The sequence below is a fragment of the Thermobia domestica genome, chromosome 8 (genome assembly GCF_964235325.1).
Source record: "Thermobia domestica chromosome 8, izTheDome1.hap1.1, whole genome shotgun sequence".
In the NCBI taxonomy this organism is placed as follows: domain Eukaryota; kingdom Metazoa; phylum Arthropoda; class Insecta; order Zygentoma; family Lepismatidae; genus Thermobia; species Thermobia domestica.
The window spans coordinates 122,631,070-122,874,862 of NC_137461.1; the positions used below are offsets into that span (position 1 = coordinate 122,631,070).

Here is a 243,793-nt window from a genome sequence, read left to right on the forward strand (position 1 = left end):
GATCCTTTTACTATATCTATATGTATTTTTTTAAGGTTAAGCCGATCAAAGGGTTACGCCCTTTCTTCGGGACGAGGATTATAGGTATGGGGAATTTTCTTTATTTATAGGGGGCATTGAGGAGTTGGAGCATTATTTTATTTTACTTCATTCTTATATATGGGCATCTTTTTTATTTATTTTTTATTTATTTTTTTATGAGAGATGAGGTGAAGTGCAGGTTGACGTCACAAACACGAGGGTATATGTTAGTATGGACGAGTGAATGGTTATCTTCTGCCCTGGGGCGTCACAGGGCTGATGTAGACAGATGAAGCCCGCTGCTAGCAACATTGATGGAACACTAGTGCAAAGATGGATAAATGCATGGACTAAGATGAGGTGGATGATAGATGGCAAAGTCGACCTTTTGAGGGTCATCGTCGTCTAGAGTGTTATGGTATAGAGTGAGAAGATGTTGGAGAGGAGTGGCTTGGTGACGTGGGGGCGTATCATGTATTATGTCCTGTTGAAAGGTGTCTAGGAATATCGGATTTCCATCTGCAATGACTTTTGTAATATATTTAAGGCGAAGTGTTTCTAAGTATGGAAATATTGTTGGGAAGTTGATTCGGCGATAGAGGTCGGCAGTCGGTGCTGGTAGTTTGATACGATAAGCAAGTCGGAGAGCATGTCTTTCGGAGATGGCGAGTCTATTATATAGTTCATCAGGGGCAGAGATCCAGCAGATATGGCCATGTGTGAGAGCAGGTCGGAGGAATACTTTATAGGTCGTGATGACGGTGTCGGTATGTAAGCCCCAGGTTGTGCCCACTAGCCGTCGGAGGAGGTTTAAGCGGTTCGTTGCCTGTGATCGAATCTTTTGTAGGTGGGGTTTCCAACTGAGTTTAGAGTCAAAGATGATCCCAAGGTAGGTAACTTGTGATGATGGGCGGATGAAAGTGCCGTTTACATTAATGTGAAGAAGGGAAGGATTGCGATGGATTCGTGAGCGGCAACGAGGTGGGAGAAAAATAAGAGCTTGTGTTTTGAGAGAATTGATAGTGAGGCGCCATTTGGAACACCAGGAGGTAAAGGCGTCAATTGCCTGCTGAAGTGTTTTATTTATGGTTTGAACAGTATTAGATGTGGCAAGAAAAGCGGTATCATCTGCATATTGGTATACTGAGACATTTGGTGGGAGAGGGGGCATGTCGGCGACATATAAAATATATAGAAGAGGTGAAAGGACAGATCCCTGAGGGACGCCACAGTGAAGAAAGATCGGATAGGAAAGGGATTGGTTGATATTAATATAAGTCATACGATTGGAAAGAAAAGAAAGTATACAGCGGATGTATGAGATAGGAAGATTGAAAGAGTGAAGTTTTGCGATGAGGCCGGCATGCCAAACTTTGTCAAAAGCCTTCTCCAGATCGAACAGTAATAGACAAGATGGTTTTGAGGTATTATAATGATTTGTTATAGCAGTGGTGAGGCGTAGAAGCTGGTCAGAAATACTAATATGTGGGCGAAAGCCGGCTTGATGTAGAGGGATGAGATTATGGTCGGAAAGATGAGTATGCAGACGGCTGACTAGAATGCGTTCAAAGATTTTGCTAAGGACTGATGTTAGTTGAATTGGTCGGTATGATGAGAGTGCAGTAGGAGGTTTGTTTGGTTTGATGAAAAGGAGAGTTTTGGAGATTTTCCATTGAGGAGGGTAAAATCCGGTGCGAAAAATGAAGTTGTAGATGGTTGCGAGAAGTGAAAAGAGGATGGGAGGAGATGATTTGATGAGTTTATAGGTAATGTGATCAAAGCCGGGGGCTGTGTTTCGTTTTGAGCGGATTGCGGAAGAGATATCTTCAGGAGTTATGAGATCGTTAAGAGGAGAAGCGGTAAGTTGGTGGTGAAGATTGGGTTGAAGTTGAGGAGCGTGCGGGTTTGCGAGATGTTCCACACGGCGTGTGAGAGTTGGATGAAGTGGTTGTACGGTTGGGGTAAAAATGTCTTGAAAGAAAGAGGCGAAAGCATTTGCTTTGTCAGTATCGGTTTGAAGCGGATTGTTATGTGAGATGATTGGGTATGAAGTATGACGGGTTTTGCCAGTTAACTGATGAAATTTTTGCCAGAATTTGGTAGGGTGCGAGGTAGTGGATAGAGTGTTGCAGGCTGAGATCCAACGTTTTCGTTTGTAGGCATCTAAATAATTGTGGAGCATGCGATTCCAGCGACGATGATGTGTTAATGATATAGGATTACGTGTGCGTTGGAAGTCACGGAAAGAGCGTCTAGAAGCTGCAACGATAGATTGATATTGTGGAGGTATTGGAGGTTTGTGCGGATGACGTGTACGAAGAGGGATGTAGTTTTGGGTGGCTGTGTCAAGGGATGTTGTGATTTGGTCCACAAGGTTATAGAGTTCTTCTTCGGTAGTGGGCTCCTGTAGATTTTGCAATGAAGTTGTGAGGTCGGTTTGAAAATTAGCCCAGTTCGCATGTGTGTAATCGAAGAAGTGAATTGGCGGGGGTTGTGTTTTGGGGTGTGTGGTGATAATAAGATCAAGGAGTATCGGAGCATGATCGCTGCCGAAAGGTGGTAGAACTCTGAGATTGTGAATAGTAAGAGAAGGAGTACTGATCACTATGTCGGGTGAGGTATTGCTGATTGGGCGTGATGGCGATGGGAGATGATGGTAGTCGACGGCTAGAACATTAGAAATGTAGTTTTGAAAATGTTGTTTCTCTGTCTGAGGACGACTATGAATATTGATATCTGCCATGATTATGTAATGTCTGAACGTATTGTCGATGTATTGAAAACATTCGTAGGGAATAGGGTGGCCTGGTCTGACATATATGGTGCAAAGAGTAATGATTTTTGTGCGAAGATACAGTGTGACTCTGGAATACTCTGGGAGATCATGTGGTTTGGGGAAAGTATGAGGACGTACAGGTATAGTATGATAGGTTCCAATTGCTGTGCCACCATTAGCTCGTTGATAAGGTCTAGGACAGTCATGACGTTGTAATTGAAACTGTGGAATGCGGATATAATCAGTAGGTTTGAGATAAGTTTCATTTAGGGTAAAAGCCTGTACTTTTTCCTCTCGGAGAAATTGTTCAAAAACTGTTTTATGAGTGACAAGAGATCGAATGTTAAGAAAGAGGAAGGTGACTGCCATGGTGATTGATAACATGAGAAAGGTTGTTTGGATGGGTTTTGTATTTACAGAGATGGCCATTCTGGATCTGTCTTAGTAAAAGTTATGGAAAAGTGAGCATGTGGACCTGTATAGGTGGCAGAAAGTTGTAGGCCAAATAATTGTTGGGCGATTTGGTCGACCTGCATAAGAATATGTGGTCGTAAGAAGGGATGGATATTTTGTAGAATGAGCGTCGTGAAGCGAAGCAAGTCTTCTACTGTGACAGGTTCTCGTAAGGAGTTTGTAGGAGTTGTAGCGGAATCGGTAGTGCGGATTGGGACTGAGAGTTCAGGTTTGTCAGTTGGTGGAGCAGGTTTTTGGTGGCATTTGTAACTGTAGGTTGGATGCTGTTGATGACAGTTATTACATAGAGGTGGTTTTTTAAGGTTGGGGCAGTTGTTGGTTGTATGGTCTTCATTGCAATGTCCACAGCGGGGTGAGTTAGGACAGTTTTTTGTTAGATGTGAGGCATATGTTTGGCACCGTTCGCAGCGGATAGGAAGTGGTGGTGAAGTGCGAGATGGTTCTACTCTGTGTCGTCTGCGATATATATAGGCACCATTTTGAAGCAGATCGTCTACTGTTTCTTTGGATGCTGTGAGGACTCGAACAAGATAGGTGGGGCCTGACTGACACTTGATACGAATGCATTTATGGATTTCATAACATTCAAGACGTAATTCGTCAAGAATTTCTTCGTCAGTATAGGCCGGTGGAACGCCTTTTATTACTACTGAAAACATGGGCTGACGTCTAGGTGGTGGTGGTTGCTTTTTTCTGGTTGATGCGAGAGCTTGAAGGTTGGCTTTGTCGCCAAAGATGTGGAATCCTGCTTTATTTCGAATTGTAGTAGCGAAATTTTGGTCTGGAGATTTGATGATGATTCCGTTGCGAGTGAAGACTATTTCAGATACATTGGCTCTTGGATAGTATTTCATCAGTTGGATTAGGATATGTTTTGGAGTTGAGTATTTGGTATCAGCATTGGTGAGAAGAAAGTTGAAAATCGGTGGAGGTTGGTTTGAAGCAATGTCCATATTTTGATCATCTATGTCACTATCGGATGCTTGACTGCAAGGAGATCGTGATCGAGTTTCTTTCTTCTTATTTTGGGATTGTAGTGTATCACCTGATCGCTTTTGAGGATTGGGACCCGTTCTGGGTTTGGCCCCCTTGCACTCCATCGAGTTCAGAGGGGACACACCCACGGATCTTGAAGACTGTGGTATGGCCGAAGCCAGTACAACGTGTTAGATGTAAGTAGAATGAGAAGAGAATAACAACGATCAAATACAAATGTCCAAATGAGATGAGGTGACGTGAGATGATCAATGATAATGATGATGGAATCCACCCTCCAGCACTGAAAAGTACTGTCAATCCTAGAGAGAGCGTATGCGTGCTGGTCTCAATTGTGCGTGTGCTACACAATATCCTCGAGGGCACGTTAACACTTCCCAGCTAGGCTAGGTTCGATGATGTATGTAAATTTCTTCGTCTTTATTTAACCAGATTTCAACCTTGTCTTTGCCTGCTTCTAGTCCGAGGAATGCTCTAACGTCACAATATCGAAAATTGACACGGATTGTTCCCTTAGAATAGGTTTGAACTCTCTAGCATTAAATTTGTGGAACCAGCAGAGAAAATATAAAAATACGTTACTCGTGTAGGAGAACAGTGCTGCCATCTATTGTCCCCTATCTCCCTTTACACCAACCACCAAGGAATAACATTACTTGTGTCAACGGACTTGTGGATAACACAATATGTTAACAATTGCGAGAATCAAAATATCCAGCAAACTATACTTGATACAAAAAAAAAAAGCATTCTTGATAAATTTCCAGATCATACAGTTGAACTAACTGGAGTGTTGCCAGAATATCAAAACCTGAAAAGTTTTGGTTAACCCGACAGCACTGGTGTCAAGCCACACACACACAGACACAGAAACATGTCTTTTGATCCTGAGCTAAGTAAACTGCTAACCTTACAAGAACGCGGTTTCGTGTAACTTCCTACTTCAACACCTCAATTGTAGACCGCATTTTATCGCTTGCTGAGAGGCATTCTATCCGGAGAAAAGGAAATGTTGGGTCTGACAGACTAGGCGCCAGTGTTCGTGTTACTCAAATGAGAGGTTATTATTATTATTATTATTATTTAAAAGGAAGTGTACTTGAGCCGTTAGTGGTGAAGAATAATAGTGATACTGTATTTGTATTTTTGCGGTTTACTGCTCAGGCCTATAATGCTTTTCTGTTTGGTCAAGTTATACGTTCTATTTTATTATCATGTTGTTTACATTTACTTATTACAATGGTTACGAGAATGTAAACAAATTGGAATGCTTCTAACAGAAACCTTAGACAATGATAGTGGTAATGACTTCCCGGATTTCGATTAATCTGACTCACGACATAAGAATTTTTTTAAGAATAAGCAAGAAAAACTATACTTTAGGTGTTGTAAAAACTGCCTTTTCTTACTTATTAATTTTTATCCTCGACTTATCCAATTAAATTACAACTTTTCTATGATGAATATATTTGTAAAATTTCGTTGTTGTAAACTGGAAAGTAATCGGGGTTCGGTTCGAAATGCATAATTGATTTTCATTAGACATATTTAAACTTGATTTATTACTTTGCGTCAATGTCCAGCTATAATAAAAATTCTACCATAATTTTGGTATTTTTGCATTTTGTATATATAAAAAGACACTAAAATGAACATTTGTACTTCATTTTACAATTTTGCTCTTAAACATAAGAGAACAAGGAATTAATAACAAAAATGTTAGGCAATCATTTTTGACAAACACAAAATCTACTCTGTGACAAACACGCAATGTTAGGAAATCATTTTTGACAAACACGCGAAGTCTACCCTGTATTGGTAACTGACATTCCTGATGATACCCAAGAATTTATACATATCAGACTTTTGGCTGACTCGTGGCTGAAACGGTTTCTTTGTTTTCGCAGTACAAGTCCAACTTTAGAGAACAACCTCTCCGCAGGGACTGAAGTTGCAGTTACACTAAACAACACTAAACACAGTTACCTAAACTAAACCAAAAAAATACTTATTCCATGTAAAAATATCAAGTTATTTCTGCTATCCGGACCAGGGACAAACTTTGACGAGAGGGGATTTCCCCGCCATCCCCCGACATTAATCGCTAGTAGTAATGTGAAAAAGACAAAAACAACAGAAATATCACATTTCGCAGCAATAGGGAGTCTTATTCGCTTTTCAGACCAAAAACAGAAGTTCATCAGGCATGTAGCCAGGATTTCGTGAAGGGGGGGGGGTCCGTCACATGAAATACTGTGGTCATCACACTAGGGGCTCGATCATTCTAAACTATTTTACTGGCAACATATATTGGTTCGCTTAGCCAGAATTTCGTAACGGAGGGAGGGGGGTGACATGAAATTCTGAAGGCCCAGGAGCTCGATCAATCTAAACTATTTTACTATCAACATGTATTGTTTTGTTATTACAATAAAATGAGGATATGTTGGTAAGTATTTTAGTAACAAACTATGCAGAAATTTCGAGTAAAATAAAAAATGTATATTGAAAAAGATTTTACAATATTTACGTCCTTACTCTGTTCATTCAAATATAACAATTTTCCTTTCATTATGACCTCAACTATTACCAAAAGTACACCTTGTCTCAAAAAGGTTGAGCGCATTCTTTATTGGTGTTTTGAGGCAAAAATTTTCTAAGTCCAGCTTCGGGTATCTTCGGGAAAAAGTAAGCCAGGTTCGAACCTCCAAGCCAGCCTTTGCAATCGGGAAAAAGTTTGCAGATGTGTTTTTCTTCTTTTAAATATAATAAGACTTGTTACCAAGTGTTTAAAAAAGCAACATTGATTGAAATACTTAATGATACAATATTTCGAAACCTTTTTTTTCAATCTCAGCACATGCTTGTTTGTCTCCCATACGTAATGGAACATTTAAATACGTTAACGAATCTTTCCATATGTAAAAGAATGCTCAAAGTTAAGAAATAGAACATAATTATCGCCTGAGTACTAAAATAAAAGTCAAAGTAGAACAGAAACAGCGTTTGTAATGGATATGAATGTCTTAATTATCTTTAGATCCGTTATACATCGCTAGAAGGTTGTGTTAGCTCATTGGTAAGCTGCCGGATTTCAAATCATAAAGTTGAGGGTTCGAATCCCGTCTAGGCTAATCCTTTTTTTAAAATTATATTTTCCGCAATGCATGAAAAATTATTTAAAATAATTACATTAGAATACATAAGTTGTGTATATATAACATAATCATTGCAGAACATAGTAATTATTATGTTTAAAATATAACATCTGAGATAATTTTCACAGTAGGTCGGTATTATATATGAGGATGTAAATACAAGTTAGGAAAATCATTTAATAGCAATAAATAAGTTATGTAGTGTATTTATTTGCATCTATTTGTCATACAGATGTATGACAAATATTCTCATGAATGATATCAATATTTTCATTACAGCATGTCATTTACATTCGTGAAATACAATATATTCCTACGGATATAGAAAGTGTATAAACAGAGTATCCAAAGTCGTATCCTGCTTCAAGACACATAACTTTTCCCGATCCCCTTAACGTCACGGGAAGAAACACAAATTCTCTTTAGAACGGAATGTCGTTACTTAGAGTCTCATTCGAATACGTTGAATATGCTTTTGTATATTCATCTCTCTCTCTCTCTCTTTCGCTTTGTTTATGTGTGTGTGTGTGTGTGTGTTGCGGAATATCCCAAGTTGAATACAACATTTGCCAAGTATATCAGCATCATATGGGTGATATCAATAAAACGGAGAAGTTACTCATTACGCCCAATTTTAAAGTAGTTACTCGCATTGGTATCAATAAAAAGAGAACTGAGCACTAGTCGCCTCGGCTGACCTCGGAGAAGCCCCGCCCTTTTGAAGTAACCACACCTCTATTCTCGAGCCGAGTAACTACTCCGCGTTTGATATCAATAAAAATCAAAGACTCCTCTGTGATGCTAGTAACTTCTCCAAATTTGTGGAGCAAGCTAAATAGGTGACTCCGTGCGAAATATGGCAGAGTGTATGATTGTTTTACTACGTAGAAAAACTTATAAACTGCATAGAAATGTTGGAAATGGAGATTACAAAAAGCATTATAAGTTTCCGAAAGAAAATGTAGTGATTAGCACAACATTTTTAAAGGAGAATCAACCGAAATTCGGGGTGATGGACTACGTAATGATGAAAAGATGCGGGTTTTCTTCAAGGGCGCCGATCCTGAGGGGGCCCGGGCTCCCCAAAACTCATGTGGGCTCCCTATTGTATTTATGAATATACAATATTTGACATAATTAGAGTGCAATTTGTCTTAAAATCCTGATATATATACCTTCTGCATCTGAATGCCCTCCCCCCCCAAATTTACAGAGAAATCGGTGCCCTGGGTATTCTTGCGTTACGTGAGTGATCCGGGATTCCAGGTCGGAATGTTAGGGGATTCTGGTATGGCTCAAAGTACTGTCTATGACTACCTGAAAATGGATTGTTTCTGGAAGTGTGCGTAATATACAAACAGCAAAGGCAGAGTGGCAAGAACAATATACATTTCCGGGTGCTATCGGAGCACTTGACTATACACAAGTGGCATTAAAGAAACCTAGTATTTTGAAGAGTAATACGTTAATAGGAAGAGCTATTTCGTGGCTAAGCGGTTAGCGTACATGCCTTTGGCATAGGAGACCCGCGTTCGATTCCCGGCAGGAGCTCATGTGGTTTGGATTCCACGTTAATCAGTGGGTTCTGTCTCATATAGGCACGCTACTGAAAAGGACGTTAAACTAATAATCAACTCAACTCAACGTTGATAGAAAGGGTGTATACATGAGAATGTATTTAGTTTATGTCAAGGCGAAAGGGGACACGTATGGTGTGGAAAACGCAATCAGATGGACGTGATTTATGACGTGGGTGGCTGGACTTTTTAAAAAAGAAAACAAAGGAGCCAAGTGTCTGATTTCGTTCTTAAAGCCAAACAATCTACAAAGACCTTGGATAACACGTGATATGCGCTTGTCGTGTTAATCTTGATATTGCTGGATTCCAATCAACATCCATCAGCTCAAATAGGTTCATTCCCATGGTTTTAGTATTACTTTCTTCTTTCCCGTTTTTTTTTAATTTTTTCTTCTTTTTTATTTTTCTTTTATTCTCGCTCGAATATTAAATATTCTCTTTTGAATTTGTATCTCAGTCATAGATGTATTTGATATTTCGGTGCATTTCACTGTAATTACCTTCAAAGTTTCGGCTTTCCTTCGTTTACTTTCTGGTAGCTGTGACTTTGAAAGTACCACTGGAAACTCTTTTACAATATCCACAAATGCACTTTGATTGAAGCTATCGTTGCTACTTGCCCCTTCCATGGCTTTTAAGATACTACGCCATAGATTAAAAACAACGAAATGACTGCGCGATGAATGGGAGAAATGAGTAATAACTTCTTTTATTGATACGACTGAGTGCTACGTGCAGAGGAAGCGCGAGTAAACGTTCATAAATCTGGAGCAGACTAGACCTGAGTAGTGGCTTGTTTTATTGATACGAAATTGAGGGAGGAGATTACTCCAGCTGTAGTTACTCCGATTCTCGAGCAGGACTTCTCAGGAGTAGTTACTTATTTTTATTGATATCACCCATTGTCATCGAATACCAGAAATTGAAAATCGTGTTTCTTCAGATTGGGTTTGCGTGTTCATGTTAGCTCACTGGTAGAGTACGGACTTGCCAATAAAGAGGTCTTGAGTTCAAAGCCTACAGCTAATTATCATTCTTTTGTTGGTAGGATTGCACAGAAATCGGATACAAGGAGTGGTTTACTTCTAGAAATATTTTCAGAAGCGTTTAGGTAGCCCTAAAAAGGGCTGTTTTCGGGAGTTAAGGCGGGGACATTAATATTGTGTCCAAGACCCTTCTGAATTTATTACACGCTCCATTCTTCTGGGCATGGAATCTATTACATGGGTGACAAATCTATCTCCTTCCCCTACCTCCAGCCATGCTTCGGAAACAAGATGCCACAGGTCATCCTGAGTTCTTGGTGGACCTGCCTCAGGCCAACTTTCCCTTAGAGTACGCTTCACTTCTGCCCACATATTTTGCATGAGATTGAGGTCTGCTCCACGAGCGGCCAGTCGATTAAATCAATCTCAGGGTGCCCTGCGAACCATTCCTGAATCACACGGGAAGTATGTATTGGCGACTGGTATTGCTGGAACTGAATTACACCATCAGGCTGAAATACTCGTACAGATAGAACCATGATATTACTGATAATGTCTAAGTACTGAGCATTGTCCAGATGTCCTTCAATTCTATGAAGCTGTCCTGCTCCGCGACTGGAAATCCAACCCCAACATAAAATAGATACATGGCCACTGCGATTGCAAGCAGCCACATATCCATGGTCATATCGGGTGCCTCTCGGACGATACACAAAACGGCGTCCCTCCTTTGATGTTGTGAATATGGATTCATCTGAGAAAATTACGTTTTCCCAATTGAGACCCACATTCGCCTGTGCAAACGCGAGACGGTAAATTTTGTGGTCGCCTGAGAGTTTTTCCTTCACGGCAGCAACACGGCCACGTAACCCAGCATGACGAAGCCTTCGCAGAGCTGTATGCTTACTACCAGGAAAGAGAGAAACTTCCCTTAGCTGTCTAGACGTCCTTAGTGGGTCTAACCGGGCTTCGTTTACTAATCTCGCATCTTGGGCTTCGGTTGACACATGCGGACGACCAGGAGATCGTAAATTATCAGTCTGACCTGTAGCACCATATTTCCGAATCCATCGCCTTCCTGTAGAGGCCGGGACACCTACTCGCTTGCTAGCTGCAGTTGCAGAATAACCTTCCAACTCCATAAAGTAATTACTGCTGTACGTCTATCCATAGTTACCAATGTTCTGAGCTGTGAGAAGGAAGCAATAGGTAAAAGCTAGTACCTGACGTGTGATTGGTTTCTTGCACGACACGCCTATTGTGGGGAACAGCGTTGCCAGATCTAGCATAATGATGCTAAATCTAGCATAATTTGCATGTCTCTAGCATCTAGCATTTTGCTTTTAGCATCCTGCCCAAATCTAGCACAATTTCAGCAAGTTTATCAAAAAGCCGTAAAACCTAAAGATGAGAAAGAAGTTGGTCGTGGGAAGAAAAAGAACGGCAGAAATGTATCCTCTTCCATTGATTCATACAGTCGGTAAACCATACAGGCAGTCTTATTTTTCGAAGTAAGTTCGAAACGTCTTTGGGCTTTTTTGTGGCTCCACCCAGGGTTTTCTAATCCTTTAACTCCGACGCATGGGCGGAGCTATGGGGGCCATTCTCCCCCCAACTTTTTGACAACATATTTATTCCTGAAATGACAGCTCCGAGACCAACCAAAAATCTGCCCCACCCCCCCAGCAGACGATTCCCAACTCCGCTTATGCCGCGAAGTAATTTTCTTTCAAAATATGTAAACAAAAACTTTGCATTCATTTATACGACATATACGCCATTGAATCTGGCAACGACTGCATTAATTTAGTTGAGTTAAAATTTTGGTGCGTGAAGTATTGAGTTCTATCCATGCATTCTTGCTCTCTGTGTATTTTAAGTTACGTTATCGTATCTCAACTTCGTTTTTTTAAACTCCTGAATTAGTAATTATGAGGATCTAGCATAATTTGACCGAATCTAGCATAAGTTCGATCAGGTTTTGGAATAATTCCGAGCTTTGAGTCTGGCAACGCTGGTGGGGAACGACTTGGACAACGACTCGCGAAAGAAATCTGAAAATGGTGCGCCGTAATAATAATATTAAAAACAGTTTTTATAAAGAAATATTAGTACATACGAAAAGCTGTTTAAAGAATGAATTGTTATACTGACTTTACACGTATAAAAACATATGCCATATACCAAACAGATTGAGCGATATGATGATAGCTGTTTTGAGACAAACACTTTCGAAGTCCAACTTCGGGTATCTTCGGAAAACAGTAAACTAAAGCTGCTTGTTCGAACCTCCAAAGCCAACCTTAGTAATCGGGAAACGATGTACAGATATGTTTTTCCTTCTGTTAAATATAATAAGACATGTTAAAATGGTATTAAGTGTAGAAAAAAGTAACATTGAAATACTTAATGATACAATATTTCGAGACTATGTATTCACACTCTCGTTTCGTCATTGTGATTTCCATACGGAAAAGAGCATTTACGTATGAGCTCAGTTATATTTCAGAAGCAGCTTCCGAAAAGCGGTCATGTTAGCTCAGTGGTACACCACCGAGCGCTTAAATCGTGAGTTCGATACCCGTTCAGGTGAAATTCTTTTATGATATTCTACTTTCCTCAATGCATGAAAATTATGTAAAATAGTTACATTACAATTCATCAGTTGTATATATCAGTTGAATATATATATTCATATCATCAGTTGTATATATCAGTTGAATATATATATTCATATCATTTCACGACATAAATAATTTTTATCTTTAAAATATAACATCTGAGGTATTGACAGAACGTCGGTGTGTTATGTTTGAATATGTGTGTCGGTGTGTAATACAAATTTAAAAAATCGTGTAATAGCAATAAATAAGTTATGTAATGTATTTATTTGCAGCTACTTTCATCGCAGATAACTTCTCAATATTCGCATTACAGCGTTTAGGTAGAGCATATCGAAAATCGGATCGTGGTCCAAGACAAAAAACTAGCTAGCCCCAAACTGTCACGCAAGAAATTCGCGAATCGCAAAAGTAAAGCGGCAATTCCTTAATCGCTCTCTCTCAACTCTCTCTTATCTGCATTTATACACATAAAAGTGTATGTATGTATGTTCCAACATAACTCATGTATGCCTAGAGCAGGGTATCTCAACCTGGGAGTCGCGGCCCCTAGGGGATCGCGAAGATAGGCGGAAGAGATAAATATAGTTAGAATCTAATACCAGAAATTATTTTTAAATATTATTTTTAAATATTATTTTTAATTTTGTTCTGATAAGCATACTTTTATTTTTTATACACACTGTAAAGAACAATAAAAAATAAGTCTACTGAACATTTTCAAAGGGTGTAGAATTCGTGTTACTATTCGGTTCAAAGTCTCTTGTCGTCGCGAATTCTGTCGAGAAATTTGAAGCTTAAAATATACAAAACGATCATCATGCCTGTTGTTCTGTATGGTTGCGAAACATGGTCGCTTACTCTGAGGGAAGAACATAGACTGAAAGTATTTGAGAACAAGATTTTTAGACGAATATTCGGACCCAAGAGGAACGGGAATGGGGAATGGCGGAAACTTCATAACGAGGAACTACATAATTTATACGGTTTACCCAACATTGTTAGGGTCGTCAAGTCTAGAAGGCTTAGGTGGGCAGGTCATGTAGCTAGAATGGAAGAAAGTAGAAACGCTTTCAAAATTTTGACTGGAAGACCAATCGGAAAACGACCATTAGGAAGACCTAGGCGCAGATGGGAGGACAATATTAAGATGGATCTCGCTGAGATAAGAATACAAAGTAGAAACTGGATCCAATTGGCTAAGGATAGAAGTCAGTGTAGAGCTTTTGTGAACGCGGCATTGAACCTCCGGGTTCCATAGGCCATAGAGTTAGTTACTTAGTAGAGTTGTTTAAAAATGAATTTAAATCAAAGAGGTATGATATAAAACTAATGAGAACTGTATATAGAAATACTAGAAAAATACACATGCAACAAAACCTGCACATTGAAATACAATTAAAATTAAAACCTAATGAGATACCTAAGCATGGTGTAATTTCACTAGTGCAGCAATGTCCGGTTCAATCTTCATGACGAACATTATCAAACCATTTTCAACTGATAAGCGATTTCTTATCTTTGTTTTAATGTTTACCATAAAAAAACACACTTTCGCACAAGTACGATATAGCAAATGGAATTATTACTTTTAAAGCAGCAATCCCCAGACCAGGATATTCTTCTCTCCTCATCAGGCAGAACTTGTCCAAGTCTTCGTTACAAATAGTCCAAGTCCTCGTTACAGTTGCAAAGACTTGTCGCATGATCATTCTATTATTTGGTCAAGAAGTTGTGGGCTTAGATCGGATACGTTAATGGCCTCTTCAATGAAGGAGTTTAACATCCATCTTGAACCAGCACCTTCGACATTGGGAATATAGATATTACAGTTACTGTATCCACTGTCAGTGCCGGGCGCCGAAAAAAGGGGCCACACATTTCGGAGGAAGTGTGTTACTCATGTTAGGAAAGTACATGTGCACATGTGTAAAATAGAAGGAAAAACGTAATAAAATGTGCTCAAAATTAAGGAAAAGTAGGGTTTATTTTGAAAATGTTATTGAGCTTCGTGCCAACCATGGTGGCGCTTCGTAGCTAGTCTGTCGACGTCACTCATATATACGGTGACATCGTACTATACTCTCGCCCCGGGCACTGATTTTCCATGGCACTGTTCACTATAAACAAAAAAATGGATTCTACCATTATAGAAATAGGTATGTTAAAAATCTCACACAAGCTTATTATAAAACAAATTATAAAAGGGTCGCTGGCAAGAGCGTGTGATAAAAGGGGATCGTAATAGGAATTATATTGAGAACCACTGGTCTAGGGTAATTTTAACCACATTTCTTATAGTTTCAAAAAGATTGCTGTCGGGTTACCTATGGTGAATGGGAGGGGGATACATATAAAAGATTGCTAGAAAATGATCGATATTAGATTCATAGTTTTCGGGGTCGCTTAGATAAATAGTGAGACTTTCAATTTCGCTTAACTCCGATTAAGCTCTCATTAGTAGGGATGGGCACGAACGACTTTCCTTTGAAACTCGACTCGACTCGAAACAGACATCTTTGAGGTCTACTCTTGGACTCGGCGCGAAAAATATCTTCCAACTCGACTCGGATTAGAGTCAAGTCGAACCAAAACGAGCCAAATCCTGTGTGTAGTCCTACCTAGACAATACATAGACAATAATTATTCTATCATCAATTATACTACTATTACTACAAATAATAATAATAATAATAATAATTATTATTATTATTATTATTATTATTATTATTATTATTATTATTATTATTATTATTATTATGACAACACCGTGTACAAACATGAACAATAGATGGTTAGTAAAGGCATACTAAAAGCTAGTTGACTGCCGACGTCGGTAGTCATGAACTCTACAAGGCAAAGACATCGTTCATTACTCTAAGCTGTAAGCGTCGGTGGACTACAGATGGTCAACTATTGACCTCTCGCCAGAAATTGGTGGCCCCGCAGAGACGATCCGTGGTGGCCCAAGTTCCATTTTGAAAACTTTACCACCAGCAGCAGAGACGCGGAACCACAAAATTACTCTCCCAAAATATGTCAAAATGCCTATATGTGTGATTTGTTTATATTTAGCTGAATCAAAAAAACACAAAACAAATACCCGGGGTGGACGCAAACTATCAATATTACGATTACTAGGATTGTGTTCTCCTGACTTCCCCACGGAAACGATCATAAAAAGCTTGGTTGTTGAAGGATAAATCATTGACGTCTTAATTTAGCCAATCAGACAAACCCCTTCATCTCGAGTTCTAGAAGGTGATACCGTGAACCGTTTCAGATTTATTGCTTCCTGGTGGAGTACTATCCATGAGCAAAATTTGAGCATAATAGCCGACATACATCTTCGGTGCCTCTTATCTTTAGTACAATTTTAACCAGAGATGGTGTGGGTCAATGAAAATTTGATCCACGACCCACCATGACCCACTATCACCCACCACCCAAATGCCCCATTGGCCCACTCTTACCCATCAACCATCGTGATCCACTCTGACCCACCACCAACTATGAACCACTCTGAACCATTGCGACCAACTCCGAACCACCAAAACCCATCGACATCAACTCTGACCGATGGCCCACGTCCTCCTCTCCATTGACTAAAGAGATTACACTTGTAATAAAACAAGACTGTGAAATTATCACTTATCGGAGTTTGAATTTCTACCGTCAATGGCTCAAGCACCTCTCTGTTACAATACTGGTGGGTCTGACCTTTACGATATATAATGGCAAAGTGTTTCTCATCTTCCAAATTAAAATGAATTTAAATTTATCATATATAATTATTTCTTTGTAGCCTTAAAGACACATTTCAGTAGAAAATAGGGTGAAATTTGAAAGTTTCAAATCAAGGAAAAGTAGACCAACGTAAAAAAAAAAAAAAAAAAGAGAGAGAGAGAGAGAGAGAAACTAATTTTCTATATAATTAAGCATGCCGTACTAATTGAAAATGCCCATGTAATTAAGTTTAGAATACAAATTTTATGGCCATTTTTCTCTAACTTTATGGCACCAGCTTCAGCAATTATAAATAGAAAGCAGTGGGTATAAAATTCAAAAAGAACTTTAGTTTGCATTACTCAATTTGTTTCTCAACTAATATCAATCGTTTTCGATTATTTTTACAAATCAACCCACTACCAATTTCCAATATATAGAAAATGCACCCCCGTCCCCCCGCTCATAAAAGATAATTTTAAAAAATGCCAGGACATATTTTCTTTATTTTTAATAAAGAGTTATATGTTGAATTTCAGCTCTCAGTTGAACGGCTTGTAAGATACTAAATTTTTCGCAAAAATTCGGACTTCTACTCCCCCTAAGGATATGTATTATAATGAAAGTGACACGCGTATGGTAACTTCCCAGTTGGGAATGGAGCCTGATTATATACCAAACGTCAATTCATTTGACTTTGCAATTTGACCGTGATGATTACGCAGACATAGTTACTTTCAATTTTTTATGATACATATCCTTATTTCATATGTTACAGATGATTCAAAAATATTTTTTCAAGCAGTTAGCTCCTCTAGAATCTCACAGGCTGCATCCCAAAATCCAACTCCTACTATCCTATGACAATCCAAAAGTGACTGAACTTTTTTTTATTAGAAACAAATGACAAAAGAAAAATGGAGATCTTGAAAGTAAAATGTAGAAAAGCTCGGTGCCCCCAATAACTACATATTTCTCCACCCCTTCATCCCGAACTTAAAAATAAAACTTAATTCGAATATGGTTAATTAGTGAATTTATTACAGTTAAATTCCACTCACTACATGCTACAGCTACAACTATGTAACAAAAAATAACAACTGTGAAACATGTTCTGAATTACTATTAGATTTCTTATGCTATTATTAAACATATTAAAATAGTAAAAGAGGATTGTTCGTGAAATAGTATATTTGCTCTTGATTTATAACTTTTTCATACGGAAAAAATTAAAATATTATTCAAGTTTTAAACTTTGCACTCTGCAAATATGTTGCCCTCTAGGCAATGGGACTAATGTGAAATGTGGACTAATGTGGACTAATGGGAAATGCTGCACTGTTAGCGGCGCTGAAAACTTACGATTCGATTCTAATATCGAATGATTTCGATATCTTTATGTCGCTACGTAACCACCCTGGGTGCTAATGGAAGCTTAATTGGACTTGAATTGAAAATAGAACTATTCACCTAAGCGACCACGAAACTATAGATTCGATACTAATATCGACCCGTTTCTAGCATTTTTGATATGTATCCCGACAGTACTCTTTTTCCATACTGTAAGAAATATAGTTAAAATTGCTCTAGATATATCAGAATTATGTTGAAATACACACATAAATCCACTTTTATATTCTGTATAAATAGAGAGCGAGCGAGCGAGAGAGGGCGACTCAAGGCATCACCACCTCCACATTGCAAAAGCATATATCAAGAATTGAATTGAAAATCTATGTAAAGACTTTCTGCTGTGGCATGCTTCATAAGGACAATTCCAGTCTGCTCACGTGACCTTTGGGGTTCATGAATTTTTTTTGCGAGCGTTCCGACTTTGGATTCTCTGTTTATAACTTCTGTTTATGCATCAAATAACTTTTCAAGAACATAAATGACATTCTGTATTATGAATGTTGAGAATTACCCTCTATATGACAAATAGCTGCAAATAAATACACTACATGATTTATTTATTGCTATTGAACGAGTTTCTTAACTTGTATTTACATCCTCATATATAATACCGAATTACTGTGAAAATTATCTCAGATGTTATATTTTAAACATAATAATTACTATGTTCTGCAATGATTATGTTATATATACACAACTTATGTATTCTAATGTAATTATTTTATATAATTTTTCATGCATTGCGGAAAATATAATTTTAAAAAAAGGATTAGCCTAGACGGGATTCGAACCCTCAACCTTATGATTTGAAATCCAACAGCTTACCAATGAGCTAACACAACCTTCTAGCGATGTATAACGGATCTCAAGATAATTATGACATTCATATCCATTACAAACGCCGTTTATGTTCTACTTTGACTTTTATTTTAGTACTCAGGCGATAATTATGTTCTATTTCTTAACTTTGAGCATTCTTTTACATATGGAAAGATTCGTTAACGTATTTAAATGTTCCATTACGTATGGAGAGCTAAATGACAAACAAGCATGTGCTGAGATTGAAAAGAAAGGTTTCGAAATATTGTATCATTAAGTATTTCAATCAATGTTGCTTTTTTTAACACTTGGTAACAAGTCTTATTATATTTAAAAGAAGAAAAACACATCTGCAAACTTTTTCCCGATTGCAAAGGCTGGCTTGGAGGTTCGAACCTGACTTACTTTTTCCCGAAGATACCCGAAGCTGGACTTAGAAAATTATTGCCTCAAAACACCAGTAAAGAATGCGCTCAACCTTTTTGAGACAAGGTGTACATATTCACTATTATAAAAAGTAGGTATACATACTAAATAATATCTTGTAAATTAAAGCATCGGACTTGAGCCTACCAGCTTTCCTTTCCTCTTGCCATGGGGTGTGTCCACTTGTCTCCAATATTTTAAATACTTCAGTTGACAACGTGGATATACATCATATGGATGAGGCTTTGGAAATTTGGAAGGGGATCTACAACAGTAAAATTCCTGAGACAAAAGAATTACAAAAAAGTTGGGATGCAATATTATTACAGGAAGTAATAGATAATGAAGTAATTCCTGAAAGTATAATTGACATTGTGCGTATGAGTAGTAATTGACGTACTTCTACACAGCAGAGGACTTGCCGCCGCTGTGTATATTTTATTACGTGTCTCTGTGATCTTTTGCGCTGGCGCCATTACTGTCTGACCGTAGTGCGAGTTCCCTTTATACTTTTACCGCCTGCTTTATATATTTTATTACGTATGTGATTTTTTGCTGTAGCCATTATTGTTGGAATTAATTGCGACTTCCTTTTATACTTTTACAGCTTGTTTTGTATAGCTTATTACGTATGTGTGATTTTTCCGCTGGCGCCATTACTGTCTGACCGTAGTGCGAGTTCCCTTTATACTTTTACCGCTCGCTTTGTATATTTTATTACGTATGTGTGATTTTTCCGCTGGCGCCCTTACTGTTTGGTTTTGCTTTGACTTCCCTTTATGCTTTTACCGCTTGCTTTTTATATTTTATTACGTATGTGTAACCTTTGCGCTGGCGCCATTACTGTTGCGAGTTTTGCACACCCGATTTGTATATTTGCTGCTTGGTAGCCGTGGACGCTAATGGTGTTTTCATTTATAGATACCGGCACACTTTGTATATATATTTATTATTGTGACTTAAGTAAGAAGAGAAAGTTTACGCACCTTTGATGACACGGCCGCTATTTTGTTGGCTATTTCCTGGTTGTTTGTTGTTGCAGTTGTATATAATTTATGTCCATATCGCAGTGTTGTCTGTAATGAGAATAATTACACTGATTTTTCCATAAATAGGTAAATTTTTCTTTTAGGGATGTTTTGTAGTGTTGCAGCGAAAACTAATTAGATTGTTGTTGACTTTAGTTTAGCGTTTCTTTTAGCAGTGAGGTTATATGAGACGTGGACATACTGATTAACGTGGAATCCGAACCACATGAGCTTCCGCCGGGAATAGAACCCGGGTTGACCACGCCAAAGTTGCGTACGTTAACCGATTAGCCAGGGAGGAGCTCTACAGTGATTAGACTACGTATAGTTACCTATAATATAATTTTTACGTAATGAGACCAAGCCCTAATTATGAATTATACTTTAATTTTTACTAGATTAATTATGAATTTACCTTGAACATTCTTTTATTTATATAATTGGAAATGATCAATATTAATTAACCTATAATACTTATTATATGTATATACTTACGTATGAAGAATTGAGCGTTGACGATTGTGGTTTTGATGGACGGATTTGTTTTTCCAATATGGCGGCGTTGCGTGATTGTTGAACAGAGGTTCCTCCATAGTAGGACTCTGAAATGCGAATGCGCGCGTTTTGCTTGCATTGTTTTTTTTTTTTTTTTTTTTTTTTTTTTAATGCTAGCCCGCAGGCTAGCTACCCTGTAGAGGGCTACACCCTCTTTAAGGGAAGGGTTGCATAGGAAGTATATGGATGTGGAATGACGGGCGTTGGGCTATGAGACTTTCTTTATTTAACAATTACTACAGATCAGGTCATTATGGTCTTTGCGACCATAATCATCAGTGAGGCAAAGGGTACACAAGACATAGGAAAATACATACCATGCATACATTATAGATTACAGAACAAGTTGATTATAAATATTTTATTTGCAGAGATGATCATGAGGGATGAAATGAGTGCAGATGACGCCACAACACATAGGAAATGTTAGCAGAACAAATGCGGGTTATCTTCTGCCTAGGGGCGACGCTAGGCCAATGAGGACGAGGGAGGCCCTGTTAGATACAGAGGGTAATCACTGTGCTTGATGCGAGGGAAAAATATGAGGAAGATGGACATGCAAGCGATGATCCTGTAATAGTTCTAGGTCGGGATGGTTTGGCGGCAAGGTATAACAGTATAATGTAAACAGCAAATTTAGAGGGAGATGGTAATATCGAGGGCGAGCAGATGAATTGGCAAGGTAGTGCATAGTGGCGAGTAGAAGTGGTTGCTGCTGCATATATCGGACAGAGATGAACTTGAGTCGAAGAGATTCGAGGTGGTAAAGTAATGTAGGGAAAGTAATGAGTGAATATAGGTATCTAGTCGGACTGGGAAGAGAAATGCGGTAGGCAATGCGGAAGGCATGACGTTCAAATGTTGCAAGTTTGTAGTAGTACGAGGTAGGAGCTGAGAGCCAAGCGGTGAAACCGTATGTTAGGACAGGGCGGAGAAATGCTTTATATGTGTTGAGAACCATGGTTGAGGTGGGGCCCCAGGTAGTGCCAGTGAGACGTTTAAGGAGATTCAGACGGTTATATACTTTGGTTTTGATGTAATTAAGATGAGGAAGCCAGGTGAGATGATGGTCGAAAACAATACCAAGGTAAGTAACAGTTTTTGATGGATGGATCGCTGTATCTTGAATTTTTAGAGAAAGAAGTGATGGATTTCTGTGGGTCTTGGAGCGTTTGCGTGGCGGCAGAAATACTATGGCCTGTGTTTTCGAAGCATTTATGGTGAGGTGCCATTTATGACACCAGTGCGAAAAACGATTCATGGATTCTTGTAAGATGAGGTTGATATGATTGATGGTGCGACCAAGGGCAAGGAAGGCTGTATCATCTGCATACTGGAAAGTATACACGTCGTCTGGAAGAGAAGGAAAATCTGAAACAAACAGTAAATACAGCAAAGGGGACAGAGCTGAGCCTTGTGGTACACCAGAATTTAGGAAGATAGGATGTGATAGATGGTTGTTGATATTAACATATGTGATACGGCAGGCCAAAAAGTGAAAAATAAAGCGTATGTAGGACATGGGCAATCTACATTTGATGAGTTTGAAAATGAGTGCAGGATGCCAGACTTTATCAAATGCTTTTTCTAGGTCAAATAGAACAAGGCAGGAGGGGCGGACTGAATTATAGTGATTGGTAATGAGGGTAGTTAGTCGTTGAAGTTGATCGTTAATGGAATATGACGGGCGAAATCCAGCTTGAAAAGTTGGTATGAGATGGCGGGCACGGAGATATGGATGAAGTCTGTTGACAAGGATACGTTCAAGAATTTTGCTGAAAGTGGAAGTAAGTTGTATAGGTCGATATGAAGAGACGTCGCTGGGAGGTTTATTTGGTTTCGGAAACATGAGGGTTTTGGACATTTTCCATTCAGCAGGAAAGAAGCCAGTTCTAAGAATAAAGGTGTAAATAGCGGCAAGGAGAAGAAGTAGAGAAATAGGACTTTCTTTAATATGGCGATATGTGATGGAATCAAAGCCAGGAGCAGAGTTACGTTTATGTTGAACAACTGTTGTTATGTCAGTAACTGAGATGGGAGATGTGAGTTCATGTGGCGGCAAAAGATGATTATGATTTGGTTGGAAGATAGGATTTGCAGTGTTGACATTGTCGACTGGATGACCAAAGATATGGGTATGAGAGGATGGTGTGAAAATGTCTTGCAGATAATCGGCAAAGGCGTTGGCTTTATCTTGATCAGAAGGTGCGTGGCTGTTGTTAATGATGATAGGGTATGAGGTTTTGCTGTACTTGCCACAGAGTGCGTTAAGACGTTTCCAATAACGTGAAGGATGTGCAGTTTCAGCAAGGTTATTGCAAGTTTTGATCCATTGACGGCGTTTGTATGCTTGGATGTAATTTTTGACTGATCGTTGCAGCTGACGGTGAAGACTAAGAGCTTCAGGATTTTGTGTTCTGACGTAATCTCGATAAGCTTGTCGGGAGCGTTTGACTTGAGCAAGGTAATTCGGAGGTAATTTAGGCTTATATGGTATGGAACTAGTAGTAGGGATATACAGCTCTGATGCATGTGTAATTTCTGAAGTGATGGTTGCAACATGGGCGTAGAGCTCCTCTGATGTAGTGGGTGGATGCAGATGTGCTGTGGCAGTTGTAAGATAGGTACGATAATGATCCCAGTCGGCTTTGTCAAAACGTGGCGATTGAATCGGCGGAGGGACTACATGGGGTCGAGCAGTGCCCATACGATAGGAAAGCTTGAGTGGAGCATGATCACTGCCAAGGAGGTCCAGAACTGTAAGGGTGATGTTAGCAGCAAGCGTGTTGGACGTGATAGCTACATCGGGGGTGGTATTTGTTATTGGTCTAGTAGGAGCCGGAGGAATATGAAGAATGCCAGTGGTATGAGTGGTAATATGGTCGGAAAATTGTGTGCGTTCTCTAGGAGTGCGACTATGGTAGTTGATATCAGCGAGGATGATATAATGTTTATAGCTATGAGATATGTGACTGAAAAAAGCAAGAGGGATAGGATGGCCTGGTCGAACGTATATAGTGGCAAAGGTGATCATGATAGACTTGAAGTATAATGTAGAGATGATATGTTCGGGGAGATGAGGAATGGGACAAATGTGTTGGCGATAAGGTATATGATTGCGAAAGCCGATGGCTACGCCGCCATTTGCCCGTAATGCTGGTACTGTGTTGTCCTGACGTAGAAGTGTATAACGAGGTATGTTACAGTGAATGGTTTTCGTGAGAAACGTTTCATTTAATAAGAATACTGATACGTGTTCCTCAAGCAGGAGTGCTTCAAACAGAGTTTTGTTCGTTGGTAGAGAGCGAATATTAAGAAAAAGAAAGACTAAATCCATGATAAGCATATCTAAACGGCTGTTTCTTGTGGTGATGTATGGAAATGGACATAGTTGTTTGTGTATGTGGCGTAAAAGTTGACATTGAAAACGGATTTTGCGGCCTTAGTGAGTTGTTGAAGAATGTGAGTACGCTGAAAAGGATGGATGTTCTGTAAAGTGAGGGTTAGAAATTGAAGGAGTTGTTGTATGGTAACTGGATCGGAAGTTTGTTGGGCAGGAAGAGGTGAAGGGTCTGGGATACGAAGTGGAACTACCAAATCTGGGTGTTCTTGGTTAGGTTGCGGTTTATTTTTGCACTTATAGCTGTATGCCGGATGTTGGTCATGACAAGTTGGACATTCAGGTGGTCGTTGGAGATTTTGACAAGTGCGTGTTTGGTGAGATCCTGCGCAATAGCCACAGACTGGTGGATTCTTGCAATGACTAGTACTGTGATCATTGTAGGTCTGGCAATTTTCGCATCTCACAGGAAGTGGAGCAGGCGAGCGTGAGGGCTCGACTTTGTGCCGACGATGATATATGTAGGCGCCAGTAGTAAGCAAGGAATCTATAGTACTTTGTGAAGAAGTAAGTACACGAACCATATATGTGGCACCATTATTGTTGCGTATACGTATTGCTTTGTGAATGGTATGGCCAGCGAGTTGAAGTTCCTCTTGGATTTCGTCATCAGAGTAGGATGGATCAACCCCACGGATGACGACAGACAGAAATGGCGGGCGTTTAGGGGGTGGTGGTTGTTTTTGGCGTGCGGAAGAAAGAGATGACATCGTGGCATTCTTGCCAAATATTTCAAAGGAAGCTTTATTTCTAACTGTGGTGAGAAACTGCGGATCAATGGATTTGAAGATGTAACCATTTCGAGTTTTGATGACTTCTGTTATCGGTATACTTGGAAGGTATTTCCGTAGTTGGAGAGTTATGAACTTCTCATTGCTATACTTAGTGTCATAGTGTTGCAGTAGAAAGGAATGAAGTACAGGTTTATCTGAAAGGTTGTTATGCGAATGTTGAGTTTGATGGTTTCCAGAAGAGCTCATGTCACCGGTTTCCATGTCAGAAGTTTCTGAAGCATTATCTTTGTGCGGTTTCTTGGCTTGATGGCGAGGCGGTTTGATAGTGTCAGCATACAGTTGCTGCTGTCTTGGAGACCTGGATCTTGTGGAGACATTTGAGGCATTGGATGCTGTGGAACTGCCCGATTGGGTTCTCTGTCTATTGCCCTTATCCTTCCGCTTGACCACCTTCGCGGTCGAAGCGGGCGGAGTGACAAAGACAGGAGGTAAGCCAGAGTGGCGTCCATCCACTAAGGACCCAGGATGAGTATCTGAATCTCCCATCGCAAAAAACCGATATGTGGTGGAAAACCGTGACGCTTAACAATGAAGAGTGAATGATGGAGTGGAAGTTGATGATGATAATGAAGGTAGGACAACCCGTTTGGATAGTTGTCCAGGGGGAGCAGGTCCCCTGCCTCGATCTGTAGAACCGGCTGCCCTTGGCTTGATCAGTCTGACAGACGGTTCGCACAAAAGAGACAGAGAAAAAGCTCAGGAGTAGGAACAGGAAGGATTTCTCAAAACACGTCACTGTTCACTCAGTGGCGCTTCACAGCGAAGCTGTGGGAAAGTATGCAATTTATGCTTAGAGCAGTTAAAATATGGGATTATATATGGGAACTTATATGCGAAAATTTGGTAGACAGAACATTTTTTGTCATTTATTTAAAAAACTATTGTATAGTTACAAGAGAATTTTGAATCGATTTTAATTTATTTAGGAACTACCATATACAATATTATAATTATTTACGGTGAATGCGGTAGCAATACATGATTGCATGAAAATATGTAGAGCCATCTATTGTATAAATTGGAAAACACAATTATGACTGTACTCGATAGAGGCACACGATGATGAATTACACACTTGTAACATTTCTGATAACTACATAAAATGTTATGAGAACGAGATGATACCACACGAATGTCAGACCTGCATTATATACTAACTAGATTTGTTTTATTAAGATATAGGTGTACATATTATGCGTTAATACAGACACACAATGAATTATTTTATTTGTGCATGAAAGAGAGATACCACATATATGCGTTGACTGTGGAAATGCAGAAGCATGTGAACATTGCAACCTAGCATTGTTATGTGAACTAATACACAAAATATAAACTTTAATGTAGTTTATTGTAATATTTATCAAGAGTTTCATTCCCATCCAATGGATGGTAGGACCGTAGAAGGCAATACCTTTTTTTTTTTTTTGTGGCCAGAATTCTAGTTTATATTTTTTTTTTTTTTTTTTTTCCGCTAGCCAAAGTGGCTAGCAACCTTTAAGAGGGTTACGCCCTCTGTGAGGTGAGTGAAGAAAAGGAAAGCAGGTGCAAAGGACAATGGGTGGTCTATGTGCTTTATTCAATTTATTAATATCAAATGTCACAATAAATAACAAAAAAAGAAAAAAAAACAACAAAATGAAATAGCAAAACAATAAAATGGAAATAACAAAACTGGATGTAAGGAACTTTGATCCTTACCATTATGAAAGGGATGAAACATACATACATATATAGCAAGTGTTAACTATAGGAAAATATTAATATAAATAGAAAAAAATAACGATATACAAAAGGTAAAAGAAAAGTAATGGAATTTTGATAAGCTTATAATGAGGATGAAGAATGAGGCGAGGTGTGAAGCACAGGACAACACGTGGGTTTTGTTAGTCAGACAAATGAAACTATCTTCCGCCTAGGGGCAACTCTAGGCAATGATGAAAAACAGGGGAAGCCCAAGTGAGTAGACAAAGGTAATTACTGTGCAGGATATGATGGATGAATAAGTGGAAGATGTTCATGAATAATGTAGTCAGAGATGATGAAAAACGAAGGATCTCTCGGGGGTAAAGTGTAGTGGTACAGCGTAAACAGGAGAGATAATGGTGGATGATAATAACGATGTGGCGTGGGATGCAAATCCAGGTATCGCATAGTGTCATAAACTAAAGGGTGTTGGTTTTGGAAACGTTTGTTGATATAGGTGAGACGTAGTTTTTCGATGTAATATTGCAATGTAGGGAAAGTGATGCGTTGGTATAGCTCCTGGGTGGGGCTAGGTAAGCGGATACGGAAGGCTATGCGGAAAGCATGTCGTTCTAGGATCAGAAGCTTTTGATAGAATTTAGATGATGCGGCTATCCACGCTGTGAATCCGTACGTTAAGACTGGCCGTAAGAAAACTTTGTATGTATTTAGGATTGTCTGTGCCTTAAGTCCCCATGTCGTACCAGTTAAGCGTTTCAACAAATTCAGTCTATTGTAGGCTTTTGCTGTGATAGTTGCTAAGTGTTTGTTCCATGTTAAGTGATGGTCGAAAGTAATCCCAAGATAGGTGACGGTGTTACTAAGGCGTATGGGTTCGCCATCTACATGGAGTGCGATATTGCGAGGATTTCGACGGACTTTTGATCTTCGGCGTGGTGGTAGAAAGACTATAGCTTGAGTTTTAGCCGCGTTTATGGTTAATTTCCAACGAGTACACCATGAGGTGAAGCGATTTATTGCAGTCTGTAGAATTGAATTTATTTGTTGGATGGTGTTACACAGAGCAAGGAACGCCGTATCGTCGGCATATTGAAATAAATGGATTCCCTCTGGAAGTCGAGGCATGTCCGCAACATAGAGCAGGTAAAGTAATGGGGACAAGGCCGATCCTTGTGGTACGCCTGAGAGGAGAAAAATAGGATGTGACAGACTGGAGTTGACAGAGATGTATGCGAGGCGGTTTGAAATGAAGCTGTAAATGAAACGAATGTATACTATGGGAAGCTGTAGAGTAAGGAGTTTGTATAGGAGACCATTATGCCAGACTTTATCGAAAGCTTTCTCTAGATCGAAGAGTACCAGACAGGATGGTTGTACGGAATTAAAGTGCTGAGTGATGAGTGAAGTCAGTCGAAGAAGCTGATCATTTATAGAGAATGATGGCCGGAAACCGGCTTGTGTGAAAGGGAGAATATTGCGATCGGCCAAATAAGTATGTAGTCGTCTAACTAAAATACGTTCCAGGATTTTGCTAAATGTGGAAGTGAGTTGTATGGGCCGGTATGAAGCAACATCCTGTGGTGGTTTATGGGGTTTGAGGAACATGAGTGTCTTAGAAGTCTTCCAAGAGGTCGGAAAATATCCAGTACGGAAGATAAACGTATAGATATGAGCAAGTAAGATTAGCAGCGTGAAAGGACATTCCTTAATATGACGGTATGTGATATTGTCTAATCCAGGCGCTGTATTGCGTTTGTTGTGAACGACTGTAGTGATATCCTGTACTGTAATCGGTGCCGTTATAGGTATATTGGCGTGAAGTTCATGATTATTACTGGGCTGGAATTGTGGTGATGAAGTGTTAAGTCGGTCAGCCACATGAGGGGTGTTGCCCATGATGGTAGGTGTGAATATGGTCTGTAGGTGATCAGCAAAGGCGTTTGCTTTGTCAGTATCAGTATTTGCTGGTATGTCACCTAGTAAGAGAGGGTATTTTGGTTTGGAGAACTTGCCACAAAGTGCATCGAAACGTTTCCAATACTTGCTCGGATGGGTAGTGTCTGAGAGATTATTGCAAGCCTTAATCCAGCAACGTAGTTTATAGGCCTTAATATAGTTATCGACCATACGCTGTAGTTGTCGGTGGTGACGTAATGCCTCTGGATTGCGAGTATGGAGAAATTCCCTGTATGACTGACGTGATCGCTTGATCATTGTGAGGTATTGTGGAGGAAGGTGAGGTGTGTTCGAAGTGGATGTAGAGGTCGGGATGTATAAGTTACTTGCTTCTTGAATGGCATTGGTGATTTTCTCGACTGTAGTATGTAACTCATCTTCGGTGGTAGGTTCCGTGAGATTTATGGTGCGGCGAGAGATGTGAGAGCGATATTGGTCCCAATTTGCTTTGTCAAAACGTAAGCTAGTCCGTGGCGGTAGTGGTGAACGAGTGTCGTTTTGTGCACGTGATTGATAGGTTAATTTAATAGGTGCGTGGTCACTTCCAAGGAGATCAAGAACTTCAACGGTGCAGTGAGATATGATATTACTTGAAACGATAACAATGTCAGGTGTGGTATCTGAAATTGGGCGAGTAGCTTGAGGGAGATGAACAATAATGCCAGTGGTATTAGCCGTGATGAAGTTCTGAAGAGTTGTTCTTTCCTGATTGGTGCGGCTGTGCATATTGAAATCGGCCATGATGAGATATGAACGGTAGGTGTTTGAGATATATTGCACAAATTGATATGGAAGGGGGTGGCCGGGTCGAATATAGATAGTGGCCAGTGTAAGGACGATATTTTTGAAGTAAACTGTGGCCAGGAGGTATTCTGGCAAAGGTGTTATATTGTAATGATGCTGCCGAAAAGGTAAAGAAGGTAATAAACCAATGGCTACTCCTCCATTGACTCGGAGTGCCGGAACAGTGTTTTCTGCATGGATCATTGTATAATGTGGTATTCGGCAGGAGTGAGAGGAAGAAAGAAAGGTTTCGTTGAGTAAGAATGCCGTGACGTGCTGTTCAAGAAGTAGTTGCTCAAATAAAAGTTTGTTTTTTGGCAGAGAGCGTATATTGAGAAACACAAATACCAGATCCATAACAAGAAAGAACTTAATCGACGGATGAGCCATGGGACTTATAAAAGTGGACAGTATTACCAGAATAGGTGGCAGTAAAATTAACGTGAAAGGTAGTTTTTGCCGCTAGTATAATTTGCTGAAGGATGTGAGGTCTGATAAATGGATGGATGTTTTGTAATGCCAAGGTTAAGAAAGTAAGAAGCTGATCCAGATTGACAGGAGAATCGAGCGGATGTGGTGTATTATCCGGTTGGGCCGGAGGCCTCAATGGAACGATCAACTCAGGACGTTCCTGAGCAGGTTCTGGTTTCGCTTTACACCTGTAGCTGTATGTTGGGTGTTGTTCATTACACGTAGCACATTTTGGAGGTTGTGTAAGATTATTACAGGCGCGTGTATTGTGAGGTCCGGCACAGTAACCACATTTACTGGTATTCTTGCAGTCTTGCGTATGATGTGAATTATAAAGCTGACAACGTTCGCAGCGCACTGGCATGGGAGCGGTAGACCGCGAAGGCTCTACACGATGCTTGTGATTATAGATGGAGGCTCCGGATTCTAATAGTTCATCAATCGTGTCTTGATGTGAAGTGAGCACACGGACCATATAGGTAGGGCCGCGGTCATTTCGAATCCTAATTATTTTGGTGATCGTGTGTCCTTCGAGCGTCAGTTCTTCTTGTATCTCTTCATCTGTATATGATGGGTCAACTCCACGTATGACCACTGAAAGTAGTATTGGTCTTCTTGGAGGCGGAGGTTGTTTTTGGCGAGGTGCGTTGAGTGCTTCCAACTTCGCATGTTTGCCAAATATTTCGATCGGCACCTTGTTCTTAATTGTGCTGTATAGTGTTGGATCCGTTGTCTTCAGAATAATGCCATTTCTGGTGTGGATAATGTGAGCAATGGATGCCCGTGGTAGGTACTTCCGGAGTTGAACTGCGACCATCTTTGGGGTGCTGAATTTCGAATCGAAGTTGGTGAGTAGCATGGAATGATTAGCAATTGGTTGGCGGTTGTCGGCGCTGGATGCTGGGTCTCCGATGTCCATTCGGCCAGAATCTGATTCTCTTGATGAATCTAGATGGTGCTTCTTTGCAGGAGGAGATCGTTGCAGACGGTCGGCGTAGCTGACACTCTTGTCTGATTGCGGTGACCGTGATCGGATGGAGGCTTGAGATGCTACAGATGCTAACGACTCGATGGATCCTATGGAATCTGTCCGTTGATGTTGGGTCCTAGTTGGCTTCTGAGGACGAGCTGAAGATTGGTCCTTACGTGGTCTCGTCTTGGTAGAGCTCTCGGATGGTCCGTTAACGACTTGCGGAAGGCCTTGATGTTTTCCCTTAATCTTACGACCACCGACTGAGCCTGGGTCTGCCATGAGGAAATCCGTCCGTGGGCGGTTGCCCAAATCAAAAGGTGAATTACGCCTATAGATGTGTGATGAATGATTTGAGCAAATAGAGTGTAATGGTGATGATGTGTGTCACCCTCCAGCACTGAAAAGCGCTGTCAATCCTAGAGAGAGCGTATGCGTGCTGGTCTCGACTGTGCGTATGCAACACAGTGTCCTCGATGGCACGTTAACACTTCCCAGCTAGGCTAGGCTATTACAAAAGGCAGCTATTGACGTATGGTACGTCAAGCTGATAATTGAGTATGCCTCTAGTTTATATTTATGACACTTAAAATATGAGAGTATATATATGAGAACGTATATGCGAAAAAATTTGTAGACAGAACTTTTTACTTATTTAAGAATGCTGTGTAGTTACAATAGAGAATTTTGAACCCGATTTTTAATTTATTTAGGAACTACCATATACAATATTATAATTATTTACGGTGAATGCGGTAGCAATAACAGATTGCGTGAAAATATGTGGAGCCATCTATTGCATAATATGGAAAACACGATTATGGGTGTATTTGATAGAACTACCCGGTGATGAATTACACACTTGTAATATGTGTGATAACTACATAAAATGTTATGAGAACGAGATGATACCACACGAATGTCAGATTTGCATTATATACTAACTAGATTTGTTTATTAAGATATAGGTGTACATATTATGCGTTAATACAGACACACAACGAATTATTTATTTTGGCATGAAAGAGAGATACCACATATATGCGGTGGTTGTGGAAATGCAGAAGGATGTGAACATTGCAACCTAGCATTGTTATGTGAACAAATACACAAAATATAAACTTTTATTGGAACTTATACGTTTGTTGTTCGTTTGTTTGTTTATAGCTAGTTATATTGACTTGTACCATTTTAGAGGGTTATGCAGTTTTTAGGGAAGAGTGATGTATAATTGGAGGATTTAAGGATTGTGTGATGTTTCATAGAAGTTTTTATTACATTATAATAATTGCTAAGGTTTTAAGGATCTTTCCAATCCTTAACATTTGCTAGGAAATTAACGAGGAAATTGCAGTTAGTGTAGTATTGTATAGAACTGGAAGAGTAGAAATATGGAAAGAATAATGAATATGTACTGATAAAGTATATTATACCTGTATATTGTGAATGATGAGCATGAGGGATGAGGCGAGGTGTGCTAGTATATCACAGCACAGAAGTGTTAGGCAGATGAAGTTTTTTTTTTTTTTTTTTTTTTTTTTTGCCTAGGGGCTGCTTAAGCTTTAATGTAGATAATGGGAACCCTGGTAGTGGTAGATGGATTTAGTGTACAAATAATGGAAATATGAGTGGCAGATGATCATGAACTTGATAATTTGGGAGACCCTACTGGTCAAAGGGCTCAGGAGGTAGATTGTAGCAATAGAGAGTATAGACCAATGATAGCGTTGGAGGATAATATTAACATGGAGAAGGATGGAGAGCTAAAAGGCACATAGTATTTTAAAGTAAGGGGTCGTGGGTTATAACGAGAGCATATGTATGCGAGACGCAAAGTTTTAAGATGAAAATGGAGTGTAGGAAACTGAATTTGGTTGCACAACTTTGCTGTAGGACTAATTAGTTTGACTCGATATGCAATGTGGAAAGCACATTGTTCCATCATTAATAAGTTTTTGTAAACTGTGTGGATGGTTTTAACTCATGCAGCATTTTCGTAAGTTAGCACAGGCCGTAAAAGACGCCTTGTATGTATTTAGAATTGTGTTTGCTTTCAGTATTCAGGACGTTTGCCGACACTTTTTTTTTTTTTTTTTTTAATAAGTTAACTTTATTGTATGCTTTTTTTTTTGCGATTGTTTGAAGATGTTTTTAACTGAGATGTTTAGTGAATGTGACCATTAACTAAGTTACACTTGAATGTGCTTGGATGAGAGCTTGATTTAGTTTTAGGGAAAGGTAGTTAGGATTTTTTTTTTTTTTTATGGATTTTTGATGTTTTACGGAGGAATGATGATGATAATTTGTGTTTTTGTGGTGTTGATTGCTAGTTTTTTATTTGCTGCACCACTGAAGAAAACTGTTAATTATTATCTGTAGAGCAATGTTGATGGATTGGATACTAGATTTTAACGCAAGAAAAGATAGTGTTGGTGGCATATTGAAAGACCTGAAGTTATCAGGAAGTGGATACATATTGGGAACATAGAGATCTGGTGACAGAGCAGATTTTTTGAGGTACTCAACAGTGAAGGAAAATAGGATGGGAGAAGCAGTTATATATTGAAATATATGACAGGCGGTTGATTTAAAAACTTGTATATCAGTTTTATATACAAGATAGGAAATTGAAGATGAATTATTGTGTATGCAATTGTGTGGTGTTTACTTTGTTAAATATTTTTGAGTTAAATAATACAAGACATGTTGGTTTGATCTAATTATAATGTTGTGTAACCATGGTAGTTAAGACCGGTAGTTGATTGTTGATCGAATATCCTGGGTGAAATTTTGCTTGATGTATGGGATGTATTTTGTGTTGTTATGTATGCATACAGACGTCTTACTATAATACGTTATAGGGTTTTACTAAAAGCAAACGTTAATTGAATTGTACGGTAGGATGATAAGATGGTATGAGTTTTTTCTTGGTCTGGAAACATTAACGTCTTAGAGGGTTTCCAGGTGACAGGAAAATATCCAGTGTGCAGAATGATAGTAAAAATTGTGGGTAACAAAGTAAGTAATATAAGAGGGCATAGTTTAATATGACGATAGTTTATTGAATTAAAGACAGGGGCACTATTCCTTTGTTACGAATAACTGTACGGATATTTGAACTATGAATGGTTTTGTTTGAGATTTATTTTTGCGGAAGAGTATGAAGGATATGAGGTTGTAATGAAACAGAAGATGAAATGAATGTGTTGGATGGATGTCTATATGAATATGTGGGACGGAGTGGTGTGAAGAAGTCTTGAAGGAAATTAGCAAAAGCAGCAGCTTTAAAAGAGTCTGTCTATATAGATAACGCATTATTTAATAATGGATATGGTGTTTTACTGCTTTTGCAAAGAGCATTGAAATGTTTTCAATACTTGTTAGGATGAGTGACCTCAGAGAGAGTATTACAGATTTTATACCAATACCATAGCTTGTAAGCACAGATATAATTTGATTAACCTTTGAACTTTTGGTGATGATGAAGTGTGTTTTTTTTTTTTTTTTTTTATTTTTTATACGCTGATATTTATGATAAAACTGTTGAGAGCGAGTGATAAATGTAAGATATTTTGCTGACAATGCTGGTCGATAAGTGGATAATGTAGTTACCGGTATGTAAAGTGAACTAGTTTTTGATTGAAGTTGTGATGATATGATTGTTATGATACAGTTTTTTTTTTTTTTTTTTGATGTAGGAGCTTGCAAAGGGTTTATTGCTCCCGATAGATATGTTTTGTATTGTTTTCAGGTGAATTTATTAAAATGGTCTTTAGTTCTTTGAAATTTGTAGACTGAGACATATCTTGAGTACTATAATGTAATTTGATTGGAACATGATCACATCAATTTTTAATGGATTGAGAACATTAATATAGATTTGTGAAATGTGATTAGCAGAAGTAATGACAATATTTGGTATGTTTTGTGATATAAACCTATTGGGTTTTTGGAAGATTATGAATGATATCAGTTATGTGACTTGTGACAAAGGTTTGAAAACTAGACCCCCACCCCTATTAGTTTTAAATACTATTCTTTTATTCAAATTAGCTTGAATATTTCATCTTTACATCAGTTTACAACCGACAAAGTCACCCAGACCGTTTACTGCGCGTGCTTGAATTTCTATATATTCACATTGAAAGCAATAATTAGAAATCACTATACCTGAACCCCAATAGCTCCTTTTGTATTTACTTGTCTTTTAATTAGCCTGTTGGATTTCAACGTATCAATAAATAATGCTTTTAAATCCATTTTTTAAAAAGTATACTTTTGGTTATTGTACATTTAAGACATGGTGGATTACTTCCTTTGTGACAACTTTTAGTAATGAGTGGTGCTATCTTATCTACAGAATACTCCACACTTGAAAAATTTATTACAGTTGTTATCATAAGACAATAGTTATTGAACTTTCGCTAAATATGTTTACAGATAAAGTATTGCGTACAATAAGGAGGAACAAATGCTATCGAAAACTCGTCAAATGTTAAGGATTCTTGTAGACAATCCATGTAGTAAGTTGTGAATATATGTTAAAACTGAAGCCTACATTATGTATTTGATCAGTGCTAAAAAATACCTGTGAATTTTCATTAGGTAGGCTATATGTTAAAAGCATAGGAAAGAAAAAACTAACACCAACTTTGCAATGGGAAAGGAGAATAAACTGTTTCACAAACTTCTTCTTCTTATGTCTGAAGTTTCATGAAAGTAAAATTTATTTATTTGTACAAGTAATCACCGATTTATTTCCTATTTATCTGTATTCTTTTTTCATGTCTATATGACATATATTCAAAGATCATTTACTTATTTAAACAGGTTTTTATATCGATGCGCTAGGTTATATATTTCTATTGTATTGAATTAGATTCAATCTCCCAACATGACCCTCCTCCTCTTTGCTAACCGGATAGCGTCCCTGCTTTCGGGGTTGGCAGACTACAGTCATAATTCGTTATGGTTCCTTATCGATTTTGACCGTGCAATTTGACCTTGTATGTCCATATCAGATAACTCGCGGCCGAATGTGATTGTCGACATAGGTTGTGAGAGGTGCTGTTTCAGTTTTTTCCGTCACTTGCACCACAGATGCACGTTGGTTCTGATTGATAATCCTCTTTAATGCTAGGCGGAACCTGTCACTGAGGATTTCCTTCAGACCAGTTGTTCTTCTTCATCCATGTGGTTTTGTTGTGAATTTTGTAGACTGTCATCAACTACATATCCAATAACACACCACTTCGTCACGCTCACACCACATAAATAAGCATTAACTTAACCATTTTGGGAAATCAGAAAAAATCGTACGCACATTTTACAGTATCAGTTTGCTCAGTTCGCTGCACACTGGCGTTCTACTGATCCTAACATATTACGGAAAAAAGTGTGATTTACCATATACGAAGTAGCGTGCACCTTTGGCGTACAGGGTTCCGGGTTCGATTTCTGGTGGGAAAGCCATAAAATATTTTTAAACCCATTATTGTGATTCGGATTCCATGTGTAGATGTATATAATTTCTAAGTTTTGGAAGTCCTGTTTGATAGAGTGTACGAATGAGAGAAAAAATAAAGTAAGAAGAATGGACGGTCGTGTGTAACTGTCATACATGTATACATTTAAAATGACTGATCGTTACAAGCGATTGTACCCATATGGCAGAAATCTGGTAGTATACATTTCCTGGTAGAGAAACGAATAATGACACGTCCGTGGTATTGAGATCATTTGTTATTGATCACTTCGCTCTACAGAAAGTTTGTCATATGGGTTAGATGATGGGTTTACGTTTGTGCTTTGGAGGAAAGTAATATGATGTTTTGTATTTGTTAACGTATTAGATAATTAGAAGAATGTTTAGGTGCTTGGCGTGTGACAACAGTGAGTGATAGTATTGGCAAAATGGCTTTGGATCATTTCATATTTGTTTCTATCTTGCCTCGACGAAGACTAAGGGGGAAGGATGGAAAAAGCATACCAATTATAAGTGAGATGTTTGTACCTGTAGATGTGTTCTAGCCATACCTTTGATACTGTGCGTGAACTTCCATTCTTGTAATGCTGTATATGTGTACATGGCGATATTCATTTGTGAAGGATAGTTTATTAATTAACTGTCCAATTTGGTTGACATAAATCTCATCATTGGGGAGGGAAAAAGTAAAAAATGCAAAATGGGACATTGCCTTATCGTTATTTCTTTCAAAGATTGGATTTTCGAATCTGGGAAGATGGCATTTTCCTGAACTGAATATTTCTCAGCCATTGGATTGACATACTTTGCCAATCCAATGGCTGAGAAATATTCAGTTCAGGAAAATGCCATCTTCCCAGATTCGAAAATCCAATCTTTGAAAGAAATAACGATAAGGCAATGTCCCATTTTGCATTTTTTACTTTTTCCCTCCCCAATGATGAGATTTATGTCAACCAAATTGGACAGTTAATTAATAAACTATCCTTCACAAATGAATATCGCCATGTACACATATACAGCATTACAAGAATGGAAGTTCACGCACAGTATCAAAGGTATGGCTAGAACACATCTACAGGTACAAACATCTCACTTATAATTGGTATGCTTTTTCCATCCTTCCCCCTTAGTCTTCGTCGAGGCAAGATAGAAACAAATATGAAATGATCCAAAGCCATTTTGCCAATACTATCACTCACTGTTGTCACACGCCAAGCACCTAAACATTCTTCTAATTATCTAATACGTTAACAAATACAAAACATCATATTACTTTCCTCCAAAGCACAAACGTAAACCCATCATCTAACCCATATGACAAACTTTCTGTAGAGCGAAGTGATCAATAACAAATGATCTCAATACCACGGACGTGTCATTATTCGTTTCTCTACCAGGAAATGTATACTACCAGATTTCTGCCATATGGGTACAATCGCTTGTAACGATCAGTCATTTTAAATGTATACATGTATGACAGTTACACACGACCGTCCATTCTTCTTACTTTATTTTTTCTCTCATTCGTACACTCTATCAAACAGGACTTCCGAAACTTAGAAATTATATGCATCTACACATGGAATCCGAATCACAATAATGGGTTTAAAAATATTTTATGGCTTTCCCACCAGAAATCGAACCCGGAACCCTGTACGCCAAAGGTGCACGCTACTTCGTATATGGTAAATCACACTTTTTTCCGTAATATGTTAGGATCAGTAGAACGCCAGTGTGCAGCGAACTGAGCAAACTGATACTGTAAAATGTGCGTACGATTTTTTCTGATTTCCCAAAATGGTTAAGTTAATGCTTATTTATGTGGTGTGAGCGTGACGAAGTGGTGTGTTATTGGATATGTAGTTGATGACAGTCTACAAAATTCACAACAAAACCACATGGATGAAGAAGAACAACTGGTCTGAAGGAAATCCTCAGTGACAGGTTCCGCCTAGCATTAAAGAGGATTATCAATCAGAACCAACGTGCATCTGTGGTGCAAGTGACGGAAAAAACTGAAACAGCACCTCTCACAACCTATGTCGACAATCACATTCGGCCGCGAGTTATCTGATATGGACATACAAGGTCAAATTGCACGGTCAAAATCGATAAGGAACCATAACGAATTATGACTGTAGTCTGCCAACCCCGAAAGCAGGGACGCTATCCGGTTAGCAAAGAGGAGGAGGGTCATGTTGGGAGATTGAATCTAATTCAATACAATAGAAATATATAACCTAGCGCATCGATATAAAAACCTGTTTAAATAAGTAAATGATCTTTGAATATATGTCATATAGACATGAAAAAAGAATACAGATAAATAGGAAATAAATCGGTGATTACTTGTACAAATAAATAAATTTTACTTTCATGAAACTTCAGACATAAGAAGAAGAAGTTTGTGAAACAGTTTATTCTCCTTTCCCATTGCAAAGTTGGTGTTAGTTTTTTCTTTCCTATGCTTTTAACATATAGCCTACCTAATGAAAATTCACAGGTATTTTTTAGCACTGATCAAATACATAATGTAGGCTTCAGTTTTAACATATATTCACAACTTACTACATGGATTGTCTACAAGAATCCTTAACATTTGACGAGTTTTCGATAGCATTTGTTCCTCCTTATTGTACGCAATACTTTATCTGTAAACATATTTAGCGAAAGTTCAATAACTATTGTCTTATGATAACAACTGTAATAAATTTTTCAAGTGTGGAGTATTCTGTAGATAAGATAGCACCACTCATTACTAAAAGTTGTCACAAAGGAAGTAATCCACCATGTCTTAAATGTACAATAACCAAAAGTATACTTTTTAAAAATGGATTTAAAAGCATTATTTATTGATACGTTGAAATCCAACAGGCTAATTAAAAGACAAGTAAATACAAAAGGAGCTATTGGGGTTCAGGTATAGTGATTTCTAATTATTGCTTTCAATGTGAATATATAGAAATTCAAGCACGCGCAGTAAACGGTCTGGGTGACTTTGTCGGTTGTAAACTGATGTAAAGATGAAATATTCAAGCTAATTTGAATAAAAGAATAGTATTTAAAACTAATAGGGGTGGGGGTCTAGTTTTCAAACCTTTGTCACAAGTCACATAACTGATATCATTCATAATCTTCCAAAAACCCAATAGGTTTATATCACAAAACATACCAAATATTGTCATTACTTCTGCTAATCACATTTCACAAATCTATATTAATGTTCTCAATCCATTAAAAATTGATGTGATCATGTTCCAATCAAATTACATTATAGTACTCAAGATATGTCTCAGTCTACAAATTTCAAAGAACTAAAGACCATTTTAATAAATTCACCTGAAAACAATACAAAACATATCTATCGGGAGCAATAAACCCTTTGCAAGCTCCTACATCAAAAAAAAAAAAAAAAAACTGTATCATAACAATCATATCATCACAACTTCAATCAAAAACTAGTTCACTTTACATACCGGTAACTACATTATCCACTTATCGACCAGCATTGTCAGCAAAATATCTTACATTTATCACTCGCTCTCAACAGTTTTATCATAAATATCAGCGTATAAAAAATAAAAAAAAAAAAAACACACACTTCATCATCACCAAAAGTTCAAAGGTTAATCAAATTATATCTGTGCTTACAAGCTATGGTATTGGTATAAAATCTGTAATACTCTCTCTGAGGTCACTCATCCTAACAAGTATTGAAAACATTTCAATGCTCTTTGCAAAAGCAGTAAAACACCATATCCATTATTAAATAATGCGTTATCTATATAGACAGACTCTTTTAAAGCTGCTGCTTTTGCTAATTTCCTTCAAGACTTCTTCACACCACTCCGTCCCACATATTCATATAGACATCCATCCAACACATTCATTTCATCTTCTGTTTCATTACAACCTCATATCCTTCATACTCTTCCGCAAAAATAAATCTCAAACAAAACCATTCATAGTTCAAATATCCGTACAGTTATTCGTAACAAAGGAATAGTGCCCCTGTCTTTAATTCAATAAACTATCGTCATATTAAACTATGCCCTCTTATATTACTTACTTTGTTACCCACAATTTTTACTATCATTCTGCACACTGGATATTTTCCTGTCACCTGGAAACCCTCTAAGACGTTAATGTTTCCAGACCAAGAAAAAACTCATACCATCTTATCATCCTACCGTACAATTCAATTAACGTTTGCTTTTAGTAAAACCCTATAACGTATTATAGTAAGACGTCTGTATGCATACATAACAACACAAAATACATCCCATACATCAAGCAAAATTTCACCCAGGATATTCGATCAACAATCAACTACCGGTCTTAACTACCATGGTTACACAACATTATAATTAGATCAAACCAACATGTCTTGTATTATTTAACTCAAAAATATTTAACAAAGTAAACACCACACAATTGCATACACAATAATTCATCTTCAATTTCCTATCTTGTATATAAAACTGATATACAAGTTTTTAAATCAACCGCCTGTCATATATTTCAATATATAACTGCTTCTCCCATCCTATTTTCCTTCACTGTTGAGTACCTCAAAAAATCTGCTCTGTCACCAGATCTCTATGTTCCCAATATGTATCCACTTCCTGATAACTTCAGGTCTTTCAATATGCCACCAACACTATCTTTTCTTGCGTTAAAATCTAGTATCCAATCCATCAACATTGCTCTACAGATAATAATTAACAGTTTTCTTCAGTGGTGCAGCAAATAAAAAACTAGCAATCAACACCACAAAAACACAAATTATCATCATCATTCCTCCGTAAAACATCAAAAATCCATAAAAAAAAAAAAAAAATCCTAACTACCTTTCCCTAAAACTAAATCAAGCTCTCATCCAAGCACATTCAAGTGTAACTTAGTTAATGGTCACATTCACTAAACATCTCAGTTAAAAACATCTTCAAACAATCGCAAAAAAAAGCATACAATAAAGTTAACTTATTAAAAAAAAAAAAAAAAAAGTGTCGGCAAACGTCCTGAATACTGAAAGCAAACACAATTCTAAATACATACAAGGCGTCTTTTACGGCCTGTGCTAACTTACGAAAATGCTGCATGAGTTAAAACCATCCACACAGTTTACAAAAACTTATTAATGATGGAACAATGTGCTTTCCACATTGCATATCGAGTCAAACTAATTAGTCCTACAGCAAAGTTGTGCAACCAAATTCAGTTTCCTACACTCCATTTTCATCTTAAAACTTTGCGTCTCGCATACATATGCTCTCGTTATAACCCACGACCCCTTACTTTAAAATACTATGTGCCTTTTAGCTCTCCATCCTTCTCCATGTTAATATTATCCTCCAACGCTATCATTGGTCTATACTCTCTATTGCTACAATCTACCTCCTGAGCCCTTTGACCAGTAGGGTCTCCCAAATTATCAAGTTCATGATCATCTGCCACTCATATTTCCATTATTTGTACACTAAATCCATCTACCACTACCAGGGTTCCCATTATCTACATTAAAGCTTAAGCAGCCCCTAGGCAAAAAAAAAAAAAAAAACTTCATCTGCCTAACACTTCTGTGCTGTGATATACTAGCACACCTCGCCTCATCCCTCATGCTCATCATTCACAATATACAGGTATAATATACTTTATCAGTACATATTCATTATTCTTTCCATATTTCTACTCTTCCAGTTCTATACAATACTACACTAACTGCAATTTCCTCGTTAATTTCCTAGCAAATGTTAAGGATTGGAAAGATCCTTAAAACCTTAGCAATTATTATAATGTAATAAAAACTTCTATGAAACATCACACAATCCTTAAATCCTCCAATTATACATCACTCTTCCCTAAAAACTGCATAACCCTCTAAAATGGTACAAGTCAATATAACTAGCTATAAACAAACAAACGAACAACAAACGTATAAGTTCCAATAAAAGTTTATATTTTGTGTATTTGTTCACATAACAATGCTAGGTTGCAATGTTCACATCCTTCTGCATTTCCACAACCACCGCATATATGTGGTATCTCTCTTTCATGCCAAAATAAATAATTCGTTGTGTGTCTGTATTAACGCATAATATGTACACCTATATCTTAATAAACAAATCTAGTTAGTATATAATGCAAATCTGACATTCGTGTGGTATCATCTCGTTCTCATAACATTTTATGTAGTTATCACACATATTACAAGTGTGTAATTCATCACCGGGTAGTTCTATCAAATACACCCATAATCGTGTTTTCCATATTATGCAATAGATGGCTCCACATATTTTCACGCAATCTGTTATTGCTACCGCATTCACCGTAAATAATTATAATATTGTATATGGTAGTTCCTAAATAAATTAAAAATCGGGTTCAAAATTCTCTATTGTAACTACACAGCATTCTTAAATAAGTAAAAAGTTCTGTCTACAAATTTTTTCGCATATACGTTCTCATATATATACTCTCATATTTTAAGTGTCATAAATATAAACTAGAATTCTGGCCACAAAAAAAAAAAAAAAGGTATTGCCTTCTACGGTCCTACCATCCATTGGATGGGAATGAAACTCTTGATAAATATTACAATAAACTACATTAAAGTTTATATTTTGTGTATTAGTTCACATAACAATGCTAGGTTGCAATGTTCACATGCTTCTGCATTTCCACAGTCAACGCATATATGTGGTATCTCTCTTTCATGCACAAATAAAATAATTCATTGTGTGTCTGTATTAACGCATAATATGTACACCTATATCTTAATAAAACAAATCTAGTTAGTATATAATGCAGGTCTGACATTCGTGTGGTATCATCTCGTTCTCATAACATTTTATGTAGTTATCAGAAATGTTACAAGTGTGTAATTCATCATCGTGTGCCTCTATCGAGTACAGTCATAATTGTGTTTTCCAATTTATACAATAGATGGCTCCACATATTTTCATGCAATCATGTATTGCTACCGCATTCACCGTAAATAATTATAATATTGTATATGGTAGTTCCTAAATAAATTAAAATCGATTCAAAATTCTCTTGTAACTATACAATAGTTTTTTAAATAAATGACAAAAAATGTTCTGTCTACCAAATTTTCGCATATAAGTTCCCATATATAATCCCATATTTTAACTGCTCTAAGCATAAATTGCATCGCCTCCATAGCCAAGTCAAAGAGCACCCACCTCATAGGCTGGATGAAGGTTTATATTCTGTGTAACTTTTCAGATACTAATGGAAAATTGTAATGTACACACGTCTCTGTTTTTCCACAGTCAACGCCAATATATGGAGTTTCTCTTTCATGCCTAAAATAAAATAAATCAATCTGTGTCTATATTAATGCGTAATATGTACCTCTATATCTTAATAAAACATAAATCTAATTACTATATAATGCAAGTCTGACAATCACGTGGTATCATGTCATTCTCATAACATTTTATATTGTCGCAAACGCAAATACTACGTAAATCCTTCAGCCTATTTGTATCAATAGTTGATAACACAATACAATACGTATATTCCAAATACTTGTACTACACCACGCATATACATAATTGCCCATTCAAAACTTTCAACAATTTCTAATTGTACAATTATTTTCGTGTAAGTGCGTTAAATACTAAAAATCAACAGTTTTCATAATTTCGTCTACGCAAATATATAATCTGCAGAGTTGTATGCTAATCAATGTGTTCCGTATTAGTACATAATCTATACCAATATAAATATACCATTCCAGCACTAAAAGTACAATTCGTCTAAATTTTAAATAACTAGTCAATAACATTAAAATATAAATAATTATATACATTGTAAATAATTCAATCGATAATATTCTAATTTCGTAAGTTGTATTTATAAATAAGTCCTAAGTATAAAAAATACTATATTCCAATAATTCAAATCTATTCAAAACTGTTTTAACATAATGGGAGCAACATCCTCTCCGGTAAACGTAAAACAATAACACCAGTAAATACAAGTCTTTGCCTATGTCTTATGCCTTCAAAATTGTTGATTCATGCTTTCAATAGTACACCAATACTAAAATATGGGTTTCTCTTAAAAATATTACCCGTTGTATTCATTAATATATTATTTCCTAAAATAATAAAACTTTCCCAAACATTCCACATGTCATCTTCCCTATGCATCATGCTAGTCTCATTCCATAATAATTTTGTTATCTCCTAAGCTCATTCTAAAATAGCTTAAAACCCTATCTGTAATGTTATACATTAGCAGTTAAAATTGCCTCATACTTTACAAACAAAAATATTAAATATTTTTACATACATAAAGCATTTTATACCCATTTCAATAGTTGCAAATACGTCAATTATCTGTCAAATGTATTTGCTGTTGCTTCAAATTAAATCAGTTCCACACGTAAAAAATCAATCACCATATAAAGCTTCCCAACTGTTATCAAATATTATAAGGAATATATATTCTTATAATTCAATACATGGTAAATAAAAACAATATAATTATCTCTGGTACTTGTTAATTCTATAATAGCAGCTACATAAATACTCTAGTTCGCAGTAAATACAATATACTTAAATATTATGCTCCATACCGTAATCCAATTTAAAATATTTTCAAGCTATTATTTATTTAATTCTTTCAAATGGAAATCGTAGTGCCAATTAGCATAAATACAATCTTCAGCATTTCCTCAATATGTGCAACATTCATCAATGCAAACCAATACTAAACAATTCCCAAGCAACGTGTAAATTGTAATACTCCACCCATTCCAAATCCATCGTGTGCCGTTCCGCACATTCACTACGTTAACGCAAACCAATACTAAAACTGCACCCGAATATAATCTTAAATACATCTATACAAATAAAATATAAGTTTGTTCTATTTTATAGCAATTCAATATACTTCTACAAACCATATTATTAAATAAAAATCCTAAATAAATAATAAACAACCCTACAAAGTGCATACGTATCCAGTTAAACCCAATTTAATAACCTCATTACAAACTAATATATTACGCTTAAATGGTGCTTCAATTCAATAAACAATAATAGCTTTCTCTATTTATTTTATTCTCTTCTCTTTCTTGTACATCTAAATCTCATGTAATTCACCTTAAGTCTCCCCCTTCATTCTGTATCAGTCTCCCATATAACGTGGCTGTTAAATAAAGTTGTAATTATTGCCAATAGATGGTAGCACAGTTGCACATATCGTAGTACTGTGGGGTTCCGCTTTCTTTATCAAAATGTCTCGTTATCTATTATTATTATTTCAATTTTATAATAATTAAGTACATGCTAAAACAAAAAATAATATAAATTAATCACATAATGCAATAATATGTTAAACTATGCAACTTCGCCCAGCCAAATTCTTCACAATTTTAATTACCATCAATCTATACGACAATGCAAGCAAAACGCGCGCATTCGCATTTCAGAGTCCTACTATGGAGGAACCTCTGTTCAACAATCACGCAACGCCGCCATATTGGAAAAACAAATCCGTCCATCAAAACCACAATCGTCAACGCTCAATTCTTCATACGTAAGTATATACATATAATAAGTATTATAGGTTAATTAATATTGATCATTTCCAATTATATAAATAAAAGAATGTTCAAGGTAAATTCATAATTAATCTAGTAAAAATTAAAGTATAATTCATAATTAGGGCTTGGTCTCATTACGTAAAAATTATATTATAGGTAACTATACGTAGTCTAATCACTGTAGAGCTCCTCCCTGGCTAATCGGTTAACGTACGCAACTTTGGCGTGGTCAACCCGGGTTCTATTCCCGGCGGAAGCTCATGTGGTTCGGATTCCACGTTAATCAGTATGTCCACGTCTCATATAACCTCACTGCTAAAAGAAACGCTAAACTAAAGTCAACAACAATCTAATTAGTTTTCGCTGCAACACTACAAAACATCCCTAAAAGAAAAATTTACCTATTTATGGAAAAATCAGTGTAATTATTCTCATTACAGACAACACTGCGATATGGACATAAATTATATACAACTGCAACAACAAACAACCAGGAAATAGCCAACAAAATAGCGGCCGTGTCATCAAAGGTGCGTAAACTTTCTCTTCTTACTTAAGTCACAATAATAAATATATATACAAAGTGTGCCGGTATCTATAAATGAAAACACCATTAGCGTCCACGGCTACCAAGCAGCAAATATACAAATCGGGTGTGCCAAACTTGCAACAGTAATGGCGCCAGCGCAAAGGTTACACATACGTAATAAAATATAAAAAGCAAGCGGTAAAAGTATAAAGGGAAGTCAAAGCAAAACCAAACAGTAAGGGCGCCAGCGGAAAAATCACACATACGTAATAAAATATACAAAGCGAGCGGTAAAAGTATAAAGGGAACTCGCACTACGGTCAGACAGTAATGGCGCCAGCGGAAAAATCACACATACGTAATAAGCTATACAAAACAAGCTGTAAAAGTATAAAAGGAAGTCGCAATTAATTCCAACAATAATGGCTACAGCAAAAAATCACATACGTAATAAAATATATAAAGCAGGCGGTAAAAGTATAAAGGGAACTCGCACTACGGTCAGACAGTAATGGCGCCAGCGCAAAAGATCACAGAGACACGTAATAAAATATACACAGCGGCGGCAAGTCCTCTGCTGTGTAGAAGTACGTCAATTACTACTCGTATGAAAGCTTTACAGAAAAAAGAGACCGGTGCTTGGTTGCAAGCCACGCCATCTAAAACAATTGGAACCTTTTTAGATAACAAAGTTTTTCAAATATGTGTAGCTTTGCGTCTGGGGGTAAATATCTGCCATACATTTACTTGTACATGCCAAAGCAGAATGGATGAAAAAGGGTTACACGCACTAAGTTGTACTAAAAGTGGAGGAAGATTAGTACGCCATGGTGAATTGAACAACATAATAAAACGAACACTGGCGAGCATTGATTTTCCAAGCATTTTGGAACCACCAGGAATGTTTCGAGAAGATGGAAAGCGGCCAGATGGAATTACCCTAATTCCATGGAAAATGGGTCAACGGTTGATATGGAATGTCACATGCGTGGATACCTTTGCACCATCTTATTTGCCATCAACACAAAACGAAGCAGGTAGTGCAGCTGAAGTGGCCTGCAAGAGAAAACACTCCAAATATTCTAAACTGAAAGAAGAGCATCTTTTCGTTGCTTTTGCAACTGAAACTATGGGGGTTTTCAGCAAAGAAACTCACAAATTTTTGAAAGAACTGGGTTTCAATTTGATTACTACATCAGGCGACACCAGAAGCCAACAATTTTTAGTACAACACATTAGCCTAGCTATACAAAGAGGCAATGCGATTAATATCTTAATCGCATCGCACAAGTTAGAAGAAATCTTTTATCTTAATTAAACATAAATTTTCAAAAATAATTCATTTTAGCGGCTCATTCTTGAAAAATATTTGATGTATAGAATATCCATTATTTAACGGATTAGTAAGATCACAATGCATAAATCTATCTATATATATAAAAGAGAACGCACAAAATCCTTTGTCCGCTCATCACGCTAATACGGCTGAACCGATTTCTTTCATTTTTGGGGGGTTGTTAGGATTTGGACCCTAGATGGTTTTTATCATATCACTTTAATTTTCAATTACCAGTGTCTTGAGATAATTGACCAATCAGGTGTCAATACGTACAAAAAATCCTTTGTCCGCTCATCACGCTAATACGGCTGAACCGATTTCTTTCATTTTTGGGGGGTTGTTAGGATGTGGACCCTAGATATTTTTTATCATATCACTTTAATTTTCAATTACCAGTGTCTTGAGATAATTGACCATTCAGGTGTCCATACGTACAAATCCTTTGTTATTAGTTCATCATAGGTATAAAAATAAACGTATTTATATGCAACCCGCATGACCCTGTGACTCGGCGGGTTAACATAACTGACAGGCGCTATAAATCACTTGAAAGCGAAAAAGTAAAAATTATCTAAGTAACAAAGTTTATTGCGTTCCGGGATGACCGCAGCGAAGCGGGGCGGGTTGGGGTGACCGCAGCGAAGCGGGGCGGGTTAACATAAATGACAGGCGATATAATGTTAACATTAGTGCAATCTTCTATGGTTTTTATCATATCACTTGAAAGCGAAAAAGTAAAAATTATCTAAGTAACAAAGTTTATTGCGTTCCGGGGTGACCGCAGCGAAGCGGGGTGAACGCTGCTAGTAGCTTATATTTTTCATATCTGTAATTTCTTGCTCTGTATCTTCATAATATCATTGTGGCATTGGGATTTTATATTTCCCATCTAAATGTACTAAAAGACTTGTAAATTATTTTGCAATATCTGCGTTCCTTTTTCTGTTGAATCAAATGTTAACAGAACTTTCTTTCCATATATATTTTTGTTTTTATTATTCCGTCAACTACTGTCTGTTCCAAATGACAGGTTAAAGGAATAGTAGAAAATGGTTTTTGAAATAACATGTTTGACACTGCAAGGATGCGATTACGAAAAATTATGATTAAAAATGTCCACGCTGACGCAACGGCACTATGCTTCGGAAGCTTGAAATCTCCCTGGCTAGTAGCAGAAATTCTGAGAATTCCGTAACTTTTCTAGAAATTTCAAATTCCTTGACTTTTCCAGGATATCTCACTCACCTCGCCACCATGTGTTGCAAGTAACACAAATCTCCTCATAAGAAAGAGTAACCAAAAGCTTCCAGTAGTTTTTAGCTTTCAACGCTTATCTTTCTTTTTCTCATTTCATTTTGTTTCATCCTTCCTTAATTTTTTTCATTTCTGGTCTCGAAGGGGCTATATCAGTGTTGGGGAGTAACGTAACGATAGTAACGCGTTACTTGTAACGCGTTACTTTTTAAGTAACGTTTCCTAGTAACGCGTTACATTTTTTCCAAAGTAACTGTAACGGTGACGCGTTACAAATTTTTAAGTAACGTACCTAGTTTGCGTTACTTTTTTCGCGTTACATTTCGGATGAGTAACTACAATATATGTATATATATATATATATTTTTGGAAACAAATGTTTCTTTCCTGTAAGTGAATTTCTCAGAATGAAACAGTCGAGCATGAACTACGTATGTCAGTGACCGACAGTCACAGACACACAGAGAAACAGATAAGTTCGTAGTGCCACTTGTTGTTTTTTGGAGATGAGGACAGCCTTAGGAAAATCACGTGTATTGGTTGCAAGCACTTGGAAGATTTTGTCGTCGATTTTGACAGCTCCAAATCAATACAATCAAAGAGTGAACTGTGAGTCCAATGATACCGGTAGTCTATTTTACTTTGATTGGTGTTGTTTTTATAAAGATGGAGAACGAAAATATTTTACCTTCGAACATTTAAAAGAATACTTTTTTCTTAAGAGCTGAGGATGATGGTGGACAGAATTTAAAAGTAAAGTGTCTGAAGTGCCCCGGCGGAAAATATTTATCAAAAGCTAGGGTACCATAATTTACGATTTACAGTAAGGGGTAATGTGAATAAACTGTTTTGATGAGCAGGCCTACTTTATTCCTAGAAAATAGTTTGTTGATGGATGTAATATTGGAGTTCTTTCAGATCAGTTTGCTTATCCTAGAGTCCCGTTGATTGTAGAGTAGTGTAATGTTTATCTATATTCTTTATTTTTAATTTTACATAACAACATTGTTATTATTATAGGCCTATAATTAGTTTAGCAGAATAATAATAAGCAACCATTTTTCTAACGCATAGGGATGAACACGAGTCAAACTAAAACTCGACTCGACTCGAATTCAAGTCGAGTTTCGAGTCAAGTCAAGGGTAATATCCTCGAGTCGAGTTCCGAGCCGATTCAGTTTTTCGCGTCGAGTTTCGAGTCCAGTCGAGTTTGATAAATGGCTCGTTCGTTTTAAGTCGTCTTGAAATCATGGCCTGATTACACTGGAAAACGAAAGCCATGGAATACTTCTAGTGTTGCTCACGAGAGAGGACACTGCTCGCATCTCGTCTCGTCTCGATAACGAGACCACAAGAGATTTTTTATAACAAGCTCAGCTCGGATCGGCTCAACTGAGAAGATGGCTCGAGCCGACTCACTTGGGGTGAACCATCGGCTCGAGCTGGCTTGGTAGGGATGAGCCATTTGCTCGGTTCGGCTGAACTAAGCCGAGGGCTCTAGCCGAGTCGGTTTGATGAGCTGTTGGCTCGGCTCACTTTTCGGTTCGGGTCGATATTGAATGAGCTGTGAGCCGAGCTGCTCGAGTCGTTGACAATTCTAAACCCGAGACGAGCAGTTTTGAAGATATTTGGCCAGTGCCCTATAACTTTTAACAATGTTTGGCTCGAGCCCGAATACTCAACCTAGACCCTCAACCCAAATTCAGAATCTCGTGAACAATGTCCTTGACTCCTAGACTTCACGACTACCGAGGTTGGCAATCAACTAGTTTTTTAGTACTCAAATACAAACCGCCTATCTTTCTTTTTATATACAGTGTTGTTATAATTAATAATAATAATAATAATAATAATAATAATAATAATAATAATAATAAAAGTTGTAGTAGTAGAGTGTCATTGATAATAATTATACTGTCTATGTAATATACTTGAAGAATGAACTCGAAACTACACACCGGATTTGGCTCGAGTCGACTCGGAATTCGACCCCAATTCGAGTCGAATTGGAGGAAATTTTTCGAGTCGAGTTTTCGGGTCGAGCTCAAAGATGTCTGTTTTTAGTCGAATCGAGTATCAAAGAAAACTCGATCGAACTCGCTAGTGTCCATCCCTACGAGTAACGCAGTATGGTATTTTATCAATGTTACATTACATGAAAATGTTCATATATCAAGTAAAAATTTGTCCTTGCAAAGTGATTCAGAACGTACAATAATAATAATAATAATAATAATAATAATAATAATAATAATAATAATAATAATAATAGCGGTAGTAATAGTAGTACGGAAAATTGAAGACAATTTTTTTCCACATTTTTAAAGTTTCGGACCTAAAAGTAACGCGTTAGTAACGCGTTACTTTCGAAGTAAAGTAACAGTTACTTTTGGGGGGCAAGGAACGCGTTACTAACGCGTTACATTTTAAGAGAAAGTAAAGTAACTTGTAACGCGTTACATTTTTACAAGTAACTTACCCAACACTGGGCTATATGCCTGAGTTCATGTATTCGTGCGCGCCTGCGTGTATGTGTTTGTGTCGCAAAATAAAGTCCTAAATCGATACTGTAATAAATTTCCAATTTACAAAGCTTTTCTTTTTTAGAAATTGAGGAAGACTTTAATTTTGAAAATCAACCTTCAATAATAATAAATCTCATAAAATGTCTATTGCCCCAATCACTTTTTTGTTCCTGGAGGCATTAACGCTCAACTTAGAGAACTTAGAAACTAACGCTCTCGTCTCGCGTCTCGCATAAAATTTTCAGTCTCGTCTCGTGTCTCGTCTCGCAAATGCGACACGAGACGCGAGACGAGACGAGTCTTCTCGCGTCTCGCGTGCATCCCTACGAATGACGTTACTTGTACACAACCGATTTGACTGGGGTCCGGATATGTGTTACGGGAGACCAAAGTAGGAGACACGTATTTTGGCATTTGGGCCCATACGCAGAAATTACGGAAATACGGGGCCCCAAAGTGGCCCTACATGCTATAACTAGGAAACGAATGACGTTACTTGTACACAACCGATTTGGCTGGGGTCCGGATATGTGTTACGGGAGACCAAAGTAGGAGACACGTAATTTGGCGTTTGGGCCCATACGCAGAAATTTCCGAAATATGGGGCCGCAAAGTGGCCCTACATGCCATAACTAGGAAGCGAATGACGTTACTGGTACAGAATGTTGGCCTGGGTTGGAATATGTTATAATATATCCAAAGGTATGAGACTTGTGTTTGTTGTTAGGTCCCACAAAAAGGAATGTCGAATGTATAGGGTCCGATATTGGTAGATTTTCAATAAGGCCATGAAGTTGGCATATGTGGTACTCATGCAATTCTGAACAGATGTTCAGCTGGAACGAGCCGTCGAGGGGGATCTGCTTACCACGAGGGTGTCAACGGAGCGAAAGAATGTTTGCGTTTTTCGCTTGTATTTCTATGGCTAGGATGTGTGGGTACCGGGCGGTACACTTTTGTGCAAGAGAGTGAAAATTAATATTTAATCGATACGGCGTGTGTGTCAGGAAACCGGGCATAGTGGCGGAAGTAAAGTTTGCCGCCCTGTCAGGTTTTGTCGGAAGATAAACTACATGTCTTCGTCTTGGGCTTATAATAGCCATATCCACATCTCAGTCAAACCGGTTGTGTACAAGTAACGTCATTCCTTCCTAGTTATAGCATGTAGGGCCACTTTGGGGTCCCGTATTTCGGAAATTTCTGCGTATGGGCCCAAACGCCAAAATACGTTTCTCCTACTTTGGTCTCCCGTAACACATATCCGGACCCCAGCCAAATCGGTTGTGTACAAGTAACGTCATTCGCTTCCTAGTTATAGCATGTAGGGCCACTTTGGGGCCCCGTATTTCGGAAATTTCTGCGTATGGACCCAAACGCAAAATACGTGTCTTCTACTTTGGTCTCCCGTAACACATATCCGGACTCCAGCCAAATCGGTTGTGTACAAGTAACGTCATTCGCTTCCTAGTTATAGCATGTAGGGCCACTTTGGGCCCCCGTATTTCGGAAATTTCTACGTATGGGCCCAAACGCCAAGATAAGTGTCTCCTACTTTTGTCTCCTGTAACACATATCCCGACCCCAGCCAAATCGGTTGTTTACACTTAAGACAGTTTCGTCGTCAGTATCTTAGGCAAAATCCCAGAATTCATAATCAAATTTATATCTGCCAATTCAAATTTTGGTCTGCCCATTGAATTGAAACAATTGAAAATTGTTTGTTTTCACAATACATACAAGCGAGCCGGAGAAGTACAGAGGTGTTTTCACTAATTTGTTTGGCTTCTTTCTTTCAATCTTGGTTTATGCCTGGGTATAACAAACGGTTCTGCGAACTCGAAATATTTTAACAACCGGTTCTAGCGAACCGGCTGAATAGCATCACTGATGTTGTTTTAGCACTTCAGATATCAGATCGAGTTCATCTAACCAAATCTAACCACTGACTGATCTCAGTCGTGAAAAATTAAGATTTTTCATTTTAGGCAGGGTAAATAGAAATCTAAGAACCACAAGACAAATGATAAATTTATAAGAACATCTGACGTTTATTTCTCCATGCATACATTAATCACGAAAACTACGGCGGATTTTAGTTCAACATCAGGCAAGCGAATTAGATCGGTAACATTTTAACTTACCTTGATTCTAATGCGTATTCACGCAGAATAGAAAAAAAAAAAGCAAGAAACGAAAAGGCCAATTCAATATTTCCTACTTTGTTGAAGTTAGGGTTGCAGTGGAAAGGTGTTATCTTTCGTGTTATTACAGAATTTTAGGACAATACGAGAAAGGTAAAAATAATAATAGCTATAAATTTTCTGAATCAAGCACCCACACCCTCCTTAATTTTTTGAACACCTCTCGGATTTTGAAACCCTGCTCGTAGAACAACCTTTGCCTTAACAGTCTATGCCTTAACTAACAGGCAGTAGCATCATTTCAGACTTTGCCAGGAGGAAGCAAGATTGTCCACTTATATAAGAGTTTTCACGTTTTTACAGTATTAGTGTACGTTTGTTTTATCTTGGCACACTTCCCGCCAGTGCACTTGGTTGGCTTTTAAAGGTTTTTTGCTAACACTCACAAGACCGTTTTAATCCAATAGAAGTCTTACTGGCTTTGTCGTGTAGGTGACGTTAGTTGTCAGTCAGCCCATCAACTGAGGTCATTACTATTTGGCGGGTAGTTGAAGTGCTTAGTTACCACACGCGAACAAATATCTTACAGCGATTTGCGAGTGGTGTGGTGTTTTGTTGTTTCCTAGCGTATTGTAACTCACAACTTAACCGTGGAGTGACAAGAACGCGTAGCAGACAGATCCATCCTTTAGGCGGGAACCATTCCACAAACGTACTCTAGTATACGGATAAATAACTAATTAAAAAAATGTTTGCTTCTAGTACCGGAAGTGGCAGTAATTAACATTTTCCGGTTTCAACATTGATCTCCATTGAAATAAACGATAATAGAAAGCGATTTTTTAAAACCCGATTCAGCATCTCAAGAAAACATCCCATCATCATCCGCAATAATCTACAGAAACCTGATGTGGTTAAAATTTACTAGTACAGAGATGCAAATAACCACTCGCCCGGGGCAAATGGTTCATCGGTGAGGGCGAGTATTTAATATCATACCGAAGATAAGTAACTGAATGATTTCTGCTGTGGGTTGTGGGTTAGTACAATTGTGTTGCTTATTTGCATCCATGTGCTAGTATGTCCAGTTTCAATACTGATTTACATAAGTCAATAACAGTAAAAGATATCGAGAAGCGGTTTTTTGCATTCGATCCAGCGTCCCAAAAATAGGGCCCATCTCCTTTGTTAAATCTCTGTTCAAATTGGAAGTGGTAGAAATCAGTCAATTCCGGTTTCTACGTTGATCGCTATAGAACAAGAACAGTAATAAATAGTGACAAGAGGTTTCGCAAATAGATAGCGACAAGCGGTTCTTAGCAATCGATTCAGTATGTGAAGAGAACATACCATCACTACACGCCGAACTCTGCCGAAACCGGAAGTAGTTGAAATGTATTAGTACTCCAGATTTCAATACTTATTTCCATATAGCTAATGCGTTTCGAAGGTATTTCCAAAACGCTTTTTTTTTTTTTTTTTTTTTTTTTTTACACGTTCAGCGTCCCAATAATTAATTTTGCCACGAACTTTACCTATCTGTTTAAACTAGAAGTGGTAAACATCTACGATTTTTTGGTTACAACACTGAATGCATAGCGAATAAGAGGAAAATAGATAGCGATAATATTTTTGACAAGGATTCAGTACCGCAAGAATATGTTTCACCTTTAATTTTACTCCTTTATTGCAACAGGAAGTGATAGACATCAATTAAAACTTCCAGTTTCAATATTAAGCTCCGCAGAGCCCCCCCCCCCCCTCCAAAAAAAAGTAAGATATAACGTGTAATTGATTTGCTAAGGATTCAGAGTCCGAGGAACAGGCTCTATCTTTGATCTCTTTCCCCTATAAACTGAAATAGTGTGACGTCACATCCTTTTCGTTGCCATGGTGATCGCCATTTTATTTTCTAAACAACAAGTAGCTTAAATACCTAAAGGACCTAAAGCGAAACCAGTGATGAAATATTTCGGAATTGCAAACATTGGAGTGAATGAAATATTTATGTTTCTTTTTCAATATTTCTAATCAATGAAACTAAAAAACAGAGATATAGAAGAAGAGAAAACAAATGTATTCATCTTGTTCATTATCAGATATTAACCGTATATAATTCTGAACATTTTTTATTCATTAATATAAGTATCATAACTTGCATACGTGAACAGGATTAATGTTTAACAGTTGTTTAGAATACCAGTATATGCTGAACCATTCATAATTGGATGTTTTCTTATTGTACTGTTTCTAATTTTTTTTTTTTTTTTTTTTTTTTTTTTTGTAATTTGATAGTGAATTTAAGAAAGATCTGACCTATATCCAGATGGTCCGGATTGAAAATTTCCAAAGGCTTGATTTTTTCCCTTTCTTTTGTAATACTGTAGACATTTAATGTTGTGCACTTCCATTATCAAGAGTAAACATAAGGAAAGCAAATGTCCCAATAGAATTAGCGTTGTTCTAAAAACAATCTTTTTTAAAAATCGTACCGGTATATTTTTAAGAGTTTTTCTTCTGCCGACAATTTGTCAATCTGCACGTTAGAGAGTTTATATTGTATACAATTGCTTCTTAAGGTGGATTACATGATAATGACGACGTTTACGTTAACTATTTGATTTCTACCTTATCACTTAGAGATGTGTCTCTTTTAGAAAAATGTTCCTAAATATTAATCTTTGTTTATGAATTTTCTTGATTTTATTCGTATTTCCTAAACGCATTTCTATATTCTAAATCTGTACCCTTTCTCACCAACTTTATTAGTTGTTAAAACATTTTGTAATTGTAAATAAATTTACAGCCGTTGTCCTTGTTTGTACTAGACTTTAAAATACACAATTCGCTTCACCCGGTTGTATAAAAAAAAAAAAAAAAACATAGCGATCACCATGGTAACGGAAAGGAAATGACTACATCACTATTTTAGTCTCTGAGTATTGCATCTCCATAATTTGGAAGCTTACCGTAGTTTTACATCGTGAAATGAAACTCAGTTCCTGATGTTCAGTATTGGAGTCAGATTTCCATATTAGGTGTAATAAGCAATTGACAAATTTCAGTAATTAATATTCAATAAATGTAGGTCATTTTTAACGATTACATCCACCGCAAGTCATGTGGTGGAGTATATCATAACTATTCGAGAGAACTCAGTTGCAAAATTAAATTACCTCCTAATTCTAAGACTTGGTATTGATAGTATCTGTTTTTCGACCTCCCTCGTGGCTAAGCGGTTAGCGTACGCGCCTTTGGGGGAAGACCCGGGTTCGATTCACAGCCGGAATTCATGTGGTACGGATTTCACGTTAATCAGTATGTCCCGTGTCATATAGCCTCGCTGCTGAAAGGAACGTTAAACTCAAAATCAACTCAACTTAAGTATCTATTTTGCTAATTGCTGATTTGGTTAGCATTTGTTGTTTTACCAGTCGATGTTTTGTCTGTAAATTATGAACATGAGAAGTATATAGATCAGGGGCGGCTTGTCTATAAGAGCTGCAGAGCTGCAGAACTACCAGCTATTTTAGTGGAATAAAAGTATTTTCAATTAAGTTGAATTGTGTTTAATTTAATCAAGGTAATAAATAACATGTAATGATGATATTTGCTCTAACAGTGTCCTGAAATTGTACTGCTGGATATGCTACATAGCGTACAATTACTGGAAACACCTTCTGAAGCTTAATAATATTGCAAGAGCTGTGCACGGATTGCCCTATACTTTAGCATTGAGACCAAAATCTTCACCAGCCGCACTGTATTACGTTTTCCTTGTTTGTTAGATAGGATTTACTAGAGCTGCACTTCCAGCAGCTCAGAACTCACGAATACTTCCGAAGAAGCCGAAGACACACGACGTGATGTACATGAGGCGCCCTTCTCTCTCTTTATATATATATATATATATATAGGAGATCAGTGTAATTGTTGCGCGCTTTAAAAATAATGGTATTCCATGTTCGAGTTTGTGCAAATTTTCTGAACAAAACACAATTTGTGTGACAATTTTAAGGAAACCATAAACCTTTTGGAAATTCTTCTAACTACCCCAACGACAATAGGTGAAGCAGAACGTTACTTCTCTAATTTTAAAATAGTTAAAACATTTTTGGGAAGCACAATATGTCAGGAAAGAATCAATGCTTTGGCTGCCTTATCAATCGAGCGTGATATCATATCCACCACGCCGAACTTGAATGAAAGAGTAATAGGACATTTTGTACAGCAGAAGTCACGTCGGATAGACTGTAACGGTGACGGTAACGGTGGAGGGTATTAGTGGTTAAAATATGAAACAAATCTTTAATAACCTCCCGTTATCTGGAATCTCGGTAGCAGGAGCGCACGCTCCGAAAACAGTGTATCAAGAAATAGTGAACTCAAATAAGAATACCAATATTAATACTACAACACTCTTGGGTCGTAATCGACAACTTACCATTCGAGCCTTCAATACAAATATCTACAATGTTGCAATTCATGAAGTTGTCAGACATAGCGTGGACGTAGAGAGATGATGCAATCTAAACTCAGAAGTTTCAGAATACACTTGCGTAAACTTATCAAAAACCACATGTATTTATTTACTATATTTGTTTTTATAATACCACATTCTATCACAAAATAGTATTCATATACAAAACAGATAATGCTCACCACAAATGAACAATATTTTGACGTAAACAGTCGCTTCAATAATGATTTGATAACATCACTCACTTTAATTATTGATACCGTTCAACATAAAACTGAGATTGATAAGTAATTAAAAGAAATAAAATATATCAAACAAGGAAACATACAAAATACTATATACAACAAAAATAATAATAATACATGCAATAAGGTTTCTCTACTATTTAGTCTTTTCAGAATAAAGGAAAGTCCAGACGACAGTAGCAAATTATGTTATTTCATAAGTCCAGAAAGAATCGTTTTAGAGAAGCTTGATCTCTTATTTATTTTTATATTTATTATTTATTTTTAATTATTTCCTTTTTACGAATGCACTTAACTATTATAATATACTTGCCACTTGATATAATTGTTTTTATCTTCCGTTCTGTCTTTGCCCGAACAGATGATTCACTAGTGAAATACTAATTTGAATGCAAAGTGACTAACTGACTGACACTTGATAGTCGCGACTGGCGAACTTTTATTTAAATTGAATTCAACTTAGTATTGATACTTTAAACATTCTTCACAGATAAATAGGTTAGCTAGCACAGTTTCCAGAAATAATACAGTTATGTAACGATGTTATAGTACTACTGTGGTTGTTAGATATTTTTATAGCTATAAATTGAAATAATATTCCGCTATTATATAGGCCTATATCAAATATAGATTGATTTTGTTTTAAGCGCTTTTTATGTATATATCTTTCAAACTTGAGCTTACGACTAAAATAATTCAATACAAAGGAATGCGTTCATATTGTGCGCTCATTACATGCACGACGTTCTATATTTACTGATCCTTTAGAGTGTCTACAAATTATTTACTTCTACTAATATTGACTGGCGCAAGAAACTTTATTATTACTTTTTGTAGCACTGATATGCAGTATCCAATAAAATAGATTAGGTCATAAATGAAGTATTTGAAATGGATATTATTATGTCGGCTTATATAAATAATGTAACAATATTTTAGATTTACTTTTTATATGCGCATATGTTATTACGGTAATATCAAAAGAATTCTATAATGTTACGAATGCAAAGCATGCTTTAATGTGTCGTATACCGTATACAAATAGCACTTGTTTTAATTCTTTTCGTTGACATTAGTACGTGACATGCGATGTTTACTTGCAGTGGCTGGCTTCTTCACGAATACGGCTTACTTGTTAGTTTCTTACCTTGACTGATAGGTTAACACAAAACAAAACAAGTTCTTAAACACTTCTTGTTCTATTAATTCACCTACAAATACTTCTTGATAGTTGCATTTTTATCTTATTCTTTTCTTTATACTTTCCCACTTGTTCTTATTACACTGCATTTCTCTTCTATTCTTCTCCAGCTGCCTGCAACCTGCTCCTCTTGCTCTCGATTCAACCTGCTGCTCCCTGATCATGTGTTGACAGTGTTGCCAGTGAAGTTTAGACATTGGTGGAGTTCAGAAGGTTACTGAGCGGAGCGCTCAGTCACACTGCTCGAAGTGAGCGAAACGCAAAACTTGCGAAAACAACGGGTACACAAATGCTGATGGGGCAGCGTATCCTGTCACAAGACTTCATTTACAAACGATAAAATATCTATAATTCAGTAGATTAATAAAATTTCTGCCTGTAGACATTACGTGAATCCGAAGTTGTTATGGTATCTGAAAACAGTGTATTTAGAGGGGAGCTATCGGGCTCAAGATCACCCGAAATTCATTAAAACTTGTAGGCATCCCAAAGGAAAAATTAAGTGCTTATTCATATGCTGTGTATAGCTCCTACCGAAACAAAGCCCTAAATACGCCACTGACAACCAATAATCAAAACAATAGTGTTTTGCTTGCTATACACTAAAGTTGTATATACGTGTATTTGTTAATTTCAATTATAATTGTCATTTATAACGATTAGAGTGCTGAAAGATTATGCTGGTTCGTGTACATTTTATAATTAATTGCTGTAAACGGGAAATTTAATATACAAAAAACAAACTGTGCAGAACTACCTCAGATTTTGGTATCGAGCCGCTACTGATATAGATACTTTCCGAAGAGGATAGAACCATAATTATAATATCAAAAATCTTTCCTTTTTTTTCAGGAGACGAGAAACTGGTCGTTAAGTATCTTATTTCAAATATGTAAAGCAGTAACGACAAGTGGACAACACAATATACAGACACATCGTCTTATCTTCACTTTTAATTACTAAATTCAATTGCAATTAACAATTACAAGTTTCAATTGCTCAATTCTAATTAGCAATTAAATGTTTCAATTGAATCTTTGTAAGTGACAATTAACAAATTTTAATACCCTGGTGACCAATTAGCAATCAACAATTGACTTAAATTTAATTGCAAATTTTATGATTGAATTCAATGGAATTTATGTTAATTGGAAAGGACAAATTGAAATTAATTGCAATTAATTTTATGAGCAATTACTTCAAATTGATTAATCAATTGCAGTTGATTTTAATTGATTAATGCCCAACATTGATTTGGACTCAGTGAAATCAAGACTTAATTTGATTTGATTTCGAACTTGGTGCTTCTTTCAGCTGCGAGACTATATGAGACGTGAACCTACAGTTTAACGTTGGATCCAAACCGCATGAGCCCCCGCCGGGAATCGAACCCGGGTTTCCCACGCCAAAGGCGCATACTCTAACGGCTTAGCCAGTGAAATCGAGAACTTTCAGTAAAATGCAAAAGATGGAACTCATCAAATTTTGACCAAACTTGGTATAGTGATAAACCTTGACGGGCTTAATAACCATGCGTAATAGTATGTTGTGCAAGTCTTTTGTTCCCGAGTTATTGGCCATCAAAATTGGGTTTGCACTTAAGAGAATATTGAACAATGCTTACTATTGACAAAACTCATTCATAATCAAAATTAGTATGGGTATAGATCTTGAAGTATTAGCACATAAGTTAAATATTGCTGTGTGTGAGCTTTCGCTTCTAGAGTTATTGGCCATCAAATTTGGGATTGAACTTACTGAAACCAAGAAATTTCACTAAAACGCGTTCGATTATACTCATCCTATTTAGACTAAACTTTGAATGGGGTAGACCACGAGGAATTTGGTATGCAAACGAGTTCAATATAAAATATTAAATGTGTAGACCTTTGGTTTCCAAGTTATTGGTAATCGAACTTTGGTTTGGAGTAAGTGGAATCAAGGAATTTCACTAAAATGGAAAGATTTTGACCGGACTTAGTTTTAAATTTCAACAAAACTCGCAGAGTTTTAATTCGATCTTTTAGTTTTATTTACTCGTGGTTATATTTTATTAACATTTTGTTTTTGACAATAAAGTTTTACCTATATTTTTGCTGGTATTATTTTCACTATGCACTATAGTATATTGTGGTGTCAGTATTCAGTATACATTTGGTAAATGTAATGTTTGAATGCAGAAATATTCTTCAAAGTGATCTCAACACGTTAATCTTTGCTCCAGAAATTTTGACGCCATTATTGAAACGATTAGTTAACACACAGCATCCAGCCAGACACGCGCGCAGAAATTTATTTCGAGAGAGATCCAAAGGGTTTTTTTTTTTTTTTTTTGTTAGTGAGGAAGGTCCAAATTCCAAATTAGAATAAATTGAATTAACATTTGTAAAATCATCCCTAAAATTAGACTAAATTTGAAGAAAAGTCGAGGTTTTGGGGATAAGGGATTTCCACCCTCTGTGTACATCCCTGGCCTCCTACAATGGCCCAGTAAGAAATATGTAGTTACAACCAAAGTTGAAGATATTTTTCAAGAAGACAATCACGTAAACCACTTTCCAAACAAATAAATGTACTACCTGTTCCATATCTGCTTGTATTATTATTAACCAAATCGTACATAGCTAATAGTGCAGGAGCATATGTAAATATAACAAAGTCCGTGGAATTTTGAATGAAGTAATTATATGATTGGTGATGATGGATAGGTAATGAGCTATAGAATCGTGTACTACCGGGTGTTTTGTCTCAAAGTGTGGTCGAGCCGGTGTATGACGTCATACTTCTAAGATGACCGCTAACACCGACATCGATGTCTTTTTAGCGCTACACAGGCTAAAGTTCTCAACCGATCTTCATGTGAAGTGGCTCAATTTATTTCTTCTGGTTGCTGCATGTACCTTTTGCATAAATATTTGCCAAATAAATAGTTTCACTCCTTCAAAAATTAAGAAAACTATCAAAAATGAGGTAAAAATTAAATAGCATTTTCTAACTTCAATGGGCATACCCACTAAACTAGCGAATGGGTTTTAATAAGTGTCTCATTTTTCTCCATGGCTATTATTTATACATATTGAATAAATATTTGACAAATAGATAATTATATTTATTTACAAATTTAAGAAAAAAGTCGGCAAAATGATATAAAATTGAGTCTTTTTGAAAGATATGCAGTCAAATATCGACAATGAAAATGGCGCAAGGTATAAAATGTTAACAAATCATTATGCCGATAAATACCTTTAAATTAAACAAAAGTTTCCGATTATAGGGTAATTTATTCTCGTATTGTAGTGGACCATTTTCTTATTACTGTTAAAAGAAGATACACATCCAATTAAACCAAAATAAAAATTAGTAAACATGCTGGGTTGTAAAACCAAAACAAATAGTAAAATACTTCAAATACACAAAAAAAAACTTTTTATTATTACAGAATTGTTTAGAAGGGAAACTAATAATAGAAATTCGACTTATGAGTCATTATCCGAATTGATCCGAAAAATATCGAATCATGAGTCATTATCCGAAAAATATCTCCGACAGTTGAATTTGATCGTCAGTTTCACAGTTGTCACAATGCTCTTCCTCTACTCCACATTTGGTCAGTTCCGCACATCTAAGTACTTGAACACGGGATTTGTAATTGACACACTTGAAAGCACATCGTCCTTTGACACAATCGCAACGCACCAATTTTAAAATAGCTTCTGGAAAGCATAATACATGACTCATGGTAGGAAAATACTCATTTCCCCTCCTTTCCTATCTAAACGTAGATAGTCAGGGAGATCCGGTTGTCGAAGAATAGCCCATCGTCACTCTATCACTTGGTAGTGAATCTTAAGATGTGTTGGTATAAAACTGGCTTTGTTGGCGGCAAAGTTTCACGTTGGACATATTTTTCGGTAAACAGACACCACCGGAGCTTACCAATATCTGATAATTGTTTACCTTTTAAATATGCGTGACAAATGTACCTTGCTATCAATTTTTCATTTTCATATGGTTTAATCCATCAAATACCTCTAGAACTTTTTCTGTAGAAGGTTCAAAAACTAGTCCGTTTAAATGTTCTTATGAAACGGAATACTTGAGGTATTTTTTATAAATTTTAGTTTGGAGAAACTTTTTCACCCACTAGAACTGACACCGGTGCTTAAAATACATCAGATGAGGTGACGGTATGGAACAAATATGACCACTTAGAGCAGTAATTTTGACAGATCCGTAAAGAGCATCTCTACTCCTGACATTTTTGCATCATTTTTGAAATGAAAAATCTATAGAAAGACAAACATGCACACACACACACACACACACACACACAGAGAGAGAGAGAGAGAGAGAGAGAGAGAGAAAGGACAAATATGTAAGTATTTTACTCCCCATTATCATCAGCCTGACAGAAATAAATATTTTTTAAAAAGTATTCAGTGAATATTGTTTTCCGTTTTATTTGTATTTTCTTTTCGTCTCGTTTTCAAGGCTCTGTATACACTCTCGTCTCGTCTCTAGTATGTAGTATTTAATGATTCTTTCCAATCTCATTTCCATTTTCAAAAGCTGCTGGTCTCGTCTCTTCTCGTGATCAACACTAATTTTCTTCTAAGTGAAAACACAGATGTCCAGACAATGTAAAAAGAATAATTTTGAATTTAGAAGAGTCTTGTCAAAGACAGGGGAAGATCCAGGTTAAACATTTTAGGTGGGCGGTACAGCAGAATTTTTTAAGGAGGGAAGGGGAAATTGCTCGCACATGTGTTGAAAAAATCAAAAGCACAAATTCTATCATTGAATAGGGTGATAAGGAACTGTTATTTACTTTCGAAACATCAGCAACGAAATCTTTGATAGTAATGACTCAATGCTACGTCGTACTTATTTCTATGTGTAAAATCCGACTTTTTCTACACGCAAATTACAATTTAAATCAGTAATTTTATTAGTATGCCATACCGGCCGATTTTCTAACTTTCGGATGCATAACCGGCTCATACCGGCTCACTTTAAGCACTGACTGACACTAGAATGATGAGTAAGATTCTAAAGGAAAAAAATATCAAGAGATTGTCAATAATTAAATTGAAAGTTATGTGAAACAGCGTCTTTTCAGGACAACTCTTACGGGGCAGTATTGGTGATTTTCAGTCATTTTCAGTCGATATTACGCTTAGTTTCATGGGTCAAATTCGACTAAAGGTTGATACAACATTTCTAAGTTCTCTTCTTTCCTACTTTTAAGGACTGAGATTGTCATACAGAAATTTCGGGTTTAATACTGTGTTTTTGCATTTGTTCGGATCCTTCAGACATTGGACTGATAGTTTAGTCTAAAAATCTTAACTTTGAAAGAATTCTTCCTGATCCTGCCTCAACTGGTTGATTATTACATTTATTTATATGACAAACGAGTTCCGTTTCACAATGTGAAACTACGGTAGACTTTCAAACTATGCTATTCAATACTGAGACTGGAAGAAGTGCGTCTATAGCTTTTAGTTAAATGAAGGATTAAGAACAAAAATAGAACCTGCCTCTCGGACGAGGAATCCATATCAAAAATCCCTTACTCACTATCTTTTACTGTTAATATTCTATGAAAATCAATACTGAGTACGACAGTGGAAGTAAATATCTACCGCTTCTGACTTTAATAGAGAAGTGCGGCTGAATAGTTTCTTTAGACGCTAAATTGATTCCAGAAAACAATTTGTCCCTATCTATTACCATTTTTTTCCTTCTTGACGATGAGCGTTGGAACTGGAAATGATTAATTTTTACCACTTCACGTTCGATTAGAGAGTCAATGTAGTACACGGAACCTGTTGCTGGGACACTGGATCAATTCCGAAAAATGTTTCTACCTATCCCTTACCATTTTTTGTTCTATGGAAATAAATATTAAAACTGGAACTACTAGTAAATTTGTACCAGTTTTAATTTTAGTAGAGAGGTGTGAGACACCTGGTATTTTCCTTTAGGAGCTGAATCGATTCCAAAGAATGCCGCTATCTATTACCGTATTTGTTCTATAGCTACAACTATGATGATATGGTTAACTTCTACAACTTCCGGTTTGAATGCAGAATCAATGAAGGAAAAGGAATATATTCTTGGAACGATGAATTATTACAGAAAACCACTTCTCGATATTTCTTACCGTTTCTGTTTTGATACCTGTGGACAGGTGACCTCATGTAACTGCATCTTTCGCATCGGCCGTACAACGGCTCTGCATGCTTACTAATACTAGAATATACATGGATATCCATATAAGTTTTGTTAGATAAACCTTGCAATAAATGTTTTATATATATATATATATTCACTGATATCAAATTATTTGACCACTTACCAACACACTTAAAACTAGTAGATACAATGTCAGATTTTAGAGAGTAAAAAATTCTTATTTACAATAGTTTCTATAGTATTTACAAATTTTTAGATGAAGAGGTATTTAATTGAATTTATGCATAACATTTTTTAATACGTACATATTCTGTATTTCACAATGTACACGAAGGACGAAAAATAAATAAATAAAATAAAACTTTAAAAATAGAGTCGTAAAGTTATAGTGTAACAATTTTAGATCGGGATTTTTTTTACCCCTTTTAGAAGTAAATTCCCTATCCCTCACTCAACTGATTTTAGGCTAAGTAATGGGGATTTTAGGAAAGTCTCAAAGAAAATATACATCATATTTCAAATCGAATATTTTTTGTTTTTATTTATTTATTTATTTATTTATTTTATTATTATTATTATTATTATTATTATTATTATTATTATTATTATTTTACGAAAGTCATCACATTTTAAAAACTCTAGAATATTCACCCCCATTCTTGACTAATTTTAACTTCCATGCGGACTGGGAAACATAAAAGAAAATGTACAACATATTGCATCAAAACCAAATAATTTTGGCAAAAGTTAAAAGTTGCTTCCTTATCAATTCAGTTAAACAAGGAAACTACAAATTTCAAGACAACTTTCTCGCTTATCATTAACCAATTACAACTTCAAATAATCAGGATCATCGGAAAGCTCTAAAGAAAACTATATATACACAATATATTGCATCAAATTCGAATACTTCTTTTGTATGTTACACTGGAAAATTGTTTTGTTATTACATTGTGTACAGTATATGTGCAAACTTACAACATGGTGTAGATTTTACTCTCTTATTCTTCCCAGATTTGAAATCTCTAACAATAGGCTTATTCATCGTAAGAAATTCTGTGGCATATTAAGTTAATTAATTCCATTTAATATTTTTGGAATAAAATGCTTTTCCCTCCTCATATTAGTTACTGGAGGTAAATAATAAAATAAAACTATTTTTTTCAGAAGTTTGCAAATTAATTACAGTAATTCATTAGTAATTAAAACGTGTTTTTCATATATTATTACATTTTCATATTTTTCTTCACTATTTACCACCTTCTACACTATATATTAGTGGTATCCATAATGTTACACAGTTTAAAAATTAAGAAAGTTCAAATGTGTTAACTTGCTCTGTCAAAAAAAAAAAAAATCCAGTGTGAAGTTTTCTTTTCTTACACCCTTGTCCTCCCTCTCCCCTCCCCAGTGATGATTTCATAAGTTAGACTTATTTCTTAAAGTTGGAGAAAGGTGCATACAAAGTTCCGTTAAAAATCGAATTTATATAGACAGGCAGACACAAAAATGTCAGTTGATTTGAGTAAAATATATATATATATATATATATATATATATATATATATATATATATCGCACAGTAACATAACTTATATAAATACATAAGAATATTTACTTTATTTCTATTCAAGAATAGAATTACAGCAATATCTAAATTTGACTCCATTGAAAATTTACTTTAATAATCTACATTGAAATTTTTGTTACTAATAATTCCGAAAAGTTATGTTCTCGATTAAAGTTGTTGCTTTTTCAACTACCATAAAACATAAGTAACAACGTGTTAGCAGTACTATATTAGGACATTTATCAACAAAAGATAAAATTACAGTATTGTTGGTACAACTACTCCATAGTAATTACATCGATTACAATCATTATCCTCTATTTTCTTTTATTATTAAACAAATACTTTCAGAAATTTTCCTAATATAAATTTATTTGGTGACACACACACACACACATTTGCATTCTTCTTTTCATTTCTTCCAATCATTCCATCTCCATATTATTATTATTATTATTATTATTATTATTATTATTATTATTATTATTATTATTATTATTATTATTATTATTATTAGTATTATTATTATTATTATTATTATTATTATTATTATTATTATTTTTAACTCTTTGGTAGAGTACGTAGCAAGATCTTTGGAATTTAAACAATATCAAAACACCTGCTTCACGAAATACCAAAAGATACCAGCAGGAGAATCCCCTTCCACACTCATCTCATCACCAGCATTTCCTGATAAAGTGCGCAACAAGCTCGTTTGTATTAAAGAAGCACTAAAGAGCTTATTCCGTGACATATCGAGAGGTTTGTTAGAAATTAGTTTCTCCGGCAAGATTATATGGTGCACATAATCTTGCGTTCCTCTTCCATTAAAAAAAAAAAAAAAAAAAATCCCCTCGCGGAGGCTGCGACCTTGACGATGTTGTGGAGCTGTAAACTTATAACTGTCTGCACCAATTATTTTTCCTCTTTGTCTTCTACAGAACTTAATGTACCTGATAGAATTTTTCAACAGAATTGCATATGGTGCTAAAATATGTTCTCATACGTATGCCCTAACAAGTAAGTTTCTCTTTCGAATTTTGTTCTAAAAGTGTATCTTTTGTTCGCATATTATGTATGTTAAATATTTCTGTCCTATATTTAACATGTATATATTTTTATTACAAAGCGCGTCATTCACATATAAGCATGAATCTCCTTGTCATTCCTCACAGCATCCGTACGTGTCCCTTTACAGACATAAGTGAAATACGTCTTGATGAAAATCGGCAAGGTACCATAAAGGGAAGATTTTCTCCATTATTTTTTTCAGTATCTCGCACCGGTTGCAAGATTGAACTTACTTCCGGTTGGAGTTTCTAATTCGTGTATGATCAGTGTTTTCTTTCTTCTTGCATGTAGTATGTAATAAGCAAATACATTACATATACAATTAGTTATAATGTCAGTGATATATGGTGTTCATTGGGCAAAACACTCCAAACAATAAAGATTCATCTTAGACTGGAGAAATGTTTATTCTTCGTTTTTCATTATCATTACGTCATGAAACAAACGCCTGAGAGATATATAACCTTGTATACAATTATGTTTTGTTTGAATGTATAACTCAAAGGATACGATGCTTTACCTTTTTAAAAATTTCAACACTTCAAGTGTATCCCTAAAAATATAATAAAGGAATAACGGCCCGTTTATTATTATTATTATTATTATTATTATTATTATTATTATTATTATTATTATTATTATTATTATTATTATTATTATTATTATTATTATTCAATTAGAACTGGACAATCTACACAAAATTTGGAATCGACCAGCGAAAACACCACGTTTCTAGCATTTATGGTTTTCGAGATCTCATTGTCGAAAGAATTGGAGACAAACACATGAACTTTTCTTTGGAGAGAAACATATAAACATAGCATTTTAATATACAGATTGATACAGATAGATATATATTTAATTATATGCATACGAATTATTTAGAATATACTCTTTGAGCATTATTCTATGAAGTACCTTTAAGTTTTATTCTAAAGTTGTTGGTTTTTTATACATTATGAAAGTAGATTGTATAATAGAGAATTTTTGCGAGTGACTGATTTATTACATGTTTGTTCTGTGTGCATGCAAGTGAATGTCTTAACTTCTTGTGTTATATTGTGAATGTTTTTGTTGACAATAAATTCACTACTATTTTTTTCATATATAGTATATTAATATTTCAAACAAGTACATCGAGAGAAGAGTCATTATTTTAAATTCTTTAAAAATATTTCTACATGAGGTGTTCCATTCTACATCTGCTAGTATCCTTACCACTTTCTTCTGGAGTCTAAAGACGTTTAGGTGAACTTCCCCAGAATATTAAGTCATATTTTATTATAGAATGAAAATTTGAGTAATATATACACTTAGTCTGTATTTACATCAGTCTCTTATACATTTAATTCCGTAACACAGTTTGATTAACTTAGTTCTGACATGTTCTATATGTGGTTCCCAGTTGAATTTATTAGTTATTTTAACTCGACAGAGGTAGCAGTTTCTACATATTTAATTGTTTTAATTGTTATTATTGTACTGGTTTGATTATTTTTAACATTATGAAAAATTAAGTCATATGCTTATTTGTAATAGCTCATTTCTATTCATCCAACTTGAAAATTTATTCATTGTGAGTTGGCAATTTGAAGCTTCAACACTTCGCTTTCATCTTTCCCCGATGACTATTATATTTGTATCATTTGCATGTATTGTTGCGCATAGACTGCTAATATTCCCAGAAAGATCATTCATATGAAGAATAAAGAGAAGTGGCCTCAGAATTGATTCTTGAGGTACTACATAATTAATCTTCATTTGACACACGTATTTTTGATTTTATTCTTAATTAATCCTGAGACTGCAGTTACTTGCCTCCGATCTTTAAGGTGTGGTTCAAACCACTTATTTGCTACGCATTTTATATCACAACAATGAAGTTTTTCTAACAATATATTATGATTTACTAATTCAAAGGCTTTTGTGAGACCGAAAAGAGAAAAAGTCTACGCTTAACTCTTTCGCAACCAACAACTTTCTACAGGTTTCAAGAAACCAAGTTGTGTTTTGAACAAAATAGAGTATTTATAAATTAAATATATTACCCGATTGAACATTACTTTCTTCAGAATTTTATCTATTGCGGGTAACAATGAAATCGGTCTATAGTTTTTTATTTCATTGCGTTTATTTTTCTCTTATGTAACAGTTTAATTTTAGCAATTTTTAGTTTATCAGGAAAAGTTCTTGTAGCAAGAGAAATATTTGACAGATAACATGATGGTTTAATTAAGTATTTGTAACAACTTTTCATCAAATTATTAGATATTTCATCAATACGAACAGAATAGGAATTTTTTACTTGTTTTTTCGTGGTGAATATTTTACATTGTTACCCGTTTTACAAATATCGACTTTTTTTTTAATTATAAGTGTGTTTAAATAAGTATTTTAGATGGTATTGTGTTTGACTCATTATGGTTTAGTTCAATTAATTCCACAAGCTTTTGCTTTCCAGTTAGTATTTTTATATATACAGTAGGAAGTCGAAAATCCGAACTAATTGGGACCACAGGTATTTCGGATTTACAAATTCTTCGGATTTTCGAAAGTGACCAAGAAAGTGCCATTTAGGCTTAAATATACTGTACGGTATGCTCTTTTATCGATACAGTAATTATACAGTACATGCAGTAATTACAATACCGTGTATAAGATATGTTTAAATGAATCCCAAAGTAAAGTCCGGGTAGGAAAATTTTTATCCACGAGCTTTCACGTCGAAAATGGCCTGAAACAAGGAGATGCGTTGTCACATTTATTATTTAACTTTGTCCTGGAATACGCTATAAGGAAAATCAAAGATAGCAACCAGAGCCTAGAGTTGAACGGTATTCACCAGGTTATGGCATATGCTGATTATGTAAATTTAATAGGGGATGATAGGAGAACAATAGAAGGAAATGCAGAGATCTTATTAAGCGCTTGCAGGGACATGGGTTTAGAAGTAAATGCAGAGAAAACTAAATACATGGAAGTGTGTCGGGACCGTAATACAGCAAATTATAGATGAGTTAAAATATTAAATAATACTTTTGATAAAGTGGATAGTTTCAAATAACTAGGATCAATATTAACAGACGAAAATCATATTCACGAAGAAATTAAATGTCGATTAAAAGCAGGGAATTCATGTTATTATTCAGTTCAAAATATCTTGTCGTCGCGAATTCTGTCGAGGAATTTGAAGCTTAAAATATATAAAACGATAATCATGCCTGTTGTTCTATATGGTTGCGAAACATGGTCACTTACTCTGAAAGAAGAACATAGACTGAAAGTATTTGAGAACAAGATCCTGAGACGAATATTCGGAACCAAGAGGAATGGGAATGGGGAATGGCGGAAAGTTCATAACGACGAACTACATAATTTATACGGTTTACCAAACATTATTAGGGTCATCAAGTCTAGGAGGCTTAGGTAGGCAGGTCATGTAGCCAGAATGGAAGAAAATAGAAACGCTTTCAAAGTCTTGACTGGAAGACCAATCGGAAAATGACCATTACGAAGACCTAGGCGCAGATGGGAAGACAATATTAAGATAGATCTCGCAGAGATAGGAATACAAAGTAGAAATTGGATCCAGTTGGCTAAGGATAGAAGTAAGTGGAGAGCTTTTGTGAATGCGGCACTGAACTTCCGGGTTCCATAAGCCATAGAATTAGTTAGTTAGGTAGTTATATAAGGCTACTTACATTTAATGTTTCTGAAGAACCTGCTCGTACACTAAATTACACTGTTCTTGTAACTCACACTTAAAACTTAACTTGTATAGGCCTAAGAGATAATAAAAATATGTATGACGAACAATTACATATGAATGAGCTTTTGTAAAAACACTGAGTTCAAACAACGCCGATGGACAACTCTATTGTTTTGTTTATCGCTAACGCTAAGACAAAATGTAAAAAAAAACAACTTGTAGGCACCGCGTTTGGATTTTTGGTGTTCGGATTATCGACGTCCTACTGTATATAGAATACTCTTATTTCTTTTCCCCACAAAAACCTTAATCCAACAGTTTTTTTTTTTTTTTTTTTTTTTTTAAGTCTTAAATAAGAACGATATTTTGTCAAAAGAAAAATTACCTGGAAGTAAGACGCAAGTATAGCGGTAATAAAATTTCTAACAAGTTAAAATGTCTGAAAGCAGAAATCTTCGAATGATTTCGATGCAATCCTCATCTCTTCATCAGCACATCTAAAGAAAGCTTGTTGCTACATGAAAAACATGATATTTGATATTCTCTGCTTGTCCATCCTGTAGAATATAAGGGATGTAATAAGTTTGTAGTTTGATAATAAGGATTTCTTCTCTTCCTATTTTATGTGTAATGAAAAGCACTCCTACGTAAGATCACAAACGTATACGAGGATGGGGAAAACAGGATATGTTGAGATTGCAATTTGTACAGAAAAGCAAATTACACTCTTGCTGATTAAATTTAAGATATTTTCAGTTCCTTGGTGAAAACGAAATACCTACTTCTAAACTTTTTTTTTTTTTTTTTTTTTTTTTTTTTTTTTTTACAAGTAAGCCATCATCAACTTCTTCCTGTACATAGATCTCAGTGTGACCAACTACTGGAACGAAAAATCAGAAAATGACCAAAAAGTAATTTATCATATTTTTCCATCCTAGTAAAGATTTAATTGATACTCAAAATCCAGCATTTGGAAACATAAGATGAAAATTGTACTACAGTAATTTACATCATAACCAAATTCTACTTCTGTATCTTTCTATCTGCGTTGTCGACAAGTGCTTGTATACAAAATTATCTCATCACGCTTGTTCTCCAGGTTGGACAAACATGGTGTTGTTGTTGTTGTTTGAAGTTGAGCATCCATGTCAGTTCCGAGACTATATGAGACATGGGCCTACAGTTTAAGGTGCAATTCGGATAACCGTAATGCGTTGAAATTTCAATGCTTTTACCACCAAGAATCAAATCTGGGACATCACGCACGAAAAGCACGTCCACTAGTCACTCGACCAGTGGGTAAGGCTGGCTTCATATTGACCAGAAACGTGACAGCCAAACTGAGGCAGAGGGAAGCAGGAGAGAATGCAAGGAGAGAGGCCGGAGTGCATTGACTGCATGTCTGAATCACAACATCGGAGATGTTATTGTCTAGCATGTACTCCAGCAAATGTGCGGTGCGTAGCTTTTTTTTTCATTCCTGACAGTACTCTATTTCGGACCGGCTGCCCTGTCCTCTGGTCAATATGCGTTGGGCCTAAGGCTTCTGTCTTTTATGAAGCAATAAGTTTTCTTATAGATCGGCTGAAGGAAAGGCGAGGAGTACGTCGAAACCATTCGCCTATTATATGCTTTAAGATGTTTTAGTATGTGAGAAATTTTATTTATTGTTAATAGATATGGATCCCATCGTATCGATTCATAATGATACTCAAGTAGGGCTATAAGTTTCACTATGCATTTATAATTATTATTTAATATTTTTGAGTTTTGCGTCCCATTCTTGTGTTCTTGAAGCTAATGAAACACTCAGCAATAAATTATGTTGATGATTTGTGAAAAAACAAGACATAATACTCATATCCTGAGCGAGATTTTAAGCCACGACAAAGATTATGATGGCTAGCCTAATGGCTTATACCGCTTGCTCATGCAGCTAGCTTTGTTTATCATTTGCACTAGAACCGGAAGAAAACATTGAGTGAATGATTGTGATATGAAAATTCAGTCAGCAAGTTTAGAAATATCTTTAAGCTCCCTTGTAACGCAAAGGCGTTCCATTGATTCGCAATATTGAATATACAGCTATTTCTTTGAACTGAAATTAGTGGAGCTTCCTCGTGGTTATATGGTTATCGTATGCGCCTTTGGTGTGAGAGACCCAGATTCGATTCCCGGTGAGAGCTTATGTGGTTCGAATCCCACGTTGAGCAGTAGGTCCACGTCCCATATGATCTCACTTCTGAAAGTGGTGCTAAACTTCAGTTTAATAAAACTGGTCGCTCCATGCATAGTAGCAGAGGAAGAAAGTTTTCTTAAGTGAGAAGTTTTCATCACCTTAACCTTCAGGGACTTCGACTTCAACCAATGGGAGTAGGTGAATCTACCCTCATTGTTCGTGTCTGATGTCAAGCTGAAGTAATAAGCCACTTTGGAAATCATTATCGGTATACCTTTCCTAGAATCTATTATGAATTGTTTTACACGTGTTTGACGATATACGCCCCTGCCGCAAATTAGTTTCGGTACCACTCAATTTTGAATTTCGTTGTTCACTGTTTTTTATTGTGCTATTCACAAAGTTAGTCTGTTGTCTTCTTCCACATCACTTTTCAGTCTTAATCCATTTTTGTCATTTCTACTTCATGAACTTCAATTTTCTCACTTATTTGATACCTAAAATTTCCTTGCACGTACAAGTTTTCATCTCTCCTATGGAGTCTTGTTCACGAAGGATAAAAATAGGAGCCAAAGAAATAAAAAAAAAAAAAAACATCAGAAAAATATATAAGAATGGATTTACCAACATTTAGCAAGTAACAAAAGAAGCTGCAATTGACAAAGCGTATCTTCACTGCTATTCTTTTATTAATCTCAACATTATCATAGGTATTCTGCCATTATTGGCAGGTCACTTGCTGCAACCGATATGTTTCCATATTGCATGGTCTTTCGCTAACTTCTTCGTCTTCATGTACGATTTCTCTGTTTTGATATTTTCCATCAAATCTAGCCTCCTTCTCCCCCTCCCTCTCGTTCATGCTACCATACCCTCTATAACGTCCTTCATGATACACATCCTTCTTACCCAATGTTCTAACAAGTTTCTCTTCCACTTCTTAATAATATCTAATTTTTTTTCTTTTCTCCCCCACCATTTCTAACACCTTCTAATTAGTTTTCCGCTCGACCTAGCTAATTCTCTCCATTCTTCTCCATATCCACATTTCAAAAGCTTCCAGTCGTTTTCAATTACTTTTGCGTAATGTCCATGTTTCTGACCTATACCGTACAATACCCCACATGAAGCATTTTATGAGTGTTTTTCTAAACTCTTTATTCAAGGTCCCACAAAATAATATTTTTTTCTCCTAAATGCTTCCTTCACCATTTCTATCCTAGCTCTTATTTCACGTTCACACTTCATATCGTGACTAATAATACTACCTAGGTATCGAGAACTAGTCACCTGTTCTATTTTCTCCCTTTCTATGTCTATATTTGACACCTGCTCCTTCGTTTCAGTCACCATGACTTTTGTCTATCTAAATTTATTTTCATATCATATTCTTCACAACCCGTCCTCAAGTTTTCTAATATCTTATTGGTTAATTAACCTATGTCTATATTTCTCTGACTTTGTTTTTGTTTTGTTTTTACTTTTATCCTCCGTGAACAAGACTTCATAAGACAGCTGAAAGTTTGTACAATTGTTTTGAATCAAGAGTTTAAAGTATGTTAAAATCCTGAGTGTATTAGCATATTGTCTGAATTCATAGAAATCATCCACATACATACTTACTACTTTCTTTCCTCCTTCGTTGATTTTGATGTTTTCTTTTTAGTCTATTATTAGTTCTGCTACAAGACATGATACATTATACTTTTGTTGAAAGTAACAAAATGGATGTTATTTTTTCTAATCCTCTCATCAGTATGTTACTGAAATTCAAAAATAATTAAAATTTTAGTTGGAAAAGTGCAACCTTATTCACGGATTGGGAATTCTAATTAATTATTACTATATGTACATATTTCTTTCTTCTTTTTAATATAATTCTCAGTAATTGTCATACATTAGAGAGCAACCTTTTTCTTTTACAAGTTCCTTTGCTTCATGTTGCAATTATTTTGAACACTTATTAACTCAATTCATACAACAAGCTTCGCAAGCACACATTCTGTTAATCATTCGCACATCAAACTATTTACATTGCTTTTGTAATAAAATTACTGAATGAAAGTTACTGTCATCAGTCATTGTACATAATACTGGATATTTCCGAATTCTTAATTACAATATTTGAATGGTAAGTCAGCTCACAAAAATCAGAATTAAAAAATATGTCTACATGAAAAAAATATGGAAATTAGTAGCATCCCGAGACTTTTTCTTAGAGAAAACTGAATATTCTGCAAACTGAAATCCCATTCCAGAGGACAATAAAATTATACCGTTAAACTAAACAGTATATACAGAAAACAAAAAATACAGTTGGTAGGATGCTGGAATGAGTAAGTTTACTATTGTAACAAAATTCCTGAATTCAAGAGTTCTTAATTAAGTTTGTAATTTACATAAGTAAACCTCAATATTTTGTCCTCAGATAAGCAAAATTCAAATGATTTATTCTACATATTAAATGAAGAAGATATAAAATGTATTTTTTATTTATAAATAATTATTTCTTTATGTTTTACGTCAATATTATTATTATTATTATTATTATTATTATTATTATTATTATTATTATTATTATTATTATTATTATTATTATTATTAATAATAATAATAATAATAATAGAATCGTTATAGTTATTATAATTTAGGCAAACGGTCACTTAAACTAGAAATGCTTAAAATTGTAGCCCGTCAAATTGAACTATTGGCATGCTAGCGATGCTACTGATGAAAATACCCGCATTATGTCTGCGTTCAAAGCCATACAAAGTATGGAAAATAAACTCTGAGATTATACGTATAGCAAAATTCGTTTGCTCTAGAGGGGAAACTATGAAGAAAATTTTCCTCTTCTTTCCAACAGGAATTTATGTTTGTACTTGAAATCAAACTTAGTTTTTTTTTTTTTTTTTTTTTTTCACTTTTCAATGTATGTAAAATAGAACTCAAGCTAATTTCGATTTTACATTTATTTTCACAAATAAGCGTTATTGGTATGTATTTTGAAGTATGTACCTGGCCTGTATAATTTTGTACATGAGATGAGTTATTAAAGCTCTAAGCTTATTATAATGTAAGCTCCAACAATTAAAACACACATTATATCAATCAGTTCAGTCACATAATCTTGGTAGGCTACAGATAGTACTGTATATGGATAAAATACAACTAGATTTAACTGTACAGGAAAAAACACAAGCTGATATATTCATACAAAATTACAAAAATCTACACAGAAATAAACAACATGATAGGATTATATAAGGTGATATATAAGGTTACATTCACATTCGTATTTCATACAATGGAAAGTTGACTTTTTTGTTTACTTGAAAGACAGCCAAATTTACTGTGTGAATTCTGTTTCTTATCGTGTTAAAATTAAAATACCAAATCTTTCATTTGGGGGAAAGGGAGGACACAGTCTTAGTTGATAATAAAAGTAAAATAACGAGATCAATAACAAATGAATATCATCTTTTCATCTCTAATAAGAATACCTACAAACATTATATTAGTTAGCATCATAATACAGTTATTTTCTGGTTTTTGTATTCAGGGATTCATGACCAGAAATAAGACTTCATTACTAAAGTAAGATATTGCATGTTTAGAGTTCTTCCATATCTCTTCGGTCGTTCTTAAACGTGTTACAAGCATTTGACACTTTTCAGTCTATAATTACAGTCTAATATATACTGGCGATGAAAACAATATAAGTATTAGAGTTTATTTTGTACTAGCTACATACGTGGAAATAAAAAGTCTTTGTTCAGTCTTCGGCAAAATTGCTTACCGATACCCTACACATACTAGTCTCAACGGCTTTTAATAACGAATGTCCAAATGCCAAAAACATATAGAAAAGTAGTTATTTTTATGTTAAATAACTGTTAACTCAATTTAGAGGTAGTTACTTTCAAAATTATTGACACAAAGAACATATCTGAAATAAATATTTACTTACATTAAAATTGAGTTATATTATTCATAAGGCTAAGAATACTGTTTAATCAGATCATTTTATGAGTCCTTTTTATGTATTACAGTTGAAGACCACAGGGGAAAAAGGAGATAAGTCAAGAAATAGTCAAAAATGAGTTAACAGCAGAATAACACTAGAAAACAGGGCAATTGTGTAAAATTATAAAAAAAAAACTGACCTGCCTCCTTTTCCCTTGTAGTCTTTAGTTTAGAGCTACACTTTTGCATTTGTTTCGGTTTAACTAACTTTAGCTATATAACAAAATTAGGTGAAGCACGGGTTTGAAGATGGAACACCATTTTCCTACAAATTAGCTGTCAGGTTGGTTGGATTGACTTACTGTTGTTCAAAAGTTTACGGCTTAAATAAAACTGTAGTGATACTTAAGATATTTGTACAGCATCAATAATATGAAAAAATGTGCCTTTTAATACGGTGTAATTGTAAAATCTATACAAAAAGGAATACTATTTTGGCAAAATTTTGATTTCATTTAAAATACAAATAATGATTATTATTTTTTATGATATACTATTACAAGCAATACAACCATCGCTCACAATACTGAAAGACAATTTCCAAGTATGAGGATTACCCCTTAGCACATTGATAATATTTATATAACATAACATGTTTCCCATATACAATATTACAATACAATAAACAATATACCAGTCAGTTTCATAAGATAGCTGTCATAAATATTTCTTATTTGGGTATACTCGTAGATACAGTTATTCGTTCTTGTGAAGACTGGGTGGGTGATACGTTCTTTTTGTTGCCCATTGTCTTCTTTGTAGAGTGGTAACAGCAAACCCTGTTCCATGCTTGTTTTAAAATTTTCTTTTTACCAGCAAATATGAAGAAGATGATGACACCGTGAAGGAGATTGATTGCGTCGGTAACGTACCAGAAAACTGGTGAAGTGCGAGAACCCCAGGAAATGAATTCGAATACCCAGCATATTCCCATTACTATGAAGAGCTTCAGGTACACTACCAGTCTATGGAATAAATATAACGATAGATTAATATTATATACATACTCAATTAATACTATTTTAACTAAAAAATTATACAATACAGGTAACATTTTTTAATGTACACACTTATATGATCATCACAAACGCAAACTAATCTGAAGTGAATGGTTTCGATTTTCAAGATCGTAGTCAAATGGAAAACTTAAAAATAAATAAATAAATAAATAAATAAATAAATAAATAAAAGTATTGAGAAAAGAAATAATTCTGTTTGCTATTAGTCATAAAATTGACAACATGAAAACAGAGCACATGATTACAATTTTCCATTTATATATTTGAGTAGTGATTTCCGAATGTAAAACTTAGTTTCTTTGTATTACTTTTATGTAATATAGTACTATGTGAATATATATATATAACATGAAAACTTGCATTCTATTTGAAAATTCTCTATCTGTATCTATATTTAAAAAAAAAAACAATAATTTTTGGTATTCACAATCATATACAATCTAATAAAGACTTGAAATGGATGAGAGCTTATACGTGGCTAAGCGGTTAGCGTACGCGCCTGTGGCATGGGAAACCCAGGTTCAATTTCAAACAGAAGCTCATGTGGTTCGGATTCCACGTTAATCAGTAGGTCCCGTCTCATATAGCCTCGCTGCTGAAAGGGACGTTATACTCAAAATCAACTAATTGAAATGAATTAAGAATATCTGTCTTTTGCTTGTGTTTGGTTTTATCTTGCATACAATAAGGCTTCTTCTGAAAGAGTGTAGAATATGACTAAGAACTAAACTAACATTTAAAAACACATTTCTGACCAGAACGAAATGAATTATACTAATAACTATACGTTTTTTGTTACTCTGCTGAGGAAGAAATAAGATTTACTGTCATTTGTTCTCTCAGATCATCAGATTTACTGTCGTCTGATGAAGAGGACGTCAGGTCCTTGAAACTGTAACAAAAAACGTATAGTTATTAATATAATTCACTTCGTTCTGGTCAGAAATGTGTTTTTAAATGTTATTATAAGTACCCAGAACCATGGAGTTTATTTATTAAAAAATAAACTAATATAATTATTTTTAAAAAAAGAACAAATGCCAAAAATGTTATTACTTATATTACCCCTAAAGAAACGGTTATCCGCGGAATTGGGTGGTAAGGGCACCGCGGATAGTGAAAATCACAGATAACCCGCAAAGAAACTAAAAATCAGCTGCAAACACACACACACACACACAAAAAAAAAAAAAAAAAAATCAGCATAAAAACTAGGAACAATGAATGTAATTTACTACTACGCAAATCACTCTTCCCAATTCCCGTTTTCCGAACCTTACAACAATAGGCTTCTGCTTATTAGAGTAGATCTACACTTCGAAACGTGCACCATTTTTGTAAATATGGATTTCTACGATGCAATTTATTTTTATGTTTTAAAACATACAATACTTATTTGCATGAAGAGTGCCAGTCAACAGCGACTACTTATGAAAAATAATTGAGCGTGACTGCAGGAAGGTTAATTTTTTTCGAGGCACTCCCGGATAATCGAGGCTTCACTGTAGTTGTTCCTCTCAAGTCTTCTACCCGTTGTACATTATATATTAAAACAGTGCTAAATTGAATGCTCTTTAGAAATGATTTATATCTAATATATATTAATTTGTCCATCAACCATCCCAAACTTCATACCATATTTATGCAACTATTCAAGTGATCCGTTATACAAAACATCGTGTTGAATGAATTGATTGATTGAATTGCAAGCGGTATTGCAGGTAGCAACACATATTAGCGTGAGAGTGGATGCTTACCTATTATGAATTAGCAACGTGATGGACAGAGTGACAAACTGATAGGTTCACTTTTTATTATTAAGTTAATCTTTCGTTCTTTCTACTTATGTTTATAGAACCCTTCTGATATAAGAAACAGAATTGTTGGAAGCAAAATATAAAGTTAGGTAAAACACTATTAAGTTAATTGTGAATAGTCTTGTGAAAACAAAAGTCATAACGTTGATGTATGTACTTGTTACAGTTTAACATGAAGTAATTGAAAGTAAATAAGAATTGTGTTAATATGTTTAATATGATTATAAAATATAATGATCACAGACGCTGCCAAAATTTTGGTAATGTGGGTGCAGGCTAGGATGAGACAACACATCCTAACATTGTTGCCAGAACGCTCTGCACTATTGAGTCTTAAGATCTCAAAAATAATCCCAAAGATTTACGCAAAGAAAAACACGGTATGATAGCAAGTAACTTATGAGAGACTTAAGAAGTCATTCAAATATATCCAAACACAGGAAACAAGAAATATACAAAATAGAAAGGATTGTTGTAGGATATCTGAAAATCGAAGTTAATGTGGATGCAGTTGCACTCACTGTGGCGCCGCCTACGGTGATGATATGATATGAAATAATAAAGACATATTTTTTTAGTTAATTATCCCACGTTTATGCACCGAGGCTAAGGGAGAAGATTGTGATGATAATGAATGAAATGGTGGAATGAAGAAAGTGCAAGGCAACGGAAAAAAAACTCCGGGAAAATCCACGGATATGGTGTTTGTACAAAGTAATTTTTAAAAAGGATTATCCTTTGATTATTGATTCAGTGTTTATTCGTCCAGAGTTTCAATATTCGTTTCTGGAAAAAGTCTAAGAATGGGTTAATGCGAATATGGTCTCTAGAAAGGATAATATCTTCTTATCTGGTGGTGATTGGCGCGTCATTATAATGACCTTTTTTAAAAAAAAAAAAAAAAAAAAAAGCCTAGTTATGTCTCGTGTCTTTAGCTTTACTCTGTGATCTCAAAACTTTCAATTCTATCAATAACAACAAAGCCACACACAAAAATAAATAAATAAATAAATAAATAAATTTGTATTTTGTTACATAGAATCCAAATTTCGAAGCCCCAGAACGATTTTGTTTTTGTATGGTTGTGTTATGTGTATTTTCCCTATCCAAAATCGCTCAAGTTTTTGCCCATAAAAAATTGACACGGTCAATCGTCCTGGGGTTTTGAAATTCGGATTCTGTATAACAAAATACATCGAATCCGTACCCAGGGGTCCGCTGCACAGAACTTTTTTATTTTATTTTATATATTTATTTTTGTTATACAGAATCCGAATTTCAAAACCCCAGGACGATTGACCGTGTCAATTTTTTATGGGCAGCGGACCCCTGGGTACGGATTCAATGTCAATTTTTAGTAGTGGTTAGTACTAAAAAAGATATATTTGGATGCCACTGAAATAACAAAATACATCGAATCCGTACCCAGGGGTCCGCTGCACAGAACATTTTTAGTGGCAAAAAAATGGTATATGCCACTAAAATTAGCAAATATATAAAATAAAATAAAAAAGTTCTGTGCAGCGGACCCCTGGGTACGGATTCGATGTATTTTGTTACATAGCGTACCCCCAGAATAAAACTGTCGTAACTCTGAAATGTCAATTTTAAGAGTAAGCCAAAGAAATTTGTTATATCTAAAGGAACTTCATTATCTCGTCTCTTTTTGAAGATTGTAACGTTATTTCAATATAATTATTGCAGACAAAGTCTTTCTTAAATGCATACACATTGCAATTATTACACGTTAAAAATTGATAACAATTAAAAATCTATTTTGAGTTACGACAGTCTTATTCTGGGAATCCAAATTTCGAAGCCCCAGAACGATTTTGTTTTTGTATGGTTGTGTTATGTGTATTTTCCCTATCCAAAATCGCTCAAGTTTTTGCCCATAAAAAAAATTGATACGGTCAATCGTCCTGGGGTTTTGAAATTCGGATTCTGCATAACAAAATACATCGAATCCGTACCCAGGGGTCCGCTTCACAGAACTTTTTTTTATTTTATTTTATATATTTGCTAATTTTAGTTGCTGTGTAATTGTCCAAATGTAATCAAAATTTATACAGTTTGAAACAAAAAGATATCTTTTTTAGTATTAACCATACCATTTTTTTTTCTTCTTTAAATTTAGACAGAAAAAGAATCAATTACCTGCTTTTCTCCTGACTAAGTTTATCCTTCTTGACCGTTGAGTCATCATGATATTTTCCTATTTCAGCTTTTACTATAGCATAGCTTCTGACAGTCAAGCAGAAGAACAATATGTTGACAATAATTATGGTACAAATTGGTCCAGTAAATAACAATATTATAGGAATACCGTGACTCTCTGAAAAGTAAACAGAGAAAACATATAGTTGAAATGTAATTTAATAATATTAAATTTAAATAGTTAATAACAAAATATTTGTTACGTTTCTAGAAAGAACAAAATCCTCAGCTCATCGTGCCTTGGAAATGTACTGTAGATGGACAATATTTACCACTTTGTCGCCTCTATGTTCGGAAACGCTTCCCATCCATTAGTTTACTTAAGAAAATATCTCAATTATCAAGTTCTCTTATCAATATGTCGCATTAATGATTGAAATGCTAAATAATAAATAAATAATCGCAGGATAACCCGAAGTTGCTTATCCTGATGGTAGAACATAACTAATTATAATTTGGTAGTACATTATTTTTTTTAACTTTATGCTCTTTCTTCGTGTTTTATGGAGGTTAAGCATTACCCACAGGTGTAGTACTAGCACGCGTGCCTTTGAGGTACGTGATCCCAGGTTTGAATTCCAATGGGAGATCACAAAAAAATAATTTCTCATTTATCTACTTTCATTAATCATCCGTCTCCTTTAGCCTAAGGGTATAACTATGGGATGTTAGACTAATAATGTCATTTCACTTTTTTTTTTTTTGGGGGGGGGGGGTATTGTGAGACGAGGCATACTCTACTAAACTTCAAAATTTCATCAATCTCAGAATTTTGTGTGTTTCATCTTTCAGAAGAAATTGTGATGAACTACTTTTCACATACCAAATGGAAGTATATTTCATAGTCTCAAACTAGTATCACTTCTTTCTCTATGGTTATATATATATATATATATATATATATATATATATATATATATTGCAATGTTTTGTAGATCCTGGGTTGGTAGAGCAGTTAACATATGCGTATTTGTAACTTCATCCATATTGATTCTGGAAATATTACTTACACAATTAATACTTTTCTGACCATAGTATATACTTATTTATTAAAATTGAAATAAGTTGTAACAGTTTCAATAATTTAACTGTTTAACTATTGAATTAATCAAGTCTAGAAAAAGAGAACAGGACAATAAGAAGAAAATGGAAAGAAGCGTGAAGGATTAAGAGAGAAAAAAGTGAAAGACTAATGAAGTGGACAAATGAACTTCAAATACATGAATTATGGGATAGATTGTTAGAATGAATTGAAGGATAAAAATCACGGATATGAAAAATTATTAAGAAAAGCAATAAATTACATGATAGAACATTGAAGTAAAAGGAACCTTGAATATTACCTGATATTTGAATAATTTATTTGTATAATAATAATTATAAAAACTGATATAATATAAATTTAAAATGAAACAGTAAATTATTACAATACCTGATTGTTACATATTAAAAATTAAAAATTATAAAATAAAACAATTAAAATTATACGGTTGAGAGCAAATATATGTGAACCTCATAAATGTCAGTCATGTAAGAATCCAGTAGATAAAAAAGGACTGCATGGACTGTCTTGCATAAAAAGTACAGGTAGATATCCCCGACACTCGAATGTCAATGACATTATAATGAGAGTACTCATTTCAGCAGGTATACCGGCAATAAGGGAGCCAAATGGATGTAGTAGAACGGATGGTAAAAGACCAGATGGGATGACCTTAATACCTTGGAAGAGAGAGGCAAATCATTGATTTGGGATTTTACATGCACAGATACTTTCGCCCCTTCCAACCTTCCTTTCTCCTCACTCCAAGCGGGCAATGTAGCCAGTCGAAAAGAAACAGAAAAAAGAAGAAAATACAGTAACCTAACAGAGAAGTACCAATCTGTGCCCATTGCCATTGAATCCAGTGGATCCTGGGGCAAAGAAGGCCTCAGCTTTATAAGGGAAGTAGGTAAACGCATCACTCAATTATCTGGTGATGATAGAGCAAGCACCTTCCTAATTCAGTGAATAAGTATGGCAGTGCAAAGAGGTAATGTAACCTCTATATTAGGAACCATACCACCAGGTAAAGAACTAGAGGAGATTTTTCTTCTTTAAAACACCTTTCTTTATGTTATCTGATTTTCTTATGCTTGAAGAAGAAGAAATTGATTTGTATATAAAGTTATATCTACTATGTGATTTGCTTTAGGATTGTTCTGTTTATGTACATGTTATTTATTCTTGTAATAGTTAAAATTTAATTTTTATCACTTGTTTGACCAGTAGTTGCAAGAAATAATCATATCATTATGTTATGATGTTTTCAGTAATAGATTGTATTTTTGCAGGTTTAATCTTCCAGTTATTGTATTTTCTATACTTGTACGGTATTACTCAGCTCTTATTTTATTTTCTGTATTAGATTAAATATATTCTTTGAATTAAAATTATACAATAATAATAATTTAATATTGTAAATGTTTTCTGCCAGTTAACGTCTGATGAAGATAAGGTTAAGTTATTGAAACTGTTACAACTTATTTTAATTTTAATAAATAAGTATATCCTCTGGTCAGAAAAGTATTAATTATTTGAGTATTTATGTTTTATCCACCACCTTTTATTACAAAAGAATGGTATACTAATATAAAATTCTCTGAAAGATCAGAGTATAGATAAAAAGAGAATCCAGAGACGTAGTTGAACTTCTAATTGCTTCCTTTTCACTTTGTATGGCTCGGGTGTTTTTAGGATGCTCAGACTGTAATATATTTAAAACAGAAAAAGGACACTCAAATGATCTTGTAAATTCGGCTTTTTAACCATCAACAAGGGAAGAAAATAAACTATTGTTCGATTCTTTAATGATTTTCCACATCGATTAATTTTTGTATTTGTCTATCAATCTGATCTCTCACCCCGGAGGGATTGGGAGATCTATCGTGAAATATTGCTGCTTTACCTATTCTTATTTTATATCGAAAATATCCTATATCCTCTGGGGAGTAGGCAAATATATATCTCTATATTTTTGTACAATAAATGGTGTATTTTGGCTTTGTGTTCTGATGTTAGGTTTGGATTTATGTCAAATAAATTTGTTATTTGATTCGGCTGTCTGCTTTGGTTCTTGTGTTTCCATTTCTGCTGTAGGTCCATGTGGTATATACCCTCGCTGCTGAAAGGGTCACTAAACTGAAAATCAAATCAAAATTTAGAAAAATAAAACAATATTACCAAGACATGCTTATTACTCAGCTTTATGCTTAAATATCAAGCAATTAATATAATATATAAAGTACGTATTTTTGTTTATAGCCTAAACATGGGGCGTTGAAGTCAATCCAGGACTTTTTTACAGGTTTAAAATCGAACCCCAGGGTGGACATAGTGCATGCAGTAGGAACTGGCAATCGTGTCCAGTTACTAGTAGCCGGCACTTATTTCGCGCACCAGTTTAGAGACCGTTATAAAAGATCATGTACAACAGCGTGAATGACATTATGATGACGAAATTTTTAGTGAAACCAGCTCAAATGTACTGAAAACCTTATATTCACAATATGGTGATAAGACACTCAGCCACAGTAAGGAATTTGAATGGTGCAAGCGCTTCAAAGATGACCGCATCCTATTTCTGCCATTGTCGATCCTGGTTGTGGTAGATCCTAGCCCACAGACAGCAGTCAATCAAAATATCAACGTGTTGAACGATTTATCATGGATGATAGTCGCACAACTTATCGTAAAATTGCAAAGGTGTGTAATCTTTCGTAAGGAATAGTAAACACAAAGTCATGATCATTTGCTGTTCCGAAAAGTGAGTGCATGGTGAGTTCCAAAACAGTTTCCCACTTTTGGATTCAGTGTAGACTTCAACTTTTGACAGGCATAGAAGAGTTGAAGTCTGCACTGAATTGGAGGACCGTTATCTCAAGAAAGGTTAGTATTTCCTAGATCGAATCCCTAAAAGAGTTCGTTAGAGCAAATAACAATTCCTCAGTCATGACGAATTCAAGTAGGCTGTCCTTGAACGGTTCAAACGTAGGTCTACTGACTAATCTTTCTATGCCAAAGCCTTTCAGGTATTAGTTGAACGTTAGGATAAATGTATAAAAGTAGCAGGAGTTAAGTAGAAAAATAAATACAGTTTAACAAAAGTCCCAATTTGACTTGAACACCTCTTATATAGTGTCTTCATGTCCTTTCATGGTCAAGTGGCTACGGTACCATACGTGTTTTCTTTTGTGTACGGTCCCTATTACCGTGTGCTTCAGCATCATACAGACATTGTATGGGATGTTCTTTAGCACCATACAGGCACTGTTCGTGTATGGAATTTCTTTAGTACCATACTGTCTATGTACCCGCGAAACTTATTTCTTTGAAATTCAGAAGTGGTGATCACGATCCTTTACATGGTAATTCATGCAACAGTAGTTTTACTTACCTTGGAACCAGCATCTTGTTGCACCAAAGCTTGGCTTAAGAAACGAAGGTATTCCTGGTGAAAGTTCTGCCACCAATGTAATGACCAAAATCACAGTAGGGCAACCCCAAGCATAAAGAGAAGAAAATAAAAACCTTTTGTTGTTATGCCGACGAGCTGTTGTTAAACTACTTCGAAAGCCTCTGAAAAGAAAAGAAACAAATTCATATGCAATGCTTCAGTGGTGTTTTATTTTTATTAACAATCTCCATACAAGCAAATGGTTTGTAAGTAAAGCTTGTCCTAAAACTAACTTTTCAATTTTAACTAGTAATGGGTAAAAGATTGGTAAAATATTTCTCTTTAGAAAATTTCCAAAATTGGAAAGATGGACAGGTTTTTAAATAATAATAATAATAATAATAATAATAATAATAATAATAATAATAATAATAATAATAATAATAATAATAATAATAATTTATTTTACAAATGATGTGATTTCCAGCCAGGTGGGCTTTGTGGTGGACAAATACCGTGTACTTGGGTTTTCTCGGGGTTTTCCCGTTTTCTTCCACTTTTCTTATTCCACCATTATAATCCATATCATTACCACCGTCTCTCTTTCCCTCGGAAAATAATTGTGGGACGTTAAAAGCAAAGAATATTATTTTTGGTATTTATTGTACCCTAGTATTATTTCTACCAGAAATAATAAGTTATTTTCCTTGATCCAATAACCCCTCGCAGTAGCGTACACAGGAAATTATTTCGGGAGGGGGTCCAAACTCAATATGAAGGTATTTTATATTAAAATTCCTAAAATTTCCCCTTAAATTCGGCTAAATTCACACAAAAGTCGAAATTTCGGATGGGGTCCGGACCCCCAGGATCCACCCCTTGCGTACGTCCCTGGTACTAATACAAGCAAGTATCAAGGAGAATAATGGGTCAGATCCACTATTTACCCTGAAATTATATAATTTACACTGGATAAAATGTCATTTTAATATCTTTCCAAGTCCCTCTAATAAGGTAATGAAAGTTGTTCTTTCTTCCAGACATGTCTCTCCCTCCGATTTTTTCTTGTACTAGCCGGAAAGTTATGGACTAAATATGCCTAGAATTACCATTTATCTTTATCTATTCTAAGACAGAGAAATAACTTCCTGTTAAGTTATAAAATAGTTGCAGTATTGGTACGCAATGTAAGTTCTGAAAACTTTCTTAAACAATTTGTCCCATGTCCTCTTTTACATCTTTATTGACGTGCACCATGTTTATGTGGAAAGGATACCGTGTGACAAACTATACATGTACTAAGTCAGTATTGTTCACCAAAATATATTGAATATGGATTACTAAAAAGCAAGGAGTGCTGTAGTCCTAACTTTTTCACAGCCGTGTACGCTGTTTTGTGAACGTCTATGGTGGGCATAAAAGCATATATGACAATGGATGAAGGCTTTTTTAAAATTAATAATGTAGCACCTAAAAATGTTTGTATTAATAATTCCACTAAAATAAAGCCGGTCGTATTTAGAGTCGTTCTGACGCATGACTAGCACCATACTAAAGAGTTTGACTAATATATGTTTCACGCAGTAGTCAGGCCCTTAGTATGACGCTAATCACACGCAAAAATAACTGCCCATAAAAATACTATCATTGCGATACTGTTTTATAGTTTAAAAGCATATTATGCTATTTTGCTGATGATACTCCCTAGAAACAACTCCATTAATAACATAAGTGAGTGTAGGTACACAGAAGAAACCAATCTTCTGCGAGAAGGAATACAGAGAAAATCGCTCCCGGCGTACCAAAAGGAGTTAAGGAAAATATGATGAGGATTATTAAATATTACAGTTAAACAAACAAACAAAAAACTCGTACTGATATTCACTGATCAAGACAACACGAACTTGAACAGACGGACTTACGACAAAGCTGACGTAATCTTACCATTTTTCTTTCTCTTCGTTTTCAGTGATCACAGTAGTCAAAAAGATACAGATTCTCCCCCCCCCCCGCAAGATCGATGTACTTGAACAGCGAGTAAAAATAATTTTTTTTAAAGAATGATATAGTTATTTTACACTGGAATCATGACCCGATTGAATAAGCACATAAATAAACACAAACGAAGCAAAAGTACCTTGAAGCAGGAAGTATACTCTAATGACTAAGATTAAGAAGCACTGAGCACAAGTGACAACTTCTTATGATCTGATGTGGTATATGGGATAACGGATTTCTTCACTCTATTTGCTTGAACAGAATATGATTGGACATACCTAATTGACAATAAACCAGAGAAATTATATCTTTTTCAACTTTGAACTCAGAAGATAATTTCCCAATCTATAGGAAGATGCTTCGTCCCATTACAATGGAAAGGTCTGTACGTGGTTGAACTTTCAATTTCCTGCGCATTGAATTGATCAACGAGGACAAGTTAAACGGCTCGTTGGAAATGCAGACTTCATATTCCTTAATTTTCACGTAAGGTCACGTGAAGTCCATGGCGAACAGAAAGATAACCTAAAGCATGGTTCATTTTCATCATGTCACACGGCGCTCAAAGCACTCAGAGACGGAGGAGACCATTAGCATTGTTTCTGGACATTTTCCTTAGGGTTCCAAAATAGAGATGCAAGGGTTAATTGGTCATTGTATTTGAAATGGGACTTTTGATGTAACTGATATGCTGATAGACAGGTAGAAATCAAAACACGTTGAAATTTTGTAAGTACATACATTCAAAGGTAACTTAAAATTAATAATGAACTCAGTAATATTTTTATAATTTTATTTTAAAATATTGATTGTCAAAATAGGTATGTCACCACCGTGCGTTATAACCACTTACAGTTTTACTTGAATGATTCGAAATTACTAAAGTAGGTCTACTATCTTTTATTCGCCAAGTATTAGACGACTTTTTTAACGTATGAATATCAATGAATACATGGAAATACATTTATAAGCTAAAACTTTTTTTATGCTATTAAAAGTAGCATTATTTTCTGTATCCAGTTTTTTATCACCTCTGTGCTAATGCATTAAAAAACATATATGTCCGCCATATTTCTCAACTTCATTTTTGTCGTAGTCTCAGGACTTGTTAGTTTATGGAACTTTCCAAGGAAAGCGCCAGTTAAGTGAGGTAAGTTTGTTGGTGGTGTTTGTTCCTTTTTATTAGTCTGAAATCGCACTTGTTATAATTTGGTTCAACACAAACTGCCAACTCCGTTCGAAATTATAAGAAGGTATTTATAGATGATAATTTAATTTAGTTGAATCATAATGTTACTTTCTAAGAATTAATGCTGAAAATAAGGGTAAACAGAATCTAACCTTAGGGGTATATCTTAATCGTGCCATAATGGCAGAATTTGTCACCTCCGTGCGTATAAAGTAATGTCACCTCCGTTCATTACTGAGTGCACGGAGGGGATGTGATCTGAAATATCTTCAAAATAGATAAAATTAATCGAAAAGTGGAAAAGCAGTGTATTAGACAAGAGTATTTTGCATGAAATACCGTTATCACGACTGACCTATCTCCTTTCGCTTTGCGAACATTTTATAGATACGACATTTATTTTCACGTTAAATAATGACTGTAAAATGAAAGTACATAGGTGAGTCGTGATAACGGTATTTCATGCAAAATAATATTGTCTAGTACAATGAGCTTCCACTTTTTGATTAATTTTATCCATTTTGAAGATATTACACAAAATCTGTAAAATTAGCGGAAGTTTAATTTCGTCACAATGAGTCCTCTTAACTAGCTATATTTTTAATGCGCACATCATATTTCTCCTTCTTATAATAAACAATTATTAAGGATAGCATATGTTAAACAAAATACTGCACTTCATTTGAATGCTAATGTCAACAATTGAGGTCTGGACATTGGCAATCATTTATGCACATGTGCAATACTGATGTTACATTGTGTAATACTACTTTTTTCGAAATTCGTTACAAATTTTTACTTTTCAATTGGAAAGAGATCTTGTCACCTTCGTTCATGTGATGTCACATCCATGCTAGTATAAAGTCTTCTCCATTCAATTAGCTGTCACCTTCGTTCAGTTAGCTGTCAACTCCGTTCAGAGCATTTTTCAAATTTACTAATATTTCTCAAAATATTGATTCTCGTGTTGAACCACTGTATTGATGTTAATGTAAGTTATTATAGCGAACAGAAAAATAAAGAAAATAATTATTTTGAACAGTGTGAACATTTAGTTTTTCAAACCCTCAAAAACCCCTTTTCAAATAGAATGACCCTAATAATAAAACTGTTCTTTGAAGAAAGAAAGAAAGAAAAACCAGTTATTTTCACAGCTTTTTTGCCTCAAAAACGTGTACCCTTTCCTGGGAGCTCATGTGGTTCGGATTCCACTTAATCAGTAGGTCCACGTCTCATATAGCCTCGCTACTAAAAGAGACGTTAAATTCAAAATCAACTCAACTCAACTCTAGTGAAGAAATAACAGTACGTTCACCTTTCTTTTGCATTATAACACGAAGAAACATTTAATAACTGCATTCGGAAGGAAATAAAGTCATGAGAACTTCGATAATCAAGGATTATCAGTCACTTGATGAGAAAGAAATAAAAAAGCAAATCGATAGACTTTAATGGATTTTCTAGTTCAAACGAATTGTTTGTACAACTATTAGAGGAATGTTCTATGGCAAAAATGTTTTAGTGAAAATTTAATAACGTTTAGTACTAACTGTTCTGAAAATGTAGTAATTAGACTTAGTAGAACAAAATTGTCATTTAAAATTTGTACATAAATTAAAACCAGTTGGTAGCGCTTTTGGAGATAAACACATTTTATGTTGGGGATTATGTAGAACAAGTTCATCTATATAATTTACTAAGTCCGTAAAATTCGAGAGGGAGAAAATTAAGATGTTTTACCCAAGTACGAATTAACACACACAAGAAAAAAGAATAAATTATGTAAATAATGTACTTTTGCTATTACTAAACTAACATTATACCTAAAGTGGCCGTTTTTGGGTTTAATTTTGTAAATTGAACACACATTAAGTTTTAATCGAACATCTGAAGCTCACAATAAAGCGTTACCCTAACGGATAAACGAGATGTAAGCCAAATTCTATGATATAGTATAAACATTCATGAAAAAATTAGATTTCTTGGAGATGGTCGAGCGGCACATGCTTGATCACTTAGAATTGATTGACTCTGTTGTGTTTTGATGTGTTTCAAGAAAGTGAAAACTGCACCTAATGGCAACGAACATGTTTCGGGAAGTTGCAAAAGCAAATATTTCTTTAAATGTTGTAGAATATGCTTGCAGTATTTATTGTCTTTCATTTTCTTAGAGTAATAACATACATTTAATAGTATGTGTGGAATTAAAAATTAAGTTGTTCATTAATCCCCAGTTTCAATTCAACGTTTGTAAAACAAGCCTCATTATTCATTACTATGATTAATAATTATCCATTCTATTTATTTGTTTTGAAATTTGTTATTAAATAATCTGATCACACAATTTTCCAGACAGAATTTAGGGATGTTCATGAGCAAAGAATCAAATCTCTTATTACGCTTTCGTTGTTTAAGAGTACAAAGAGCTAGTACCTACTTGCGTTACTCTTGTCAATTTACTTAATAAAATATGAAATACGATATTTTAACTGAAAAAGATAGTATCGTATTAGTTATACAACCTTTCGGCAAACAAAGTGTTAGAAACAATCAGGAAAACTAACATTGATATGTAAATATTCAGATCAGGTCTTGCATCCCTCACTTTTAACATCCAATTGCCGCCACTGATAATTGCTATACCAATTATCACAACCTAAATCGCAAATTTAGCGTTGTGTTAACGCAAATAGTTACAAAAAGTGCCAGGTTATCCCATGCAATATTTTTCTCGTGTTTAAACAAATCAAGAGTAATCTTTCATTCATCAGCTTGCATCACGAATTATACAAAGTGATATTGACCTTAAACCCACCGTTGTACTGATTTTAGGCCTACGTACTATAATCAGTTTACTTTGTAACAAAAATAACAGCTGTCAATTTTCTTCGTAGCTAGTATTTCATTTTCCCGCTAGATATCAATGACAACGTTCACAAGAGTAAAAAAGTCAACATATTCTCCAAGCAACAATATTCCTAATTTGTGATTTCTAATGCCTCATTTCGTAAAGGTTCACGCAAAATTTGCGGATTATAATCAATTCAAACGACGCTATAATTAGGGCTAATTGTAACTACAATACCAAGAATCGCAAAGTAAAACACTAATTTTGCATTGCGTTGACCCAAACCACTACGGTATGATACCCACAAATTCTCAGATATCTCCAAAATGGCTGCTATATGATTGTTCTGTAACTTCCATTTACTCTGTCGCTCTGCCTACAGAAACCGATTCACAGAGAGGAAACCTTCCTGGTTGCCAGCTCGTACCTCGCTTGCACATTGTTAACTTTTACAAGGACACGCAAACAGTGATACGATTCTTTCTGCTGACAGCAGCAGGACAGTAGAGAGTGGTAGGCCAGTGGATTGCCACATCATCAGTCTCTAAGAAAGTCAGAGGGATTGTGTTCAGAGCGTTAACAGCTGTGTCTTGCGCAGTTAGTTTTATTCATGTTTTATAAAAAAAATATTGGAAAACTAGTACCAAGAAAAGAACATAATAAACTGTAAACTTATTACTCTAAATTAGTTCATATGTGTTATATTAAATTTATTTCTTAATGTTGAAGACTACCGCCGGTAATCTCGCTTGCCCATAAAATAGACCCCTGATATTGAGAGCCTCGGGAGCTTTAACGTAAAAGAACAAATTGTATGTAATAAAGTATAATAAAAGAGAAAAAACAAATTACATGTACTTTTACAAAATACGAAGTCTGAATTTACCATTAGGGAATTTAATAATAACTTTCAGTACAAATAATTAAATATTGAAGTGTGCAATTCAGTATTATATTATTATTCAAAATCATTTCCAAATGACTGATTAATAATCTCAAATGCAGCTATAACAAATCAGAATTAAACAGCGAAAAAATAAAGGAAACAGGAAATTTTAAAACAAAACGTACACATATTCTTCTTTTCATACCCAACCATAAATTTGCTTTACGTTCCGATGGTTGATAAGGCAACCACACATTTACAACCACCTTCTTATATCTAATTTCAAATATTACAATCTTGGAAACAATGTATTTCAATCTTGAAGCACTCAACTAATATCTAGCACAAGCAGTATCTGCTTTATTACAAAGAAATATCAATGTAAAATAATATCTCCGCTGAACCTTGCAGTCACATATTTCACATGGAATTTCTCCATTTTTAACTACATTCTCCTCCTTTCCATACTGCAAATCAATTGATAGCAGGAATAATTGTTGAAGCACACCCCATAAATTACTGCAGTCTTATAGTCATTACGTGTAGTTAGAGTGAAAAATGCTAATGGTTGCTTAAGTAATTATAGAGAACGTGGAGGTTATCTGTTTCTTGGTTTATGATACTTTTTTTTTTTCATCTGCCAGTTTGAATTTAGGCAACCAGTAAAACACATATCAAAATGTATAACTTTCAAAGACTTTGTTGTAAGATGGTTAGGCAACCAACATGATCGTTCTGGTACGTTGGGTTACATAATTTACATTTGCTGATACCAATGGAGTGCCAGTTCGGAAATCAATAAAGATAGCTCCCGACTGAATATAAAACTCTCAAATAAATGAATGTTGTGAAGGAACTTTTTAATTGTAGAATTTACTACAGGAAATGAAATGAAATGAAATCTTTGAGTTTTACGTCCCACGGCTATGCCGGTTAGGCTAAAGGAGACGGTGATTATGAGAAATGAATGAAATGGTGGAATGAAGAAAGTGGGAGGAAACGGGAGAACCCCGAGAAAACCCACGCACACGGTGTTTGTCCACCACAGAGTTCACTGGCGAGGGCTGGGATCGAACCTGGAACCCCAAGCCAGAGGTGAACGCTCTACCACTGAGCCACCGCGGCCCCCCTTACTACAGGAAGACAAAGGTGGTACGTGAATAAGAAAATCATAAAAAAAATTTAAAAGAACCTAAAATTTACGTTTTTATCCTCCCAAAAATAGCTTTATATATATATAATATAAACTTCCTTCCCCGGCTTGTTTGTACTTCTAGTTCGAGACCTACGAAACACTTGTACCGTACCATACTTTTCTAAAAATGTTAAATATGATGTAAAAGTATTCTTGTGTAAAAGTTTACTCACAACCCTTTCAATGGTTTGTTTCCGTCGGCTTTAGCTTTTACATTTTGAACTAAATAAGTTTACTGAGTGAGTAAACCAACTAACGCGTCAATAAGAAAGCAGCTTAGATCTATCTCCTTGCATAAAGTGTCTTAATTATTCTATCCTTAAATCTTAAAACTGACCAAATATTTCATGTTTACTTGCAGACGTGTTCGAATGTTTCACGCAAAATGAAAATAATAATAATAATAATAATAATAATAATAATAATAATAATAATAATAATAATAATAATAATAATAATAATAATAATAATAATAATAATAATAACAGAAAATGTACCTAATATTTGTTCTTTAAATCCAATATACAGTAATTCTTGCACAGAAAAATAAGGTCAATTTCTTCTTCACGCTCGTAACCATAAACTTGAACTTTGCCAATACCAACAATTACGAATTACTGTTGTCAACGTCTCTGGATAATGAAACTGAAAATAGCTCGCTGGCCTCGAGAGAAGAAAGAAAATAACAAACATTGGTCTCTCACTGCTGTTAACTTGGAATCTGCTTCGTCTATCAGTGCAAACATTGTTTGCAGGCTGTAGCATTCATTCTCACATGTTATGTATCGGTCAAGGTCAAATTCCAACTTGGCGGGCTTTTCTTTATGATAATTTAACGTGTAAAGCAATACTGGGATTGTCTTAAATATATTGAAAAAGTTATAGGGCCTATTAATATTTAATATTTTATTCGATAAGCACCCATCGTTACCAAGTTTTTATTCGGAACTTGGATAAAAAGAGAGAAAAAAAAATATTTTTATTCTATTACCCTGGAACTTATCCTCTGCTGTTATATTAGCCTGCATAACTAATAAATAATAACTGCGAGAAACTTGCGTGATAACATTTTTGGTCTCATTGAGAATATATATATCACACAAAGGCGGATTTAAGAGGGCTATAGGGGCTATAGCCTCCCCTTGACGCTCAAGTATACACTAATGGGCTTCAATCCTGCTTTACACTGGATAAAACTGCAAACTATGGTTTAGCCCCTCCCTTGATCATATCCTGGATCCGCCACTGTATATATATATATATATATATATATATATATATATATATATACGCGTGTATGCCACGGTAATCGTAATTAATCTAAGAACAAGAATTTTAGAAATGATCCAAAAATGGATCAAAAGATTGCGATCTTAGCCAAGAATTTTAGGAATGATTAAAAAAAATGCATCAAATGATTGCAATCTTGGCCAATAATTAGTTTCTGGTTCAGAGGCCACAAAATATTTGAACGGCTCCTAAATCGAATTTTCGTATTTCCTACAGAATAAGCACATTACTAAGTTAAGTGATAGTTTGGGTTTGGCTATACTGTATGTAGTTCTTCAGATATAAAGCGTACAAGAAAATCTTTGATTGATATCTTGGATATCGGATCTTTTGATTCAAAAAGGAATTAATGTCATTCTCTGGCTCAGAGGTTAACGTACGTGAATGCACATTCGATTCCCGGTGATACTGTTTCCCCCTTATTCTACTTTAGACTGTAGACTGTCTCATATAACCACTATGCTAAAAAAAAAAAAAAAAAAAAAAAAAAAAAAACAACGACATTAAACTTCAATGGATCGACCAAAAGAAAAAGAATACGAAAGAAAATCTCTGGAGTGTGAAATTTGGGGGTCATCAAAGAAAGTAATTTAAATCGTAGTACCTAGCCCAACCTATTTATTATCTTCGATTCCATTTGTTATCTTTCTGCTTACCTTTACGGACCCCCTGAGACATATCAAGAACTCTGTTATACACAGCCTGAATATTATATTCCAGATAAATATAAATATTATTATTTATATGTTATTCTGTCGTTAGTAAATAAATTTAATTAGAATAGAATATTGAATACTTTGTACTTCAAAATATTGTGGGGACTCGTCCTCCTCGTCCCCCCGCCAGAGATGCCCATGAGTAAAATCATTATTCTCAATTTGTAGAGCATTGTACCCGTAACGTTAATTCAAAGCATTATGCGAGTGGATCTTAATTACAAATTACCAAAAGAAAAGAAGAATCATGTGTGAAGAATTAAAAAAAAAAAAACTAACAGCGTATACATGCACCAACAATATTTAAATAGAAACGGTTCAAAATCTTCTCATCAAAATTAATGAGGTAATTTATACTCATATCCATATTTCAATAAGCAGATAGGAACAAACAAGGTATGTTGGTCCATACAATACGTATCTTTAATCAAAGAACAGAATGATGGACAGAAATGTATACAAAATGTGTTGGAATTGTGTCCACTTTATTTCGTTATTTGCTTTCTCTAGGTCAATATCCTCTGAATGTAGGGGGCATTGTAATCTTCGGTAAACCAATCTTTTAAAACAAATGTTAAGAGTGTTCTGTGTATATTGACCCCCCGTAGAATTTAATCAAACAGAAATGGAAAACTTTTATTCTTATTACCTAGTCTGGGACTGATTTGTCAACTTAGTTAGAGTGTCTGGTATTGATTCAAGTTCTTCAGGTTCTACGTGATGAAATTAACCGAATCGATCCCCGGAAATCATTCTTTCTTTCTTTAGTGACATTTTTACACAATCAAGTGTCACGTTTCAAATGTTTGTGTTTCTCACTGTTCGTTATTTATTGTCTTTTTTGATATGAGAAGAAAATTAACGAAATGAAAGAGTTGAAATTTCCTTACAGTCAATAGTTACAAATTTTCAAGTTAAGAAAATGTGATATAAGTACTGGAATAGAAATAATGTCCTCCAATTACGAGATAGACTCCCTAACTTGGCAAGACATGAATGAATTTGTCTTTTTATTTTATTTTTTTAAGAAAAAAAAGGCAAAAATGAAATAAATAAAAGAGGAAGAGAATTTAAAGAAGGAATGGAAAAAGAAAAAAATGAACCTGAAGCAGTAGTTCATTTGGGATATCCCATAAGTAAACATTGTGAAGAAATTGTAAACTTCTTTGGTCCGCTAGTCAATCATAAGCACCGCCAACAGCTGTGCCACTTTCCGAGTTAGCAACAGACATAAACGATGTCAAATTACAAGAAAGAAGAAAAAAGACACAAGAACACCAGTCATAACGATGTTCTTTCTCGAGATCTCCCACAGAAACTAAATATTTATCTAAAAATACATGGATAGTCCTTCCCAGAACCTAAGAAGTTCTTTTTTCTTAAAAGGTCGTTTCTAGTTCTTTAAAATTTCATATTTCTATTGTAGTTAAATGACGTCCGAAAATAGCAAACATCTTGCAATTGTGAGAATACTCTGTATCAAAAGAAAATAGTAACAGCTGAACACATATGTATGCATGTAACTCTGGAGGCGTGCTTTATAAATATAGGGGATGATGAATATTGGATAATTGATCCGATGCTCTGGCCAAAGTTAGAAGCAGCAATCGGCAGGAAACAGAGATGTCAGCACCACCACACATTTCCTGTTTATATGTCTGGGTGTTTCTTGTCGTATACTTATAACCATAAATGATCTATGACACAATTCTGCTAGATTTATCTCCTTTATTTATTAGATCTTGGCCTCGTTTTCCTCCAAATTCTTTTGTTTTCGTAGTTAACTTCATCGAATTCAGATACAAGTAACTCACCCGGACAATCGAATCGTTCATATCACAGCATTAAATTTAGATTTCTTTCTCAGAAGGGAAGGAAATCTTTGAAGATTCAGAGGTGCACTTCGAAAGATCAAAATCAAGAGGGTTGCCAGCACGTGCTATACAAAAACTACAGAGGGCCGCGGTGGCTCAGTTGTAGCGCGTTCACCTCTGGTGCATGGGGTCCTTGGTTTGATCTCAGCTCGCGCCAAGTTAGCTTTGTGGCGGACAAACACCGTGTGTGTGTGTGGGCTTCCTCGCGGTTCACCCGTTTCCTCCCACTTTCTTCATTCCACTATTTCATTCATTTCTCATCATCACCGTCTCCTTTTGCCTAGCCGGCATAATCGAGGGACGCAAAACTTGAAGATCTCAAAGAAACAAAAATTACATGATAGTATATTACACTTATTCCTCAGTCTTACAGACCTTCCTCTGGGGGATATCGAAAGCAATGGACAAAATCTGGAGAAAGTGATTCCGTTTAAGAGTCTGCTTCTAACCTAAAAATAATAAACCTGTAAATAATAAACCTTTTACCTGTATATTTACAATGTATTTACTGTGCATTTACTGTATATTAAAAGTACAACTTATTTCACATTCTCAGATTGGATAATATGCCTGATTAAAAATACAGTACTAAATTTATTGTTCTTTCTTTCGTAATATTATTGTGGACATTAGCATCGTAAACATAACGTTGGGAATTACGGTCAATTGGCAACATCAGACCGATAACACTGTGCAACAAATTTAAACTTTTTTCCTGTCCATTATATGAAATTATGATTTTAACTAAAGGACAGATGCTGAATTTATTGGTGGAAACCAAAGTGTCCCATCATGTCACTTTTTTCTTGAACAGGCTACAACACATTATACGAAATGTAGATATTTACATATATTTACTATCTAATATATGCTAGGACGGCGAATTATACTATAGATATACCACATTAACTTGACATCTAGTCTTCTGTTCCAAGCGCTGCTATCCCTAACGCTAAGGCTCTCTCGCTTAGCAACAGCTGAACCCTTATTGGCTCAACGCGTTGGTGTGTCGAGGGTGTGAGCTTCAGTTCGCATTTTTGCCATGGTTCAAGACATTATGTCAGCACTATAATATTAAGTTTTGTTGACTTACTCTTTAAAATACTTTCTTTGGTCCTTTACGCTTGTAGACATCTTCTGGAGTCTCTCTGATGATAGATTAGCAATACCTAACAAGCATACTTTCAGTCCATTTTTCACTGTAACGCTTTTGAAATGTAGCAGTGTCTTGATGAAACTATTCTCCGTGTTCACAACTTACTGCGCCGAGGTTTTGAGGGAAAAAGTCAAGATTTGAGTGCAAAAACTGCAATTTTAATGATATATTACATCTCATGTGTTGAAATCTGCGCACCATGTCACTAACAATAGCTTCATAGTTTTCAGCCTTATCATTTACAAGAAAACCTGAACATACCAATTTAAATGACAGCCAAGCTAATAACTCAATTTTAGAGAGTCTAGTTTCGAAGTCTTCATCCTGCATGACTTTTAATCTGTGGACCAACAAATATTCCTTCTTTCATTTTTGCCTCACCTAAGTTTGGGAATTTCCCTTTAAGGTGCGTGAAAGTAATACTTTCTCTATCTAGTGCTTTAACAAAAATGTTCATAAACCCAAGCTTGATATGTAATGATGGCAAAAATACATCTTGAGGGTTCACAATTGGTTTACGAGATACGTTCTTGGTGCCAGGAATGAAATCTTTTCTTTGAGGCCAGTATTTACGAACGTAGTGTTTTTTTTTTTTTTTTCATGGCTATTCCACTTAAAAACAACAATACATGGTGTATCCTATTTGCATTCCTGTGAGAATACCAATAACTTTCAAGCCCTCACACATATGCAATTGAATTTTTATATTCATTGAAGTCCAATATCGCACTCAACTTCATACGACTCTTTTGTATGAGCCGCATATGTTACAGGAACAGATAGATGAACATTTCCAACATGGAGAAGGACTGGTTTCAGACTTGAGTTTCGAGCTGTCAATAAACAAGTGCCGCTTGCTGAGATTATGGTCATTTCCTAAAGACTGAAATAAGCCATCTCCATCTTTGTAATAAACAAAGCCTCCATTTCCAATAAAATACTACTCAAAATGATTTTGTCGTTTTCTAAACAAACTTATTTTAACACCTTGAGCTAAGGGATTCCAACCTTATAGCCTCTAGCCATACAATTCCGATTTCTTTTAGGAAGATTTAAATCTCGTACAAGATCGTTAAGCTATTCTCGTGTGATCAAATGAGGTGACGTTGACTGGGATGTAGATAACTGAAAGTTTAAATGTTCCTTGTTACTTGGAACGACTGAGGTATCTTCTTCTAGATCATTAATGTATTTTTCTGGAGCTTTAAGTATTGCAAGATCTTCATGGTGGGAACTGGTCGAATAGCTACCTTTAAATTAGGGTACTGAATCTGATGTTTAGATGTAGAGGAAAAGCCCTTTACATCTGTCAAGCGCAAGTAATAGTTACATGATCTACTTGTTCGCGCCAAATTATAGGAACAGCAAATTTCATAGAACTGGTTGCCATTTTCTCAAATTCCTGGAATACGTAGTGCAAGCCCAAGAATTATCCTGGTCTCCAATCGTACAGTCAAAATACAATCTATAAGCCTTTATAACTGAAGGTGTAAGATTGCTGTTTTGAGTTTTAGATGTAAGTTCACCACAAACACAACAAAATAAGTTAGATTTATTTTTACACGCACGGGACATTGCACTCCACTGCACGTAGCTAAATGTTTATTCAGCATTTTCTTGAAACCCAGATGAACAGCATACACTACTACAAAAAGACACAACGCAACAAATCCGACCACTCCTAAAGAAACACCACTCAGCAAATAACAAAACAATCGAACCAAAAATTACTCAAATTCTAGAACATATGGTAGCAGAGTTAGGCAACACAAATTTGAACTCGCTTGGCTACTACCTGAAATAAAGATAACGAGTGAGGAGCAATAGGAGAAACTAGTGTTCCCTATTGTCACACACACACACACACACACAAAAAAAAAAAAAACACGCAGTAAGAGAAAATTAGGGGATGAGGAGAAACCCCATTTAAACAGGGTTATCCTTCTGTAAAGAAGAAAAATTGTCGCTTGGATGATGTTTATATGAGCGTATATTGTAAGGTATATTACATATGCAAGAATTTTTATCATAAGCACATTTCTACTCTCTCCAGTAGTCTAGCGGGTAGCACTACGCACGTCTTCGGCGCGGTGTTCGATTATCCGTAGGAGAATATTAAACGGCATTATTGCTCGGATTCCACTTTAAACTGTAGACTCATGTCTCATATAACCTCGCTGTTGAAAAGGTACGCTACACTCCAATAACCAAAACCAAACATTAATTATATTTCATCACCACTCGTAAATATATGATTTTTCGCAGCACAAAATTTCGAACTTTTCATTTATTTATTTATTTATTTATTTATTTATTTATTTTTTTTTTACAAAATTGGTACGTGATACATAAAAAGTAATTACAGATTTGATTTTCTCATACAAAAATACATAAGAAAAACATATTTCTATATAAAGTTAGATTTCGTGTTGCACAATGTAGCCTAATTCATCCTTTTAGTTCCGTTAAAATGAGGGGTGAGTGTAATTTATTTCATCAAATGACCAGTATTAACTCAGAGGTAAAAGAATCCCTGAATCATACTCTGATACCAGAGTTTCTATCAAGGGATATTGCAAGTTAATTCTAATATTAATAGTTTTGTAGTTAATTTGGTCATAAAAATAAAGTTGATAACACAATATTATTAGCGGTCCAAAGATGAGATACCAAAATTATACACGTAGGTATAAAACTTCGTGTGTTGTTTTGGAGAAAATGAAGAAAAAACTATCTTTGGGAACCTAAAAGTTCATGTTGTACGATAACAAATCAGACTTATTGACAAGCTCTTTATTATGATCGCAGCAATACTACAACATATACATATAATATAGTATAGTTGATGATTCATTACTTTACGTTAGGTTACGTTACATTAGATTAGGTTAGGCTAATGGCTCTCAACCTAATTCCTATCATGACCCCCATTGTATCACATTCTTTTGCCAGCGATCCCCTTATATTTTCGGGTTTGTAATAAGCTTGTGTGGAATTTTTAATATACCTATTGCGGAGATTTCACAATATCCATCTATTTCTATAATCGTAGAATCCATTTCTTGTATATATAAAGGATACAGTAACTTCCCTAAAAGCGAATGGATTAAAACCAAATGTGATCAGTTCATTCATATTACAAAAATATCGAATATGATTTGTCATACTGTTTCAAAATGGAAGCCGTTTGAAAATTTTAAAACTTTCTAACTTCCTTAATTTTGATGTCTAAAAAAATAAAGTGATTTCTGATTTTGTTTTTAAAAAAACGTGGATAGAAGTTGTTTATAAAATTATTGAGTATTTTAATTTTCGAGAGGCCGCCACTTTGAGTTACCTCATATTGTTGTGAATATGGTACTTTTTTTGTGTATGTGTTCAGTATCACCAAAAAACTGCTAAAATTGATTTTTAAACAACTCTGCATGTGTTGAAAATGCTTAGTAGACCTATTTTTTAATTGTTTTTAACGGTATATAATAACATTTAAAAATGTTTTCCAGCATTAGATTTTAATTAAATTTATCAGTTTCGCTTATCTCCGTGACCCTCCTAGGGGTCGCGACCTCCAGGTTGAGCACACTGGGTTAGGCTAAGCTACAAGTCAGTTACCTTCAAAACAGAGAAGTGTAAACTTTTACAATTTGGAATTCAAAATTACTATTTGCATATAAATACATCGTCCGGATGTACGACATAAAAACAACAGTGCAAAAAACACAAACCAGCATGTGCTAGGTAGCCACTTAAGAGCACTTATGCTATCTAACCGAGTCAGTGCAGGGTGCTATTCAATAGTTTCAATACTCTTTAAGGTTATCATGGTTATTTTTCCCCTTTCCTTTTTCTTCTTTTTTTGTAAAAGCAATCAACAATCAAACCGTTACTAAGAATTAAGTTTATTTTAGTTGTTCGGTATGGTTAAAGGTATTATACAGGTAAGTCTCCCTACTTTTTTTCTAGTGAAGTTGAGGTTAAAAAAGTTACTAGGAATAAGAGAAGGATATGTGTACAAGGACTAGCATGAATGTTAAATCAATATGCTAGTTTGTAACTTGGATGTTAAGATTACTTAGGGGCAACAGAGGGAAGGGGAACAGCGCCCTGGAATAAATCTCTCTATGAAAAGGAAGCTTCCACGGTTGTTTACCTTAATGATATCTACCTCAGGTTCTTTTCCCCTTTGTAATTTTCAGGCCATGGGCGCTGAGGGCCTTTATTTACAACCAATTGGCATCTTCTCAGGCCCAGCAAATTCCCGAAACATGCCTAGATAGGTAATAGAAGTACTATGTTCAACTATGAACCTTGTTCGATCAACTGAACCTTTGTATTTTAAAATACTTCAAAAAAATAGAAGAGAATATTCTAAACCCTTCGGTCTTAAATTGAACAAATCTAATAATAACAATAATAATATATTTATAGCCTCGCTGCTGAAAAGGACGATAAACTCAAAATCAACTCCTATGCGTATAAGCTTCAGACCCTTCAAAAGTCTAGTGATTTCTAGAAAAAACTAAGCTTTTTTGAAGGAAGCCCCTCTCAAACTATTTTTCTGGATCCGCTACTGTTTGTAATTTCTTTTGCAACAAGAAATTTATTCCGACATCTACCTAAATAGGAAATTTGCCTAAAATTAGAAGGCGGGAGGTACCAGCAGTAATAATTTCATATATAAAAGGTTATTTGGACCGTTGATAAGTAATCCCGATTAGAGGCTGAAACCGCCTTCTCCTAGTTTTATTTATTTATTTATTTATTTTTATGACTTGAAAACATTTCCCACTTCAATTTCAACTATTGTTTCAAAGTCCCATTCAGGGTGTCAAAATGAAATTTCGTGACTTTTTCGTGACCTTTTCTTTACCAAAGCATAAAATTTCGTAACATTCTCAAGAGTGAATTTGGGTGCGAATTAGGCCGAATTTTCATGTATGCAATAGCAGCGTGCTTTGCTTGTGATTTGGTAGCGTCTAAAGCCGACTATAAACATTTTTGGTGGTGATGAATACTTATGGCCCAAGAGAAGGCGTTACTTTCTGCGACCCGCCCATCTTAAGATGGAAATGAAATTGCACTTTAAAAAAAAAAAAAAAAAAAAAAACATGAATATGGAATTTTTCTTTGCTTTTAAACGTACCAACCAAATATTTATGATTGAAAGAAGGACTACTTCATTAATTTATTCCTCGAACCAGAATCTAAAAGTAAAATTATACTTCTACAGTATAGGTCAGAAATGAGAATAATTCGATGAAAATTCGCTGTAAATCATCTAATTTGTTACTTTTACATAAGTAATATTTCTTGTGATAGGTTATTAGAACAAAGACAATCTGAATTTTCAATATGCAATGCACTGTTCTGTTACAAGGTTTTGTCCCTGGGATGCTACCTCCCAGCTGATATGTTATTTTCACTTATTAGGCTACTACCATTTGAAGTTTATGCATTCAATGTTATATATTTATTTCTGTTCAATAGTGTTGTTCTGCACGTAGTTCTAGTACCTTATTGCTTTCAGTACATTCCTTACGTATTTATTTGGTCATTTTTATCTATATTGCATTTTAAATTATGTGTTTTTAAACTAATCAAAATAGTGGATATTGTATAATTCTAACTACCTACATTTCGAAATTCTGATTATTCTGTAAATTTTTACCCGTGGTTTCTATTTTGGAGAAACACACAAAAATCGATGAGAATTGAGTAGGTATAACCAAATGTTGCAAGATATTAAAGTACTATCTTCATAATTAACTCTTAGGGGTGTGTTTGTCATAGCTAGTAGATTCTGTTACTGATATTTTATAGTTTTATTTACATAGTAAATAAATATAGCTATAAATAATCTGTTCCAGCAGAACTATAAATGATTATTGACAATGAATTACAAACTTTTCAGCACCATAGAAGTTCATTTTTACGATTTTCTCGGAAACTGCACATGAGAATTTACTCATAAAGATGTCATTTTGTTAGGCTCATTATGACTATCGGTATCAATTGATTTAATTACTATCTTTGAGCAATATTTTCCTTATAGAGGGTATTTCAAAACACCACCGACAACGTTTGGGAGATGATTTCTGACACCAAAATAAGACAAAAAGTATAGACCAACCTGGGTGCACAAATGCTTCCTTTCGGGGTTATAAGCTGCCGAAAACATGAAAAAAAAAAAAAAAACTTTAAAGGTCCATAGCTCCAAAACTATGCGACATACCGTAGTCAGGTCAAAACTTCACTTAGGAACTAATATGTGTGCTATCCAAAAATATATGTTTCAGAATCCTAAGGTACTCACGCAACAATTTTTATAGAGAGAGTTTGGCTACGGGCAAATAATTTGAAGTACTCATCAACTTCCTCTATAAAAAATGTTGCGGAAGTATAACAGGATTCTGAAACTTGGATATTTGAATACGGGTACATACTAGTTCCTAAGTGAAGTCTTGACGAGATTACGATAGGTCACATAGTTTTGGAACTATGGACCTTTAAAGTTCTTTTTTTTTTTTTTTTTCATGTTTTCGGCTGCCTATAACTCCGAAAGGATTTTTTTTTTTTTTACCCAGGTTGATCTACACTTTTTGTCTTATCTTGGTGTCAGAAATCACCTCCCAAACGTTGCCAGTGTTGTTTTGAATCAACCTACATAGAAAATAGTTTAGGAGTTAATCATAATATTTGAGCTATATTTTATTAACCATGCGACGAGTTATCATCTTGCTAAGCATCATAATAAAGGTTTTCGTAAGGGCATACATCAGGGCGCAAAATTTCAAAGTCAGACCAGTCCAGAAATTATAGTCGCCAGTATCTCTCATGTACAGATTATGAGAGCTGCCCCCCCCCCCCCCAGGGCATTTGGTTTGACAAAGGAAGAGATTACATCAGTACAGGGAATAAAATTTCAAAACCAGACAATTAGATTCAGGTAGACTATTCATATACGTGTAAAAAAATATATCTTACTTTAAGACTTCACGTTTGTGTAACGCTCTCTCTCTGCATTGAAGTACCAATTATAAATTGCAGTTTTCGAATCAAAGTTCTTAAGTGAAGGGTCATTGATGGAAATTGTCAGCAAATCAACCAGTGTGTCAGTCTTCAGTGAATTCCTGTAAGCAGTCTTAACTTTCCTGCACAAACTGTGACAATTGGAAGCAAATTTAGGAATCTCGTAATGAAGTTTTCACTGTAAATATTTTTCAGTGTCTGATTCAACGTCAATGAAGGAAACGAAAGTTTATATTCTGCCCACTCTGCTAAGACAAGGTCCACTTTTTCACTGTATAAATCTGGTTGCAACTACTTAAAAGGCAGTTTTATTTTAAATTATTTTAGTCCTGTGAGTTTAGGTACAAACCATTCCTACTGAACAATGGTCGCCAGCTCTAAATTTCTATTCGCCAATGGCGACCTGGCGACCGGATATTTTGTACCCTGGTATATTTCAGTCTCACCTTAATAGATAGCGTGGTTTCTGTCCATCATTAATTTATAGGTTTACAAAATATTTCATTTTTCTTAATTTTCTCAAAAACTACGCATGTTTTTACATTAGCTTTTGTTCTTGTGAGAAAGATCAATTGACTGGTATATGACTGATCTCTGGACCTCTTTTCTTCTCTAATAACGTTGTAGATTTATTCCAGCGTCTATACAGTGTTCGGGATAAATTAAATGGCTTTTTAAGCACTAACCTCAAAATATTATGAGACTACATAACAATATTGGGAAAAAATTGTGAAATAATATGAAAGCTGAAAAGTGCATTTTAACATCGTAACACCATTAGGTTAATCTACATAACTCAAATGGTCCCCCTTTTGCTATGGAAACTCCGTGTTGCTGCGGGCCCTGCGGTACAGTTAGTTACGCCACTGGGCTTTAGAATTCATTTCGTTTATGCCATTAATCTGTGTGAAACAAGAAAGTTATCAGGAAGCAAGGTCTCTCTAAACCAACGACAAGACTAATTAGAACAGAAAGGCTGGGGACTGTTCTTTGCACAACATAAATTACAAAAGAAGCTTTCATGAAATAGTGATTAATAAATTGTAACCTGTTATAACAAATTTAACACTCGGGCTAACACAGCGACAAACTACAAACCATCATAGATACATAGACAATTGTGGCAGCAGGATTAAATAGATGCAAGCGCCAACCAGAAATTTTTGTTGTGGGGGATCCAAGCTTTTGGGGGGTGTCAATCAAGGGCGCCGATCCTGGGGGCCCGGGTCCTCCAAAGCTCATGTGGGCCCCCCTATTGTATTTATGAATATTCAATATTTGGCATAATTTGAATGCAATTTGTCTTAAAATCCTCATATATACAGGAGTGGACTGGCCATAATCAAGTACCGGCCCGATGGCCGCTGCGCCCTCCTCACATCAGTGTTTTTGCGCCCTCCTCGGGAGAGGCTAAGACTCGTCTTAGCCTTGGGAAGGCGCACAGTTTCCTCTCTGAACACTTAAAAAAAAAAAAAAAAAGCTACATAATTATTTTATAAATTCGCTAGCCTCTGGCCAGCTAGGGCTCCACCCCAGACCCACGTATTCGCACGGCCTGCGGCCTCACTCTTTCTGTTTTCGGCGTGGGAATGCTATTAATGATATTAGATTTACCCCTAAATATATAGATTTTACTCTAATATCGGTCATTTTGGACGATTTTTACATATCACCCTTACCAACCCACGCTCCGCCCCAAATCCCAGTATTTGCTCGGCCTGCGGCCTCGCTCTTTCTGTTTTTGGCTTTGGGAAAGTCATTATAATGATCTTGGGGACCCTGAAATTTATAGATTTGACTCTAATATCGGTCATTTTGGATGATTTTTATATATCAACCCTCCCATCCCCACTGCTCCGCCCCAGATTCCGTCTTTACTCGGCCTATGACCTTGCCCTTTCTGTTTTAGGCTTTGGTGATACCATTAATGATCTCAGCGACTTCGAAATATATTGATTTGACTCTAATCTCGGTCATTTTGGATCATTTTAACGTGTCTCTTCCTCCTATTCCCGCGTTAGGGGCGCTAGTGGTGTTATATACCAAGGCTGTTTTATGTCACACTATAACCTATTTGTTTCTAAAATTTCGTTATTATTTTTCTCGTTCTTACGTTATACCATTCAAACCATTCCTACTGTTATAACCCCCATTTAAGTAGCATTGGGTTCAAGTTTCCACCCCCTCCCCCTCTGCAAAGGGGATAGTTGGGGGTTGCTAACCCCGACAGTGTTGATTACCTGGTACCAAAGAATATTTATGCCTAGTTTCTCAAAATCGGTTGAACCCTCTAGGAAGAGATGTGGAACATACTCATACATACATACAAACATACAGTGGCATTTATAATATAGTAGATAATTTATTTTACGTATATATGCACATTGAAGAAGTATATATATACAAAATTATATGATGCCCAAATACATAATGTAGCTATGTAGAATATAATACTTACTGTGACTTTGGACAAGTGAGAATGCTGCACAAACTGTATATTGTCTGTGATTAACATACACATCAAATGGCTTGAAGGGCGGTCACGAATCAAAGAATGATTTGAAAATGATATGTTGTGACTTATGAAGAAACTTTCTAATATATTAATAGACTTTGATACGACTTGGTAAGTACATTGTTAAGTATAATGTACTATTGTTATTTTCGCTTATCGAATTTGGAGTGCAAAGGTTCATGTTAGTTAATGATTAAGAGGGATGAAGTGCTGAACGAGCTCATCAACTTTAGAAAATTGACCCTTGACCGGAGAAATAATGGGTTTGTGGAGAAGAAGAAGTGAAATTTGGAAATGAAATAATTTCAGTGGAGAAATGTATTGTAATTGTTGGTTTTAAGTGGTGTTTCATGGAACTTGGGAACTATATGTAGCGGCGCAAGTGATTATTTGGCGGAATGGTACCCTAGGGTTATTATTTACACCAATTTAACTTAACAACAAGTATTACTAGGAGGTAGACTACACATGTTCCGAGTAATCAATTAATTTTTTTCTTGATTTTTCTATGCAAACTTTTCAGCCTACGATATGACTTAAACGTTACTGCTCTTGGTATCCAGTAGAAATTGTGTAAATTATTAGAAGCAGTGTTCTAACAGTTATTTCATATTGTGTTTTATTTAACTATTTTATATTGTTCTATAGTTACTTCGGGTGTCTAAGACAGCACAAAGTTTTGTTCTATTCCATTAGTGTTCTCCATCAAAGTGTCACTATAATTTATTTGTTTTATTATCTTTTTTTATTTTAAAAATAACTAAACAGGTCAAAAGTAGTTTAGTATAGTACTATATGCACGAAGGCACCTTCCTGCGACATTTCAGTTGTGGTAAGATGGAAGTGGGGCTCAGCTCTCTAACATTTACATATTTCTGTATATAGCCTTTTACTACTAAAAAGGCACATTTTTAGCATTATTTAATTTATAATTATTAAAAAGATAAACATTAAAAATAAACCAAGTATGCTGTATCATCAATGAGTTGAATGGGTCTCGGAACTTCCCCCTCAACCCACACCCTTGCTAATGCTAGCGTTAAGCACATCTATTTAATACATTAATTATTATAATGTCATAAAATAAGTTTCATAAAATAAATGCACCGTAGCTAAAGTAATTAAACGGGCTCACATAAAAATAAAAACTAACAAAGTAAATTTGTTTGCATTATTAATTGTCGAACTTAATATTATTTTGAGTTATTTGAAATTTTATTGGCAGTGGTTTTCTATTGTGATATTTCTGAACTGCTTTAGCCATGGAAGAAGCTAGGAATAAATTTTGCATTTGAAACATTTTTCAAATTGGTTGTTTTATCCAAATGTTTGAGATTTTTTTTTTTTTGTTAAAATGTTCGTTTTATTGGTTTACACGAGTATTTGAGTAAAATCACATAACTTAAAGCTTATAAATTTATTGCAAGTTGTTTTCAACATCAAAACATTTTCCACGTCCCAAAATTTCAAAATCTGGAGCAGTTCAAAAATTATCACAATAAAAATTTTCGAAAAATGTCAAAATTATTGCATGATGAAAATCAATCTTCTCTCCTTTTCTAGTTAAAAAATGGAAGATAAAAGCCAAAAAGGAAATTCAGAAAACTTAGGAGCAAAGAAAAGAAAATCAGGCCATGAATATCGTTTGATGAAAGAAGCTAAAAAGCGTGAAGAATGTGCCCTTTCATGCACTAAAATTACTGCATTTTTGGCAAAAATCTGAAAATACGTTGGAGAAGGAACCTCAATCTCATACATTCGAGGAACGTGAATTTCAACCTGATGCTGATTTAGAAAACGGTGACGATGGGAAAAAGGAAGTTTCTGTTTCTAAATCCTGCTTGCACGTGGAAGCGGTTCTTGAACTATCGGACTATGGTTCTAAAACAAATGTTGACCGAAATTCAGGATGAAGATTCTTTAGATAACGTTGTGGACGTGGTACAGCCTGTGTCTGAGGAATCTCGATCTGATAAAATGTGTGCAGAGAGTAATAATCAAGATTCTTTAGGGAGGCCTAATATTGGTGACTTTGACTTCTTCAGACCTCCAATTAAAAGTGACTTAAGCTTCTTTTTTCTCATCATCCAGTGCTCCCATCAGATGACGAGTTACTTCAAAAAGACTTTCCATTTTCAATATTTTTTTTTTTTTTTTTTTTTTTTTTTTTATTGAAGGAGAAAATATCAGTCGCCAATGGTTGTCGTACAACCGTGGAAATCAGTGTTTGTACTGCAGTGTTTGTCTAGCTTTCAGTAACGGAAAATCAGTATTTTGTACAGGTTTCAATGAATGGAGACGTTTAACACAAAGAATTATTGAACACGAGAATTCAAAATCTCATAGTGACTGTGCAAACTCATTTTTAAGATTCACAATTGAGTAAAAGACAATCAAAGGTGCTAGAGAGGATATCAGTTGTCATGGCTATAATTGAAATCATAAAACTGATTGGGAAACAAGGATTGGCATTAAGGAACAAAACTGAAGCTGCTTACAATTTGAATGATCCTATACTAAATCATGGAAATTTCCTAGCAATACTGTTATTATTAACCCAGCACAATGATAATCTTTATTCTCACATAAAGAAAGTCTCTGAAAAAAGAGAAGAACTACTGTTGAAGAGGCAGGAAATTGGTATCGGGAAATTCGGAAGGGGAAGCACTGCTACTTTCTTACGTAAAACAACTGTGATGAACATTGTTAACTTGAACTCAAAACAGCAATTGCTAAATAAGTTAACCAAGCTGGAGTTTTTTCTGTCATGATGGACACGACCCTAGATGTCTCCTCATATGACCAGTGCTCCATAGTGCTTCGGTACGTGTACAATGGATTTGTTCAGGAAAGAGTTATTGCCCTCAAACATGTGATTTCAACAACAGGAGAGAACCTCTTTCAAACCCTCGAACAGTCTTTGGCTGAAGTAAAAATACCTATCGAAAAATGTGTGGCAGACGCTTTTGATGGAGCGTCAAATATGAGCGGACTATATAACGGTGTGACAGCAAAGCTGAAAGAGATCAATCCGAAACACATTCACATATGATGCTATTCACATATGTTGAACTTGGTGATAGTTGACACCATCCAGAGTTTGGATGTTTGTATATCTTTCTTTGGGGTTCTCCAGGAAATTCAGATATTTTTGAAAGAATCCCAGAAACGACTTGAGGTGTACTTGGAACAAAACCCAAGCGTCCATCTTGAGGCTATTGGGATAACTTGATGGAGAAGTAAAAGCAACGCTGCTGTAAAAATATTTGAACACTTTCATTACTGGGCACCCGACTCAAAGGATGCCAGACCAAGAAAATCAAAACCAGTATATGTGGAACTCGTAGCAGCTTTAAGTGTGATTGGCAACTCGCAAGAATTCAATTCCAAAGTCAGACATGATGCAATATCTCTCATTCAAAAGTTGTGCTCCTTTGAGACTATCATTGTGGCTATGATGTTTTTATTGATTTTTCAGCCTACCACACCTTTATCAGACTACTTGCAAACAAAAAAACTTAAACTATGTCCAAGCATGGCGCCTGATATCCTCAACTCAAAATAAGTTAAAAGAAGCTAGGAACTAGTTTGACAAAGTCTACAGAGCAGCAGAACATTTAGCAACAGAAATGTCAAATAGTATTGAAGGACTCATTACAGATGTTCCTAGTTTAGAACAAGTTATTATAGAAACAGTATTGCCTGAGGTAAGATGTAGAAAAAGAAAGAAAATGGCAGGGGAATCAGCTTCTGATGAAGTAATTGAAGACAGTAAATACAGATTTGAAGTAACCGTTTTCACCTGTGTTCTAGACCAAATTTCTAACAGCATGCAGAAACGATTTGCAGAAAATCAAAACTTATACTTAGATTTAGAGTGTTTTGATCCTAAGAAGTTCAAGAGTTTAAGTCTGGCTTCGTTGTCACTGAAAAGAATCACTAAATTAACTCCTGATTGTGAAGAAGGAAAACTTAAAGAAGAGCTTCTTTCGTTTTCATCAATGTGGGAAGAGTTTTCAAAATCCCCTTCTGAGTACCAAGAAAAGAATCAAGAAGCTGTTGAAGTTCGTACGATTGAAGAGGACAAGTTTTCTGAAGATTTCATGGAGGATGAGGAGGAATATTTGGGGCCGACTGACGATATTGTGGATTTAAGGTCTATAAAATGTGATGGAGTAAAGTGCAATTCTTGCTTTAAGTGCGCCTTCGATGTGATTCAGCAGTACAATATGTATTCAAGACTCTACACAGAATTATTCAAAGTTTATAAGTATCTCCTTACATTACCGGCAACACAAGTGTGCTGTGAGCGAGCATTTTCAAAGCTCAGATACATAAAAACAAGACTCCGTTCAAGACTTACAGATGAACATCTGAAATCATTGTTCTTGATGAACTCAGAAAGAGACATTCTGACCAAAATAGACAACAATCTTATTATTGACAAAATGTGTGAAAAAAGCAAGGAGATGCGAAGGCTCCTTCAAGCATAAAGCAGTGACTTTACTTTCATTTTCCAGTTTTGTTTTTGAATTTCTTTTTTCGCTAGGTAGGTATATAATTCTAAATTTACTTTTGTTAATTTGTAGTAAATGTTTCATGCATACTTTTTTTTAACGGTTTTAAAAAATAAGTTAATGTTATGATGAACATAGCTTTAAAAGGACAGAAGTATGAAAAATAGCATAAGCCCCAAACTTAACTCAAATCATCAGTTATAATTAGGCTGTTAACAAATGTAGCCGAAGAATTTAAACAACTGGTGTGATTTTTGTAGTCTCAGTTAAAGTGTGCAGATTTATATAGGCCTAATATATTTAGTACTCAAAGTCTCTTTGTTTGTTTATGAAAATACTAGCAGCGTTCACCCCGCTTCGCTGCGGTCACCCCGGAACGCAATAAACTTTGTTACTTAGATAATTTTTACTTTTTCGCTTTCAAGTGATATGATAAAAACCATAGAAGATTGCAGTAAATGTTAACATTATATCGCCTGTCATTTATGTTAACCCGCCCCGCTTCGCTGCGGTCACCCCCGAACGCAATAAACTTTGTTACTTAGATAATTTTTACTTTTTCGCTTTCAAGTGATATGATAAAAACCATTATAACGCCTGTCATTTATGTTAACCCGCCGAGTGACACGGTCATGCGGGTTGCATATACATACGTTTATTTTTATACCTATGATGAACTAACAAAGGATTTGTACGTAATGGACACCTGAATGGTCAATTATCTCAAGACACTGGTAATTGAAAATTAAAGTGATATGATAAAAACCATCTAGGGTCCAAATCCTAATAACCCCCCCAAAATAAAAGAAATTGGTTCAGCCGTATTAGCGTGATGAGCGGACAAAGGATTTGTACGTTCTCTTTTATATATATAGATAGATAGATTGAACTTGTATAATTCTATCGTGATTAACTGCAATAGCTACTTAATCTTTTGTTGTTTTTTGTGTACTAATTTTCCGGGGGAAGGCCCCCGGCACTTCCTTTTATTAGGAAGAGGTATTCCATGCAAGTGAAAGCCTCGGATGGACGGCGCCCTCCCAGAGTATGTGACCGCGCCCTTTTTACATAGCCAGTCCACCCCTGCATATATATATATACCCTCTGCATCTGAATGCCCCCCCCCTCCAAATTTACAGAGAAATCGGCGCCCTTGGTGTCAATAACTACAAGCCACTACGTCTCTGTAATATTGAACGGGTATTATCCTCCACACGAAAAGACGATAAGTAATTGTAAACAACTTCCACCTATATTTTTAGGAAAAAAAAGTTATAGAATTATTATTATTAGACCTATTATTATTATTATTATTATTATTATTATTATTATTATTATTATTATTATTATTATTATTATTATTATTATTATTATTATTATGAGAACAAGTATGCTGTAGTTAAATGTAAGATCAAATTGTCATGTTACACCAATCATTTTCTTGTTAAACAAGTATAATTTTATTGATAAACTATACAAATATATGTTGAGTTGGGAAATTGAAGGGAATCTGGAGCCGGTGGACCACCCCCGTGGGTTCGCCTCTGAATAGACGATGGGTTTTTAACAGTTTTAATCGAATAAATTAAAAGACAATTAATTTAGTTCACATTTATATATCCAGCATGAATAGTGGATGTTCTACATTTAATTGGAATTACATTTTTGACATTATGAAAATGATGTCAATTTATTTGCTATAACGCTAGGTGAAGAAGGAGCGAGATACAAAACGGGAGATCGCAATCCGGCATTGCTTATCATCTGAAAAGAACTGTAGTGTTCATTTCGTTGTTTTTAAACTTCTGTTTTAATGAAGCAAAGGAAGTACAATAATTCCAGTTGAGTTACTGAGAATCTTAGATAATTTAGTACTTAATTATTTCTCAAATTTGTATATTATTTTATTGTGTATCCTCAACAACAAAATCACAATTTTTAGTTAAAATATTGTCAAGAGATGGCACCACAAATGTAGCCTTACCAGTAATGCACAGTGCGTAGTACCAAGCAAAAATATGCAGCTAGACCACACTGCCTGATAGCATAATTATTATAATGTACACACTTGCGCCTAGTTCTCAATTCAAAGAGCATTTTTAGTAATATAAACAAACATTTACCATCTTTCGCAGTTAAAAGATTAGATTAGTACTTACATTATTGATAAATGAGACAACGTACGTTTAGAAAACCCTTAAACGGACAAAAAAGTGGGAAACATTTTTTGAATGTGGAATTAATGTTCCACAATATTGCAATAATAAAGATAAGTTAAAGTATCTCAGTCGCTTAAAGTGAATTTTTTTCTTTATTCTAATGGCTCATACTTTCTTAATTCCTAATGTCAAAGGGAAGGTTATCCTTTTATTCAGGATCAGTAGGTAATACAGTCGTCAAAGAAGGGCATTGACGTATAGCAAATAATATATTGTACGAAGGGAGTCAAAAACCCTGTATTCTCCTTTGCACACATCAATGGTGTAATATGAAGTAATCTGCGGCTTACAAGAGCAAAGCTGCAGAAATTAGAATGATTACATGATAGCCTGTAGCTAGGGCCAGATTAAAGGGGGGGGTTAGAGGGCTGTAGCCCTGGGCCCGGTGGGACTATTCAGCCGGTTCGCTAGAACCGGTTGTTAAAATATTTTGAGTTCGCAGAATCGTTTGTTCTACCCAAACAAACACAAACATGCATACGAATGATCTAATCAACAGTGAAAGAAAGAAGGCAAACAAATTTGTGAAAACATCTCTGTACTTTTCCCGCTCGCTTGCATTATTGTGAAAACAAGCAACTTTCGATTGTTTCAAATCAATAGGTAGACAGAAATTTGCATGGGTGGGCGCCAAGAAATTTATCTGAGGTGACAGATAGAGTTTCACAGTCATTTTAATAAAAGGTTTCCAAGTCTTAACTGTAAATATTTTTTTGAGTGTTCTATATTTGTATTAATGAGAATAAACATTTGAAATTTTCAGACAATAAAACACTGCTTTTGATAAAGCTTGGAAACTGCATGCAGTAAATGGCACTAACAAAAATACATTATTATATATTCTGTCATAGTTTTTTTTCCCTTCCTTGGAGTCGCTTTTGTTTGAACGTGGCGCTACAAAGTATAATACAAACAGATCTCAGTTCGAACCCAAGGTGGTAATTTGGCGTTGTGTTCTATAACGTAAGAACTCTTGTATCCACCTTGTATGGTATGTTTCCTAAAAGAATTATATCTACTCTCTCAGGTACACACACACACACACAATATATATATATATAACAGAACCGGTTGCTTATATTAGAATAGAATAGCATCACTGCTTGGGCCTCTACTCTGATCAAAATCTCAACTGGTTTTCTAAAAAGAATCATAAAGATACAATCATCATCATAAAGTAAAATATGACCAAAAATATGAAACATACTCCCATAACTTTCCTACTGTACTTTCGCGCAAAAGTGTTAGGCGAAGTCAGCAGGGGTCACTTTTTCTTTTTTTTTTTTTCGAGCCTCCAGATGTGTTAGTCAGGTCCTGCCTATAACAGTGATTCTGAAAACTTTATAATAATTTAGTCTACTGGTTGCGTCAAGTTTTGGACGTTTGGCTCCTGTTTCCTGTGGACGACCTTACGTGGCGTGACGGTAGCTCTGTAACCGAATAAAATGTGCTGGAACAGTGGCGGCTAATGTTAGTGTTGCAGCGTTGCGCAACGACCAAACTATTTCAAGAAAAAATATTATTAGCAATAGTAGTAAAGAACAGAAAAAATAGTTTCTAATACTCCCATATATACTTTAAATAACATATTTTTTTACTTCTCTAATTGTCCGTTTCGTTAATTCGTTTTAAAAAGCGAAAAATAATCCGTCACAGAGTCTAATTTATATTGTGTTGCAGCGAGCATGCAACGACCAGATTCCTTCAGCGCGGGAATTGGAGCAAATGTTGTCTCCTTTCCCCTATCTCAGAAGTTAAAGGGTCTGGTCGTTGCAGTGCTTCTGCAACACAGCACGGTTTCGAGTGAACGAGAAGGTTTTCGCGCTAAATAAGATTTCTAAATTTTATTTAACTAGCAGTTAACAAATTGAATATGTTTTTATGCATTCATATTTTTATATTGCGGTACTAATACTGAAGCAAATCAATATAATGACAATTAAAAAAAAAAGTGACAGCAGAATTACAAAATAAAAAAGAAAATATATAGTAGAGCAGAAATCAAATGAAAGTAGATCCGCATTTACAAGTTAATTCTTAGCTTATATAGATAATGAAAATTTCTTCTACAGTAATTTGTGAACCAAATATTAATAAGTCAATATGCAGAATCCCCCCCCCCCTCTGTGGATAGTATTTTAGTATATACATATTTCTTTTATAAAATAAGTATATTTTATACTCTTGATAGAATGAACTGTATGGTGGGGTACGCCACATTGAATTTGGGACTAGTTAGCAATGCTCAGAGGCGTAGCCACGAGGGGGTCCACCGGGTCCGGACCTCCCCAAAATTTCGAAACTCAGCTAGCATTTGTATACTTTCTTAACGAACTATACTTGTTTAACAGAGAAATGATTGATGTAAGCTAAATATTTTATTTTACGCCTCATCATGTACTCTTTCTTTTCTTATAGAAATAATCGTTCTATCATTTTTTTTCTAAAAATATAGGTGACAGTAATTAAGAATTACTTTTCGGGTACAGTAAAAGACAGGTTCGTTATTACGTAGACGTATTGGACCTTCCTCAAATACTTTGAACCCCTTCCAGCTAACATGTTGTTCCTATATCTGGCGGGTTTCAAGGTTGCTTTCCAGAACGTTGATAAACATTGTTTCGCCTGATGTGGGAGTATATTGTGTTCATCGTGCATTGCGTAACAACCAAGACGGATGATTTGGAATGTAGTTCTTTTTTCTTTTACGCACAAGTGTGTGTGTGTGTTGATATATGAATAGGGTTGCCAACTCTGTAAAATAAAAAGAACCGACACTTCCTCAAAATTCTCTGTGATATAGGTCTCAGCGTGAAGTATCTCTGTTCGGACCTATCCATGGAAAGGAAATGTACTATCGTGAACGAAAGTGCATTAACACATATATTCTGTATGTCCTTAGACTATTCACTCATAACTTTAATAGATACATTGTGCTATAAATGAGAAACTGAAATTGATCAATCGGCACTGATCAATTTATTGTATTTACCAGTAACTACCATTCCTTTAAAATTATCGAAACAGATGAACAGAAGTATAATAATCTTTACGTGACAATTTTGGATTTGGAAAGTGAAATTCACTCTTTAAACATACAGTCTCTACTTCAACTATAGGAAATTGCTTTAAGAAGTCCTTTTCCACTCTTAATAAATGTATAAAATTCCTTGAAAGTAAATTTCAAATTTTCCCTGATACAGTCCCTGTCATCTCTCTAAAACTTTCTAAACAGGTAAACAAAATATATTAATCGTTGATACATGGTGAAAGGTAACAGTTTTGAGTTTACAGAATGACAGCTACTTTTCAATATCTATACTTCGAACTAGATACAAATTTGAAAAAAAAAAAAAAAAACGGTTATAAAGAGGCTGGTGAGAAGTTTGTACCCGTCACCGGCTTCAATCAAAACAACATCAATTTTTCCGGCCAGGCCAATGAAAAGACGGCCAGTTTACAGCCCTATGTATGAATATGTGACATTCGGAATTCATATACTAGTATTTCTTTTGTATCAGCTGTTTTGGTTATTAGTTATTAGATTTAATTTTATTGTGTGTGCTTTAATTCTGTACATAACCTACAAATTCTGAATGAATTGCATATCATGACTTCTGTAAATAACTTACAAAAAAAAATTGCCCAGCTTTCAACTGAGGAAAACTTACAATTAAGGCTTAGACAAAACAAGCAAAGTGCAATTCAGGAGAGTGTTCGAAAAAAAAAAAAACTGTTTAAGTTTACAGGACACCTTATGGCAGTAATGTTGTATGCAATAGGTACATTTCCACAATTTATTTGAAATTTTCCTAGATAAATTGTGAATAAAGCGTGTTCAATGTACATTTTTTTTATAACATTAATCTCTGCTACGAACTCTCTTCAGTCTACACTGAAGAGAAATTCGGATCACTGTCAGGGACTGAGTTTGCTAGAATGAATTGTTCACAAAAATCTAGAAAAATATTTAGTGAATCTACAAAGCTTCTGCACTTAATATTAACTGTACCTATGGCGTCAGTAAAAGAAGAAAAGTTCTTTTTCACATCAAAAAGAATTGACAATTTCAAGAAATTGAATGTCCCAAGAAAGGTTATCACCATTGGTTATGCTTTCCCGATGCTTTCCATCGAAAAAGACCTGACAATAAGAATACTAGAGTTCAACCAGCATGTATTAGGCAGATTTGTTCCAATCAAAGAGAGAAGAATGAACTTACTAATTAAATAAGGTGATTAATCGGATTAAATGTTCTCCACTTTTTAATTTTTAAAAACAGAATTTTATTTAATTTAACATGTCGCATAGCATTTGCATCTAAATTTATGCTGATTGGTCAATGAGTCCACTTTATATCTTCTGTCTCCGATCGTTCGTACTGCAACACCCGAAACCACAAACCACCGGCCGCCACTGCACTGGAATGTAAATAATTTCATAACTACTAAACATATCTAATGAAAATATGAATTGGATTTCATTTCTTTGTATTCCATTGCAGAATAAAAGTTGTTGGAGTCTCTCAAGACTGAAGATGCAATAGTTGCAACATACCCACTCTGCTATTAAATTGCTAAGGTCTCGCTGTGAGGTCAGACAACAAAGATGTTTTGCACTTTTATGTTCCTCCGCTCTGTGTTTCTTTTTCTGCAATAAACATCATTCAAGGTGAAAGAACAACACAGATATCAACCACTGACTGATTCTACATTCTGTAAGATATTTTTTTCCAAATTTATATGTGATTTACTTTCTAGTGAACCAGGCCCGTATCCACGGGGGGTTAGGGGGGCCGGGCCCCCTAAAATTTGGCTGGCCCCCCTAAAAGTTTCACGATAGGCTTGCAAATGAACTATAATATGGTGATGAAGTATAATATGATTGGGTCGGGCCCCCCCCCCCTAAATTTTTGGGCTGGCTACGGGCCTGTAGTGAACCTCTGAATAACGGACACCAGTGGAACATGATTTTTTTTTCCTGTAAATGAGAGGTATTGGTTGCAGAGAGGATACACAAATTTAGAATCCTCACAGCTCATGCAGTAGATAATTGTGCGCAGTATGTAGAAAATATATTAGTTACTTATAAATGTGTACTGTAGGCTAATACAGTGATTTCCAATCGATGTATCGCGCAATTCCATAGGACAGGCCACAAAGTTTTAGAATTTAAAATTCATAAACCATTTAATTATTTGTTAAAAATCAATTTTGAGCCATATTGTATTGTATCAGTCAATGGCTCCAGTGGCTCTAACAGTGTTCAGCATCATATAGAGTCACTATTTTATAATAACTGACAGACTTAAACTATTGTAATTTGTATTCCAGCACGCATTGTTTTTTTTTTTTTTTTTAACGATCAAACAACAACTATGTCGCGTTGTCGTCGTCAAAGTGTGTTATCAGATAGAACACTAGGCTAATACACTCAAAGTTTCACAAGAAATTTGTAATAATAATGTGGGAAAAAATTTAACCCTCTCCCCTTTTTATCTACCCTTCGAAGTGAAATTTCTCAAAACCCATAATTTACGGTAAATATAGAACATGTGCACAATATTTCAACCACTCAGATAAAAAAAAAAAAAAAAAAACTTTCAATTTCCCTTTCTACTCTGTTAGAAGATGAATTTCACAAAGCTTTATTTTATTATAGATTGGAATATGTAGAGAACATTTGTACAAAATTTTGTTTCTATGCCCAAAAATATCGGAGATTTTATAAACCGCGGAAAGTACCGTACCTTCAAACACTCTTTTGTTCGTTAATAGTTGAATTTCGTAAAACTACGTTTTATCCACAACATAAGATTCAATGAGAACATTGGCACAAAATTTCAGGTTTCTAGGTCCCATAGTTTTTAAGATCTAGTGAAAATCGAGAAAAAAAAATTAAATTCCCTTTTCCCATTTTGAGATCATATTTTGTAAAAATAAATAAATAAATAAAAATGCTATCCTATTTTAACATGTAAGTTTAGGAATCCAGGAGATTTATACAAAGTTTGAAGCTTCTATTGTCAACCATTTCGAAAGGCTTTTGATAAGTTAATTAATGGATCAGTTATTGCAGCAACGAAGATTTTGGTTTTATCATGGTCACAAAAATATATCGAGCTAGATACGAAGTTGTTAGTTACTTAATATCACTTTCTAAATATTAGAAGTCTGATTTTTCGAACGCCGCCTGTTAGACCTCAGAAACGGAAGGTCCTCTGCTTATCATCATCAGACGTCAGAGCAAGTAGAAACATAAAAATTACACGAAAAATGGTCAAACGCTTCCGATTTCAATATTCTTGAAATTCCGATGTAAAACTTAAAGTGAAACCAAAGTCATTTGAAAGAGGTAAATGCAGAGACTGAATCTATTCTCAAGACGTTTAAATCCATATGACAAAGCTTTTCTCGTTCTTTACCTCTTACCATTTTTAAAGGGTTTGGTTTACAAAAAACTTCTTTATATATTTACGCTGTGTGTTCATGTGTCTCTGTCTGTCTGGCAGACAAAAATAGCTCAAAAGAAATCCTTCTCTAAACATTATCAACTTTGTCCACGATGTAAAAGATCAAAAGTTAGAAATCAACTTCGTTGATCCACCCTCCTCCCCCCAGAAATGGATCCATCCACCAGAAATGATGGATATCAACTATTTCCGGTTTTAACGTTGATCATTATAGAACAAAACGATAATAGATAGCGAGAAGCGATTCCTGCCATCAATTAAGAGTCCCAAGAATACATTTCACCACCATTCTTAACTCTCTACTAAAGCCAAAAGTGGGGGGCACGGTGGTTCAGTGGTAGAGCGCTTACCTCTGGTATGTGAGGTCCTTGGTTCAATCCTCGGCTAAGCATGTTTGTGGTGAACAACATCGTGTCCGTGGGTTTTCTCGAGGTATTCCGGTTTCCTCCTGCTTTCTCATCCCACCAATTATTCTATCATCACTCATTTGCCTTAATCATCGTCTCCCTTAGCCTAAAGGACATAACGTGGTACGTTAAACCCAAAGATTTCATTTTAATTTTTGAAATCAAAAGCGCTAGAAATTCACTACAACTCGCGGTTTCAATATTAATCTACATAGAGCATAAACAATAAGAGGTTTCTCTGAGAATCGATTGTGTCAGTAGCGTAGCCAGGATGTGTGTTTGGGGGGGGGCAAGTGCTGTTATAGGTACATATAGAAAAAATACAAACAAAAAATATATAAACATAAAAATATATAAAAAATTACAAACATCAAAGTACCAAAGTACATTGTCGGACCTCTTTGGGGGGCCCCCTCCGCCCCCCTTCCCTACGCCACTGGATTGTGTTGTAGGTAATATCTCCCAACCCTCTATTCGAACCGGGAGTGGAAGAAGTCAACCACTTCTGGTTTTAATATGATCGCTGTGGAGGAAGAACGGTAAATATATAGCAAGAACTGTTTTTTTGCAATTAATTAAACGTCCCAATATATGTATGCCATCTCCACTCTAGTCTTTCTACTAAAACTGGATGTAGTACAAGTCTACTACCATTTCTGGTTTCAATATTAGTTGAGAAAATGTTACGCCACACAAACCAAATCCTTTCACGTGGTGCGCACATAGCACTTCTACTTTTTAACCTTAATACATGTGAAAACGTGAAGACACAATTGCAGACGGGCGGACAAAGGTGTTCTATAGAACTTTACATACTTGCGAATACGATAGCCCGCAAGTCTAAAAAAAGTAGAAAGAAAAAAAGGAGAGAGATCGTAATAGCGCCACCTATCATCTGGCACCGTACAAATTTCATTCATGCCAATACTACCCATCCCTAAGGTATAAAAGATATTATCCCGTTCTTCTCGTCCAACTTGTATTTTCCTTATGTAACAAGAAGACTCACTTTTTTCCCTTTACCAAAGGAGAAAACAATCAGGTTACGAGGTCCATGTCCTCTAAGAGGAAGATTTTCCTTGACGAAACAGCTTAAAGACAACTTAACGGCTGTGTTTAATCATCTTGTACGTACGTCTATATTGACTCATCGTTCATTAAATAATTTACATTCATTTTGTGCCTTAAACTTACGAGGACAGTAATTACTTGTCTTTTAACTGCGTCCCTACTAGCTATTAGATTATTTTTAATCGCTTTCTTCGTAAATCTCTTCAGAAAAAATAAGTGTAATTACAAAAGCTAATGTATACTATATTGTGTGTATACTATATGTAATTACCGAGTACGTGTACTAAGAGATTTAGAATGCACTAAACAAATTTGCAGATCTGTCAAAGCACATAATGGCAGTAATATTATAGAAACTGTTTTGGTGTAATGGTACTGTTTTGTATGTTTTGGTGGAAAAGTTTGTGTTCGTAATACTTTTTAGAATGATCTGATTGCCAGAAATATACTACACTATATAAGGAATTAATAGATCAAATCAATTGTAATAGAGGAAGTCAAATACACTTCAAATAATAAAGATCTGAACGACGCTTCTTCTTGGAAACCTAAAACGGATTTCACGTTGTATCTCGTTATCGTACCCTGTAAGTATTCTTATTCTTAGTTATCTCTTCTATTCTTTGTCTTCACGGTGGCTCAGCGGAAAAGATCTTACCTCTGGTATGTGGTCCCATTCGATCCCCGGCCAAGTAAGTTTGTGGAGGACAACATCATGTCCATGAGTTTTCTCGGGGTTTTCCCTTTCCTCCCACATTCTCATTCCCCCGATTTTTCCATAATCATTCACTTGCCTTAATCATCCGTCTTCCTTACCCTAAAGGACATAATCGTGGGACGTTAAACTGAAAAACTTCATTTCACTCTTACCATAGGAGGATTAATCTTTAAAGACAGGGAAAAAAAAGACCATATGAATACGGATATTCTTTTCTGTCCATAATGAATATGATAAATTGATGGACCTGAATATCCCGCTGACATGTCCAGCACGCTAAAGGAGAGGGGTTATAACTGCAAATTAGTGATAACGAAGGGATTGAAGCAATACGAAAGTGGGCGAAAACGAGAGAATCCTCAGAAAATGAATGGACACGTTATTCAACACAAATTCGAAACATTTGTTATCGCATCCTTTAAACTTGACATGGAGAAATGCCTCTCCCCGCATATCCGACTTTACGTTGGCCGAATTGGTGTGAACGTTGACACACTTAAATATTCTCCAACAGAGTTCAAGAACGAAAAATAGAATTTCTAAAATTGTTATAATATATTAGACTCATAAGTACTTGGTGAAAATGCAGACTTCCAGCTGCAGTTTGTTTCTATTTTTTACTGAACACTACTAACATCACAGCATTTTTATTTTATACTATCAAATACTTTATTGAATACTGGTTTTGCAAAATTGAAAATGAAATCTTTATGCTGTGTGGGCTAAAGGAGATGGTAATGAGAATGTATGAAATGGTGGAATGAAGAAAGTAAAGAAAACATGACAAATCCGAGAAAACCCACGCACACGGTGCTTGTCCAGCTCAAAATCCATTTGGCGCGATTGAACCATCGCGGCCCTTTGTAAAATAAAGTTTATTACAAATTATAAGCTGTGAATAATACCACTAAATTTGTTTCAAGAACTCTCAGGGCTCGCAAACCACCAAATGGGAAAGATTGCCGTAGCAGGATAAAACTACCGATTTTCTTTAAACATCGCATGTGTTTTTTTAAGAGTTTAAGAATAATTCTTAATGCTTTGAGCTAAATTCAGCAGGAAAAAGGAAATACAGATAAATTCATCTCTTAAAATAATACTACCCTACTACTGCTGCTGGTAATAATAATAAATTAAGAACGGGACGTTCCTAAAACCACGTGATTCATCGTTAAATATTACGTAAACTGTCTTCGAGGCTTTCCAGTGGGGCCAGAACCGGATTTAGGTTTGATGAGTTTCTAAGTTATTGAATGTAATGGCCCCCATTATATTTCAAGCTATCCTTTGTCAATGACAAATTGTTTACACTGCAATGTTCAACTGCATGCTATATGTTGCCATGTAACCAGTCCATGAAGAACGTAGACACTCTATATGCAGAAATGAGCAAACTAGTGACATTTTTGGGAGCAGGTTAGCACAATGGGCTCCATTACTAACACCATAGAAACCTACACAATACAAACTACTGTTGATGTATAAGCTTTATTTCACTTGTTTTTTTATCTTATATTTTGAAAACGTGCATTCAATTCTTTTCTGTACATCCTTTTGGAAGTTCCAAGAGAGTATAAGACCCTGCGTTATAGCTCGTTTAGCTTATATGTAAATCAGGGCACTGAGTGGAGCGAAAACTTGGGCGTTGTGTTTCTTCTTCTCCTTTCTAAAACAAACGTTGGACATGTGCATCGCTTAACTCCAAGTGCAGCATGTATTTCTTCAGGAAAACTGTGAAATAAAATATACGCACAAAGACACTTGGTTATGAATGGGTCTTCTGAATTATAAACAAATTCTCTGAAAAAGTTTTTTTTTCTTTTTTGTTACGTTCCATTTCTTTTCTTTCAGATGCTATTCTAAACTGACAACAAAAGAATGTCATTAAAAATATTTTTGACACTTAGTAGTCAACTTATTTGATTTTAAAAATAGAACACAAATTAAAGAGGAAGGAAAGCTTTATGCGGATGACGCGCTTATGGTGAAGTAAGAGCTGAAACAACTACTGTTCAGAACAATTACGCTCTTAACTAGAGAAAGACTTACATATAACTCCTTCCATGTTCTCTGGAATTATTACTTAAATAATTAATATTCTTCTGACCAAAGTATGTATTTTATTAAAATTAAATTAATTTGTAACAGTTGAATATTATGATGTCTCTATTACTTGCATTAATATGAACATACATATGCCAAATTAACGTCTGAGGAAGATAACGTTACGTTATGGAAACTGTCACAAATTAATTTAATTTTAATAAAGAAGTACACACTCTGGTCAGAAACATATTAATTATTTAAGAAGAACTCAGTCAACTTACGAAATAGATTACTCGAATCCAGTGCCGTGCCGTGGAAAATCAGCGCCCAGGGCGAGAGCCTACGACAGTGCCCCATACACATATTCCAAGTAACTTTCCTCTCTTTTTCTTTTTCTCTCCCGAATTTTGCGCCCCCTTACTTCGGCGCCCGGGATCGTCGTCCCGCTCGCCCTCCCCACGGCACAGTACTGTTCGAATCTGATCTTATGTTCTTCTTGTGTATTCATTCGTCTTCGAAGCAATATCCAATACAGATAAATAGTGAAATACTGTATAACAAAGACAGACAAGGTGTAATATTATTATATATAAAGGGTGTCTCGAGAAGACAGGAAAATTCTAACCGTAAGCTGACAAAACTACAGTGATCAAAATAAATATTCATCCGGCCAGAACTGATATGTTTGTACGCATATAATTTGCATTCAACTCAATAGTAAAAGGAAGAACGAAAAAAAGATATTTCATTACATTACATTTATATATACCAAACATAGAAATAAAGTCATTTCATATTCAAAGCATACGAAAACGTACAAATAAAATGAACTAAACATATTTCACGCCAAAAAAAAGTATTCGTCTACTAAGAAATGCTATTCATCTGCAATAGCTTGGGTTGTTGTACCCCAACTTTTAATACTTTGTGGGTTCTCCTTTTCGCCGCATGACCTCCTACAACCTCCTTGGCATTGACCTAACTAGATTTTCTGTTGTTACGCTGGTAATTTTCTTCCATTTTGTCAACAATGCGTTTTAAAGATCAGTCTTATTTGAAATACGGTGTTTCTGTATGTTTGTTTCCAGAGAGTGCCATAGATGCTCAATTAGATTTATGTCCGGTGATCGTGGAAGGGTTTCCATCCACTTCGAAGTATTGTATAAGAGCCATAGCTTCGTATTCAGCGCAGTGTGTTTCGGGTAGTTATCTTGGATGAATATGTAATCACCTGCTAGGCCCATTTGCTCAACGCTCGTGAGAAGACGTGTCTTCAGGTTGTTGATGTCAGTGATGAAAATTTTCCGATTCATAAAAACATACTCCACTTATTCCTACATCATTGTATAGCCGTGATGTGAGGTGGAAAATTTTCTTCTATACTCTTCAGGAAAATTTTCCGTTCTTAACAAATATCTGATCAAGAAACAGTTCCTCCGTATTCATAAAATTGATTAAATTCATGTATAGAAATGTTAAAAATTGAAAGATTCTTTAAAGAATCTGAAAATTTTCATGGCTCAGACAATTTTCAGTACTATGTAAGAACAAGTGAAACAATTTTTCATGAATCGAAGAATTGTCTGTCCTGTACAGTGATGAAAATTTTCCGGAAAATTTTCCGATTCATAAAAAACATACTCCACTTATTCCTACATCGTTGTATAGCCGTGATGTGAGGTGGAGAAATTTCTTCTATATTTTTTCGGAAAATTTTCCGTTCTTAACAAATATCAGTGATCAAGTAACAATTCCTCAGTATTCATAAAATTGATTGAAATCATGAAAAATGTTAAAAAATGAAGGATCGTTTAAAGAATCTGAATTTTTCATGGCTCAGACAATTTTCAGTACTAAGAACAAGTGAAACAATTTTTCATGAATCAAAGAATTCTCTGTCCTGTAAAGTGATGAAAATTTTCCGTAAAATTTTCCGATTCATAAAAACATACTCCACTTATTCCTACATCGTTGTTTGCCGTGATGTGAGGTGAAAAATTTTCTTCTATATTTTTCCGGAAAATTTTCCGTTAACAAATATCAGTGATCAAGTAACAGTTCCTCAGTATTCATAAAATTGATTGAGATCATGAAGAGAAATGTTAAAAAGTGAAAGATCCTTTAAAGAATCTGAAATTTTTCATGGCTCAGACAATTTTCAGTACTATGTAAGAACAAGTGAAACAATTTTTCATGAATCGAAGAATTCTCTGTCCTGTATAGAAAACTTGAAGAACTTTTTATGAGTCGGAAAATTTTCATCATTTTGAAGCAAAAAGTAAAACAACTCTTTGTGAATCGGAAAGTTTTATTGCTCTGTAGAAACAAATGTAAGGAATTTTCATGAATCGGAAATTTTTCATCACGATGTAGAAGCAAGTGAAAACACTTTTCATAATCCGAACAGTTTTGGATTTTATGTATTGTGATGTTAGGTGGGAATTTTTCCACTATATTTAACTGCACATTGATATATACAATTCATGTAGAGGAAAATTAGACAGCAACAAATTATAATTTTCCAATTATATTTCGGGAACCAGAAAATTTTCTATTTCAAGTTGGGAATTAAAAATTTACATAGTGTTTCTCTCTCTCTCTCTCTCTCTCTCTCTCTTATATCTACTTATTTATAAATGTTGCAGAATGTAAATCTATAAAATTAGTAAAGCTATGAGAAAACTGTCTTATGCGTATTAAACTGACGAAATCTAATATTGTAAGATCAAAGGTGGATTCTGAGGGAAGAACGCATTGAAGTTTTTGAAACATTCTTGAAATGAAAAATCGTTACATTTTCACTTCATGGAACTTTTTAAGACAATATTTTTCATCCATAAATTTTACGGCTAAACAATGATGTAGGAATAAGTGGAGTGCGTTTTTATGAATCGGAAAACATTCATGACTTTTAATAAATTGAAATTTTAAATAATAGAATTGGATATTTGTACTCTACGAACTCATGTTCTCTGCACTTTGCATACATACACACACAGAGAGAGAAAAAGAGAGAGAGAGAGAGAGGAGTTGAATTGAGTTGATTTTGAGTTTAACGTCCCTTTCAGCAGCGAGAATATATAAGACGGGACCAACTGATTAACATGAAATCCGAACTACATGAGCTCCCGCTGGAAATCGAAGCCAGGTCTTCCATGCCAAAGGCGCGTATGCTAACCGCTTAGCAACGAAGGAAATCGCAGATGAAGAGAGAGAGAGAAACACTGTGTAAAATTTTACTTCCGAACTTGAAATATTAGAAAATTTTCCGGTTCCCGAAAACTAATTGGAAAATTATAATTTGTTGCTGACTAACTTTCCTTTACAAAAATTCAATTTTGTAGCTGAATGTGCAGTTAAATATAGTGGAAAATTTTCCACCTAACATCACTATACATAATATCCAAAATTGTCCGGCTTATGAAAAGTTTTTTCCACTTGTTTCTACATCGTGATGAAAACTTTCCGATCTATGAAAATTCTTTCACTTGTTTCTACAGAGCAATAAAACTTTCCGATTCACAAAAAGTTGTTTTACTTTTTGCTTCAAAATGATGAAAATTTTCCGACTCATAAGAAGTTCTTAAATTTTTCCATATGACAGAAAATATTTCAATTCATGAAAAAATTGTTTAACTTTCTCCTACATAGTACTGAAAATTGTCTGAGCCATGAAAATTTTCAGATTCTTTAAACGATATTTCACTTTTTTACATTTCTGTACATGAATTCAACCAATTTTATGATTGCTAAGGAATTGTTACTTGATTGCTGATATTTTTTTAGAACTGAAAATTTTCCGGAAAAATATAGCGGAAAATTTTCCGGAAAATTTCCCGAAATGGAAAATTTTCCGCGGAAAATTTTCCACCTCACATCACTAGTTGATGTATGCTGTGTGATCTATTATTCTTACAATGAAACAATTTGCCAACCCCCGACGCACTCATGCACCCCACACAAGTACTGAGCCGCCCCTATACTTCACTGTAGCTGTAAAATTATTTTTCTCAAGTTCACAATTCTTCTTCCTTTATTCCAGAACTCGTCCATCTGATTGAAACAAATGAAATGTGCCTTCGTCAGTGAAAAAAAAAATCTAGAAGTCGAATATCTCGTTCCTCTGTGACATTGGATACTCCTGGTCCTTCTTTGTGTTGTTTTTTTCTGATATATGGATTTCTGTGGCCTGTTTGGGCTCCATATCCAGCTTCATGGAGGACGTTTCTCACGGTTTGCACTGACACTTTCTTTGCAGACTCTTGTTCGAGCTCTTTGGCGTGGGAGACCCGGGTTCGGTTCCCGGCGGGAGCTCATGTGGTTCGGATTCCACGTTAATCAGTAGGTCCACGTCTCATATAGCCTCGCTGCTGAAAGGGACGATAAACTAAAATCAACTCAACTCAACTCTTGTTCGAGCTCCACAGCTATGAGTGGTGCACTCACTTCGAATTCTCCTTAACTTTACGTACGATGAGACGTCTATCTTACTGCGTTAGTTGTGATGGACGCCCAGATCTCGACAGATTCTTGTATGTTTTTGTGTTTTTAAACTTATATATGAGGCCTTCAATGCTGGTAATAGGCCGACCAATCATAGGGGTCTAACACTGGTCTCACTAAACGATTTACTCTTACCAAACAATCGTATCATCATTCGTCTTTCCTCTTCACTTGTTTCTTTTGATTTCAGGCCCATTTCGTCTTCACCTGGTTGCTTTCTGTTTGTTGTTGACTCCAATAGCAGCACACATACACTCTTTGACTACAGTTCACCAATTGACACAAGCGTTAGCAACTATAATACCCAAAGACACGCGTTACAAAGAGTGTATTGCTTCTGGTATAGATATAGATACAAGACGAATACTTTTTTGCAATAAATATGACGTCTCTCTTCTTTAGTGTAACCTGTAGAAAAAGAAAGACAAAGTTTCACTCGTTTCTTCCTTTATTTTATGCTGGGAAATACAGACAAACCTATGAGCATATTATTGTGCGATAGAGTTTTCTTTCCTTTAATATATGAGACGATTTATATTGTGTGCGCTTTGAGACGAATACTTTTTTTGCTCACTGTATGAGGAAGATAGCCCAGTACCGTAACCTACAAAATAGTGAAAAGATTTTATCAGAAAATATTGTGAGCGATTAATAGTCAAGATGGTGACGATTTCATAAACAAGCTACAAATATGGGAAGTACTCCACTTCCGGACTTCAATGACTTCGTCAATAAGCAAGAAATAAAACCACTATTGGGTCAAACGAAGTCTACGGCCGTTATACAAAATCTCCTTCCACATCAAGGAAGCAAACATATTGTTTGTTGGATCATTGCTGGGCTTTCTGTTATTTTTAATGGCAATGAATTCGCAACTATCTTAAAGGCTGATCGCTATGTTGTTGTATGGGACACGTTTGTTATACCTAAATTAAATCGCTTTTCCCATACTCGTGACAATGTCTCCCTTCAAATAGGATGGGGCAACGTCCTATATCGAATTCAATTTCAAGACAGTGTTACAACAGTTACTTGATTACCAAATAATCTTCAGAGCCGATAACATCTCGTGACTCCCTCCCCTAATTTAACCGTCTGTGATATTTTTCTTGTGATTGGACATACTGAAATGTTACATCGACTTAAGCAGGATTTTCCTTGAGAGTTGCAGGAATAATTGCGCATAATTTGTGGTCATCTACATGACGTCATCTCCAAGACAAACTTATCCATTTCTTCAGTGGTGTATTTTTTTATTGCCATTTATGCTCAAATCGTTTTCAACTTTTTAATATCCTCTCTATACTTCTGTTTGTTGAAATTTTCCGTCGTCTTCTTGAGACATCCTTATTAACATCTTGTTTATTTAAATTGTGCATCCAAGTCTCTGGTGCGTCCAGTAGCGGCTATTGAGGAAAGTCACATCGGCAAAAATCAAAATTATATCTCCACAAACTAAAGGAAGAAAAACCCATTCCATCTCCAAATTTTTGACATAGAAATAGAACAATAAGCGTATCCTCTTTCCCCAACCCACAACGATAAAAAAAAAATCTAGTTTCCACTGAAGTGACTTCCCTCAAGAGCCGCCACTGGTCGCGACAGAATTGGCATAAAAAAAAGTGTTGACAACGGAATAGATAACTGAATCACTACAGCACATCAAAATTTAATATTTAAAAGCCATTCACAATATAAAACTAGGAAACTTCTCATGGCTCAAGCACTTGTCGTCCGATTTGTTTGTTAGGAACACCTAATGACAGAAACTTCCATTCCCATCCTCCTCCTGCCATTGGCAACACCAGGTAACAGCCTCCGAATAGCAATGCTCTTTGGAAGATGAGAAACCAATGTGTCATCCAAGGTTGCCACGTGTGCTTCAGTGAAAGAGAAAGGAAACAATTTTCTGTACCAACTATGTTTTCTCGAAGGTCCCAAGCAATCATATGCAGTATTATCAATTTAAACATGTTATGGGTAAATCGAAGGATCTTTAAATGTTGATTAGCCAGTAGAAATGTAGGTTAGCTACATACTTTTGGCCGATTTTACGACGCTTATTGCCGATTTGTAGCTATTGCCAATTTGTAGCTATTTTTAAAAGCAATAATTAAATATTGTTTTAATAAAAACTTCTTTTAAGAAATATGAATAAAGACAAAATAAAGTGTGATTTTCTAATTGTATTAATCCTTCTGCTTTCAGCATTGTGACTCTACATTGTATTTTATTTGTATCATTTTATTTATATGCCAAATGACAACTTTTTATTCCACACTCTCTGTCTTTCCAATCAGGGCTGGACTAACCCATCTAGAGGCCCTGGGCTAGAAAAAATATGTGGCCCTTGCTGACTTCATCTAATACATTTATGTGAAAGTACTGTAGGAAATTTAATTGAATATGTTTCACATTTTTGGTCATATTTTATCTTATGATGATGATCGTATCTTCGTGATTCTTTTTAGATAGCCAGTTGAGATTTTGGTTTCGTAGTGTTTCGTCCCAATGTAAAATCCGTCTCGGTGTAGTAGTGTTTCGTCCTACCATAACAGCACAATTACATAGCAGGCATATGCGTATTGTGTTCCCTCAGGTACATGGGAATGTGTCCAGTATGTGCCTTATGTACACTCATGTCCAAAATTATTGTCGCATGTCTATAAATATATTGTTGTAGGGATATAATTTGATAACGAATTCGCCCGGTACTTCTTATAATGTTAGTATGTGTATAATCCTCAAAGACACGTATGTGACAAATTTCATGTCAAAAGAGCAGTAAATAAGAACAATAAAACGAAAATAAAACTTTCGTGTCCATTTAGCAACATTTTGTTTTACTCATTCTAATTTTCGTATTTATAATTCTTTTCCTATGAAATTTACCACATATATACATTTCCCGATTATACGCTAGTATCAGTATTAGCCCTTTCGGGATCTTATGGTACAATTTGTACCATACGGGTGTTTCATGGTATATACATTGCATTATAACTCTCGTATTTGAGTTTTTCGTCCGGTTTTTTGTTTGTTTGTTTTTCAAGTCCAGAGGCATTGTAGAAGACCTTACGTATGGTTTCACACCTTCCTGCGTCGAGACATAGGAGGTGATGACGTCATAATTTTAAAATATATATATATTTTATTTTATTAAGCCTATGTTCATTATTTTTTGGCGGGTTTATTTTTGCACGCAGAAAATTAAAATTTTGCACAAACATTCAGTTCACCGAGTAGTATTTACCAGATTTTTTTTTCAGATTTCGGCGTTAAAACAGGGGGGTCCAGAGGGGCAAAATGTTGAAAAACGGAATATTTTTACCAAAAAATCTTTTTCTTCGGGATTTTCCCGCCTTAGATACAAGATGGAGACATGTGAATGGTACCGCCTGAAAGGCAGTTCTATTCTGAAGAGAATGATTGGCGGATTATAGTCCTAGGGTAATTAGGGATGTCTCAGGGAATTTTTAAAAAATATCCTTCTCTATACGGGAATATGGGACATTGTCGGCATATATATTTTTTTAACGGGCTTACTTTTGCACCTAGAAGATTGAAATTGTGCATAGACATTCAGCTCACCTAGTAGTATTTATCAGATTTTTTTCAGAACTTTTTCAGACATACATGTCTTTGCCGACTATACACATACTAACATTATAAGAAATAACGGACGAATTCGTTATCAAATTATATTCCTATAACAACATATTTATAGACATGCGACAATAATTTTGGACATGAGTGTATCTCGGGAACGTGCCTAGTATGTTCCCCATGCTGTAAGCGTCAATGAACCACAAAATTACTACCCCAAAATAGCTATGTTAAATCGCCTATATGCGTAATGTGTTTACATTAAGGTAAGTCTAAAAAAAATAAACTTTAAACAAGTAAAAAAAATGTACCCCATGGCGGGCACGAACCACCAACCTTCGAATTAGTACCCGCGTGCTCTTCCGACTTGGCCACGGAGACGATAAAGAGAAAGTAGCTTGTAGAGGGATAAATTATTGAGGTCTTTTGAATTTGGCTAATCAGAGTCCTTTTTTAACCACGTATATTTGATAATAACCGTTTGGGATTAGATAAAATCTGCTCATCATGTAATTTTATAACAAAATGACGAGTGTCTATTTACTTTATTTCATGGTTCTTCCATATTCACTTTCAAATGATCGACGACAGTTGCCATCCAATAAAGTTGGTGCGTTTGTTGCTTCTAGTACACAATCGCTTAGAAAAAGAAGCAACAAATGCATCAAATGTGGGAGATGAATTTAGACCTAAATGGTGCATGCCTAGCACATCTTGTGTTGTTAAGATATCTGAAACAGTAGGTACCTAAAGGACGTACTTAGAACATGATAGATATATGTCCCAAGTGACGACATAAAAATAAATGACTGTTAGAGTGCGAAACTGAGCCAGGTATATAAATGCTATATTTGTGGTACATAGTTGCAAATATTAATTAAGTGTAACAATTACCTCAAACTGTAGGTAGCTGAAGTTCATACTTAGCACGTGAATATCATATGTGTGAAGTGTCAGATATCTAAAAAGTAGCTGGGACACCTAAATAGCACATGCCTAGCATATTTTGTGCTGTTAGAGTAGTAGCGTTTCGTCCCAATACAAATCTGTGGCATTTCGTCTCGAGCTACTTTTATTGATTAGTGAACAGGCTAATGAGTAGAGTTTTGTCCCAGTGACAAACTGGCGATGACTCACACGTCGATCAACCAGTTGTTCGTGAAACTTGAACTAGGTGGCAACACAGCCGGATAGGCCTACTAGGCATTCCGAACACTTGCTAACTTTATTTTCATCAGCATTCTCCAATGGATTTTCTGAAACTAAGAGAGATTAACCCAGTTTGGTCTTTAATGGATATTAATATACAAAGGAGACAGAGAGGAAGTATGATTAAATTGTTTGGCGTTGTGTTGCACGGTCATGTAAAGGAAAAGTATTTACCTTCCTTCGAGTATCAGATTATCCTTCGAGTAGTAGGGGAAACCGGGGTATTCTCGAACACTGAGGTAATACCGAACACCCAAGTTTACGCCCTCGAAAGCTTGTTAGAAAACATGATTTTGCTGCACGCTAGCGGAAAGACGTGGAAAAGTGTAGCAAAAATTTGGTGGCAGTCAGTTGAATAGATTTTAATGTATTTTATGCGTTTCGCTTGTTTTGTAAAGGAAAGTTACAACGAGATATTTTGTATACTTTGTATCGATTGATAATTACCTGTATTTTTGGGCAGAAAGTGCTTCTACATAAGCACTATACCTGATATAATGTTAATTTAAAAATAACAAAAGAAGAATGTTTTTAATATATGTAAGAAATATACATTATTATATAATTGGTTGCTAAGTAGTTGTTTATAGATACATAATTAACATGTTTGATTGCAAAACAGCTTGTGTGAATATACGTTAAAAGAGAATCAACGAATAAAATTATTTACTACTCATCATCGACTTGTAATTTCAGTATAAAAGGTGAGAATACTAGTGGATATAATTACGGAAGATATTTTAAGGTGTGAACAATTACGGCCACTAAAGATTTACTTATGTTATTAGCCGAACCAGGGTTGGCGACCACCTTTGGTGAGTCGTTGTAAAATTTTGGTTTACCTCACCCGGGATCTTTGTAAATTCATATCCTGAAATACAAAGTAAGGGGTGAATTTATTTCAGTACTAAGGTTCATGTCTACGAACTTAACTATACTTAGAAGTGGTAAAATAATCACAAGAAAAATTATGCTCGGTGAGGCAATGGAGAAAGAAACTGGTGACAGTGGTAACGACGAACAAAATACAACTCCTGTTGTACCTGAAGTGTTGACATTTGAAGACAAAATCTTAATGGCTTTACAGCGACAAGAACAAAAGTTAGCCCAGATGTCGGAAGAATTAAAGCATACGGTTCAACAGAAATCCGAGGAATCCAGTAAACAGTACGAGGAATTAAGTAGACGGTTGGAGCAAATAGACCAAAATTCAGAAGATACGAAACAATCTGTGATCCAGGCGGTGAAAGACCTTACATTACAATTTGATGAAAAGTTAAAAAGAGTATCAGAAGATTGCCAGGATAATTACAACCATGTAATCCAAAAAGGCAATTGTGTAAAAAAGGATTTAGAAGTAATAGAATCTTCTGTACGGCAACAAAAGATTCAGGTTACGGATAATTCTAACCAAATACGTGCAAATGCTCAGTTGATATCTACATTACAAGAGGATATTAGGATGTTACAAATTAAGGACAACGCATACCACAACAACATGGTTAATGATCATTTGGAGTTCCCTTGTTCACAAGAGATGACCTCGCATTCACCCGTAACAGATCAACGTGGACCTCATGTTATCTCATCTTCAAGTAATCCATCCGATGAGGACATTATTTTGGAAGGAATTCATTCAAGGAATAAAGATGGGCGGAAAAGAGATGGTGGAACCACAGATAATGCAGTAGGTAAAAATTGTCACTCAACACGAACACGAAATGGTGAAAGGAAGGTAAAGTTAAGTGTAAAGATGAGTGAAATACGTGCTATGAGTAAGTTTAGTGGTAAATGTAATGAAAATGCTACCTCTTTCTTAGAAAAATTTCAAGATGAGTGCAATATAATGTGTATAGATAAATCGCAATATATGAAACTAATCCCTCATTTATTACTCCCACCATGTTCTTTATGGTTTAAAGCAGTACGAGATCACATCAATACATATGAGGAATTCAAAGCAGCGCTGATTGCAAATTACGAAAACGACTTTTTACTTGCAAACAGAGATGCCACGATTAGAAACCAACCTTTTAATCCTCGTTTGCACAAATCTGTTGTCGATTTTGTCGTAAATACATATAACGAATTAAAAGTCGTAAATCCGTTGCAATCGGAATCCAGAGTAATTGCATCAATTCGAAATTTGCTACCGTTTAAACTACAACAGATCCTGTTTTCTACCCAGTGTATGAGTCTTAATCACCTATTAACGCTTGTCCAATGTTATGAAACTCAATACCACGCTCAGAATCATCAAGCAGGATTAGGCAAAATTAAAAACAATTCAGATCACCTTGTACCTGTTCGGAATCTAAATATCCGTAATGCAGACAATACGGAATATAACCTAAGTCGAGCAAATTTCAACAATCAGAACGGACAAAATAGACAGAGATATGATGGGAATCCACCTAACCTAACCAATCGTGACAATAATTATGTCAGATCACTTAATCGAAGGAGGCTCAAAAACAGTCGAAATGCATGGCGAAATTCTAGAAATGCTATAAATCCTATGTATAGACATAACCGTAGTTCAAGAGATGGCACTTCATCTCAAAATCAAAATAATGACGCAATTCATGTACAAAATGATAATGCGGGACCTAATCACGATTGTGCAGTACAATGTACTTTATTAGAATCATATGCAGGTACGAATTTAAACTGACTGCAATTGATGTGGTAGGGGTTAAACCCATATCAGCTATAGATTCTCATGAACATTTATCTTCAAATTTATGCGATAATGTCAAACTCACATCAGCTATTATTCTTATGAACATTTATCTTCAAATTTACATGTTCATGTCAATGATGAAAACGACCTTTTACACGACGTACCTGTAAATAATTATTCGGAAATAGCAGTTAATAGATGTCAGTATCAATTTATGCCTGTAGTAAATCGTTGTTGGTCTAAAGATGATAGTGTCAATGATGGTTTTAATGTTGAAGAAAATTTTGTATTTTTAAAATCATACAGTACAGCTAAAATACCTGTCAAAATAAATGGGTTAAGCACGGAAGCTTTATTGTATACAGGCGCAAATGCCTCTCTATTATCATATTCGTCATGGAAAGCAATTACTAGTAATTACTCGAATGCTAAATTACAAAAGGCTGAGAATCTTATTATAGTCGATTTTACTGGCAAACATAAAAAGAGAGTAGCTGGAATTACTCGTGTGACAATAACTATTCAAGTTTTTGAAATATCAATCCCTGTTCTAGTGATAAAGGAATTGAATAAAAAATTAATTATTGGTTTAGATTTATTATCTCAATTGCGTGTCATGCTCGATTTTAGAAATCAAACGTTAACTATACCCGGTATACCTCAGGAAATCGTTCAGAAACTGCTCCCAAAATCAGATGGTATTGCTTGTCAATATAATAATGTTCCTAATGTATTGAATAATGTTTCTGTAAGTTTAGAAAGCGATAAATCAAATGATCAACTAACGCAATACACACCAAATTTGATGGATTCAAAAGATGATGTATTGTTTTCTGAGTGTGTTAAGTCACTTGAAAGTAGTCTTGATTTTATAGATAATACAGTAAAAACCCACTTTAAAGATATTCTATATAAACATAAAAATGTCTTTTCAGAACGTCCGGGGTGTTGTAAAGATTTTGTTTATTCTTTTAAGGTTAAGACAGATAAACCCATTGTGACTAAGCCCTATATAATTCCCTATCGATACAGGGAGAATGTACGTCAGCAAATTACAGAGATGTTAAGAGATGGGATCATTAGGCCTTCACGAAGCATTCACCTTAATCCATTACATGTAGTTCCTAAGAAAAATGGTTCTCTACGTGTGGTTTTGGATTTGAGACGCACGAATTGTCATATTGATCTGGAACAAGTTAGGTATCCTCCAGTGGAAGAAATACTAGCCTCTTTACAAGGGAATGCAGTCTTCGGAAACTTAGATCTCGTAATGGCTTATAATCAGGTCGAATTGCATGAGGATTCGAAACCGTACACGGCATTTAGTTTTGAAGGCCACTTATATGAGTACAACCGTGTAGTTTTTGGGCTTATCAATGGTAGTGCGGCGTTAGCTTCCTGCTTAAATAAAGTCTTAGGTCAAGACTTACGCAGCAACGTGATAACCTACGCTGATGACATCTTGATAATGGGAAAAAATCCGCATGAATACTTGAAGTACTTAGATATAGTTTTAGATAGATTGGAAAGTTCGGGTCTTACTATCAACCTACAGAAATCAAAATTTCTGCAAAATTCTATAGAATTCCTTGGATACCAAATTGATGCCTCTGGTTTACAATTCAGTCCATCTAAAGTACAAGCCATAGAAGATCTGCCTGCCCCATTAAATGTGAAACAGACACGGCAAGTATTAGGGCTCTTCAATTGGTTTCGCAAAGCCATCCCGCGATTTGCTGAGATAGCCCAGCCTTTATTTATGATTGTAAAGAAAGGAGTACCATGGCAATGGGGTCCGATTCAAGAACACAGTTTTAATAAGTTGAAGGAAAGCGTGAAGCGAAACATCCATTTGAATCACCCTCGATATGACGTTCCTTTCTATGTCCAGTGTGACGGTTCTCAACTTGGAATCTCTGCAGTACTCTGGCAACCAAATCCAACCATTAAGGAACCGGCCGTTATCCATTGCGCTAGTCGTACTTTGAAGAAAGCTGAAAAAGGATACACCACGACAGAAATCGAACTTCTGGCTGTATGTTTTGCGATACAAAAATTTGCTCCATATCTCAGCGGATGTCATTTCATAGTACTTACCGACCATAATTCACTACGATACCTTAACAGCAGACAGGGATATAATAACAGACTACTTCGTTGGTCGTTAGCGCTTCAATCTTATGATTTTGAAGTACAGCACATTAAAGGGGTAGATAATGGACCCGTAGATACCTTATCACGTCTGTTTCCTGGAGAAGAACAACATGTTTTGTCCATCAACGAATTTAAGGTCTTACAGGATGAAATAGCTACCATTTCAATGGAAGATCTAAGAGAACATCAAATGAATTATCCGGAATACAACCAAATCATGGAACATTTGTCTTCATGCAGTGAGGGATGTAATTGCCCCAAACAATGGAATTCTAGATTTAAATTATCCAACGGAATTCTACTTATTAAAGATTTTAAATTTACAACAAAATACTTTGGTTTGTGTAATATTTACCTGTACCTTGGGCAGAAAGTACTCATACATATGCACTATACTTAGTAGAACGTTCATTTCATATTAACAAAAGAAGAATGTTTTTAATATATGTAAGTGATTATTATGGGATAGTTGATGATATGGACATGTTTTATGGTTACCTAGTCAGTGAGTTTGTGTACTTAACAGTTTTAAGAAAAGGATATTATAAGTTATATCAAATAATAAACCAGTTTAACATCGTTTATAGACGTTGTCAGTTTTATTAAAAAGGTGAGATTAATGGTATTTAAATATCGAAGCTAATATTTTTATGCCAAAGAATTATTACCACTTCGGATTTTTATCTCAGCAAACGAACCAGGTTTACGACTATCTTTTTGATAAGTCGTTGTAAAAATTTGGTTTACCTCACCCGGGACTTTGTAAATTCAATTCCCGAAGAAGAGTAAGGCTGAATTTACTTTCATATTACAGTTAATGAATACGAACTTAACTATATTGCGAAGTGGTAAGGTAATCATAAGAAAAATGGACAACGAAACAATGCAGCAGGAATCAAATACTAGTGACAGCGATGAGACTAGTGTAACACCAGGATTGGCATCGGAAGATATCTTGTTAGCTTTACAGCGACAAATAATGCAGATGTCTACCGAGATAAAGCAAACCATAGAGCAGAAGTCTGACGAAGCTAACAAGCAATATAAAGAATTAAAGCAGACCATAGAGCAGAAGTCTGACGAAGCTAACAAGCAAAATGAAGAATTAAGTAGACGAATGGAACAGAAGTTTGACGAAGCTAACAAGCAATATGAAGAATTAAGTAGACGGATAGAACAGAAATCAGATGAAACGAAACAGACAATTGTCCAGGTGGTGAACGACATTTCCTCACAGTTCGAGGAAAAGTTAAAAAGGATATCCGATGATTGTCAAGAAAAGCACAATCAACAAAACCAAGAAATTAGTGCTGTAAAAAAAGATTTAGAAGTAATAGAATCTTCCATTAAACAGCAAAAGATCCAGGTCAGCAACAACTCTAATAACATACGTGTAAATACACAGTTGTTAGCTACTATTCAGGAAGAGATTAGAACGTTACAGGCTAAAGACAACATTTACCGTAATAACTTGGGTAGTGATCGCTTTGAGTTGCCCCACTCACCAGAGATGAACTCGCCTTCGCCCGGATCTGATGAGGATATTATACTAGAAGAAAGTTGTCCGAAGAGCACTGATGAGCGAAACATAGATGGTGTCATGACACAGCACGTCACGGATAGGAACTATCACTCAACAAGAACAAGGAATGAGAAAAAGAAGGTAAAATTAAGTGTTAAGATGAGTGAAATTAGAGCTATGAGCAAATTCAGTGGTAAGTGTAATGAGAATGCTACTTCTTTCTTAGAGAAATTCCAAGACGAATGCAATATAATGTCTATCGATCGATCACAATATATGAAATTAATACCCCATGTATTACTCCCACCTTGTTCCTTATGGTTTAAAGCAATACGTGATCACATTAGTACCTATGAGGAATTCAAAGCGGCATTGATCGCAAATTATGAAAATGACCTTTTGCTGGCAAATAGAGATGCCACCCTTAGAAATCAACACTTCAATCCTCGATTGCACAAATCTCTTGTAGAGTTTGTTGTAAATGTCTACAACGAATTAAAGGTCGTTAATCCTTTGCAATCGGAATCGAGAATAATAGCATCGATTCGAAATTTGCTTCCATTTAAACTGCAACAGATCTTATTTTCCACACAGTGTATGAGTTTCAGCCATTTATTGATGCTTGTCCAATGCTACGAAACTCAATACCATGCCATGAACCCACAATCAGGAATGGGTAAAAATAAGAATAATTCAGATCATTTGGTGCCTGTTCGGAATTTAAATATACGAAGTATGAATAATACAGAACCTAACCTAAGCCGAGTATACTCTAGCAATCCAAATGAGCAAAATAGACAAGGTTATGTAGGGAATCCGCTTAACCTAACTAATCATGGTAATTATGATGTCAGATCACTCAACAGCAGTAGATATAAAAATAATCGAAGTACTGAGCGAAATTCCAGAAATGCAGCGAACTACGTGGATAGACGTAATTGGAGATCAAGAGATGGGACTTCATACCAAAGTCAGAATCACGATGAAAGATATGTACAACACAATGTAGAACCTAATCATGATAGCGCAGTACAGTGTACTTTATTAGAACCGTATGCAAGTTCGAATGTAACCTGATTACCTTTACTGAAATTAGGTTAAATTCATGTTAGTTGTAGATTCTTGTAAATTTTCATTTTAAGTTTATGTGTTAATATCAATAATGAAAACGATTCTTAAAAATACTTGAAATGCTTAAATAGAGTTTTAGGTAGACTGGAAAATTAATTTTCAAATGATTTTTATTCTTTCTTGTTAATATGAGGAATTATAATTCGATTTATAATTAATTAAAAGCAAAGATTATTTATATTAGATTGATTTGTGTTGAAAACTTAATTGTCAAAGATTATGTTAAAAAGAAGCTCTATTCTATAAAATCAATTATCCAACGACTACCTTGAAAGAAATTCTTCTTTATTATAACATCTTAGTGCTACTATGTATACCTTTAAATGCAACATCCGACTTATTTGTTATTTAATGCGCCCGTAAAGATTAATATTATTTGTAACTCACGTTTGTCCTTTACATTTTTCGAAATCGCACCCGTCGACGATTAATTAAATAAGCGACGATATTTTAATAAGGAAATATATTAATAATATAGTGGATAATAATAAAATAAATATAATTAATGTAATTAAAGATAAATATTGATGAAATGTAAGATTTGTTTAATGTATATGTGAAATGTAATGAATAGATATACAAGGTGCGATTAAAATATGATGGGCATATGTAATGTAAAGAACACTAATGTAAACGGACCAGTGGTTCTTGAAGATAAAAGCCAAGCCTACTCATGACTTTTATATTCAGTCCCTTTGTCGAGCGACATTTTTATACAACAAAATACTTTGGTTTGTGTAATATTTACCTGTACCTTGGGCAGAAAGTACTCATACATATGCACTATACTTAGTAGAACGTTCATTTCATATTAACAAAAGAAGAATGTTTTTAATATATGTAAGTGATTATTATGGGATAGTTGATGATATGGACATGTTTTATGGTTACCTAGTCAGTGAGTTTGTGTACTTAACAGTTTTAAGAAAAGGATATTATAAGTTATATCAAATAATAAACCAGTTTAACATCGTTTATAGACGTTGTCAGTTTTATTAAAAAGGTGAGATTAATGGTATTTAAATATCGAAGCTAATATTTTTATGCCAAAGAATTATTACCACTTCGGATTTTTATCTCAGCAAACGAACCAGGTTTACGACTATCTTTTTGATGAGTCGTTGTAAATTCAACTCTAGAAACAAAATTTGCATTCCACCTACACTGACAACGCGTATATTAAAAGCCTATCATGACGATTTCGGTCATTTTGGTTATGTAAAGGTATGTGCCTTGATTAATAAATCCTTTTATTGGAGAGGAATGAGAGCTCAAATTAAAAATCACATCAAGGACTGTGTTGAATGTATGCGAATCAAACATAACTACCAGGCTGTACATAAACCTATGCTCTCAATAGCGCCAGAGAGACCACATTCGTTTCTATCTATCGACCTATATGGACCGTTACCAAGAGCAGCTACCGGAGAGACTTATCTACTTACTACCATGGATATCTTTTCGCGTTATGTAGTAGCTTATCCTCTGCGTAGAGCAACTTCCGCTGCTATCATAAATAAAATCTTGAACGTATACATTCCACATTGTGGCCCTATCGAACACATATTATGTGATAATGGTTCACAGTTCAAAAGTGATGTGTTTATCAAAGCTATGAACAAGGCTAACATTAAAATTCATTTCGTAACTCCGTACCACCCTAGCAGCTCTGTTGTAGAAAATGTGCATCGTAATTTTGGTATGTTGCTTCGACACTTTTGTAAAGATAAACATGCCGAATGGATTAAGCATGTCAGTCAAATCACGTATCTTTTGAATCATTCGATATCAGACACTTTAGGCGTGTCTCCTGCTAATGTACATAACGGTTCTGATTTGATTTTTCCTGTGGAACGACATTTTAATGTCAAGTTAGAAGATTCAACAATCGTAGATTCTTCCAATTTAGTGAATATGGTAAAAATCCGAAGACATAACAAATTTTTGAAACGTAATTCTCAATTAGAGTCTTAGCAAGAAGGAAAATATCGAATCAAGATCAATGACAGTTTTTGTTAAACAACATCCACAAAGTAATGCGTTGTTGAAGAAGATTTATAAATTTTGTGACATTTTCTCAGGTCCTTATTTATGTTTTAAGGAAATAAACCCTAAAGTTTTTGAATTGTTGAACGCTAAAACGGGTACGTCAATTGGACTTCGTAATATAGACGAGTTGAAGGTTTGGAGGCCTACCCAGTATACAAGAGAAAAATGGATGCGTTTAGTGAAAAGACTAGTTGCACCTGACATTCTTGCTCAAATTAATAAGAATGAAGGAGACTAAAAGAAAAAAAAATATAAAAGGGTGTTTTCTGTTTGTGTAAAAATAGATTTATTTTCTTCCTTTTGCTCGTTCGAACGTAGGTTACGTTTAATTTTTGATTTTTACTCAATTTAATTTTCTTTAATTCTCGTTAACCAATGATAGTTTTCAAATGATTTTTTTTAATTTTGTCCTGTTAATGCGAAGAATTATAATTCGATCCATAATTGATTAATCACAAAGGTTATTTCCATTATATTGATCTGTGTTGAAACCTTGTTGTCAAAGATTATGTTAAATCTAAGATTCATTCTATTAAGCTAATTATTCGACGGCTGTCTTTATGAGCTACCTTATATGTTATTCGAATAAGATCCTTTTGTATCATGACGCCTTATTGATATAATGTATATTTTAAAATATCATCTAACATAATTACTATATATAATGCGCCCTGGAAAGATCAAACATCTTTTTCTTAATATGATCGTTTTCAATAATGATTGAAACTATTGATCATTGTGATTTATGTTTTAAAATGTAATTGACTTTTACAATTTTTGACTTCGCACCCTTCAGTGATTAGATTAATAAGCGACGACGTTTCTATAATAAAAGATAAATATTAATGAAATAAAAGATTTATTATAAATGTATTTCTATAAAGGAAGCTTAATAAAGTTATATACGAGGGTCGATCAAAATGTAAAGGACGTAATTAATAGAATATCATTATTATAAACGGACCAGTGGTTCTTAAATATAAAAAGCCAAGCTCGCTTGTAACTTTTATATTCAGTCCCATCGTCGGGCGACATTTTATACAACGAGATACTTTGTATACTTTGTATCGATTGATAATTACCTGTATTTTTGGGCAGAAAGTGCTTCTACATAAGCACTATACCTGATATAATGTTAATTTAAAAATAACAAAAGAAGAATGTTTTTAATATATGTAAGAAATATACATTATTATATAATTGGTTGCTAAGTAGTTGTTTATAGATACATAATTAACATGTTTGATTGCAAAACAGCTTGTGTGAATATACGTTAAAAGAGAATCAACGAATAAAATTATTTACTACTCATCATCGACTTGTAATTTCAGTATAAAAGGTGAGAATACTAGTGGATATAATTACGGAAGATATTTTAAGGTGTGAACAATTACGGCCACTAAAGATTTACTTATGTTATTAGCCGAACCAGGGTTGGCGACCACCTTTGGTGAGTCGTTGTAAAGTTTAAAATAAACAGTATGTTCGGGATTACCCCGAACACTGGGGCAATTCCGAACATAGGTACATTTTTAAAACATCTCACTGATTTGTTGAAAAATGTTACTTTTGAATTTCCTCTGCACTTTAGTAAACAGGAAAAACTCCATGCTTTCTATACACAAGAAATCTTAATTTTATCTCCAAAAGCAAAACCGTTATTTATAATCAAAGCTTAAGTGTTCGTGAATACCCGGTCTCCCCTACAGTCACGAAAGAAAGTATTCTTTAGTTGACAAAATTTCTTTCCCTAATAACTCAACAATAAATTAACAAATTAGAGTACCGATTTTGGCAAATTATAAAATTATATCTATTCTAAGGATAATAACAAAAAAGATCCAAATTAATTCGTTTGTTCTCGAGTTATTGGCAAAAGAAAACTTGTCAACTGTCAAATACTTTCTTTTCTGTGTGTACCAGAATGGTCTCCTGAAACCAGATCGAAGAAAAAGTATGTTTCGATGGACGACAGAATTGTAAGAGCAATTGAGTCACTGGAAAAATCTGGAGACATTGGAAATTTTTTAAGAAATGTCTCTTATATAATTCACGTGGATTAAAGAGAAAGGAAAGCCGTTAGGACTGACATATGAAAATATTGAACGAAGCTATTGATAGTAAAGAATATACGAATATCAATTAATAATTGACAAAGTGCTGGCTGCAATTTTATTTTTGGGACTAGGCCTTAAGTTTTAAGCTCGAGTGGGGTAATTGTGGATTTTTAGTTTATAAAAAAATTAAAAACTAACTAATGGGGTAGTAAGTAACCATTTCGTATATACTGAAAGCGAAGCTTATACGCCAGGCCCACCTCTGTCAGAGAGGTACCAATAAAAGAAAGCACGCAGTTCTGGCTGGTGATAACAATGGACCTTATCGTATTGTAAACATAATTAATGTGTATGTGTGTGTATATGAGTGTGAGTGTATGTAACTACTGGACGAAACGCTACTCAATCAGGTGGCGGGTCGAAATCTAAACTTCGCGTTCGAAGAATTGGGACGAAACGCTACTGACAGTGAGATGAAATGCTGCTTGGGACGAAACGATACGACTCGTGGTGGGATTCGGACAAAACCAAGGATGGACAAAACGACACGACACGGCGATTTTGATCAAAATGGAGGTCCCTGTCCGCCTGAAAGCCCGGGGCAAGCCCCCTAAGTGCCCCTTCATCCTGCCCTGTTTCAAACACAGTAAAAACCTGTTTTATTGCAGGTGTTGGGAATATACTTTACACCTGCGTTATAATCCAGTGTTCGAAGTGGAGAAAAAGCAGAGGCGGTATGTTTTATTACGATTTTGACTCGACATACCGCCTATCTAAATATTGAAATACAATGAGAGTATGTTGCCTAAAAAATTGCATTTCTATTTACATAATGACTCAAAACCATGGGAGAGCTTCTCCGCAGTTATGTGGAGGGAGCTGGGAGAAGCTTTGCCCCCTCCCGAATTCTTTGAGAAAAAAAAATCAAAATAACCCCTTACGTTGTATTATAGATAATTATCTAGGTATACACCAAAATGCTCAAAAATCGACTTTTTATTAACAATTTTTAAACAATTTCCCAAAGGAGAACTCCCGAACACCCTACTCGACTAAGGGGGATTCCAGACCCCCGGAAGGTCCGCCCCCAGAGCAGACAACTTCTAAATCCGCCCATTCTAAAAACATGTTATTTATATGCATTAAAGGATGAAGATACACATACATAAGAAAGAAACAATTCAGTATGGTACAACAAAATATAAAACAAGATATAAATTAGGTGAACTTCTTTGTAGACACTTCATTTTTAAAAGAAACGATAGGAAAAAGATAAAAATGTCGGAAGCGGAAAAGTAATTTTTTTGTTAAATTGTTGTTTCTCATTCGGCCCGCCTGACCACATTTCATTCGAGAAAACATTTCGGGCTAATCAATCCACCATTCTTGCATACCGTTCAGTTGTTTGAAGTAATTATTTGGGCAAGTTCAAGTCACAGTGGTGTAAGTCATTTAAAAAAAAACACACACACACACACACGGAGACCAGGTCTAGATGAGTCTCTCTGTGAACAGAAAACGCAAATCAGAGCTTCGTTTAACTGCCAACAGACGGTAGTGGAAGTTTTAGTGATAAATGACACAGATTCGATGTTCTCGAATTTATAACAGTATTTTTACGTTAATTTCTGGAAAACAAAGAAAATGTTGTAACTTTATTTAACTTACAGCATTGTAACTTTAATCTGTCCGCTTCTAACTGCAAGGTTTATAGTTTGATAACTTTTTATCAAAGTTGACTCCAAAAAATTGTATCTTACAATTATAATTATAATGTTACAATTATAAGGCAACCAAGAATGTTCTGTCGCTTTTATGGAGGTCCGTGTTCAAATGGCCCTCACACCGTAAGTTGAATGTGAATGGAGATAAGGGGAAGGTCAGTTGTTGGTGTGGGGGTATATCTAAAATACTACCTAGTTGTGCCAGTTCAGTTACACCATGAACTTCCGTAAGGACAGAGCGAACATGCTGTACAAGTTCAAACTGGGGTCAAACGCCACTACAGCGGGGCGGAAGATATGCCAGGCAATTAGTGAGTGTACCGTGACTACACGGACAATCCAGCGGTGGTTTAACAAGTTTACGGACGGTGACGAAACACTCGAAGACGCATCACGTGCCGAAAGACCAACACATGTATAAAATTAAAATCTTCAGGCAGCAATTGAGACGAACATATAGCCAAACATGTGAGGAACTGGAACTACAATTCAGTGTGAGTGGAGAAACTATTCGACAGCACCTCCATCAACTTGGGGGGGCACTACAAGTCGGGTCGATGGGTCCCACATGATTTGACTCTGGACCAGAAAGCAACGCGAACAGACACCTGTGTTTCTTTGCTGTCTCATCTCAGAAAGGAGTCATTTCTGGACAGGGTATATACATGTGATAAGAAGTGAGTCCTGTACGAAGCTCCACGGCACCGTAATCTTTGGATAGCATGCTATAAACCGGTTCCAAAAACAGCCGAAAAAAGCACTGCACCAGAAGAAGGTCCTCCTGTGTGTGTTTGGTGGACTGCTCGCGGCATCGTGCTTCGAGAACTGCTACCAGATAGTCAGAGCATCAATGCAACTGTGTACTGTCAGCAAACTCTGGAGCGAGCACTTCTGAATCGGAAAGGGGTCCTCCTATTACAGTACAACGTTGAGCTCCACGTGGATAGGATGACCCGGGACACCATTCTACGCCTTGGATGGAAAACTATTGCATCCGCCATACTCCCCGGACTCAGTTCGCTAACCGTCCGCAGTGCTACCAGCCCCCATGGTCATAGCCACCTTCAGTTTCTTCTCTGAAAAATCAGCTTAACATCCAGCGATTATGTCCTTTATGCAAAGGGAGACGATTAATAAAACAAGTGAATGATGATGGAAGAATTGGTGGAATGAGAAAATGGAAGGAAACGGGAGTACTCATCACAAACTTACCTGGCTGGGGATCGAGCCCACGCGCCAAAGTAAGCGCTCTACCACTGGCCCACCGTACTCCCGCTTGTTGTCAGAAATAGACGAATGTAAATATGAGTGACGTCATTGTAGTAAGTTAGAAAAGTCAACTGATTATGACGGTGACACTATCTTTGTCGTACTGACTTGCCACAGGCACGTAGCCAGGACTTCGTGAAGGGTAGGGGGTCCGTGACATGAAATACTGTGGTCACCACACCAGAGGCTCGATCATTCTAAGTTATTTTACTGAAACATACATTGTTTCGTTTAGCCAGGATTTCGTATCGTGGGGGTGGGGTGGGGGCGTGACATTAAACTCTGAAGGCCCAGGAGCTTGATCAATCTAAACTACTTTACTATCAACATACAGTATATTGGTTTGTTAGGGCAATAAAATGAGGATATTTTGGTAAGTATTTTAATAACAAACTACAAAGAAATCTCGAGAAAATAATAAAAAAAAAAGTATTGAAAAAGATTTTACAATATTTACGTCCTTCCTCTGTTTATTCCAATATAACAATTTTCCTTTCATTATGATCTCAACTACTATAAAAAGTAATATTCACTATTATAAAAAGTACATACTCAATAATGTCTTGTAAAACAATATTTTACAATATCTGCGTTCCTTTCTCTGTTGAATCAAATGCTAACTGAACTTTCTTTCCACATAAATTTTTGTTTTTAATATTCTGTCAACTACTGTCGGTTCCAAATGACAGGTTAAAGGAGCATTAGAAAATTGTTTTTGAAATATCGTGTTTGATACTGCAAGGATGCGATGACGAAAAATTATGATAAAAAATGTCCACGCTATTACACAACGGCACTACGCTTTCGGAAGCTTGAAATCTCCCTGACTAGTAGCAGAAATTCTGAGAATTCTGTAACTTTTCTAGAAATTTCAAATTCCCTGACTCTTCCAGAATATCTCGCTCACCTCGCCACCATGTATTGCAAGCAATAGAAATCTCCTCATAAGAAAGAGTAACCAAAAGCTTCTTGTATTTTTTTTTTAACGCTGATCCTTCTTTTTCTCATTTCATTTTGTTCCACCCTTATTTTTTTTTCATTTGTGGTCCCGAAGTGCGGGTCCGAACCCCCCGGACCCCCCCCCCCTTGGCTACGTGCCTGCTCGCCAGTAGTGTTCGCAGACACAATCGCAAGTCGAGAGGGCATTAGCAGAAGTCGAGCAACATCTACGGCAACCCCGTGGATAAAATCGACCTTAGAATTACACATTTAACACCAAAAGCAACAGATTTATGACTATGATGGAGACCTCAATAGGATATTAATGGATATCTAATAGGAATGCGCAGGAGACGAGTCGAGACAGGATTTTCCTGACAAAATTCGAGTCGAGACACGGCTCTTCCAATAGTGAAATATACATTTTTCGAGTCGAGACATCACTTTTACAGCACATTTTCGAGAAGAGACAGACACAAATCTTGTCTCGTGCGCATCCCTAATATCTAATCAGTGTTTATACATTATCCGATTATATTAGTAGTCTTATTGGTGTCTATTGTAAGGGACATTGATTGATAGTCCAATAAATGTAAACTAAATGTTTCATCAATATGAAACAAACACATTTTATGTTTATCCATGAGATAATTGTAGATGACCAATACACATAATCTAATATAATTATCATGTCCTGTGAATGTAATATGAATCGAGAAAAGATTTGTTTTGAAAATAATCCTATCGTAGGAAATATGCTGATGTTATGTTGTTTGATATAAATGTTATATTTACAATTGCATGAGTAAGCAAGCATCAGCTCAGTTCAAGCAGATCAATTCCCAGTTCGAATTGAAAATTCGGCTGAATGTAGATGAGAAAAACCAAAGTTCAATCCAAACTACTTCGTCATCAATTTGGAGTTGCTTAGTTATCACACATTGCTATGCAACAACGTTATAAAATTAATCAACAGAAACCAATTGTTTAGGTAACATGCAATCAAAGCGCATTGAATATTCATAAGATACTACGGAATAAAATAGTTTCAAAGTGCAGTGCAGCACGCAGCAGGAAAAATATCCACACATAGCGAATTTCTGTTAAAAACTATTTGCTAGATTTAAGGGCGTGTCCTCCAGGGGTGAAAAGGTCCACTAGATCCTGACCTTCCTCACAAAAAAAAAAAAAAAAAAACTTTATAACCCTCGTTTTTTTTAAGAAAAAGAAAATATATAGGTCTACCCTAGGTATTATATAGTTGGGCTTTGTTTGCAGTGAAACTCTTTCCTTCCTTGCAAATCGTGTAAATAATGTTTACAAGTAACTGTTATGCTTTATTGTTTTAACATCAATTTTTGTATGATACTTTTATGGTAGATAATGCTTCTTATAGCCTTAACCTCGACATACATAGGTAAAACAAATCGAAGTAAATAAGTAAATTTGCTGACATGTTTCTTCAAAACTTTCTATTCCAAAAAGCACAATTTTTAGGATAAACAAAAATAATTTTCAAGAAAACACTAGAAGCAAAGTGTGTCCAGACATATTATGGAGGACAATTCCCCCCTCCCAGTTCTACATTCCCGCCAAATTCGAAGAGTGACAAATATATATAGCCTTCCCTAGAGCTTTAGATTCCTTTGTCCCCTGAAATAGAGAACACGGATAAAGCACTGCATTAGAAGGTAAATCCCAACTTTCAAGATTATTAAAGTGGAAAAAAAACAACTTCTGTTAAAAATATTCACATCACAATATAGACGATATTTATAGTATATGTAAAATAAATATTTTTTTTTTCGCAGGCTTATTTTGAGGGAAAAATGGTTCTCAATTACATTTCCCTGTAATCTCTATATCGATGGACATCCTACGATATCAGAAAAAAGCAAATAAAAAGATTATCTGATTTGGAGCATAGCGTGTCTTTCAGCTAATGTTGAACGAGTTGTCTACTATAATTACTAAAAACTTTTAACTCTCTGTAGAACTAAGGTTTTGTATGCCTTTGAGCGTAAAATATCCGTTGTGTCATGTTTTGGAACTATTTCGTAAACAACCAGTGTGACTTAACACTTCAAACAACTTCATAAATACTAAATTTTCGTAAATTACCCACTTTTTTGGGTGGGTTAATTTCAGAAATGGTAAATACTCACTTCTTTATTTACCTACACAGTACATATTTACCGACCTACATCACCAGTTGAACCTGACAAAACACCGGTCAGTTGGCAACCTTAGTTATAATGTATATTCGTGTAACCTTGGACTACTATATGAAATGATACCAGATGAGAAGAACGGAAATAACTCAATGTGTGCTTTTAATCGCATAGTAATCATGTGGTTTCCTGTCATTCTCATTAGAAAAGTTTGGATATAATATATCTTAATGACAATACTATTATCATAACATCGTTGTTTTATTTCCTATCATAAAAGAACATGTAGTTAATTTGGCAGATCTGCATCCTGTATTGCATGACAAAATCAGTTCGTGCAAACTGAGTTCACTGTGTAATTTAATTGATCTTATTAAAGATTTTGAAGCCATGAATCTAGGCGAAAGTAGAAATAAAACGTATTCTTTTTGGTAGTGGTAAATCAAACAACCAATATGATATAAAATATAGTAACTAACAAAAAATTCTGCAAAACTAGTTCTTCACAATAAAAATATAGCCATGAAGTCTACAGTGATGTAACGGAGCACTTGGGTCGCAGGTTTTTCCCAGGTCGCCAATGTCACTGTTTGCCTTTCCACGTCAGATCCAGTGACCCGGAAGCAGCGGAAATCACACCTATTACACAGCGTTATTGTGTTTAAAAAAAAAAAAATGATTTCTGATTTCTATTACTCGAGCTCGAATATTCGCGTGTTTGATTCCCGATGTAACATTATTTCTTAATCACGATACATTTAAATTTAGTTATTTGAAATTTTGTCATACAAAGTAGAAACTGGATGCAATTAGCTAAGGATAGAAGTCAGTGGAGAGCTTTTATGAACGCGGCACTGAACCTCCGGGTTCCATAGGCCATAGAGTGAGTGAGTGAGTGAGTGAGTGAAATTTTGTCATGGGTAGCCTCGTGTAGCGTAGTCGCTAACCTCTCGCCTTTGGTGCTCGATGGGAATACATACTCGGTCGAAAAGATGTAACAGCTTTTCAGGTTAGCCCTTCTGAGCGAACTTATTCTTCATTCACACCAGCTAAATGTAGGAATGGTCTCTAACTTACAGGTCCCAGGTTGCTTCCTTCCTACCCCCTTCTCGGAATAGTTTGCTTGGCGAGGGACGTTATCCCTCATATGTGATGGGCTTTAGGCCATATATACCGGTAATGCCCAAAAATATGTATAAATAAATAAAATATATTTGTCATCTTGCAAAACCGATCTTATTAAAATATGGACTTACAGCTATACGTGGCTTGCATTCCTACCAGGAAACGAATTCAGGTCTTCTATGCCGAATTACGTCGTATATCAACAGTTCTTTAAAGGGAAATTCCAGAGTTAATCCAAATTTGCTCACATAAGCTCACAGAAAAGAGAAAGAAAATTATAGATTTAGAGAGATAAGAGAGAGAAAGAGACAGGATCATGCTTCTTAAAGGTACGTTAGGAGACTCGCTACTTTTATGAAGTTTCGTATCGTATCTCTAGCTGGATCTGTCTGGATCAAACTGAGTCATCGGTCTTGGTGGGTTACGGAGCTGAAGATTTTTAAATCTCCCGGTTCACAGAGTGAGGAAGTTTGTAACCTATCCCTTCACTGACCTACATAATTAATAAAGAGTATTTGTAGATATAACGAATCAGTAATCTTACAGATATTGTTCCTATCAATCCTGACATGTTCGATTTCTATGTAGATGCATAGATGGATGGATGAAGAGCATCCTTTTCAGCAGCGAGGCTATATGAGATGTGGACCTAGAGCTTAACATAGAATCCGAACCACATGAGCAACCGCTGGGGATCGAATATGGTTCTCCCGCGTCCAAGACGCGTATGCTAACCATACAGCCACAACGGAGCTCCCCCATATAGACAAGAGTAGGCCTTATGCAGAGTCGTTTTGAGTGATTCTAAAGGCCTGACTACTACATAATCGAACTCTTTAGTATGGTACTAATCACGCATCAGAACGATTCTGCATAAGGTTGAATATGGTTTGTTTGTGTTTATGAAAAAAGAAACTACAACTCTGTGACTTAAGAAACATGAAAGTTCATAAACACACATACACACATAAAACTCGCAACTAGGTCCCATCCTTTGCCTAGTCAATCTAGTCTGGAGTATTAAAAGAAAAAACTTAAAATACGTGTGTATGCAGCAAATAAAAATACGTAACTGCTCATGAAAACTGAATTTCTGTCTTCTAGATTAACATAATTAAATTAATAATTTATATGCTAAATAATTGAATAACTCACACAGATAATAGATTATAACTTAAAATTTTTAGTAGTGATAAAAAGTATATTAATTTATCTTTTTGTCTGCTGCAATATGCATAACTACAGTAATTTTAACCAGGACTAGTCAAAGGTATATACGGCGTATACGCCCGTACACCTTCTGCTTAATCTTAGTCGTTGGAATATAGCTTCTGCTTCAAGCAGTGAAGTACTTTTGCCTCGTTTATATTTATTTATTTGTTTACTCGACTCCAGTGTAAAGTGATTATATCACTTTCTTTTAGTGTCGCCACGAGACGAGACGAGACTTCAGGCTGTTTCGTCTCGTCTCGTGCAAAGCATGTCTCGTCTCGTGTCTCGTCTCGAAAAATGTGCTCGTCCCGTCTCGTGTCTCGTCTCGATAATTCTGTCCCGTCTCGTCTCGTTTTGTCTCGTCTTGTCTCGTAAAAAATATAGCAGCATACCATGGGAACGAAAGTAAAATGTAGCAGGCTGCACCATGCAAATTAAGATACAACTAAGTTACAAGTATTACCCAGAGCACACAAGACAAGAAATGTCACGGTAGCTACACCGTGAAGCCTTCACCTCTAGTGTATGTGGTAGTCGGTTCGATCTCGGTTAGTGCCATGTGAACTTTGTGATGGACAAACATTGAATGTGTGTGGGGACCGCGGTGGCTCAATGGTAGAGGGTTCACCTCTGGTGCTTGGAGTCTCGGGTTCGATCCCAGCTCCGCCAAGTGAACTTTGAGTGAAGGGGTTTTCTCGGGGTTCTCCCGTTTCCTCCCACTTTCTTCATTCCACCATTTCATTCATTAGTCACCATCACTGTCTCCTTTAGCCTAACCGGCACAAGCGTGGGACGTAACACTCAAAGATTTCATTTTTCGAATGTGTTTTCTCGAAGTTGTCTAGTATCCTACCACTTTCTTCATTCCACTAATTTTCCCATCATCATCCATTCAGCCAAAGTTGCCTAAAAGTCTTAAAAATAAATTCAAATAAGCTCAGAAGGCAAGGACAAATAGTTTACAAGATAATATACTGTATCTCTGCTGTTAGTTGTCTGAGGCTTTTCGACACTGGCTTTTTTTTTTTTTTTTTTTACATTCTGAAACATTGAAATTTGTTTTACCAGTTTCAATACACGAATATACAGTAAATTGCTCATAGGTACGTCGAAGATGAAGACACTAATATATATATATATATATATATATATATGAGAGAGAGAGAGAGATTGAAAGATATATAGATAAATAGAGAGATAGATATATGTGTACACTTTGATTTCATATATTCCAGCCTTTAGGTTTCACAGTGTTAACCCATAACAATCCAAAAACTACTTTCCATTTTAGCATGTTTAGATTTGTTGCAATTATTTTTTTTAAAAGCTCGGAACCAAATAATTTTATTGAGTAATGGAAAGTATTTGATTGAAATTTTATGTTACTGCACAGTAAGCTCTACTTAAAGTGCCATAGTAATGGGAGCTGAACGACACATCGGACGAAAGAATGCTTGGGGCCAGTCTTCACCTCCATGGTTCAAATCTGTTCCCATAACCGTGGGGTGTGTGCTACTATGTGGTGGTTGCCCCGTTCGTGTAACAAACTCATGACAGTACACCCAGATTAGCTAGTGGCTAAAAAAAAAAGTTGATTTTTGGTTGGCCATTTTGGATTAAAGTTTCTTATATTATCGTGATCTATTCGCAATCGTACAACGTACATCTTCATACCAAGCCGAGCGGTCTGCGGCGATAGACCATGGCTTGAAGGCCCCGGATTGAGTCCTGGAAGAGTCATGTGTATGGATTTTAACAGCATTTGTTTTTTCGTATTGTGTCAGGGGGCGAAATCGTACGGGATAAAAGGATTTCAGTCTGAAAAAATTGGAGAGAATATCCTCCCCAGGATACTTTCATGGGAGTAAGGAATTAGTAAAAATATAGGATATACATTTTATAGTAGGTTTAAAAATATGGTTTGGGTATCCTATTTCTTTTCTGTTAATTATGTTCTCCAATGTTCGAATTTTGATCATTCTCATGATATTTTCTGCTTTCAACGGAGTTCCATGAATATTATACCAAATGTTCTTTAAATTTATCAAGTTCGAGAGGTTTTATATGCCTGTAAGAAACAATTTCTGAAGATAATTCAGGTCCTAATGAATATTATTCACTAGAAAAGGGAAGTATTCCCCTCCTCTCAACATGAAAGCAAAGGGCAATTTCGCACTCTGGTCAGATCAAACATTTCCGCGTAACAAAACGAAGGTCCCCCTGTAAAACCTCTTCACCTAAAGTGTTATTGTTAGTATCATAAATTTGCTGAAAGCAAACAATTTGAAGGGTTCGTCGATAATATCTTTGCTTTCTTTGTCCTTCGCCCGCCTTCCAAACGAAAAGGTGAATTTTACAACATGACTGCTGTATAATAAGCGAGCGATTGGTAAAATGGTAAAAGTATGTTTTTATGTGTATGTGTATGTGTATGTGAGAGAGAGAGAGAGAGAGAGAGAGAAAGAGAGAAGACAAAATTTTAGTTGCAAGATGACATACTTCAATTACCGTTTTCGGTTCATATAGCAAAAAGAATACCGCCACCAGAGAATAAAGACAAGTGTATACTCGCCGCGACCTTATCCTGATAGCCGAGATACGCAACTTCACTTCGGGTGCCTCCGCGCATGTTACATAGTTCTTCACGTTACACACGTAAAACATTACTTAGGAGATCAATTCAAAGAGCTAATTGAGTTCAAATATATAAAAATGTTAATACAGGAACAATATTTAAAATACAAGGTACTAGATTTATTAGTAACGGGTTATGAAAATGACGTCACGACTCAGAATCGGAAAGAGAGAAGGAAAGAAAAGAGTGAAAAGCCGGTAGCTAAGATGCGAGTCTCTTGCAAGTGTTGCAATATTATAAACTTGAAAAATCTTATCTCAAAAACAGAAGACCAGTAAAATTAGTTAATTGATCAACGTTAGAAATCGTCCACAATGGCTTAATATTTTTATATGATATATAAATTAAATAGAGTTGCTACCCCGTAAGAAACTTCTATGCCTGCTGATGAATGAAACAAAAGAAAGAACGAGACTCACATGTAACTTCTGCAATTTTTGTGCAGAGAGTAACACTGCTCTTCCAAATATCGTCTTCGTGCGTGCGTTAGTGTGGGTACGTGGGTGTAATGAAACTGAAACCATGGAGAGTGTTAAGCGCGAAATTGAAATCATGAATTAATCCGAATTATCTTCTCACAAGTAAACCTTACGTTTGGGTGAATCGAGTTGCTGACTAAGACACATATGAGAAAGTAGTACTAAATGTGGTCAGTATTTCAGTGAAGTTGTAGGTGCGAAGCTCCAAGGGTTTAGGAGATACAGCTACCAGAACATCACATGGAAGTACAAAATAGTCTTCATACAGTTGGAGGTAAAAGCCCTGTAAGACCTCTTGTAACGACAAAAGGTGAATAATAAATATATGGGTACATATTAGAACTAGGGGGAAGTCATATAGTAAGGGTATACCTGACGGCGGCCATCTTGAAATCCGCCATTTTGAATTAAGGTTAAGTTTTTAAAATAGGAATAGGGTCATGTGATACATGATTTAAGGCTCAAATTTAATCAGAAGAACAATGGTGACGTTAATTTTGATTTACGCGCAATTGATAAAGAGTTACAGAAAATTAAATATGGTTGCAGCATATGTATTAGTTCTTTACCCCACCTTGTAAATTTTATGTTAATGATAATAATTAAACAAAAAGAAGGTGGATAAATATTAGGTCTATGGTAAGAGTTGCCTTGATAACGATCATGTTCAAATCCGCCATTTTGAATTAGACAAAAGTTTTAAACAAAACGCATAACAGTGACACCTTATTAGTAGCAAATTTTACCATAAATCCAACGATATAACCATTTTTGCTTTATCATTAACCAGTACAAAATTAAATTTGAATAGAGTAATGCAATAGATGACTTCGGGCTAGAAGTTAATCAGAAATACAATGGTGGCGTTAAAGCAAAAATGGTTATACCGTTGGATTTATGGTAAAAGTTGCTATTAATAAGGTGTCAATGTTATGCGTTTTGTTTAAAACTTTTGTCTGATTCAAAATGGCGGATTTGAACATGGCCGCCATCAAGGCAACTCTTACCATAGACCTAATATTTACCCACCTGCTTTTTATTTAATTATTATCATTAACACAAAATTTACAAGGTGGGGTAAAGGACTAACACATATGCTGAAACCATATTTAATTTCCCTGTAACTTTTTACTAATTGCGCGTTAATCAAAATTAACGTCACCATTGTTCTTCTGATTAAATTTGCGCCTTAAATCATGTATCACATGACCCTATTCCTATTTTAAAAACTTAACCTTAATTCAAAATGGCGGATTTCAAGATGGCCGCCGTCAGGTATACCCTTACTATATGACTTCCCCCTAGTCCTAATATGTATCCATATATTTGTTATTCACCTTTTGTCGTTACAAGAGGTCTTACAGGGCTTTTACCTCCAACTGTATGAAGACTATTCTGTACTTCCATGTGATGTTCTAGTAGCTGTATCTCCTAAACCCCTGGAGCTTCGCACCTACAACTTCACTGAAATACTGACCACATTTAGTACTACTTTCTCATATGTGTCTCAGTCAGCAACTCGATTCACCCAAACGTAAGGTTTACTTGTCAGTATTATCGCAAACACGAGGAAAGGAAACATCTTTAAAGTCAAGCAAAGTAAATTGTCAACAATGTGTACTGTCGACTAAGAGAAAAATATGCAGACAAAACTGTTGAAGAAATTGTTGATATGATTGTTGCCGGTTCGCAGCTGGTTTACTCATTGCTAACGTAGAGTTGCTGTGCTTTGAAAAAAAGATCGTATTTTTAATTTATTATGTGGGAGGGTGACTGCTTGTGTGTTTCTGTTTATGATTGACCTTTTTTAGGTAGATATATGAGAGTAACTTCATTTCTTATCCTTTCTTACCTTAATCAATTGAAATGAATAATCAAAATAGTTTTCATGCTCTCGAGTTTTAATTGTGAGGATTGCAAATACATCACGTGCGAATTTCCAATACACTTATTACTTTTGTCGTGTCTTCATGAATTATTAAAAACAAATAAACCAAGAAACATTTTTCGTAGCGGCAGTAAAAGAACGAGAAATCACCGCTCCGCGCATATCAGCTGAGACCCAGAGCAGCGCCAGTTGAAACCCTGGCGAATGAGAACCCAACCAAAACACACACACACACATACAAAGGCTTCCCTGCGAAAAGGTTCGCGCGCCAACATGTACTAATACGCTTGTGATTCGGCTCTCAAGTTAACATTGCGTTTAGTATAGTCTGTTCTGTTCTCTTCCGCCATCTCAGCCAGAACTTTCAACTACAGCCTGTAATGAGTATAGACCTTACCCAGTTTTCAAATTGAATAGATGGTGGTGGTAGTTCGGTTTCTTGACCTTGTAAAAATCTTCCCTGTCTTTGATTTTGTTTGTCATCATTCCACTCAGAAAAAATGAGAATTCCTCAGTTTACAGCAAGGGGAATTGGGGACAAGACATTAAGGATGATATTCCTGGAAGCTCATGTATCACGATTGTTTTATTCAATAGACAGAGGACACTTTTCTATGAAGGCTTTTCAACATGTTTTCTCACAAAGGAGATTTTTTTTGCATTCTATATGACAACTGGCAATTTCAATCTTGGCCATTCCCGCCAGCGTTTTCATTTTCGAGACGGGACAAGTAGCCTGTCTCGTCTCGTGACTCGTCTAAAAGGTTCTGTCCCGTCTCGTGTCTCGTCTCATTTACGAGACGAGACACGAGAAATGTCTCGTCTCGTGGCAACACTACTTTCTTTTCTACCCTTTTCTTAGCCACTGTTCAACAATACCGATCATGCAAGAAAAAATCTGCTTTTTTGAATACTATACGATCACATAGAGTGAAAAAAAAAACTGGAAAGATTGCATCAGCTCGTGTGTGCCGAAGTTCTTATTACTTTAATCAGTAAATATCAGTACGAAAACTTCGTTTAACTGTAATATTAGTATTTTCACTCTACTCCTAGGTTTACCACATTATAGATTTTATTAGAAGAGGAAAGTTTTAGATTTCACATGAAAATTTACATTACTGAACAATATCTCTTAATAACAGCTAAAACATATAATTAAACAATATACAAAGAATGAAATGAAATGAAATCTTTAAGTTTTACGTCCCACGGTTATGCCGGTTAGGCCGTCCTACTCCCCATTTTCCTACAAACCCGCCCGGGTCATTTTTCCTATATAGCTTTCATTAACAGTTTTCCAGTAACTATTTGCCACTGTTTACTCAAGTTGAAATATTCTTCTTTCCTCGTTTTTAACATATTGAAATTTGTAATTACGTGTAAGTATTACGGAATCAACCAAAGAGCAACTTGCCAGCGGAGTTATTTATCACAAGTCACTCATATTTAGTTTTTTTTTGGGGGGGGGGCAGATCTAGCTCAAAATAAGTATAAGAGACAAAGTCAAAATAAACATTCAATGAATTAGTAATTTATTTTCCAAATTTAGAATAGAGTTCAATTAGTACATTAGAGATAAACATATAACAGTGTTAAGTTTTGAAACAAATGTAATGTATGAAATTTAAATATAGTACTACATATAGACCTAGTTAATAATGAATAGGGGTTTCGATTACAGTGATAGTTTCCATAGGATGGCCCGCGTGAACTTCTCTTATATATAGTGTTGTAAAAAAACGGTTTTTTTTCTGTGAAGTTTTTTTTCAATAAAAAACATCGTTCTTTTTCATGTTTTTTTTCAAATGTCTGTTTTTTTTCTGGCAGCTATTATTTATTGATTTATCTTGAAGATTATTGAAATAATCAATAGAACTTGAATCGAAGCCCTCGTAACTTACAAATCGTTTGTTTCCTTGTACCTATACGAGCAAAATCGTGTGATTATTCCATTCGGACCCAGATCATTTTTGGCGTTTTCCTACTTTGTCAATTAGTGACTTACTGCTCAAAAACCATTTACCCTATTGATATGGTTAAGACCTTGTTTTTTAGAAAAGGAATGTGGCTATTTTTTGGTGTACATTACATTGCAGTGTTGCGAGCGGGTGGGAAATTACTGAGGGAAATGTAGGGGTGAAAATTTACAAAAAATCCCTAACCGAATTTCAAGATTTTTGTATCTAGCACCACTGATGCCATATATGTCTAAGTCACCTAAAAAAAATTCTTTGATGCGTTGACAAGGTACAGTGAAAATTTAAAGTCGCTGGGTTCCATTCAAAGAGAGAAAGAAAAAATTTTCTGTTTCCATACACATGAAATGTTGACACTTTTTACGCCTCAGAAGCAAAAACCAACAGATATGCCGGGGCTACAGCTTCTCTAATTATCCTATTGAAACTTTTTATGGTGCGTTCTGTAGGCTAAAGAGAAGGCTTTCAGGTAGTGGTACATTTGTTGCAACGCAGCGAGCAAGAGGGAAATAATAGAGGGGAAAGGGAAATTTGCCAAATTTTTTAAACTTAAAATCAGAAATTAATTGTTTTGGCTGGAAACACTGTCATAAAACAGACGTAAAGTGTCTGAAAGTAAACCTTCATACCCCAAGAATACTTCCTACAAGTATCATGGCGATATCTAACAAAGTAAGCATGATTTTTTTAAAAAAAAAATCTCATTCTACCTCAGAAATTCACAATTTTCTTAACATTTACAGAACATAGTTTATTATAAGCCTTAACTGTACTTCCCCTAATTATTCTACCGAAACTTTTTATGGTGTGCTGTGTAGGCCAAGGACGAGGCTTTCAGACAGTGGAAAGTTTGTTCGAATGTAGCCAACAAGAGGGAAATAATAAGAGACAAAAAGGGATTTTTTCACAAAATTTCTCCCTAAAATCGGAAATTAAAATTTTCTGTAGCTGGCAACAGTGCTAGCAGACACACACAAACTATCTTAAAAGAAGCTTTGGTATCCCTATAATATACCCTACAAGTATTGTGACAATATCTAATAAAGTAAGCAGGTCATTAAAAAATATTTCAGTCTACCTAAAAAAAATCACAGTTATCTTTCCACTTAGAGAACAAGATCTGCTGTAAACCTTAATTGTACTTCCCCTAACTATCCTATTGAAACTTTCTATAGTGCGTTGTGAAGGGTAAAGACAAGACTTTCAGATACTGGCACTTTTGTTCCTATGTAGCCAACAAGAGGGATATAATAGACAAAACACGTAACTTTCCCCTAACATATTGAATTAAAATTTTCCGTAGGTGGCAACACTGCTACCAGACAGACGAAAACTATCTTAAAATAAACACTGGTACATTACTAATATATCCTACAAGTATCATGGCGATATTTAAGAAACAATGCTTTTAATTACCAAAAATATATTTCGATGAAGAGAAAAGTAGGGGAAAATCAAGAGTTAGAACCTTAATCCGAATTTTTCATGCTTCCCCTAATTACCCCACTGTAACGATATGTACCCAAGTTTGTTCAGTAAGAACAAATGTTCGACTGACGTAAGTTGACTTGCATTCCGACGTATAGGTACGGTTTATAACAAAAATTTCGAATTTTTTGCCCAAATTTAAGGAGATTTTAATTTCCGTAGTTGGCAACACTGCGCGCAAGCCCGTCCAATTGATGTCAACAATTAGGTATCCATCCGACGTATCTACCTGACAAGTCTTAAGGAGGTCTCTCTACAACGAATGAAGCTACAGGGGAAAAGTAATAAAGAAAATTCGAAAATTCTCGAATTTTTGACTGGGGTGAAATTTGAGAGGGAAATTCGACACACAGAAGAAAAAGAAACTAAAATGATAAACTATGGACCAACCATATTTGGCAAGAAATATATATATATACCGATATCTTAATTAGTGACCATACAGGAGCGGATTAAAAAATTGACATATCCGTATGTGCCACTTTGGCCACCTGGGTCCGAAAGGGTTACGAGTGTACATTTAATTACATTTTTTTGACTACTAACTTGTGTTGTTGTATTAATTATAGTCTTAACTAATAACAATATCGTTGTTGTAAACAATCACAATCTCTCCTTTTTACATCTTAGTTCCAATACTAATGCTGAGAAATGCAGGGTGTTTCAAAATGAATATCGGGGAATTAAGTCTTCGCAGTACTTATTACATTTTACGCACAATTATAAACAATACATCAAATAAAAGAACACCTCAAACAGTTTTTGCTTCAAGTGTTCGATGTGAGCTTCATTCGTCACATGGCACACATAGAGTCAATAGGTGAGAAAGGCCCATAAACTTTCCGCCATATGGCACAAAACACTCAATTCACACAGTCGGTTGCACTGTAACTACAGATTCAGTCTTTGCAAAGTTAAAACACACAAAGCTTTCTGGTCTCTAGTCTCCATCTTTGCTACTTGCTCTTTCTAACGGCAGACAGAGGAAACAATGCATGGCATGCGTGTGTACAAAACTGTTTGAGTTGCTCTTTTATTTGATAATACTTATAATTGTAAGTTAATTGTAATAGATACTACAAAGTTTCAAAACCCTAATATTCATTTTGAAACACCCTGCATTACTTCAAATTATGTTATCCTATATTCATGTCTTGTATGTACACTCATGTCCAAGATTATTGTTGTATGTCTATAAATATGTTGTTGTAGGAATATAATTTGATAACGAATCCGCCTGGTATTTCTTATAATATTAGTATGTGTATAATCGGCAAAGACATGTATGTGACAAATTTCATGTCAAAACAGCAGTAAATAAGAACAATAAAACAAAAATAAAACTTTCTTTCCATTTAGCAACAGTTTCTTTTACTCTTTCTCATTTTCGTATTTATAATTCTTTTCCTTTGAAATTTACAACAAATATACATTTTCCGATTATACACGTAGACCTAATATTAAAAGTACCCTGCAAAATCATTATCAAATTATATTCTTACAAGAAGACAGTTATAGATATGCGACAATCATTGTGGACATGAATGTACATATCATCGGGCCGACCCCAGGCAATTTGTCGCCCGCGCAATGACGTAATTTGCCGCCTAAATCTTTCTCCAGAAAGAACAAATCTTAAAAGTCACGATTTTAAGTATGCTACTCCAGCATGAACAACGAAAGGGAGGGAAACTACACTCGCACTCAGAAAGGCTTAAATACTTACTACAAATACAATATTGTTGTGTCTGTTTTTTTCTTTAAATATTAATCTATTATGTTAGTGAAAGATAAAGCAAATACATCTGAAAGATGGTAATCATTTTTATAGAATTCAATATCGAGTTTCAATCTCAACATATCAGTTTGCAATTATAGTGCAACTAGCTCTTTTACCTTTATTTCTTTATTTTCCTTCTACATCTGTTATTTTTTTTTTAAAAAAAAAAAACGTGTTTCCACTTTCCATGATAACAATCTTATTTGCGACAAAGACAAGAGAAGCTTTCGTATCAGAACTTTGATAACTAACCAAAGGGGACAGGCATTCGAGAATTGAGTTCCTGCATTTGACAACAATCAAGCAATTTATTCTGGGATTTATTTTACCATTTGCTTTAGCACTGATCATGTTACTTAAACTAATGCGACCTAAACATAATTTATGAATGTAATATTCAAATAGAAGGTCAGCTTAGTCAGTGGTGCCCACCCCCTCATGTCCATGACGCACCCCCCCCCCCGTCAATTGTCTATCCGTAGGTGTTCTTCCATGAAAAAAAAAAATCTTTTTGATTAATTTTTATACACCCTCAAGCATATTTATATAGATTTTTAATCCCCCCAAATATTTCAATGACGCAATTTGCGTCATAGCCCCCCTGGCTTAGTAAATTTAGCTACCATGATCATGAAGTCTATCTCCAACAAGAAATATTTATTTTAAATAAAACACTTGTGACAGATATTGCAGCCAAGTGCAAATGCACGTGTTGCACATATGGTAAAGCCAGCAATGCATATCATATATCTAGTCGACAAATTATTTATATGATATTCAGAAAATATTAGTAGGCAAATTAGTATTAGTTTTTACCTTTAGACAAGTTATTTGCATTTTATACTGTTCGTGATATTATTTTCGTACTTATTAAAGGCCTACTTTCACGAAAAAAAAAAAAAACAAATTTGCATTTATACTTTTATTTCTTCGTTGATATTGGTGAAACAGTACAGAAACACGGATTATTAGTAGGTACGCTACTCATATAAATTGTAAAATATTTGTACCGTATCAGTATCTAGTGTTTAATTTATGTTGCATTTTGTGGTAATCACACCTACATAAAAATACTTCAGACTTAAATGACGTAAGATACATTACAAATGACTATTTGAAAAAAAACGAAATTTAGAAAAAAAACGAGAGGCAATGTTTTTTTTCTAAAAAAAACGTACATTTCTGAAAAAAAACGAACGGTTTTTTTTCTATTTACAACACTACTTATATATCTATAACTTACCAAAATTAGCCAATCAAAATGAATTACATAAGATTAGGGTATTGCATCTCCATACTTACCCTCTTTATTATTATATTTATTCTAATTGAGATTAACGGAAGTGAAATGGATGCTTTTGGCACACGTTCTACGGTGTTCACCGCAAATGTCCCACTATCTAAGGGAAAGTTTTCAACAGTGCCGCAAATGTCCCAGAAAAACTAGTTTTCTGATTGTATCGCAAATGTTCAGAACCCCAAATATCCTGATACCGTTATAAGTAAGACCATTTTAATAGGGTGGATAAATAGGGTAGAGTAGAACTGAGTTAGAGAAACTTGGACCCATTTGTTAATATTAAGCGCATGTAATTTCTCGTGTCTACATAAGGATAACAACTGGAGCGGCCATTTTAAAGTTCACCTTATATTCTAATGGAATTATTAATACATATATTTCACATCATTCTTTTTTAAAGACCGTACTTTTTATATCAATCATATAAGTTCACAAAACAGTGTACACATTGTAACATTTTTAGAATTACAACATTGATTGTAACTCATTTAGTTTCTGCAAGTATTTTTATACACGGAGTACAAAGTCCTGCATCTCAAGTAAACTCTATAACGTTGTAACTGTTATGTTTATGAATACAAAATTATTGAATAAAGAGAAGGAGTCACGCTTGCCCTGGTGATTACTTGACTCACAATGGCGTCCATACAAGTACAAATAGGGCCGTGTTGTGCCGGAGTAAAAATCTCGAATTTCGTCGCGGAAATGTTCCAAAAAACGTATGGGAAACCATCTCAGTAGAAACAAATATCAAGAGATAGTATGAAAATTTCAAGGCTACGGAAAGTGTGATAGATTTGTCATGCAGTGTAAAGCGAGGAACGATTGGCGATGTAATTCAGATGTTACAAGAAAGCGTGAACAGAGTTTAGTGAAGTCGCTCAAACGAAAATCCTTGGAACTGGGAATCCCGAAATCAATGTTACACAAGATCATACGCAACAAGATGAGACTATCTATACAGAATCTGATATTTAATTTGATTTGAATTTGAGTTTAGCGTCCCTTTCAGCAGCAAGGCTACGTGAGATGCGGAACTACATATTAACGTAGGATCCGAACCACACGAGTTCCCACCGGGAATCGAAGCCGGGTCCTCCACTCCAAAGGCATGTCCTCCTCCACACTAACCGCTTAGCCACGAAGGAGATCTACACAATCTGTTAGACGATGATTGTGATATGTGAAGGAAATTTTGTGAATCAATGCTTATCCGTTTAGAATATAACGGTGAACTTCTATCTTATTTTGTTCTTAGTGGATGGAGGTCATGTTTCATATTTCTAAAAGTGAAAAACAACTGCCAAATCTGGGGGATTGAAAATTCATATGTGTCCGAGGTGCATATGTGGGATGGTCCCAAAGTTTGTGTCTGGACAGTCTGGTGTGCGGTTTGAATACTCTATATTATTGGTCCATTTTTCTTTGAGGAACACACGATAAAAGGCAACAATTATCTGAACATGTTACTGACATTCCTTGCTAGAGTTTGAGAAGTTAAGCATTAAAATGATGAACACTGCACATTTTGCCCTTGCCTAGGTGTAAGTGGATTGGCCAAAAAGAACCCATACCTTGACCTGTAAGAGCACCAGGCTTACACGTAGTGATTGAAGGCTGTAGGAACATAGAAAAACGAACTGAACGATCTGAAGAACAAGATAAAAGTGATGCGATCTAGAATATCTCCGATAACCTTCCTCATCATGCATTCTCGGTTTCAAAAAAAGGACTCCAATAACGATTGGCCGTAAATAGTGGACAATTCGAAGTTTGGCGATGAATATTACCTGAACCTTACTATAAATACACACAAAATTTTGTGTTAATAAACTTAATTTTTGAGTTACATAGTTTTAGTTTCCTGTAGTTATTTTTAGAGGCCTGAAAATAAATTTTGCAGGCGGGTCCATATAGTTATCGCTACGCCACTACTTGTCGCTTAAGGATTTTTGACACGTCACTCTCGCAAGTATGGATTTAAAATTCACCTCACTACGCTACAAAAATCAGAAAATAGGTGTTGTACTTACCCAAATGTCCTCCATATATCGAAACACATAACATTCAACCAGAAGTACGCAGCGAGGAAGGAGAACTGAATAGCGAAAGCTAAAAGACAAAAAGGAAAAAAAAAAGTATTAACTAAATTATTTGTAATCACACTACAGTTAAGGCAGCCTTTCCCAACTTTCTTTTTTTTTTTTTTTTTTTTGCGAAATTTTATAATTTAAAAATAAAATCTATACAGAAAGTCCTGTAAGTCTAGGATTTAAATGTATACAGAAGGTCTGTAAGTCTAGGATTTAAAAATAAATTGTATACAGAAGGCCTGTAAGTTTAGGATTTAAAAATAAATTGCATATAGAAGGCCCATAAGTCTAGGATTTAAAAATAAATTGTAAACAGGTCTATAAGTCTAGGACTTAAAAATAAATTTATACACAAGGTCTGATACATTTTATTTTTAGCGTGAATCATTCTATATTGCTAAATATAGAAGAACGTGTGTGTGTCAAATTTTCGCATAGTAATGTCACGGCCGCTCATCGAAGTCACGTAGTGTTACCAAATTTTGTACTCAGATCTTCACCAGATCTAATCGTATATGGGCCGCGGTGGCTCAGTGATAGAGCGTTCACCTGGTGCATGGAGTCCTTGGCTCGATCCCAGTTCGCAACAAATGGGCTTTGTGGTGGATAAACACTGTGTGCGTGATTTTTCTCGGGGTTCTCCCCTTTCCTCCCACTTTTTTCATTCCATTATTTCTTTCCTTTCTCATCATCACCTAGCAGCAATCATCACCTCATCATCACCTCCTTTCTCATCATCACCTATCCGCATAACGTAAAACAAAGATTTCATTTAATTTTTCTAATCGTATATGAAGGCGTCTTTTTTTTCGACTTTCGACTCAACGAAAGTTTAAGGGTCACATGTTCTGGAAGTATGAGATATTGCTTAAGTATAATCAGGGGTAAAAGTGGATCTGAAAAGGTAGGGGGACGGATGACGTCACGACGTTCCCCATACCCATCTTTGCCAATTGCAATTTTTTAGGAAGTGGGGGACGCCATAGATATTTTTGGAAGTGGGGTAACGCCGTCCTCCCGCGTTCCCCCTCACTTTTATCCCTGAGTATCATGCAATAGTAATCTGTGTAATACCTACAGGATGTTAATAAATTCCGGAGCCATAAATTTAGGAACAGATCCCTTGTATCAAATGAACGGAAAAGAAATCTAATAAACATGGTTCAGACAACGTCTCATTTTAGAGTTATCAACCCCCGAAAATAAAAAAAAAAAAAAAAAAAAAAAAACATTACGTTTTAAAACTCCCTGATTTGAACATTATGAGATCTCTTGCAAGCGTTTCGAGGAATTACACAGGAACTAGGAGCGTTTTATTTAAATGTCCATGTTTCACAATTCCAGGTACTGGCGTAATAAACTGTACGTATAAATGAAGTCAGGGTACGGGGTAGGGTAGGGACGTACGCAGAGGGTAGGCCTTGGGAGTCCGAACCCAGCGGAATCCCAACTTTTCTGTAAATTTAGTTTCATTTTAGGGCCAATTTTACAAATTTTAATATAATTTATCCTATAATAAGTAAAACAAAAGAATCATTGCCAGCTCAGTAGGATGTTTCCTTGGTTCCTTACCATAGTGTTCGAGACGCTCTAGGTTTTCTCAAACAGCAATGTACACGTTCCTCGTTTTATATTTGCGCGCCCTTATGTTGCATTCGATCAGCATGCTGAATTGGCGACGTGGAGTCCAAACGGTTGATGCGATTGAAAAAAATCCACCGCTTTAGATTAAAAAACGACTATTTCCGATTATTTTCCTCTCTTTCCATTTTTTCGTATCTTTACTTATAACAGAGCTGGTCTGTGGTCCCAGATTTTAGATACACCTGAGTATTCTTAGGATATCACTTTTGAACATGACCGTACATGGCTAGAGGTTTTATTCAGGTTTCACCAAAATAAAAATAAAAAAATCTCTTGATCTGTTGTCTATATTAAATAATACTGAAAAGTAGCACGTTTTTGTTTCTCTCTCTCTTCTTGATATGTGTTTGCAGGAAAAGTTGAATTACCTTTTTTCCCTTTTATTTTCCTACTACGTTGCTCTGACCACTTGTCATCGAAAACTAGAAGAGCAAGGAAAAAGTTTCAGATTTTTTAATGAACCCAAAACGAAAGAGGAAAAACCAGGTAGTACAATGGGCTGGTAATTGTGAATCGATTTGCTTTATTTAAAAGTTGAAAGAAGAATAAATGTGTATAAAAAATGTATTTGCTAGCTGTCAATGAGCGTTATGCAAGTTGATAAAATGCCTGGAGTTTTAGTTCTATTAACAAAATTAATGATCTCTCTTCCTTCTTCTCATTCTTTGTTGTTTATTTTTGTTTGTTCGTTTTTTTAGGATAGAAAAAAGAAGCACACGTTCTAACATTTTCTTCGCTGTCTCTCAATTGGATAACATTTGGAGACTGTTCAAAGAAAACATTGCCAAAATTTTGTTTAATTTTGAAAATGCATACTGTTTAAATCGTGCGAATATAAAGAAGAAGAAAATTAAAAATGGATGTGGACTAAGTACTAAATTGCTTACTATTTCATTGTATTTTTTTAAACAGCAACTTTAACGCTCATTTGCATTCCAATAGCACTTGCGTTGTGAACTTACTCTTAAACCACATTGCCACGTTAGAAGAACTTGTAGCTGTCATAAAAAAAAATCTTGAAGCCCTACCATATTTCACCATGTACACATAGTCTTGAAAGGGTCACAAAACATTTTTTTCCATCTTGCAAGGAGTTGAACGATGCCCAATTTTCTGGGACGTCTTCTTGCTACCTGCTATCGCCCTCCCGCTGACATAAAAGAAAAACTAGTTTCGCCGCTTCCGAAACAACGGATTCTTTTGCACAGGTAGGGTAAGTGCGCCAAAATACACGCTTTTAATGAGGAGGTTCACTGTTTGTCCACTAGAGTGCAGTGCTGCATGTGTGGAGAAACCTTTCTTGCTTTCAAGAAGTTGAAACATGTAAAGAGTAAATAGAAAGATCGGGTTGCATTTTTTTTTTTTTTTTTTTTATGGCAGCTACAAGATTCATTTAACGTGACAATGTGGCTTTAGTGAGATGATGAGTGTGTGAGAAACTAACTCATCATCCGAGGCAAATGAATGAAGATTAACTACTAAAGAAAGCTTGTACTGTACCTACAATCAAAACTCTAGCAAATTTTAGAACAATTTGAGTGAAAACTGAAAACTACTCAACTGTCATATAATATATACAAACTCAATTAATATAAAAGCATTTTACATTTAAAAAAAACATAAACAAACTAAGGACATCAAACTTTGCTGTCAATTCTGAATATCGATTATTGTCAAGTAATGTTAACACACATTAGGTTACCTCTCCACGAAAATGTAATTTTTAAAGTAATACCAACACAAGAATCTACTGGGCGCTAAGAATGCATGCAGAATAATACTATATAGTTAAACAAAAAATAATAATTTTAAGAGCTAATTGTAATTTTTTTTTTTTTTGATTATATCTCATTAATCATGCTTTGTACTGTTATCTTGTTCTCACCATAAATGAAAAGTTCAGTTTCGTCTTAATACGTGGAGTAATATCCGATAACTTCAATTTTTTAGGGTTTACAAATAAATATTTATTTTCAAATGTCTTGAAAATTTTGCATAGGAATTTCCACTCACCCATATCATGTATTGGTTGTTGATACCACTGAGATGTGTTTCAGGGCCGGCCCTAGCGAATCTGCCGCCCCCTTGCTCCAGAAAGAACAAATCTTAAAAACCACGATTAAAAACCACCAGTATGCTAGTCCATCATGAACAACGAAGGGGAGGGAAAAGCACTCGCACTCCGAAAGCTCTAAACATTACAAAAACAATATCGTTGTGTCTGTTTTTTCTTTTAATAATAATATATTATGCTAGTGAAAGATAAAGCAAAGACACCTGCAGAGGAAAGACGGTAATCCTTTTTACACAATTCAATATCAAGCTTCAATCTCAATATAGCTGTTTGCAATTCCAGTGCAACTAGCTCTTTTATCTTTATTTCTTGATTTTCCTCCTACATCTGTTAATCCTTTTTTTTTTTTAAGAGTAGTTTTCACCTTCAATGATAAGGAAATTTGTGACAAATGCACATCAAAACTGTGATAACTAACTAAATGGAACAGGAGTTCGCTACTGTTCGAGAATCGAGTTCTTGTATTTGACAACAATATCTAGCAATTCATCATGGGATTTGTTTGAGCAATTGCATTAGCACTATTCATGTGACCTTAAACTAATGCGAACTAAACATAATTTATGAGTGTAGTATTTAAATAGAAAGTCAGCACAGTAAATTGAATTACCATCATCATGAAGTCTTTTTCCAACAAGAGATATTTATTTTAAACTAGCTGAATATACCCATTCTTCGCATGGGGGGGCTGTATTTGGCATTCAGCGCCTGTGGGAGTATCATCAGTAGCCGAAGTGAGACGGTATGCGGTGGTATGCTATACCGTCTCTGGTTTTTCAGTGATAAAAGCATACCACCTCTGGTTTTTCAGTGATTAAGACATACCGTCACTAGAGAGTAGATGCTAAATGCCTTTAATAAATCCATTTTTATGCGCAGTAATTGACGAATAACTTTGCACGTAAAAAGATTGTATTTCGTATGTAGAAATAATTTCTAAGTTGACAACACCGACATTTTTATCATCTTTTTCATATTTTTGTTATCTTTTTCATATTTTTGTATTTAAAATTAGGTTCATCTAGTTTAAAGAAGTTCATCTAGTTTATATTTTGATGTCCCATATTGAATTGTTTCTTTCTTATGTATGTGTGTGTCGTCTTGTCTTAATTCATATACATATCGTGTTTTGAGCATGGGCGGATTTAGGAGTTGTCTGCTGTAAGGGATGGATCTTCCGGGGTTTGAAATATCCCTCAGTCGAGTGGAGGGTTCGCGAGTTTTCCCGAAGGAAATTGTTAATATAAAAACTCGGCGTTTGAGCATTTTTGTGTATAATTCTCTCTAATTCAACATAAGGGGATTCTTTTTTATTTTTTCAGAATGTTGTTCGTGGAGGATCAAAGTCTCTCCATGCCCCTACTCCCCGTAACTACATAGAAGTTCTCCTATTCTTTTCAGTCATTATTTAAATAGAAATGCAATCTTTCAGACAATATACCCTCACTGTATTTCAACATTTAAATAGCCGGTATGTCGATTCAATATCGTTATAAAACATACCGCCTCTGCTTTTCTTCCACTGAGTATCACCATTCATTTCAGCGACCGCAAAAACTATGGATTTGACACTAATATCGGTCATTTTAGGCTATTCTTTTTATGTCTCGGTATCACCCCTACCCGCTCACCTCTGGCCCGCACACAAAGATAGCTGAATTTGCAAGTCATCACTGATGAAAGTGTCACCATGGATCTCAGCGACCACGAAAACTATGTATTTGGCACTAATATCAGTCATTTTGGGCTATTTTTTAATGTCTCGAATCCCCCCCCCCCCAGTGACCCCAGGCCCGCAGCCAAATAGAGTGAATGCGATCGGAGCTTCACCATTGATCTCAGCGACCGCGAAAATTATGAATTCGACACTAATATTGGTAATTTTCTATTACTTTTACATGTGCCGGTAAACGCTCCCCTGAGACCCTCCTTGTTCGAATTTTGAAAAAAAAAAAACCTTTCTCTTGGCCTGGAGCCTGGACCAAGGTACCCGTGACCAAAATTTGGTAACTCTCAGCCCAGATCCCAGGCCTGTCCCGGTCAACGCCCCCCATGAGACCCCCTGGTTCGATTTAAAAAAAAAAAAGCTTAGTCTTGATCTGGTGCCTGGACCAAGGTACCCCTGACCAAAATTTGGTAACTCTCGGTCCACTCGTCTGGTCCCCAGGCCGCACACAGACAGACAGACAAACACACGAACAAACTTATTTATATTGGAAGATTAGAAGATTAGATTAGATAAGATATTAGATAATATAGTTCTGACAGATTTTGCCGCCCTTTGAAACCTACCGCCCCGTCCAAATGCAGGTGTTGCACATATGGTAAAGCCGGCCCTGGATGCGTTTTATTTCGATTCGTTCGTTTAAAAAAAACGAACAGAAATGCCAAATTAAGGGACAATACTTCAATACCCTATTACAAAATATAGTCATAAATATAGACCGGATGTTACACAAAATGCCTATCCTTTAATATTAAAGATATGATAAAAAATAACGTTTTAAAGTTTATATGGGAAGTTATAGTTTCAATTTAAGCCAATTTTATTTTGCCTATTTTCCCTATTTCGCCTCTTATTGTCTAAATAATTGCTTTAGTGCCTAATGTTGCCTATCCTATGTGTTTTCTTCAAAATAAGACTTCATTGGGAAAATATATAATTTTTATAATAAATAATATAGAGGCTTGAAAAATCGTGCTTGCAAGTACTAGCCAGCCACAAAATCTACTAGCCAGAGCATTTTGCAGTCATAGTACTTATACAAATAAATAAAAATCACTTTGCGACATAGTAAAACATATAAATACGTTTTTTTATTGGCGTGTTTCTTACAAATAAAAAAGAGCAGCATCTGCTATTTATTCTTGAATATTTTGTGGATATGTCCAATTGTATGGCGACCACTGCTTTTTATTGATCAGACTTTACTCACCAAATGTAAAAAATACTCGCCACTGGTGAGCAAAGTGGATTTTTCAAGCCCTGGTAATATATAATGTATAAATAATATATAATATAAAAATACATACATGGAATGCATATCAAGCTTCGTTTTTATATATAAACTTATAATGAAAGAAGGTAATTAACAAATATTTATGTTTCTATATTCTTTGAGCATTATCTAAGACTTGGATTAATTTTTTAAATTATATTGACTATTTATTATTTCGAGTTACATTTTAGTGCCTATTTTTAAATTTAAAATGCCTATTTTTCATGTTTTTAATGCCTAAACATCCGGTCTCCACTCATAAATCCATCGCTTATCGAATCGTTAGCGTAAAAAAAAGTCGAGGGGACAAGATTCTAGGAGTACTGTTGGACGTTAGTTTTCAGTATATAGAATATATACAATGCTAGCTTTTATATTGAAGAAACTGGCTGTCTGAGTCGAGTTGCCTAAGACTGACAACCATGAGTGCAATAGCAGGTTCAGTTTACAAAATGAATCTTTGTTCCACATTATTTCACCATTTTTTTACCATCAGAATTTGCTTCTGATAGAGTTTCTTTTATCATCAGAATATATCGTAAAATGTAAAACTAAAAATAAACAAAATAAAGGAAAAGATGTCATAAACGAATTTAGTGCTCGAATATTTTCTTTAAACAAATCTAAAACGACAGTCAATAAATTACTAAATAGGAACAGACGTGATATAGACAAAATATTTCGTGGTTAAATTATTTAATCGGTATATTTTCCCCAAGCAAATCTCACATTTCTTAACAGTAAATCATAGTTTATAGCGCCATTAAATAAAGGAAAGTAAGTACATCTTGCTTCTGTAGCACGCTTGACTTGGTCAAGGTTTAATAGTAAGTAGAATCCACTCTCACACGCTTTTATTTTGACAACCTTAATCAATGCCGGAAAAACTTCTGATCTCAGTATTGAGAATTCCACTAAAAGAAAAAGGGAGAAAAGAATGATAGTTCCAAATATTTCTATCCAAACCTTTGTCAACACTTTTCCAAAGAGTTCCAACAAGTAGTTGCGCCCAAGCCTTCAGCCCTCTGTACACATAGGTTAAAATCATTCTTAACTAAAAGCTCTAATTTCACATGTTTTACAATTGTATTTATTTTATTTTATTTTAATGTTATATTTTTTAATTATTTTACTATTACTATTATTATTATTATTATTATTATTATTATTATTATTATTATTATTATTATTATTATTATTATTATTATTATTATTATTATTATTATTATTTGAGTGTTCCTATTAACCACTGCCATTGCTATTGCTCTTCTGACCACATAGCCATCAGATGGCCATATCATTGCAGTTTTCTTTCTTAAATCTTCATATATATCTACAACCTTGGTTATTCCCTTTACTCTCTCATTCCTTACTCTGTCTTTTCTTGCTATTTCATACATCCAGCACAGCATTTTCATTTCGGTAACATTCAATCTGTTTTCCTGTATTATTTTTATTGGCAATGTTTCTGCTCCGCATATCACTGCTGACACAACCACTGTTTTGCAAACACCATCTCTTTATTCTTTACCGTAATTCTGCGGTTATTCAGAATACCACATCCTTTTCTCCAATTCCTCCATCCGTCTCCCACTCTGTGTTTTAATTCTGCGTCTGAATCACCATTTTTGGTAAGAGATAAAAGCATATATCTTAAAATTTCCCAATCCACTTTTCTCTACTTTCCTTATAACACAACTGACTCTATTCCCTTGAAGAAATAATTATATATATATATATATATATAGAGAGAGAGAGAGAGAGAGAGAGAGAGAGAGAGAGAGAGAGGTCTACACAGTTGCGGATATATTTTTCGTTTCGCAGATAACGAATGCAACTGTGGATAACTGTGAAAAGACAAGAATTTTCATGACAAGTCTTCTAAACACTATCAATTGTTGATATCCTGTATTAAGGCTAGCTACTCTTTTGGAGTAAATAACAGCCGGAATAAAATTGAGGAGTTTCCTTTGATTTTCTTTCCAATTTCTTTGTTCTGAAAACCTTATAATAAGTATGAGGTGATAATATTTATGATATTATAGGAGTTTGCTTGAAATAGCTTATTCTTCTTTCACAAGGATTTTTTTAAATCTCAATTTCAGCTTTGTATTCTGCCCAAAGACGATTTCTTTTTTTTTTTTTTTTTTTTACTACGTATATGTCTTATAAGGCAATGAGATTAAGAGAAAGCGATTTCTTCTAAAATGAAAAGAATTAAATATAATTTCTAGTTACTCTCATGAGAGTAATCATCTAGTTTGACATCATCTATTAGTTTGACAATTTTCTGGTTAGAAGTGTACATTTGAGGATATCTTAATTTCTTGAGTGTGTCTCTATGTGTGTGTTTTTAAAATTAATTTCGTAATTTATGTTTGTATGAATTTAATCCTACTTTCTGCAGCGTAGTTGACTTACAATTTGAAGAAATTTTATCTAATGTTTTGCTTAAATTAATTTGAAATTATACAATAGGATCACAAAACTACAAAGAACGTATGTGTTTACGATTTCAGTATTAGAAATTATTTTTAAAATCGTAATTGTCATATACTGGTAATATACTGGTATACTGGTAATAAATTTTGTAAAGCCAAGATGTCTCAATGGTAGAACGCTCACCTCTGGTATGTGGAGTCTCTGGTTTGATTTGAGCTCCCGCCAAGTGGGATTTGTGATGCACAAACCCTGTGTCCATGGGTTTTCTTGGTGTCCCCCGTTGTTTTCCACTATCTTCGTTCTACAATATCATCCATTTCACCATCACTGTCTCTCCTAAGCTTGGTGTTTAATCATGGGACGTGAAACTTAAAAACAAGTTGTATATATTTGTTATCTCATTATCTGCGGATGCAGATAGGGTTGTTGCTTGTAAGGAGAAAGAACGCGGATGCGGATACGGATGTTGCCAATGTGATATTTTATATCTACTCAGATCATTAATCATAGGACTGCTATGGTTTAGGAAACTCATAGGACAGTTATAGATCATATTCTGTCCCGAGCCAATCCAGTCAAATATTATTATCTATTTTGCTAAGATACAGTACGGCTTTTTATCATATTTGTGTTTCGTACCAAACATCTCTTTCCGATAGATTTTTCGGCTAGAACTCGCTATACATTTCTCAGTAGTTTTTATTCAAGCAACGTGTCCCATTCTGTCCATCTTAGCAACGTTCATTAGTCCTGAACTCTGGGATCATACCCTGAAAAACTTTTATTATTATTGTTATTATTATTATTATTATTATTATTATTATTATTATTATTATTATTATTATTATTATTATTATTATTATTATTATTATTATTTTCGCATAAAGCTGTAGATTCATGTATAATATAGTCCAAATTATCTTTTTCAATCGGCTTATTTTAGTTTGACGCTCGTTTTCAGCACACATTTATATACCATAAAAGCAAATTGTAAGAGGTTTGAATAATTTCGATTATAATCATAATCATTATTTTACACCTATTACTTAACAGTTTTTTCACTTTTGATAGAAAATTGCCATATTCAAGAATTATCTACAAATTATTTCTGATTTTATGCCTACAATTTCCTCCTACACTAAACGTTGAGGCGACAGGAACTTTTTTTTTTTTTTTTTTATGCGTGGTTTCGAAAGATAGAAAGAGAGAAAGAAAGCAAAACCTGAGCATAAGCCAAACGGAGCCGAGCGAACTCTGCTGAGTGGGACTTTTTTCTTCTTACTTTTCTGTTTTCTATGATGAAGGTATACACTCATAATCTTTTTGTATTCAACTATTAATAGGGCCTATTTCTCAGAACTACTAATCTTGTCATGTGTTTTTTACAAGTCGTAAAATATTAGGAAGGAGAAATAGTATAATAATAGTGGTAGCAATTTCTAAATACTACTACCTCTAACTTCTAATAATTTCATGCAAATTGTGTCAAATGAAGGAGGCAGGGAGACAATTGAGTTTGAGAAATACATATATGTTAATAAATTGTATACTAATATACTAAAGAAGAACATGAAACTCATGTTTCTATACCCCCCCCCCTTTCAAGTAAAATCTGAAATGACGCTGCTGTTTTATGACATATACAATTGTAAAAACATTATTTGATTTTGAAAATTTTTACAGTAATTATGGTAAGATTAGTTGTTTTGCAAATAGGTCCCTAGTAAGCTATATAGCCCCTACAGTAGTACAATGCTGAATAGCCTTCCTATATTGATAGGAGGGAGTTCCAATTGATACAATATAGTACACTAATTTTATTTTTAAAAATCTTAAGAATACTTACCAAACAATTTACACATAAACTTTTGAACGAAATGAAAGGTAGTGTACCACGTAGTTATTGCGAGATTCAGGTATCCACAAGAGAGACATACTACGTAACAGAATAATACCTTTCCATTATCATTTCGCAGAGACGGCACCAGAATGTAAATTACGCACGTCGATAGACAAAATATGCACGAAATAAGAGAACCAAGAGAATACACAAGATATTCGCTTGTGTTTTTTTCTTCAGGATTTTCTGGAAAGCACACAAACGGAATAGTCTCATTTATAGTCTCATTTTCGAAGCACGTAATATGTTCCATACAAAATGTATTAAAAGAGTGCATAGCGGAAAACCCTGGAATGGCTGGAACGTATAAACTACCATTTGTTAAGAGATAATAACGGTCATTCTCTTTGTTTCGATTTAATGCATGTTTAGTGCACTTTAACTTACTATGTAAAATGCCAAATTTACTAAGAGAAAAATTAGATGTCAGTGATGAATTTAGTTTATCATAAAAAATTGGGCGAAAACTTTTGTTTGTCGGTGTACACACTTTATCAACATAGGAATGACCTTCTGGACAACACTTTCTGATACATACATTCCGTCGACAATAATCCGATTTGCATAGTCTCACCACAACTGAATCTGTACTGTCGTTATTCGCTGACGAGAAGGACGACACTTGTTCGTTTCTAGTGAAATCAACACAATATTGGTATGACTTATAGATCTTGGAAGAAAAATTCAAAAAACCATTAATGTCAACATTGATGTCAATAATTGCAACTTCATAATCTACAAGAGACTCTACTAAAGTATCATTTTCTAAACACCTTGGAGCACCATATTTAATATCAATAAACAAAGACATGTTTTGAACTGTTGTAGGTAAAATTTGTTTTATATCTGCATGTGAATATTCAGTATCAAAACGACATGATTTGCTATTAATATCATAAATCTGTCCTTTTGGGCAACACTTGGACACTGTAATTAAAGGAACTTTAATCTCTTCGTAATTAAATCCTTCACTTCCTTCACACACGAGCCCATAATTTTTAAAAGTAGTATCACTAGCGACTTTGTCAATACAATAATATCTTTTGCGCTCAAGTATTTTGTCAATATTTTCTGGCACCACTCTGACAGTTTTCAAAGGACCACAGCCACCTCCACATACAGGAATGCTGTTAATCACTTTGCCCAGTGTTCCAAGTTCTTTACTAGCCAAATTATTTCTGGATGTTGGAGTGCATTCGGTAAGATTGTCTGGAGATAACACAAAACCTTCGGGACAACATTTTCTAACACATGTTTTATCACTGTGACACAATTTCCGATTACATATATCTGCGGAAGCATCTCCACTCACTTGTCCTACGGAAACAATCTTGCCGACACAAAGAAGAATATAAACACAGACACTACCCAGCAGAACACAATTCATTGTGAACGATAGTCCCGATAAAAATGTTGAATAGAAAGTTACCACAATTACGCTATGACGTGTTATGTTTTATCAGTCAGCAGCTCTACACGCAATATTACGACCTCTGTGTTAAGCAATATTACAAGAACTACTGTCTTTGTCTTCATTTGAAAATTGTAGATTGTCAGTCTGTCTTCTGCTTGTAGGAGAAGCTAAAAACGTCTGGAGTCTCAGAAAGAACTGGAAGACGAAAGAGAGCGCTTAGGATTACTAAAGTCAACTAAACTGCTCCAGCCACTTATTCAGCGTATACCTACAATATCTAAATTCTGCGCACCATTTCATATAATCAAGAAATGGGCCAAGTTACGTATGATTTGACGACAGAATTCTGCTAAGGAAAAGAACTGGATGATTGAGTCTTGAGCATCATTGCTTATCCTAATTTGCTGCAGAAAATTTTCACGCGCCCATCACTTTACTTGTAAGAAGGATATATATATATATAAGTATTAACAGAGGAAAATCATATTCACGGAGAAATTAAATGTCGACTAACAGCAGGGAATTCGTGTTACTATTCGATTCAAAATCTCTTGTCGTCGCGAATTCTATCGAGGAATTTGAAGCTTAAAATATAAAAAACGATAATCATGCCTGTTGTTCTGTATGGCTGCGAAACATGGTCACTTACTATGAGGGAAGAACATAGACTGAAAGTATTTGAGAACAAGATCCTGAGACGAATATTCGGACCTAAGAGGAACGGGAATGGAGAATGGCGGAAACTTCATAACGAGGAACTACATAATTTATATGGTTTACCCAACATTGTTAGGGTCGTCAAGTCTAGGAGGTTTAGGTGGGCGGGTCATGTACCTAGAATGGAAGAAAGTAGAAACACTTACAAAGTCTTGACTGGAAGACCAATCGGAAAACGACCATTAGGAAGACCTAGGCGCAGATGGGAGGACAATATTAAGATGGATCTCGCAGAGATTGGAATACAAAGTAGAAACTGGATGCAGTTAGCTAAGGATAGAAGTCAGTGGAGAGCTTTTGTGAACGCGGCATTGAACCTCCGGGTTCCATAAGCCATAGAGTTAGTTAGTTATATATATAAAGGTTACCAAGAAAGTTCTGTCGTTTTTTTGTGGAGGACTGTATTCAATTTGCCCTCACACCGTTAGTTGAGTGCGAATGGAGAAGGCGATGGTCAGTTGTTGGTGTGGGTATATCCAATACTGCCTAATTGTGGCAGTTCAGTTACACCGTGAACTTCCGTAAGGACAGAGTGAACATGGGACCTCCACAGAGCGTCATAAGGGTGTGTATGCTGTACGAGTTCAAACTGGGGTCAAACGCCGCTGAAGTGGGACGAAAAATATATCAGGCCTTTGGCGAGTGTATCGTGACTACGCGGACACTGCAGAGGTGGTTTAACAAGTTTAAGGACGGTGACGAAACACACGAAGACGCATCACGTACCGGAAGACCTACATATGTACATCTTCAGACAGCAATTGAGACGAACAGTGGCCAGACATGTGAGGAACTGCAACTACAATTCAGTGTGAGTGAGAAACCATTCGACAGCACCTGCAGCAAGTTGAGGAGCATTACAAGTTGGGTCGATGGATCCGACATGATTTGACTTCGGGCCAGAAGCCAACGCTAACAGACACCTGTGTTTTTTGCTGTCTCTTCTAAGGAAGGAGCCATTTCTGGACAGGGTGTTGAAGTATGATAAGTGGATCCTGTGCAAAGATCCATGGCGCCGTCATCATTGGTTAGCATCCCATGAACTGGTTCCAAAACAGCCGAAACCAGCACTGCCAGAAGAAGGTCCTCCTGTGTGTTTGGTGAACTGCTCGAGGCATCGTGCGTCGGGGACTGTTACTAGCTGGTCGGAGCATCAATGCAACTGTGTACTGTCAGCAGTTGAGCCATGTTCAAGAAAAACTTAAAACTCTGGGGCCAGCAGTTCTAAACCGCAAAGGTGCTCTCCTGTTACAGGACAACGCTAAGTCCCACGTGGATAGGATGGCCCAGGGCACCATTCTACACCGTGGATGGGAAACACTATTGCATCCGCCATACTTACTAGACATTGTACCGTCCAATTAGCACCTGTTCCATTCCTCGACAATTACCTTAGAGGACGCCAGTTCAAATCCCTAGTAGAGGTGCAAAATGCACTTGATACCTTCTTCGCTTCACGGCGCACCAAGTTCTACCGCGATGGAGTTTATGGCCTTCCAGAACGTTGGTAGAAGGTCGTCGATGCTGATTGGTACTATTTTTAATCTTGTAAATACGTCTTAGGTGACATATTGATGTTCAAAGGTGGTGGGTGAAAAAGTAACAGAACTTTCTTGCTTACTTTATAATATGTATATGTATTGTTAAAATTTATGAGAACACTATGTTCCCATGAAAAACACTTAATTTATATATATATATATATATATATATATATATATATATATATATATATATATATATATATATATATATATATATATATATATATATATATATATATACAGTAAGCTGCCTATGCTGTTCTAAACATGGTTGATTGTTATATTTTAGTGCAAAAATGTTAGTAGAGTTACGACGTAGCTAAGCGATTAGCGTACGCGCCTTGGTGTCTGCGATTGAATTGAATTGAATTGAATTTTATTGCGTTCAATGACCATTTACATTGGCTGATTGCCATAAGGTATAGATCATGTCAACGATATACAAAATATATGTTCATATTATTGTAAAAACATAACTACTTTTACAATATCTTCTAGGTGATAGAAAAACATGATAAAATGTGGTTTTTTTGGAAGGACTATTAATAGGATACATCACTCACCCATACACAAGGGTGCCGATCCTGGGGGGGGGGCAAAGCTCATGTGGGCCCCCCTATTGTATTTATGAATATACAATATTTGGCATAATTTGAATGCAATTTGTCTTAAAAATCCTCCTATTATATACCTTCTGCATCTGAATGCCCCCCCTCCCGAAATTTACAGAGAAATCTGCAACCTTGCCCATACAGCATGCCCAAACATTACATTTACGACTTAGCAGAACCTAGATCAATTTGCAAGTATTCCTCCACCCTGAAAAAGCAGTGGTTTAACAACAGAGTACGTAGTGACTTTTTGAAACTTCCATGTTTGGAAAGAGATTTAATTTGATTTGGCAAAGAGTTAAAGAGTTATACACCTTTGTATGCCATTGTTTTCGAAAACAAAGTGGTATTATGAAGAGGAACTTGGACATGTGACATCGTTCTCGTATTATATCTATGTTTATCTGAATTCTTTTTGTACAGTTCTTGTTCCTTGTGGACCAAAAGTAATTTTTCGTATATATACAATGAAGGAAGCAAGGGTGCCCATTCTATGATTTCCAAAGGGGGGGAAAGTATAACCGACATTTCAAATATAGTTTCAAATTTTGCGGTTACTATTCTAAAAAGTCTATTGGGTGTTCGATCTTCTGAAGTATAATTTCCTCTAGGGGGGGCGATCGCCCCACCTTGCCCCCCTGATGGGCGCCCTTGGAAGGAAGTGGAAGAATATTTAGGTCTTTGAATAGCGTTCTGCAAGAAGTATAATATGAAGTTTTAGTGACTATTCTTACCACTTTCTTTTGGAGTATAAAAACTTTCTTAAATTCAGTGGACGAACCCCGAAAGGCTATTCCATATCTCATTTTGCTGTGGAACAGTGCATGGTAAGCTGTTAGTACTGCTTTTCTACTTAAAATGGGAACAAGTGACATTATTAGGAAAATTATAGAGGACAATTCATGACATACTTTTGTAATATGTTGAGACCAGGCCAAATTATTATCTATCAGAAGACCAAGAAATTTGACTGTTTCGGTTGGCTTTGTTATTTTCTCGTCTATTCGAAGTACTGGATATGGTGCCAATTTAGTGTGGTTAGAATGGAAGTATAAGCAGGATGTTCTGTCTGAGTTTAGAAATAATTTGTTATTAGCAAACCAGCAGTAGCGTAGCCAGGATGTGTGTTTAGGGGGGAGAGTGCTGTTATAGGTACATATAGAAAAATGACAAACAAAAAATATATAAACATAAAAATATATTTAAAAAAATTACAAACAGCAAAATACCAAAGTATATTGTCGGACCTCTTTGGGGGTGGCCCCTCTGGCCCCCCTTTCCCTACGCCACTGCAAACCAGGAAACCGCTTGTGACATACTGTTATCTATTTTCTTTTGGATTCTGGGTGGTTCTGGTTTTATAATGACGTTTGTATTATCTGCGTACAAAATAAGTTTAGTCTCTTTAAGGTGGTCTGGCAGATTATTTATGTAGAGAAGAAATAATATAGGTTCCAAAATTGATCCTTGTGGAATATGGTATTCAGGTTTTTATTTGTGCTTACTCATATATTTCGAGTCTTGATTTAGGTGGGATATTTCTACAATTTGTATTCTGTTCGAGAGATAGGATTCTATCCACGATAGTGGAATACCCCTGATACAGTATCTATACAATTTATTTTATAAAATCTGGTGGTCCATGCAATCAAATGCTTTCGTCAAGTCACAGAAGACACTGAAAGGATAGCATTTTTTGTCCATGGCATGTATGACATACATAACAAAATGGTAGATAGCAGTTTGGGTTGATTTCTCTTTTTTTTTTAAAAAAAAAAAAATATGAGATAGGCAAATAAAATTATTGCATTTTAAATGTTGGTGTAACCTAGAAAGGAAAGCATTTTCAAATATCTTAGAGAACACTGACGTAAGAGAAATTGGTCTGTAGTTTTCCACTTTATCCCTGCTTCCTTTCTTGTGTAATGGTTTTATGATCGATGATTTTAATTTCGTAGGAAATGTATCATTTTTAAAAGATGCATTGATGATACAGGCAAGTGGGGAAGCTACTATTTTCGCTGCCTTTTTTTAACACAAAAGTAGGGATTTCGTCAACACCAGTTGAAATTTTATTGTTTAATTTTGAAACAACAGATTCTACTTCCTTTGAAGTAACTGGAGTTAGGAACATAGAATTTACGGTCATAGGTATAGATCTTAATTGTGGGCTATGCTTCGGGAGAGATGTCCGATTGGGAAACATTTTAACAACTGAAGTGAAATACGCGTTGAAATGGTCCGCAATCCTAGTTGGATTGCTTAAAATTTCGTTTGAATTATCTATGGGTAATTTTGTTTCCTTGATTTTGTTTATGTTTGTTACTCTCCTGATTTATTTTTCATGTGGCTTTACTTTTATTTTGTGACTTCAGTATCAGTGAATCGTAGTAGTTTCGTTTGCTTTGGCGTATTACTTTTTTGTATATTTTCTTATATATTTCGTAAAGATCTTTAACACGGTTATCGTTTGTCTTTTTACACTTGACGTGTAGTTCCTTTAGGGTTCTACTACTTGTGATAATACCAGTGGACTAATAATCCACAGCTTTTTTGAGTCTTGTTTATTTATTTTATTTTTTTAAAAAAATTGAAAATTTGTTAAGGAATGAAAAATCAAATATCAATTTAAACTGAAATGAATGTATTATACTTTTCATCAACTGTATAAATGATAGATTCAGTAAAAGACCAATCTTCTTCACACAACAATTGAAGAAAATTTTTCACTGAAGTAACGTTTGTTGATTAAAATGTACGATCTGTTTGAAGGTTTGTTACTTTTTCCAACCTCTTCTATATCAATGTGGAGGAATACTGCGTCATGATCTGAATAACAGAGGCTGGCTTGAAACTTGGGTTGAATATTTCCAATTTTCAACATTAATAATACACTGGTTTAGAGCTGTTTTATATTGACGAGTGGGAGTATTTACGATTGAGTTAGGTTGAAAGTACTGTAATCAAAATCAATTCAAGCTGTTTTTTTTTTTTTTTTTCTTTTGAAGTTATTAGCCAAGTCTACATTTAAATCACCGCATAGTATGATATTATCATACATTTTCTTTAAGAATGTAAGTAATGCATCTAACTTACGGGTTAGAGTAAAAAATGTTTATATCTCCAGACGTGGATCTATATAACCCAGACACACAAATTCTAAATGCATATAAATATACTGCTATCGCTTCTAAGTGTATTTCCGATACAAACTTTGTTATGTTTATTTCCTTAACCTAGCCATCTTTGCGTGTTAATATGCACACACCGCCGCACTTTGAAAATGACCGTGAAAAATTACTCACTATCCTAAAGTCTTTCACGTTGACAGAATTTATGGCATTATTGCCTAACCAATGCTCTGTTAGACAAAGTAGTTGAATTGACTGCAATTCTCCAAGCAAAAGAATTATAAGAAAATCTATTTTTTTATTTCATAAACCTTGTGCGTTATAATGCAGTATAGTTAATTTGTTATCGTCACTTACATTTCTAGTGGTTTTTTGAGAGGTATCAACAAGTTTAGAACCGAGAAATTTTGTGGGATTCCTAATTGACTTTTCACTCTCAGTAATTGGACTCGCTACAGTTAATCTACTCCCGACACATTCGCTCTCTGTACTAAAAAGTCACCAATGTTTTCTCCAAGGTTGGAAATTGGTAACTCTTGTCCTTCTAACTGCATATTTTCGAAATTTTGCTGTGGACTACGGGTTAATACAGATTTGCCGCACAATAAATCAAGCAATCTGTTACACAAATAATGTTTACCCCTTATATTAAAATGAAGGTCATGCCTAGGGGTTGATTCCCGACGAGAGCTCATGTGGATCGGATTCCATGTTAAAGTGTATGTCCACTTCTCATATAGCCTCGCTGATGAACAGGACATTAACTAAAAGTCAAATCAAATAAAAAAAAAAGTTAGTGTTTCAATTTTATTCTATATTAATTTCTACATCTTGTATTTTTCGACTGCAATGCCCAGGCCGATCTCAATATTACATATTGATCTCCATTAATCAACACTCTAAGGTCAAGAATGAAATAGGAACAATAAGAGATTTTAATATTGTGGCCCCTTCCTCCATTTTCACATAAGATGATAGGCCTATTAAAGCAAATTATTTCCGTTGCAAGTAGATTTAACGAAAACAACTATTTTCTGGTCTTGGTAAGGAAATCTTAACCAACACGAAATGAAATGAAATCTTTGTTTTAACGTCCCAGGATTATGCCTCGTAGTCTTTCAAGAGAACAGGTGATAATTGCAAATGAATAGTAGCGAAAAAATTCTGGTGAAATGCAGGAGCGGATCCAGGGGGGCGATCGCCCACGTCCAGAAGAGGAAACTTTCTTATTTTGCATATAGGTCTAAATAAAACCCATCTCAGAGTTTGGAGCTTTTAAAAGTAGCTCTAAGTAGCAGTATTATAACCTCCCCACAGAAGTCTGTACTGGATCCGCCCTTGATTAAATGAATAGGATGCGGAGCAACTGCATGAATACCGAGAAGACACACAATGTTCGTCTTTCACAAACTCATATGGTTTGGAGTTGAACTAGAGTCTCCTTCATACACGAGATGAATGTTCTGTACTGAGACCCCAACTTTCTCAACTGGGTGAGGTTCCTATATTGAATAAAGAACCAAGTAATGTTTAATATATGTATATACTATCGATTCAGATAGATGTAAGCCAGGGAAAGTATTTTATTTACGTTTTTATTTTACATGGAGACTGAATTGTTATAGTTTAGGGTGGAGTTCTTCCTTAGGAACATATGTAAGCTGCAAGCCCTACCAATGTAATTTGCATAGTAAAATGTAAATATCCGTCAAGCAAAATTAAATAATAATTTGCTATTACAGTAGAGCGTCGATTATCCGAAGTAATTGGGGGACATGGGTGTTCGGAAAACTGGTTTGTTCGGATAATCGAACTGTACTGTACTGTACTGTACTGTACTGTACTTCTACAGCCAGTGCCAAACCGACAGAAGTGTGCTGATTGTTGAAACACAGCGACTGGCGGCTTGGCCGGTCAGCAGCGCCTTATGAAGGCCCCATTAGAAGCAATGTTCCGCCAGCGGTGGCTCAGTGCGGCGACTACTGTGGGAAACTTGGTTTGGGAGTGAGGGGGATGATGGACGGTAGGGTGGGAGAGTAACAGGTGCGAGCGAGTACACAGTTCGGTTAAGCGGTCGTTCGGTTGACCGACGTTCGGATAATCGACGCTCTACTGTATATTAGAATAGTTCTGATATGTAAATATATCTTGATAGCATTAGTTATGTGAAGGAAAGTTATGTATATTAGAGTCCACATGAATAACTTGTTAAAAAAGTCAAACAAGAAATCTTTCTCTGTTAAGGGTCTTCACTACAACGAAATTGAATTACCGCTAATTTTAGAGTTTTTCTATAATATCTTCAAAATAAATAAAAATATTCGAAAAGCAGAAACGCAATGAACCAGACAATACGATTTTGCATGTGATACTGTTATCACTACTCATCTATCTACTTTCGATTTGTAACTGTAAATAGATTTAGTATTATTTGCGGCTTTTGTAAATAGCGGCATACCAAAAACAGTTGAAGTTTAAAGGTCCATAGCTCCAAAACTATAGGACCTACCATAGTCGGGTCAAGACTTCACTTAGGAACTAATATGTGCGCTATCCAAAAATACGTGTTTCAGAATGACAATGTTTATAGAGGCAGTTTGGCTTCGGACATATAATTTGAAGTACTGTCAACTACCTCTATTAAAATTGTTGCGTAAGTACCGCAGGATTCTCAAACATGGATATTTGGATAGGGCACATATTAGTTACTAAATAAAGTCTTGACCCGACTACGGCAGGTCCCGTAGTTTGGAGCTATGGACCTTTAAAGTTCATTTTTTGTTTTTGTTTGTTTGTTTTCAATAGCCTATAACTCCGAAAGGAAGCATTTGTGCACCCAGGTTGGTCTATACTTTTCGTCTTATCTGTACTTTCAATGAGATTCGAGAAGAACTCCTTCAAGAGGAAAATCTGCAAGACGCTGAGGTCATTCCGGAACGAGAACAGTATAGTCAAATAGTAGAAAAGAGCAAACTGAAAGAAGTTATACTGAAGGAACTTCCATCAGAAGAAATTGTGCAGGATACACACCAGGAGGCCAAACAGACACCTATACCTGTACAGATAAGCACAAGTGTTTTCAACGTTTTAAACACTCGAAAATTCAAGATCAAACGCAAACTGCGTGGAAGAATGATCCCTGGCAGGACAAGAATACAATCAATACGGAACAAAAATACAAGAATGAAAGGCTTCTACGACAAACTTCCAGGATGGCAACGCAGCCATAACTATTGCAGGAGGAATAATCACCCGAAGGCACGGAGAAAATGGGCAGAAGACTCCAGAAATGCACAAGGAAAAGGAGTACTTGAGTTCGAGGACCAAGATTCATGGATAAATTACAACGGTCAGAGAAGTCCATGGGACCGGCAAGATATTCACAGTCAGGTCAGACCAAATGAAACACAGGAGATGAGTGACGATAACTGGAAGAACAAAGCAAATTCGCCATGCAGTAACTTTCATGATGAAGGTACCAACGTAGGACACCAGAGGTCAAACGCAGAATGTAAAAGTGGCCAACAGGATACGTTGATTGCCGATAGGAAAGTGGTGAGAACTCAAGAAATGAGTAATGACAATTGGCAGTACTCACATTGTACCAAAGAAAGCCTCGAAAATGACAAGAATGGTATCGGCATTGTCACCATTCACCCAGCTATACGTGCATACTAAAAGTTGGCTTGCTACGGTCCAGGTTTGAGTCAAGATCACGTGACAGCTTGCTGGGAAACAGACTAAAATACACAATGGCATGAAAACAAATGGAAGCACAGTAGTAGAATGATTGCATGCAAGAAGTAAAGAAAAAGAATTGCAAGAAGATAATGCAAGAAAAGAAGAATTGAAAACTGAAACATCAGCGCGGAGGAGAAAACTTAGCAGGAATCTGATGAAAGAAATATAAGAGAATTTGTCTATGGCACAGCTCATTTGAATGTACCTGCATCTCTTATACAAGTGGCTAACCCTAGAAGATAAACATAAAGAATAAGAAGATGAACTATATGGATGCATAATGCCCAGAAGTGAATTTGTTTACCAGCGTGTTTACTTTAACTTTATTTCAGATACCGGATGTGAGGCAATCAAAATTACAGAGGAAAATTGGAAAAAGATATTCACGAATGTGCGCAACCCAGCATTGAAACCGGCCCAGGAGATATAATTTTTGTTATGCACGAAGAAGTGCTTGTATACAGAGCAATCGGTAGAGATGGATTCCCGATTTGAGCTCTCTGAAGTGGAGTTTTGCGTTTAGAGCAGACTCAACGCACCCCTTCCCCTTGGTGATGATGCTTGCGAAAACGCGCCGAGCCAAAGATTAATGAGCTACGAGCTGCGAGCAGATGAGAAATCCACCAAGATGTTTGCAAGTTCCCACAATTGGATGGTTGCGACATTGAACTTTGCCTTAATCATTTTACTCTCCTTATATTTTAAACTTATGTTACTGAAGAAGAATCATGGCCGAAGAATAAAAGCAAAAGTGCGAGCAGTGGCTTTGCGCTCGCACATGGAGGAATTGAAGCTCCATGCCACCCTCTGTAACCAATGCTCTCTTTCCCGATGATACAAGACGCTGAAGAATATATAATATTGTTGTTTTGTTATCTAAGGCAGCCAGTACTTGGGTGGAAACAGCAAAAGTTGTATCCCGCGGAGATAAAATTAAAGAATAATTCCAAGGAACAATTAAGAATAATGTCATATTATTTAAAATATGCCTCATAAGCTTGTGTCCAGCAGCTTGAACTGACCACAAACTCGATACCTGAGACCTCTCATACAAATTGAAGATCAGAGAACACGCGGTAAAAACAATTAGGGTTCGGATTTTTATGTATTTCAACTTTTCTATGAATTTCAAAATTAGGGATAGGATTTTCGTGTACTTTATAATATTTTTGTGAACTTCGAAATTTCTGTTTAGGGTTAGGACTTTTGTGTAATGTTCAATTTGTACTTAGAATTCATGATGCAATGTCGCTCACATACTTTCTCTTGAGATGGAGATCTGCTTCAACTAAGTTGCATCATCTGCTCCATCTTAGGAGGGGGATAATTGTGGCAGTTGCCTCATGTTCATTTGTAGTTAATTTTAAATATATTATTTTAATTTAATTATGCATATATTTAAAATAACGTCAGCGAATTTTGTTTTAAATTTTGTGTGTTAAAAAGCAAAGTTAACAAAACTGGCATTCTTTATTTTTCTTTCCCTATCCAAGGGTAAGATGTTTTCTTTTTTTGTACCTGTCGTTGCGGCGAGGGCATTTAAAAGACCCTTCTTTTGTCTCTTAATACCGCTGCCTAAGCCATACGCAGAAGATCACACATACAGAGGACCCTCCGTGAGCCCAAGGAAGGAAAACAAAACAGCTCTTAGCATCCTTTTGTGAAATTGGAGAAAAATAATAAAGTCTGCACAAATTGAATAGAATCCAAGTGGAAAATAATCTCTGTGAATTTGTCAAACTCGCGTACTCATCACTATGGCTCCACGTAGAACCAAGATAAAATTTTAACACAGAACTGTAACTTGGTTCAAAACCACGCATCGAACGAAGAGACGCCAAATCAACTCCTATAAAAATTTTCTACACCGTATATAACATGTGAAATTTGAAGAAATCACGTACGTTGGAGAGACGACGCTCGAACACCGTAAATAGGCGGAGACCAGGAAAATAAAAATTGAGGATACCAATATAATCTGACCAATGAAAGAAAACTAGGGGGAGCAAAAACGCAGTTAGAGGCGTGTCTTAAACAATCGAGAAGTTGAGAATTCAAAATTCCAAGTCAGTCAGTCGTAGTCAAGAAACCGGGAACAAGTGCGTTCAAAAACTTTTATAATACCCGGAATACACACACACACATACACTACACTAAGTCAAACGGCAATTAAGAAACAGTATGCGAGGCTAGGTTAACAAGTAGCCCGGTGGACGATCATTCAACAACACTAAAGTATAGGCATTTATACTTAGATTTTCTGCAACTAAGAAAAACTTCGAAATTCCGAAATCACGTAAACGCTTACAGACATTTTGTGTGAGTGATATAGTTTTGACACATACATTTATGAAAAATCTCGCACAGCGAGCGCTAATAACCTGATTTCGCTAAGACGCTACGATTACTAACTAGACGTGAAAACAAACTTGAACGGTGCCTGCACACTTTCAAACAGCAGTTAGACTAGCCCTAACAATACGAAATTAGTTTGAATTGTCATGAACACTTCATAAAAACATTCAATATAATTAGTCCGTGCGACACAACACTCACGACACAAAGAGTGATGGTGCAGTGTAATAATTGGAATTTTTAGTGCAGAAAAGTGCATTGTTGCAGAGATGAATCAACGGAACAGTGCTTGTTTCGATGGACATGGACAGACCAAAGCGCGTCGCCCCTGGCAGTTTAGGAGGAAGGCCCAGGAGAAGTGTGAGGACAGAACTCAGGACCCAAGACATTCGTTACGCAGGCATGGAAAGAGGAGACGTAAAGACCTCTGTGTAAGTGTGGTCAGCGCCGTGGCAACAACGAAAGTAGTCAGCGCAGTGGTGACAACGAAAGGTAGGATCCATCTAAATTATTTATTGATAGTAAAAGGAAAATTCTCAGCATTAAGTAAGAATACAAGACTTCTCTGTACCAAAATTAAAGTCCGGAAATAGTTTAGACTTCCAAGCATAATTCCATCGCATTGAGAATAGACATTATATTTCGAACTTTAGCTATCAACGATTAGAATTTTTTTTTTTTTTTTTACCTTAAAGTCAGCCTACATTGAACTGTAGAGACACTTTGCCAATTTTACTTATGTAGTATGTGATATTAGTGACCGCATCATTCTCATTCAAGATATATTAATTCCTATATTTTTTATTTTTTTTGTTTTTGTCACTTATGAAGCATAATTGCGGATAAAAAGAGATAAACTAAATGCAAACAAAATATATGTAGACTTTTTAGTGGCTCGAATTGTGCAATTCTTGATAAAATATGATTATTAAGTATTCAAACTAGAATGTTTAAATTTGTATGCAGTGAAAATACGTCTAAGCCACTGACAGGCACTCTTTTAATGTAAGATAATTAAAAACAAAGCTTGATATTTTTGTAAAGTGTAATCAGTGTATTGTTTAAATTGTATGGAATCACTATGTCTGTAAATTCATTTACAAAGGAGTTGGTAACTGAGTAAATTCATTTCAATCAATATGGTAATAGGAGCTTTATAAAAAAGTCTGTATCATGTTTCAATGAAAGTATTCGACGTAGAGAGCTTAAATGTTAATTAGTAATCAGAAAAACGCGAATAAACTCACGCTTAGTCATTTTTGTTAGAAATACGGAATTTGTTATTAAGAACGGAACAGCTGTTAGATTCTATCATGAAAAGTATATACTGGCAATAACCATGAAGTAGGCTAAGCAAAGCCGCATTTAATCAATGATTCTGATCCTCCCACCAATAGAGCGATCAGAAGTCGATGCGCATAGATCACACTAATGACGACAACCTACGGTTATATGCGTACGTTACGGTTGCAATACGAGTAAAACCATGAAAAATAGATACATTTGTCTAAAAATTTCTTTCAAAAGACGTCTTTGCATTTATTATGAATATTCTAGTATAAATTGTATTCTGTGTATGTATGCATGCTTATATTTATTATTTATCTGTGTATATTTGTGTCTTTATATTTTGCTATATTCGCTAATATGTGTGTATATATGTGTTATGCATGGCTAAATCACAATATTAATCACATTGCTATTATGTATGAGGTATTCTTGTTGTTTATAATGATATCAAATTTAATATCAGGTCTAATTATCTCCAATTCTCAGTGATAACTAAGAACAATTAGAAGTCAGGCTTAGGCTTACTCATTTTCTTTAGCTCATTCTGCTTTTCTCTCAAATTTCTCACTAAATTCTAAATCAAAGTCATGACTTAGTCCAACTTATTTCAACTTATTTCGATTTATTGCTATTTCAATGTATTCCAACTTATTCGGGAATATATATTAATTTTACTTAACTTAAATCGTAGGTAGTTAGATGCAGGTTCCATCACGCTACACAAATCTTAAATTCATAATTTTAGGAATATAATTAGTCATGAAGTATCAGCTGATCAACGCTAATCTTTTGTTTATTATCCAATGTTACGTAAATAAGTATTTTCAAATGTAAGGTCGTAAATTAACCAGCTTGTATTGTACTCGTTATGAAAGGATAATCAATCGTAAATTTCAGATATGACTTTTTATGTATATCGATCTCACTAGTTCGTTTATGTATGTCAAGTTACTGGTAATAAGTCATTCAAGCTGGAGGTTAAAAAAGAAAACAGATGTAATTCACTTAAATTAATTTTGGTGCTAAGGCCTTCTGCCTTATTTTTCACATTTGTTACCACAATATTCCAAATGCAGTGTTAATTTTCATCATACTCGATTTTTTAAAATATTTTCTTTACCTAAACATTTTTGTTTGTTTTTATTCATTAAAGCTTTTATTATTTTGTTAACCTAAATTCAGGAACTTTTTCTTTCATAAACAAATTGCATCCCTAACCTCAACGATAACACTTTTCTTTTTTTTTTTTAGTCTGTTAGGCTAAACTATTAAGGCAATATAGGCAATTTTCTAATTCTATCTACCATGGACTGAATTGAACTTATTTTCATGATCTTTCAATCAAAATTTTAAATTCAAGATGTTTGTTTATTTCTTGCATTATTATTATTATTATTATTATTATTATTATTATTATTATTATTATTATTCAATTTTTAAGGGAAGTGAAAATCAGTCTAGTTCGTCCCTACAAACTAGAAATTAGGGCAAGATTCTTTTTCAGCATTACAGCATGTGGATACATGGATACAGGTGCGAATAAAATAAATTTTCGTTTGCTCTCGGTTTAGGGGATCTTATTTTCCTAAAGCCCTGGGATACCGCGGGGAGATAGGATTTTCCAAACGGTGAAATCAGTCTTTATCCAGTCATAAACCAGTTAATTCAGAGAAGGGAGACTTTAACGGTGGTGCACATGATAGCAATGGTGACACCCGGAAAACGAACCCAAAACCCCACTCAAATATTTTTTTTTTAAATTTTATTTCTATTTTTACAAATTTGTCGCTCCGAACAACAACCATCATCTTTTTATCTCTCTATTTTAAATTTCTTAAATTTTTACAAATTTGGCAACCCAAACAGGGTTCCATCTCTCTACTCTCTCTCATTTAAATTTTTAAATTTTTTACACTGGTGAACTTCATTTTTTCTTTGTTCCCACATTAAGCTATACATTCACGTCGAATACAGTCAAAAATATATTTTTCAATCGGTTTATTTTAGTTTGGCGCTCGTTTTAGCACCAATTTATATACCAGAAAAGCCTGTTGTAAGAGAATTGAAAATTCCAATTATTACCATTATTTTATTTGGCCAGTATTACTTAATTTTTACTTAACCAGAAACTTAACATTTTCTCACTTTTTGATGGAAAATCACTATATCAAGAAACATCTAGAAATTATTTCTGATTTTATGACTACCATTTCCTACACTGGACATTGAAGCGACAGGCATACAAATTATTTAAAAAAAAAAAAATGCGTTAAAAAACCTAATCAGAACGGACTCCTGTTGATTGGGATTTCATTCTTCTACTTTTCCATTTTCTATAATGAAATTACATATTCACAATGATTTTGTATCCATCTGGGGCCAATTTTTCAAAACTGCTAATCTTGTAATTTTTTTACAAGTCGTAAAATGTTAAGTAGAAATACTATAATACTAATAATAATAGTGGTAGCAATTTCTAAGTACTAATAATCAGGGTAAAAGTAGATCTGAAAAGGTAGGGGGACGGATGACGTCACTCCGTCCCCCGTGCCTATCTTTACTCATTGTAATTTCTTAGGAAGTGGGGGACGCCATAGATATTTCTTGGAAGTGGAGTAACGGCGTTCCCCCGCGTCCCTCCCAGGTCCGTGCTGGCAAACCGGGACAACGGGACGTGTCCCGGTGCGCCCTCCGAAATATCATAGTATAAATAAAGGTACAATTTTTAGTAATATATTCTTACAGTTTTATTGGTAAAGAACCCGTGAAAGGTGCAGTGCGCCCTTTACATTAGGCGCCCTTCCGAGACTACATCAAAGATGAACGATTTTATTTACTCTTCTGTATAGCACAGTTCTGTACAATAAATACACACAGTTACTGTTGGCGAAGAACCCGTGAAAGGTACAGTGCGCCCTTTACATAAGGTGCCCTACGAAACATCACATTATAGATAAGTGATTTTAGTTATCCTGTATACCAGCTTTGTATGATAAATTCAAATACTGACTGGTAGTACAGAACCTGTGAAGAATACAGGCGCCTTTACCCTGCGAAACACCACATTATTTTATTTTTTTAAATTTTATTCTTCTGTATTTCAGTTTTCTATTATAAATTCATAGAGTTGCTATTGTCAGAGAACAGGCAAAGAGTATAATCACTTACCAAAATATTATAAAGTTATATAGCTATAAAACGAAACAATGTGATACATCAAGAATAGTTCGAATAGTAAACGTACGATGCATTTATGTAATACTATACTGACACTAGTCTCTAATTTACGATTTTTACGGCATCGAAGCTTTCACAGTCTTAATATGCATCCATATATCCGGGCATATTGATTGTTCCTGTGTGTTTTAAAGCAGTGTTCGGACAATCAGTACCTGTTGTATTAATTTCCGTAAAATGTGCCTGTAGATATAGAGGGTAGCTGCGAATATACTAAAATCTATCTCAGACAAGTTGATAGGAACTTCTATCCCCACCACCTACCTGCTAGCTGGCTACTGTTTGAGACGGGGGTTGTGTTGCTGTTCTCTTTAGCAATACAAGCCCCCATTCGCTGCTATGTAAATATTTAAAAAAAACAGTGTGTAAACAACGAATTGAAACTCTCATGTTATAGTGTACGTACTTCTTGGTTCTTAACACATTAAACGGAATAACCAAAACGGGTTAACAAGTAACTGTCAACTCAATTTTAGTATGCTCATTATTTTAAACGGCGGGGGTGTGCAGAAGCGTTGGAATAGCTGACTATGTCTGCTACTCGAGTGCGCATTACAACTGATGGCAGGGTTGGACCTTGCACACAATTTATTGTGTCGGCACAATGATTTTATCAGGTTTCTTTTTTGTTAATACACCAATATATGCATAAAAAATGAAAGGACATATTTAGTTAACGTCTCGCACACATGTCATATAGATTAAAGGAGACTATGATTATTGAAAATGAAGGATAAGGAAGTATTGATAGAAGATTAAATTTGGCCTCCCGTCGGATTCTGTACACAGTTGCTTGTCCCACCCCTGTCTGTTTTGCAGTCATGTCGGCCAATTGTTCTACATTTAAATAAGGATGATGTTCTCTCAAAGAATTAAACACATTCAAAACGCAGTGCCTCTCACCACTTCTAAAGCTTTTCCGCGTTTATGTTTTATCACGGAACTGGAAGACATTCTGGAATTTTGCTTAACACACACACACACTAAAAACATGTTACACATAAATAAATATATTTTGTATGTATTACACATACATCCACTAATATACTCCCTACTATATACAAGCACTACAGTATTTTCACACACTACAAACTTTACATACGCTAAATTCATACAATCTTCACAGCGATATTCCACGTATTCGATGTCCAATCGAATATACAACTATTTTTGTTTCTTTCTTTACAGTGGGAACATATTTTATTTCTATGTCAACTATTCCTCATAGCTCTCTCCCCCCTTCTAACATCAAATAAAAGAATCAGCATAAATTTGGTTTATAAATAACTGTTGTTATACTTTTTTTTTAAATGGTCAAATCAATATTTATTAGTCCTATAAAATACATAAACAATGCTATATCCTTTTCTTAAACTAACCATATTAATTGAAGTTGTCCGGCGATGGAACAGCAAACTCCCTCACATTGGCAGAAAGCGTGCGCGTAGTGGAGTGGAAAATTTAGATTTTAAACAATACTGAATGTCTCAAACGTTTCCTTCCCTGTCAGAGGTGGTATACCTGCTTTCCCCTCTTGCGGCGAGAAAGAGGAGGAGAGTAGGGGAGTTTTCTTGTTTTCCTATCAACTAGTTTAGAGATAGGGTTTAAGCAAGCAGTCGCGGACAGACAAGGGTGATAATCCAGCTTGAGAATTTGGTGTGAGGCTAACAACCTCATGCTGTAAAAAAAAAAAAAAAAAAAAAAAAAAAAAAAAAAAAAAAAAAAAAAAAAAAGATTGTTCAGATAAAAGTCTCTATAGGAAAGGTGCGTTAAAATTTCTAAAAAATGAATTTAGAAATAGAGGTTGGACCTAGTGGATATCAGGAAGTTAGATGAGAAGAAAATGGAGGAGTGAAGTCGGGAAATTTTACGTTCTTTTACGGAGAACAAATTAAAAACTACCAACTAGAAACAGGGCTTTCCGTTCACAAACGAATACGTAATATTAGCAATTACATTGGTTGAATTTGTTAATGATAGATTTTCTTTTACTTCTCTTAAGGGTCGGTGGTGTAATATTATTGTTTTAAATGCACATGCCCCAACAGAAAATAAGGATGACGATTTTAAGAAAATATAGTTTTTACGAAAGAATAGAACGGGTATTTGATCAACTCCTGCAATACCATATGAAGGCGAAGGCGGTTTCAATGCGAAGGTAGAACGAGAGGGTATTTTCAAACCGATTATAGGGAATAAATGTTTGCATAAGGAAGGCTGTGACAACGGCGTTAGACTCGTGAACTGTGCAATATCCAGAAACCTTATTGTGAAGATTACAAAATTCCAACATCGCGACATTCATAAATATACTTGGACTTCATCAGATGGAAAAGCACATATTCAAACTAATCATGTTTTAGTAGACAGAAAAGAACAGTCTAGCACAACTGATGTTCGGTTGTTCAGAGGAGTTGATTGTGATAGTAAGAGAGAGACTATCGTTGAATAAAGGAAATATTCAATGTCTGAAAACGGAGCGGTTTATTTATTTATTTATTTATTTTTAAATAGAGGAGAGGGAAGCCAGATTGAAGTGTCGAATAGATTCTCGGTTTTAGAAGGTTCGGAGTGCACTAGTGTTCACGATACTTAGTTGAAATTAGAGATAACATTAAAATTTCAGCAAAAGAACTATTGGGGCACGCAGAAATACGTAAACCATGGTTCAACTAGGAATGTACTAAAGTAGCAGAGAAGAGAAAACAGAAGAAATCGTGTTGGCTACAAAATCCGAATTAAATAACTACATAAAATTTCATTGTCATCTGGCAGAAAACTTCTAAAACTTTTAGAACAAAGAAACGCGACTTTTGAAAGTTAAAATTAATTAACTTGAAGATGATAGTGAAAACAAAAACATTCGGGACATGTATAAATGCATCAACGAACTTAATAGTCCAGTCAATTTAGGTGAAAAAAGGGCTTAACATCAAACTAATTGTAAAAGAAATAAAGTAAGGTTTTTTAGACTTGGAATAATATTCCCAACAACATATCAAAAGTCTACAGAAATCCGAGCATGGGAAAGCAGCCATATTGGCCGCCATCTTGGATTTATTCTTAAAATCTATAAAATGCAATTATTCCTCCAATGAACTTCAAATCTGTATCGAAAAGAAAGTTTTTGGAAATATGAACGTTATTTTAAGCCATTTACAAACATTTTAACCAGTAACAAGCTTGAAAAAGGCATTTGATATGTTTGTTGAGGTCTTTTTCTTGATTATAATATCATGCAGTTTCTTTCTATTTCTTACCGCTGTTAAAATTTATTCGTTTTCGTTTTGTTTCAGATGTTGATTATTTTAAGCTGTTTTTTTATCGTGGATGAGAATGTAATTGTGAAATGTGCCTTTGTGACAAAAAGTTATTTGAGGAGCCAATAGTGACGTGTCGAGCAAAGAAAGTGAGTGAATCAACAAAGCAAGTGAATGAAGAGGAAATGATATACGAACTCAAAAACAGTGTGTTATTTTAAACCACAAAAAACTTTACCAATAATAAACTTGAGAAAGGCTTTTGATATATTTGTTGAACTCTTTTCCTTCATCATAATCACATGCATTTTCTTTTCGTTAATATTGTTAAAGATTTTTTTCACCTGTTGTTTTTTATAGGCTGTTGTAAATATCATGGATAAAAATGTAGATGTGAAATGTGTCGTTTGTAACAAGAACTTATCGGATGAACAAACTGTGACATTACGAAGCAAAGGAAGTGAAGGAATAAACAAAGCAAGCGAATCGAGAGGAAATGATATACGAACTCAAGAAGGACAACCCGTTCATGTGAAAAGTAGGAAAACATTGTGTAATCCAAAGAACAATAAGGCTTTGAAAAGGAGAAAACCAGTTGTTAGTACTAGTAATGAACCTGTGCATGGATCACAAGTGGGTAAGTTTCAATTCAATAATCATTGTCTGTTTCATGGGCAGGAAGCCAAATTCGATGGTAAAAAGAGAGGATATGGTGTTTTTCCAGTTCGAACTCATACATTGCATGCTACCATAATGAACGTATGCACCAGTAGGGACGATGAATGGAGTAAACAAGTGTCTGCAAGACTTCTGTTTGCTAAGCATCTTCCAGCCGTAGATGCAGTTTACAACAATCAATGTAACGTAAACTTCAGTAATGGAAAAGCAATTTCAACGAGTTATGTGCCAAAGAGTGAAGCAACAAATGATAAGCTGCAACTGAAAGGTCGACCCCAGGAGGATGAAAAAACGAAACGTTTTCTTGCTGCCATGCAAGACCTCAAAGATAATGATGAAGACCAAAGGACCATATGCGACTTAGTGAAAAAAGTCGGAAGCAAATCTGAAGTCTTCTGGTTCCGAATATCACGCATATCCTGAACATCTATATGAAACAGAAAGTTAAAGGATTATTTGGGGATGATGTAATATTTACAAATATGAAAGGACGAGTAAATCTTGTAACACTTCGAGCAAGTGCTTCAATTCTTCAGCAACACTGCAATCCTTCAAAAGGTGAGAATAAAGAGGAAGAAAATCATAGGATTATTGAAACAGCTCCAACATTAATTAGAAACATCTAATGATTATTATCCACTGACTGAAGATGTGGCTTCTGTAGACAAAGCAATGAATCTGTTGCCTGACAGTCTTCAAGTGTTTATGAAAACAGTAATTGGAGGAAAAAAGGATTTAAAAAGTCGGCTTCTATAGGTCAAGCAATAATACAAGCAATAAAACCAAGATTCTTTGTAGCGCCTCTCCAATTGGGACTAGCAGTCCAAATACACCATCATTTTGGTTTAAGGTTTTTGATAGATTCTTTACACCAGCATGGTTTCTGATCTTCCTATAGCGAATACAGAAATATGAGAGAAGTGCAGCAACAACGTCAAACCTTGATACATTGATTGATTCACATTAGTTTGTTCAGTATGTTGCAGACAACATAAACCACAACATTAACACACTAGATGGTTATTGCACCTTCCATGGTATGGGCTCCATAGCAGTAGTAACTCCTGGAAAGATAGTAAGTAGAACAGTTCCCAAGAAGGTAATCACAACACACGATCTTTGTACTGCAGGAGGAATAAAACTTATACAATACCGGACATCCAAATCACTTGCAGAGCTCTAGTTGAAAGAGTCTTTAGAAGAGCCTATGAACCTACAGACTGATATCCATTGGAAACTATCACCATTTGCAGCATGTCCAAGACTAGGATGGTAAAGGTCACCAGCACCCAGGAAAGTGATTCTTGTCTATTATTGATCTAGAACCATCAAATATGTCGTGTATATACTCTACTCTTCTCTTTCTGAATGACCAAGCAAATAAGAACAGTTAGACACCAATTGTAACATTCGATCAACCGTTGTGGTGGAAGGCTTTAAGCATTATTGAAGATGAAGCTGAAGGAAGTAAGTTGAAAGAAGTAATCCTTCTACTTGGAGGTTTACATACGGAGATGAGCTTTCTGGGATGTGTAGGTCACCTAATGATTAACTCTGGGTTAAAAGAAATTTTGGAGCAGATATATGGCAGTAACGTAGTAATTCGCATGCTTAGTGGGAAGGTTGTATCAAGAGCAAGAAGAGGACACATGTTAGTCGATGCTGTTTTGAACATATCAATATCAGAGGCTTTGAAAATACCTTTGCTACATCAATGGATAACTTCTACCAGTCAGGAACAGAATGACACAAATCGGGAGCTGCCAGTAGAAGATGACACTGAATCTGCAAGGGATGAGATGAATGGTCTTATTGTCAGTGTTGGAGAAATATATAATAAAGTAATGTCTGGTGATGGTGAAGATCAATATTTGGAAGATGGGTCAAGTACCTTATTACTATATCTAAATAGTACGATAGAAAGTATCAAGAACAAGCACAAGGTGGAAAGCAGAAGCGGTAGATTATGGGTGCAGTACATGAAAATGGTCGACATTATAAAGAATTTCCTTCAGGCAGAGCACACCGGCGACTGGAATCTACATTTGTTAACTCTAAAGGATATGCTACCATACTTTGCTGCAGCAGGGCACAATTTGTACACAAGCACAGCCTATGTACACCTTCAAAAAATGCAAGAAATTAAGGAGTCTCACCCGATTTACTTGTGTTCTGTTGATATCTTAAAAGAGTGTCTAGTAATTTAAACGAGTCTGTACAAGTTTAACCATCTTTTACAAACATGGATAATGTATCCTTGTAATATTCATAACTTTACTACCTATGGGCCTATTTTTATCATTTTGTAATAAATGGAAAATAAATAGAAACACGATCGGATGATTCCTGGTTTAAAAACCTATCCATTTGATGTATATTTCACGTAAATTGGAAATTTCTAGATTTTGAGAGGAAATTCAATATGACTGCTTTCCCATGCTTGGATTTCAGTAGACTTTTGATATGTTGTTGCGGATATTATTCCAAATCTATGAAACCTTACTTTATTTCTTTTACAATTAGTTTGATGTTTTCACCTAAAATGACTGGACTATAAGAAAGGCTATCAACTTCGTGATTATATATTAAAGAAACCTAAAGGAACAGTTCTCACTGATACAGATAGCATCTTAAATAGATGGAAAGATTTCTTTGACGATTTGCTTAACACATAGCCAAAAACTAATGCCAAAAGTGAAATGCATGCAGCATAACATATATTCCAGTACCTAACCAGACAGAAATATAAGTCGCTATTTAAAAAAATAAACACACATCTCCGGGTGTAGACGAAATTCTGGTTGACTTAATTTTAACTGGGGGGGGGGAATTGTAGAGCAAGATACACAAACTCATTCTCCTTATCTGGAACAAGGAGGAATTACCTCAAGAGTGAAGAGAATCAATCATTGTTCCAGTTCAGAAGAAAAGCAAGAAAACAGATTTAATAATTATGGAGGCATTTCTGTTCTGTCAACATCCAATAAATCCTCTTAAACATTGTATTAGCAAGATTGACTCCATACGCAGATGAAATTATTGGAGATTATCAGAACGAATTTAGGTAAAATCGATCAACTATCGACCAGATATTTACCATTCGACTAATACTTGAAACGAAATGAGAGAATACAACATCCTGGCACATCAATTATTGACTTTAGACTCTGGCAGGAGGGAAACATTGCACAGAATGCTTACAGAATGCAGAATATGCTTACAGAATTTGCAATACCGAAAAAGGTAGACTAAGATATGTTTAAATGAATCTCAAAGGAAGGTTCGAGTAGAGAAATTCTTGTTGACGAGCTTTCACGTTGAGAATGATCTGAAACAAGGAGATGCGTTGTCGTCATTTTATTTAACTTTGTTCTGGAGAACACTATAAGGAAAATCAAAGACAGCAATCAGGTCCTAGAGCTGAATTGTATTTGCCAGGTTATGGCGTATGCTGATGATCTAAATTTAATAGGGAATGATAGAAAAATAGAAAGGAATGCAGAAATCTTAATTAACGCTTGCAGGGATGTAGGCTTAAAAGTAAATGCAGAGAAAACTAAATACATGGAAGTTTGTCGGGATCGTAATACTGCATTTTATGGATGCGTTAAGATACGAAATAATATTTTCTTTCGACAAAGTGGATACTTTCAAATATCTAGGATCATTATTAACAGACCAAAACCATAATCACCTAAAACTTTGATGTCAACTGAAAGCAGGGATTTCGTGCTATTATTCAGTTAAAAATCTTTTGTTGTCGCTAATTCTGTTGAGGAATTTGTAGCTCAAAATATAAAACGATAATCATGCCTATTGTGCTGTATGGTTGCGAACATGGTCACTGACTCTGAGGGAAAATCGCAGACTGAAAATATTTGGAAACGAGATTCTTAAACCAATATTCGGGCTCCAAGAGGAACGGGAATGTGGAATGGCGGAAACTTCATATTGAGGAAGTGCATAATTTATACGTTTACCAAACCTTATTAGGGTCATCAAGTCTAGGAGGCTCAAATGGTCAGGTTATGTAGCCAGAATGGAAGAAATTAGAAACGCTTTCGAAGTTGTAATTGGAAATCGAAATAGGAAAATGACCGTTAGGAAGACCAAGGCTCAGATGGGAGGATAGTATTAAAATGGTTCTCGCAGAGATTGAAATATAAAGTAGAAACTGGGTTCAGTTGGCTACGGACAGAAATCAATGGAGAGCTTTTGTAAACGCGGCAATGAACCTCCTGCGTCCATAGGCGTGCTATTAAGTTGTTGATACATTTAACTTCTTTTTATTTGACAGAAATGTTATTACAGGAACTAAAAAGTTTTTCTGTAGTACAGAGGCTTTCGATTCGACGTTAGCTATTTACGTTAATACTAAAACAAATTTGGTGGTGATTTTGATATAAAATGGCACCCATACTTTGTTTCAAAGTCTCTCTCCCTCTCTCTCTCTTTCTCTCTCTCTCTCTCTCTCTCTCTCTCTCTCTCTCTCTCTCTCTCTCTATATATATATATATATATATATATATATATATATATATATATATACAGTGTTGGGAAGTAACGTAACGCAAGTAACGCGTTACTTGTAACTCGTTACTTTTTAAGTAACGTTTCCTAGTAACGCGTTACATTTTTCCAAAGTAACTGTAACGGTAACGCGTTACAAATTTTTAAGTAACGTACCTAGTTTGCGTTACTTTTTTCGCGTTACATTTCGGATGAGTAACTACAATATATGTATATTTTTTCGGAAACAAATGTTTCTTTTATGTAAATGAATTTCTCAGAATGGAGCATGAACTACGTATGACAGTAATCGACAGTCAATCACCGACACACAAAGAACAGATAAGATCATAGTGCCACTTGCTGTTTTTTTTTTTTTTAATATGAGGACAGCCTTAGGGAAATCACGTGTACTGATTGCAAGCACCTGGAAGAGTTTGTCGAAAATTTGGCAGCTCCAAATCAATACATTCAGTGAGTGAACTAGGAGTGCAATGATACCGGTAGTCTATTTTACTTTGATTGGTGTTGTTTTTATAAAGATGGAGAACGAAAATATTTTACCGTTCGAACATTTGAAGATGGTGGACAGAATTTAAAAGTAAAGTGTCTGAAGTGCCCCGGCGGAAAATATTTATCAACAACTAGGGTGCCATAATTAACGATTTACAATAAGGGGTTAATATGAATAAACTGTGTTTTGATGAGTTTGCTGATGGTATGTAATATTGGAGTTCTTTCAGATCAGTTTGCTTATCCTAGAGTTCCGTTGATTATAAAGTAGTGTAATGTTTCTCTATATTCTTTATTTTTAATTTTAGATAACAACATTGTTATTATTATATAATTAGTTTAGCAGAATAATAATAAGCAACCATTTTTTCTAACGCATAGGGATGAAAACGAGTCAAGCTAAAACTCGACTCGACTCGAATTCAAGTCGAGTTTCGAGTCAAGTCAAGGGTAATATCCTCGAGTCGAGTTCCGAGCCGATTCAGTTTTTCGCGTCGAGTTTAGAGTCCAGTCGAGTTTGATAAATTGCTCGTTCGTTTTCATGGCCTGATTACACTGGAAAACGAAAGCCATGGAATACTTTTAGTGTTGCTCACGAGAGGGGACACTGCTCGCATCTCGTCTCGTCTCGATAACGAGACCACAAGAGATTTGTTTTATATAACAAGCTCAGCTCGGCTTGGTTCAACTGAGAAGATGGCTCGAGCTGGCTCACTTGGGGTGAACCATCGGCTCGAGCTGGTTTGGTAGGGATGAGCCATTTGCTCGGTTCGGCTCAACTGAGCCGAGGGCTCTAGCCGAGTCGGTTGGGTGAGCTGTTGGCTCGGCGCACTTCTCGGTTCGGGTCGATAGTGAATGAGCTGTGAGTCGAGCTGCTCGAGTCGTTGACAATCCTAAACCCGGGCCGAGCAGTTTTGAAGATATTTGGCCAGTGCCCTATAACTTTTAACAGTGTTTGGCTCGAGCCCGAATACTCAACCAGGACCTTCAACCCAAATTCAGAAGCTCGTGAACAATGTCCTTGACTCCTAGACTTCACGACTACCGAAATTGGCAATCAACTAGTTTTTTAGTATTCAAATACAAACCGCCTATCTTTCTTTTTATATACAGTGTTGTTATAATTAATAATAATAATAATAATAATAATAATAATAATAATAATAATAATAATAATAATAATAATAATAATAAAAGTAGTAGTAGTAGTAGTAGTAGTAGTGCCATTGATAATAATTATACTGTCTATGTAATATACTTGAAAAATATACTCGAAACTACACCAGATTTGGCTCGAGTCGACTCGGAACTCGACCCCAATTCGAGTCGAGTTGGAGGAAATTTTTCGAGTCGAATGCTCGGGTCGAACTCAAAGATGTCTGTTTCTAGTCGAATCGAGTGTCAAAGAAAACTCGCTCGAACTCGCTCGTGTCCATCCCTACGAGTAGCGCAGTATGGCATTTTATAATGTTACATTACATGAAAATGTTCATGTATCAAGTGAAAATTTGCATTTACATAAAGCGATTCAGAACATGCAATAATAATAATAATAATAATAATAATAATAATAATAATAATAATAATAATAATAATAATAATAATAATAATAATAATAATAATAGCGGTAGTAATAGTAGTACGGAAAATTGAAGTCATAATTTTTTCACATTTTTAAAGTTTCGGACCTAAAAGTAACGCGTTAGTAACGCGTTACTTTCGTAGTAAAGTAACAGTTACTTTTGGGGGGCAAGTAACGCGTTACTAACGCGTTACATTTTAAGAGAAAGTAAAGTAACTTGTAACGCGTTACATTTTTACAAGTAACTTACCCAACACTGTATATATATATATTAGTATCCCAGCACGGCCCTGGTTCCTCCTCACTTTTACCCCTGCTAATGCTGATATCTTATGGTTTCACAGCATTAGCGTCATTTGAGGGGTCAATTGAGTTTGAGAAATATTTTAATAAATTGTATACTAATAAATTAAAGAAAAACGTGAAACTCATGTCTGCGGACAACCTCCCGATCCTCTCCCAAGCAAAATCTGAAATGACGCTACTGTTTCATGCTATATGCAATTGTAAAACTATTTGATTTTGAAAGATTTTACAGTAAGAATTGTAAGATGTATAGGGCTATAAGCTATGTAAAGTACAATGATAAATAGCCTTCCTATATTATTACCTAGAAGATCACTAAAGCTCTAACAGATACAAAGATTACATATCGTACACTAATGTAATAAAAAAAAACTCTTAAGAACACTTACCAAATGATTTACACGTAAACTCCTGTATGAAATGAAAGGTAGTACCCCACGTAGTCATTGCAAGATTCAGGTATCCACAAGAGAGACACACTACGTAACACAATAATACCTTCCCATTATCATTTCGCAGAGACGGCACCAAAATGTAAATTACGCACGTTGATAAACAAAATATGCACGAAACAAGTGAACCAACAGAATACACGAGATATTCGCTTGTGGTTTTTTCTTCAGGATTTTCTGGAAAGCACACAAACGGAATAGTCTCATTTATAGTTTCATTTTCGAAGCACGTAATGTGTTCCATGCAAAATGTATTAAAAGAGTACATAGTTGAAAAACCTGGAACGTATAAACTACCATTTGTTAAGAGATAATAACGGTCATTCTCTATATTTGGATTTAAATAATGTTTACTGCACTTTATTTGATGTAAAATGCCAAACTTACTAAGGGAAGAATTAGAAGTCACTGTTGCATTTGGTTTATCATAAAAAATTGGGCGAAAATTTTCGTTCGTTGGTGTGCATGCGTTATCAACATAGGAATGACCTTCTGGACAACACTTTCTGATACACACATTCCGTCGACAGTAATCCGATTCGCATAGTCTCACCACAACTGAATCTACACTGTCGTTATTCGCTGACGAGAAGGACGACACTTGTTCGTTTCTAGTGAAATCAACACAATATTGGTATGACTTATAGATCTTGGAAGAAAAATTCAAAAAACCATTAATGTCAACATTGATGTCAATAATTGCAACTTCATAATCTACAAGAGACTCTACTAAAGTATCATTTTCTAAACAACTAGGAGCACCATATTTAATATCAATAAACAAAGACATGTTTTGAACTGTTATAGGTAAAATTTGTTTTATATCTGTATGTGAATATTGAATATCAAAACGACATGATTTGCTATTAATATCATAAATCTGTTCTTTTGGGCAACACTTGGACACTGTAATTAAAGGAACTTTAATCTCTTCGTAATTAAATTCTTCACTTCCTTCACACACGAGCCCATAGTTTTTAAAAGTAGTATCACTAGCGACTTTGTCAATACAATAATCTGTTTCCCGCTCGGGTATTTTGTCAACATTTTCTGGCACAACTGTCACAATTTTCAAAGGACCACAGTCACCTCCACACACGGGAATGCTGTTAATCGCTTTGCCCTGGGTTCCAAGTTCTTTACTAGTCAGGTTATTTCTGGATATTGGAATGCACTCAGTAAGATTGTCTAGAGATAACACAAAACCTTCGGGACAACATTTTCTAACACATGTTTTGTCACTTTGACACAATTTCTGATTGCATATATCTATGGTAGCGTCTGTACTCACTTCTCCTACCGAAACTCCCTTGCTAAGAATAAGAAGAATATACACAGAAACACTACACCACAGAACACAATTCATTGTCAACGATCTTCTGTAACCCCGATAAAAAATGTTGTGAAAAGCAAGTTATCACAATTACGCTATGACGTGTTATGTTTTACCAGTCAGCAGCTCTACACGCAATATCAGACTAAGCAAGATTACAAGAACTCCTGTCTTTGTTTTCATTTGAGAAGTGTAGACTATCTGTGTCTTCTGCTTGTACGAGAAACTAAAAACGTCTGGAGTCTCAGAAAGAAGTGGAAGACGGAAGAGAGCACTTAGGCCTATTAAAGGCAACTAAACTGCTCCAGCCACTTATTGAGCGTATACTTACAATATATAAACTCTGCGCATCATTTTCGTATAATCAAGAAATAAGGAAAATTACTATTAAGTATTTTTTTCTTTCTTTCACATACAGGCCAAACTACCTGGCATGATTTGACAACACTGAATTCTGATAATTAAAAAAAAAACTGGATGATTGAGTGTGGAACATCACTGTTTCCGGAAATTTGCCGCAGAAAATTTTCACGCACCCGTGCGTTTACTTGTAAGAAGTGTATACCATATGTATTTGTATAGTTAAATTTATGAGAACTATGCACTTTCACACGAAAAACACTTAATACCTACATAATCTTATATATACAGTAAGCTGTCTATGCTGTTCTAAACATGGTTGTTTGTTATAGCCTATTTTAGTACAAAAAATGTTAGTAGAGCTCCTTCGTTGCTAAGAGGTTAGCGTGCGCGCCTTTAGCGTATGAGACACGGGTTCGATTCCCAACGGGAGCTCATGTGGTTCGGATTCTACGTTAAACTGTAGGTCCACGTTTCATATAGTTTCACTGCTAAATAAGACGTTAATTAAAAATAAAATCAAATGAAAAACGCGTGTTTTAAGTTTATTTTGTATTAAATTCTACATTAATACTTTTCGACTGCAAGGCTTAGGCCGATCTCAATATTAGTAATTGATCTTCATTAATCGATACTCTATTTAAGGTCATGAATGAAATAGAAACAATAAACCTTTTTAATATACTCGCCACTTCCTCCATTTTCACATAGGATGATACTAAGGCAAATTACTTAATTGCAATTAGATTTAACGTAAGTAAAGAAAAATCTTTCTGGCCTAAGTAAAGAAAAAAAATATTGGCCAACAGCAAATGAAATGAAATCTATGTTTTAACGTCCCACAATTGAGCTATGTTATGCAACAACCATTCAACCCACAACGAGTCAGTTGGGGAAATCGCAGTTATAGGTTTCTCGACTACATAAGATATTACCGTATGTGGGTTGACTTTTCTCTTCATAGATGGCAGACCGATCGCAAACGCGTTACCAGGATTTTTTAGTATGTTCCTTACATATGTTGGAACTCTCCAGCAGGGTTAACTCATTTTTTAAATTTGTAGGTTGACTGGTTGTTATACAACACCGCCCAATTTTGCCTGTAGCCTTTCAAGAGAACGGGTGATAATCACAAATTAATAGTAGCGAAAATTTATGGTGAAATGAATACTCGTATGACAGAAGAAACTGTATGGCTACAGAGAAGACTTACGATGTTTGTCCTTCACAAATTCATATGGTTTGGGGTCAAACTAGAGACTCCTTCATACAGGAGATGAATGTCTGTACTGAGATACCAATCCCTCTCAACTCAGTGTAGTTTATATATATTCAATAAAGAACCAGATAAATATTTAAGATATGTGTATACTATTAGTTCAGAAAGATACGAGGAAAAGTAATTTCTGATTTATTTTATGTATTTATTTTACACTGAGTATTTATAGTTAGGGTGGAGTCCTTCCTTAGGAACATGGTCTTATCGGCTTTTTCGGAAAGTTGAGTTTGTAAATGATAAATTGAGTATGGTATCGGGTGAAAAATCACTTAGTTCCAAACACGCCTATCAGCAAAGAGTAATTGAAAAGCGTCAAGTTGTGGTATTTTCTACCTGAAAAGCGCGTACTCTCAAACAGGTACAGTTTGCCATTTGTCGCATGTGGGAAACGCACAAGCTTTCTATACGTCCAGTCTAGCGTTCTATTCCCATTAGGGGTCTTCGCCTCGATACAAATATAATAAGTGGCTTGGGTACCACTTTAAGAGTCTTCTTCCCGGCGAAATTAAAATACCGTTAATTTTACAGTAATTATGTGATATCTTCAAATAGATAAAAGATAATTGAAATATGGAACAAGAGCGCCCTAGACAATATTATTTTGCGTGAGGTACCGTTATCACAAGTCACCTAGTGGCTTTCCGTTTTCAGCTGTTTAAAAACGCGAAAATAAATGCCGATTTTCAAAATGGCTCGAAATCGAAAGCAGATAAGTGAGTCATGATAATGGTTTCTCATGTAAAATGATATTGTCTAGGGCGCTCTTGTTCCACATTTCGATTATCTTTTATCTATTTGAAGATATCACATAATTACTGTAAAATTAGCGGTATTTTAATTTCGCCGGGATGAAGGCTCTTAAGTAGTCTATGTATGCCCCATCTCATATAACTGCATGGTGGAAAGAGATCTTAAAAATCAATCGCACCTCTGAGGCTTCTGCTAGTATCAAAAAGTGTTCCATACAATAACTGAATAATTGTTAAGGTGGACGAATGATTAAGGGAAGTTAATGATTATGGAAGAATTGGTGAAATGAGAATGTGGAAGCAAACGGGAGTACCCGAGAAAACCCACAGACACGATGTTGTCCACCACAAACTTGCTTGGTCGGAGAAATCCAATTATTGATTACTATATGCTATATAGTCTTATATGGCACTGATATACACTTATTACTATTACTTTATTTTAATACGTTATACGCAGTATATATTATCTGTTTGGGTGAATACAGATATGTACCGTACCTATGGTCCATATGTAAAAAAGTATGACTAATATAATTATACAACTAGTAAACATAAGAAAAGTTCAATAACCTTTCATTCATACAACTGCTTGCTCATTTTATGGCATTTTATTATTGATTTATTAACAATTCATTTTGATAACTTTTCGTCATAAATAAAATTAATTTTCCTATACATAAATTTTATGCATTAAATTTTACAATAACATCCGAAACTCAATTCTCGTCGCATAGTAGTGAAAATTGTCGTGCTTATTTTAATTTTAAACAATTAATTCTGAAGTTACTTTTAATTCCAACCATTACTTTCTTCCGACTTTAATTTTAATCTACGTTAATCAACTATTTTTTTCATAGTACGTACACCTTCCATAATTTTCGCCCCTTCTTGAAAATTACACAAGAATTACGTATCTCTGGATGAGACGAGAGGAAACTTCTCGAGACGAGATGAGAAGAGATTTTCAAGTCGATACACGAGACTAGACAACATTTTTCTTGAGACGAGTCTCGTCTCGTGTGCATTCATAATGACGGTATAGACTCCAACTTAAACTGAAGATGTACGTCTCATATAAATTGTCGATGTTGAAAAGGGACGTTAAACCTCAACAAACAAAGAACAAGAACAACAATCGATTAATGTATTTTAGCTTACATAACCTGACAACGGAAAAGGATTGTAAGTTCTTTTTTAACATTCAAAAATCTGAGAGCAAAAAAAAATTTGTCTACATTTTCCGGACCGAAATATTTACAAAAATATGTACGATTTTAGAAGAGATAGAATTGATCATGATATGGTAGATGTACGAATTCGTATGATCAAATATGTCATTTTGTGTAAGGAAAAGTTGTATAAAAATACGGCAAAAACCTTTTGGCGAACAAAAGAAACACAGATTATAACCGGAAAAAAGTTCATATTGGTTCCGGTTAAAGAACCAGAAGTTAGATTTGAAGTGACACAGAAACGAAGGTGTGGTGACAAGACTAACGATGATTGCAAGCCGAAACGCAATGTTGACGAAAGGTGGGAAACAATTCGCAACATGATGAAAAAGACAGCTGAAGAAAACATAGAATATGAAACATAGAATACACCAGGATTGAGCAAGGACAACGTAAGAAGGGCGAAGGGTGAACGAACAAAGTAAAATATTGTTATGGACAAACATAAAAAATGAAAAGTAAATAATAATAATAATAATAATAATAATAATAATAATAATAATAATAATAATAATAATAATAATAATAATAATAATAATAATAATAATAATAATAATGAAAAACTAGGAAAGAAACCCATTTCAGAGTTTCAAATTTTCCACAGCTACGTTTACAGTCATACCGTACCAACTTTAATCGAGTTACCAGAATTGAAGGACACATGCATTAAGTCTCAGAAGAGAACTTAAAATATTAGAGGCACTTTGACCATCAACTTGCAACTGTTATACCATACTGGTTAGTTTTGATTGGCTTGAACATTAACGTCACGTTCAATACCGACACTATGTGAGAGCACGACTTAGAACCAAATCTGGTGCGATTCAGTTCTCACGTTTAGCCGTATCATATGCGTACACGGCTCAAATTCTTAGATCCGAACTGTTTGATTCCTTAAAACAAAACAAAACCAAAAAAACAAAAAAAAAAAAAAAAAATGCGAACAAGTGTAAAGTAAACAAGCACAGCACCAGAAGACTATGATGGAATCTGGATATCTGAGATGAATTGTGATATTCTCTGTTGGCACATTTTCAAAATCCCAGAGTTGGTTTACCGAAGTTATTTCCCAGAGCTCTGTTATAATTTATATAAACTTATGGATGCATTTCATTATGTTCTCAATTAAAAAAAAAATGTCCATATAAAAGAAGAATATTTACATACACAAAAAGGTTCACACACTTTCTGAGATATATCTCAAGTTTCTCCGATGCTCCTCTGTACCTGTTTCATGCTATTTAAAATATGGACGCAGGAGCGTCGGATATGATACTATGAGAATTTCGTGAACATGCTAACATGTTACATCTCAGATATTCAGGTTTCATCATACTGTGCTTATTAGCACATAATTATACTACTGATACTGATAATAATAATTTGTTGATTGGGGTTTTAGCGCCTCTTTCAGCAGTAATTCCATATATGAGACATAGATCTACATCTTAACGTGGGATTCGAACCATACGATCCCATGGTGAATCGAACTCGGGTATCCCGCACCAAAGACGACATATATAGCCTCAAGGGAGCTTGCTGAGACCTATCTGAGTTCGATACTCATAAGAAAAGGATGCTTTCATGAGGAAAACCTATTTTATTTCGTTCTTAAACTGTGAGCACGTAATGGAAATTTGTATTTGTGTTTCTCACTATATTCAGCTGCAGATGCCTGGTCAAAATAAACAACGACCCAGAATTTGAGAACTCTTCACCCTACTCAATTCATACACACACACAAACACAAACCAAAGATCGGTCAGTCATCGAGTTTTGCACGGTGTTAGTGGATATGTTCTAGATCAAGCTTTCTCAACAACCTATTACATATTACGACCTCCCCTTTATTACATTCTCATGCTAGCAGCCCTAAATATTTTCCAGTTTGTAATAAGCTTTTGTTATTATTATTATTATTATTATTATTATTATTATTATTATTATTATTATTATTATTATTATTATTATTATTATTGCTGTTTGTTGCTTGTGAAACTTAGTGAAACCACACCAAGGTAAGTTTCTTTTTTACACTAAACTTTAACTTAATTTATATTTCAATATGCAGTTTTTGTTGTACAGTAGAACCCCTCTCGTCCGCCCTCGGCTGGTCCGCCATCCCGGTTGATTCGACCGTGCTCGAGCCGGACTTGTCCCGACTCTTCGATGACTCTCGAGGACAATTGTTGTTTACTTGCTGTTACCGCTGTCCGCTTTAGTGTTCCGTCAACTGTTGTACCGTGCCTTTCGTTGTGCGGGTTTTCTGTACTGTATTGTGCAGTTTTTAGTGCTTACTGTTCATTTGTTTTTACTGTAGAGAACAATACAGTCATTATTAAATTCAGAGATTATTTTATTGTAAATCCGTATTTTATGTATTTTCTGATAATCCGACCTTTTTTTGTCTTCCGGTCATACCCCCAATCCCAAAGGTGATGGATTAGAGGGGTTCTACTGTATTTGTATTTTTTTTTTTTTTTTTTTGTATTTCAATATGCAATTTTTCACCAATTTATTTCTTCATTTAATTGTTTTTTTAAACGATTCTTGATTTGTTTACTATTATTTGTTGTATTTGACAATAAGTATGGTATAAAATATATCTATCAAAATAAGAAAGTCAATTTATTTTCCAGTACTAGATCCCAGTGTTTCTCTCAGACATGTTTTTTTTTTTTTTTGGGAGGCACTGTCCCCACAGAGCTCTGAGATGCCCCCTCGGAGAAGACCAAAATCATACATCTATAATATAATACTAAATAGAATAGTCAGTACCGTGTGAAAATAATATGTGCCCTTCCGAATACTAAGTGTGCCCTCTGGAACATTTTTTCTGAAAGAAACACTGTTAGATCCCAAATTGCATTTCTTTGCACCTCTGTTCGCGACCTCTACGTATTCCTCTTACGACCCCGAGAGATCGCGACTCTCAGGTTCAGAAACCCTGTGCTGGATGGATCATACAAAGTAAACTCTGAGATAGTATATCTTATATTCTTGAATAATGATCACCGTGAGAAATTCCTTAAGGATTTTGCTTTAGCTTAACCATTTCTTTTACACAGTTAGTTAATTGTTTATGAAAACTATCAAATTAATAAGCGCGCATGGTTTAGTGTGAAAGGTTCAAAACGCTAACAGAATCTTAATTTTTACATCCTTGTCCTTGACGAATTTCAACTCCAAATAATTATATTTCCCAAGCTTAGAGGAAGGCATATGCCAAGCTTCTTTAAAATCGGATTAATTTTATGAAAGTTTTATTCTAGACAGACAGATACACAATGCCGATTACGTCGAACTCCCTCATGTTAGGTTCAATTAGTTTATATATATATATATATATATATATATATATATATATATATATATATATATATATATATATATATATATATATATATATATATATATATATATATATATATATATATAAAACTTTCACATATGTTGCTTGTTTTTTCAACACAACTTCGAATCTAAATTAGGTAGAGATGTAAGCGCTTGGTGCCACAAGTGTATCATCTTCATTTTTAAAGCACTTTTTTTTCTGCCAAGCAATGTATGTTTTACTTGGCGTACATACACTGTTTTAAATATTGAGCACTACCGATCTGTAAAAGAAGGGCTTTCTAAGCCATGTGAATGACGAGAGACGAAAGGCCCACGTCTTCCCAAATGCATGCATCGTTGAATGAAAACTTGTTGATCGGCGGTGAACACTTTGCCAAGTGTGTTGAGGTATTCTTAGATGTTTAAACGCTACATCGTTAAAGACTTTAGGTACCTCTGTGATAGCCTCAATATTAATTGTCTTATTTGGTTAGAAGAAATTCTATTTGCCATCACATTCCAGTTTACAACCAACTTAATTATCGTACTTTTAGCCAGAGGCGGATCTAGAAAGTACAAACTCGGGGGGGGGGGGGCGACCAGAACCCATACTATGATAGATATATCATGAGTTTATTATAAACTTTCAAAAATATATATAAATAATAGCTTAAATTATTTGTCACTCAAAACACTGGGGGCCTAGGTCCCCTGCCCCGGGCTAGATCCGCCACTGCTTTTAGCGATCGACCCTGTTAACTATGATTTTTAACACTCTCGCTGCCACGTGTAACATCGGTGGTCACACCATACTTTCTTCAGAGGGCCACGTGTACCACCCGTGGGCACACAACCTTTCCTCTTTGAGTCCTCGCGCTATACCGACGGGCACATATAGCGTGAAGCGGAATATGTGATTTTAGAAGAGATAACCTCCACTACGGCTTCCTAAAGTATTTAATGCTATTTTGCACGTTTAAGAAAAGCTTTTAACTACTGACTATTTTACAAAGTTAGATTTATTTTATAATTATTTATTGTTTTTTGAAAAGCTATAATAGCACACGTTTAATTGATTTATGCACAAAGATGATTGCTAATGTTAATCATTATTAATTGTATACGTTCTTTAGTGCTTAGTCAGACATTCCGTGCCTAATCCATACTCAAGCAGGTTGTAGGGATATGAAGGAATATTTTCGTTGTCATCGCAGGGACAGCATTGAAAAAAAGCCTGGCAATTTTTTTTTTTTTTTTACTTTTAGTGATCTCAATCATTCAGTTCCAACATTCCCACAATAGAAGGTGATTAAAATAACCTGATGGAATCAGAAAGTGAAAATTCTAGTAATATGTTTTTTGTTTGTTTGTTTGTTTTTTGTTTATTATGATTTGGATGCTGATCTAGACTTTGGTTATTTTATCGCCTTCTATTGTGAACATTATGAACTGAATGATTGAGATCACTAAAAGTAAATAAAAGTGTTGCCAGGCTTTTTTCAATGCTGTCCCTGCGATGACAACAAAAATATCCCTTCATATCCCTACAACCTGCTTGAGTGTACATTGGGCAGGGAAAGTCTAAGCAGTAAAGAACGTATACAATTATAGTGATTCAACATTAGCAATTTTATTTTATACTGAAGAGAGATTTAAAAAAATGTCAAAAAATGTAGTGTTCACCGGTAGTACAAATAGTCTCAGGATGTAAATTTACCTTCTGGGGCCAAGTGTACCACGGATAGGCACTACCACACAGACTCCAACAAAGGGCCAATAAGATATTAAAAATTACAGCACTCTGATTACAGCAAGTTAAAAAAAAAATCATCTGGCCCCACGATGAGTCACGCAAAACCGGCTTGGCAGCGGGAGTGTTTGCAACCGATCGGTGGCTGATTCTTTGAATGAAATTCTTGGCCAGGGCCGGTCTTAGGTGGCGCGTGGCCCGATTGGGAACATTTTGCGGGGCCCCCAGGTTTACAACTAACTTGAACCAAGGTTCGTATATATATATATATATATATATATATATATATATATATATATATATATATATATATATATATATATATATATCGCTCTCCCTACGGTCTAGTGGTTGTGCCCATTTCCCTTTATAACATGTTTCCATCTGTAAATGTTCTGGTGTAAACACTCACCTTGTTCATTACGAGCAGCTAATTTTTCAGAGAAATAACTCAAATGGAAATGCAGACAGTGAATGATTTTAAAATACATACTTCACCCTTGTACCTATCAATTTTTCAAGAAGGTTCTGTACTAGTATTTCATAGTTTTTTTTTTCGCGTAAAGTAAACCTATCGATGTCAAATCTAGTTTCTTGACCAAGCTTGGCAGAGAAGTGTGGAATATCAAGAAACGAGCGTATGCAAAATTTAAAATGCTTTCGGCCATAAAGGCGGCCGCAGTGGCCAAAAACTTGATTGATCAGAATAAGACATAACAATGTGTTTCAAGTTTGAAAATTTCATTTTATTTGTAAAAGGGTAAAGGGATGAGAAACAAAAAAAAAAAAAAAAAAAAAAAAAAATCACCTACACTGGGAGGAAGTAGACATCTATTTGAGGGTAGGCTTATCATGGCCGCCATCTTGAAGTCGGCCATCTTGTATCTTGCTCGACATTTTAAATAGGAAGCGGGTCATATAATATATTAAAATGGGCTAGAATTTTACGAGAAATACAATTGTGAAGTCTATGTTTCCATAAGTTTATATTTGTAAGACATAATGAAATGCACATTGATATGAATTCGTTGGTTCAAAGATTTCTTAACAGCTGTATCGTTTCGATAAGAATTCAAGTCATGAAACGCTAGTGAGAACATCGTAACGGTAGATAGCTACTTATTAAAGGTATAATCAGCGTGAAATCGTTATAGGGATCGTAATGCCGCAAATTATGGATGCGCTAAAATATTAAATAATACTTTTGATAAAGTGGATACTTTCAAATATCTAGGATCAATATTAACAGACGAAAATCATATTCACGAAGAAATTGAATGTCGATTAAAAGCAGAGAATTCGTGTTATTATTTAGTTCAAATTCTCTTGTTGTCGCGAATTCTGTCGAAGTATTTGAAGCTTAAAGTATATAAAACGATAATCATGCCTCTTGTTCTGTATGATTGCGAAACATGGTCGCTTATTCTGAGAGAAGAACATAGACTGAAAGTATTTGAGAACAAGGTCCTGAGACGAATATTCGGACCCAAGAGGAACGGGAATGGGGAATGGCGGAAACTTCATAATGAGAAACTATATAATTTAAACGGTTTACCAAACATTGTTAGGGTCATCAAATCTAAGAGGCTTAGGTGGGCAGATCATGTAGCCAGGATAGAAGTAGAAACGCTTTCAAATTCTTGACTGGAAAATCAATCGGAAAATGACCATTAGGAAGACCTAGGCGCAGGTGCGAGGACAATATTAAGATGGATCTCGCATTAATAGGAATACAAAGTAGAAACTGGATTCAGTTAACTAAGGATAGAAATCAGTCGAGTGCTTTTGTGAATGCCACATTGAACCTCCGAGCTCCATGGGCTATAGAGTTAGTTATTTAGGGCAAAGTTTGTTTTCTGGTTTTGTATTTGTAACATAGCTATAATTAGAGAAAGGATATCCAAAGAAGTTGCACTGAGGCTGATTTATTTGATATCTCGGTATTCATGTTAGTATCACATGACATAATCAATAAGAACACCTGGAACTTTAACTTACTGGGGTGTTCAAAATGAAAGGATCCCAGAATAATGATATACATATTTACACAAACTCAAAGAAAATATTTTTTATGCCCAGGGGTATATGTAAGGAAATTTGGAAGAGTATTAAGGGTGTTGGGGGGTATGCAGAATACTACCTGGACATAATATCTGTTTGTACAACAGAAGTTGTAAACGTATAAAAAAAGAAACTACTGCAGCATTAAATTTAAAAAAATATTTACTTTTGCCCGGAAACTTAATACAAATTATTCATTAACTTGTTAGGGAGAGGTCATACCCTCCCTTGTAGAGTCCATGGGCGTAACTGTATTACAATATGTTGTTGTGTGTACTTGACAACCGAGAGAGCAGAGCCATCTTAACGGTATCATAGCCACTTTATCGGGGGCCCCGCGAGCAGAATAGCATGTATTAATTCCATGTATTAGGAGCAAAATTTAGTCATAGGGACTACAACGCACTTATTTGTTCTGGGGCCTAATACTGTTAGAACGGCACTGGAGAGTAGATTAGACTGGACAGTAGAATAAACGGCACTAACGCGGGGCCCCCATAGGCGCGGGGCCCGATTGGGAGCAATCGGTCCAATCGGCTTAAGGCCGGCCCTGTTCTTGGCAAGCAGAGAATCAATGAACAGCTTGTCGGGTTCTATAATTTTGAGCTATTACAGAAAGAAACTTGCCATAGTACACAAGACACAAGAGACTTGGCACTGCATTTTGAAGCAAGTTATTAAGAATTTCTGAGAAATCATAAAATAGTGACCTAACTGAATCATAATAATGAAGCTTGTGCACTGAAATAGAAAAATGTGGAATTCTTCCAAATTGTATTAATAATTCTCAAATATTGAACTTGGTTCTCTATCAATGTAGATACTATATTTCATCATTTACACCTCCGTTCGTCTTCAGATCTCTTTCTCTTATTAATTTCATTGGAATATGATTACTATTTACAACTTCTTTATTGTAAATATAAATTTATTTACAATGCAAAATCATATTCATATTTGAAAAAAAAAATATTCAGTAACCTTTTACAATAAATATCCGATTGTTATTTCTATATCCAAAAGAAAAAGTCCTAAGTACGTGATTGAGTGGGTGAATGACTGACCGATCACTTGAATTAGAAACTTAAAATTTTGATAATGCATCAGATTTGTGATGTAAAGATTCACTATGGAAGATTTTTTTTTTTTTTTTTTTAAATTCGACGAGTAAAGGGGAAGCCGAATCTATGAAAGTATAGTAGAACCCCTCTCGTCCATCCTTCTGCTGATTCGCAACTCCGGTTGATCCTACCGTGCTCGAGCCGAAGTTGTCCCAACTCGTTGGTGACTCACGAGGCCAATTGTCGTTTATTGCCGTCGCTGCATTGTTGTTTACTTGCTGTAAAGTGTTCCATCTATTCTTGTATCGTTTCTTTCGTTGTGTGCGTGTTTTCTGTACTGCACTGTGCAGTTTGTAGTGCTTACTTTTCGTTGGTTTTATGAGAGTATTCTTCTGTGTTCGTTACAGTACAGCGTTTTTTTTTCAACATGTCAAGAGTGAAACGTAAACACGTTACTCTTTCATTAACTGAAATATTAGCAGTGCTACAAAGACTAGACAAAGGAGAATCACTCAAAAAAAAATTGCCAAGGAATTCAATGTAGGCGTTACGACAATAAAAGATTGGAGAAGAAATAGGAAAGACATTGAATCATATATAATGACGATAGATGGTGAAATCTCTCTTAAAAATAGCAAAACATTGAAAAAGCCTAAACTTGAACTGCTTGACAACGTATTGTGGATGTGGTTCTGCCAAGAAAGAAGAAAAAAATGATATTTGGGCTCATTATAGTCATTTTCGAGCTCAGAGATAGTTTATTTTATTGTAAATCCGTATTTTTCTGTATTTTCTGATAATACGAGATTTTTTACGTTCCAACCATACCCCCAGTCTCAAAGGTGACGGATTAGAGGGGTTCTACTGAATATGGACTTCCCATTTAAAATAATTATACATGTGTTTTTTTATACTTCCCCTAGAAGAGGAGAGGAGTGTGGTTACAAAAGCTATGGTGTCATTATTGGCTGACCACGGTATTGAATTTCTCCCACACACGCCCTACACATCAGATTTAGGCCCTGAGTGACTTCTGATTGTTCCCAATCTCTAGGATTCTCATGGTGGACGCCATTTTGTCAGTAGATCATCCCTGGGAAGTGCTATTTTTCAGTATCTGAAATATATCCCCAAAGCTAACTATGCCACATGCTACACAGAGGTAGACGGGGCGATGGCAATTACGTATCAATAAAGATTGAAAGTTTGTTGAGAAATAGACACAGGTTAGTTCCTTGTATTTTCCATGTTCTTGGAACGGATACCGTTTTTGTTCTCGGAACAAAAACGGTAAACGATACTGAGAATCAGTTTTCTGCAATCGATTAAGCATCCGAGGAATATGGTCCATGTTCCATTTCTGATTTTATTCCTCTAGTACAACTAGAAGTTAGTGTAATCTACTACCATATAGCAGAAAAGATAAGAGGTAGGAAAAACTGATTTATATATATATATATATATATATATATATATATATATATATATATATATATATATATATATATATATATATATATATATATATATAGAGGAAAGTACCTAAATATGGAATACCGATCCATTTTTTGGCAACTGTAGCTCACCTTACACGTTTCTACATATGAAAAAAATTGTGTGCACTCTATACACATATGGTAATAACTTCTGCCATTTCAAGTCAATCAATAATAAAAAGAGACCCCAAAAATAAATGAAAATCAAAATAGTACAAAATTGTTACTCGAAAAAAAGTGCTCTAAATATGGAATACCATAGACAACTCTCATGAAATATACCAGAATGTTCTACATGCTTCTAATATAGATATGCTAAGTAAAACAAAGGAAGTTGACAATAGAAATATTTTAATTACATGATATTAAGATGCAAATAACTCCAAAAATCATTTGAAAAATGCAAAAAATGTAGTAAATGAGCTGTAAAGTTACAAAAAGAAGCATAGAAGCAAAATTTGCAAAGAGACATTTATATCTTAGAGGAGTTGTAAAGTTAGGTAAAAGAAAAATTATTAGATACCCTGCCTAGTGTTAGATATGCTGCAAAATATACAGTGAGAAATCTATGTCTATTTGTAGAAGTCACAGATATAAACACCTTTGTCATATCCAGCACATTCATTGTGAACCCAGGATTGGCACATCATACACTTTTCACCGCCTTTATCTTCAGAAAATTTTTATGAGCAGAAGAGGCACTCAGCATCTCCTGTCTCTGGTTGATCATTATCGGGAATGCTACTAAACGTTGATGAGTGATCATCATATGTGCTGATGGACATAGATGTTTCGGAATCTGAAGTTTCACTTTGGGGACGACTGTCATCACATTTGTTTCGTAACGTACTTTTCGTGCATTTCTTAGTTAATTTTACCTTTTCTTTTGTTGCATTCTTCTGTGTCTTACCCTTGTATTTTGCACTGTTCCTCATTTTTATTTTTTTTCCACTATCGACAGCTTTCACAGACTTCTCTAACTGATTTTTGTGATGTGATGAAGTAATTATGACTGCAGAGCCAGCCTTTCTTCCTCGACTGCCTTCCCTCTTCTTCACTGCGGGCACTGGTGATATTTGCCATGGAGTTATACTGCTGCCAGATGATCCACTTCCTGAAGCTTGAATTGCGATTGGACAAGCAGAGGTAGTAGAAAGGTTGTCTGAAGTACATGAGGGAGAAGTGTTTGGTATGATTGATGTAGAAGGAGGAGGGAGTCCAGATGAGGGTTCAGAGTCTAGTAGTGGTATAGGAGGGGGACAGAGATCTCGTGAAGGTTCAAAGCCAGGTACTGATCTATGTTGTTGTGCGTGCTTTGCTTCAAGAAAGTCACTATCATTGAGAATGTGAGGATTGAGGAGCCAAATTCCCGTGGTTCTAAAACCATTAATGGCGTTTGAAGCAGTTTGTGCTTTCTCGTACGCTTTTCCAGAGTTCTGCTACCTCAAATGCAGAGAGAGGCCGCACACAACCGTCTTTTGTCTTAACAGCTCTCGTCCAAACCCTGATCTCTTCACTGTAGTACGTTTTTAAGGGACTCATGAAGGTTCTGTCAAGAGGCTGCAGTTTGTGCGATGAGTGTGGAGGAATACAAAGTATGGAAACATTATTGCTTCTCGCCAAGTATAAAACTTCTAAATTCCTTGAGCGGGCATAATGGCCATCAAGAATGAACAACACTGGAGATTTTTCAGATGGCCTTGTGTGTTTAAGAAAATGTCTGAATCATTCAGTGAAGAGATTACTCTGTACCCACCCAGAAGGTTGACACGCTCCAATAGATCCTTCAGGAGCACCGCGCATGAGGTGATTTGACTACATTTCCTTGGAAATATTAGCATGGGAGGAACACAAATATCCCGTGGCACCCATACACGTTATTACGGTCACTAAAGAGCCTCGTTGTGCAGAGCTAATTGCGCCTATTTGACGTTTTCCTTTGTGTGCAAGAACTTGAGGAATTTTTGACGAAACGACAGTCAGGCCTGTCTCATCAACGTTAAATATGCGATCAGCAGAAATGTTCTTATTATCAACCTCCGATTGCAAAAAGGTCAAAGAAGTGGGTCACTTTATCTTTACAAATACCAACGGTTCGTTTGTATGAGGTTTGTGTCAGTTTTCTGAAAGAAAGTTTTCCCTTGTGTCTTTTCATAAACAATTTGAGCCAAGTCTTTCCTGGAAACTCGTGGCACTTTGAAAATGAGTATGCAAGTTCATTTTGTTTCGCTAATTGATATGCCATAGTTCGCACATCCCTCGGAGTAAGACCAAAAAATCTGTCTTCCATAACTAACAGGTACTGGACCAGTTCCTCCTCCATTTCCGGTGTTAGAATTGGTTTTCTTCCTTGCTTCTTCACAACAGCTTCTTCAGGACTCAATTTAGATGACGCCAAGCGAAAAAGTGTTGTCCGAGGTGCATTGTATATCTTGGCCGCCCTCAAAAATCCCATTTTCTTCTTCCTCACATCTGAATTGCACTCCTCATTGCGTTGTGATCCCAAGCCTTCCGCTGTTTATTCATCTGGGAAACGAAACAAAAAGATTGCATAAGACTCTAAATATGGAATACTATTCCATATTTAAAACCTTATGGTATTCCATATTGCAAGCCTCGCCATATTTTCTTTCATAACCACAAAAATGGTACTTAGCCTAGGTATAAAATAATCTAACTTGCATAGCCTATAGCTAGAAAACACCAACTTTCCGCGTGATTCATTGTCAATAATTTCAAATTACAATGTAACTAAGAAAATTACTTCTGAATCACTCAGCTTCGATAATCAACAATTGCGAACATCCACTCCTTGAAGTATTACGTGCAACAAACTGCTTACTTCACCACAAACTGACCAGAAACGCATGACAGGATACATAATCAAGCGTTTCTGGGCACCTTTACGAAAGTGCACCACCTACCAGGGTAGATACGGTGGTATTCCATATTCTCAACCCTATTCCATATTTAGGTACTTTCCTCTATATATATATATATATATATGGCTACAGCGTCCCAAGAATAAGTTTCGTCTCTGTCCTTATTTCTGTATCTACGACCAGATTCAGTATTGAGTTTGCATAGTTTGAAAGTCTACCGCAATTTCACAATGAGAAATGAAAATTATTTGTTAATGAAATATTTATTGACGAAATATGAAGAAAAAATATCTGAGTCGTTTTCGAGACCAGAAAAATCCGAAAAAAAAGTATTCAAGAGTAAACTACTCCTTGGAAATTATTTCATGAGAAATGACGTATCCTGTATTGTAAGGTTATTAATGAAACATTTATTTATAAAATATGAAGAACAACTGAAACGTTTTTGAGAAAATCGGCCTAAAAATCTCACCTCCAAGAGTAAATTATCCCATGAGTTATGCCATATTGTCAGGTTATTAATGAATCATGTATATATGAAATATGGACAAAATTGTCTCAATCGTTTCTTAGAAAATTGTTCAAAATGAGTAGAGTACTCCTTCTGGATTTTTCCCCCAAGAATTGACATATCATAGTACAACATTTTAAAGGAATATGGAGTATCAAATATAAACAAAATCGCTAGAATCATTTTCGAGATAAGGGAATTTTTCACTTTCAACCTTCAGTAAACTACCCTTATTTAGGGAAGCAGGAAGGAAATTCGAAACTCTCCTAGACAATCTTAAGAAATAAGTTAAAGTATAAAATTTGGAGCGGATGCGTTAAACGCAGGAGTAAAGTGAGGGGAACGTCATTCCCCACTTCCAGAAAATATCTATGGCATCCCTCTGCTCCCTAAAAATTATAATGGGCAAAGATAGACACGGTGGGCGGTGTGATGTCATCCATCCCCCTACATTTTAAGATTCACATTTACTAAAACGTGTAGCCTTTAGGCGAGTGAACATGTTTACGTCAGCTCAAATGGACGGACCGTTATTCAGAAACCACTTTTTTCGTATGTAGGGGCCTTGAAACGCCTAATTCCGTTGCAATCTCGAATTGGATTTTTTTCTTCACGATCACCATACTTCGTTCTTTCCTATTGTCTCTCGAAACCAAAAATAATTGGATTAAAGCGTCTAACAGGCAGAGCACATCACTCTCATCTAAATCGTGGGCAGGGTGCAGAGTTTAAACTTCGTGGGTGAAAGATCTTTGGTAAGACCAAGAAGAGGAAAAAATAAGGATGGTCTTAGGGATGTAGCTAAGAATTGAATTCGCATAGAAAGTATATAATAACGAAATTTTATGGCGATGACTTTTTGGGTTTCTTAAGTCAAACATTCCCTATAAATAAAAATGAAAATAATCTTGCTGTAATCGCATCACGGGCAAAGGACAACCGTTTGAAAAGAATTTTGGAACATAGCTAGTACCTACCTGGAAGTGGGTTCTTATTGTGTCACTTTGATTACAATGAATATCCTAAGGAAGGAAGAGGGGATTCAACAATTATGCTCAAAATATACTATTAGGTTGGTGCGAATAAAATGCTCCCCGCAGGTGCGCCATTTCCAAAAGGAAATTACAGTACCTGGTTAATCAAAATAGTCACCGTCTACAACCACACTTTTGCTGCTAATCAGCCAACAATTGGATTTTGTGGCGAAAGAAGTCTGGATACTGTGATACGAAGAAGCCCCCGACACGTTGTATCCCCGAATTTTTCGGGAAAAGTCTTCCCTTTAAAGAAATGATCGAAATGCCGCAAGAGACGTCACCAGAATATAGTGACTGAGGAAAGATTTCATATTGTAACTCATGAAGAGTCTATTCTGTCCTTTGAGTGACATGTGAGCATGTTTTGTCGTGCAGCGTTGCGAAGACTGAATGTCTATTGACCATTGGTAGATGCTCGCGGGTAAGTATGGACTACATTTCATGGAATTCAGAACTATAACAGTCTGCAGAGATGGTTATTCTCCGACAGAGAAAGACTTAATAGATCACACACACCATAACAGCAACAATATCTTCTGCGGTAAATGATAGTTTGGCACATTGTTGTGGACGTTGATAATGACACAAGTAGTGTCCTGACCATTAACGATTCATATTATTCATCAGAAGTGACCATCTGATGCAGGAATTATACAAAATTATTCCGGTCATGAATAATACCGGAATACACTTAGAGAACTGCACATCTCCAGACAGTGATTCTTGTTAAGCAATGTCAATTGAGGTGGTACCCATAAGTCCAACTTTTTCACGTTACCAACTGCACTGAGCCGACGAGCGACAGTGGTATGGTGTATGCGTAACCGTAGCCAGCAATGGCATAATTCGTCTACAATGATACAAACATTTTTCAAAGATGCTATTTGCTACGTTATTCGTGGAAAACTCCGAATATGATGCTAGTCGATGCCTACGGGTTCATTTGGCAATGCCGTGTCACCGGAACGGAATTTGACAAACTATGTAATAGACGAACGGTGCGTAAAATCGTACATTTGTGGCTCAAATGTACTAAAGCGCAGAATGTTCCAGTCTAAATTCATAAAGAAAAATCATTCCACAATGCTCTTTCATACCACTTTGTTCAACAACATAACACCTGCTGACTGTGTGCAAAACGTATACTGAGTTTCATGACCTTTGACGATTGATCTTAATTCATTGCTGTGTAGTCTTCCTGAGGTTATTTTCCCACCAGACACCAAAGTGGACATTTCTTTCCCACTAACCCAATATATTACGAGCCCCTCCAGTTAGGCAGATGTAACTTTATATATAAAAGTCTTACTACCTAAAGTTGACACGTGTTCTAGCGTTTTCGGAAATTCCACTTTTAAGAGGGTTAAAGGAGATTAGTTTTTTTTTTTTTTTTTTAAATTAACTAATTTCCCATTTCGTATTCATAAAAATAGCCGAAGTGAAGATAAGGCTGAAGCATTTAAAGAGAACTTTTTAATATATAGTTAGTACTTGAGTCGATCTGGGTTTTCATCTTTCCATTTTGATTGAAATGCGTATCCTAGAGGGTAAATTAGTTAATTTATTGATTGATTGCAAACGTAATGGCTGTAAGCATCTGAAATGCGTTATTGAACATAGTACTAGGGTCGATCTGAGTCTATTATTTTACTTTGATTCATACAGATCGTAAGGGCAAAAAGATAATTCGAATATACCTTTCAAATATTGTAAACAAATCCATTCTTCTCCTGGGAAGAACGGAGAACGAGCACGTCAGCTACTCTGTTATGTCAAGTAAATATGTAGTCAAACTATGCAAGAAGTATTCCGGCAACTAGAAGTGCATAATTTCAATAATATATACAATTATCTCTTTCCTCATCCGTCTACATTTTAGTGTATGGTTTCGTAGTTTTCTACAGAACAACGTGTCCTTAGAGCCAATATTAAAGAAATACTTTAAAAGAATAAATAGAGAATTCTACAGTATCGTATGAGACATAAGAATCGATAAATCTCATTGAGCTGAACAATATGATATGGGTGAGTATAAGTCCTCATGCGTAGTTTTTGAGAAAATCGTTATAAACATTTTTTATATAGTTGTATCACAATCACGCCACCTATTAGATAAAAGTGATCCTGAAACATAGACTACACTAATCAAGCATTTTATTATGACAGTAGCAAGACGGTAGTATACTGCAGGCTATGATTAATAAGATATAGCTCAGAATTAATTCTGAACTCATAAATTTTATTTTTTTAAACTGTGATATTGTCCAAAAATAAAGACATCAATCGATATTATATATCATAGAGAGGAATAAAATGACATGCTTCAAAGGAGGTTATCACACGTTATTTTCGAGAAAAAACGAGATTTTTTATGACGCTAAAAAGAATGTAGTTCGTTACAAATTATAATTGATAATGGTTTTATTATTATTATTTATTTATTTATTTATTAAAGACCAGAGTTTGGTGTGGTTATTTGGAATAGTATACGTAGGTTATATCATTATCAAACAAAATTGAGTCAGTCCAAAAATGTTTTATTATGTTACTATGCCATAAAATGAATAAAGATTAGTACTCACATAGTTCTGAATACTGGAATCAATTTTGGAGATTACAGGCATTAAGTGACAGCAGAAAACTTATTGAAGGAGATTTTATTCAGAAAATACTAGACAATAGATATCGTAGTGAATATCTTGCTTGCATAATATGAGTATAAGGGTACCAATGGGTATAATACGAGAAATGGATCAACATTAGTTCCTTTGAATGTAAAATCTGTAATTTTAAGAAGAATGAACAATTCTTTTAATTTAGTTTAATTTGTTTTTATTAGTACAGAAGCATAAATTTTAGGGTACAAATATTATTTGTAGTATTTTTGACGATGTAACTTTTTGAGACTAAAAATATTTGGCATTAATTTCACAAGGAATTATTACTCCGGTACTATTTTATTTTATCATTATGTTTTATTGTTTCAGTATGTAGCTTACATTGTATGCAATATGTGTTAATTTTATCTGATAAAGTGCTGTATTTTTGCCATTAGGCTGTTCATGGTACAGAAATAAACATTATTATTATTATTATTATTATTATTATTATTATTATTATTATTATTATTATTATTATTATTATTATTATTATTATTATTATTATTATTATTATTATTGTGCCTGAACAGATTGTTCGTTTATTTACGGACTGCTTACGTAAAAATACACTGCTCGCCTTTTGCTAACAGTGACTGACATTTATATTGAAAAATAAAGTGAAATCTTTCAGTTTTACATCCAACGTTTATGCCATGTAGGTTAAAGGAGTCGCTGATGACAAGACGAATGAAATGATGGAATAAAGTGGGACGAAACGGAAGAATCCCGTTAAAGCCAATGCACATGGTGTTTGTCCACCACAAAGTTCACTTGACGTGAACGGGGATCCAACCAGGGATCCCACACACCAGAGATGAATGCCCTACCACTGAGCCACTGCAGTCCTGACACATACATTGTTAACAGCAACTCAAATACTCCTAATAGTGACACACATCAAGTAGCATTATTTTAGGTTTTTCCTTTGCGGAAGAAGAAGTCTTTCCACTGACAGAAGTAGATTTCATTTTTTATTATTATTAATTTAGCCTACTCTAAAGCATTGATTAATATATAAAAGAGATCGATATATATCAAACTCAAAGGGCAATTGCAACCATGACTCCTCTCTAAATGACAATCTTTATCCTGGCCGACACATACAGGACCGGATCCAGGATTTTCTTAGGAGGGATGCACCAATAACTATCAGTACATTTGAATCAAATTTATTTTTTTAAAATGCCTTTAGGCATCTGTGATGTGTATGAGGAACTGACTTAAACTATTGTGTTTAGCAAAACCGCTTTTTTTTTTTTTTTTTTTTTTTTTTTTTTTTAAGCCCGAAACGGAAACATGACATGAAATTTTAGGAAAGTATTGTTATTTCCACTGCCAGTTTCTCACTTTAGATAGTGTGTATTCAGAATGGAGGAGGGGTGCACGTGCTCCGGTGCACCCCCCTAAATCCGGCCCTGGACACACACTTCTAACACTGACCCATTTTCTACTTGCAATATGTATCATAATCAACACTACTTTGTTACCTATGTGGTCTGCAGAGATCTGATGATCTTCCTTGACCTACTTCTTTTCGAAAGAGGGATGAATGAGGTTGCCTTCTATTAGTTCTATTATTACCAAGAAAATATTTCATTGTTGTTATTGTCAACTGGAAAAATATGCCTTGAAATGAGGAAAAGGTTACCGGTACACAGAATAACCATTCGAACGAAATATAGGAGAAATGGTTTTAAAAACCTGGAATATAAGTATAGGAGAAATATATATAAATTTGAGGGGGGAATAGACCTCTTTTTCAACCAACTTGTTCTCGAAGAGTAGCAACACTGCACAAAACTTTCTCCTATATTAGCTTTACTTGCGACTAGATGGAAAAAGATGGGGTAGCCACTAATATCTATTCAACTGCCTGGAGATTTGATTCACGAAAGACTATTGTCAATTGAGTGGTTTTCTTGGACGATATGTGAATGTGATCAACAACATATTTCTCCCATGGACGTTCTTTCTGACTTTCTTAGACCGCAGTTCGGTAATCCTTAATTAAAGTGGCTCCCCGAATTTCCGAATGATATTGGGGAAACACTGAAAATTGTGTGTTTTCCAAACGGGAATTGAAGCCACGATCTCGAGCATAAAATTCAAATACGATAGCTATTCAGTTACATTGGAGTACCGACCTTGAACCACTTTAGCTGGTAGGTATGAGTAACAGACATTCTTGGCGTAAGAAAACTGAGGAAAAAAAAAAAAAAAAAGAGTCTAGGAACAAACATTTAATATCGCATACAGTTGAAACCAGATCTGTTGCTAGGGGATGGACAGGGGAACTCAGTCTCTCCTGAAAACTTTCAATTATTTGTTGGTATGTGAGACTGAATGTAGGATTAACTCACGTTACCCCTCCATAATAATCCCAGCACATACACTCAGTCCGTCTTAGTGTTCTAGTAGGCCTGAGTTCAATAGTTTGTGATACTTCTTCTTTTACACCTAATATCAGATTCGATTCCCGTTGTGGACTATGCATTGACGTCAACATGGAGGGTTAGAGGGGAGGGGAATCGTCCTCCCTCGGCAGGCCAAGACATTTTGCTTAAGAAAGATCAAAAGGAAAATACATTATTACGATATACACATATAATTATTAACTTTGCGTTAGTTTCGAATGTATCTATCTCAGGACATTAAAAAACAACACGGAAAAGTCTCAACTAAGTACATCTTACGTCATCATTGTATTTCTGTATATTATGAGTTCTATTGTATATATTCCATTATAGGGCCTAGTTCGCAATTTTTTGGATGTGTATAATACCACATTCAAATGTTTATTTTTATCTATTGAGTTAACGTCTGAAAAACAGCTACTTCTGTGCTGTAGTTCTTTTGATTGTAGGGGAGAGTGGGTAGGATGATATTTGCAGGTCCTAACTATAGAAGTTAGTTATAAATTATACGAAATAGGGCACAGGAAAATCCTTCCCCTTGGAATCAACTATAAGGACAATCATGGCGCAATATATTTGTTAAGACTAAGAAGTATAATTAAATATATCACACTTACCTACATATTTGCACATAACTTCTGGCAAGTATGTATAGGTGCCCAACGTCGCTATTACGAGACTAAGGTACGCACAAAATATGCAGGTTACATAGGACAGTAATATCTTCCCATGGTTATTTCGGAGAGAGGGCACTAGTAAATATATTGTAAAAGTTAATAGAATGAAGATGCACGAGATAAGTAAACACACAGAATACCCATAAAAGTCACTAGCAGATTTTTCTTCAGGATATTCAGGAAAACACACGAAAGGAACAATTTGATTTATTGTTTCATCACGAGAATAGTTCAAGTGCTCCATGCAAAACCTACTATGAGAGTAGGAAATTTTAAATCTTGGAACGTATAAGCTACCATTAGTTAAAAGATAATATAGATCGTCGTCTTTTTGGGGGCTTAAATAATGTTTATAGCACGTTTTCAGCTCATGTAAAATCCCAAAATTAATCGATGAGATATTCCCAGGCTCTATCGCATTAGGTTTTTCACTAAAATGAATTCGGAAAGTTTCATTGCTTTTTCTGCATCTTCTACCAATATAGGAATGACCTTCTGGACAACACTTTCTGATACACACATTCCGTCGACAATAATCCGATTCGCATAATCGCACCACAACAGAATCTGTACTGTCGTTATTCGCTGACGGTGAGGACAACACTCGTTTCTTCCTAGTAAAATCAACACAATATTGGTTTGAGTGATAGATCTTGGATGAAAAATTCAAAACACCATTATTGTCAATATTGATGTCAGCAATTGCAATTTCATAATCTACAAGAGATTCTACTAAAGTGTCATTTTCTAAACACCTTGGAGCACCATATTTAATATCAATAAACAAAGACATGTTTCGACTTGTTGTAGGTAAAATTTGTTTTATATCTGTATGTAAATATTCAATATCAAAACGACATGATTTGTCATTAATATCATAAAACTGTCCCTTCAAGCAACATTTGGGCACGGTGATAAGAGGAACTTTAATTTCTTCGTAATTATACTCTTCACTTCCTTCACACACGACCCCATAATTTTTAAAAGTATTATCACCAGCAATTTTGTCAATACAATAATCTGTTTTCCGCTCGGGTATTTTGTCAATATTTTCTGGCATCACTGTCACAATTTTAAAATTACCACAGTCACCTCCACACACGGGAATTCTGTAAATCGTTTGGCCTTGAGTTTCAAGATCTTTACTAAATGTAGTCAAGTTATATGTGGGTGTTGGAATGCACTTTGTTTCATTGATCGAAAGTAAAACAAAATCTTCGGGACAACATTTTCTAACGCATGTTTTGTCACTTTGACACAATTTCTGATTGCACACGTTTGAATAATTTTCCTCTACACTAACTGCTCGTGTGGACACGAGTATCGCTAACACACAAATACTATACCATAGAGCACGATTCATTTTGATTAGGATATTCTTCCGGAAAAAGAATAACAATCAAATAACTTTTGTCACATTTACATGGTGACGTGTTCTGTTGTCGCCAGTCACCAGCTGCACACGCAACGCTACGACCTGTATAAGTCAAAGCAATATTTATGTTAATGCTGTTAACTAAACTATTTATATGTTTGTCATCAACTTTGCTTTCGTCTGCAAGTTCTATCTCCGCTCGTTTGCTTGCTAGGTCGAATCTATGACACAGCGCGCCAGGACTGGAGCCTCAAGCACAACTGGAGGATTCATCAAACAGCACGTGCGTTTATAGAAGCGACCCGAACGCATCACAGACAAAATTAACGAGGAACTGGATTCTGCGCAGCTTTTTTGTAATCAAATGTCAAGATATGTAGGTTCACACTTACACAAACGAAAGTAATTTGTTCCAGAAAAGGGTCATGACACGATTGAAAAAGAGAGAGAGAGAGAGATAAAGTGAGAGAGATTTTAGTCAGTAGTTATCTTTAGTTAAATGTTTGTCAGGATGAAATATCAGCAAATCTATTAGCCCTTATTTTGTTTATGTAAATCAAAGCCTTCTAAACGATTCCCGATGGTAATAATTAAAAAATATTGCAAATGATTATTTTTTTTTTTCACTGTTTACTAATAGTATCTCAGACAGACTTTCTTCCAGAATATCTTGTCCAGGGAGAGCTGAAGGGACAAAATCAAAAGGGTCAGCACTGAATATGTCAAAGAATAGCAAACTTTCGAATATCGGCGGGAGCATCAGCACGATATTCCTTTCCCTTTTCTTCTTTTATTCCGATCATGCATAACTGTTATAAAATGTTAATTTAAAAAAACTTCAATTACAAATAAAGAAGAGACGCTTTAATATCTGGAAAAACAGTTCATCGAATTGTTTTCTGAAAAAGCAAATCAATAAAGTTGTAAGTACAGAAAACTACTGTTTATTAAGTCCACTATATAATGGTATGTGTAGGTCCCTACTGTAAATAATAATTGTTTAAAACTATTTTCATGTTGATTTCTTCTCTTTATCGACCATTTTGTGATTTATCTGCGGTTGCCGCGCCAACCAATTCCTTGAATAATTGGTGGTTTGTTGTATATCGGAAATTCGCAAATTTCTAAATGCAAACTTTATTGCGTGATTCCTTGAAAAATAAAGGGTAAAAATAAAAAGAAATATGTCATATCTAAAAAGCTATAAGTATAGTCACGTTAAAAACACTTGAACATCAACATCACACAAACTATTATTATTATTATTATTATTATTATTATTATTATTATTATTATTATTATTATTATTATTATTATTATTATTATTATTATATTTTGATGATAATAATAATAGGTTAATCTGAAATAATTCGTGCTATTCAGAAGTTTTGCACTATTAAACAGTACTTTGCAAGCCAAACCACGAGTGATTTATACGTAAATAGATCATAGCAGATTTTTTTTTTTTTTTTTTTAAGATCCCACGGATATGCACCGAGACCAAGGGAGGTGCTGATGATAGTAATCAAAGAAATGGTGGAATGAAGAAAGTGAGAGGAAACAGGAGAACCAAACCCACATAGGCAAGGGCGCCCATCAGGGGGGCAAAATGGGGCGCTCGCCCCCTTCGGAAATTGTACTTCAGAATATCGAAAATCCAATACAATTTTTACATTAGTTACAGCAAAATTTGAAACTATTTTTGAAACGTCGCTTATGTTTGTCCCCCCTTGAAAACCACAACATGGGCGCCCTTACACATAGGTTTTCTCCACCACGAAGTCTAGTTGGCGCAAGCTAGGATTGTACAGTAAGGGACACTTCTAGGTGGTACACCCATACGAGAATTTACGGCAAAAGTGTACCATCCAGAAGTGTCCCTTACTGTACCAGGACTCCATTCAGCAGAGGTTAACGTTCTAGTACTGAGCCACTGCAGCCCGCTATAGCAATTTTTAAAGCACTAAAACAAACATATTCGCTACGTCGGCTCTATTTTTTTCAATTTTAGTAAATTCTAAAATACTATTAGCGTTTAAGGAGAAAAAAATGTTCAAAAACGATAGATCTGATGGAGTAGAACAAAATTACATAAGTAAGTGTAAAACCTCATGCGTAGTTTTTGAGAAAAATCGCTCCTAAAAATGATCTTGTATGACAACCACACTACCTATTAAAGTGAAACTGATATTGAATGTATATTATCATCGAGATCTTCAATATGACACTTGTAAAACGAAACTACACACAGTAGCTAAAAGAATATTGCCCAAATTTACGATTAACTCCTAAAATTTTAAATTTCTGTTTAACTGTCCCAAGATAGCATTCTTTCAAATAAATTGTCATGCGTAAGTTTCGAGAATAATCGAGAAAAACAGATTTTTATGTCACTAAAAGTATATTGTTCTTCGCCAGTAATAATTGACAGTTTTTTTTTTATTCTGCTAGATCAGATCAGATGCGCACTCAAATTTTTTTTTGGGGGGGTTCAAGGTTTGGGGGTGCCCAATAATACAATACACTATGTTTATGTAGTATCGAATGGGTATTATTCTACAGTCGAAAAAAATAAGTAATTTTTACGTACTGACACCTATATTCTCACGCAAATGCTAAAATTAGATTGTTTTTATCAGCCAAAGAAACAGTACAGATGATGAGCAAGGTCAAATCTTTTATCTATATCACGTATTTCTCTGCTAAACAATTTATTAAGAAAGTGTGCAAATATGTCGAGTTACGAAGTTTAAGGGAATCTGGACCCGATGGACCACTCATGGATGAGCCCCTGGAGCAGATGATATGTATTGTTGTTTACTTTCTCCAAACGGTTGTTTACTTCTAAAAGTCAAACAGTAACTCATATACTAGGGTACTTGTAAATTGAAGACAACGAAGAATGTAAAAGAGAAAGAAAGAAAGATGAGAAAAGCTGAAAGGTGAATCTGATGGCATTTGAAAGATGTTCTTACATAAATCAAAGCTGCGGTTTGGATATTTGATGCTTTACCAAATCATAGAATTTGGTAGGAATGTTGCTGAAAAAAAATGCTTTCAAGTTCGACATTAATTTTAGGGGTTCCAAACTCGAAAGTTATGTCCAAAAAAAAAAAAAAAAAAAAAAAAAAACTCCACCCAATCAAAAGAAATTCTCTGCCAAATTTTAAGTTTTCATTCGTTATCCGTACATAGGTTGATTTCCTGTCTGTATTAAGGTTACATTATCTACAACAATGCACGTACTTTTGTCGAAACGTAAGTTTAAGAAGGCATGAGGAGGAGAAATGAAAAGTTCTTCGCCCTCTGTTACAATGGGTTGTGGAGAATGTTAAGTACAGTACGACCGCCACGCGATCATTCCTAGATCAGATAACGAAAAAGTCAGTTAAAATGAAAATCACTATTTCATAGCCCCTAAATTGTAAGGTATCTTAAAAACGTTATAGTATTATAGTTCAGTAAATTTAGGTTACCAAAATCTCGACAACAAACTGACTCAGTGATACTCAATTAAACTAAATACTTACTTTATATTTAATATGTCACAATAGAATTATCGTATGAACCACTCATTTATTTACGGTCTATATGCATTGATGGAAGAAAACACAAAACTGAAAAAAAAAAAAAAAACCGATTGACCCGACTACGAAAAAGAATGAAATCTTTCAGTTTAACGTCCCACGAAATCCCTTTACGCCTAGGGAAAGAGATGATTAAGAGTCTTCATCCCGGCGAAATTAAAATACCGCTAATTTTACACCAATTATCTGATATCTTCAAATAGATAAAATATAATCGAAATCTGGAACAAGAGCGCCCTAGACAATATCATTTTATATGAGAAACCGTTATCACGACTCACTTATCTGCTTTCGATTTCGAGCCATTTTGAAAATCGGCATTTATTTTCGCGTTTCTAAACAGCTGAAAACATAAAGCCACTAGGTGACTTGTGATAACGGTATCTCACGCAAAATAATATTGTCTAGGGCGCTCTTGTTCCATATTTCAATTATCTTTTATCTATTTGAAGATATCACATAATTACTGTAAAATTAGCGGTATTTTAATTTCGCCGGGATGAAGACTCTTAAGGCAAGTGAATGATAATCGAAGAATTGGTGGAATGAGAATGTGGGAGGGAACGGGAGTACCCTGACAAAACCCACGGACACTTTGTTGTCCACCACAAACTTACTTGGCTGCAGATCGATCAAAGAACCCCTCCCACCAGAGGTAAGCACTCTATTGAATACGAAAATAAAAATATTAAACGAAGTACAGTAGATTTTAGATTTTTAAAAAAACGAAGAAAAGTACATTTGGGCTTAAAAATATAAAAAATCTACTTTTAAAAAAGTGTATGATTTTTGGAGTTGTATGTTGTTGTGGAGCACCGACGTAACATAACGAAAATGACTTATTTCTTGGAACGTGGACGATTAAAGAAAAGGCAGGTTAAGAGAGAATACACTGTACTACACGGCAATATAACAATTTGGTGAAACTATGAAATTTTGCTTCTCCCGACTAGAGCGAGTAAAATCACAAATTATATTTATTTATTTATTTATTTTTAAACCGAGTCCATGTTAGTAAAATCTCATCCATAGTAAATATAACGATGGACAACAGAGAACTTAACAAAAAGGTTGTACTTAAAGTGTTCTTACCGTATTCAAGCGTACAAGGAAACAATGAGACTACTGCTTCATCTAGATCCAGTTGTTGCAAGGTCGGACAGTTGGATATGTGCAGAGAATTATATTTTGATCAAATTAAGGTCATCTTTAGAAAACAAAAATGTTCATAGGCAGACTTCGTGAATACTTAAGAACTTATTGCTGAAGAAGACTATTTTTTTAAGCATCTGCATGAAGTTCATGGTTTGTCATTCGTATAACGAAGTTGGAGATTCAGTGCATTTTCAAGCAGGAAGAATGGAGCACACTTCAAGCTGGAAAGGACAGTCTGCAGGGATCAGCAAGAGTCAGACTTGAAAATATTTGGGCGAAATATAACGGCCTTTTACAGGTTGGAGATCCAACTAATATGACGTACCTGGAGTTTGTAGTGAAAACAAAATACCTACATGGATGTCCTTTGTTGTCTAAAGACGTTGAATACTCCTTCTCGCAATATAAAACACTACAGTTAAACCAAGAAATTTTGACATTTTCCAACATTGAGATGGTAAATGTTGTCAAATCTATTTAATTTCTATCCACTTTTCCACGCCTTTAAATCTTAGTAAATCGAAGGTCAAATTGTTATAGCTATTTACATTTTTCGATGTTCAATTAGAGACATATTTTTCAAGTGATCAAATATCTAAACGTATATAATTTGGTACAATCATATTAAAATTATGTTTGCGATGTACAGTTTAAATTATTAATTAAGATAGTTTTCATTCCACCAAATACTGTGTTTTTCATATCTTTCCAACCAACGATTTCGGTACTTTTATCTACCAAAAACGCTAGCCCCACTAATAAGAGTTTCAAGGGCATCATTTGGGGAGGGCAGGAGATCACCGGGTTGAGAAATACATAGTTTTTAACAAATATATTTTACAATAAATATACATACTTTCTATTAAACATATTAATATACAGTACTAATAAAAACGTAAAGCTCTTATGTCTGTGAACAGTGTCTCTCCCCTCTCTCCTTGGCAAAACTTGTAAAGACGCTACTAAATTCTTTTCTCATAAGTCAGAAATCTAGATGCGTAGTTCTTAATGTCACAATTGGCAGACATTTAAATTTTTACTCTAATTGACTTAATAGCGCTTAGTAGATATTAATCTGGCTTTCTATTTAAATATTTAGTGTTATCTATTATTTCTAAGTTAAGGTTGTTCGCTGTATATCCGACCATTTTTTTGATTCGGTGCTGTCACCTGGCATATCATTCCGGGAACAATGGGATTGCTGGCGGGAGCAGTGTTGTGTCTGACTTTGTAGGTGTGTGAGTGTTATCAAATGGCGCCGAAAATCAACCGGTATTGGGAGGGTTACGTAATGGCGCTTTTCCGTGCTAAGTTTTCTTCCGTACGCATTGTGAAAGTGTCGGGAAAAAGGGTTAACATTTGGGGTGACTACTGCGAAAGCTATTGTGGCCTGTTGCGCACAACATGTTTCCCTTGCGAAACATTCATCCACTAAAACCACCAGAAGAAGGGCTGCAAGTAAAGTAACACACATAATGCTAAAGGGGATCCGTCGATTAGCGTGCCAAGAAAATCCCCAGACTCAACGTGATATGGGCCACAGATTCCACCTCGCACTGTCAACTGTGAACAAAACAATTCGCAAGATTCCTCAGGTTGAAGGTGTGCGGA

The 243,793-nt window shown here is 35.4% G+C and overlaps 1 protein-coding gene across 2 annotated transcripts; it reads right to left on the minus strand.

Annotated features, from left to right (window-relative positions):
• Nucleotides 1–76,499: 76,499 nt before the first annotated feature.
• On the minus strand, nucleotides 76,500–237,703 carry LOC145693190 (G-protein coupled receptor Mth2-like). 2 transcript variants are annotated; one of them, XM_081768966.1, is made up of 5 exons: nucleotides 236,006–237,703; nucleotides 170,766–170,844; nucleotides 87,684–87,865; nucleotides 83,188–83,365; nucleotides 76,500–79,159 (listed from the first exon to the last, which is right to left on the minus strand). In XM_081768966.1, the coding sequence occupies exons 1-5, from the start codon at nucleotides 237,426–237,428 to the stop codon at nucleotides 78,865–78,867; spliced, it is 2,157 nt and encodes a 718-aa protein (XP_081625092.1). In that variant the 5' UTR covers nucleotides 237,429–237,703; the 3' UTR covers nucleotides 76,500–78,864. The 2 variants fall into 2 exon arrangements, with proteins under 2 accessions (XP_081625092.1, XP_081625091.1); XM_081768965.1 differs by lacking the exon at nucleotides 236,006–237,703 and adding an exon at nucleotides 211,162–212,766.
• Nucleotides 237,704–243,793: the final 6,090 nt, after the last annotated feature.

What these genes read in the sequence shown, in the direction of transcription:
- LOC145693190 (XM_081768965.1), bottom strand. Translation starts at nt 212,590, where the DNA reads ATGAATTGTGTTCTGTGGTGTAGTGTTTCTGTGTATATTCTTCTTATT. An exon ending in AACAAGATGCTGGTTCCAAG is followed by an intron (nt 83,366 to 87,683) that starts GTAAGTAAAACT and finishes TTTACTTTTCAG; the next exon opens with AGAGTCACGGTATTCCTATA. An exon ending in CTTAGTCAGGAGAAAAGCAG is followed by an intron (nt 79,160 to 83,187) that starts GTAATTGATTCT and finishes TTTATTCCATAG; the next exon opens with ACTGGTAGTGTACCTGAAGC.